Source organism: Neoarius graeffei, chromosome 16, assembly GCF_027579695.1.
Source record: "Neoarius graeffei isolate fNeoGra1 chromosome 16, fNeoGra1.pri, whole genome shotgun sequence".
Taxonomy (NCBI): domain Eukaryota; kingdom Metazoa; phylum Chordata; class Actinopteri; order Siluriformes; family Ariidae; genus Neoarius; species Neoarius graeffei.
In genome coordinates, this window is record NC_083584.1 from 12,517,996 (window position 1) to 12,778,483 (window position 260,488).

Genomic DNA, 260,488 nt, shown 5'->3' on the forward strand with positions numbered 1-260,488 from the left:
CGGTCAATTAAGAGTCACCAGTTAACCTAACCTGCATGTCTTTGGACTGTGGGGGAAACCGGAGCACCCGGAGGAAACCCACGCGGACACGGGGAGAACATGCAAACTCCACACAGAAAGGCCCTCGCCGGCCACGGGGCTCAAACCCGGACCTTCTTGCTGTGAGGAGACAGCGCTAACCACTACACCACCGTGCCGCCCTACATATTCAGTAATATCAAATAATAAGCTGAGAGCTGAAGCCTTTTGAATATCCTTCATGTGCTTGTTCTTTACAAAAGATTCATTAGCGCTCCACTGGACTCTATCAACCAAAATCCTCCCCTTACACCTTTTGATAGAGTTTTCTATGACATTAAAATTTCTCCAAAACTTTTGGACATCACTCTTGGCTCACGTAAGATGTCCTTGTCTTTTCTTCCACTTCTTGCTTTAGGGCATGCTTGATTAGCTTGCCAGTCAGAATTGCAATCACACACACACACACACTCACTCTTGCTCTCTCTCTCATATATATATATATATATATATATATATATATATATATATATATATATATATATATATATATATATCCTTGGTACTGACCTCAGCCTTGTTCGGGAAATTTATATGCAAAGTACTCATGATCTTTCGCCCGTAGTCAGCTGGGATAGGCTCCAGCTTGCCTGCGACCCTGTAGAACAGGATAAAGCGGCTAGAGATAATGAGATGAGATGAGATGAGATGAACTACTCATGATTTAAAATAGCTAATAGCTTTTGCTAAAGTTGTGAGCCACACTACATGCTACCAAGAAAACGTAGTTAACTCCAATGAAGCTACTTTGTCAAACTGAGCAAAATCAACTGTGGCAGTTTCTTGTGTAGCTAATTCATTGTGCAAAATAAACTGTACATACTTTATAAAAAAAAAAATTAAAAAGTAAGATGCAGAGAGTCCTCACGGGTTCAGTTAGTTTCTGGAAATATCTAGCAAGCTAGTTAACGTTAATGGATATTAATGGGCACCTGTTAGGCTAAATCATACCTGAGGTTAGCTATCATAGCTCATCAAACTGTTTATTTAACTGTCTTATTATATCGTTGTAGCTGTGTATGTCGCCTCTGCATGCTTTACAGAAATAAGACTATTTTTGTTCAAGTGACCTAATTTTCAATAAAAAATAATAAAATTAAATCATTATCATCATAAAATTTGAAAATCTACCCAAAGAATAGATATAAATAAATTAAATATACAATCTGGATCTAAATTGAGTTTTTACATCCATGTAGTGTTTAATATTTAGTAATAATAATAATAATAATAATAATAGTGCTTCAACTGAACTAAACGGTAAGGCCCCGGTCACACCGCCCAAACTTTGCTGGAGCGTTCCTTGAACGGTAGGGAGGGGGGGCCGAATTTCAACAACGCTCGTCACCGCGCACAAAATGGGGAAAAAATCAAAAACACGGGCATTGGCTTAGCGGTGCACCGCTGAAGCCGGCGTTGCTTTAGCGTTGGTTTAGCGGTAGCGAGCGGTAGCGAGTGTTGGTTTAGCGGTGACACGAGCGTTGGTATAGTGGCGTTCTGCGCATGCGGGCTTTGGCTCGGCGGGGGTATAAAGTTGGTTTAGCGGCATACCGCTTGTGACTACGGAGCTGAACGGATCATTTTGATACAAGTTCTGATAGATTTTTGATAGAAGCTCCACCATCAGCTTATACAGTCCATGTTCAGGCCTTCTCAGTATCCACTGTCTGACCCACACAACTCTGTCTCTCCTTCTTCTCTCTCTTCTCCTTCTGTCAACAGCTTGTTGCAATCTGAGGAGGTTCTGATTCTGCTGCTGGACTAGTGCACCAATCATAGCAAGTCTCTCAGCATCCATAGTGATACAGTTTTACTGTAACTTTGAGCAAATTCGATATAGATGAGGTCTGAACTCAACGGCAGCTCGATTCCAAATGAGCTCCTGGTCCATTTCTCCCCGTATTTATAGCCAAATTCTGGTCCTGCTCCGACACCTCTATACCAACGCCAAACCAAAGTTCATCGCCGCCATGGATAGCTGCTTCAACGCCCGACACCATTCCAGCAACCCCGTGTCCGCTCGTAAAACGCTTACAACTGCTCCACCGAAGTTTGTGCAACGTTTAATCGCCGCCCGGGCAACGCTGGCGAAGCAGCGGTGGTCCAGCGTTCAAGATTTCTGCATTGGCCTAGCGGACCCAAGTGTCCACGAACTTGCGTCTAGCGGTGCCAAACTTTGACTGGGCGTTGGTGGAGCGGGGGTGAACTTTGCCGGGGCGGAAAATTGCCCCCTCCTCACCGCTCGCAATATTTTGTGCAGCTCAAAACTTTCGGAGCGGTAGGAGGGCCCCTCGAGAAACATCAGCGGTGGCCGAGCGTATATGGCGTTGCTTTAACGGGGGCCAACATTTCTTAAACGGTGGTGAACGGTTACAAGCGGTGATGAATTTTTTTCACTGCTCCAGGAACGCTCCAGCAAAGTTCGGGCGGTGTGACCGGGGCCTAAGAAACTGCAGGCGTTCAAATATAAGACTGGTGGTGTAAGTTAAGTTAAGTTAAGTTATTTATTTGTACAGCGCTTTTAACAATAAACATTGTCGCAAAGCAGCTTTACAGAATTTGAATGACTTAAAACATGAGCTAATTTTATCCCTAATCTATCCCCAATGAGCAAGCCTGTGGCGACGGTGGCAAGGAAAAACTCCCTCAGATGACATGAGGAAGAAACCTCGAGAGGAACCAGACTCAAAAGGGAACCCATCCTCATTTGGGCAACAACAGACAGCCTGACTATAATATTAACAGTTTTAACAGGTATAACCCTCAACTGTCCTCATGGGGCCGTCCTTCACAGGAGTGGGGCGATAAAACTCCGACCAGACACAGGGCACCAGGATGGATCAAGCAGGTCCGAGGGGCAGAAGAGGCCAGCATCTCAATCCCAGGATCAACATGTAACTCAGAGGGACAGATGGGGGGGGGGGGGAGAGAGAGAGAGAGAGAGAAAGAAAACACGTTGTTAGGTATGCCCTAAAAATGACAAGTATTAAATCTGTGTGGTAGGCTCGCAGAGACGAGAGTCTTTACATCAGGCATGACGCACAATGGCATGTTAATATGGTAAAAAATATATCATGACCTGCTCTGGCTGGATGCTTGATTGGGTGATGGGAGCACACTCCTCAGCAATGATGAGATGCAGATGGGACCCTTAGGCCTGGCCAAGACAATTCAGTTACATTTCACCGGGTCTGGGACATGCGACAGAATGTCTGACGGCCAATTCCCTGCAGGCTACGATAGCCAGTCGAGGTCCCCACCGTCTCCACCAAAAGATTTCCTGTTGACTCCATGTAACTCAGAGGGACAGATTTGGGGTGGGGGGGGGGAGAGAGAGAAAGAAAACACAGGTGGTTAGGTATGCCCAATGTCACCTGAATAAGTAGGAACAGTATACATATTGCACCGAGTACAAGCAGGGACTCCGGCAACTAACTATGACAGCATAACTAAAAGGAGAGAGCCAGAAGGTAACACAGGCATGAGGGAGCCCCGGGACATAAAGCAGCCAGCCACTGCACCGTCAACAAACTCGAGTGAGCAAGCGAGTGGGGACTGACAGCATCCATACATCCCAGTTTACCAAAACACTCTATGTCTGAGGACCCTCCAGATCTACTCCTTTACCTCATAAACACCATTAACAAAAGGCTTGACTAAACAGATATGTTTTCAGCCTAGACTTAAATGCTGAGACTGTGTCTGATTCCCGAACATTACTTGGAAGGCTGTTCCATAACAGTGGGGCTTTGTAAGAAAAGGCTCTGCCCCCTGATGTAGCCTTCACTATACGAGGTACCAGCAGATAGCCTGCACCTTTTGATCTAAGTAGGCGTGGCGGGTCATAGAGGAGCAGAAGTTCACTCAGGTACTGTGGTGCGAGACCATTTAGTGCTTTAAAGGTCAATAGTAGTATTTTATAATCAATACGAAATTTGATTGGGAGCCAATGCAGTGTGGATAAGACAGGCGTGATGTGGTCATATTTTCTAGTTCTAGTAAGGACTCTTGCTGCGGCATTTTGAACTAACTGGAGCTTGTTTATGCACTTATTGGAACATCCAGACAGTAAGGCATTACAATAATCCAACCTGGAGGTAACGAAAGCATGGACTAGTTTTTCTGCATCATGCAATGACATTAAATTTCTTATCTTTGCAATATTTCTGAGATGAAAGAAAGCTATCCGGGTGATGTTATCAATGTGAGTTTCGAATGAAAGACTGGGGTCAATAATCACTCCGAGGTCTTTTACTGCTGCACGTGAAGAAACAGAAAGGCCATCCAGAGTTACTGTGTAATCAGAAAACTTACTTCTAGCTGTATGTGGTCCTAGCACAAGTACTTCAGTCTTGTCAGAGTTAAGCAGAAGGAAATTTATAAGCATCCAGTGTCTAATGTCCTTAACACATTCCTCAATTTTATTAAGCTGGTGTCTCTCATCAGGTTTTGCAGAGACATACAACTGTGTGTCATCAGCATAACAATGGAAACTAATACAATGTTTACGAATAATATCACCCAGAGGTAACATATATAGAGAAAAAAGCAGTGGACCCAAGACAGAACCTTGTGGAACACCAAACTTTACCTCGGTACGTCTAGAAATATCACCATTTATATCGACATACCGATAACGATCAGTTAGATAAGACCTGAGCCAGGAGAGGGCCATTCCCTTAACTCCCACAACATTTTCTAGTCTATCCAGAAGAATGGAATGATCAATGGTATCAAATGCTGCACTAAGGTCAAGCAACACAAGTAGCGAGACACAGCCCTGATCAGACGCCAACAGTAGGTCGTTTACTACTTTAACTAGTGCTGTCTCTGTGCTATGATGAGGTCTAAATCCTGACTGATACATTTCATGGATGTTATTCCTATGTAAATATGAGCATAACTGCTGTGCCACAGCTTTTTCAAGGATCTTGGAGATAAAGGGGAGGTTTGATATTGGCCGATAATTGGACAGCTGACAGGGATCAAGGTCAGGTTTTTTAATCAGGGGTTTGATAACTGCTAGTTTAAAGGATTTGGGTACATAGCCAATCATAAGAGAAGAATTTATTATTTTTAGAAGCGGTTCAATTACTCCAGGCATTATCTGTTTGAATAGATGTGTCGGTAAGGGATCTAGTACGCAAGTTGAGGCTTTTGATGTAGAGATTAATGAAAGTAATTCAGTTTCTTTTAGGGGAGTAAAACATTCTAACTGATGATCTGATACAGTTATATTGTTAACTACAAGGTCACTTTCATTGTCTAACCTTAAATTAGTAGTTTGAATTTTTTGTCGGATATTCTCAATTTTGTCATTAAAAAAATTCATGAAGTCGTTGCTACTACATACTGCAGGTGTGCATGTGTCTATAGTGGACTTATTCCTGGTTAATTTTGCTACAGTATTAAATAGGAATCTAGGATTATTTTTGTTATCTTCTATTAGGGAGGAGAGATATGTTGATCTCGCAGCACTAAGAGCTTTTCTATACTTCAGGAAGCTCTCCTTCCACGCCAATTTGAACACTACCAATTTTGTTTGACGCCATTTACGTTCCAATTTTCGAGTGGTCTGTTTTAATGTGCGAGTGTCATCATTATACCAGGGTGCTAATTTTTTGTCTCTGACCATTTTCCTTTTTAGAGGAGCTACATTATCTAAAGTATGGCGGAATGTTGACTCTAAGCATTCAGTTGCCTGATCAAGTTCTGCAGGGGCTGACAGTGACCCAATCAAAGTTGACAGCTCTGGGAGATCATTTATAAAGCTCTGTGCAGTAGTTGACGTGAAAGTACGTTTAATACAGTAGCGTGGTGAGGTGCATATATTATTACTCAGACATATTTTGAATGAGATGAGACAATGATCTGAGATAACTTCAGACTGTGGAAGTATGACTATATTGTCTACGTTTAATCTGAATGTTAGTATTAGATCAAGGGTGTGACCACCATTATGGGTCGGTCCTATGACATTCTGCTTAATCCCGACTGAATCTAAGATGGACACAAACGCTGTTTTTAAAGGGTCTTCTGGGTTATCGAAGTGAATATTAAAATCTCCGACAACTAAAGCTTTGTCTAAGGAAATAACCAGATCTGAGATAAAATCTGCAAATTCAGAAAGAAACTCAGAATATGGCCCCGGGGGCCTGTAAATAATAAGCAATGGAATTAACTGGGTAGACTTATTTTTCGAGGCTACATACATTATATGAGTATGAAGAACTTCAAATGTATTAAATTTATAACCAGGTTTGTGTGTTACACCTAGATAATCGTTATAAATAACCGCGACGCCTCCTCCTCTGCCAGTTAGACGAGGCTGGTGTATATAACTGTATCCAGGAGGACTCGCTTCATTTAATGCTATATATTCATTTGGCTTAATCCATGTTTCTGTTAAACACAGTACATTAAACTCCTGATCAGTAATGAGTTCATTAACCATTAGCGCTTTAGATGTAAGAGATCTAATATTTAATAGCCCCACCTTTAGATCAAAGGTGCTGGCAGCAGCTGTACAGTCAGTCTGATCTAATTTTATATTGATTAGGTTACTGGAACAAACTCTCTGAAAATTTCTACCTTTTTGTTGAGCTCGGGGAACAGACACAGTCTCGATGTAGTGGGCCCTGAGTGACGACTCTGTGCAGCTAGCAGACAGTCGGTTTAGCCTGTTCGTCTGCTCCCTGGCCTTGGCTCTGGATTGTCAGAAATTAACTAGGCCTGTTCTGAGACTATGACCTATGCTGCAGGAAATGAGAGCAGCACCTTCCCGAGTGGGATGGATACCGTCCCGCCCTAACAGGCCAGCAGTGCCCTCAAAATTAGCCCAATTATCTATAAAGCCCACACTGTTTTCAGAGCACCACCTGGACAGCCAGCAGTTCAGCGACCATAACCTGCTGTAAGCTACATCGCCACGCCGCATTGGGATGGGGCCAGAGCATACTACAGCATCGGACATCGCCTTCGCTAATTTAAACACCTCTACAAAGTTACTCTTAGTAACCTCAGACTGACGAAGGCGTACATCATTAGCTCCTGCATGGATAACTATCTTTGAGAACCTGTGCTTGCCTAGGACTCTAAGATTACCTGCTATGTCCGGCGCCCTGGCTCCCGGTATACACCTGGTGTACGATCTATTTTTACATATAATTGTATACGAGGGGTCACTGATAAGTTTTGAGCTTCCGGGAAATGATAGCCAATAGAAATCTTTTAATGCTTTATTTTTCAACATCATCTCCCTTCAAGTCAGCACACTTTTTCCTCCGGTGGTGGAGTGCCTGGATCCCGCTGGAGTAGAAGTCCTTAGTTTGGGCCTCGAGGTAGGCATCCACTGCCTCCATGACCTCCTTATCAGTGGCATAGTGTTGTCCGGCCAGATCCATTTTCAGTTTTGGGAACAGGTGGAAGTCAGAGGGTGCAAGGTCTGGTGAGCATGGCAGGTGAGGGACAAGTTAGAAGCCACAGTCACGGATTTTTGCCATCGCCACCATTGAGTTGTGGGCTGGAGCATTGTCCTGATGGAAGAAGACCCATCTGGTCAGCATTCCTGGCCTCTTCTTCTTGATGTTCTTGTGGAGGTGTGTCAGCAGGTCGGTGTAGTATTGTCCAGTGACAGTGTGGCCCTTTTGGAGATATTCTGCCAGCAATGGACAGATGCCATGACCTCTCTGGCCAAGACTGTGACCTTGGCCCTCTTTGGGGTGGGAGAGGAGGGGTGCTTCTACTGCTTCAACTGCTGTTTGGTCTCAGGTTGGTAGTGGTGAACCCAGGACTCATTCATGGTAACAAAATGAGACAGGAAATTTTTCTGGATCAGCTTCAAAGAAGTCCAGATTGTTCCTGAGTCAGGAGACATGGCACCCAGCAAGCGCACACCTTCAACAAGCCAAGCTCATTCCTCAGAATGTTGTTGGCTCGCTTGTGGGACTTGTCCAAACCGTCTGCTATTTGAGAGATGACAGTCGCCGATCCTCCATAACCATCCCAAGGACAAAGTCAAGGTTCTCTGGTGTGGTCACAGTCGATGGCTTCCCTGATCTTGGATCGTCTTTGAGGCTCTCCCTGTCACACTTGAATTCTCTGACCCAGTGTTTTACCATGGCATACGAAGGAGCATCTTCCGCTAGTGTGTTCACCATATCCTCATGGATCTCAGATAGAGTCATGTCTTTCAACTGAAGATACTTGCTCATGGACCAATACTCAAGTTTCTCCAATTTCACAATACCTGTCGAGTGTGCTCACGTCGAGAGCTTGCAAAAAGGAAACAAAAGGTGTTAGGATCAAGAAACTTGAGTCGCACAATAATGTTATTTAGCAGAGTATGTAGACTAAATTTAATTTGCCTATCTCACTGTTTCCTGGGTGAGGTACAAAACTTAGTCACCCCTCGTATATAAGGAATAAAACACACTGGTGAGTGCTGTTACAGAACAATTTTCAACAACAGGATAATGTGATATAGCAAAGTTACTGTAACCAAACCAAAAAACATTATTTTCCGATAATAGCACGTCTTGAAGTGTTTTATTCCTCTTATACCACAGCAATTGGCTCTTTGCAGCTATAGGTCACTTTCTTGGATACCACATTAGCAAGGCCATACTGGAGAGCAAGCATTCAGGTAAACAGAACCCTCAACAAGATCAAGCACAAAACTGGTTTCAGCAGTTTATAGCACTTATTATTCTATCCACATTCACTGGAGATAAGCAATCGCGCGCTCTGATTGGCTACTCTACTACTATGATATCAGCTCATATACCATGAGTAGAGAAAAACAAAATGGCAGAGTGTGTTACTGAACCAACCGAGGACGAAATAAAAACTCTACTTGAAAACAAAACCCCCAAAATGCAAAAAAGCACAACAAAATATGGAATGAAAGTATTTGATGGGAAGAATGTATCTTTTTTTTATTTTTCAAGAATTATTATTCTAGCATTTTTCACAAATTGCTCTTGTCATTTCGTTGCTTTGCAGAAAGCAGAAATGATTTTGTCGGATGTTTTGTATAAAGTTTTTTATTTATGGAATTTGCAAAAAATAAAAATGCTCAGTTTCTCAAAATCCAGTGAATATGGATAGAATAAAACAGTTATTCCACGCAATCAAGTTGTACATGGCTTATAGCCAACTCGGTGCTACGTGCCTCGTCGGCTATCAGCTCATGTACGACTCGATTTCGTGGAATAACTGTTATATGTCTTTCCTTTACAAGAAGAATTGTCAACATCTTGAAGATATAAACGAACAATTTACCGCGATGCTAATGTGTGCTTATTACAGCGCATCAACAGATCATTTATCATTTGATGTAACATGCTTTTGTTTGTTTTTATTCACTGAGAAGAGTGCTTTTTTTTAGATGGAAAGAATTGTGTTGCTATGACATGATTGTTTAGTAGTATCTGTGTCAGTACTACAACCCCGATTGCAAAAAAGTTGAGACAAATTACAAATTGTAAATAAAAATGGAATGCAATGATGTGGAAGTTTCAAAATTCCATATTTTATTCAGAATAGAACATAGATGACATATCAAATGTTTAAACTGAGAAAATGTATCATTTAAAGAGAAAAATTAGGCGATTTTAAATTTCATGACAACAACACATCTCAAAAAAGTTGGGACAAGGTTATGTTTACCACTGTGAGACATCCCCTTTTCTCTTTACAACAGTCTGTAAACGTCTGGGGACTGAGGAGACAAGTTGCTCAAGTTTAGGGATAGGAATGTTAACCCATTCTTGTCTAATGTAGGATTCTAGTTACTTAACTGTCTTAGGTTTTTTTTGTCGTATCTTCTGTTTTATGATGTGCCAAATGTTTTCTATGGGTGAAAGATCTGGACTGCAGGCTGGCCAGTTCAGTACCCGGACCCTTCTTCTACACAGCCATGATGCTGTAATTGATGCAGTATGTGGTTTGGCATTGTCATGTTGGAAAATGCAAGGTCTTCCCTGAAAGAGACGTCATCTGGATGGGAGCATATGTTGCTCTAGAACCTGGATATACCTTTCAGCATTGATGGTGTCTTTCCAGATGTATAAGCTGCCCATGCCACATGCACTAATGCAACCCCATACCATCAGAGATGCAGGCTTCTGAACCGAGCGCTGATAACAACTTGGGTCGTCCTTCTCCTCTTTAGTCCGAATGACACGGCGTCCCTGATTTCCATAAAGAACTTCAAATTTTGATTCGTCTGACCACAGAACAGTTTTCCACTTTGCCACAGTCCATTTTAAATGAGCCTTGGCCCAGAGAAGACGTCTGCACTTCTGGATCGTGTTTAGATACGGCTTCTTCTTTGAACTATAGAGTTTTAGCTGGCAATGGCGGATGGCACGGTGAATTGTGTTCACAGATAATGTTCTCTGGAAATATTCTTGAGCCCATTTTGTGATTTCCAATACAGAAGCATGCCTGTATGTGATGCAGTGCCGTCTAAGGGCCCGAAGATCATGGGCACCCAGTATGGTTTTCCGGCCTTGACCCTTACGCACAGAGATTCTTCCAGATTCTCTGAATCTTTTGATGATATTATGTACTGTCGATGATGATATGTTCAAACTCTTTGCAATTTTACACTGTCGAACTCTTTTCTGATATTGCTCCACTATTTGTCGGCGCAGAATTAGGGGGATTGGTGATCCTCTTCCCATCTTTACTTCTGATAGCCGCTGCCACTCCAAGATGCTCTTTTTATACCCAGTCATGTTAATGACCTATTGCCAATTGACCTAATGAGTTGCAATTCGGTCCTCCAGCTGTTCCTTTTTTGTACCTTTAACTTTTCCAGCCTCTTATTGCCCCTGTCCCAACTTTTTTGAGATGTGTTGCTGTCATGAAATTTCAAATGAGCCAATATTTGGCATGAAATTTCAAAATGTCTCACTTTCGACATTTGTTATGTTGTCTATGTTCTATTGTGAATACAATATCAGTTTTTGAGATTTGCAAATTATTGCATTACGTTTTTATTTACAATTTGTACTTTGTCCCAATTTTTTGGGAATCGGGGTTGTACATATGCGTTATCTCGCTGTGTGAGATTTAATCTTCATAAAAGTGAAGAATGTTGATTTGCGGATTTTGTTGCCAGTAAAAATCACATGGTTTCAGAAAATTACTGATTAGATTTTTAGAATTAAAAGCCTTTATCTGTCACATATACACACAGACAGCTGATAAGGGATAAAGAGTTGAGAGGAGGAGGGAAGCCGAACTTCATGCGGTAATATTGTTTGCTTATATTTTCAAGATGTAGCCAAACCTTACAAAAACAACTATATACACTGTGAAAACTTTTATTATGGAGCTGTTTGAGCTGTTAGAATTACAATAAGTGCTTTTACAAGTTTTTTTTTGCTGTATATACCTTACGAAGTCACCATTTTGTTTGTCCGTGAAAGCCCAAACGTCGTCTGTTGAAAGTCAATGCCTTCACGATAAAATCATTTTTTCTTGCAAAAACTAGCCGAAGCTAAACTTAGAAAACTATGATGATGATTATTCTAGAAAAAAACTGATGAAACCAGTTTTTTGTTTGACCTTGTTGATGGCTGTTAACCTGAACGCTTGCTCTCCAGTATGGTGTTGCTACCCGTATGTTGTATCCAAGCATGTGACTTCTAGCTCCAAAGAGGTCACCTGTTTGCCAATGCTTACATTTTTAATGAAAGAACAGCATAGTGTACACTTCATCCATTTATATAGAGTTACATTTAATATTGTTGATTATTATACATACAGGACACGTTTTCGATGGAATAAAAACATGTTCTATTCCCTTCTAGCGGGTTTCAGTCATTTGGTTTGATAGCATGCAATATTGTTAGCATATCGCTTATCCTACATGTATTACGTCACGCTACCCAATGGAAAATGAGCGTTGAATATGGTTTACGATATTGCATGGTTGTAAAGACAACATGACGTCACACATCGGAGACGTAAAACTTCCACGCTGGCGAGTGATTGTGACAATTTATAAACAAACATGGCCGCCAGGTTTGCTTCATTAAATGCGGAAGATTTTGAGAGAATTTTGAAAGAGAAAGACGCATTGAACACCTGAAAGGAATGTATAATAATAATAATAATAATAATAATAATAATAATAATAATGACTGGCTTTTTTTCGTGGTCTATCAGAAATTTGGAATATATCTGATATACCACTCAACGCCAGCCAATATTATTGAAATGTCCACAAAACAAGGTAGTTCCTTGTCATCACTTATGTTATAGTAGCTATAAACAGTCCTTCCTTTGTCATCCTCTCTTTTTTCCCACAATGGAAAACAAAGTTACAGCCTTCCTCTGACTCTTACAAAGTCCTGACACTGGAGACTCCTATAAATGTTAAACAAATACATTTTACACAAATGATTACATGCATTTTCCTTCTGTTTAAGCGAAGCATGTCTGTGAATAAGCTGTAACTTATTCGTAGAAACGATAACATATTAGAACGAGTGCATTAATATAAACCTGTGATTTGCAGCTGCACTAGTAATCTTTTGACCAATCAGACTTGAGAATTTAACAATGTTTTGGGTTAAATATTAATATTTTTGCATTATACAGGACATGGTACAAGCTTTTTTAATGTTTTATTTTAGGGATTTTATTTTATGAGCATCTGAGCTTAAGAGTTGGCTTGCTGTGTTTATTCTTTGTATTGTATTTTAGAAAAGTTAAAAATCCCATTTGCCTCAAAATATCCTGAAGTAAAAGGCGATACTTACCTGTCTTTTGACGTTTAATCCATAGGAAGCTGTGGCCTGATGGTTAGAGAAGCAGCTTTGGGACCAAAAGGTAGCTGGTTTGATTCCCTAGACCAGCAGGGACAGCTGAAGTGCCCTTGAGCAAGGCACCAAGTGCTCCCCGGGCTGCTCTGGGTATGTTGTATGTTGGCCTGGGTAAGAGCATCTGCTAAATGCCTGCAATGTAATGTAATCCAAACTGTTGGAGTGTAAAACATGGCTTTGCTGAGTCAAAAATCTCTAAGAATAACTTTAGCACGATACTAATTTTAGCGTTCTTTCAAACTGCATTCAGAGCACAGTGAAAAAGAGATGAGAGCAAAGGATTTGAGGAATATTGCTTGGTTTGTGGGTGGAGCAGTTGGTGTAGCAGTGCTGTCTCACAACTCCAGCATCCTTGGTTCTCCAGTTTCCTCCCACCTCTCACTAACTTGCCCCTAGGTATTAATGAGTGTCTGAATGGTGCCCCGTTGCCTCACAGCAAGCAGGTCCTGGGTTCGAGCCCAGCGGCCAGCCCGGCGAGGGCCTTTCTGTGCGGAGTTTGCATGTTCTCCCCATGTCCGTGTGGGTTTCCTCTGGGTGCTCTGGTTTCCCCATAGTCCAAAGACACGCAGGATGCAGGTTAGGTTAACTGGTGACTCTAAATTGACCATAGGTGTGAATGTGAGTGTGAATGGTTGTGTCAGCCCTGTGATGACCTGGCAACTTGTCCAGGGTGTACCCCGCCTCTCACCCGTAGTCAGCTGGGATAGGCTGCAACCCTGTAGAACAGGATAAAGCGGCTAGAGATAATGGATGGATGGATGGATGGATGGATGGATGGATGGATGGTGCCGTTTCTTCCAGAATATATTCCCACCTCATGCCCGACATTCCCAGAATAGTCTCCAGAATATTCTGTCACATTGACTCATCTCATCTCATCTCATCTCATTATCTCTAGCCGCTTTATCCTGTTCTACAGGGTCGCAGGCAAGCTGGAGCCTATCCCAGCTGATTACAGGCGAAAGGCGGGGTACACCCTGGACAAGTCGCCAGGTCATCACAGGGCTGACACATAGACACAGACAACCATTCACACTCACATTCACACCTACGCTCAATTTAGAGTCACCAGTTAACCTAACCTGCATGTCTTTGGACTGTGGGGGAAACCGGAGCACCCGGAGGAAACCCACGCGGACACGGCGAGAACATGCAAACTCCGCACAGAAAGGCCCTCGCCGGCCACAGGGCTCGAACCCGGACCTTCTTGCTGTGAGGCGACAGCACTAACCACTACACCACCGTGCCGCCCCTGTCACATTGACTGTGAGAGAATTTTGTTTCTAGCTTGTGGTTTAGTGTTGGGATTCCTGTAGACTTTCCGTCTCTGGAAGCACCAAAAGGTGTGAAGATTTCCATCTTTGTAACCACAGTTATCTTTTTGAGCCATTGTTGACTAGTTTAGAAAGGCTGGTCTCCCATTTCAATATTTTATGGGCCTCACAACTCCAGTCTCTCTCTCTCACACATACACACACACACAGATACACACACAATCCGTCTTAGTTTTCAATAATTTTTTTAGATCATAGTGAAATTGTTGTATTATTTGGCATGAATTTATTATTATCATTATTATCATACTTAAGAGGTATTTTAACATCAAGCTCCTTTAAGCTGAGCCTAAGTACACTTTGAGTTTAAATGTTTAGAGGACTTCATGTGTATGTGATTATCTTGCATTCTCCACCACTGGTTATCATTGTAAAGGCATTTTGCGTGACAAACACAGACTCGTCATTAAGTAGTAAAATCCTTCGAAAGCCATATGGTGAACGCTAGTATGTCTGTTTTCTTTTTAAATTAGTGGGAAATATGGTTTAGCCAATCAGAAATCTGTGTTTCAAAAAAAAGAAAGTCCTTTTACAATGACTTTAATAGGAGCTGCCATTTCGTTTTGGGATGGTCCTAGGGCGGGTCTCCCAAAAAGGGATCCGACTTAAAAACTAATGGAAGATACTTAGACTTCAGTGTTTTTCCAGGAATCACTCATGCTTGCATTGTTATGCGATAAAAGCGTTTAAGGCAACTTCTTTCATCTAAGTATATTTTTGGCTACTTTTGAGATACAGACTTCCACGACAGGACCAGTATAAAGCGTTTACTGAAGATGGATGAAGGGATCAGCTTTCCATATACACACTGTGGTAGGTCTGATTTCACCAATCAGAACATTTGTTTGAACAATGTTTAAGCTTTAATTCTGTTCATTAATAAATCCTTTTCAGGAACCTAAAAAACCCACAAACAGTCAAACAGCAACATGCTTCCTGCATAAATATGTTCGACACAAAGAAATGATGCTCTGGTAATCATCCATCATTCCAATTCCCTGGGAAACAGAATACACTGATGTAGGTTTTTTAAAAAAAAAACTTACAGGAGATTAATGGAGTCAATATCCTGTTTTCTTTTAATCAATCATCATCTCTGCTTCATCTGTCTTTCAGACATTTTGCCATTACGGTAAATATTGAACCTAATCCAAGAGTTCTGCTTTGCAAGCCAGAGACGTCATGCTGTGAACACTGAAGATTTGGAGATAAATTGTGAATAAAGATGTGCAGGTTTTGATTTGGAGTGCTTGGGTGGTGAGATCAGTCACTGTGCAACATGGAGTAAAGCACGGAGAAATGGTTTCAGGCAGCGGCGTGATTAATATGAATTAAAAAAAAAATAAAACCGTTACCATTTGTCTTAATTATGGGGACACTGGCTTTAGTCTAATCAGCCTTTATTAACAAATCATGAGATTCTGTCATGACGAGGGTTATTATAACAGAACAGGCGCGGTCAAGAACCAAGTCGTTCATCATCAGGTGATGAAGGTGCAAAGTGCATCACTGTCACCTTTTAAAGGCATCATTATGGCGTACGTGGTGGATTGCTCAATCTTGGGTCATGTATGCCTTGTACTGGAGAACTGTCTTATACACTAAGAAGAACCAGCGCCAGTTCTTTACTGGCATTTAGCAGATGTGCTTATCAAGAGGAACATACAACATACCCAGAGCAGCCTGGGGATCAGTGCCTTGCTCAAGGGCACTTCAGCCATTCCTGCTGGTCCAGGGACTCAAACCAGCAACCTTTTGGTCCCAAAGCTGCTTCGCTAACCATTAAGCCATCTTTAGCATGTTTACACTGGGAAGTGATGTAATCGCAGTTCATTTGTAAGAAATTGGATCCATTTTAACCTTCATCCTACCAAGTGGGGTCCATCTGGACCCCGCACCTATATGTTTGTTTGCCATTTTAAAAATATGTGACATACTGCCTCACCGTTTTATGAATTTGTCGGAATTTATGTCTTAATTAAAACACTAAAGCACCGGAAGATCAGCTATTTGCATTGTGAAGGTATAATTAATTTGTTACTGGGGTCCAACCGGACCCCAGAGTAAAGTTTATCTGTCTTTCATTTTATAATTGAATAGCACACTGAAAGTTAACTTCTTTTATTTCTTTTATGTTCCATAATGAAACTACCAAGGCATTCCTTCTTGGGTTCCGTGTGGACCCCACTGCTGCAATAAGCACAGGCTGCAAAACAAAAGCCCTAAATTATTTTACAATTACTTTTTTGTTTTAAATTCTGTAAGAAAAGACCTAAGTTGTAATCCAGAATGTTTTACAGCTGCATGAGCTGCAAAAATCATGTATATAATGCCAATTTTTTTTGTGGCGCTATAATTTGCTACATGTATGCTAGTTATTGCAATATTATTATTGCAATGTTATTGCATTTATAATACATCATTGATATTCAGCCATAGTGGATTTTGTTCTTCAATAAAGTTATGTCTGTTTGCTGCATTGAATTGGTTCTTACTGCATTGATTTCAAGGTATTCCCTCCTGGGGTCCATACGGACCCCGCCTGGTAGTTTGTGTATGTAAAATTGGCTGGTAGGATGAAGGTTAAGTGTGTTCTTTATGCCTTGGGCCCTTTAGTGTATTGCTGTTATTAATACAAGATGTTCTGAACAAAACTTATCTGGTGATTTTGTCTTTATAAGCTTTAATTTTAAAGAAAAGTATGGTAAGATTAAGGTGTAAAATAGCATGGTAGGATGAGGGTTAATTAAAGAAATAAGGAGTTAGGGAAAGAGGGATATTCAAAAAGCTGCATTATACAGTATCTCCAAAGTATTTGTATGCGCTAATAGTTCACAAAACAACTCAGTGACTTCGGATCTCAAAGAAACTTCCGAAAGACTAAAACTGAACTTCAAAAGCAAATATAGGCTGTTTAAAGTAATATGAGAAAAAAGAATAAAAGTGTGTAGACATGAGTGAGTGTGTATGCGAGACTGTTAATGAATAATGCATAAAACCTTTTCAAAGGCTCTGTTGAAAAGTGCCGGATGTGTGAGCGTGCTGCGAATATCCTGTAGTCCTGTAGTAATAATTTACTTGAGTAAAAGTAAAAATAGTGATCATGGATATAGTAAGAGTATGACGTAAGCCGTGTGGTGAAAAACTACTTGAGCAATTAATTTACAAATGATATTTTATATGTCGAAACCTGACACAACTAATCTGAAAATGTTCTGGTTTCTATTTCCTGTTATTTTGTCTAACCATGTGAGCTATGCTGAAGTGAATACCATCGCCATTATCTAGAGCAGGGGTCTCCAACTTTTCTAGGACTGAGGGCTACCCGAAGGATGAGAAACTATATGGAGGGCTAGTCATTCAAAATAATTTACTTAGAATAAATAAAAGGCTTAAAGTGCCATTCCACCATTGGATGTATTCTTTGGCATAAAATACAATATATTTTATGACAACATGACTAGACAGAGAAATCTTTTAGCTTCAAAATGATATATCAAACATAATTTTTTGACAACGACAAGTATGTTAATTTTGCGACCAAAGTCACCTACCCTTTTAATTTCCGCGCGGCAGTGAAACGTGATGTCATCGGCAGGTTCCCCTTCTTGTGTACCACGTGTTGGTCTATTTTTAGACCAGGAAACCCCCAAAGTGAGAGAGTCATTTCTCCTCGTATATGGGGGCCAAAAAAATTGTGAAAAATTTTGAGTTAATCTTTCAGTTAGCTAGATTTATTGGTATTAGCTAGATTTATTGGTATTAGCTAGATTTATTGGTATTATTTTTATCGCGGGGCGGCACGGTGGTGTAGTGGTTAGCGCTGTCGCCTCACAGCAAGAAGGTCCTGGGTTCGAGCCCCGTGGCCGGCGAGGGCCTTTCTGTGCGGAGTTTGCATGTTCTCCCCGTGTCCGCGTGGGTTTCCTCCGGGTGCTCCGGTTTCCCCCACAGTCCAAAGACATGCAGGTTAGGTTAACTGGTGACTCTAAATTGAGCGTAGGTGTGAATGTGAGTGTGAATGGTTGTCTGTGTCTATGTGTCAGCCCTGTGATGACCTGGCGACTTGTCCAGGGTGTACCCTGCCTTTCGCCCGTAGTCAGCTGGGATAGGCTCCAGCTTGCCTGCGACCCTGTAGAAGGATAAAGCGGCTAGAGATAATGAGATGAGATGAGATGAGATGAGGTGACTTTGGTCGCAAAATTAATATACTTGTCGTTGTCAAAAAATTGTGTTTGATATATCATTTTGAAGCTAAAAGATTTCTCTATCTAGTGATTCCATTTATATATGTTGTCAAAATATATTGTATTTTATGCCAAAGAATACATCCAATGGTGGAATGGGACTTTAACATCCCCTTAAAATAAGACTATGTAGGATTATTTGCTTTTAATTAACAATCAAGGAATAGAAACTGGCATTTTAACATAAATTTTAATTATGAATAATCATAATCTCGACATATCAGTACTGTTACCAACTTTTTTTGCAAATTCCAAAGTTTAATTTATGCTAACCCTATAAGTTAATAATGAAGGGGGGCACGGTGGTGTAGTGGTTAGCGCTGTCGCCTCACAGCAAGAAGGTCCGGGTTCGAGCCCCGTGGCTGGCGAGGGCCTTTCTGTGCGGAGTTTGCATGTTCTCCCCGTGTCCACGTGGGTTTCCTCCGGGTGCTCCGGTTTCCCCCACAGTCCAAAGACATGCAGGTTAGGTTAACTGGTGACTCTAAATTGACCGTAGGTGTGAATGTGAGTGTGAATGGTTGTCTGTGTCTATGTGTCAGCCCTGTGATGACCTGGCCACTTGTCCAGGGTGTACCCCGCCTTTCGCCCGTAGTCAGCTGGGATAGGCTCCAGCTTGCCTGCGACCCGGTAGAAAGATAAAGCGGCTAGAGATAATGAGATGAGATATCATGCTCGCTGAATGGAATATATCTGATATACCACTCAAGTCTAGCCAACATTATTTAAATAATCAACACCAGACCAATCAGAATCGAGATATGATGTATAATATGTCACATACTGTACCTTGTAGTTGAATGAGAATTATATGGAGGCTAGTATTGTTCAGTTCAAGCCTGGGATAGGCTCCAGCTTGCCTGCGACCCTGTAGAACAGGATAAAGCGGCTAGAGATAATGAGATGAGATGAGAATAATGAACATTCTGTTGTATTTTGTTGTTTCTTGTAATCTCACATTGGGAAAGTACATGACTGAATGCAAACAGGAGTTGGCGCGATGGTATAGTAGGCTAAACTTTGACCCGGCAAAGAAAATGATCTACATTAGGCTTCTATTTTAATTTTAGAATTAAATAGATATTTAAATAGGATTTTTAGAAAATGCTTCTGGATTAAACTTCAAGGCATCTTAAAACATGAAAACAAAAATACATATTTTTTAAAATGACCAAATATGATTTGAACAGTGCAATAGTCACTGGCTATTTTTAGAACATCCATCGCGGGTGCTTCCCAGGCTCCCAGCGGGCTACCTGGTGCCCACGGGCACTGTATTGGCAAGGCCAGATCTAGAGTATCCTGTACAATAGGGTGCATCAGTTGCCCCCTAAAAATGAAAAGTTCCTCCGATCATGACGCATTTTTGTTTTTATGTTCCTTTTGGTAAGAAAACACACTGTGTGAAATATTTTGACAAAATTCAAAAGTTTAATGGTGGCACCCGGAGCTCAAAGTTATGGAAAAAGCTGCTATTTTATGACTTTTATGACAAAATTTCGATCACTTTTCATGAAACATTATGGCACCTTATAGAGTATACCAAATATCTTAGATCCACATTTTTAGTCCATATTCTAAATATATTATCAAGCACAGTTTGAGTTTTAGCTGTTCATTGAATCATTGTTCAACTACTTTTAAACAATACAAATGTATTATGAATCACATTAATGCTTCTCAATCCCTTGCAAAGGTTCTTAACATGATCTCTGGCTCACAAGAAATCAATAAACGGAGTCCAACATTGTGATTCAAACCTTACGCGAAAACATAAAATAAGCGTTTTTTGGCAAAAAAATGAACCTCATGGTGCCACCATTAGACTTTTGAATACGGTCAAAAAATTTTACAGGATGTCTTTATTGGTGAAAAGGAACACCCAAACAAAAATGCATCAGATTTTATGAAAGCGAGGGCAACTGATGCACCCTACTGTACAAAGAAAGGTAAGATTAGCTGGCTAGTAAATGGCTAATACTGTTGTGGTTTCATTCAATAGTTTGTTTTGTTAGCTAGCGAGCTCTTGTTTTAAGCATACATGTTTTAAGCCGTCTATCAACACGATACCTGTACAAGTGACATCATAAGTTTGATACCAAGCGTAAAACATCAAAAAATCTGGCTAGCAAGATCTCGCTCACTTAGCTAGCTGTACATGTTTCCGTAGGTTGGATGTTGAGCTGTGAAACATTGATATCTCAAGGCTTTCACTTTCATCTCTTAACATCTCATCTCATCTCATTATCTGTAGCCGCTTTATCCTGTTCTACAGGGTCGCAGGCAAGCTGGAGCCTATCCCAGCTGACTACGGGCGAAAGGCGGGGTACACCCTGGACAAGTCGCCAGGTCATCACAGGGCTGACACATAGACACAGACAACCATTCACACTCACATTCACACCTACGGTCAATTTAGAGTCACCAGTTAACCTAACCTGCATGTCTTTGGACTGTGGGGGAAACCGGAGCACCCGGAGGAAACCCACGCGGACACGGGGAGAACATGCAAACTCCGCACAGAAAGGCCCTCGCCGGCCACGGGGCTCGAACCCGGACCTTCTTGCTGTGAGGCGACAGCGCTAACCACTACACCACCGTGCCGCCCTCTTAACATCTGACAAGGAAAAAAAATGCTCATTTATGCCCAGGCAGAAAGTCTTCATATGGTGGCAGTGCGTAGATGTATTTGTATTGTTGACAGCCTGAGAGCTAGGGCAGGAAGAAAATATTGTCCAGCTCTAAACCATATCATCAGCTAGTCTTGTACTGTCAAAGTGGCAAGAGCTGTCCTCCATCTCAGTCTCCGTCTCCCTCTTATCAACGTTCCCATCTAACATTAATTTCAGCACAGTGTAAAAAGCCTCCTTTTCCATTTGCAGCTCTTCAATTTGTTTGAGAGCCCAAGCGTGTAATTATCATTTTGAATGCTTTATTCATGTGTTTCAAACAGGGAAGCTCAATGTCGGAACATGCTATATTTAACAGGAGAAGCTGTGCTTCAGCAACACTCTTCAGGTGCGTGTTTCTGTCCCTGGAGGCAACACAGGCGTCTCTTAAGACCTGAGCACACTGAAGATTGCATGGAAAGTGATTGATGGACACCTGAAACACAGTAAATGTTCTCATCTCATCTCATTATCTCTAGCCGCTTTATCCTGTTCTACAGGGTCGCAGGCGAGCTGGATCCTATCCCAGCTGACTACGGGCGAAAGGCGGGGTACACCCTGGACAAGTCGCCAGGTCATCACAGGGCTGACACATAGACACAGACAACCATTCACACTCACATTCACACCTACGCTCAATTTAGAGTCACCAGTTAACCTAACCTGCATGTCTTTGGACTGTGGGGGAAACCGGAGCACCCGGAGGAAACCCACGCGGACACGGGGAGAGCATGCAAACTACGCACAGAAAGGCCCTCGCCGGCCACGGGGCTCGAACCCGGACCTTCTTGCTGTGAGGCGACAGCGCTAACCACTACACCACCGTACCGCCACAGTAAATGTTTGTAGACTAATATTTGATGTATTTAGCGATTCTGGTGCTCATAGTTGGTGCTGCATTTTCATGATTCCTGTGAAGTTGGTGGATGTGTGATGCTCTGTTTTGCTGCCTGGAGAAACATTTCAGTGGTCGCAAACATAACTGATAAGTCATTCACCGTTTTCCAGCACATTAATGAGAAATCCAAGGAAAGGGTGCTGCAAATGCTTGAGTCAAAGTCCCAGAATGCAATGCAGCTATCAAATGCAGTTGTCCTACAATGCTAAAAGATAGTGATGCGTTCTTTTAGAGTACATACCTTACCTTACCTTACTTTGGTCAGGTCTTCATCCGTCTTGTGACGGGTCTGCCTGCTCACAATCTCTTCATCATTGTTTGGCGGAACGTACGGTAAGCTTTGGTGCCATTTAGCTCAAGCCAATGCACAAAGCTTCCCCATCGCAATATTTCATGATTGAAATAAAGCAGACACTCTTGTCCAGACACAACATACAACATACCCAGAGCAGCCCAGGGAGCACTTGGTGCCTTGCTCAAGGGTACTTCAGCCATTCCTGCTGGTCCAGAGAATCAAACCAGCAACCTTTTGGCCCCAAAGCTGCTTCTCTAACCATTAGGCCATGGCTTCCCCCATGGCCAATACCATAATCCTGTCCTAGATACAGCTCAAAATCATTACCCAGTGTCTTCAGGATGTTTAATCTTGGGCATCCAACACCTCTAGAGCCATGGCTGGGAACCCAATCTAGCAGGAATTTAGGGAGCCTGCCATCTGACATTCGTGCCACATGTTTATGCTAATTAGCATACGCTAATTCCCAGCTACAACAACCAGTTCTTCTTATCAAAATCTTCTTATCAGAACTCTGGTCCTCCAGGTTGGCGTTTTTGCACAGGGGGTAGCTTCCATGCCATGTAAAACCATCACTAACTACAGAAACTCACAATCTAGTGTGCATAAGTAAGAACAAATGACTCATGTGTTCCTCTTGGAGGAAAATATAAAAGATTCCATCCATCACATCTGGAAATTTTCCTGACTTGCTGTTGATAATGTTCACAATTAAAATAAATGGTTTCACACTTCCTGCGCTGGGGCTCATGATACAATATCAACCATATAACCAACATCGTGTTTTGTCCATTTTTTATTCTAATCAAAGGACATAATGTACACTGGGGAAATGATATGCATCACTGGAACAGTATAATTCTTTTTTTTAAAGATTAAAATAATTGCAATTATTCCATCCACATTTACTGGATATGAGCAATCGTGCGCTCTGATTGGCTGCTCTACTACAAGGCTATCAGCTCATATACCGTGAGTAGAGAAAAACAAAATAACGGATCATGTCGCTGAACCAACCGAAGACAAAATAAAAACTGTACTCGAAAACAAAACCCCCAAAAATAAAAAGCAACAAAATATGGAATAAAAGTATTTGATGGTAAGAACATATTTTTTTTTTCAAGAATTATTATTATCGCATTTTTCACAAATTGCTCCTGTCATTTCGCCGGTTTGTTTACATTCTAAATGGAAATGATTTTGTCAGACGTTTTGTATAAAGTTTATATTTATCGAATTTGAAAAAAATAAAAATTCCCTGTCTCTCAAAATCCAGTGAATATGGATAGAATAAAACAGTTATTCCACTCAATCGAGTCATACATGGCTTATAGTCGACTCGGTGCTACGCGCCTCATCAGCTATCAGCTCATGTACAACTTGATTTCATGGAATAACTGTTAAATATTACAGTATACTAATCACTAACATTCTTGGAAAGCGCAATCTTATTCACTTTAATAGCTGTAATGATTTACGTTATGAAACCAGTCAGATCATGTCATAGAAGCAAATAATAAATCACTTGGGGTTGTACTGTGCTGTGAAAATAATCAGTGACAGAATGGTGTTATACTATATTATTGTTACCATCCTGAAGTTGATTATTTTCCTATAACAACACATCCTCAAGTATGGAAGCCGAGAGAGGCCCTTCATATAATCCTTTTTTTTATTCACCTTGTTATCCCGAGATAACGACATAATTAATTCAGGATCTCGAGAAAACAACACAACTAATTCGAGATCTCGAGAAAACAAAACCGTTATTCCGAGATCTCAAGAAAACAAAACAATTATTTCATGATCTCGAGTAAACAGCTGAGAAATGGTTCATTCAGATGCGCCAAGAGACTTGTGATATGCTGACTTTGGGGCTATTTCTCATTCTGTATAGACGCAACTTTGGTCATTAGAATGTCTGGAATAATCGATCACCTAATAAGGCAATATTTTGATCAGGGGTTGACACAGGGAGAGACTGCATTAAGTCTTTTAATAAGGGATCATTTCAGAATTAGTCCGCGGCACCTCCACAGAAGACTGGCCCGGCTTCGTCTCTACCGACGGAGATACAGTGATCCAGCTGAGATCATGAAATAATTGTTTTGCTTTCTCGAGATCTCGGAATAACGGTTTTGTTTTCTCGAGATCTCGAATTAGTTGTGTTGTTTTCTCGAGATCCTGAATTAATTATGTCGTTATCTCGGGATAACAAGGTGAATAAAAAAAGATTATATGAAGGGCCTCTCTCGGCTTCCGTACTCAAGTGTTTTTATCCCAAATAATTTTTTTTTTAACTAATTAAACAATGAGACTTCATATATTTTCTGTTTAATGCTGTGGCACATTTGTGAACACCTTAGTTTTTGTTATCACTTACATTAAAGCAGCTTTAAACTGTCATTCTGTCCCTTCTGTAAATGTTAAAAAAAACCACCTTCTTAGGGGGAAAAAACCCCATCACCATGTCAACAATGACACATTTTTAATACAATTATATGGAACATCCATCATACAATTGCCTACATCAGTTGTTACCATAGAAACGATAACGTATGAGAATGAGTGCGTTAATACGGTATAAACCTGTGATTTGCATTTGTACTGACGTCAGAACTGCTGCGATACTCGCCTTAGCTGTGTCATATCAGGTGTGATTCAGTCAAACCTTCCTACTTTCCAATTAAACCCGACTCACACACGACCAAAACACACCCGACTGCTCGAAAAAATTAAAGCAATTACCAGGAATGGAAGATAAATGAAATGGAAGTATGGAGAAGTGATTATTGATCCTCGGAAAATGTATATTCAGTATACGGTATCACACCCGTGGACGCTGAGAATTTCTCAAACATGCAGCATTCGTGCGAATGAATGATGAGAGGATTGATTCTGTTCCCTCTGCCTTGAACATTATCGTGGCTCTGTGCGGAATGGCTCACATTAAATGAACAGAAATCTCTGTTAAAAAAGCATTTTTATATTTTGCTAGTCTTGGAGCAATTTCTTATTGAAAATTAGGCTCAGCTGTTTCACACTATGGGAATTTTGGCCTTGGTAGAGAAATGATAAATGACACCAAGAACAAGTACAAAAGAAAGTGAGAGAAATTTTACCCACTGCATTTCATCTTCATGAGCGAGATCATAACTGCAACGGCCGAATGTGTCAGAGGGCGCTGACTATGATGTTCAGTGATGGGAATAACGGCGTTAGAAATAAACGGCGTTACTAACGGCGTTACTTTTTTTAGTAACGAGTAATCTAACTAATTACTTTTTGCATCGTTATAACGCCGTTCCCGTTACTTACAATAAAATACTATGCGTTATTTATTAAAGCTGTTCTCATCTGGCACGCTGCTCATTCAGCCTTTCTTTACTCTGCTTTAGTGGGGGGCGGGGAGACGCGAGACAGTCACTACGTTTACATGCACATAGAGAGAATCGAATTTCTGCCGTTGCTCGACTGAAATCGAAGTTCAAAATGCCATGTATACACCTTAATTTGGCTGAAATTGAACCGAACTTGATTTCTCGGAATCGAGCTACACGACCTAGTTTATGCGATTTCTGCCGAGCTACTTTGTGCATGTAAACCCTATCGAGCTAGTTGTCGAGCTACTTCCGGAAGTGACGAGTGACGAGACCACAAGCGGGAAGCACAACAGCCTCGGTCGGCATGACAACGAATCATGACAACGGCATGAATCTTTTCTTTTTGTGGCATTGTTTGCACTGTTAAAATTTAGCTCACTTACTGTATCACCAAATACATCTGTACAGCTGTTGCATAGCTGTGAATTGTGTACATAAACAAGTCATTGTATTTGTGTGTGTGTGTGTGTATATATATATATATATATATATATATATATATATATATATATATATATATATATATATATATATATCCAACATCTGAAGAATGTCAATAAAAACAAAACAATTGAACTTTTTGTGTGTTTATTAAGACATAAGTTAAATTGTAAGCAAAATAATAATAATTTTTTTGTAAGCAAAAAATGGACTTTAGAAAAATATTATTGTGCAAAATAAGTTGTCTTACAAAACAGTGGTCTGCGCCGGACAGTTTGTAGCCATACAGTCTGTTAGAGCAAGCCTAACAGCTTGAACACGGAACTGGCACTAGTGTTGCCAGATTGGGGGTTTTAAGTGCATTTTAGCGGATTTGAACATGTTTTGGGCTGGAAAACGTCAGCAGTATCTGGCAACACTATTCTTCATGACGACAACCGGAAGTGTACCAACACGATGGGGCGTGTAGCGCCACATGTGGCTCGGGTGCACAATGCACCTTACACAATAGCCCGATTTCACTTGTGCATGTAGGATTGGATTTCTCTGGCACCCCTGCTGGGACCCTTTGCTCGATTACCGACAGCAGCTCGATTTGGACGTGCATGTAAACGTAGTCAGTAGCATAGTAAGTCAATCAGACTAGATTTGGACAACATACGTAGGTAGGCCACGCCTGCTGCACTACTGCGCACACTTTCAATCAGAAGACACAGCGATGGCGAGCGGTCAGCCCAGCACTGCGCTTTCACATTGGAAATACAGCCATTACTTTTCATTACTTGAAATAAAAGGCAAAAATGTCTACGTGCAATGCACATTATGTCGAGGAACAAAGCGTTTGTCCTCGTCAGTGGCCAGTAATTAGTAACATAATTTTAATAACTACAAAAATATATTAAATTTGATAGATGTCTTATCTCACATTGTCCCACAAAAATATTAATATAGTGTAGATAACCTTACTAATTGGTTCTGTTAAGTGTCCATTTCAGTCATTAAACAAATTTAACATTCACTTTTATTATGATTACACTAATTGAATTTGATTTTTTTTGAGGGGGAACAAAATGTAACGGAATAATTACTTTCCCTGGTAATTAGTTACTTTTATGACAAAGTAACTCTGTTACTAACTCAGTTACTTTTTGGGAAAATTAACTAGTAACTATAACTAATTACTTTTTGAAAGTAACGTGCCCAACACTGATGATGTTACCCTTAGGGCCTCTGCACGCTCTTGCGACAAGGCTTTCGCAGATAGCTTTTCGCAGACAGTTGTAATTTATCGTTGAGCGGGGAGTAATAGGCGTGCGCGATGTTATTCACCGCCACAACGCAAGGGGGCGCGAAGTCGCGAAATCACTAGGAGTAGTTGGTGGGTGTGGTTAGTGGAGTGTTTATCCTCCGGTTACTTATAATGACTAGAACTGGAGTCGTATAGATGTACGTACTTCCTCACTTCCTCGATCAACCGCTCTTCGTGCTGCTCCATCTTCGCTCGTGTTTTTAAAAATGGCGGTCGTGAAAACAAACCAAACCGGGAAAGTAGGGAAGCGGAAGTGCGTGTACAGCAGATGTAGAGTGGACCAATCAGAGCCCTCTTGTCTGCGACACTGTCTGGAAGGCTTCTGTGGTGGTCACAGTTTTTGGAAGGTGCGCACAGAGCGTCTGCGAAGGTGGGGGGGCTACGCAGACGCCATCTGCGATGCTATCTGCGAGGACTGCGTTGTCAGCATAAATTGGCCTTTACCCAGAAAAGTGTGATTGTGAAAAGTGTGAGTACTGCATATTGTCAGAGAGTATTGCTGGGTTTCAGTCACGTGACTTTTCTTAGCGGTTTTACCGGAAGTGAAATCGCTGGTGGTCTAAAGCAGGGGTTCCCAAACTTTTCCATGCCAAGGCCCCCCAAACAGCATTAGCTTCTGGCTGGGGACCCCCTTTGCAAACCCACAGACAATGCTACAAAATATGTAAAGAAACATCAACTTTTAGAATGTTTTCTCTTACTTTTATTCAATATTCAATAATTGTTACATTTGTTTAGCATAAGAATATTATTAACTAACATGTTTTCAACACAAATATTTTCACACTGAACAATAAACTGTATAACCTCCTGTAGTACCTGATTCAACTCGTTATCCATCCTTTTTGCGGCCAGTGCCTCGCGATGGAGCATGCAGTGTGTGGCCACTACATGCGGGGCCTTCTGCTTAATGAGAGCGGTCACGCCACTGATCTTCCCGGTCATTGCCGCGGCTCCGTCCGAACACGCCCCCACACAACGGGTCCAGTCCAATCCGTTAGACTCGATGTAATCATTCAAAACTTGAAAAATGTCTTTCCCAGTAGTTCTTCTTTCAAGTGCTTTACAAAATAGTATTTCCTCCACAAGTCTTTCCTGTGAAATAAATCTGATGTACACAAGCAGTTGGGCCTCATTGGATAAATCTGTGCTCTCATCCAGCTGAAGTGCGAAGTATTCGCTGGCTCTCACCTGCTCCAACAGCTGAGCAGATACGTCTTGAGCCATGTCACCAATCCGTCGGCTCATGGTGTTATCAGAGAGTGGGACAGCATCGATTTTTTTGGCAGCATCCTCACCAAGCAATTCTCGGACAATGTCTTTGGTGGCTGGTAAAATCAAATCTTCTCCAATTGAGTGAGGTTTTTTAGCATGAGCAATGTGGTACGAGGCTAAAAATGATGCCTTCAGGGCCCGCTCGGGGACAGTAGCTTGCTGGGTGAATGCAGCAGGTTGCCTGACCAAATGCTCTTCTTTGCGTCTGAAGAAATCTACTGTTTTTTCGGCATCTGTCGGATGTTTTTGTACCAAGCGACGCTGAAGTTTCGAAGGTTTTAAGCACTCATTTGACAGGGTCTCCAGACAGAGGACGCATTTCGGGAAATCATGGCCATTTTTCTGTAAGGCTGTAAAGCCATACTTAATGTATGCTGCCTCATATTTTCGGATTTTAGTTGGCCAGGACTTCTTAGTTTTTTTCGCAGCAGTGTCCTCCACAGCAGGGCTGTTGGTTTGTTCCTTCGGTCTCTTCTTCAAAAACCTGTCCATTTTTGAAGAAGAGCAATACGCTAGCTTGAGGAGCAAAGCAGCTTGATAAATGGCGCAAACTGCAACGTCACAGGCAATCGGAGAGATGAGCATGGCAAACAACATTTTGATATGATGTATTATTATTAATAATTATATTTTATAATAATGATTAAAAAACTAATTACAATATATTTAATAATAATTATTTTAAAAAAGTATATTTTTTTTTTCGCAATTTTTTTGTTATCGTCCCTCCAACTTTCTGAGGCCCCCCAGCGCCCCCTGGCGGCCCCCCAGGGGGCCGCGGCCCCCACTTTGAAAACCACTGGTCTAAAGGCTGCCGTAGTGCAAACAATTAGCGATAACTTATCAGAGTACGCTCGTAATCTAGAAGCCGCTGCTGGCTTTAGATCTATTCAGAAGATTGCTCTGTGCAATGGAATCGACCCCGACAGTCTGGGAAAGAAAGATTTGTCATACAATCTCGAAAACTACCCTTCAGTCGAGTTCCCCGACATCTCGAACTATCTGGTGTTGCAGACGTCCTTCTACACCGCAAAACAGATGGAAGTGTGGAAGAGTATGGAAGATTACGATTTTTTTTTTGCATGTGGCTGGGTAAAGGACCTCGGGATCAAGTCGCTGCCGAATGAATCCTGAATTGTTTTTGCCTGTGTAAGTTTTTTTTTAAAGCTTTTTGTTCGTGTCTTTACAACGAAGCGCTGCAAGTTGAAGTGTAAATGAACAACAGTTGGCGTGATTCTGACTTGTGTTGGCTCTTATCTCTCAGCTACATCATTCACAAAGATCATCAGAAACCCCTTTAAAGACCTGGATCTTAGTTAAACAAGACGGAGAAGTGATCACGGCGCATTGTAACTGTACAGCTGGGGAAGAATTTCATCGCGACCTTCATGCAAGCGGACTTTGTGAGGAGGAAACAAAGAAACAGTTGGGGACTTTAGCACTTCGTGACTAAAAAAAAATAAGTAGCGTAAAATAAACGACACACAGCAAGAAAAGTACTTGGAGAACAGTAAGGACGTAGCTGAGAGGGAAATACAAACCTTTCACCAAGTGATCACTGCAAACTCTAGCATGCTTCGACTCGACTCCCTTCGATTTCACTGAGAGGTTCGAAAGCCACCGTTCTCCACGTCTTTTTGTGAAATCCTGTGTTCGTTCACCCTTTTTTATTAGTTCACAGCGAACCCTAAAGAAACGTTTATCAGTTTCACGGTTTGATCGATTCGAACAACCTAAAACAACGCAGCGTAAGGCATTTTTCATGACAGCGATGTACCTTCTCTGTACAAACAAAACAAGTAGCGGTGTCTTTGTGGTCTTTATTCAGACTCCAGTCAATCTCAGACTTCCACGCGGAAATGGTTTCTGCTTCTTAAAACACGTCCGGTACAGACGGAGTTGTCCCAGATTCAACTCGTTGACGTTTAGATGCAGATTCTTTGCGAAACTTCGGTTTCACATCGATCTGAACTGTTGGATGGTGCCATTATTCTATTCTTTAAATTCGTTTCTTAAGACGAGGATTTTTTAAGATGTTACCTTGACAGTTTCGGCGATAAACTTCCGCCTTCTTCAAAACAGTCACCAGATGTCGAGTGGTGACGTGCCTTATCAGCTGATGTTACTCTAAGGAGGCGTGAACGTCCCGCCCAATTTGACAGGTAGTTCACGCCTCCTGCTGTCAGGTCGCTCCTCCAGGACGGCGCTCCAGGTGTGTGACAGCGTATACGCTCCCTCATCCCGGTTCATCGTTCTCTGCGCACGCTTTCGTATCTCCACTGCCTCTAAAATCCAACGCTGGAATCTATTTTCTTCAGCGCGAATGACTCTGGCCTCTTCCCAATTCATTATATGATTTTGTCGTTTGCAGTGGTCTGAAATGGCTGATTTTAAGTTTTCTTGGTGTGCTTTTTCTTTTACGGATCTTGTGAGTCTTTTTGTTGTTTCTTTTTCACATTCTATTTGGTGTTCTTTTTTGCGAGTATGGAAGCATCTGCCCGTTTCACCAATATAGACTTTATTACATGAACGGCAAGGGATTTCATATATGACGTTGCATTTATTGTCCAGTTGTATTTTGTCTTTGGGGTGAACTAGCAGCTGTCGGAGGTTCTTGTATGGTTTGACCGGGGTGTTGATGTGGTATTTCTTCATGGATTGTTGGATGCGTTCTGTAACTCCTTTTATGTATGGTAGTGTGACAAAGCCTCGGTTTGTTTTTTCTGTGTTTTTCCTTGTTTGTTTGTTTGTTTTTTTCCTTTGTTTGTGTCTGTAATTTCCCTTTTCGGATTGTTGGATGGTGCCACCGAATACGATTCTGCATGTTAGTGGTATTGCCATGATGAAGAAACTTAAGACTCACACAGTTTTCACAAGACTTGTTTTCTGTCACGAGACAGAAAGAAATGTCGCCAAACTGGGCTTTTAAAAGCCGGTGGCTTCAGGAATTCCTAGTCGTCCGCCACGTTGTCCACAAAGAAGAACAAGTGATCACGGCGCATTGTAACTGTACGGCTGGGGAAGAATTTTGTCGCGACCTTCATGCATACGGACTTTGTGAGGAGTGAACAAAGAGCGAACAGCTGGGGACTTTAGCGCTTCGTGGCTAAAAAAAAAGAACCGTAAAATTATGATACATAGCAAGAAAAGTACTTGGAAAATCCCTAAGGACAGAGCTGAGAGGGAAATACAAACCTTTCACCAAGTGAAACTCGAGCATGCTTCGACTCGGCTCCCTTCGAGTTCACCGAGAGGTTCGAAAGCCACCTTTCTCGACGTCTTTTTGTGAAATCCTGTGTTCGTTCACCCTTTTTTATTAGTTCACGGCGAACCCTAAAGAAACTTTTATCAGTTTCACCGTTTGGTCGATTCGAACAACCTAAAACAACGAAGGCATTTTTCATGCGAGCGATGAACCTTCTCCGTACAAACGCTTTGTCAGCTGAGCTTCGGTAGCCCACCAACTAAAGTTTTGAATAACTAATGAGGCGGATGTGACGTCACATGAAACCCAGCAATACACTCACCGGTCACTTTATTAGGAACATCCACTTGCTGTTTTATGCCGTTCTCTTATCAGCCGATCCTTTGACAGCAACACAATGCATGAAATCATGCAGACACAAATCAAGAGATTCAGTTAAAGCTAGACGGCCTTTTGATTTCATAAAATCGGTGAAATTTAGTTCGCTCTGAAATGTGGTCATGGTGATATATGTTTATTTCTGTAATATCTCACAAAATATCAGGCCGTTCTGTTCTGTGGCTGGGAAGTTATTTAATTTGTGAGGATTAAAGTAAATAATGCGCATGAAATCACTCGCTTTGCGCAGTCAAGCAGACAGAGGAAGTCCGTGTGTGTGCGCATGCGCAGGTTTACCTTTGAGCGTGCACTGACAGTTCCATCATTCTGTCGCTAAACGAACAGCTGATCACACCGAGGTGCTCGCTGAGCGCCGATATTTATTAGTTTGGTCCTGCGTTTCCTTTCCTTCGTATAGAACATAACGTCTTTTCTTCTCGCTTTCTTTCCGTTACTGTAGTCGGTCTTTCACGTTTCATTCTCATACTCACGTCCTCCATTTTTCTCTCCTGTTTCAAATTTGTATCCCACAATGCCTTGCGCAAACGGGGAAAGCCCACCACGTCATGCATGATGTAGTATCTTGTATTGGGTCATGGTGAAGCAGGAAAAAATAGCAGAGAATTTAGGGCCACATGGCTCTAAATTCATTAATTGTTCTATTTTTAAAAAAACGAATACAATTAGAAGTCTGTGATTCGAATTCAGTAGCTTTCAGTCCGCTGAACAAAAATAACTGGGTGGCGGGGAAAATTCTTTTTATGACCTACGCTTGAAAAATCTGAAAGGCGGTCTAGCTTTAATGTTCACAGTGTTCGAACATCAGAATGGGAAGAATTGTGATCTCAAATGCCTCTTTTCCACCAACTCAGTTCCAGGGCTGGTTCGGGGCCAGTGCTGGTGCTGGTTCACAACTCGTTCAACTTGCGAGCCAGCTGAGAACCAGTTTGCTTTTCCATAGCTCGGGGTGCTAAAGGAAGCCACGTCATTACGTCGCTGTGTACATCAGTTATGTCGCTGTATACGTCATTACGTCGCTGTATACGTCAGTTACGTCGCTGTATACGTCAGTTACGTAGCTACGTTTGCATAAACCTTAGCGCGAATATCGAAGCAAAAACAACACGGAAGCAGCAGCAGCAGCAGCAACAACAACAATAATAATGGATGACTTCGCGTTTGTACAGCTGCTGCTTCTCGTCGCTTAAAAATGGCGATCTTTCGCGGTCTTGTTATTGTTGTTGGTCTTAACAACTCTGCCCCCCCCTGCTGACGTAAGCGGTTCTTTCCTCTGGCCCAGCAGAGAGTTGGTGCTAGCCTGGAACCGGTTTTTCTGGCCCCAGAGCCAGTTCTTTGTCAGTGGAAACTGAAAACCCGGTTCCAAACTAAGCACTGGCCCCGAACCAGCCCTGGAACTGCTTTGGTGGAAAAGGGGCAAAAGCGTGACTTCTTTTACTGTCGCTTGGGTGTTGGTTTGAGCCAGATGGACTGGTTTGAGGACTTCAGAAACTGCTGATCTCCTGGGTTTTTCACACACAACAGTCTCTAGAGTTTACACAGAATGGTGCAAAAAAAAAAAACATCGAGTGAGAGAGTGACAGTTCTGTGGGTGGAAACAAACGCCTTGTTGATGAGAAGTCAGAAGAAAATGGATAGAATGGTTTGAGCTTTTTTTGCCAGGAAGGATTCAGTAACTCGTGTAATCACTCTTTACAACCGTGGTGAGCAGAAAAGCATCTCAGCATGCAACAGCAGAAGAACGCACTGGGTTCCAGTCCTGCAGCCAAGAACAGGAATCTTTGAATCATGAACAAGTTCCTATTAAAGTGTAGAGTTTTGTGAGAGAGCATTGTTTATCTTATATATACAGTATGTGTGTGAGAGAGAGAGCAGTGTATATTGTGAGAGAGTGTAGAGTATTGAGAGAGAGTGCTGTGTATTGGGAGAGGCACTGTATCTTACCTTGAGAAAAACAAAACATGCATATCTTTAAAACTAAGCTCACTGATTTTATGGTTTAAAGCTATTGTGGTTATATTGACCAGAACTTTACACACTCAATATCAGAGATACACGCTCAGAATATTAAAGGCTATTTTAAATGCATCATGAAATATGTCCGAGAACAACATATTAATAGACAATTTGATTCTGTAGTATACTATAGCAAGAAAACATTTGCAAGGTACACAGTTTCCTTTTCGTGAATGACAGTTGTTTTTTCTATCCGTGTTCAGGCGCACACATTTTATTCGAGCCTTTCTCAAGGTCATACTCAAAACACATAACAGTAAGGGTCAAAGCACAAGATTTGTTAAATATTAATCATCTTGTAGACAGAGTCAGAAAGGTCCCAAATTTCTGACTCAGAATAATTCCCACTCAGAAGCTGAGGTCAACAGATTTTCCCTGTCAGAAGGTGGGAATGAAGGGTTTTTCCCCCCCATATGGCGTGAACGTGGTCTGAGTTGGGGATCTGTGTAAAGAACGATGTGGTGTGGTATCTCTGAAAGGTTCAGAGGGTGTGAATGGAGTGTGGAGTAATGTTCGTGTGGAATGATGCAGAAAAGTCATGTAATGGTCATATTCAGAATATGTTCCAACACATTACACACAATTTAACACAATATGACCCAAACATGCAAACGCCGCTTTCATTTTCATTCTCACATACAGTATGCTTTGTCTTTTTTCTGTCTCTCTCTGTTTCTGATGATTTTGAATTTTTGAGAGCACAAAACAGACACCACTGCCACACAGACCTTTTTTTTGTTATCCTGGATAAAACTTGTGTATACAGTGTGTGTGTGTGTGTGTGTGTGTGTGTGTGTGTGTGTGTGTGTGTGTGTGTGTATGCATGAGTGAATGAGTATAGAGAGTACATGTGTCTCGTGTCTCAGTATGTATATGTGTGTGTGTGTGTGTGTGTGTGTGTGTGTGTATTATATATATGAGTATGCAGTATGGGTGTATGACATATAGTGTGTGTATGTGTGTGTGTGTGTGTGTGTATCATGAGTATGCAGTATGGGTGTATGACATATAGTGCGTGTGTGTGTATTATATATATGAGTATACAGTATGGGTGTATGACATATAGTGTGTGTGTGTGTGTGTGTGTGTGTGTGTGTGTGTGTGTGTGTGTGTGTATTATATACATGAGTATGCAGTATGGGTGTATGACATATAGTGTGTGTGTGTGTGTGTGTGTGTGTGTGTGTGTGTGTGTGTGTGTGTGTGTGTGTATTATATATATGAGTATGCAGTATGGGTGTATGACATATAGTGTGTGTGTGTGTGTGTGTGTGTGTGTGTGTGTGTGTGTGTGTGTGTGTGTGTGTGTGTGTGTGTTATATACATGAGTATGCAGTATGGGTGTATGACATATAGTGTGTGTGTGTGTATTATATATATGAGTATGCAGTATGGGTGTATAACATATAGTGTGTGTGTGTGTGCGTGTGTGTGTGTGTGTGTGTGTGTGTGTGTATTATATACATGAGTATGCAGTATGGGTGTATGACATATAGTGTGTGTGTGTGTGCGTGTGTGTGTGTGTGTGTGTGTGTGTATTATATACATGAGTATGCAGTATGGGTGTATGACATATAGTGTGTGTGTGTGTATTATATATATGAGTATGCAGTATGGGTGTATAACATATAGTGTGTGTGTGTGTGCGTGTGTGTGTGTGTGTGTATTATATATATGAGTATGCAGTATGGGTGTATGACATATAGTGCGTGTGTGTGTGTATTATATATATGAGTATGCAGTATGGGTGTATGACATATAGTGTGTGTGTGTGTATTATATATATGAGTATGCAGTATGGGTGTATAACATATAGTGTGTGTGTGTGTGTGTGTGCGCGTGTGTGTGTGTGTGTGTATTATATATATGAGTATGCAGTATGGGTGTATGACATATAGTGCGTGTGTGTGTGTATTATATATATGAGTATGCAGTATGGGTGTATGACATATAGTGTGTGTGTGTGTATTATATATATGAGTATGCAGTATGGGTGTATAACATATAGTGTGTGTGTGTGTATTATATATATGAGTATGCAGTATGGGTGTATAACATATAGTGTGTGTGTGTGTATTATATATATGAGTATGCAGTATGGGTGTATAACATATAGTGTGTGTGTGTGTATTATATATATGAGTATGCAGTATGGGTGTATAACATATAGTGTGTGTGTGTGTATTATATATATGAGTATGCAGTATGGGTGTATAACATATAGTGTGTGTGTGTGTGTGCGTGTGTGTGTGTGTGTGTGTATTATATATATGAGTATACAGTATGGGTGTATAACATATAGTGTGTGTGTGTGTGTGTGTGTGTGTGTGTGTGTATCATATATATGAGTATGCAGTATGGGTGTATGACATATAGTGCGTGCGAGTGTGTGTATCATATATATGAGTATGCAGTATGGGTGTATGACTTATAGTGCGTGTGTGTGTGTGTGTGTGTGTGTGTGTGTGTGTATCATATATATGAGTATGCAGTATGGGTGTATGACATATAGTGCGTGAGTGTGTGGGTATCATATATATGAGTATGCAGTATGGGTGTATGACATATATTGCGTGCGTGTGTGTGTATCATATATATGAGTATGCAGTATGGGTGTCTCTCTCTGTTTCTGATGATTTTGAATTTTTGAGAGCACAAAACAGACACCACTGCCACACAGACCTTTTTTTTGTTATCCTGGATAAAACTTGTGTATACAGTGTGTGTGTGTGTGTGTGTGTGTGTGTGTGTGTGTGTGTGTGTGTGTGTGTGTGTGTGTATGCATGAGTGAATGAGTATAGAGAGTACATGTGTCTCGTGTCTCAGTATGTATATGTGTGTGTGTGTGTGTGTGTATTATATATATGAGTATGCAGTATGGGTGTATGACATATAGTGTGTGTATGTGTGTGTGTGTGTGTGTGTATCATGAGTATGCAGTATGGGTGTATGACATATAGTGCGTGTGTGTGTATTATATATATGAGTATACAGTATGGGTGTATGACATATAGTGTGTGTGTGTGTGTGTGTGTGTGTGTGTGTGTGTGTGTGTGTGTGTGTGTGTGTGTGTGTATTATATACATGAGTATGCAGTATGGGTGTATGACATATAGTGTGTGTGTGTGTGTGTGTGTGTGTGTGTGTGTGTGTGTGTGTGTGTGTGTGTGTATCATATATATGAGTATGCAGTATGGGTGTATGACATATAGTGCGTGAGTGTGTGGGTATCATATATATGAGTATGCAGTATGGGTGTATGACATATAGTGCATGCATGTGTGTGTGTATTATATACATGAGTATGCAGTATGGGTGTATGATATATAGTGCGTGTGTGTGTATTATATATATGAGTATGCAGTATGGGTGTATGACATATAGTGCATGCGTGTGTGTGTGTATTATATATATGAGTATGCAGGATGGGTGTATGATATATGTGTGTTACTACAGTACGTGTATCAGTATGTTTGTGTATTTCTACAATGTGTGTGTGTGTGTGTGTATGTGTGTGTGTGTTGATGTATGTTACTACAGTATGTGTATCAGTATCTATGTGTGTGTGTGTGTGTGTGTGTATTACTACAGTATATCAGTATGTATGTGTGTATATAACGACAGTATATCAGTGTGTGTGTGTGTGTGTGTGTGTGTGTGTGTGTGTGTGTGAGACTACAGGATGTGTATCAGTGTGTGCGTGCACACAAACCTCTGACTTGATCTTCACCTCATAAAGGACTAAGACAATTACTTCTGCATCATCTAAAAGCCATTACTTCAACACTACATAAGTGGAGAGTTTATGAAATTTGTGACAAACAAAATGACGGTATTTTATCGTGGCCATTTTCTTCCCGGCCATTGCAACATTCCTCGGCCTTTTAAGGGAGCTTTGTGAGCCGGTTATTCTTAGGATGTTTGTTCAGATTACCTAAATAGTCTCTTTGGGTCGAAACGACCGTTTCTTAATTTATACCAAATGTGGAAGAGTACCTCCTGATTCCTGCCAGATTTACACAAGTTTCACTGACTTTTTATTTTGTGCTCATATATGTTTGTTGATCCATGCCAATCAGCTGTAATTTAGAAAAAATATTCACAGCACAGCTGATTTACATTTAGCCACACGCATAAAACTCTATAAAAGGCTAAGGCCACAGAAAGCTGAAGGTAGTAATGCAGATCAGCCACTGCAGCATGTCAGCCACACACACACTCTCGTAGGTGCTGATTTCTTTATATAGGGTGCCATTACTTTTGTTTTAATCGTGTGACCAGTTTTTCCATTTGTTGTAATTTCTGGCTTTCTTTTGGATTGCTTTCTTTAAAGTTATAAATACGAGACAACCGATTTTCACAAAATCTTCATTAAATGGTGAATTAAACATGACTGTGCAATTCATATATAAAATAACAGTAACATCATCAATTACATGATTTATCATGATTAGGGAGTCTCCTTAAATATAAATCCACACAAACCCAGGAGAGCTCTTGTCCATTTAACTGAATTTTCATGAACATGAGTTTTCTTGTGTAAAAGATTTATGAATAAAGTCATTTGTACCCAGTTTGATAAATGAGGTCTGATGTAAGAACAATACCATTAAATGAAAATGTCGCTCGATTAAAATGTTTTGATAAATTTGTTTCTGTCCTAATGGCTTCATTTAACTTCTATGTTAAAGTTTGTATCTTTTGGTATAAAACTGCAGGATGAAAAACTTTCCTCTGGTTATTAAGATCATCTTAACGTTTCAGTGGGTTTCGTAAAAGGAGGCAGGAAACGTCTATGTCTTTAAAAGGCACTGAAATGAGGAGCAGTGATGCAACAGAAAAAGCAAATCCACTCAGGATTTAAATGACAGGGTGAAAGAAGGAGGAAAAAATATATCATACGTCAAGTGATTCAAATGAATAAAGGTTGGTTTTGGTTTTTTAACCCTTTGATGCAAAACATGGGTCAAAAGTGACCCGGCTGAGTTTTTATCTTCTATATCTTTGCAATAAATTAATTCCATCATTCAGTATTCAAGATATTCCTCAATTAACTTGTTTTTGATCATCATACATCCTTATTTTATTTTTTCCTTTCTTACTTTTTGAATAAAAACCCTTTTTGTATCACTACCCTTCTAATGCACAACATGGGTCAAAAACGACCTGCATTCATTTTCCAGGTTATTTCATGTACGGCTGAGTGTTTCTATGATATACTTTTGAAATAAATTCATTTTGTCATTTACTTTTCCAAATATGCAGTAAATATCTTGTTTTTGTTTGACACAAATCATCATTTTTATTTTTCCTTTCTTAAGTTATGAACAAGCACAGCTTTTGTAATTCTACATCAAGTTTACACACACGGGTCAGAACCGACCCGCATGCATTTACTCCAGCGTTTGGTGGGAACTGTGAATTGTGCTCGTGTCAGACATTTCACAGCTCAGCACAGCGCCCTTTGCCCATCTAATACATGTAAGGAATGTTTTTCAATTGTTCTAACATTACCTTAGAAAAAAATTGATGATGTGTAGGTTCCCTTGAGAGTGAGTAGATTACTTGTCAGAAAGTTGCAAGTAATTACTATTAGCTACCGAGCTGTTGACATATTCTACTTTAGTTAGCTAATTTTATTGTAGTTGGCTTAGCTAACTACATAGTTAATAAATAAATAACTGGCCCCATTCACTGCTAAAGTAATTACTTGAAACAAATTATTATTATAGTATTAAGACGTTTAATTTTAAATCACACTTGGATGACCCATGTGTAGTAATATAAAAAGTATTTTTGTTCATAAAGTAGGAAAGGAAAAATTATATTAATGATTTGTGGTAATTAAAAACAAGATATTTAAAGAATACTTGGAATATTCAATCATAAAATAAATTGATTTCAAAAGATAGAGCAAAGAAAAACTCAGTCAGCATGAAATAACCTGGAAAATGAATGCGGGTCATTTTTGACCCATGTTGTGCATTAGAAGGGGTGTGCATATGTTTTGCATCAAAGGGTTAAAGAAAGGCCAGGATGTCAGCGCAAGCTTAATTTTTGATTATTTGAACAAATGTTCAACTTGAACAAATCAGCAGCATTATTTCTTGCCCTGGTTGTTGTGTATGACTGGGTACATTTTGGCATTTTGGACTGATTCACAAATCCAGGGTGGTTTTTCACACCTTGGCCTTTCCCGATATTGGCCTTCCACATGTCCAGCAGTACTTGTAATAACCCCTTATAATCTCAACCCCGATTGTGTATTTTTCTGAGGCCAGGCTGCAAGCCAAAAACAATTTCCCCTGCCTAATGCCAGGCACTGTATGGAAAGAGGTAATGACAATTTTCTGGACATAAATAGTCTTCCTGCTCACATCAAATCAAGAGCTCGGAGGCCAACTCTCGCCCCGTCTCGCCGGTTATTACCAACAACCAGAATATGCATACGGATATAGATGTGTTGTTCTCCTGCTCATGGATCAAATTAATTTCCTCCCACCTACGCCTGGCCTCTGGGGCAAAATAAGGAAGCAATCCAAAATGAGCGAAATTGTCTCCTAACAGGTGTGAATACAAACATCGTGTTACCTGGCGCTGTTTTTAACAGACCGAGGTCAAGCTCACGCACGCAACTTGTTTAAAGCATCGCTCCAAAGGCTAAAAACAGGCAAACGAACATTGAAATGATGTGCTTGACGTCACTGTATTGCTAATGCAGGGTAAAATTCAGGGTGTTCATCAAGCAGACGATATTAAATTATTCCAGGATTATGGTGGTTTTTTTCCTATATCTTGGTCTGACGTCAATGAGCCAGGCTTTTCTCTCCAGACCACTGTTCCGTTTTGTCATAATAAAATGTCACTTTACATAACGCTGGCATGATTTTTTTTTTCTCTTTCTTTCCTCTTCCACTTTGTGGTCAGAAATAAATGTACAACAAATGGTGCGATTTAAAAAAAACATGCTGTTATTTAACAAAGGAAATGTATAATCATTGATGTGGTAGAGCTTTTTGTAAGGAGATAAAAGGAGTCTCCAGTGTCAGCAGCGTGAAACAGCCAGTACGTTTTCCACCACAGGAAAGTCTTCAAAACAGGATTTTACACTTTTCGGTTACTTAGTAACATGAAAAATGATGGTTTTTAGTCTTATTAACTTTGAGAGGTAAAATAATGGCTGGTGATGGAATGACTGTTTGTAGTCACTATAAAATAAGTGAGAACCAGAACTAACTTTCTTCTCAGACTTTCTATAACATTAAATGTAACTATAAAAGGATAATAAAGTATGACATGTTCATTAATAAATTAAAACTAGTAATTGGGAAATTGCTTTGATGCAAGAGGAATTAAACACTCCAGGATGAGATGTTTTAGATAGATAGATAGATAGATAGATAGATAGATAGATAGATAGATAGATAGATAGATAGATAGATAGATAGATAGATAGATAGATAGATAGATAGATAGATAGACAAACTGTTAGACAGACAGACAGTAAATAAAGAGACGGACAGAGAAAAACAGTAAATAAATAAAAAGACAAACAGACAGAGACACAGACTAAGTAAAGACAGACAGACAGAGACAGACAGTAAATAAATATACAGAGAGACAGACAGTAAGTAAAGACAGACAGTAAATAAATAAAGACAGGCAGACAGAGACACAGTAAGTGAAGACAGACAGTAAATAAATAAAGACAGTAAATAAATACAGACAGACAATAAATAAAGACAGACAGACAGACAGAGACAGACAGTAAATAAATAGACAGTAAATATAGATAGATACCGTAAATCCTCTAATATAGGCCGGGGCCTTTATTTCACTCAAGTGTATCTTGGTCCAGGCCATTATTGGAAGGAGGCCAGAATTAGAGGCAGGCCTCTATTTCTATTTGAGCAAAACAGACTACCAGTGGAATGAATAAAAACGAGATTTTGTGTCTATTTGAACCTATAAAATAGGTTCATTTATTAGCCTTCCATGAACACGGGCTGATATTTGAACAACATATGTGAACTACCGTAAATCCTCTAATATAGGCCGGGGACACACGACAATAAACAATAAACTCTTTATAGCCTCGATTAGAATCTAGTGAACTTGCTCAGCACTACCGCACGCACGACTCTGACACACACTGTAGCGCAACGTGGGGTACAGAGACTCGCTGAAAAACTCCTCGGGTATTTTTCTGAGTTTACCGAAAATCAGAGTAGAAGGAGCCACCCACCCTCTGTCTGGTTTGAAGCGGTTCTGTAGGACATTGAGCTTTACAGAGTCCGGTGCACATTTTAAGGCATCTGGTTGAAGTTTCCCTATGTGTGATAAATCTGATGTCAGTGATAGCGGGCTGACTCGGGGCTCATTAGTAAAGCTATCTGATGGATCATTTGTCAGCAAGGTGGAGCAACCATCTACTTCTGATCGTAAGGGACATGGGGAGATGTAGGTGTTCTTATATGAAATTCACTGGATGTATGGCTAGTTTCAAACTCAGAGGTAGATGAAGGCAATTCCCTCAAAGGAACTGACCTAGCATCCAGCTGCAGCGTACTGCTGCTCGGTTGCGGAGGAGTGGAAGCTGCCGGTGCCGTGTTACTAGCTGATACTGGAGAGGACTGGCAAGCAGATGACACCCCTGGATCACTGCTTTTGGACTTTTTCGTAAAAGTCTGAAACAAGCTCGTTTGTTTCAGGGTTCGTTTACTCATTTTTGACTCGCTTCTCAATAAATTCTCGCACAAGCTCTGACTACTGACGATTGTCTGTCTCCGTTTCTCAAAACTGGAGAGTGTGTCGTTCACGAACGAACCGTTCTTTTTGAACGAGTCTTCGAAGTGAACGACTAGAACTAGTTCGCGCTGCCTCTCGTTCTCGGTCGTTGGCGAATCAGCAGTCTCTGCTCGCTGGCAGCAGGGCGGTCGCTGAATCTCGGTCGTTGGCGAATCAGCAGTCTCTGCTCGCTGGCAGCAGGGCGGTCGCTGAATCTCGGTCGTTGGCGAATCAGCAGTCTCTGCTCGCTGGCAGCAGGGCGGTCGCTGAATCTCGGTCGTTGGTGAATCAGCAGTCTCTGCTCGCTGGCAGCAGGGCGGTCGCTGAATCTCGGTCGTTGGTGAATCAGCAGTCTCTGCTCGCTGGCAGCAGGGCGGTCGCTGAATCTCGGTCGTTGGTGAATCAGCAGTCTCTGCTCGCTGGCAGCAGGGCGGTCGCTGAATCTCGGTCGTTGGCGAATCAGCAGGATCTGTTCAGTAGCAGAAGGGCGTCCAACTTGCATTTTGATCTGTGCAGAGCAGCGCCACTTTACTTCTTTAAGGGCTATCTGAGCCCTATTATCAGAGCGTTGACACATGCCAGGTCTTTAGTTTACAATTTAGAGCTCTCACTCAGCAATACATTTCAGTTCACAGCGAACGAGCTCAGCAGTTCGCGAACGAACGAACAGCCAGCAGCCAGCCTGCCTGCTGCCATACTGAGCTGGGCGCATAGCAACGGTTTCCATGACTGTGATAAACAATGAAGAACGTGGCTCTGGAGATCGCGGCATACTGTGTTCGTTTTTTTAATGTTAATGCAATTTGTAATAAAGTGGTTTGTTCTTTGTAATGAGTGTTGCTGTTGAATATGAGCAAAATGGGTGTTACTTAATGGGTTTGAACAACTGCATGAAACAGTCTGCAATGCATAATGCAAAGGATAATGTTTTTCTTCCATCTTTTTCTCAAGCACATTGTCTCATCTCATCTCATTATCTCTAGCCGCTTTATCCTTCTACAGGGTCGCAGGCGAGCTGGAGCCTATCCCAGCTGACTACGGGCGAAAGGCAGGGTACACCCTGGACAAGTCGCCAGGTCATCACAGGGCTGACACATAGACACAGACAACCATTCACACTCACATTCACACCTACGGTCAATTTAGAGTCACCAGTTAACCTAACCTGCATGTCTTTGGACTGTGGGGGAAACCGGAGCACCCGGAGGAAACCCACGCGGACACGGGGAGAACATGCAAACTCCACACAGAAAGGCCCTCGCCGGCCCCGGGGCTCGAACCCAGGACCTTCTTGCTGTGAGGCGACAGCGCTAACCACTACACCACCGTGCCGCCCAAGCACATTGTAATGCAGGGGTCACCAAACTTTTTTCTCTGGGGGCCACATTGTCGTTCCTGACTGTGATGGGGGCCGGGGTCGGGTCAGCTATATCACATAGAATTGTATAACCCAGACAAATATGACCACCAGCAGGCCTCATTGTGTAGTAGAGATTACTAGCCTGGCACGGCCATCCCCACAACTATATCCATACTACTATATCCCCACTACTATATCCATACTACTACATCCACACTACTATATCCATACTACTATATCCTCACTACTATATCCATACTACTACATCCACACTACTATATCCATACTACTATATCCTCACTACTATATCAACACTTGATTCCTGGCACATATTTGTTTATCTTTACTAGTGGTTTGCAAAAGTAGTAATCAAGTCTTCACACTTTGTTTTAATTTGAAATACCACAGATATTCCATTTATTTATTTTCTAATAAAAATAATATCAAAGCTGTCAAGGTAAGAAACATCTGCCTAGTTGAGGTGATTGACACTGGCAAAGGTGAGTGGAAAATTATAAATTGTAGGTAGGCCTGTTGATATTATTAATAATAATTGTATGCAGCACTTAATAAAGGTCAAATAAACAGGCCTATAAAATAAATACATTTAAAAAAACAGTGAAATTATAATAATATGAGCAATAGATCACAGCAGTTGTGCTGTGTCCTGCACGTCATTGCTCTCATCCATGGCCAAAGCAAAAAACTCGAATTCTGACGCTTTCTCATTCAGCTGGTCATACACGTCGTCCCCCAAATCTTCGGTTCGCCTGGTCATAGTAGGTGCAGAGAGACTCGCCGCGTTGAGCGCATCCTTCTTGTCGGGACACACCTCCTCGGCCACAGCAAGCATGCATACTTTAACAAAGTCCCCATCAGTAAACGGCTTTCCATGGGTAGCTAGTAGGTGAGCTACCTTATAGCTAGCTCGGACAGCAGCCTGGTTGATCTGGGTTTGGCGAAGGAATACATTCTGTTGTGCAGCCAGTCCGCATTTCATCCTCCGAATCCTGTCTTCTCTTGTTTGCCCTCGCAAACTAGCATACTCTTTGTGGCATAGTTCGAATTACGTGGGAGCCAATGGGAGCTGAGCTCCCATTCCCTCAGGCTCCCATGAAAGAAGCAAACTTAATTTTCTGTGCAACTCTCTCAAATACGTCATATATCACCATAATAAGCTTGAATAGCCTATATCACCATATAAATATAAATAAAACTCATTTCATTTCCGATCACCATGCAGCCATAACTTTGTATTGAACGTGTTATTAAACCGCAACATGTACAGCTGTACTTCACCACCACACCACTATGCGCGCAAACTGAAATTTGCAGCCTGCGAAATCGAATGTGAAGTTAAGTCCGAAGAAGACTTGTCCTCTATCTCACAACGATCTTCCTTTGTTTAACAATATATATAATTATATATATATATATATATAATTTGTTTAACAATATATATATATATATATATATATATATATATGCATGCAACACCGCGTGTGTGTGTGTGTGTGTGTGCGTGCGTGCATGCGCGCGCCTGTGTGTGAAAGCTGTGCACTGCAGTGCGCTGGTCCAGGAGAGCGAGTATGCATTGCTTTTTTTTTTTAAATAGAGACCCCCATAGGGTCAAATGTATAATTCGAACCCTGCTTTGTGGCGGGTTTCATAGTGACGATGCAGATTATATTCTTTGAAAACCGGCACACTTTCTTTACATACAAGACAAACTGCACGGTCCTTACACTGAACGAAAAAATAATCGGTGGTCCACTGTTCTTTAAAAACTCTGCACTCTGTCAGCTTTTCGCTGACCGCTAGCCATTTTGCTGTCCTGAACACTGTCAGTTCTCTGCGCGTGCGCTGCCTGTCACTGCTTGATCGCGAGCATATGATGAAAATTCGGAAAATATGAATAGTTCATTTTATAACTAAATATCAATTTTAATTGATAAAATCAACAAAATACAAGATGCAGACATGTTATTATTTGACAAAAAGCAATTTAAAAAAATAGGCCATGACCACTTTTGGGGATTGCCTCATAGGGCCGGTTCAAGTGGTGGGGGGCAGAGGGGCTGGAGGGCCGGTCAAAGGGGGGTGGCGGGCCGGATCTGGCCCGCGGGCCGTAGTTTGGTGACCCCTGTTGTAATGTATGAAAATCTATTGTGGATGGCACCTCTGCCGCATCTCGTTCACTCAAGATGAACTAAACTTCGGACGACAGCCATTGTTGTGCCGCTTTGGTGTGACGTCATCAAAATGAACGAGTGAACGAACTGAACGAACGAATTTCTTTGCTGAACTGACCGACATGAACGAACTGGCGGAAATGAATCGCCATGTCCCACCAATAGAGAGAACCTCAGTGGTGCAAGAAAAGCATATCTGCATTGACCAATGAGCTTTCTTGGTCACGCACACCCCGCCCACTCCTGAAGCACACAAATGCGCCGGCACACACACGTCTCTCTCTCTCTCTCAAATTATGTTGCATTGCCAAAGCATTCAGGTAACAATTATAATTAAAAAATATATCTCTCTCCCCAAGGTACGCCTAGTGCGTACGGCCATACGCCTGGCGGCGCCACTGATCACAATTGTCTTTCAGATCGGAGCGATTGTGTAAGGCCACTATGATCTCAGAAACATCGCTGGTTATAGCCCCGGCCTGTATTAGAGTCCGGCCATTATTTACCTCCTCCGACAGCGAGAGCGGCCAATATTAGAGTCCCGGCCAGTAATAGAATACAGGCCAGTATTAGAGGATTTACTGTAGATAGATAGATAGATAGATAGATAGATAGATAGATAGATAGATAGATAGATAGATAGATAGATAGATAGATAGATAGATAGATAAAAACAGACAAACTGTTAGACAGGCAGTAAATAAAGACAGACAGACAGTAAGTAAAGACAGACAGTAAATAAATAAAGACAGGCAGACAGAGACACAGTAAGTGAAGACAGAGTAAATAAATAAAGACAGTAAATAAATACAGACAGACAATAAATACAGACAGAGAGACAGTTAATAAAGACAGAGACAGACAATAAATAAATAGACAGTAAATATAGATAGATAGATAGATAGATAGATAGATAGATAGATAGATAGATAGATAGATAGATAGATAGATAGATAGATAGATAGATAGATAGATAAAAACAGACAAACTGTTAGACAGGCAGTAAATAAAGACAGACAGACACTAAGTAAAGACAGACAGTAAATAAATAAAGACAGGCAGACAGAGACACAGTAAGTGAAGACAGACAGTAAATAAATAAAGACAGTAAATAAATACAGACAGACAATAAATAAAGACAGACAGACAGAGAGACAGTTAATAAAGACAGAGACAGACAGTAAATATAGATAGATAGATAGATAGATAGATAGATAGATAGATAGATAGATAGATAGATAGATAGATAGATAGATAGATAGATAGATAAAAACAGACAAACTGTTAGACAGGCAGTAAATAAAGACAGACAGACACTAAGTAAAGACAGACAGACCATAAATAAAGACAGACAAACAGTAAATAAATAAAGACTGACAGACAGATAGTAAGTAAAGACAGACAGAGACAACAGTAAATAAATAAATACAGAGAGACAGAGACAGACAGTAAGTGAAGACAGACAGTAAATAAATAAAGACAGTAAATAAATACAGACAGACAATAAATAAAGACAGACAGAGACAAACAGTAAATAAAGACAGGTAGACAGAGACAGACAGTAAGTGAAGACAGACAGTAAGTAAAGACAGACAGAGAGACAGTTAATAATGACAGAGATAGACAGTAAATAAATAAAGACAGAGAGTAAAGATAGATAGATAGATAGATAGATAGATAGATAGATAGATAGATAGATAGATAGATAGATAGATAGATAGATAGATAGATAGATGTGTTAACAGAATCTTTGCTTCATCACACCACCGTGTTATTGATTATTTTCCTGTAACAGGAAAATAACTTGAAGTGTTCAGTCCTTTCTTAAAGAAGAAGAAGGGAGATGCAGCAGGGCGTGGTGGTGACTCACAGCTCCAGGATCCAGAATTCAATCCTCAGACTGAATTCCAGATCCACTAAAGTGATTCCTGAAGATAAATGAACACAGTGGTCTGAAGTTGTTCCACTGTAAAACCAGCCTCGTGGGGAAGGAAAACCTCAGACTGCCATTACGTGTCCTGGATGGTTTAAAATCCAAGACCTGCCCCGTCGTCTCGGTGTCATTTCCCTTTATTGGTCTTTAGAGTGTTAACAGCAACCCTACCTACCTGCTGTAGATAATGCAATGATGGCGTACTTGTGTTGAGCTGCTGGTGGTCTCGAGCTGGGATTATCAGAAACGCCTCAGCGTCACCGTTCTGTGAGTACCGTACCTCCAACCACGAGTTCATTTGTGAGAACTCGATTTGTGTTTACTTTCTGACCTACACATTTTCAAGGTTTCCAAACTTCCATCCCATCCAGCCCAAGGGCTTAATAATTAGCTGGTGGGATCAATCAGGTGTGTTGGGAGTTGGAGAAACTTGAAGCTGTGAAGTCAGAGGGTTCTCTTGACCTGAGTTATGGAGCCCTGCTTGAGGGCAAGATTTAATACAAGCCCTACAGTCAGCTCCCTCGGGCTCGCTGGACTTCACTCATCACAGCAGTATAGTGTGTCCTTTCTCTATAATGTTATATTTGTCTCTGTGTTAGTCCAAGGACACACAGACTAGAGACAGACATCCCCAGACACACACACAAACTGTCTTAGTTTAGAATTATTTTTGAGAGCATAGTGAAATTGTTGTATTATTTAGCATGAATATGATTATTATTATCCTTAGGAGGTATTTTAACCTTAAGCTCCTTTAAGCTGAGCCTAAATACACTTTGAGTTTAAATGTTTAGAGGACTTCATGTGTATGTGATCATCTTGTGTTCTCCACCACTGATTATCATTGTAAAGGCATTTTGCGTGCCTGCAGGCAAATCACAGCTGTACTAATATTCATTATTCTATCCATGTTCACTGGATATGAGCAACTGTGCACTCTGATTGGCTACTCCACTACTAGGATATCAGCTCATATACCGTGAGTAGAGAAAAACAAAATAGTGGAGTGTGTCACTGAACCAACCGAGGACGAAATAAAAACTCTACTCAAAAACAAGACCCCCAAAATACAAAAAAAAAGCAACGAAATATGGAATAAAAGTATTTGATGGAAAGAACATACACTACCGTTCAAAAGTTTGGGGTCACCCAGACAATTTTGTGTTTTCCATGAAAAGTCACACTTTTATTTAGCACCATAAGTTGTAAAATGAATAGAAAATATAGTCAAGACATTTTTCTGGCCATTTTGAGCATTTAATCGACCCCACAAATGTGATGCTCCAGAAACTCAATCTGCTCAAAGGAAGGTCAGTTTTATAGCTTCTCTAAAGAGCTCAACTGTTTTCAGCTGTGCTAACATGATTGTACAAGGGTTTTCTAATCATCCATTAGCCTTCTGAGGCAATGAGCAAACACATTGTACCATTAGAACACTGGAGTGATAGACTAAGTTTACATTAGACTGTATCTGTCTCGTTTTCTTCGCGGATGCACTGTCCGTTTACATTAAAACGCCTGGAAACGCCGGGAAACGGGAATCCGCCAGGGTCCACGTATTCAATCCAGATCGTGTCTGGTCCGGTGCTGTGTAAACATTGAGAATACGCGGATATGCAGATACGCTGTGCTGAGCTCTAGCTGGCATCGTCATTGGACAACGTCACTGTGACATCCACCTTCCTGATTCGCTTGGTCATGTGACGCGACTGCTGAAAAACGGCACGGACTTCCGCCTTGTATCACCTTTCATTAAAGAGTATAAAAGTATGAAAATACTGCAAATACTGATGCAAATACTGCCCATTGTGTAGTTATGATTGTCTTTAGGCTTGCCATCCTTCCACTTGCAAGTGGTAAGTGACTTGCGCACAGCGGCTCAGTCCCGAATCACTGCTCGTGTGCTTCACTCGTGCGCTCTGTGAGCTGCGCAGGGCCGGAGTGCGCACCCTCCAGAGGGCACTCGCTGTTCAGGGCGGAGTGATTTGGAGCGCAGGTGCTGAGGAGGAAGCGATGAGCCGCACTGGCACATTTCAACTTACGTGCCGAATTAGTCATGTGATTAGCGTATCCGTGTATTGGCGTTGCTGTGTGCACGCGAATCGTTTTTAAAAACATTAATCTGATGATCCGCTGATACGGTCTAATGTAAACCCCACCATAGTTGCTGGAAATGGGCCTCTATACACCTATGGAGATATTGCACCAAAAACCAGACATTTGCAGCTAGAATAGTCATTTACCACATTAGCAATGTATAGAGTGGATTTCTGATTAGTTTAAAGTGATCTTCGTTGAAAAGAACAGTGCTTTTCTTTCAAAAATAAGGACATTTCAAAGTGACCCCAAACTTTTGAACGGTAGTGTATATATATATATTTTTTATTTTTCAAGAATTATTATTATTATCGCATTTAACACAAATTGCTCCTGTCATTTCGCCGGTTTGTTTACATTCTTCATCTTTAAGCATTAAAATTTGTTGAATTTTTTTAGACTGGTTCAAAAGCTCAAAGAAGTTTGAAAATTACAGAACTGAAATGTCCAAGGAAGAATTAAATAAATGTCTAAAGCTATTCTATACGTCGGCATGACAGCAAGATGGCACTTTCTACAAAAAACACAACACTAAAGTCAATTCGTGCAGCCATCGAAAGGTTTTTAAGAAGAACGCCTGAGCAGAAATGATTTTGTCGGACGTTTTGTATAAAGTTTTTATTGATTGAATTTGCAAAAAATACAAATAAAAATGCTCTGTTTCTCAGAATCCAGTGAATATGGATAGAATAAAATAATTATTTCACTCAATCTCGTCGTACATGGGTTATAGCCAACTTGGCGTTATGTGCCTCGTCGGCTATCAGCTCATGTACGACTTGATTTCATGGAATAACTGTTAAAAATATAAGTTGATTATTTTACAGTAAAATGTTTTATTCCTCTTCCACAACAGCAATTTGCCAAGACCAACAACATGTCAATTTTTATACATTTATAGTTACATTTAATGCCATGGAACATCCGCAAATCAAGTTAGTTCCAGTTCTCACACTACGCTATTGAGGTTTTTCACCTGACGTCACAGGGTCACGTGACGCCCCGGTGTCCGCCATTTTGGAGGTCAAGCTACATACTAACTCTGCAGAGTGGGAGAACCAGCTTGGAAAAAAATGTGTTACAGACACCTAGAATAGATTAATTTGTCAGTAAGCACTCTATAAATAACCACGGTGTTTGCTTGTTGTGCTGTGGGCTGCCACAACAGACAGGGACAGCGTGCAGGACGCTCCTTTTACCGGTTTCCTACTGACCCAGACAAGAGGGCCAAATGGATTGCAGCTGTGAAGAGACAGGAAAATAAATCATTTAATTTTTCCTGTTTTCTCTGTTTACCCTGTTCAAACTATGCCGATATTTTCGGGGGGGTCCCTTTTTTTTCCCTTGGGGGGTGCTTGCGCTTGTCTCAGAGCGCGGATCTCCAAACACATGAGAAGCCTCTCTTACGCACATATCACGCGGATTCCACACCTCCACAAACACATCGCGTCTGAAGTTATAACTCATCAGGGGAAATCGTGTCCGCATTGGCATGTTCAAAAAACAATTTCGCGTCAACAATGATACCACACGCAAGAAAAAAAAAACAGTCAGGCTACTCAACAACCAACCTGGCAGCAGCAGTCGTCATGTAAACACAACACTTCGGATATGCAAATGCTTCCCGTTACACACGATTGCTATGTCAATAAACATCATTTTGCCAATATTTTAGAGACCCCCCCAACATTTCCCAAATCATGTTTTCAAGGGATCTCATGTCTGTTTCAGGGGATCTCGGATCCCCCGAGTAACAAGACAGTGTTGTGAACATAGCCTACCTTGTACTGTTTCAAACTGCTGGGGTCATCCTTCATCAAATTGTTGACTTCTGTCGACAACTTTGGCTCCATACCAAGGCTGGGTACAGTGTTTGTGATAAAAGACAGATCCAATTTAACACGAATCACAGCTTACTTTCTTGTTAAAATGTGCAAAGGTCTCCACCATCTCCTACCACCTTGCACTGAAGGACTTAAGCGTGCCGTCCAAAATGGCTGCATCACATGACTTGGTCACGTGGGTGAAAAACCTCAGTAGCTGCTATAAACAGTCCCTCACTGGCCTCTTCTCTCTCTCTCTCTCTCTCGTAGTTAATAGGACAAAATTTTAACTTGTCTTGTCCTGGAGAACCTGCAACCTCGTCTATCCTGAAAACTGTCAGAAAGTTGCATTTTTTAATGTCTCTGAGGATCATTTGCCAAACAAGACCCTGTCCAAGCTGTTATTGTGGAACGAGCACATTCATATAGACCTGTGATTTGCAGCAGCATCGCCTTCGGACCAATCGGAATCCAAAACTCAACAGTGCTGTGGGATAAAAAAAAATCCATAAAATGCCTGAGCTTATCTACCTGGATCATCTTCAGGTCATTTCTAAATTTCCTTTAGGATTAATAAAGTGTCTGTCTATCTGTCCGTGATCTAAAAGCAAGGTCTCCTCTTTTTCTTCAAATTTTGCCAAAGTGCTCTCAAGGTTAGTTTCCGGAGAGTGTGATTGACCCTACGCCCACTGTCCTTTTTTGACCCTGATGAAGACGAGATGTTCTGACGGGCCTCCTCGGCCGCTCTGTTGGCTCTTTGAGTAATGCACAATAGAAACTTGTACATTTTTGTTAATTAGATGGGGAAAGTAAAGAAGACAGGAATATACGTATAAGAGAGAAAAGGGCAGGAAGGAAGCAGGAAGTTAAAGTCTGAGATGGTAGAAAAATTGATGTACTGGGAGTGTGTGATTGGCAGGTAACCTTCAGGGCTCCTGCGAAAATTTCATTTGGGGTTCCATTAGCAGCAAACCAATCCATCAAACTACAATGCGCACACCAGAGAACACAATAAGCTATTTTGCTCTTTTGTCAAAGAATAAAAGAAGACATTACATCTATTATTTCAATCGGCCATTAAGGATGAGCTTTAAATTTCATTTTTCTTTTGAATCAGAAGTATGGTATTATTTAACATAGATGCAAAAGAAAGAAAGAAAGAAAGAAAGAAAGAAAGAAACAGTAACAACTTCATGCTGCGATTTATGAGACAAATATTAATTAAGCCAGTCTTGTTTGGCTCACAAACAGACATCTTGGTTATAGACAAAAGCTTTACTCATGGTGAAATACACTATATAACCAAAAGTATGTGGACACCCGACCATATGTACTTCTTCCCTAAACTATTTCCACAAAGTTGGAAGCACACAACTGTCCAATATGTCTTTGTACGCTGCTGTAGTATTACAATTTCGCTTCACTGGACCTAACAGGTCCAAACCTGATCCAGTGCGACAATGCCCCTGTGCACAAAGGAAGATGCATAAAGACATGGTGTGTTAAGTTTGGACTGGAAGAACTCAAGCGTCCTGTACAGAGTCCTGATCAAACTCAACTCAACCCCACTGAACACCTTAGGGATGAACTGGAGCCTCCTCAACCTCAACATCCCAACAGCAGTACTGGACCTCAGTAATGCACTGAACGAACGCAAATCCCGACAGCCACACCCAAAAAATTTGGTGGAAAGCCTCCTCAGAAGAGAAGAGTGGAGCTTATAATAACAGTAAAGAGGAAATAGATCTGGAATGAGATGTTCAACGAGGACATACGGGTGTGATGGCCACAGGTGTCCACAAACTTTGGTCATATCCGTAGTGTAAAGAAGAATGATAGCAAAAAAAATAAAAAGGAGTGAGTGTGAACAGTCAATAAGATGGTGGGAAATGAAACTGGGACACTGAGCAATCCAAGAGTATTGTAAACAAGATTGTCTAAGAAAGGTTTCGACATTAAGGACAGGGGTGGCACGGTGGTGTAGTGGTTAGTGCTGTCACCTCACAGCAAGAAGGTCCGGGTTCGAGCCCCGTGGCCGGCGAGGGCCTTTCTGTGCGGAGTTTGCATGTTCTCCCCATGTCCGCGTGGGTTTCCTCCGGGTGCTCCGGTTTCCCCCACAGTCCAAAGACATGCAGGTTAGGTTAACTGGTGACTCTAAATTGACCATAGGTGTGAATGGTTGTCTGTGTCTATGTGTCGGCCCTGTGATGACCTGGCGACTTGTCCAGGGTGTACCCCTCCTTTCGCCTGTAGTCAGCTGGGATAGGCTCCAGCTTACCTGCGACCCTGTAGAACAGGATAAAGCAGCTAGAGATAATGAGATGAGATGAATAATAATAAGAAGAAGAAGAAGGCTTTAGAAGTGTCACATTAATTCTCAGCGCTCTTACAAACTTAGAAAATGAAAGAAACTTGAATCAACAGTATTTTACAAACAGAAATGTTTTGAGCAGGGAGTGCGGATTTTAATTGGAATTTAATTCCAAAGTCTTGGGGTACAAACCATAAATGCTCTGTCTCCGTAGCTCTTTGAGTTTGATGATGGTACTGTGAACATATGTTGGTTAGCTGATCTTAAGTTATGCTGAGACTTGTAACTTGTCAAAAGTTCTTTCATGGGGTTTGATCGTTGAGATCAGTGTTGTAGTCAAGTCACTAACCTTCGAGTCCGAATCCAGTCTCGAATCCCCAATGTTCAAGTCCACTATTAATCTGAGTCGAGTCCAAGAACAAGACTCCATCCACGCCATTTGACGGTGGCTGTTGCTGCCTTTATGTGAAAGCGTCTCTGCCCCATTTTAGTTAACAGGCTACAGCTAAGGAGCTTGTTCATGGCTCAGCAAGCCCCGCCCACTATCAACAGGGTAAATAACATGAGAGAGGGTTAACACTAGCTAGTTCATCGCTCAGCAAGTCTCGCTATCAACAGAGCAATGAACATAGCATGTCACTTCCTTCTCTGGTGGGAGTCTTACCAAATGACGATTGAAGTTCGAGGTCGTCCCCGTCGTCTCCTCGATAGTTCTTCTACATATGGAACACATAGCAGTGCATTTTTTCCCACTGCACGAGAAGTCTGTATAAGCAAAGCGGACAATCCTGGGGTGTTCTCTCCAGGCATTTTAGCGCCATTAATGTTTGTTTGTTCCTCAACATGATGTATGAACAGGTGAATGTGCATCCTCTTGCACGGAATTAGTATAAAAATTAATACAGATATCTTATGCCAAATTATTATGGCATGATACAAAAAATAAAGAAAAAATCTGAGTCCTTGTCTCTAATTTACGAGTCCGAATGCAGCTAATGAATGAGTCCAAGTCCAAGTCATCAGTGCTCAAGTCCAAGTCAAGTCATGAGTCCTTAAAATTAGGGCACGAGTTGGACTCGAGTACAACAAGCCTGGTTGAGACATTTGGATGTTAAGTGAAGGATCTTGAAATCAATTCTCACTCTGAGGAGCAAGTAGTGTACAACCCCGATTCCAAAAAAGTTGGGACAAAGTACAAATTATAAATAAAAAATGAATGCAATAATTTACAAATCTCAAAAACTGATATTGTTTTCACAATAGAACATAGACAACATATCAAATGTCGAAAGTGAGACATTTTGAAATTTCATGCCAAATATTGGCTCATTTGAAATTTCATGACAGCAACACATCTCAAAAAAGTTGGGACAGGGGCAATAAGAGGCTGGAAAAGTTAAAGGGACAAAAAAGGAACAGCTGGAGGACCAAATTGCAACTCATTAGGTCAATTGGCAATAGGTCATTAACATGACTGGGTATAAAAAGAGCATCTTGGAGTGGCAGCAGCTCTCAGAAGTAAAGATGGGAAGAGGATCACCAATCCCCCTAATTCTGCGCCGACAAATAGTGGAGCAATATCAGAAAGGAGTTCGACAGTGTAAAATTGCAAAGAGTTTGAACATATCATCATCTACAGTGCATAATATCATCAAAAGATTCAGAGAATCTGGAAGAATCTCTGTGCGTAAGGGTCAAGGCCGGAAAACCATACTGGGTGCCTGTGATCTTCGGGCCCTTAGACGGCACTGCATCACATACAGGCATGCTTCTGTATTGGAAATCACAAAATGGGCTCAGGAATATTTCCAGAGAACATTATCTGTGAACACAATTCACCGTGCCATCCGCCGTTGCCAGCTAAAATTCTATAGTTCAAAGAAGAAGCCGTATCTAAACATGATCCAGAAGCGCAGACGTCTTCTCTGGGCCAAGGCTCATTTAAAATGGACTGTGGCAAAGTGGAAAACTGTTCTGTGGTCAGACGAATCAAAATTTGAAGTTCTTTATGGAAATCAGGGACGCCGTGTCATTCGGACTAAAGAGGAGAAGGACGACCCAAGTTGTTATCAGCGCTCAGTTCAGAAGCCTGCATCTCTGATGGTACGGGGTTGCATTAGTGCATGTGGCATGGGCAGCTTACACATCTGGAAAGACACCATCAATGCTGAAAGGTCTATCCAAGTTCTAGAGCAACATATGCTCCCATCCAGACGACGTCTCTTTCAGGGAAGACCTTGCATTTTCCAACATGACGATGCCAAACCACATACTGCATCAATTACAGCATCATGGCTGCGTAGAAGAAGGGTCCGGGTACTGAACTGGCCAGCCTGCAGTCCAGATCTTTCACCCATAGAAAACATTTGGCGTATCATAAAACGGAAGATACAACAAAAAAGACCTAAGACAGTTGAGCAACTAGAATCCTACATTAGACAAGAATGGGTTAACATTCCTATCCCTAAACTTGAGCAACTTGTCTCCTCAGTCCCCAGACGTTTACAGACTGTTGTAAAGAGAAAAGGGGATGTCTCACAGTGGTAAACATGGCCTTGTCCCAACTTTTTTGAGATGTGGTGTTGTCATGAAATTTAAAATCACCTAATTTTTCTCTTTAAATGATACATTTTCTCAGTTTAAACATTTGATATGTCATCTATGTTCTATTTTGAATAAAATATGGAATTTTGAAACTTCCACATCATTGCATTCCGTTTTTATTTACAATTTGTACTTTGTCCCAACTTTTTTGGAATCGGGGTTGTAGACGTTTTAAGATCAGAGAAACATGATCGTTCTTCTTAGCTCTAAGCACCATTCTTGCGGCAGAATTTTGCACACACTGGAGTTTGTCAATTTCAGACGATGGCAGTCCAAATAATGGGCTGTTGCAAGAATCGAGTTTTAACATGGTGAAAGCATGTATGACCTTTTCACAGTCATCCTGATCAAGGTACTTCCTAATCCTGCCTATATTTCTCAGTGCATGATCAGCCAATTTGCATGTGTTCTTGACGTGTTTGGTCATTTGGAGATGAGGATCTGCAGTGACTCCAAACATAAGCTATGGCAAGAAAAAAAGGGACAGTGTAAGTGCAGTGTATTGCCAATGTACAGAATCAGTTCTGTTGTAAGATATATTGCACAGATTGGGAGGGAAAGGTGGATTATTGTGTGGAAAATGTCTAAAAGGTCATAACAATAAAGGCGATTTGCAGATATTGCAACTCAAAACTGTCTGCGCACAACCGTGAACTTGTTTCTCAGGTAAAGACTGAGAAAAAAAGGGGGGGAACCATCCCTTTTCTAATTTTGGGCTAGTTTAAGGTCTTTTTGTGCAGTTTTTGAGGTGGAGTTGGAGTGGAAATATGTTTCCTGCCAGTCTTGATTTGGGCTGATCAATTTATCATCATCATCATCATCATCGGTGATTGAAATATATAATACCTTTCAAAAGTTTGGACACGCCTTCTAATTCAATGCTTTTTTCTTTATTTTTATGAATTAAAAGACACGTCATGTCTTAAAGTAATGATGGATGTCATTTCTCTTTACTTACTTGAGCGGTTCTTGACATAATACTGTATGGATTACTACAGTTGTGGTGTGGAATACGGTTATTTATTGCATTTTTATTATTTACTATTTGATCTCAAATGCATTAAGAAGGTAAGAAGCTCATCCACTAATTAACTTTTGATGAGACACAGCTGTTCATTGAAAAGCATTCCAGGTGATGATCTCATGAAGCTGGTTAAGATAATGACAATAGTGTGTAAAGCGCCATCAAGGTAAAACACTGGATACTTGGAAGAATCTAAAATATCAAACATTTTGTCTCATCTCATCTCATTATCTCTAGCCGCTTTATCCTGTTCTACAGGGTCGCAGGCAAGCTGGAGCCTATCCCAGCTGACTACGGGCGAAAGGCGGGGTACACCCTGGACAAGTCGCCAGGTCATCACAGGGCTGACACATAGACACAGACAACCATTCACACTCACACTCACACCTACGGTCAATTTAGAGTCACCAGTTAACCTAACCTGCATGTCTTTGGACTGTGGGGGAAACCGGAGCACCCGGAGGAAACCCATGCGGACACGGGGAGAACATGCAAACTCCACACAGAAAGGCCCTCGCCGGCCACGGGGCTCGAACCCGGACCTTTTTGCTGTGAGGTGACAGCGCTAACCACTACACCACCGTGCTGCCCCACCATTATTATTATTATACATACACATTCTTTTTGGGTGTTCAATGCGTCTTTCTCTTTCAAAATTCTCTCAAAATCTTCCATATTTAATGAAACAAACCTGGCAGCCATGTTTGTTTACAAATTGTCACAGTCTCTCGCTAGCGTGGACGTTTTACGTCTCTGATGTGTGACATCGTGTTGTCTTGACAACCATGTAATATCGTAAACCATATTCAACGCTCATTCTTCATTAAGTAGAGTGACGTAATACACGTAGGATAAGCGATATGCTAACAATATTGCATGCTGTCAAACCAAATGAATGAAACCTGCTAGAAGGGAATAGAACATGTTTTTATTCCATCAAAAAAAGTGTCCTGTATGTGTAATAATTCCCAACATTTCACTCCGATGATGTCACTCCCAGTGTTTTCCTGCTGCCTGGACGCGCGTTATCAAAATGGTGAACCGGCTCAAAATTAAAATTCTTTTGATTAACTTGCATTTTTTGTGGATGTCTCCATATAATATAAAGAACATTACATGGTAGCGTGAACATACAAAGTTCATATTCTCATTTGTTTCGCTCACTCTTGAATATGTTCAGCGCTCAAAGATAAACTTCGTATCTTCGCATGACCGTTTAATATCCTATATGCATGTTCCATATATTATTTCAAAGTTTTGATCTCTTCAGTGCTGTTCTACAATGTAGAAAATAGTCAAAATACACAAAAACCTATGAATGAGTCAAGTAGGGGTGTACAAACTTTTGACTGGTACTGTAGTTGCAGCCGTAATGAACGTGAACAAGGTGGATTATTTACTCGATCATTCTTTTTCGTGCAAAATGCCTTTCTGGTTTCCTGTCCATAGCATTACTAGCGGCCTCCTGAGTCACTGAATAAAAACATTATCATAATTATTCGTCCATATCGGACCCTGTTAGAACAAATGAATCCATATAAACAGAAGTGTTCAGGAAGGAAGATAGCTGAACCTAAACAGAAGCTACCTTAAAGTAACAATTCTCACTGTCACAAAGAAGCACACGTTTGCCTATAGATGTCAGTTTACTAGCTAAAGGCTCACTCACAGCCCGCCGTACGTGCTGCTACGGGCGGTCTACGGTAAAGAATTTGCAAAACCGTGCTTGAGACTTGCGTGAGTCCAGCGCCATAGAAGGTCACAGACTGCCCGTGGAGACTTTTGGTCCTGTACATGCAAATTCTACGGGTCTTGCGAAAAATCAAGAACACATACACTATGTACGGGACCCGTACTCCTTTTGTACGCCTGAACCAAGTCAGCAGCGCGGCTAGTAGGGGCTTTGCGATGACAGTAAGACGCACGAGTGACGCACGGTCATTGTACGAGTGATGTGCCTCAGAAGTACTACACAAGTACTCCACACTTGCTGTTTGTGTGGCCCGCAAGACAGAAGTACATCCTACTTTCTACCCCTACTCCTACGTGACACGAGGGGCAAGACTCTGCGAATACACTACCGTTCAAAAGTTTGGGGTCACCCAGACAATTTTGTGTTTTCCATGAAAAGTCACACTTTTATTTACCACCATAAGTTGTAAAATGAATAGAAAATATAGTCAAGACATTTTTCTGGCCATTTTGAGCATTTAAAGTGCTGATGACACGTTTTTGACATCTTTGGCGATGTTTTATAACATAAAAAGTAATTCCCGATGATCCATATATTAATTCACGAAGGCGCCTATTTTACAAGTTATGATAAAAAACGCGGCTATTTGGGCAAATTTGACGGGGCTGCAGCACCCAGGAGACGAAGGAGGAGGAGGAGCTATATGACGTCAGCGAAAGAACCTTCCTCCTAACTTACCAGTTTGTTGTTGATGCGACAGGTGTTCAGTTTATCATTATTAGTATTTTTATTATACATTATTATACATTATTATATCTATAGTTATTATGCCTTCTCGTTGTGTTGCCGGCTTTTGCTCCAAAACCCACAAGGATGGGGTAAGTTTATTCAAGTTTCCCAGAGATCCCGAGCTGCATGCGAAGTAGGTGAAGCAAGTCAGGCGCGCTCACCAACATCCGTCCTGTGCTCTGAACACTTCGATTTGGATTGTTTTGGCACCTTCCCAGCTTAAAAGAATCTCTTGGGTGTGCAGTTCAGCACAAACGTGTGTTACTACCATCAGCAGTGCCTACACAGTGTTGCCAGATTGGGAGGTTTCCCACCCAGTTGGGCGGTTTGAAGTGCATTTTTTGGTGGGTTTTGAACATATTTTGGGCTGGAAAACGTCAACAGTATCTGGCAACAGATACTGCTGACGTTTTCCAGCCCAAAATATGTTCAAAACCCACCAAAATGCATTTGAAACCGCCCAACTGGGCGGGAAACCTCCCAATCTGGCAACACTGCCAGTATTCCGGAGGGGGTCTACTAGTAGCTATGCCAGATCCAAAGACAGTCCTCCTGTCAGAACATGTGTTGTGAAACGACATAAGATAAAGGTACGTAGAGCTATAGATTCTACATGATAATCATAAATGTAATCATAAAGTCGGCGTGATATCAGTCATGTATTTGCTTGTGAAAGCTTGCGGCTTTCATGTAACTGCCGCCTAGCAACGAGAAGCAAAGGGTAAAGAGGGTAGGCTATCATAGATTCTATTCGGAAGAGATCAACACAATTCTAGACTCCCAGAAGAGGAAGAGCTAGCACTAGAGAGTTCAACGGCATTTTCATGCGCCATTTCCACTGAGTAGAACCAGAGTAGAACAGCCAGTGAACCGCAGCATGTTCTTCCGCTGACGTCACAACATGGCCGCGAGCCACGGACCCAGTTTTCTTGTGCTGTGCAATTAAAAGTTGGATATTTGCGTAACAACAGCTTCTTTTCACGTAATTATAACAGAAATCTAACATGTTTGCCATGTTGTATAGTTTATTTAAGAAATTGCATAGAGTCATGTTCGTGTCATCAGCACTTTAATCAACCCCACAAATGTGATGCTCCAGAAACTCAATCTGCTCAAAGGAAGGTCAGTTTTATAGCTTCTCTAAAGAGCTCAACTGTTTTCAGCTGTGCTAACATGATTGTACAAGGGTTTTCTAATCATCCATTAGCCTTCTGAGGCAATGAGCAAACACATTGTACCATTAGAACACTGGAGTGAGAGTTGCTGGAAATGGGCCTCTATACACCTATGGAGATATTGCACCAAAAACCAGACATTTGCAGCTAGAATAGTCATTTACCACATTAGCAATGTATAGAGTGGATTTCTGATTAGTTTAAAGTGATCTTCATTGAAAAGAACAGTGCTTTTCTTTCAAAAATAAGGACATTTCAAAGTGACCCCAAACTTTTGAACGGTAGTGTATATATTGAGGAGGAACCAAGGAACCGATCATGTAACGTATAGCATTGTAGAAGGGAAGACGATGGCTGTTGCCATACCGCCGCAATGACTGAGGGAGTTGGACCCTTATAGGCAGATGATAGAAATTGAGGAGCAGCACGAAGCGATATTGTTCTTTATGGGGCGCCGTTTGTAAAGCATGTCCGTGCTGAAAATTTCAGCAACATTTTGTCACATTTAGCTTAAAACAGTGTTTTAAAAACGGTGTGAATTTTTCAGACTCCCCTTTTTGCACATTTATAACAATATTTGTCATCTTAGAGATATTTTAAATAGTTATATCTAAGTGTTAAATGTTACAAATAAATGTTAAATGTTAAACCTAAATGTAAATATATATGTTAAATGTAAATATAAATATAAAAATTAAATATAAATGTTAAATCTAAATCTATATTTAAATATTAAATCTAAATGTTAAATCTAAATCTAAATTTTAAATCTAAATTTTAAATCTAAATATTAAACCTAAATGTTAAATCTAAATTTTAAATCTAAATGTTAAATCTAAATCTAAATATTAAATCTAAATGTTAAATCTAAATGTTAAATCTAAATCTCATCATCTCTAGCCGCTTTATCCTGTTCTACAGGGTCACAGGCAAGCTGGAGCCTATCCCAGCTGACTACGGGCGAAAGGCGGGGTACACCCTGGACAAGTCGCCAGGTCATCACAGGGCTGACACATAGACACAGACAACCATTCACACTCACATTCACACCTACGGTCAATTTAGAGTCACCAGTTAACCTAACCTGCATGTCTTTGGACTGTGGGGGAAACCGGAGCACCCGGAGGAAACCCACGCGGACACGGGGAGAACATGCAAACTCCGCACAGAAAGGCCCTCGCCGGCCCCGGGGCTCGAACCCGGACCTTCTTGCTGTGAGGCGACAGCGCTAACCACTACACCACCGTGCCGCCTCTAAATCTAAATGTTAAATCTAAATGTTAAATCTAAATCTATATTTAAATATTAAATCTAAATGTGACAAAATGTTGCTGAAATTTTCAGCACGGACATGCTTTACAAACGGCGCCCCATAGTTCTTCAGCCGAAAGACAGATACAGAATGCTGCAGACACGGTGGTTTTATACCCACTCCTGGCTTGCGTTACACGCAAGTCATGAGTGATTGTCACATGCTAATCATGTGCGTCACACACGCTTCACAAGTGCAACCCGTACTCCTAGTGAAGGAAACTGGTAAAATGCAAGTCACATGCACTCCACACTCACTGAACATGCACTGATCACATGCGTCAGACATGCGCTTTCCACGGGCTAACAGCGCAAATTTTCCCACGCCTCAAGGAAGTCAGGCGTGCAACCTGTACTTGACAAGTGACCCTGCAGCGCGGCTGCGAGCTACCAAACCCTGCGACCCGTGCGTGTCCAAAACACTTACGGCGGGTTGTGAGTGTGGCGTAACTTTTCGACAGCTAGCTAGCTAGCTCTACAGACATAACACTGATACAGAAGCTCTTGTCTTTCAGCAGTGGAAGCAAGATAAAAATTTCATCTTCAGTCTTTTTTAATAAAGTATAAGATGACAACATTCAAACCAGCTTCTTGCACTGAGCCTGAACGAAGTCTGACGACACTTAAAGGACTAAGGGATTTGTGTTCTAGCCTCCATGGCAAGCCGAAACAATGACATTTCAGCTACCTTGAATGTTATATGGGATGTGTTTACAAATCAAGCACCAACACCTTCTGTATATTCCTGAGAGTCGAAAGCACAAATCATGTTTCACTCCTGGGATGACTGAAGGTAAGGAATGAACAAAAGGTGCTCAGGTCGGAGTGAGGAAGATGCTCGATGTGCCAGCTTTCTGCCAGAGATGAATAATGCAGAAAGGCTTTTTATTCCCTGCTCACTTGGATGCTTGTTAAAAATCAAAGTCATGCCTGAGTTTGGATGTTACGAGATCCCTGTAATACGAATAAATCATTTTACACAGCACTGTTATTTACTTATTCTTGAGATCCTGTCGAAAGGTTAATGCTGAACCACACGGATGTCTGTCGTGCGCTGGAGAGGAGAGCTATATGAAATAAACAAACATCGCAGATATTGTAGCTGTAAGGAATACAACGAGAATTCAAACCAATATTACATGTTAAATTGCACAGGAGTAATAAACCTCTCAGGGATCTAACCACATCTTGACGTTGACGATGATGATGATTTTATTTAGGTTTTCCACATGTACATTTACAATAAAGTACACATTTAATTATTGTAAAGACGTAAAAAACCGAGGATGACACAAAAAAGTCTAATAAAATGACTTATTTCCATTGTGGTCCTCATAAAAAATTACAAAATGGTGACAATATGATAGAGGACAAAAATTACAAAAATGTATAAGTAAACAAAGTGTATAAAAATAACATTAATAATATTATTAATAAATAAATTTAAGAAATAGAACTATCACATTTTATATATCACAAAATATCACAATTGTTATCACAGAAATTGAATAACAATTTACAAACATATTAAAAGTGCATGAGAGAGTCCATTTTTAATGATTCTAATAAAAACCTTTTGACTTGTTTCTTAAACGTTTGTTTATTGGTGAGTGTTTGAACACTTGTGGGTAGGCTATTCCAGTCTGCAGCTCCCGTGTACCTGAATGTACTCTTACCCAGTGTGGTCTTAAATCTGGGTAAGGCCAGTGACCAGACACTTGCTCGAGTTCGGATGTTATGGACTTGGCTGACATTGGTACAAAACGAAGAGAGATAAGAAGGGGAGGTATTATTTACAATTTGATGAACATGATTTAGCTTTAGTTGGACAACACGTTTTTCTTTTGGTAACCAATTAAGTTGAATAAAGTGGGCGGGAGTAATGTGGGTACGAGGATGGAGTTTTAATACAACACGAATTAACTTATTTTGACACGTTTGAAGTTTGTGCTTAGTTTTTTTAGTAAGACCACTGTACCAAGAAGAACACGAATAGTCGAAGTGACACTGAGCCAGAGCGGCCAATAACTTCATCGTCTCGCCATCCAGGTATTTTGATTTACGAGCCAGATATTTGGTCCTGGAGCTGACCTTTTGAATAACTGATTGGGCCATATCTTCGCCAGAAACGTAATTATCAATGATTGCACCAAGATATTTTATTTTGAGTTTTGGAATAATTTGTTTACTATTACATTGTATATTTAAATTTTGAATTTTATTGATTTTTGGTTTTGAGCCAAAAAGGATTGATTCCGTTTTACCTAGATGGAGAGACAATTTGTTATCGACTAACCACTCGTACACATTGGATAGCTCGGTACTCAGAGATTGTTCGATGACCTGTACATCTTTGTCTGACACCAAAAGAGCAGAATCATCTGCGTATAAAAGTAACTCACAGTTGACAGCTGATTTCATGTCATTGACATAGAGTAAAAACAATAATGGACCGAGAATACTACCCTGAGGTACACCACAGGTTATAGCTGCCGTTTCCAACAAAACACCATTTACAGACACTCTTTGTTCTCGACCAATTAAATATGAACGCATCCATGCAACGACGCTATCACAACTTCCGATTGCCACCACAACGATGACCTTTTTTTTTTTTTTTTTTAGATATTACACTAGTAATTAAGGTATATTATTCTGTCCACATTCACTGGATACGAGCAATCATGCGCTCTGATCGGCTTCTCTACTACTAGGATATCAGCTCATATACCATGATTATAGAAAAACAAAATGGTGGCACGTGCTGCTGAACCAACCGAGGACGAAATAAACACTCTACTCGAAAACAAAACCCCCAAAAAATACAACAAAAAAAGAATCAGGAATGAAAGTATCTGATGGTAAGAACGTATCTTCTTTATTTTTCAAGAATTATTATAGCATTTTCCACAAATCTCTACTGTCATTTCACTGATTTGTTTACATTCTAAGCGAAAATTAGTTTGTTGGACGTTTTGTAAAGTTTTTATTTATTGAATTTGCGAAAAAATTGCTCCATTTCTCAAAATTCAGTGAAATATGGATAGAATAAACAGTTATTCCACTCAATCTCGTCGTATATGGCTTATAGCCGTAGCGCCTCGTCGGCTATCAGCTCATGCATGACTCGATTTCGTGGAATAACTGTTAAATATGCTCGGAATAAAACACTTCAGAGCATACTGTTCAAGGAAATGAATCAACATTGGGCTGGTGTGATGAAACAGAGTTCCTGTTACCACTCTGAAAGTGATGGACTTTCTACAACAGCACATCCCAATATGCTTTATTTCTCTTATACGACCCCGATTCCAAAAAAGTTGGGACAAAGTACAAATTGTAAATAAAAACGGAATGCAATGATGTGGAAGTTTCAAAATTCCATATTTTATTCAGAATAGAACAGAGATGACATATCAAATGTTTAAACTGAGAAAATGTATCATTTAAAGAGAAAAATTAGGTGATTTTAAATTTCATGACAACAACACATCTCAAAAAAGTTGGGACAAGGCCATGTTTACCACTGTGAGACATCCCCTTTTCTCTTTACAACAGTCTGTAAACGTCTGGGGACTGAGGAGACAAGTTGCTCAAGTTTAGGGATAGGAATGTTAACCCATTCTTGTCTAATGTAGGATTCTAGTTGCTCAACTGTCTTAGGTCTTTTTTGTCGTATCTTCCGTTTTATGATGCGCCAAATGTTTTCTATGGGTGAAAGATCTGGACTGCAGGCTGGCCAGTTCAGTACCCGGACCCTTCTTCTACGCAGCCATGATGCTGTAATTGATGCAGTATGTGGTTTGGCATCGTCATGTTGGAAAATGCAAGGTCTTCCCTGAAAGAGACGTCGTCTGGATGGGAGCATATGTTGCTCGAGAACCTGGATATACCTTTCAGCATTGATGGTGTCTTTCCAGATGTGTAAGCTGCCCATACCACACGCACTAATGCAACCCCATACCATCAGAGATGCAGGCTTCTGAACTGAGTGCGGATGATAACTTGGGTCGTCCTTCTCCTCTTTAGTCCAAATGACACTGCGTCCCTGATTTCCATAAAGAACTTCAAATTTTGATTCGTCTGACCACAGAACAGTTTTCCACTTTCCCACAGTCCATTTTAAATGAGCCTTGGCCCAGAGAAGACGTCTGCACTTCTGAGTCATGTTTAGATACGGCTTCTTCTTTGAACTATAGAGTTTTAGCTGGCAACGGCGGATGGCACGGTGAATTGTGTTCACAGATAATGTTCTCTGGAAATATTCCTGAGCCCATTTTGTGATTTCCAATACAGAAGCATGCCTGTATGTGATGCAGTGCCGTCTAAGGGCCCGAAGATCACGGGCACCCAGTATGGTTTTCCGGCCTTGACCCTTATGCACAGACATTCTTCCAGATTCTCTGAATCTTTTGATGATATTATGCACTGTAGATGATGATATGTTCAAACTCTTTGCAATTTTACACTGTCAAACTCCTTTCTGATATTGCTCCACTATTTGTCGGCGCAGAATTAGGGGGATTGGTGATCCTTTTCCCATCTTTACTTCTGAGAGCTGCTGCCACTCCAAGATGCTCTTTTTATACCCAGTCATGTTAATGACCTATTGCCAATTGACCTAATGAGTTGCAATTTGGTCCTCCAGCTGTTCCTTTTTTGTCCCTTTAACTTTTCCAGTCTCTTATTGCCCCCGTCCCAACTTTTTTGAGATGTGTTGCTGTCATGAAATTTCAAATGAGCCAATATTTGGCATGAAATTTCAAAATGTCTCACTTTCGACATTTGATATGTTGTCTATGTTCTATTGTGAATACAGTATCAGTTTTTGAGATTTGTAAATTATTGCATTCCATTTTTATTTACAATTTGTACTTTGTCCCAACTTTTTTGGAATCAGGGTTGTATAACAGTAATTTACCAACAATTACAACATGCTGTTTATTAAAGAACACGTCGTACTATTTTTCCGTATACATACGCATTGAAAGCCTCACTCACAACCTGCACATTTTAATTAAAAATAAAACTTTATAACAACAATTTATAGCCTCACTCACAACCTGCCGTACGTGCTGCTACGGGTGGTCTACGGTAAAAAATTTGGCAAAACCGTGCTTGAGAATTGCGCGACACTTGCGTGTGTTCAGCGCCATAGAAGGTCGCAGACCGCCCGTGGAGACTTTTGGTCCTGCACATGCAAATTCTACAGGTCTTGCGACAAATCAAGAACGTATACACTACGTACAGGACCTGTAGTCCTTTTGTACGCCTGAACCCAGTCAGCAGCGTGGCTAGTAGGGGCTTTTTGCGATGACAGTAAGACGCATGAGTGACGCACAGTCACTGTATGAGTGACGCGCCTCAGAAGTACTACACAAGTACTCCACACTTGCTATTTGTGTGGCCCGCAAGACAGAAGTACATCTCACTTTCTACCCCTATGCGTGGTGTGCATGCAGCGCATGCGACCTGCACGTGACACAAGGGGCAAGACTCTGGGTGTATATATTGGGGAGGAACCAAGGAACCGATCATGTAGCGTGTAGCATTGTAGAAAGGAAGAAGCCCACCTCATTTGCTGTTTTTATTTGAGTATGTATGTTAATTTACCATGCAAACGTCAAATAATAAAACATGAATATAAGGGAATAACGCATTTTATTACATTGTAAAAAATCCTAACTAAATAGCCCAACAGTTTGAGCACTGAAACACACTTTGACTCTGAGCTGCTGTCCTGCTCCTGCTGAGTGGTGGGACGGGGTGTCGGGATGTCCTTGTCCTTAGCACTGAGCATGGCACAATGGCCTGACAGCGATGATGGGATTGCAATGTCCTCACTTCTGGGCGTCGTTAGCTGAAACATACATAAAAATCAACATATACTGTATAATATTAATTACATAAGCATATAGATGCTGAAATGAATGTTTAAAGCATGTGTATTTACCTGTGAAAATCCCTCTGGCGGGGTGCTGTGCCTTCTGCCGGCTTGAAGGCAAACTTCTCTCTGTCCGTGCAGGGCTCGCCGGTGCTGCTACCATCATCAAATTTTTCCTCCTCCTCCCGCTCTGCTGTTTCAGGCTGGGTTACTTCACTTTTGCTCGCTTCTTCTTGAGTCCCATTTTCTAAATTTTAAACTGAACATTTTAAATTTTTCCCACAAAATATCCAATGCTCAGTCGAAAGACAGATGCAGAATGCTGCAGACATGCTGGTTTTATACCCACTCCTGGCTTGCGTCACACACAAGTTATGAGTGATTGTAACATGTGTCACACACGCTTCACAAGTGCAGCCTGAACTCGTAGCGCAGGAAACTGGTAAAATGCAAGTCTCACACACTCCACACTCACTGAACACACACTGATCACGTGCATCAGATATAGACCCTTTTCAGTCACGTGACCTTCGTAAACGCGACCGCCATTTTGGACATGTAGTGGACTTCGGCTCAAATCAGTTTGAATGCGAGGAAGGCGACAAACGAAAAACATAAAAGAAAAAGGAGCGAGATGCAGAAAACACCTTCACTATCCAGCGACGTAGGGCATTTACAGGGCGAGCAGAGGGAGAGGTATTTGCAAAAATTGAGGTTAGCAGGCTTAGAGAACGACGTTTACCTGCTTCCACCAGGATTGTTCACTGACGTACGGAAGTACACGAAGCCCTCGTCTTTACCTGACTTCGGCCCACATGATCTGTATACCTATGTCGTTAAAAACCCATCGCCATACACATACACGCCAACGTCCGAGGTTCCGGAGCGCGCTCCGGCTTGCACCAGGAGTGCTCCGGCCGAGGTTCCAGAGCGCGCTCCGGCTTGCTCCCCCCAAATTAAGCAGCACGCTCCGGCTTGCTCCGGAGCAAGCCGGAGCGCGCTGCTTAATTTGAGGGGGAGCAAGCCGGAGCGCGCTCCGGAACCTCGGCCGGAGCACTCCGGGAGCAAGCCGGAGCGCGCTGCTTAATTTGAGGGGGAGCAAGCCGAAGCATGCTCCGGAACCTCGGACGTTGGCTCCGGCAGCTATTTACACTGGATTCGGTGTAAATAGCTGCCGGATCATAATTACAGTAAACTAGTAAATACAGTAAAGGAAAAACTTGAGACTGAAAGGTTTTAACGGTCATCCAAATGACTGAACGTAAACATTGCTACAGTAACATACCAGCTACTATGTTGTTGACATTAGCTAGTCAACAATAGCTGCTACAGAAGAACAAAGAGGTTACAATGGGTTATTTTAGCCTATTTGGTTACACACTCGCCGCCACAGAATGTTAACACCAATGTAATGCCTTTTCTGGCTAATTTTATTCGTCTTACCTCCAACAAAGTGGTCACTACACAAGCGTTGGTATGCCGAGGGCTGCCAATCTGTTAATGGTCGCTATCCATCTTCTCTGTCGGGATCCGATAAAATGATAAACCTTGCCTTGTTTGTTGATGGTTACTACATCCAGGTGCACAACAATATAGTGGCATGATGGAAGTCTTGCTGAAAGTAAAAACTTTCTTTGCTGCCGTTCCTCAATGTTGGCTGTGGTAAACTACTGGTAGTACATGTCCAAAATGGCGGCCACATTTGTCGTGACGTCACGTGAAAAGGGTCCATACACTTTCCACGGGCTAATGGCGCAATTTTTCCCACACCTCGAGGAAGTCAGGTGTGCATACATGTCAACCTTTGATCAATCAAACCTGTATAACCAACCTCCAAAATCCGTATTTCCCTTATAAAATCCGTATAAGATGCAAATTAAAATAATTTACCTAAAATTTGAATGATAATTAACAATGATATATCCCAGTTACTTTTTATTCAATATTAATAACAATAAACCTTCAGAATGAATACAAAGCTCCAATGTTCGACAAAAACACAAAGTGTCACTCTAATGTTCTGAATTGTACTCCATGACAGCTTTTTATAGCAGTCTGCACCAATACCTCACGAGGCTGCATGTCACAGCAAGTGTCTGTGTTGATCTTGCCGGAGTGCCCATTCAGAATCTTTTCAGTCGCTAGTGAAAGTCGCTCAGGTGGAAATACGCTTTTCAAACAAAATGTTACTTCCCGGTTGGCGGGATTCTCGCAATGCGGTGTGCGCATGATCAAAAGTGGAACAAACTCTCGCTACCACAAGATAACGTGCGATTTCATAAGACTCTTTACTGGCTGTTTGTGCTTTGTGTGGTGTACAGTACGTTTGTAAATGTTATGCGCTCTTATCATCGTGGGAATTGATTATAGCTCTAAATAAATATTGAAGTTTTTTTAAAGAATCCATATAACTTTATTTGTACGCCCGTATACTACGTTTATTGAATCAAATCTGTATAAAATACGGACATTCCGTATAGGTTGACATGTATGGGCGTGCAACCTGTACTTGACAAGTACTTTGCCCGGACTCCTCCCCCAAACTTTCCCCCGGGTTCACCGCGACCCTTCGACCCATGCGTGTCCAAAACACTTACAGCGGGTTGTGAGTGAGGCTTAATATCGCACACTTATCACTTAATTACAGCAGCTATAAACAGTCAGCCTTTCTCTCACCAGCCATTTTTTCTTCTCTGAAGGTTAAGACGACAAAAATACAAACAATCTAGAAAGAAAACCCCCCGCAACTTATGTTACTGCAAAACCGCAAATTGTAAACTAATCCATTGTGAAGATTTTCCCTTGTTGGAAAATGTAAAGTTACAGCTTTTCCTCAGACTTGGAGTAGAAAATACTTGACTAATTGTCCTTGGTTTCAAAATTTAAAGGTTCTGACTGCAAAGTTGAATTCTGGGCAAAAATGTTCTGTCTATTGCTGTTGGAGTTTTAAGACGTTTCGCTGCTGCATGTATACACTGTGTATCCTGCGTGTAAATGTTTTGCCGAGATAAAAAGCGGCCCTCATTTTGTGATTCCGGAGATCGCCGAAGCAAGCGAGCAACAATATCACATCACGTGACCACCGTGGGGCGTGTTTGACCTACTTTTAACCAAAACAAGTCGGCATGGGCAAACATAGCAGACTCGGCTCTCCCTCCAGCGGAAAAGAAAAGGAAAGCCTGCCTAGTGAGTGCAACTGCAAGACAGCGAGGTTAGAGAGATGACGTGTCATTTTTCTGAACAGATAACTAAATCATTCTAGCTAGCGCTTAGCTATCTTAGCCTTAGAATGCCTGGGCTCAAGTCCACAGCAGACAGTATGGAGTTATACACCGAATCCGTTGATCTTACACAGAAAGAAACGAGAACACAAAAGCAGTAACTGAGAAAAGATCTCATCTCATCTCATTATCTGTAGCCGCTTTATCTAGCTCATTATCTCGGTCGCAGGCAAGCTGGAGCCTATCCCAGCTGACTACGGGTGAAAGGCGGGGTACACCCTGGACAAGTCGCCAGGTCATCACAGGGCTGACACATAGACAACCATTCACACTCACATTCACACCTACGGTCAATTTAGAGTCACCAGTTAACCTAACCTGCATGTCTTTGGACTGTGGGGGAAGCCGGAGCACCCGGAGGAAACCCACGCGGACACGGGGAGAACATGCAAACTCCACACAGAAAGGCCCTCGCCGGCCCCGGGGCTCGAACCCAGGACCTTCTTGCTGTGAGGCGACAGCGCTAACTACTACACCACTGTGCCGCCTGAGAAAAGATATATTTGTCTTTTGTTTCACGGATCTATTCACGAATGTCGACAACAAATTAGATCCCTGCGACTCAGGCCAAGTTTACATTAGACCGTATCTGTCTCGTTTTCTTCGCGGATGCACTGTCCGTTTACATTAAAACGCCTGGAAACGCCGGGAAACGGGAATCCGCCAGGGTCCACGTATTCAATCCAGATCGTGTCTGGTCCGGTGCTGTGTAAACATTGAGAATACGCGGATACGCAGATACGCTGTGCTGAGCTCTAGCTGGCGTCGTCATTGGACAACGTCACTGTGACATCCACCTTCCTGATTCGCTGGCGTTGGTCATGTGACGCGACTGCTGAAAAACGGCATGGACTTCCGCCTTGTATCACCTTTCATTAAAGAGTATAAAAGTATGAAAATACTGCAAATACTGATGCAAATACTGCCCATTGTGTAGTTATGATTGTCTTTAGGCTTGCCATCCTTCCACTTGCAAGTGGTAAGTGATATGCACTGGGATCACACACACAGAATCACTGCTCGTGCGCTTCACTCGCACGCTGTGTGAGCTGCGCAGGGCCGGAGTGCGCACCCTCCAGAGGGCACTCGCTGTTCAGGGCGGAGTGATTTGGAGCGCAGGATGCCTGCGGAGCCGAGCGTATCCGTGTATTGGTGTTGCTGTGTGCACGCGAATCGTGTATTGGTGTTGCTGTGTGCACGCTAATCGTTTTAAAAACGTTAATCTGATGATCCGCTGATACGGTCTAATGTAAACCCCACCTCAAAACTCTCTGAGGTCGATGCAGAGTCAATGTTTTCCATGTCACCATCTTGGTGTGACACAGTTCCATAGTTATGCTAATTAGTTAAAACTCCTCATGTTTGGCTGTTTCCTGTTTCCGTAAGGTTGTACCGTTTACCTCATGAAGGAGGAAAACAGTCCCAAAACGGAGAAAAGCGACCCTCAGGACATCAAAACGATCACATCTCGTCTGCATGATATTGTTCTTGCGAGACATGCACAATAATTTTTTTTTTTTAATTTCAGATGTCTTTGCAGTCAGCGCATTTAAGTATTATTTCAGTGTCGTAATACTTTACTTGAGTGTTATTCAGATTAAAATCTGGTCATTTTCAACTTCATTATATTTTCAAGAAAGAAAACACCTTTTTTTTACTCTTCTTTGTCCTTTTTTGAATGAAATTTTATGTAAATAAGTGTATATGATCCAGCAATCAAACCGGCTCCTGTGCATTTTATATTTAATATGTAGTTTATTTACATTTTCAAACTCAAGCTCAAATTGAAGCACTTTGTCACTGTATTGCTTACTTTGCTTAAGCCTGTGGTTCCAAAGAGGAACATCGGCCACTGACCATCTTCCTTCACTCCGTCTTGTTCTGTGCTTCTTTCTCCAGCTGTTTCCAGGACTATCCAGCTGTCTGGATCTCTGCTGTTGTGTTCTGTCTCCAGGTATTCCAGGGGCGACCTCTCTTTCTTTTCCCCTGGTGGTTCCACTGTAATGCCTGTCTTGTGATGTTGTTCTTAGGTTTCCGTAGAATATGGCCAATCCAGCCCCATTTTCTTCGCTGTATTTGGGTTACCACAGGTGTTTCTCTCTTTTGTTCTTGTCAGCAACTCTTCATTGGTAATCTTTTCTGGCCACCATATCCTTAAAGGAGATACGCAGAGCCATGGCCTCACTTTTTGTTTATAACTGCCTTGAGACCTCAAGAATGGCACAGGAATAGTTTTAAGCGTTAACAATAAATCTAATATAGTAATTTTTATGATTAAAGTGATTTATATAGGTAGCGGTCTGAGTGAATGACCTTGATATCCGTGACGTCACCGTAGGAAGGCTATCGATCTCATTGCTATTTCCGCTATACTAAAACACAGAGCCGACTGCAGCTCCGATCCTCCATTTTGAGCTAATTTATCGCCATGCTACGTAGATGTGTTTTTGGCCGGTGCAGCAACACAACAGAAGGTGGATTTACGTTGCATTCATGGTCCAAGAATGTTCAAACTGCAAAGATTTGGACGCGTTTGCGAGAAGTTCACAGGCACATTGGGCGGCTACGAAGTGGTCTCTCCTCTGCTCTGTACATTTTACTGAGGACTTGTACGAGACCTCGGATCTGTTGAGGAGCGTTGGCTAGAAGCCCGTATTGAAAGAGGGTGCAGTACCAACAATTAAAGGAAAAGAAAACTACAAGAAAAGGAAAGCAAGTTCAGTTGCACCAGTTCTCCCAGAGTGTGAGCCGAGGGTTGTTCCTAAACCCTGGGACAGAACGGGATTAAAAACTGCCCCGGGTTTTAGTAATTGCCTGAGCTGAGCAGTAATGGCGGAGTACTCAGTATGGAGAAAATGGTGAATGAACTTATTTGGATACAAAACAATACTCGTCGTTTTCCTGCATTTAGATTAATACATGTAACTTGTATTGTGTTTAAGTTAGCGGTATAAGATTATTTAATTTGCTTCAGAATGTGATTGTCTCAGTTCATCTGATTATTTAATTAGCCTTTTACGTTTTATCAGTGAAAATGCATGCATGTACATGTCTGTTGCATAAGTTATAATACCCATCCTGTTTTAATGAGTCAACCCACAATCAGTGAAGTCAAATCAGTCTTAGTTGAGCAAGTCGGTAACACTATTTCTTACTTTCACTGTAAATTTTTATTTATTTGACTTTGGTCTATAGCTGTAAAAGGCCTCGGCCTTAAAACCAGTAATTGCTGTGACGTCATGCACTCAGGGCTGGCTGGCTCAGCGGGGCAGCTCCAATGCCAACTTTGCGGTCGATTTTAATTCTAAAAAAAAAATTATATATATATATATATATATATATATATATATATATATATATATATATATATATACACAGTGCTCAGCGAAAATGAGTACACCCCCTTTGAAAAGTAACATTTTAAACAAGATCTCAATGAACACAAGCAATTTCCAAAATGTTGACAAAACAAAGTTTAATATAACATCTGTTTAACTTATAACGTGAAAGTAAGGTTAATAATATAACTTAGATTACACATTTTTTCAGTTTTACTCAAATTAGGGTGGTGCAAAAATGAGTACACCCCACATTAAAAACTACTACATCTAGTACTTTGTATGGCCTCCATGATTTTTAATGACAGCACCAAGTCTTCTAGGCATGGAATGAACAAGTTGGTGACATTTTGCGACATCAATCTTTTTCCATTCTTCAACAATGACCTCTTTTAGTGACTGGATGCTGGATGGAGAGTGATGCTCAACTTGTCTCTTCAGAATTCCCCATAGGTGTTCGATTGGGTTCAGATCAGGAGACGTACTTGGCCACTGGATCACTTTCACCCTGTTCTTCTTCAGAAATCCAACAGTGGCCTTAGATGTGTGTTTAGTCATGTTGGAAAAGTGCACGACGACCAAGGGCACGGAGTGATGGTAGCATCTTCTCTTTCAGTATAGAGCAATACATCTGTGAATTCATGATGCCATCAATGAAATGCAGCTCCCCGACACCAGCAGTACTCATGCAGCCCCACATAAGGACACTGCCACCACCATGTTTCACTGTAGGCACCAGGCCGTTTTCTTTGTTTTCCTCACCTTTGCAACGCCATACAGTTTTGAAGCCATTAGTTCCAAAAACATTTATCTTGGTCTCATCACTCCAAAGTATAGAGTCCCAGTAGTCTTCATCTTTTCAGCGTGGGCCCTGGCAAACTCTAGGTGGGCTTTTCTGTGCCTGGGCTTTAGGAGAGGCTTCTTTTGTGGACGGCATCCATGCGTGCCATTCCTCTGCAGTGTATGCCATATTGTGTCACGGGAAATAGTCACCCCAGTTTGGCTTTCTACTTCTTTAGATAACTGCAGTGAACTTGCATGCCGATTTTCTTCAACCCTTCTCATCAGAAGACACTCCTGTCGAGGTGTTAACTTCCGTGGACAACCTGGAAGTCTCTGTGAGATGGTTGCAGTTCCATCTTTCTTAAATGTTTGTACCACGTTTGCTACAGTATTCTGACTGATAAGTAAAGCTTTGCTGATCTTCGTGTAGCATTCACCTTTGTGGTGTAAAGAAATTATTTTCTTTGGGGAATTCTGAAGAGACAAGTTGAGCATCACTCTCCATCCAGCATCCAGTCACTAAAAGAGGTCATTGTTGAAGAATGGAAAAAAGATTGATGTCGCAAAATGTCACCAACTTGTTCATTCCATGCCTAGAAGACCTGGTGCTGTCATTAAAAATCATGGAGGCCATACAAAGTACTAGATGTAGTAGTTTTTGTTGTGGGGTGTACTCATTTTTGCACCACCCTAATTTGAGTAAAACTGAAAAAATGTGTAATCTAAGTAATATTATTAACCTTACTTTCACATTATAAGTTAAACAGATGTTATATTAAACTTTGTCTTGTCAACATTTTGGAAATTGTGTTCATTGAGATATTGTTTAAAATGTTACTTTTCAAAGGGGGTGTACTCATTTACGCCGAGCACTGTATATATATATTTTTTTTTAAGGGCAGCATGGTGGTGTAGTGGTTAGCGCTGTCGCCTCACAGCAAGAAGGTCCGGGTTCGAGCACCGTGGCCAGCAAGGGCCTTTCTGTGTGGAGTTTGCATGTTGTCCGCGTGGGTTTCCTCTGGGTGCTCCAGTTTCCCCCACAGTCCAAAGACATGCAGGTTAGGTTAACTGGTGACTCTAAATTGACCGTAGGTGTGAATGTGAGTGTGAATGGTTGTCTGTGTCTATGTGTCAGCTCTGTGATGACCTGGTGACTTGTCCAGGGTGTACCCCGCCTTTCGCCCGTAGTCAGCTGGGATAGGCTCCAGCTTGCCTGCGACCCTGTAGAACAGGATAAAGCGGCTAGAGATAATGAGATGAGATGAGATTTTTTTTATTCCCGTTTATGTAGCATACAAGAGTCAAGAATGGAGATACTATCCACTCAGAAATGTATTTAAAAATAAAGGTTCTGTGTATCTCCTTTAAGATTATACATAGAAATCTGTTGACAAAAGCCTGGATCCATTTTAGGAGCGTTTTTGTTGTTCGCTAAATTTCTGCCCCATACAGTACAAGTTGAAGATCCGCAGTTTTGTGGAGGTCGAGCTGTTGCATACCTTCCAGATGTTACCCAGAATTACAAAGGCTGTCTTGGTTTTTCCCATCCTTTTCTGAGAAAAGGAAACATCATAGAAGTCGTCAGGGATTTCACCGATCTTGGCAGCATTGTCGTTGTAGAACAAAACAAAATTACTTCTGTGACGACCCCATAGGTGCATTTAAGAAACGAAAGTGAGAATTTAAAAGCAAAATTTAAATGGTTAACAAGACAATAAATAATACAAATACGAGCTAAAAACAAAAATAATCATACAAAATATGTTCAAAATAATAGCAAAGATGCTGTGTACAGTGTTAATTGTTCAAGTAACCAGGACAGATTGTTATTGAATGAATGAATGAATGAATGAATGAACCCTTTATTGTCACTGTTACCAGTGAAATTGGCCATCAACCTGTCCTTACAGAGGGGGAACAGGACAGGAAGACAGGGATAAAAGAAAAGAAACAGTAGTAACATGAGGAAAGATGAGGAAAAAAGAACACCCCCCACTATGCTCCTGTCAGGAGTACAGTGTGGGAGCATTTAAAAACCTCCGCACAAGCACACAATAACACAAACAACAACACAAGTACACTTTAAACACGGGACTTGAGGGGAGAATCGGGGGTGGGGGGGAGGGGAGGAGGTAATCCAGCGCAAGCAAGCAGCCGTCCGCTCCTGCAGCCATGAAGGCGCTGGTCATGCACCCGCTTGTTACACTGGGGTAAAAATGGCGACTGTGGAAAGTTAGAGAAGGAATGCGAGAGTGTCTCCCAGCAGTGACCTTCAGGGGGAAATGTTGCCTCAGCAACGGCCTGAACCAAGGCCGGTGCTGTCTCAGGGCGCCGAATGTCGATAGATATGAATTGTTTGGTCTTTCTAGATGCAGTCTTTGCACGTCCACACTGCTCATCCATATCTGTCCATTCCATCCATTCTATTCAAAATGATCTCCGAAAAACGTATTCCTTGCAAAGCTGAAAGCTGTTCCGAGATAACAACTATTTTGTGGTTAAAGTTCTGAATGTCCACAGTCCGAGTGCCAACAGCTTTGCCCACCACTTCAATCATATCGGGCAGCTTTGTGGGGCTTTATTGCACCGGTACACAGCAGCATTGTTTATTAATATGTGTAGCAATAACCTATGTATTGCGCTTTCAATCATCCAATCAAATTCATCAACATAGGGAGAAAAAAACAGGTATCATTTCAATTCATCGTCTGCTGTAACCCATTTAATTTAATCAGTTTTACTTTGTAACACTCGAGTCCATTTAAAGCCTTTCATATTTTTGCTGCATACAGATTTTGACGCTGTTATCTACACTCTATACTCTCCCTGAACCATCATTTCTGAGCACTTTTTCCATTCTGTCTCTGAGCGCTAACAATGAAGACTCCTTCCAGAAACGTTAAACAAACATCTAAATCACAGAAATATTCACATTATTAACGATTATACATTATTTTAGATAAATAACATCACTCTTTTTAAAATCTTTTCGGCTATATGGAGCCGTTATTATCAATACAATATTGAAATAATATTGGCTGGCGTTGAGTGGTATATTAGATACCGGTATATTCCATTGAGCTAGCATGATGCTGAACAAGCCGAAGACGAGTAGCTGAATGGAATATATCTGATATACCATGAAAAAGCCAACCAGTATTATTATTATTATTATTATTATATATACAAATTCCTTTCAGGTGTTCAACGTGTCTTTCTCTTTTAAAATTCCCTCAAAATCTTCCATATTTAATGACACAAACCTGGCAGCCATGTTAGTTTACAAATCGCCACAGTCGCTCACTTGCTAGCACGGAAGTTTTACGTCTCCGACTTGTGATGTCATGTTGTCTTGACAACCACGCAATATTGTAAACCATATTCAATGCTCATTCTCCATTGGGTAGAGTGATGTAATGCACATACAGTAGGATAAGCGATATGCTAACTGTCATGCTCTGCTCCAGACATCCACTCCAGAGATTACGACTCGCTCACGCCAGCGCCGATCCGAAACGGGAATTCCTTCATGCCTGCATTCACTTCCTGGTTTTCTCTGCTGTTATAAAAACGCCGTTCTCAGGCAGGAACTTTGCCAGAACGTCTCGCTTTGCTTCTAGCCATTTCTGTGCCTCTGTTATGTTTCATGGTTGTTTGCTCAAGCTTATTTTTCTATTTCATGGTTTTTGCACTAAGGGTTTATTCTAATTCATGGTTTTTTGCACTAGGGTTTTTTTTTTCTTCTTGTTGGTTTTTTGTCCTAGCATTTTTAGTCCTTGCCTGTCTCTTGTTATCTGGATTACACTGCAAAAAATGGCCTTTCAAAAATAAGAAATAAAAGATTAAAACAAAGCATATTTGCTTGAATCAGGTGAAAAAAAATCTGCCAATGGAACTAGTCAAATTTGACTTGGCAAGATTTCTTAAAGTAAGATGAAAAATCTAACCTGTTTTTAGATGAAATAATTCCAAAATAAGATTGGGGAGCTTATTATGCGAGATCTGATTAACTCAAAATAATCAAAAATAGTTCTTATAACAAGATCGTACTTCTTACATTTAGCCATTCAAGTCATTTTTATTTATTTCATTTTAAGGGTATTTCACTTAAATTCATGACAAAGTCTTAGCAGTAAAAACTGAATTTAAGATAAATACTAATATTAGGATTGTTAAATTCTACAACTAAGCATTGCTAGCTTAAAAGATTCTCCTTTTGTGATCTGTAATGAGTAAAATACTCTAGATACAGTGGTGCTTGAAAGTTTGTGAACCCTTTAGAATTTTCTATATTTCTGCATAAATATGACCCAAAACATCATCAGATTTTCACACAAGTCCTAAAAGTAGATAAAGAGAACCCAGTTAAACAAATTAGACAAAAATATGATACTTGGTCATTTATTTATTGAGGAAAATGATCCAATATTACATATCTGTGAGTGGCAAAAGTATGTGAACCTCTAGGATTAGCAGTTAATTTGAAGGTGAAATTAGAGTCAGGTGTTTTCAATCAATGGGATGACAATCAGGTGTGAGTGGGCACCCTGTTTTATTTAAAGAACAGGGATCTATCAAAGTCTGATCTTCACAACACATGTTTGTGGAAGTGTATCATGGCACCAACAAAGGAGATTTCTGAGGACCTCAGAAAAAGCGTTGTTGATGCTCATCAGGCTGGAAAAGGTTAGAAAACCATCTCTAAAGAGTTTGGACTCCACCAATCAACAGTCAGACAGATTGTGTACAAATGGAGGAAATTCAAGACCATTGTTACCCTCCCAAGGAGTGGTCGACCAACAAAGATCACTCCAAGAGCAAGGCGTGTAATAGTTGGCGAGGTCACAAAGGACCCCAGGGTAACTTCTAAGCAACTGAAGGCCTCTCTCACATTGGCTAATGTTAATGTTCATGAGTCCACTATCAGGAGAACACTGAACAACAATGGTGTGCAGGACAGGGTTGCAAGGAGAAAGCCACTGCTCTCCAAAAAACTTGCTGCTTGTCTGCAGTTTGCTAAAGATCACATGGACAAGCCAGAAGGCTATTAGAAAAATGTTTTGTGGACGGCTGAGCCCAAAATAGAACAATTTGGTTTAAATGAGAAGTGTTAAGTTTGGAGAAAGGAAAACACTGCATTCCAGCATAAGAACCTTATCCCATCTGTGAAACATGGTGGTGGTAGTATCATGTTTTGAGCCTGTTTTGCTGCATCTGGGCCAGGACGGCTTGCCATCATTGATGGAGCAATGAATTCTGAATTATACCAGCGAATTCTAAAGGAAAGTGTCAGGACATCTGTCCATGAACTGAATCTCAAGAGAAGGTGGGTCATGCAGCAAGACAACGACCCTAAGCACACAAGTCGTTCTACCAAAGAATGGTTAAAGAAGAATAAAGTTAATGTTTTGGAATGGCCAAGTCAAAGTCCTGACCTTAATCCAATCAAAATGTTGTGGAAGGACCTGAAGCGAGCAGTTCATGTGAGGAAACCCACCAACATCCCAGAGTTGAAGCTGTTCTGTACGGAGGAACGGGCTAAAATTCCTCCAAGCCGGTGTGCAGGACTGATCAACAGTTACCGGAAACATTTAGTTGCAGTTATTGCTGCACAAGGGGGTCACACCAGATACTGAAAGCAAAGGTTCACATACTTTTGCCACTCACAGATATGTAATATTGGATCATTTTCCTCAAAAAATAAATGACAAAGTATAATATTTTTGTCTCATTTGTTTAACTGGGTTCTCTTTATCTACTTTTAGCACTTGTGTGAAAATCTGATGATGTTTTGGGTCATATTTTTGCAGAAATATAGAAAATTCTAAAGGGTTCACAAACTTTTAAGCACCACCGTATGAGACCAGAGACTATCTTGAATCAAGTTGACGACACGTGTAGCATTGCAACAAGTTTTTTTTTTTCCCATTTCAACATTCAAACATTAAAACATCTCTCAACCCTCGTATTGTGTTCAATTCCCGTTACCATCCATGGTGTTCGGGTCGTTTTTGACCCGTGTCTTAAATCAGCTCTAACAGACACTAAAAAACAGTTCTGTAGCTCCAAATTTGTGTCTAATCTCTTGGTTGCATTGTTTGACTTCCTTTTAGATGAAAATATTTGCTGTAATGTATTTGGTGTAGGTCTTGGATCCTTTTATATCAGCACACCCCCCGATTAGCCTGCTTATCCACATTACAATGCTTTCTCTATGGGGTTTTATGTACTCACACTAATTTTCCATCAAAAACATGACACAGAACTTCTCTTACTGTAAAATCTTCTTCTCATGTTTGAGTGGTGCTAATTGGAGATATATGCTATGCTGTAAATATAATTACTATTAATTACTATTAATTAATATGAATAATTTGTTTTATTTTTGCATACATACAAAAATACAGGAAAACAAGCCAAAGTATGATTTACCAACAGCTCACATTATTAGCAGATGAGCTGACTCACTCTACTTTGCCCTGCAGAACAGTTATGATTCATGTTTTGGCAGTAATTACTGCTTTATAACCTGCTTTTTTTTAATATCCGGGTCAAAAACGACCCGAACACCAAGTATTATATTTTTTGCTAGACCATTTTCAGATTTAGGAAAACAAAAATTTATTTTTCTATTTTGTTCAACTAGAGATTCCTGGCAAAGTCAAAAAGGCTTGATGTAATAAATTAACATTAAGTGGTTGTTTTACACCTTTAACCCTCATCCTACCATGCTATTTTACACCTTAATCTTACCATGTGGGGTCCGTTTGGATCCCAATACTTTTCTTTAAAATTAAAGCTTATAAAGACAAAATCACCAGATAAGTTTTGTTCAGAACATCTTGTATTAATAACAGCAATACACTAAAGGGCCCAAGGCATAAAGAACACACTTAACCTTCATCCTACCAGCCAATTTTACATACACAAACTACCAGGCGGGGTCCGTATGGACCCCAGGAGGGAATACCTTGAAATCAATGCAGTAAGAACCAATTCAATGCAGCAAACAGACATAACTTTATTGAAGAACAAAATCCACTATGGCTGAATATCAATGATGTATTATAAATGCAATAACATTGCAATAATATTGCAATAACTAGCATACATGTAGAAAATTATAGCGCCACAAAAAAATTGGCATTATATACATGATTTTTGCAGCTCATGCAGCTGTAAAACATTCTGGATTACAACTTAGGTCTTTTCTTACAGAATTTAAAACAAAAAAGTAATTGTAAAATAATTTAGGGCTTTTGTTTTGCAGCCTGTGCTTATTGCAGCAGTGGGGTCCACACGGACCCCAAGAAGGAATGCCTTGGTAGTTTCATTATGGAACATAAAAGAAATAAAAGAAGTTAACTTTCAGTGTGCTATTCAATTATAAAATGAAAGACAGATAAACTTTACTCTGGGGTCCGGTTGGACCCCAGTAACAAATTAATTATACCTTCACAATGCAAAAAGCTGATCTTCCGGTGCTTTAGTGTTTTAATTAAGACATAAATTCTGATAAATTCATAAAATGGTGATGCAGTATGTCACATATTTTTAAAATGGCAAACAAAACATATAGGTGCGGGGTCCAGATGGACCCCACTTGGTAGGATGAAGGTTAAAAACTAAAACGGGTCAGTGGCGACCTGAACACAAGAGGAGGGTTAAGATTCCACTTCCCCAGGACCTCAGGCACCAAAAAAAAAAGTCTACGCATTTTGACTTACAGTGCTTACCCAACGCCAAAGCAACAGTGCAGTGTACGAGGGGTTTACAAGATCAGGCACAAAAAAAAAAAAAAAATCTACGCATTTTGACTTACAGTGCTTACACAACGCCAAAGCAACAGTGCATTTTGGGGGCACTGACTATTCATGTGTACGAGGGGTTTACAAGATCAGGCACAAAAAAAAAAAAAAAAAAAAAAACACTGAACTTAACTCACAGCATTCCAAAAAGACCTCACTAAAACGCCCTCCACTCACTCAGCCTTTTTGAAGGCACTTGTCTGGTCTAGAGTCTGTACAGCATCTAGAAGGACCTCGCTCTGAATGACTGAGAAAACAGTCGCAGTAAACTTAGGATCTGTAAGGTGGAGTTGAATTGTAATGAAAGATTCAAAGATTTCAGTAAAGTTCATTTATTCCCAAAACAAGCATACTTTGTTTTTTTTTTTCTTGAAACAAGACGAACCGCATTTGACAAATGTCCAAAATGTACTTACTTGTTTTAAAAAAAAACTTGTTTTATTTTCAAAGGTGCTCCAAATACGACTTTTTCAAGACATTTTGTCTATACAAGATTTTCAAGATGGACTGTCTAAGGTGGGGTTTACATTAGACCGTATCAGCGGATCATCAGATTAACGTTTTTAAACGATTAGTGTGCACACAGCAACGCCAATACACGATTCGCCTGCACACAGCAACACCAATACACGGATACGCTCGGCTCCGCAGGCATCCTGCGCTCCAAATCACTCCGCCCTGAACAGCGAGTGCCCTCTGGAGGGTGCGCACTCTGGCCCTGCGCAGCTCACAGAGCGCGCGAGTGAAGCGCACGAGCAGTGATTCGGGACTGAGCCGCTGTGTGTGTGATCCCAGTGCATATCACTTACCACTTGCAAGTGGAAGGATGGCAAGCCTAAAGACAATCATAACTACACAATGGGCAGTATTTGCATCAGTATTTGCAGTATTTTCATACTTTTATACTCTTTAATGAAAGGTGATACAAGGCGGAAGTCCGCGCCGTTTTTCAGCAGTCGCGTCACATGACCAACGCCAGCGAATCAGGAAGGTGGATGTCACAGTGACGTTGTCCAATGACGACGCCAGCTAGAGCTCAGCACAGCGTATCCGCGTATTCTCAATGTTTACACAGCACCGGACCAGACACGATCTGGATTGAATACGTGGACCCTGGCGGATTCCCGTTTCCCGGCGTTTTAATGTAAACGGACAGTGCATCCGCGAAGAAAACAAGACAGATACGGTCTAATGTAAACTTGGCCTAAAAACTAGCCTTTCTAGCTAAATGAGGTTTTGCTTGTTGGGCAATTATGTCTTATAATAAGGGTGGCTAGATGTTTTGACTTGAAAACAGACAAATAAACTTCCTAAGATTTTTATTTTTGGCAGTGTATTTTTGCCATTTGTTTTTGTCCTGTTTGTTTACCCTTGTGCCACGTCCTTTTCCCTGGATTAAATCTCTCCATTTGTTTGATTTACTGCCTGTGTTCTGCTTGCGGATCCTTATCTCACCACACCTCCACGACCCCTAACGCTAACAATATTGCATGCTATCAAACCAAATGAATGAAACCCACTAGAAGGGAATAGAACACGTGTTTTTATTCCATCAAAAAGTGCCCTGTATGTAGAATATATTACAATGATTAGAAAATGAATCAACACCTTCTGACCAATCAGATTTGAGAATTCTGCAGCACACGTACAGTGGTTTCACATTGTCCTCTCGCCGAGATGCTACTGACGTGGCCGCTGTATTACAATCTGCATGAGATGAAGTACCATCACAAATCTAAAAAAATGCCCTCAGCACAGAAGATGGCAGCTTGCCAGAGCTTTATCGAGCCTCTGCACAACTCGAGCCCACGTGTGTGTGATGAGCTCATGTTTTACAGAACAAATAGTAGGTAATGTACAGTAATAACTGCTGGCTTCAGCTAGCTGATATTACTAACAGTGAGGGCGAGTTATTACGTTATTACTAAATTTACCCTGGTAGTGGGTTTGTTTCTCTTAGATATGAGAGAGAGAGCGAACACGAACCTGTACTTAATTACATTACAGGCATTTATCCAGAGCGACGTACAACATACCCAGAGCAGCCTGGGGAACAGTTGGGAGTTAGGTACCTTGCTCAAGGGCACTTCAGCTATTCCTGCTGGTCCAGGGAATCAAACCGGTGACCTTTTGGTCCCAAAGCTGCTTCTCTAATCATTAGGCCATGGCTTCCCCCATTAATATACCTACAGCACATCCTACCACATCAGAACAAGTTCGATTCAGGTCTCTATGTAGAGACCCGACTAAAATCAGCTGTAACTCACTTTATGATCCATCAATTATCTAATCGAATTCTCACTTCTGTTTGGTCAAAAGGTGTTGATTAATTTTGGAGAACAGCACCTCTGACAGTAGTGCAGGTCACAAAAACCAGGCACGGAACAAGAAGATGCAAGTAAGGTTAGAATAAAAGTTCAAATTCCAAAACAGTAGGCAGAAACATCGTCAATAAACAGGCACGGGTCAGGCGATTCACAGACAGGCATACACAGGATAATCCAATACTCAAAGGTCAGTAAACAGGAACAGGTCAAAGACAGAAAGCGCAGGCATAAACAAAACAGCCTGGTAATGAGCAGGGTTAGGAAAACCAGAGCAATACTTCACAGTGAGCAACAGTGAATACTTAAATACCGTGGCGTAATGAGGCTGTAGTGATGAACAGGTGTGCATCGTCAGTACTCTGGTAAGGTGACGAGCGTGCTGGGAACTGTGTTGCGTGAATAAAAGTGCAGGGGATGGAGAACGGGCAGTGGATGTGACAGTGCAGCTTCAAATCACAGGTTTAATTAATTAATCAATCCACTCGTTCGGATGTGTCAGTGCGATGCTGGATTTTAATTTAATAAACAAACACTGCTGATACGGTGACTGGTGATGTTTAACATTTCAGGAAGGAGTCTCCAGGGTCAGTCAGTTTTCCACCATGAGAAAGTCTTCCGTATAGAAGATGTTGAACCTTGCAGTTTGTCTGTAAGGGTAGTATCTCACTGGGCTGCGACAGTCCATGACTAGTTGGAGACATAATTGCGATAAGATATGCGAATTAGCGACAATTTTCACTTGGAATCACACTGAATTGATATTCGCATATTTTACCGCAATTGTTATGTCTCCAACTAGTCGCAGCCCGGCTTTCCCTCGGCAGGCAGGGAAGTAGAGGAAGCCTCATGGAAACTGACTTGAGAAGGGTTCGCAATGGCTTTGCGACACCAACGATGCATTTGCGGCTATTTTGAGAGAAATTTTGTCGCACGAATTTTTTGAACATGTTCAAAAATTCAGCGACGAAGGCAGTGTTGCCAGATACTGCTGACAGTTTCCAGCACAAAATATGTTCAAAACCCGCCAAAATGCACTTAAAACCGCCCAATCTGGCAACACTGGACAAAGGAGCGACATTTTGCGACTCACGCGAAAAAATTGAGAAGCCCCGCGAATGTTTCAAGACACTTTTGAAACTCTCTCGCGAATGACGTTCACAACTTGTCGCAAGCTGTCGTAGCCCAGTGAGATACCGGCTTAACAGAGAAAGTGGAGTTTGTTTGCTTTGTTTTAATCAAGAAGTCAAGTTTATTTGTACAGCGCTTTTTACAATACACATCGTCACAAAGCAGCTTTACAGAAAATTAAAGACTTTAAACATGAGCTAATTTTATCCCTAATCTATCCCCAATGAGCAAGCCTGTGATGACGGTGGCAAGGAAAAACTCCCTCAGACAACATAAGGAAGAAACCTCGAGAGGAACCAGACTCAAAAGGGAACCCATCCTCATTTGGGTGAGAACAGATAGTCTCATCTCATCATCTCTAGCCGCTTTATCCTGTTCTACAGGGTCGCAAGCAAGCTGGAGCCTATCCCAGCTGACTACGGGCGAAAGGCGGGGTACACCCTGGACAAGTCGCCAGGTCATCACAGGGCTGACACATAGACACAGACAACCATTCACACTCACATTCACACCTACGCTCAATTTAGAGTCACCAGTTAACCTAACCTGCATGTCTTTGGACTGTGGGGGAAACCGGAGCACCCAGAGGAAACCCACGCGGACACGGGGAGAACATGCAAACTCCGCACAGAAAGGCCCTCGCCGGCCACGGGGCTCGAACCCGGACCTTCTTGCTGTGAGGCGACAGCGCTAATCACTACACCACCGTGCCGCCCCAGAACAGATAGCGTGATTATAAATAACTCGCTTCTATAACTGTGTCCCATATACAGTAGTTACAAAGTATAACTGTGTAACCAGGAAATTCATTAGAGTTTTAACATGAAGTCTGTTTTGTCGAAGTTATAAACTGTTCGTTGAAGGAGACTTGAGTGCAAAACTGTTCATGACAACTGCAGTCCTAAAGTTATCGTGGTGATCGTAGTGCTCGGACACAAATGTATTACTGCAAGTGTTCAGAGTCGTCTTCCAAGTACGACTTTCGACCGTCCGTATGGGGCCGTCCTCCACCGGAGCAACGTGATGAGACTCCAGCTAGAAGTAGGACATCAGGATGGATCTGAGGAGCAGAAGAAGTGGTCAGCATCACTGGTGTCTTCGGATTGACATGTAAGTCAGAAAGGGATAGACAGAAGGAAGAGACGGGGGGACTGTGGTTTAATTAACTTTAAAGGGGGAAAAAAGAGGCTGGTGAAGGAAAGACTGTTTATAGCTGCTATAATGTAAATGAGAACAAGAAATGACTTGTTTCATGGACGTTCCACCACTACATTGCATGTAACTAAAATGTTATAAAAAGTGCATCATGTCATTTAAAAAATAATAATTGCAATTGTGATATGAGATTAATTAAAAAAAAAAACTCTTTTGGACATGCTGTTACGGGAAAATATGCAACCTCTCGGTGGTTATAATAACTCCATGTCTTTAAAAAAATAAAAGGCTCAAACCAATAAAATCAATTTATTTTTTTAGATACAGTGCCAGCTTCACAGAGGTGTGGCTATATTGGGGGAGGGGAGGGGCATTTGCCACTCTTAAAATAAACCTTGCCTCACCAAGTGGCATCATACCTCTGACTCATCCCTGAATTCGTGAGATTTATTACTCTTGTGCAACTAAATGAGTCGCATTAGTCTTCTAGGAATTCTTGCCAACATTCCTTCAGTATGAGCAACAATCACGTCAATACTGGAATTAAAAAAAAACCCTCCAGATATTCTCTAAAGGCAACTTTGTTGCCAACGTCGACAATCACTAGCCACTTTATTAGGAACACCCATCCATCTACCTGCTGTTTGATGCAGTTCTCTAAAATCAGCCGATCCCTTGACAGCAGCTCAATGCATTAAATCATACAGATATTATTTATTTATTTGCACATGATAAAAGAGATTTATAAGAAAACATAAATGGAACAAAAACAGAAAACGTGCTGGGGAAAGAAAAAAGCACAATGGCTTGTTCTAAGTCTTCCCCCATTTAAATTAACAATTAATTAATACAAATTTAACAAATTAGAGAATAACTATATTAACAATAGTAAATAATAACAAATAATCTCATCTCACCTCACCTCATTATCTCTAGCCGCTTTATCCTTCTACAGGGTCGCAGGCAAGCTGGAGCCTATCCCAGCTGACTACGGGCGAAAGGCGGGGTACACCCTGGACAAGTCGCCAGGTCATCACAGGGCTGACACATAGACACAGACAACCATTCACACTCACATTCACACCTACGCTCAATTTAGAGTCACCAGTTAACCTAACCTGCATGTCTTTGGACTGTGGGGGAAACCGGAGCACCCGGAGGAAACCCACACGGACACGGAGAGAACATGCAAACTCCACACAGAAAGGCCCTCGCCGGCCACGGGGCTCGAACCCGGACCTTCTTGCTGTGAGGCAACAGCGCTAACCACTACACCACCGTGCTGCCCCATAACAAATAATAACAAAGATAATAATATAATAATTGGTAACAAAATTATACATTAAACTGTAACAGGTATCATAACTGAAATAAATATAAACAATGTCAATTCTCATCTCATCTAATTATCTCTAGCCGCTTTATCCTGTTCTACAGGGTCACAGGCAAGCTGGAGCCTATCCCAGCTGACTACGGGTGAAAGGCGGGGTACACCCTGGACAAGTCGCCAGGTCATCACAGGGCTGACACATAGACACAGACAACCATTCACACTCACATTCACACCTACGGTCAATTTAGAGTCACCAGTTAACCTAACCTGCATGTCTTTGGACTGTGGGGGAAACCGGAGCACCCGGAGGAAACCCACGCGGACACGGGGAGAACATGCAAACTCCGCACAGAAAGGCCCTCGCCGGCCCCGGGGCTCGAACCCGGACCTTCTTGCTGTGAGGCGACAGCGCTAACCACTACACCACCGTGCCGCCCCGCAATGTCAATTGCAGATAACAAAATAAGTTAACGAGTGAAAATAAGAAACAAATAAAATGTAACTTAGGATCTATACATAAAGTAAAAAAAAAAAGTATAATTGATTGATTTTGAATGGTGAATAAATATTGTACTAATAACAGAAGCCTGGTGCATGGTGTAGTGTAATATTTTACAATTTGATCCAAGACTGAACTATATTTAAAGATAAGATACAAATCATAAACTTCAGTTAATGTTCACAATGTTCAAACCTCAGAATGGGAAAAATTGTGAGCTCAATTTTTGTGCGACTTTCTTTCACTGTGGCATGGGTGTTGGTTTGAGCATTTCAGAACCTGCTGATCTCCTGGGCTTTTCACACACAACAGTGTCTAGAGTTTACACAGAATGGTGCGCAAAAAACACCACCACTGATTTGAGTGAGAGTGCGCGACTGTTCTGTAGGTGGAAACAAACACCTTGTTGATAAGAGAGGTCAGAGGAAAATGGCCAGAGCTTTTTTGGTTTGAGCTTTTTTTTGCCAGGAAGGATACAGGAACTCATATAATCACTCTTTATAACTGGGGTGATCAGAAAAGCACCTCAGCATGCAACAGCAGAAAGAAGAACACATTGGGTTCCACTCCTGCAGCCAAGAACAGGAACCTTAGAATCAAGAACAAGTTCCTATTAAAAGTGGCCAGCGAGTACAAATCTGGACACACTGTTGGCAAAAACGTCTGTAGAATGACTTCCTTTGCATCATCCATCCATCCATCCATCCATCATCTGTAGCCACTTATCCTGTTCTACAGGGTCACAGGCAAGCTGGAGCCTATCCCCGCTGACTATGGGCAAGAGGTGGGGTACACCCTGGACAAGTCAAGTCAAGTTTATTTGTGTAGCGCTTTTAACAATAAACATTGTCGCAAAGCAGCTTTACAGAATTCGAACGACTTAAAACATGAGCTAATTTTATCCCTAATCTATCCCCAATGAGCAAGCCTGTGGCGACGGTGGCAAGGAAAAACTCCCTCAGACGACATGAGGAAGAAACCTCGAGAGGAACCAGACTCAAAAGGGAACCCATCCTCATTTGGGCAACAACAGACAGCCTGACTATAATATTAACAGTTTTAACATGAAGACAGTTTCGTTGATGTTATAAACTCTTCATTGATGGAAACTTGAGTGCAAAATTGTTCATGACAACTGCAGTCCTAAAGTTAGCAAGTCAACTGTAGTCCTCAGCCATAAAAGCATTACTGTAAGAGTCTAGAGCGTCTTCCAAGTGTGACTTTCAACTGTCCACATGGGGCCGTCCTCGACAGGAGCGATGCGATGAGACTCCAACCAGACACAGGGCATCAGGATGGATCAGGCAGGTCCGAGGAGCAGAAGAGGTCAGCATCTCGATCCCAGGATTGACATGTGACTGACAAGTCACCAGGTCATCGCAGGGCTTGCACCTTTGCATCATGTCTTTACTTTTGCTTACATTTTCTTGTCTCGAAAGATCTCATGGTCCTGAAAAACTCTGTTCTCATACATTTCCTTCACACCATAAGAATAAACGAACATCACCAAAGCTCTTTAACGGGGTTATTTATAAGTCATTCTGTATTTCATAATGATTAATTAAAATACCAATTACAGGCAAGTATGTATTCTTTAAAACGAGGGTTTCAAAAGGAGAAAAACAGTTTTATGGGAAATCCTTTCTTGATTTAGAATAATTAAATATCTGAGTGCCTCATTTGCATTTCTGATGTAGACTTTGAACGCTGTTGCATTCCTCATTCTGGGACTGAAATAACTCTTATTTCACACCAAATGGGTTTTTGTAGATAACACACACACACACACACACACGGGAGGATTTAAATTTATCAAAAGGCATAACCGTGTCATTCTTCTCAGACCTCAATGAGTGAAACCATGAAATCAGCAACGATAAGCTACTTATTAAACAATTGTTTCACGCAGCATAAGTTGACAAATCCTCCTCTGACTGTGTCTATGACACTGAAGTTATAACAAATCACTGCGTAAAGCAAAGAAGCATATCTTTCCAAATTAAAAAAAAAATAAAAATAAAACAGTTTCTACAAAGTTAGTCAGAAAAGAAGACCCATGGGGTTAAGTGACTTAAAGGCAAACTCCAAACAAAGACACATTAAATATATTTAATGTGATTCAGGTTGGAAAAACAAACACTTCAAGGTAGTAATATGGTGGAGTGCTTTCCTATAATGGCACTAAGGCCATCCTTAAAAAAAAAATCTGTTTCCTGTCCACCGGGTGAGCAAAAAATTTTCAGTCGGAAGGAAGGGATTTTTTTTTTTTATGGATGGATAAGAAATCGCAATGCTGTGTTTGCTTTTTCTTTCAGTACTTTTTTATTACAAAAGCAGACACATTTAATAAAATGACAGTTTAATCAACTTTTTTTTTATCATCCAGGCAGTTGAACAGATTGGTTAGTGAGGTGTTGTCTGTTGTCACAGGCAGGTACAACTGTGTGTCATCTGCATACCAATGGTATTGAATATTGTGTTTTTGTAGAATTGAGCCAAGTGGTACGGTAGCATGTACAGTGAAGAGAAGAGGGCCTAGAATTGAACCTTGGGGGACACCACATTTGATGAGGGTAGAGGATGATGTACAGTTTCCCAATTGAACAGAAAAAGTTCCATCCTTCAGGTATGAAGTAAACCAATTTAAAACTGGGCCTTGTAGACCAACACAGTTCTTGAGGCAAGTTAAAAGAACTTTATGATCAATAGTATCAAAAGCGGCACAAAGGTCAAGTAAGACTAAAACAGCACTGGACCCAGAGTCAGTACACAGCAAGATAGCATTGAGTACCTTCAGCAAGGCAGACTCGGTGTTGTGTAGAGCTCTAAAACCAGATTGAAGTTTGTCAAAGATATCAAACGTGTTCAAACAGGACAAAAGCTGAGAAGCAACCACCTTTTCCAAGATCTTAGACAAAAAAGGTAGCTTGGATATGGGCCGGTAATTCTTTAGGATACAAGGATCTAAGCTTGGCTTTTTTAGAAGCGGTTGTACAGTGGCATGTTTAAAACAAGAAGGAACAACACCATTATTTAGCGAGCTGTTAACTTTGGCTAAAATCAGGGAGCAAATTGAAGGGAAAACATCTTTAAAAAGGTGCAAAGGAATGATGTCTGAGGGACAGACAGTGGGCTTCATCTGTGAGATCACCTCAGACAGTTGGGAGGATGTCACTGGTGTAAAATACTGGAGAACATTAACAGGATGGGGGCTATCTGTGAAATCAAACTGACTGTGGGATGTTTGCCCTTATGGTGTCAATTTTTTCAGTAAAGAATTTTAAAAATTCCTCACGTTTCATTATTGGAAGAAGAGGTAACTGGAGCAGCTGGGTTTAAAAGAGTTGATTGTCTTGAACAGTGCTCTGGGTCTATTTGCATCTTTCTTTGTGAGGTTACTAAAATAGTCCTTTCGTGCCATCTGTACAGAGAATTGGTAGCGTTTTAGGTGGTCTTGCAAGATTTCATATGATACTTGTAGCTTGTCTTTTTTCCAGTTACGTTCAGCCCGTCTACAGGCACGTCGTACAGCGTGGGTGGAATCATTAAGCCAGGGTGTAGTATTGGACCTAACTTTCCGAGACTTGAGAGGGGCCACATCATTTAAAATGTTAGCACAAGTAGAGTTAAAAAGATTGACAAGCTCGGAGGTGTCGCTGCAGGTGGCTAGGGCTTCAGTGATTCGGGGTAAGTGGCAGTCAGAAAACGAATTGGAGAAAAGCTGTGGAGTGGCCAAGTTTACAGATCGGGTAAAAGAGCAGGGGATGATGGGGAAGGAGGGATAAGAGGAGGACCAGAGAGATTTAAACTGTATCATGAAGTGATCGGACACAGTGATGTCAGAAATGAAGTGTGAGACAGGAAAACCAGATGACAGGATAAGATCAAGTGTGTGGCCTTTCTGATGTGTAGGGCCAGATACTAATTGGGTTAAGTTAAGAGTCAATCAGGTTTAAAAATTCACTCACCATGAGCTTATTTGGACAACACACATGAACGTTAAAAGGCGCATGCATCAGATAGACAGCTCATGCACACCAAGCGGACTCTCACACAGGATTAAGGCGCAATCAGCGCGCCTATATAAAAACTGTGAAAACACTTACTTTGCGAAGTATTGAGCTGCGTTGCTGACACATTACCAAGCCTTATTTCCTTGTTTGGTTTCCTGATCCCTGATTTCCTGTTTCTCATCTTTGATTCTGCCAAGTCTACAATAGCCTGTTTGTGCCTCACTCAACCTATTGCCTGTTTCATTGTTTTATGATTTTGCCTGCCATTCTGGATTGTTTACCGTCTTCACTTGTATTAATAAATGCACCTTCTGCACTTACATCCATCTCCCAACCATCTCTGACAGAATACTTCACACTCCCTGATAAAGAGAAGCACATTCACCTGTTCATACGTCATGTTCAGGAACAAACTAATATTAATGGCACTAAAACAGCCACCGTTAGATGGGTTGGAGTCTCGTTCTCGACTCAAAAATGTTTTTAATGACTTGGACTTGACCCAGATTTGAACACTGGGGACTCAAGACTGGACTCGAGGTTCAGTGACTCAACACCACTGCATGGTACATGTGGTTCCACTGGTGATTGGCTGTTTAGGTGGTGTGATCCCTGGTGTCACCAAGGAATTAAGGAAAATCTTCAGTGAAGAGGAGAAAACTCACTCTGTGGTTGGAACAATGCATAAAACGGTTCTAATGGATGAAGAAACAACTATGCAGAAGGTTCTATCAGGTCTAATTGAAAGTACAGTTGACGAGTAAGGTATTGCGAGTTCTCAAGTGGGTTAACAAACTTTGGTAACCCTTTTTATTGGCTGCTAGCTTATGTTAACAACTGCAACAACAAACAACAACAACAGCTACTACTACTACTTCTTGAAGGGCACTCAGAGTCCATAATTCCACCAAGATACATATTATCAACATCAAAATCATTTGAACCTAGGATAATACTAAAGTTGTCCACCAAATTTCATCCAAATCCATTCACTACTTTTTGAATTACTTTGGAAAAAGACCAAAAAAAAAAACCTGGCTCCACATATATATCCAGATTTGCATCAAAATCAAATCAATTGTTCCTTGGCCCATGATCCACCTTTCCACCGAATCCGTTCACTACTATTTGCATTATCTTGAAAACAGACAACCAACAAACAAACTGAGGCAAAAACAACCTCCTCCAACAAAAGTTGGTGGAGATAATAATAATAATAATAATAATAATAATAATAATAATAATAATAATAATCCTAACAGATGCAATAGGAAACTGCATCCATGGTGCTTGGGCCCTAATGACTTAATGATTAACATTTCCATCATACAAACCTCTAACATCAGCTATAATTGCAACGAACACTGGTGAAAAATAAAACTACTCTACTGTGTATTTGTTTTCAAGTTTAGAAACCCTTCAAAAACCCCACACAGTCCATATTTTGGCTCCTACCTCACAGTCTCTGTTTTAGGACCAATACAGCAAACTGGGTCTTCAAAACCTTTAAAAGGAAACAAGTACAGAAGCCTGAATATCACGACCCAATGCCAAACACTAATCAGAGAGTACAATACATGTAAAGGCATTCTCATCTTCACACAGTGCTGCACTGCCTCCTGTTGGTACATCAGTGAACTTTAACCTGGGACCGAGAGATAACTGCATTAAAAGTTGAAGAAAGCAGAAAGCATCCAAAAGCACTCATTATAACAGACATCATGGGTTTTATATCATATGACTTGGTTATTATCATGTTGATGATTTTCCTGGAATCGCACATCCTGAAGTGTTTTATTCCTTTTATACCACAGTGTTTCTTCACCAACCTTGCATTTTTTTCTCTCTCTTGTAGTTAATAAAAACATGTTACAGTCTTACCTGACTCTTAAAGTGCAAACACTGGAGACTCCTTCCAAAAATGTGAAATTAATACCTCCTTATTGAAAACTTCACATCTATTATTTATTAATATGTACTGTATACATCAAGCATCCTTCATGCAAGTCCCTGTGGAGGTTGTTAGTACAGAAACAGTAACATTAGAATAAACTGCACTATTGTCAGAGTTTAGTGCTGGGTATGACTTTAAACTTCAACCCGTGGTGAGTCTCAGGTCCGGGAGGACTTGAGTATTGGGGAAAATGGAGTTACCCCTTAAATCACCATTGCTCCCAGGTGTGCTCTGACCCAGAGTGGTAGCACCTGCCTGGGCTCCAGCTATGGGTTAAATAGCACATCACCAATAAGGCGCTGGCAGCAGGGCGCTTTTCAGCGCAGTGTAGCAGATGAACCCAACAGGGTCAATGGCACACCACCAGATGGCATGCAGAAGAGCCACTCAAATGGCCAATGGATGGCACCACTCAGCAGGTCAGTTGTCACTGCAGGCAACTTCCATACCAGTCAGGTCTGTGGCACTTTTGTGCACCACTTGGCATCAGATTTGGAGGTCCAGAGAGACAATATGATGGGGGCACGACATCGTTTGTCTTACCTTACTGTTAGGAGAGGAGAATAGCAAAGCCCTGTGGCGATGGAGTAAATGTGAGCTCACAAAACCAGACATTTCACAGCAGCTCAACCAGGCCATTCATGCCACCGATGCGGACGACTCTGTCGCGGGCCTCTCAGCCCATCTGTGTTTCCGCGCATCCTAATGAAGCAATCATCATCAATAGTGATGGACAGCCGACGATGACTATCAGAGCTACTGTTATAGGAATATATACAAGTTAGGGCTTGAACCCAAGAGCTGTTGGTTGTGTCCATTTCATCTTTTCATAAGGCTAAGTGGTCCCTGTGGAGTCCCATTCACAGTGGCAGTTGGACCACCCCCAATGCCATGCCGCCAGAACACTGAGGGAACCTCCTACCCATGAGACACACAGTTATCCCCTGCTGGACACCAACCCAGTATTTCTAGACCACGGGGCAACTGGGTTAGGACTGGACTACTCTTCATCTGGCCTCTTCCCTTTCTTCCTGTCTGGCCCTACCAGGAGCGATAGCTCCTGCCAGTATAGCTCTCAGGATCATCAAGACGCAGAAGGCCCTCCACCACAACAAGGTGGTAGTCCAATATAATCACTACCCTTTTGATTAAATCAATCAGAATTGAGCATTCAGCAGCACTGATGTATAAAGAGGACGAATAATAACCCTCTCAAAAATATGACCCGGGGTTGGATCTCATCCATGGTTCAAAGGAGAGCTTGAAAAATGTCCTGTATTCAGCTGAAAGAGCAAGCGCAAAAAAACATTATGCTTTGGTTCCCCCCCAACTGAGAGCAAGAGATGAAACTTGGCTGTCTCTCTGTAATAAGTCTGCAGTGAAGTGGGTGACAATATTGTCCACCATGATCCACTCTATGGCACAGACATCTGGAATTGGCCATCGCAGAAGATAGAAACGAGTCACAGTAAATCTTACAATGTGTCTGATGATTGGACGGTAATCATCTGCTCAGAATATCAAGTTTATTTATCAAATACTCGAAAAACAAGATTTAAAAAAACAGGGAAATTTTTGCTCAGAGCCCCGACGCACACATTAAAACCATAAAACTGCCAACAGAGTCATAAAACGATAACATAACATTGTTAAAAGTGTGTATAGCCCGAGGGAAGAAATAAATGGGGTAGATTTAGCTTGAACGCTGTCAGACTGCGGGTGTGATGGCAGCCTGAGAGGAGTCCTTAATGAGACTGCGGTCCTTGCTGAGACACCGTGTGGAGTACACAGCCTCGGTGTGCTTATTTACTGAGCAGTCGTGATTATTCCATCTGAAACTTTTCAGAATTTACAGAGCAAACCAATCAGGATACCGACAGATAAAACACTCAATCATATGTGAAACTGAAGGACAACAGTGATTGGAACTGTGACTTTCCTCATCCTCCTCAGAAAGTAAAGACTCTGTGTTGTGCTTTTGTCATGATGAAGTTCTTTTTCTTCTCGTATATCAGTCATCGTTGACTTTTCACTGCAGATTTGTCAACTAGCTCAGGAGAGCCACCCAGGGTGGACGTTGAGGGCTTCCCACCCAACCATTCACACCAATGGGCAATTTAGAGTCGCCAGTCTTTGGATGGTGGAGGAAATGCATGCAGACATGGGGAGAACATGCAAACTCCACACACAGAAAAGCCCCTGTTGGCCATGAGGTTCAAACCCAGAACCTTCTCGCTGTAAGGCAACAGTGCTAACCACTGCACAACTCATGAAGAAGTTGATGAAGGCAGACCAAAGCAAGGAACTTAAAATTATTTACGACGCAATATGCTTATTTCTACAAGACACTTTTTTCAATGGAATAAAAACGTGTTCTATTCCCTTCTAGCAGGTTCCATTCATTTGGCTTGATAGCACTCAATATTGTTAGCATATCGCTTATCCTACACATCACTCTATCCAATGGAGAATGAGCGCTGAATATGATTTATGATATTACATGGTTGTCAAGACAACATGAAGTCATACGTCAGAGACGTAAAACTTCCATGCTAGCGAGTGATTGACAAATTGTAAACAAACATGGCCACCAGGTTTGTTTCGTTAAATATGGAAGATTTTGAGAGAATTTTGAAAGAGAAAGACGCGTTGAACACCTGAAAGGAACGGGTGTGTATTATAATGGCTTTTTTCATGGTGTATCAGATATATTCCATTCAGCTACTTGTCTTCGACTCATTCAATATCATGCTAGCTAAACGGAATATATCTGATATACCACGAAAAAAAGCCAGCCAATATTATTTAATTATGATATCATTACAACAAACAGTCAGGCAATAGGGCTTCAATGGTTAAGGCTTTAGGTTACTACCCAGAATGTTGGGGGTTCAAGGTGCAACACCACCAAGCTGCTACAGTTGGGCCTTTGAGCAAAGCTTTAAAGGAAAATTCTTGGATTGTTTTTTTTAACCTGGGCCCTATTTTCCCATCGCTTTAGGTCCAAATATTCACCAAGGACAAAACCAGCCGCAAAACACCTATACAACGTAATCCTTTCAGGAAATTGTCCGTGTCAAAGTAAACCGCTTGCTTTGGCCTCTGACAGGCTCATAAAATGTTATTATAAGTGTCTGAGAACATGGAAAGGAACCCTACAGAGATACGCCCATGTCTGTTTCCCTCAATAACTGTAAAGAAACTGTAGAAAATGACTGTTTCTAGAGCTGTTTTATCCATTCAGTGCCTGTAGCTGATCATCACATGGGGCGGTTTTCTCATGTTTACAAAAGGGATCATTTCCATGTTGTTCATATTAGGGATCCATGTTGATCATAAAGGGATCATTTCCATGTCCTTCATATTATCATGATCAGCTAAATATTCACGCATTACTTTGGAAATAGACTTCTTCATGAATTCTGCATGACTTCTCCTTTCGTAAATATCAGAAAACTGCCCACGTGTGATAATCGACTACTGGCACCGAACAGGGCATTGAATACGAGACCAGAGGAAGAGAAAGATAGAACAATGACTCTAGAAACGGTCATTTTCTACAGTTTCTTTATGGTTATTGAGGTAAACAGACACAGGTGAATCTCTGTAGGGATCCTTTCCATGCTGTCAGACATTTATTACAACATTATGAGCCTGTTGTTGGCCAAAACAAGCAGTTGACTTTGACAAAGATTTCCCTGTAGGATTCCACTGTCTCGCCATTGTGTGCTTGCAGGTTATAGTGTTCTAACACAATATCCGACTGATTTCATTTGTATTTTCTTTAGTAAATATTTACACATTCCATGTCCCAACAGCTAGCCGCTGTGTTCGGGGATCAGGTCGTCGAGGCCCCTGCCTTCGACTGCCACCCAATCCACACTGCACCGGCCCCCTACGGCTACCTCTGTGGGTGGAGAACCCACAGGTGGTCGGGCCCACGTCACCGCTTCGGGCTGAGCCCGGCCGGGCCCCGTGGGCAAAGGCCCAGCCACCAAGCGCTCGCATACGAGCCCCAACCCCGGGCCTGGCTCCAGGGTGGGGCCCTGGCTGCACCATACCAGGCGACATCATGGTCCTTGATCTTTTATTATCCATAAGGGTTTTGGTGAACTGCTCTTGGTCTGGCCTGTCACCTAGGACCTGTCTGCCTTGGGAGACTCTAACAGGGGCGTAATGCCCCCGACAACATAGCTCCTAGGATCATTCAAGCACACCAAATGATCATGAGCTTTGGGTAATGACCGAAAGAACAAGATCGCGGATACAAGCGGCCGAAATGAGTTTCCTTCGCAGGGTGGCTGGGCGCTCCCTTAGAGATAGGGTGAGAAGCACAGTCACTCGGGAGGAGCTCGGATTAGAGCCGCTGCTCCTCCACATTGAGAGGAATCAGCTGAGGTGGCTCGGGCATCTCTTTCGGATGCCTCCTGGACGCCTCCCTGGGGAGGTGTTCTAGGCATGTCGCCCCGGGAGGAGGCCCCGGGGAAGACCCAGGACACGCTGGAGGGACTATGTCCTTTGGCTGGCCTGGGAACGCCTCGGTGTTCTTCCCGAGGAGCTGGCCGAGGTGTCTGGGGAAAGGGAAGTTTGGGCTTCCATGCTCAGACCGCTGCCTCTGCGACACGGCCCTGGATAAGCAGATAAAGACGAGATGAGAGACGAAATATTTACACTTAAAAAGACGAGAAAATAGGGTCCAGGTTAAAAAATTCTGGAATTTTCCTTTAATCTTCTCTGCAGGGCGGCACGGTGGTGTAGTGGTTAGCGCTGTCGCCTCACAGCAAGAAGGTCCGGGTTCGAGCCCCGTGGCCGGCGAGGGCCTTTCTGTGCAGAGTTTGCATGTTCTTCCCGTGTCCGCGTGGGTTTCCTCCGGGTGCTCCGGTTTCCCCCCCAGTCCAAAGACATGCAGGTTAGGTTAACTGGTGACTCTAAATTGAGCGTAGGTGTGAATGTGAGTGTGAATGGTTGTCTGTGTCTATGTGTCAGCCCTGTGATGACCTGGCGACTTGTCCAGGGTGTACCCTGCCTTTCGCCCGTAGTCAGCTGGGATAGGCTCCAGCTTGCCTGCGACCCTGTAGAACAGGATAAAGCGGCTAGAGATAATGAGATGAGATGAGATCAAATCTGCTCCGTGGCGCCATATCATGGCTGACTCTGGGCTCTGATCCTGGCTTTCTAACAAACCTGAGAAACATGAAGAAAAGAATTTCACTCAATACATTTACATGCACAAAATATTCTGAAGTGTTCCTTATTCCGAAAAAGACATCAATTCCAAGCTGTTTACATGGCTAATGAAAATGAATATTCCACTAATATTCTCATTTATATGCATCATGTTACATTACCAGAGGTGGAAAGTAACGAATTACATTTACTCACGTTACTGTAATTAAGTAGATTTTTTGTGTAATTTGTAATTTTTTAAGTAGTTTTTGAAATGGGTAATTTTACTTTTACTCAAATACATTTTGAACCAAGTATTGTACTTCGCTACATTCAAAAACCACCCATTACTGAGTAAAAAAATTAAATGCGGGGAAAAAAAACCCAAAACAATTGGCCTGAACTGAAAGGAAACTGGCGCAGGCGCGCGCACGGAATATCCATATTAGCCTACATGTATCGTTGGATGATGGCTGGTGCCGAGGTAGCCGAGCAAGAGATAGAGGAGGTCATGGAGGAGGTTGAGGATTGCCAAGAAGAGAATTCCCGTGGAACAGATGCGCCGGACAGCGAGGGAAATCCTTGGCCGTATCTCAGCCAGTACTTTGCATTCAAATGCAAACGAGGCAATAACATAATAATGCAATGCAAAATGTGCCTGCCCCGCCGCACAGAGCTATCAGTCTACAAAACTTCCACATCAAATCTGCGGAAGCATGCGGTGGCAAGTAGATATGTGCATTTACCTGTGTATCCCAAACGTTATATTTATTGTTTGGTTAAAACCTTCCACTGTTGAGTAAAATGTGCCTTCATTATCAATTCTTTTGGCCGCCTAGCATCCATACTGATCACTAATGTTTCAAGTGAAGTAGCCTAAATGAAATGAATCACCTCACGTTTACAAAGTTGTTTTATCAGGGCTACCTTGTCTGTGTTTCAGAGAGCATGGACCTTCTTAACTCCTTTCCAAAAAAAAAACTTTCCCTGAAACTCAACACGGGCCTTCCGGCCTCAGCTGCCTGTGAGCGCCTTTTCAGCTCGGCTGGTTTATTGTTTACCACAAATACCCCTTTTCCACCAAATCAGTTCCAGGGCTGGTTCAGGGTCAGTGCTGGTGCTGGTTCACAACTCGTTCAACTTGTGAGCCAGCTGAGAACCAGTTTGCTTTTCCATAGCTCGCGGTGCTAAGCGAAGCCATGTCATTACGTCGCTGTATACGTCACTACGTTTGCATAAACCTTGGCGCGAATATCGAAGCAAAAACAACGCGGAAGAAGCAGCAATAATAATAATAATGGATGACTTTGCGTTTGTACAGCTGCTGCTTCTCGTCGCTTAAAAATGGCGACCTTTCGCGGTCTTGTTATTGTTGTTGGTCTTAACAACTCCGCCCCCCCGCTGACGTAAGCGGTTCTTTCCTCTGGCCCAGCAGAGAGTTGGTGCTAGCCTGGAACTGGTTTTTCTGGCCCCAGAGCCAGTTCTTTGCCAGTGGAAACAGAAAACCCGGTTCCAAACTAAGCACTGGCCCCGAACCAGCCCTGGAACTGCTTTGGTGGAAAAGGGGCGAAAGAGAGCACGGATTAGTGCAACAAACTTTGAGAATCAGCTCCTGCTGAAACTCAACAAGAGCTTTTTGGTTTAATGTTTTAGTATTCAGTGGGCAGAGTGGGCAGGGCACTTTATTTCATTTCTTTTATCAGCAGTCAGTGTGTTCATTTTTCAATTAAGACAACTGATATAATTTATGTTTGCTATAGAAAAAAAAAGAGCACAGTTTGTTCATAAGGAATTGCTCAACATTTTCACTGTCTTGGATACTTTGTTTGATTTTGGTTTTCTTTTCTTTTTTTATTGTGGTGTTTGAGTTGGACCATACAATTCAGAATTTGGCACTTTGCTTAAAAATGCTTTATGGGGTGGTCTCAAAATAGTTTGCACATTACCTCTCGACAGGTTGTAAACATTATGCAGTTAATTTGTCAATAATATTTTCTATATAAGGAAGAGCACAGTGTTGCTCAGGAATCGCTTAGCTGTCTTTAAATCGTGAGAGCCCTGGACACTGAGTTTGGTTGGTTTACGTTTCATGTGTGTCATTTAGTAAGTCTGCTTTAGTGGCTTTAATAGCTGGCGTTTGTCAGTAAAGAAAAAAATGGTTGATAGAATTTACAAGTTATGCCACTTGTACTTAAATGTTTGATGGGGTAGTCCAAACAAAGCTTTATACATTATACTGCCTGAAAGGTTATTATGTGGACTAGTGCCGCTTTTCCACTACAAACGCGGCTGAGTCGGGCTGAGCGGGGCTGTTGGAGTTGCATTTCGACTACAACCGCGCTGAACCGTGCTGGCTGGAAGTGGGTGGACACATTGGGTGGAGTTAGCGAAAGTGGGTGGACGTCACGTGATGTCATTAAGCAGCGCAAACAGTGACATCAGTGATCTTTTAAGCGGTAGTCTCACGACCCGGATAGTAAACAATAAACATGGAGGACATGGAGTCGTTAGTGTTGCTGGTCTTGGTGCTGTGGCTTGTTGTCACCGACGACGCCAACAGATACTGGCAAGAGCGTATAGATGAGGCGAGGCGCATAAGGCTTCAGAAATTCTCGTAATTCGTAATTCTTCTTCCGGGTTTACGGTGTTTACAGATCCCAGCGTGCTTGCGGGGCGTGTGTGGGCATGTGAGGACACTCCTCCTCACCAATCAGTACACAGGGGAGTGTCTGCTCACGCCCCGAGCCTCACTCGGCTCGCTTTGGCTCGCTTCAGCCCCACTCCAAAACCGTGCGAGTTTTAGGGGCTAAGCAGGGCTGAAGCGAGCTGAGTCGTGCTGCTCTGAGGTAGTCGAAACGCGAGCCGTGTCGGGCTGAAGTGAGCTGAAGTGAGCTGAAAAAGGGTAGTGGAAAAGGGCCATAATAGTTCATTAAAAACAATTTGATATATGACTTGTCCGTTCTTTTTTTACATCAAATAATTGAAAGTAACTTTTACTCAAAGTACATTTTAAATTGAGTACTTTTTTACTTTTACTCGAGTAGATTTTTAGATGGGTACTTTTCCTTGAGTAGAATTTAAAGGGATAGTTCGGGATTTTTGACATGAATCTGTATGGCATCCCCATCAATAGTGTCATGCAAACACACTGACTTACCCCCGACAGCATCCTGTGAGTCCAGTTCTTGTCCAGTTTTGGTCCAGACGAAAGTAGTCCGGCAAGTTTTTTGGGGTCACGAAAGTAAAGCGTTTTTCGTCTCAAAACAGTACGTGTTCAAAAGAGTGATATATTTGCATCACAAAACCGTTGCCAAATAAAAAGTCAGACCTCGAAATCGCTTGGCACTATTTTCTCTCCCTTCTTATCACTGCGCGCTGCCGCCAGGTGACAGCCACGGCTGTTTCATTCATTGTTTACTGCTAGCAAAGTTAGCGACAACATGTCTGACTACGACAGCGACGTTGAAAACATTGACTTCATCTCACAGCCAAAGGGATATCTTATGAACCCGAATATACAGATGAAGAAATTCGCCAGATGGAGTTAGAACGGGGGCGGCACGGTGGTGTAGTGGTTAGCGCTGTCGCCTCACAGCAAGAAGGTCTGGGTTCGAGCCCCGGGGCCGGCGAGGGCCTTTCTGTGCGGAGTTTGCATGTTCTCCCCGTGTCCGCGTGGGTTTCCTCCGGGTGCTCCGGTTTCCCCCACAGTCCAAAGACATGCAGGTTAGGTTAACTGGTGACTCTAAATTGAGCGTAGGTGTGAATGTGAGTGTGAATGGTTGTCTATGTCTATGTGTCAGCCCTGTGATGACCTGGCGACTTGTCCAGGGTGCACCCCGCCTTTCGCCCGTAGTCAGCTGGGATAGGCGACCCTGTAGAAGGATAAAGCGGCTAGAGATGAGATGAGATGAGATAGAACGGGCAGAGAGAGAAAGGGTGGACAGAGAAGTGGAAGAAGGTGAAGCTGGAGCCGCAGCTTGTTAGCGCCGCTGATCTGAACTCCTAATCACTGCCAAACAATGAGAAAGGTGTTGATTCCTGCGCAGATGTCAACATGACAGCGCGCAGTGATACCGAGGGAGAGAAAATATAGCGCCAAATAATTGCGAGGTCTGACTTTTTATTTGGCAACGGTTTTGTGATGCAAATATATCACTCTTTTGAACACGTACTGTTTTGAGAAGAAAAACGTTTTACTTTCATGACCCCAACAAACTTGCCGGACTACTTTCATCTGGACCAAAACTGGACAAGAACTGAACTCACAGGATGCTGTCGGGGGTAAGTCAGTGTGTTTGCACGACACTGTTGACGGGGATGCCATACAGATTCATGTCAAAAATCCCGAACTATTGCTTTAAGCAAAGTAAAGATACTTTTACTTAATTACAATTTTTCAGTACTTTTTCCACCTCTGTACATTACAGGCATTTAGCGGACGCTCTTATCCAGAGTGGCGTACAACTTGCCCAGAGCAGTCTGGGATTCGGTGCCTTGCTCAAGAGCACGTCAGCCATTCCTGCTGGTCCAGGGAATCGAATTGGTGACAGTTTGGTCCCACTCATGCATCCATGCAAACTTCTATTGTCTAGTTGGTTTGTGTAGAACAGAGAGCTGAGTGTAAACAGGCGAGCAGCTGTGAGTCGCAGACTGCCGTAAAATCTCCCAATTGAGACACATATTCGAAAGCTCTTAAAACACGAACAACATCAGCATATAGTAGTAGTAGTAGTAGTACTTTGTCACCATACAAGTACAATGAGATGTCGTTTAGAAACAGCCCACAGATGCCCATAAAAATAATAAGTAAATTAAGTAGTTTAAACAATATACATCAATATTTAAAATATATATAGAAAATATAAAAATACACAATAAATATATACAATCAAATGTACTGGTAAGGTTGGAAGTGATGATATAAAATTAAGATAAATAATAAATAGGTGCAAGGTTCAGGTATTCACTGACCAAGTTAGCAGCGCAGTAGAGGTAGATTAATGTGATATCTTACGTCTTAATCGGAAAATGCTAAATTCAGGATAAGGCCGAATTCGGAATGTATACACGGAATATGCCATTTACATAACCTGCATCAAATATTGTCATATTCGGAATAGTGGAAAATGTAAACATACTGACTATGCTGTAATGTATATGTGACAAAGGCTTCTTTTTTTTCTTCCATGCTCATAATATTTCCAATCATAAGTCTACAATTTGATATTCAACGATAAGATCGAAGCCGTTACAATACAATTTATTAAACTTTCAATCGATACGTGAGCAACTCATCTCATCTCATTATCTCTAGCCGCTTTTTCCTGTTCTACAGGGTCGCAGGCAAGCTGGAGCCTATCCCAGCTGACTACGGGCGAAAGGCGGGGTACACCCTGGACAAGTCGCCAGGTCATCACAGGGCTGACACATAGACACAGACAACCATTCACACTCACATTCACACCTACGCTCAATTTAGAGTCACCAGTTAACCTAACCTGCATGTCTTTGGACTGTGGGGGAAACCGGAGCACCCGGAGGAAACCCACGCGGACACGGGGAGAACATGCAAACTCCGCACAGAAAGGCCCTCGCCGGCCACGGGGCTCGAACCCGGACCTTCTTGCTGTGAGGCGACAGCGCTAACCACTACACCACCGTGCCGCCCTGTGAGCAACTTAAGTCGCAAATAATGACATAGATAAGGACGATTTTAGATAGAGTCATGGACAAATCATGAATTCAGAATATGAATTCCGTTTTGCGCACCAGGTGTCTGTGGTTGTAATACTTCCTGTTTGTGTTTCTGATTGGCTGGTGATGGTGCGATCACTATGTATGACAGTTTGGATGTATGATTGCTAGATTACTAGTTATGATGTCCCTTAAGTGTGGGTGTTGAAATTGAAATTCTCTCAAAGACTGATTTCAGACCAACTTTGTCCCCTGACCTATGATTGACCTGGTGCTACTTGGCTGCAAAACTTTATGATGCCAATGAAAAACTGTGTCTTATACAGCAAAGTAAACTGGCCATCTTTATACGTGCGTAGGCTCGGTCAATGGTACGTGCTAATTTACAAGGCTATTCTTGAGATGACTCCATCTTACTTATCACTTTTAATCTTGAATAATAGGGCCTACAGTCTTCGCTCTCAGGACTTGTTTCATTTTGCTGTTCCTAAGGTGAGAACAGAAATGGGAAAGAAAGCTTTTAGATTTTCTGCTCCAAGTACTGCAGGCAGAGCTCAAACTTCAAAGTCTGGTATCTCTGAATGCATTCAAATCCATGATAAATTCCACTACATCCAGGCTTCAGGAGTGCAAATGTTTTATTGGAGAGCAAATATCTGACTGAACCTTGTAAATTTACTAGTTTTGATTTTGAATTTCAGGTTTTGTCTGTTTTGTTGTGACGATGTGATGGAACTTCACGTACTGCCATTCTTGGCCAGGTCTCCCTTGTAAAAAAGAGATTGTGATCTCAATGGGACAAACCTCATCTCATCTCATTATCTCTAGCCGCTTTATCCTGTTCTACAGGGTCGCAGGCAAGCTGGAGCCTATCCCAGCTGACTACGGGCGAAAGGCGGGGTACACCCTGGACAAGTCGCCAGGTCATCACAGGGCTGACACATAGACACAGACAACCATTCACACTCACATTCACACCTACGCTCAATTTAGAGTCACCAGTTAACCTAACCTGCATGTCTTTGGACTGTGGGGGAAACCGGAGCACCCGGAGGAAACCCACGCGGACACGGGGAGAACATGCAAACTCCGCACAGAAAGGCCCTCGCCGGCCCCGGGGCTCGAACCCGGACCTTCTTGCTGTGAGGCGACAGTGCTAACCACTATACCACCGTGCCACCCTGGGACAAACCTGGTTAAAATAAAATAACATCCATTCATAGCCCAGGATAAATTTAGACCATACACCCCATTCACAAAGGAAATTAAATAAACTAGAGGACATCAAAATACTTTCAGTACAGCGTGGAACGGAACTGTATTTACATCAGCACCATCGCTGATGAATAGATGTCATGAATCCTCAAAGGAAAACATGCTTGGAGAGCACTTCTTTCGACGATGAATCATTCTAACCTTTGCTGTAGCTGTGTGGGTCACAGCTCCAACAACAGCGTGGGCTGAGGCGGAATAAAGAACCCACCCTGCCATAACTGTGCGGAAATCGGTGCAGCTCACGCTCCTTATACACCAGTTCTAACGTGCTAGATAACCAGTCAAGCTTTATGGGTTGGCGGTTCAGATAGCTGACAGGAAAAAACCTACTCTTTTCTGATCAGGCTTACGTAACTGTGATAAACTGTTGCTGTGGATAAGCACCAGACTTCTTTCACTTTCACACATTCTTGTGAGCTCCAGTTCACAACTTCAAATCATTTCAGAAACACTCAAAGATTCCTCAATGTTTAAGTTCATCTCAGGTGTCAGTAAGCATGAGATTATTTATTAGGATTTAATCTAATTAGGAGTATTAACCTCAAAACATTTATCAAGCTTTTTTACTGAGTAGTCGTCCTCATTAATTCATATTCCTGTTAATTTGATATCTGTGGTCAGAACATCACGCTTTTGATTTTTCCATTTTAAGATGCAATTTTAGCTTGTTTTATATATATATATATATATATATATATATATATATATAAAAAACAGTGCTCTCATTTTATATATAATTTTTCCCCCATTCTATCCACATTCACTGAATATGAGCAATCATGCACTCTGATTGGTTACTCTACTACTAGGATATCAGCTCATATACCGTTAGTAGAAAAAACAAAATAGCAGAGCACGTTGGAGTGGCAGCAGCTCTCAAAAGTAAAGATGGGTAGAGGATCACCAATCCCCTTAATTCTGCGCCGACAAATAGTGGAGCAATATCAGAAAGGAGTTCGACAGTGTAAAATTGCAAAGAGTTTGAACATATCATCATCTACAGTGCATAATATCATCAAAAGATTCAGAGAATCTGGAAGAATCTCTGTGCGTAAGGGTCAAGGCTGGAAAACCATACTGGGTGCCCGTGATCTTCGGGCCCTTAGACGGCACTGCATCACATACAGTTGTGTTCAAAATAATAGCAGTGTGTTTAAAAACGTGAGTAAAGCTCAAAATCCTTATAATAGTTTTTATTTCCATGCATTGGGAACACTGCACATTATATTCTACATCAAAACATGAAGAAAAATCTATCAAAATTTAATTACTTTACAGAAAATGAAGAAAAATGAACATTGGGCTGTTCAAAAAAATAGCAGTGTCTGCATTTTTCATTACAAACTCCAAATATTTACTGTATAAACTGAAAACATCTTAAGGATTTAGTATTCCTGTGAATCACTAAACTAATATTTAGTTGTATAACCACGGTTTCTGAGAACTTCTGGCACCTGTGAACAGGTATTCCAGCCCAGGATGATTTGACAACATTCCACAATTCCTCTGCATTTCTTGGTTTTGCCTCAGAAACAGCATTTTTGATGTCACCCCACAAGTTTTCTATCGGATTAAGGTCCGGGGATTGGGCTGGCCACTCCATTACTTTCATTTTGTTGGTCTTGAACCCTGATGCTGCTCGCTTACTGGTGTGTTTGGGGTCGTTGTCTTGTTGAAACACCCATTTCAAGGGCATTTCCTCTTCAGCATAAGGCAACATGACCTCCTCAAGTATTCTGATATATGCAAACTGATCCATGATCCCTGGTATGCGATAAATGGGCCCAACACCACAGTAAGAGAAACATCCCCAGATCATGATGCTTGCACCACCATGCTTCACTGTCCTCAGAGTGTACCGTGGCTTGAATTCAGTGTTCGGGGGTCGTCTGAAAAACTGTCTGCAGCCCTTGGACCCAAAAAGAACAATTTTACTTTCATCAGTCCACAAAATGTTTTTCCATTTCTCTTTAGGCCAGTTGATGTGTTCTTTGGCAAATTGTATCCTCTTCAGCACGTCTTTTTTTTAACAGTGGAGCTTTGCGGGAGCTTCTTGCCGATAGATTAGCTTCACACAGGCATCTTCTAATTGTCACAGTACTCACAGGTAACTTCAGACCGTCTTTGATCACCCTGGAGCTGATCATTGGCTGAGTCTTTGCCATTCTGGCTATTCTTCGATCCATTCGAATGGTAGTCTTCTGTTTTCTTCCACGCCTCTCTGGCTTTGCTGTCCATTTTAAAGCACTGGAGATCATTTTAGCCGAGCAGCCCATCATTTTCTGCACTTCTTTACAGTCTACGTTTTACCTCTCCAATCAACGTTTTAATCAAAGCACACTGTTCTTCTGAACAATGTCTGGAACGACCCATGTTTCTCAGGTTTTCAGAGAGAAATGGATGTACAACATGTGCTGGCTTCATCCTTAAATTAGGGCCACCTGACTGACATCTGTTTCTTCACAGAATGAATGATCTCACTAATGAAACTCCACACTACTATTATTTTGAACACGTCCCTTTCACTTAATTATTCGATTACACAGACTCAGGAGCATGCATATCATGAATGTTGGGTCTGTTGGTTTTCTATGACTCTACTACACCTACTGGTAAATTATTTGCCATGTAGTAATATAATTTCCACCAAAAACAGTGATTGATCTGGTTAGTCATGTTGGACTGCTATTATTTTGAACACAAGTGTACAGGCATGCTTCTGTATTGGAAATCACAAAATGGGCTCAGGAATATTTCCAGAGAACATTATCTGTGAACACAATTCACCGTGCCATCTGCCGTTACCAGCTAAAACTCTATAGTTCAAAGAAGAAGCCGTATCTAAACATGATCCAGAAGCGCAGACGTCTTCTCTGGGCCAAGGCTCATTTAAAATGGACTGTGGCAAAGTGGAAAACTGTTCTGTGGTCAGACGAATCAAAATTTGAAGTTCTTTATGGAAATCAGGGACGCCGTGTCATTCGGACTAAAGAGGAGAAGGACGACCCAAGTTGTTATCAGCGCTCAGTTCAGAAGCCTGCATCTCTGATGGTATGGGGTTGCATTAGTGCGTGTGGCATGGGCAGCTTACACATCTGGAAAGACACCATCAATGCTGAAAGGTATATCCAGGTTCTAGAGCAACATATGCTCCCATCCAGACGACGTCTCTTTCAGGGAAGACCTTGCATTTTCCAACATGACAATGCCAAACCACATACTGCATCAATTACAGCATCATGGCTGCGTAGAAGAAGGGTCCGGGTACTGAACTGGCCAGCCTGCAGTCCAGATCTTTCACCCATAGAAAACATTTGGCGCATCATAAAACAGAAGATACGACAAAAAAGACCCAAGACAGTTGAGCAACTAGAATCCTACATTAGACAAGAATGGGTTAACATTCCTATCCCTAAACTTGAGCAGCTTGTCTCCTCAGTCCCCAGACGTTTACAGACTGTTGTAAAGAGAAAAGGGGATGTCTCACAGTGGGAAACATGGCCTTGTCCCAACTTTGAGATGTGTTGTTGTCATGAAATTTCAAATCACCTAATTTTTCTCTTTAAATGATACATTTTCTCAGTTTAAACATTTGATATGTCATCTATGTTCTATTCTGAATAAAATATGGAATTTTGAAACTTCCACATCATTGCATTCCGTTTTTATTTACAATTTGTACTTTGTCCCAACTTTTTTGGAATCGGGGTTGTAAAAACTACTTGAAAACAGAACCCCAAAAAATATTTTAAAAAAGTACTTGGCAGGAAGAACATTTTATTTTTCAAGAATTAATCATTATCGCATTTTTCACAAATTGCTCCTGTCATTTCACTGGTTTGTTTACATTCTTCATCTTGAAGCATTAAAACTAGCTGAATTTTTTTTTTTTTAAAGACTGGTTCAAAATCTCAAAGAAGTTTGAAAATTACATCACCGAAATGTCCAAGGAAGAATTAAATAAAATGTCTAAAGCTATTCTATACTTCGGCACAACAGCGAGATGGCACTTTGTACAAAAACAAACAAAAACAAACAAACAAACCACTAAAGTCAATTCGTGCAGCCATCAATATTGTTTTTAAGAAGCCCGCCTAAGTGGAAATTATTTTGTCAGACGTTTTGTACAGAGTTATCAAATTTGCACAAAATAAAAATGCTCCATTTCTAAAAATCCAGTGAATGTGGATAGAATAAAACTGTTATTCCGCTCAATCTTGTCGTACATGGCTTATAGCCAACTCGGTGCTACGCGCCTCGTCAGCTATCAGCTCATGTACGACTCGATTTCGTGGAATAACACATGACTCAGAGAAAATGATGTTACTCCAGTCCTCGACGGTCCAATCCTGGTGGTCTTTAGCAAACCCCATCCAGGCTCTTCTTTGCTTCTCATTGATGAAGGGTTTTTTTCTGGCGTTGCATAACTTCAACCCCACTCAGACGAGCCTGTTTTGAACCGCCCTTACCGTGCACTTAACCCCACTGCCATTCGCCATTCTTTTTGTAGGTCACCTGATGTCATCCTACGGTTGTCGAGTGATATTCAAAGGAGTTGCCGATCATCCCGGTCAACGGAGAGTCGTTTTCGCCCTCTGCCAGTCTGTAAAGTTGTCGTCCCCGATGTCTGCTGCTTGACCTTGTTCTTATGAACTGCTGGTTTTGAAAGTTTGAGGATGGAAGCAACCTGACGCTCACTGTATCCCTCTGCCAGTAAAACCAGAATCTAAACCTTTTTTTTCTCACTCAAAACTTTTCTTTTCAACCCTTTTGGCACGATGAACACATTTTTGTATTCCAATTAAATTTTAAGGTACTACTAGCACTGATTTTGCCATCCAAACTGGTCCTATTGCAAGAGGATAGTGATGACCACAGCAGTGGTTTTTATCCTTTTCCTCATTAAAGCCTAGGTCACAACCGGACGTACGATTCTTTGGCCGTGCGATTTTTGGCGTTTCCCAAATCGCTGTTTTTTTGTTCGTGGAGAAAGACGCACGTTGGCCGTAAGTTTGTCTTGCAACCTGAAAAAAACGTAAGCGCCCGTAGAGTTTGTTTGACATGACAAAGAACCTCTGCGGCCGGTCTGCGGCTCGAAAATCAGCACGTCACACGCGCGCCCTCCATGCGTTTCACGTGCGCCCTCTGTGCGTTTCTTGCACGTAGACCAGCCGTAGGAGCACGTACGGCCGGTTGTGACCGAGGCTTAAATGAGATTTGGTTCACGACCTCATTAGGACCTCATTAAGTAAAACGAAGTGGGCTTGTGTCGGAATTCCAGCACAAACACTGGAATGAAGTGACTGAAATGATCAACTCCTTTGAGTTACATCTTTGCTTCGACTGAATAAAGGGGGGGGAGTGAAATTAAATTGCAAACATGCTATTAAATATGAAATGACAGACCACAACAACCTTTGAGAGTGTTCTGTAATCTCTAAGAGGGGAAAAAAAGCCATTAGTGAACTGAACTGACTCTGGCCCTCATATCATGACATTTTCCACATTACGGTATGACATTTATTTAACCATGGACAAATGGCGCACGTCTCTATTGCTTTGAAACAGACAGACGGACAGACAGACATATTACTCTGACATTGTCTGTAGCTCTGCAGACACAGACAGACAGACAGAGGTGTGATGGCCGGGTGGTGAAAGAACGCAAGCATGCAGCCTGCTAGAGTTCAGTCTGAGAGCTCACACACCCAGGTATACATCACTTTACATCTGTTTCCCAAAATTATTTCCAGCTTCATGGTTTAAAAAAAATAAAAATAAAAAAAAGGAGTAATGATGGACGAAGTGGTGCTGCGGGGATCTACTCCAGAACCACAGTGCCCCCTGCTGCTTCTAGAGCCGCCTTCAGTTTCTCTGCTTCGTCTTTGGAAACGTTCGCCCGGATCTCCTGCGGCAGCGACTCCACCAGCTTCTTAGCCTTCAGAGACAAGATATTTAAAAGATTTTAATGAAAACTAAATCAGGCAAATATTTTTAAAAAATCACTTTTGAAACCATCATGGAAGGTTTTACTCTAGAAAGAACTCCCCACCATGGTTTTGGATAAACTAGACAGTAATCCGTTTGCAGTTGTGGGCAAATCAACATCTCACGCAACAGTCTCTCGGTTACACCTCACCCGAGAAGCGCCAGATAAAGGGAACTGTAGTATACGGTTCTTCTTTGCAGATTTTCAAAAGGGTTTTGATCCGATAGATGACTGCGTCCTTTGTTCAAGGTAGATCTCAGTCCGACACCTCACTACCGATGCGCACAAACACGTGATCTTTGTTTGACGGCATCCCGCAAGGGACCAAATTAGGGCCCCATGCTGTTTTCAGTAACGGTAAAGGACTTCATTTCATCCTGGCAGGCACACGTAAAGTTCGTGGATGATCCCACCATGTGAGGAATTATACCTGGGAACTCGCTGTCAGTTTTGAACTTTGTTATCCAGTCTTTCGCTGTTTCAAAGAATATGTGCCCAAATCTGATTAAATGCAAGTCCATGGCGACCGACAGCTTTCATTATAATAGTTGCGTTTGGGTGGCGTGTCTGTCGAGCGTGTCCAGTCTTAAAGCAGATACGCAGAACCATGGCCTCGCTTTCGTTTATAAATGCCTAGAGACCTCAAGAATGGCACAGGAATAGTTTTAAGTGTTAATGACTATATTAGATTTATTGTTTTTACGAATAAAGTGATTTATATAGGTAGCGGTCTGAGCGAATGACCTTGACATCCGTAACATCACAGCAGGAAGTCTATCCGTCTCATCGCCATTTCCGCTATACTAAAACACAGAGCTGACTGCAACTCCAAGCCTCCATTTTGAGCTAATTTATCGCCATGCCACGTAGATGTGTTTTTGGCCGGTGCAGCAACACGACAGAAGGTGGATTTACGTTGCATTCATGGCCCAAGAATGTTCAAACTGCAAAGATTTGGACGCGTTTTGCAAAAAGTTCCCGGGCACATTGGGCGGCTATGAAGTGGTCTCTCCTCTGCTCTGTACATTTTACTGAAGACTCGTATGAAACCTCTGATCTGTTGAGGAGCGCTGGCTATAAGCCCGGATTGAAAGAGGGTGCAGTATCAACAATTAAAGAAAGCTACAAGAAAAGCATTTATTTATTTATTTATTTAAAAAGGAAAGGGAGTTTAGTTGCACCAGTCCTCCCAGAGTGAGCTGAGGGTTGTTGCTAAAACCCGGGGCGGAACGGGACATATCGCTCGGGCAGTGACCTCCCTGCTAAAACTGGTGACATCCCGTTCCGTCCTGGGTTTTAGTAATTGCCTGAGCCGAGCAGTAATGGCGGAGTACACAGTATGAAGAAAAGTGAATGAGTGGAGCAGCCGTCTGATTTCTAAACTGGATGTCGCTGCCATCTCGCCCTTACATGGAAGAAGTGAATGAACGGAGAACTGAACAAACAACTGAAAGTCAGAGAACACAGACGGGTAAGCTCCGACTCTCATTTGGATTAAAAAAAAAAAAAAAAAGTTTCCCTGCATTTAGATTAATACATGTAACTTGTATTGTGTGTTTAAGATTATTTAATTTGCTTCAGAATGTATTCTCCGTTCGTCTGATTATTTAATTAGCCTTTTACGTTTTATCAGTGAAAATGCATGCATGTACATGTCTGTTGTACAAGTTAGAACACCCGTCCTGTTTTAATGAGAGTCAACCCACAATCAGTGAAGTCAAATCAGTCTTAGTTGAGCAAGTCGGTAACGGGATTTCTTATTTTCACCATAAATTTTTATTTATATGACTTTGGTCTAAAGCTGTAAAAGGCCTCGGCCTTAAAACCGGTTCCTGCAGCGACGTCACGTGCTCAGGGCTGGCTGGCTCAGTGGGGCAGCTCGAATACCAACTTTGCGGTCGATTTAAACTCTCAAAAATATATATTTTTTTTAAAAATTCCCATTTATGCAGCATACAAGAGTCAAGGATGGAGATACTATCCACTCAGAAATTTATTTAAAAATAAAGGAGATACGCAGAGCCTTTAAGTTACTCAGAGTAATTATCTCCTATGACTTGATCTGGGACGTTCATCTCTACTATATAATAAAGGAAAGCCAACCGCAGGCGCTACATTCCGAGAACCATAAGGAAGTGTGGTGTCCCCATAGGTGGCATGGTTACGGTGCACTGTTCGTTTGTGAGACCCCTTCTTCTTCCAATACAGTTCAGACAACCTTCTGGCATATTATCGAAATGATACTAAGGTGGTCCCGAAATGTATGGGAAAATTTTTTTTTTTATCAAAACATTGCGACCACGCTACCATTTTTTTTTTTACACAGGCTAACAGAAGGCAACAAGCAAAATTTCAGAAAAATTGGTTAATATTTAGAGGTGCCACACAAGGTTGCAAATCGGGTTAAGCCGTTAACATTAGTTGGTGCGTAGACTGTTGCAGAGAAAATCTCAAACCCCCACAAAGTCACAGTTCTAGAGGGAATATGCCACTTCTATGAAAAAGAAGAGGCAGGAAGAGTTTATAGACTGATAGAAGGTTAACTTTCATGCACTAAGGGGTTCTTAAACAATGAGCGCTGATCGTAATATGCTGATGAAGTTGCGATGTTTTTCTTTCTATGTTTTTCAGATGGCGAGCAACAGTAATACAAGTAGTACCGGTGGTGCAAAGCACAACACCAGAAAGGACAATTATGTTTGGTTAATTGGTCCCACTTCCAAGGAACTGTCTGGGAGAAAGCTTCCTTCTGCTAGGGAAGTTCTTAGTGTGTTCTTTTATCTCCACAAGATACCAGAATACTGAAGGGTTTAGAAAAATCGCAGACAAGTAATAGCTAATGTTACTTTGAACACAGGAAGTTATATTACTGTATTGTTTGCATTGATATGAAACAGTTAATAAGCCACATTATTTTATATTGTGTCTTGAGTGAAAACTTTAATAGCTTTGTGGCATCTCTAAGGCTACATCCACACGACAACGACAACGAGATTTTATTAAAAAAAATAAAAATATTACGTCCACATGGGCAACGGATCAGTAAAATATCAGGTACATATGGCAACGCAACGCTTGCTGAAAACAATGCAATACACACGCCACACCTCTACGTGCGCTGTACGACGGTCCCATCGGAGACAGCAGAACAATAGAAGAAGTAGGACGCATGCGCATAAACCCCTTCTTCTACCCGGCGTGAAGCACTCACAGCAACAAGCACACAACAACAAGAAGAAGATGGCTGCGACTACGCGAGGAAATCGTGCCTTCTGTGTGTACAAATTAGTTTTATTAGTGTGCATAGTTTTATACAACTTAATTTTCTTATTGTGTGTGAACATTTTGAAAAGCATTTTTATACAATTTATATAACTTTTTATATTGTGTGTGAACATTCTGAAAAGCAGTCTTATCCAATTTAAAAAAAAAAAAAAAAATTCAAGAAATGGTTCAGTTACTTGTTTATTTAAAAGAAAAGCTGTATACAAAAGTGAATGCAATGCAGTGGTTCATACAAAACAGCGAGAGTGCTGCTTGTTCTAGTCATGTGGTTGCGACGTCATCGTAAACAAATCCGTTCTACTCATCCAGACAACTTCGCAACGGCGCCGTTGCCAGATTTTTCCACTCTGGAACCCGTTCTCGTTTTGGGGCACCCAAAACGGCGGTGCCGTGTGGACGCCAGGCCGAAACGATAAACAATTTTATCAGATTCACCTGAATCCGTTGCCGTGTGGACAGCCTCTAAACATTGTTCAATCTTAACCAAATTTCGCACAATAACCTTTTAGGCAACGTTTTTAAAAAAAAAAAAAAAAAAAGGTAAGGTAAGGTGGGGGGCGGCACGGTGGTGTAGTGGTTAGCGCTGTCGCCTCACAGCAAGAAGGTCTGGGTTCGAGCCCCGTGGCCGGCGAGGGCCTTTCTGTGTGGAGTTTGCATGTTCTCCCCGTGTCCCCGTGGGTTTCCTCCGGGTGCTCCGGTTTCCCCCACAGTCCAAAGACATGCAGGTTAGGTTAACTGGTGACTCTAAATTGACCGTAGGTGTGAATGTGAGTGTGAATGGTTGTCTGTGTCTATGTGTCAGCCCTGTGATGACCTGGCGACTTGTCCAGGGTGTACCCCGCCTTTCGCCCGTAGTCAGCTGGGATAGGCTCCAGCTTGCCTGCGACCCTGTAGAACAGGATAAAGCGGCTAGAGATAATGAGATGAGAAGGTAAGGTGGTCGTAACAAAATCCTAAAATAAATAAATAAATAAATAAATAAATTTTGGGACCGCCCTAACTGATATGTGGTGTGGTAGCAAATAAAAGAATTTGCATTTACAACTAAAAACATGTTAGCTTTGATGCTGTGCAACTCATTCTTGAAGGTGGTGACCGAGTTGCCTGCTATGATATGAGCTGGTAGACTGTTCCATATGTGGATAGTATCAGGGAAGGAGGAGTGTTGTTTTGCCTGCGTTCTTGCGTAGGGAACGAGGAATCGCTGGTCATGTCCTCTCACTGTGGCTCTTGTTGGTAGTCTTTTGGGATTGCAACCAAACCGTTCACTATATGAATCATCATGACGGCTTTGCTCGCAGTTCTTCTTTCTTGTAGGGTTTTCCACTCCAGCTGATGCTGCTGGTACGATGGAAGTCACCAGTCAGGAATCTGGCTGCATGACGCTGAACCATCTCCAGGCTGTGAATAATGCTGGCGGTACATGGATCCCATATTACGCTGGCGTATTCTATCTGAGGCCTCAGATGGAACTTTATAGCATAGGTCCTTGGTCTTAGGCCCTGTCCACATGGCAACGGATTCAGGTGAATCTGATAAAATTGTTTATCGTTTCGGCCTGGCGTCCACACGGCACCGGCGTTTTGGGTGCCCCAAAACGAGAACGGTAGTCTGGTTAACACCAGACCATATCACAAGTGAAATATGGTCTGGAATCCACCTATTGAATTTCTTGTAGGGGAGGTGTGGTTTACGATTGTCAACGGCCGTTTATTGGACATTGCGAATGTCTATCATTTGGCGTATACGTAGCCCATGGCCAATCATGGCAGTTGTACCTGGTGACGTAGTTAAAGCAATGAAGAGGCGAAGAAGGAAAGAGAAAGAGAAGGCAAAACAAAAATAGGAAAACAATGGCACTGAACGATTACTGCATTTTGTGCAAGACAAAGCTTGATCGAAAGTTTGGTTTGTATCGCTCGCCGCCATGTTAAATGTGATCCGTAAACAGTCCCAAATAAACTACAAGCTTCCATTTGTCGAGTAGTACGCGTCACCGTCTTTCCACCCCTCCCCACTCTCTGATTGGCTCCCTAACTCAGGCGAGCCTTTAGACCATAGTTTCCATGCTGTCTTTTCAGATCGGAACGATTGTGCAAAGCAGCATGGGATTTCCCAGGCTACGAGAACGGGCTCCAGAGTGGAAAAACCTAGCAACGGCGCCGTTGCGAAGTCGTCTGGATGAGTAGAACGGATTTGTTTACGATGACGTCACAACCACATGACTAGAACAAGCAGCACTCTCGCTGTTTTGTATGAACAACTGCATTGCATTCACTTTTGTATACAGCTTTTCTTTTAAATAAACAAGTAACTGAACCATATCTTGAATTTCTTTTTTTTATTGGATAAGACTGCTTTTCAAAATGTTCACACACAATATAAAAAGTTACAGAAATTATATAAAAATGCTTTTCAAAATGTTCACACACAATAAGAAAATTAAGTTATATAAAACTATGCACACTAATAAAACTAATTTGTACACACAGAAGGCACGATTTCCTCGCGTAGTCGCAGCCATCATCTTGTTGTTGTGTGCTTGTTCCTGAGAGTGCTTCACGCCGGGTAGAAGAAGGGGTTTATGCGCATGCGTCCTACTTCTTCTATTGTTCTGGTGTCTCCGATGGGACCGTCTTACAGCGCACGTAGAGGCGTGGCATGTGTATTGCATCGTTTTCAGCAAGCGTTGCCATATGTACTTGATATTTTACTGATCCGTTGCCCATGTGGACGCGATATTTTTTTTAAATAAAATCTCGTTGCTGTTGTCGTGTGGATGTAGCCGTATACAGACAGTGGTAGATGTTTCTCTGAAGAAAAGCCCTGGTGGTGTTGGCTTCTTCACCACTTGATTAATGTGATTATTCCAGTTCGTTTTGCGATGTGAATTTGTGACGATCTGCACTAGAGTACGCAGCAGCTGTTTTTGCTTGCGTTGCCATCTTATTTATCGGCGTCAACTGAACTCGTACAGAAGCGTGCGCTATCGATGATGCTTCCCGGCGTAAAAGCACAAGGACATGCTTGCACAGCGCAATTTTGCTACTTTAGAGAGACGCAGAGCTTTAGCTTGTAGAAAATTTAAACCCGATATCAAAAAGGGGAAACCTGCTCCATCAGGTCACCGCGAGTAGAAGTGTTTCTTTACGTCATGGTTATAGATCAAGGTCCGTAAGTTCCAAGTTATAAAATGACACGTAAAACTCGTCGGGTTTTTTTCTCATTTTGTGCCAGTTCAGTATTTGTGCTCGCTATTTTGTAACTGTTATTGTATACTGCACATCAACCTGTAATTCAGCACTTAACTGCAAGAGGTTTGAATAAACTGATAAATTATTCAAGAAATTAATTGACGTTAATAACTGCTTCGCTGTGTGTATATATCAGGGATGTGATTTTTCCGCGAATTCGCGGAATTCTGCTTTTTTCACCTCAAAACTTGAAGAGAATTTTTTTTCTGATTTTTCCCTCATCCACATTCGTATCCTATTCATTCCGACTTTGTTTGAAAGATGGCAGCCTCGGATTTGCATCTTTACGCCTCGATCACGGAGGCTGCCATCTTTCAACTCTTTGTTTGAAGCGAGCTTACGTACAGCTATCTAACAAGTGCGTTCATTGGTTGTTACAGAGCGATGAGCCAATCATGTACCTCGTTTCATCTCAATGACATAATTGCGTAAATGACGTAATTACGTCAATGAGATGAAATGAGGTACGTGATTGGCTCATCGCTCTGTAACAACCAATGAACGCGCTTGTTAGATACCTGTACGTAAGCTCGCTTCAAACAGAGTTGAAAGATGGCAGCCTCCGTGATCGAGCATAAAGATGCAAATCGAGTTAAAGAAATCGACAGAATAGTGAAAAAAAAAGTTCTGCTGGGAATGGTTGGAGAAAAACCGCGGCTCGCCTCGGGGCGAATTACGTCACAAGGTGTGGGGCTAGCGGGCACTGCTCGCGCTGGTTCTTTGGGGGGGGGGGGGGGGGGGGGGGGGGTGAGAGAGAGAGAGAGAGAGAGTGTGTGTGTGAGCGAGCGTGTGTGTGTGTGTGAGAGAGTGAGTGAGAGTGTGTGTGAGAGAGTGAGCGAGTGTGTGTGTGTGTGTGAGAGAGAGAGAGTGAGCAAGTGTGTGTGTGTGTGTGTGTGTGTGTGTGTGTGTGTGTGTGTGTGTGTGTCAGAGTTGCATGTTGACCATTAAATTGGCTTGAATTTGTTAATCATGACAAGTTTTTTTTCCTTGTGTGTTTGCTTGCCATTTTAGTACAATTTTTAAGTCAGAAAACCCCAGAACCCAGGAGCTTCGGGGGGCTTCCCCCCTTGTCCCCCCACCAGGGTGCTGCCCTGGACCAGCTGGGGGCCTGCGGCCCCCAGACCCCCGGCTAAAATTTTCAGATAATTTCACCAGCCCCAAATCACATCCCTGATATATAGGTTAATTTTCTTTTCCTGAAAGCAACTATTGAGTAAACACCTTTCGATGGAACAAGTTATTTTGTTAAAAATAAAAACCAGATTAAACCAATCCAAGAGAAGCTAATGGTTTGAAAATTAAACCGTCTGAGTCGAAGGCGAGTTTAACTCCGATATCAAGTCGGAAGCACGCCGAGCACCGAGCCAAAATAAATCACGACGGTAAATTTCGACTTCTTCCTCTGCAGTACCTCGTAAGCACGCGTTCCCGTACACGCTCGTGTTTCAGTTAGAAATCCTACACGATGGTCTCACCTGTACAAGATTTAACCCCTGAATGCAGTTCTTCACTTCCTTAATCAGTTTGACTTTATCCTCCGCCTTCAGCTCGGTCAGTTTCACTGTGAAATGAGTTTTCTCCTTTTTCGCCGGAACAACGTCTTCCTCCGCCACCTGGAAACAAACGGTTAATTTGAATCCAGCCACACAGAGTTCACAGTGGGAGAAAATATCCAGCATCATTAACAAATTAAACAATACAGGAGCTCAGTACCAGCAGTTACGTCAGCACAAACAGTACGAGACACACCCAAGTGATAGTTACACCCAATATTTAAAATAAAACAAACAAACTGACACGTGTGAGAAAGTATGTGCTTAAACATACATATTATTTCCCAGCTGGGAGGTCTGCATGGTGAAATATCGTGACCGAGGTCTTGAAAGTACTGAGCGAGACCCTCTGGGCCGAGGTCACGGTATTTCACCATACAGCCCGACCTTAAGCTGGTAAATAATATATTTATTTTTTCTTTACCAAATTCTAACAGAAAACGAGAGCGCCCGAAAGGGAAAACCGAGCTGAGGCGAGCCACCATTTTGAATCCTCATTCACAGCTGTAATGCAAATGGCTTCCTCCTCGGTATACAAGTGCACTTCCATGGCAGGAAAAAACTACATTTTGCCGCCTATGCAGTCCCCTATTTATACAAAATTGAGTCATTCAGCCATGTTTTTGCTCGGCGTTAGCAACAGTTAGAGGTTTTTAGCTTTCTCCTGAAATGTTTTCTTTTATTTCTTCTTCCTCAGGGTAGTAAAACTCGCTTTCGCTGTGAACACTGTCGTTATCACTATCCATGCTGTAAAATTAATGCTATTCTGCTGAGAAATGCTGGCAAAAATTTAAATCTTATAAAAAAGATAAATGTTGACAAAAATCGCTACTATGTTTGCTGTCGCTGTGAACGAGCGAGTCGCCAGAGGTCCGTAACCGGGGTCTGTACTGTAGGATACGGACCCGCTCGCCAGCCAATCACAGCGCAGGATTTGATGAAAACTGCACAGCGAAAAAAAAAAAAAATCAACTTAACATTATAAATAACGCACTTCCCGATCTGGCTAAAATTTGGTGTGTATTATCCAGCAGACTGAAGAAATGTTAAAACCTCACTTCAACAACATATAAGGAATAAAACATTTGGTGTTGCGCTGTGGTAGGAAAGAAATCAACAACTGGGTGAAAATGACAACTTGGCAGGGTTACGGTTCCCGTCCCATAGTTGATTATTTTCATATTGCGTCTCTGCTCTCCTGAAGAACATCATGGACTTTCACTGAGGCTTCATTTGGGTAACAAAGTTTTCACACACTCACTAATTTATCAAGGATTTTGGACAGATGAGAATTTGAATTTTTTTTTTTGTATTTTGGTTTTTGAAGGAACATTTTATTCAGATTTTTTTTTTTGATTTCCCAAAAAAAAAAAAAGTCTCCTGTTTACTTCTGTCCCTACAAAATTTTGCTCAGCTCCAAATTCACCCCCCGGTCAGATTGATGCAGTGTTTTTACACTGCGGCTGTATTTACTCATCTCAACATTTGTGGCAGATCACAGAATCCAGGGACACATGTCCGCCCGGGGGCATTTTGAGTTATTGACAGATTCAGAAAGTACAGTTTCTAAGCTTTCCAATGATGCCTTCCATGTGGAGATCTGACAATATTTGAAGAATGTGTGGCCTTTTGAAAGTGTATACCTCTTAAAACAGGAAATGGAGAAAATCGCCCTCAGAGTTTTCCATCTCAGCTACTCTGGGTGCAGGGCAGGCACATGATGGTGCCCATTTGCATGACATTAAGGAAAGCTCTACCCCCTACTAGCTAGCACGATGCTACTTTCATGTAAACAAAGATCACCACGTCAATTTTCCTTCCATGCAAAGTATGCCCAACACAATTATGAAGTACAAAAATTAAGTCCTAAAGTATACTTTAACGTTTTGTGGTTGAAAAATTACTCACACCGTAAGAAAGAAAAATAGCACAATGATAACACAACTAACAACACTAGTTTCACGTAAAGCCTCGGTCACAACCGGCCGTATGGTACGCGCTCCTACGGCCGGTCTACACGCAAAAAACGCACGAGAGCGCGCATAAAAAGCACGAGGGCGCGCGTGTGATGTGCTGATTTTCGAGCCGCAGACCGGCCGCAGAGGTTCTTTGTCATGTCAAACAAACTCTACAGGCGCTTATGTTTTTTTCAGGTTGCAAGACAAACTTACGGCCAACGCGCGTCTTTCTCCATGAACAAAAAAAAAAAAAAAAAGGCAGCGATTTGGGAAACGCCAAAAATCACACGGCCAAAAAAATCGTACGTGCGGTTGTGACCTAGGCTTAACCAAACCACAACACTCTCCGTTACATGCAAAAATAACCACACAGCCTTAGATTAATAAACTTACCCCATCAGAAAGAGAAACGTCGCCTTGCACACACCAATGCCTCCGATGGAATATGTAGTCCTAGAACGGTCCGTGTATCATCCAATCATTCAAGTATTCCATTCAATCTGGAAAACGAGGTTGCGGGGTTTTTTTGCTAGAAATGTTTATCTCCGATGTAAATACCGTGTGTCTGTTTGCTTCACGGTGTTTCAGCTCCTCTGCGCTCTGTTTAGTAACTCATTCCATAGTGAAATTACACGCCTGTATGCAGTTAAGTAGCCATGCGCTCAGCTCGGATCATACAGCTGATTCGCGGAAAAAAAAAAACAAAAGACTTAAATCATCATGTGAATGGCCCATATGGTAATTTACCCACACCCCCCAGCAGACTACAGTCCTGACAAAAACGAGACAATTTGCAACAAAAAAATGTATGCTTTTCCAACAAAACAATCTATTATCTGAAACACTGATTGCATTCTTCAAGATCTCAACTTGCACATGATGGAAAAAAACAAAAATCACAAATTTCGAAAAAAATGCTTCTTTTGCGATTATCTCGGATTCGTTTCGGCCGACATGTGTCCCTGGATTCGGTGAGGGGTCACATTTATGAATCCTGTTATGTTAATTAAATTTAACTTTATGTACACAGAGATGAAAGTGGTACAAAGAAAAAAAAAACCCTGAACTTTTGAAAGTCAAACTAAGATATGGGGGGGGGGGGGGGGGGGGGGGGGGGGGGGCACGGGCGTAACGTCCCTCAAAAATATTTTAATAACATAACACACGCAAAACCCTGCATTCTAGTGCATTTTGTACTTATTTTCATTAAAACAAGTTATAACCTTTAAGCCTTTTTCTTTCACGTACATTAATGATTAACATGTCAAAAAGATCAAATTTAATTCCCCGAGTTAATGAGTCATTTTCAGGAGCGCGTTTAGAAAACGTGGCGATTTTCCTGCTACACAGTTCATTACTTTGAAAAGATCAGACAGTTGAAGGTAAACTCAGCAAAATCCCAAAACAGTGCTGTTAAAAAGTAAAGGTCTGTTAGAGTTTCTAAAGCTTTCAGGTTTCAGTGTTGGGGACGTTGAGCCTCGTTTATCAATCTTTTAGTAGAGTTGTGCGTTTGCAGAAGCTAAAGTGAACTAAACATTTCCAATTCAGATTTGTGAGTTGAAGCCGATAGTTTACATTAGTTCGTATTGTCTGTAAATTTAAACACACCAATGAAAACCAAATTTCTCATGTAAATCTAGCTAGGATTTTTCAGGGTGTGTGTGTGTGTGTGTCGGTCACACACTGACTGGCAGCCTGAGTGCATTATGTAACAAACAAATAATTCCCATTGCTAGTTTTAGGCAGCTTAGAAACCGGCTCTTCCATTATTGCTGTTTCTTCCACGTTTTCTTGATGATGCGTTCTAGAAATGGCACTAAAACTTAGCTTCGAAGCCACAAAATGCAACTTTGATGGAAAAAAATATATGTGTGTGACGCCTCACCGAATCCAGGGACACATGTCGGCCGAAACGAATCCGAGATAATCACAAAAGAAGCTTTTTTTTTTTTTTTAAATGTGATTGTTTTTTTCCATCATGTGCAAGTTGAGATCTTGAAGAATGCAATCAGTGTTTCAGATAATAGATTGTTTTGTTGGAAAAGCATACATTTTTTTGTTGCAAATTGTCTCATTTTTGTCAGGACTGTAGCCTGCTGGGGGGTGTGGCTAAATTACCATATGGGCCATTCACATGAAGATTTAAGGCTTTTGGGGTTTTTTTTTGCGAATCAGCTGTATGATACGAGCTGAGCTCGTGGCTACTTAAGCTGCATAATTTCACTATGGCATGAGCAAGCTAAACAGAGTGCAGGGGAGCTGAAACACTGTGAAGCAAACAGACACACGGTTTTTACATCAGAGATAACCATTTCTAGCAAAAAAACCCAACCAAAAGGAAGCTAGGACTACATTCCATCGGAGGCATTGGTGTGTGCAAGGCGCCGTTTCTCTTTCTGATGGGGTGAGTTTATTAATCTAAGGCTGTGTGGTTATTTTTGCATGTAACGGAGAGTGTTGTGGTTTGGTTAAGCCTAGGTCACAACCGGACGTACGATTTTTTGGCCGTGTGATTTTTGGCGTTTCCCAAATTGCTGCGTTTTTTTTTTTTGTTCATGGAGAAAGACGTGCGTTGGCCGCAAGTTTGTCTTGCGACCTGAAAAAAACGTAAGCGCCCGTAGAGTTGGTTTGACATGATAAAGAACCTCTGCGGCCGGTCTGCGGCTCGAAAATCAGCACGTCACACGCGCGCTCTCGTGCGTTTCACGCGCCCTTCGTGCGTTTCTTGCGTTTTTTGCATGTAGACTGGCCGTAGGAGCACGGTACGGCCGGTTGTGACCGAGGCTTTACATGAAACTAGCGTTGTGTTATCATCGTGCTGAATTGACGTGGTGATCTTTGTTTACATGAAAGTAGCATCGTGCTAGCTAGTAGGGGGTAGAGCTTTCCTTAATGTCATGCAAATGAGCATCATTATGTGCCCGCCCTGCACCCAGAGTAGCTGAGATGGAAAACTCTGAGGGCGATTTTCTCCCTTTCCTGTTTTAAGAGGTATACACTTTCAAAAGGCCACACATTCTTCAAATATTGTCAGATCTCCACATGGAAGGCATCATTGGAAAGCTTAGAAACTGTACTTTCTGAATCTGCCAATAACTCAAAATGCCCCCGGGCCGACATGTGTCCCTGGATTCGGGCACATATAATAAATTGCTGACCTCTCTTCACGTCGAAAGGAGGAGGAAAGTTTCGCTTGTTTTGACATGGCGAATTATTAACACAAGCGGAAATACTCGTAATTCGCAACTAAAAAGACTGCAGCTACACGGGCAGCTTGACCGTGCTTTCTAGTGCGATTGTGTTGCGCTTGCGCATAACAGTGTCAGTCCTGCGCACCTTAGCTCATGCACCTGAAGGCGCGCCTAACGAGCTCCGGCACACGCGCCGTTAACAAAACACCTGTCTTTAATCAATGAACTAAGTTTGGGCTATTTAAGGACCGCGCCCATGCAAGGACAATGCGAAGTATTACGCCGCGTCTAGGAACGCGAAAAATAAATTTCTCCATTCGGAAAACTGGAGATTTTCAAGAGTTTTGTCAAATATCCGGATTTCCAGAAAGCTTTAATCCCTGTGTATAGTTAATTATTCCACGGAATCAAGTCGGACATGAGCTGACAGCTGACGAGGCGCGTAGCACAGAGTCGTCTATAAGCCATGTACAACGAGACTGAGTGGAATAATGGTTTTATTCTATCCACATTCACTGGATTTTGAGAAACTGAGCATTTTTTTGCAAATCTGATAAATAAAAACTTTATACAAAATGTCCGATAAAATCATTTCTGCTTAGAATGCCAACAAACCAGCGAAATGACAGTAGCACTTTGCAAAAAACGTGATAATTCTTGGGGGGGGGTGGGGGGGAGAAAGACACTTAACATCTAAATACTTTTAATCCATATTTTGTTCCTTTTTTTGTATTTTTTTGGGGTTTTGTTTTCGAGTAGAGTTTTTAATTTCGTCCTCCGTTGGTTCAGCAGCATACTCCGCCATTTTGTTTTTCTCTACTCACCGTATATGAGCGGATATTGTAGTAGTAATAGTAGAGTAGCCAATCAGAGCACGTGATTGCTGATATCCAGTGAGTGCGGACGGAATACTTAAAGCAGATACGCAGAGCCATGGTCTCACTTTCGTTTATAAATGCCTTGAGACCTCAAGAACGGCACAGGAATAGTTTTAAGCGTTAACAATAAATCTAATCTAGTCATTTTTATGATTAAAGTGATTTATATAGGTAGCGGTCTGAGTGAATGACCTTGACGTCCGTAACATCACAGCAGGAAGTCTATCCGTCTCGTCGCCATTTCCGCTATACTAAAACACAGAGCTGACTGCAGCTCCAATCCTCCATTTTGAGCTAATTTATCGCCATGCCACGTAGATGTGTTTTTGGCCGGTGCAGTAACACGACAGAAGGTGGATTTACGTTGCATTCATGGTCCAAGAATGTTCAAACTGCAAAGATTTGGACGCGTTTGCGAGAAGTTCCCGGGCACATTGGGCGGCTACGAAGTGGTCTCTCCTCTGCTCTGTACGTTTTACTGAAGACTCGTCCGAAACCTCGGATCTGTTGAGGAGCGTTGGCTATAAGCCCGGATTGAAAGAGGGTGCAGGACCAACAATTAAAGGAAAAGAAAACTACAAGAAAAGGAAAGGGAGTTCAGTTGCACCAGTTCTCCCGGAGTGAGCCAAGGGTTGTTGCTAAAACCTGGGGCGGAACATATCGTTTTAGTAATTGCCTGAGCCCAGCAGTAATGGCAGAATACACAGTATGAAGAGCTGCCATCTCACCCTTACATGGAAGAAGTGAATGAACGGAGAACTGAACAACTGAAAGTCAGATTGTTTCAAAAACAAATCGGCCTTTAAGAAGCGAGAACGCAGACGGGTAAGCTCCGACTCTCATTCGGATTTAAAAAAAAAAAAAACACTCGTCGTTTTCCTGCATTTAGATTAATACATGTAACTTGTATTGTGTGTTTAAGTTAGCGGTATAAGATTATTTAATTTGCTTCAGAATGTGATTGTCTCAGTTCGTCTGATTATTTAATTAGCCTTTTACGTTTTATCAGTGAAAATGCATGCATGTACATTAGGGCTGTAATGATATGCGTATCGAAATCGCGATACGCAGAGCCACGATCCGTATCGCGATACAAGAAGGCAGAATCGCGGTACACCCTTTCAAACTTCTCCTCAGCCCAAAAACAGAGGCGCTTCCAAACTTCAATTTATGAATACTTTACTTTTTATTTAAATTACATTTTAAACTTACTTAAATTACTTTTATTTTTTTATATCTATTAGTAAGTTGTTTTTTCGCCGACCTGCGACAATCTTCTGCGAGTCACGCAACGTCCACACTCGCCACTGGCAGAGCATTCATTTCTTTTAAGCGGTCGCCATTCTGGTTGCGACGCGGGGAGCGAATCTGTAAACAAGCAGCTCATTGGCTGGCTAGGTGTGCCACAAACCAATCACAATCACTTGACCGGAAAGGCATGCAGTGTTGCCAGATTGGGCGGGTTTAGGTGCTTTTTGGCTGGTTTTGAACATATTTTGGGGTGGAAAACGTTAGCAATATCTGGCAACACTGAAGGCATGTCTGCTTGGGCGGAAGCCTTCTGCGGCAGTTACATTTTGACACGCGAGCAATGTTTCACCATAAAAATTCCGTAATTTCCATCTGTTTTCCGCGATCACAGAAAATCATTGGCCCTATGAGAGTGAGACAGTGAGAGAGCCCCCCCCCCCAAAAAAAATCTTAACGGATTTACACGATTTGGAAAAATGACTTTCAGAACCAAAAAAAAACGAGCTTCCGGCTCAACAGTATTATTTTGAGAAATAAAACAATCTTTGGATATACATTTGTTCATTTTTGCATACATATTACTCATTCTCTGCAGTGGTCTGAATTATTTGTTATTAAATAGTTAATGTAAGTAAGTAAATGTTAATAAGTCAAATTTACTACTTTAAAAAAACATTTTTAAAAAAATCGTGGGCGTATCGAATCGTGGGTCAAAAATCGCGATACGAATCGTGAGTTGGGTGTATCGTTACAGCCCTAATGTACATGTCTGTTGCATAAGTTAGAACACCCACCTGTTTTAATGAGAGTCAACCTACAATCAATGAAGTCAAATCAGTCTTAGTTGAGCAAGTTGGTAACAGCATTTCTTATTGTCACCATAAATTTTTATTTATATGACTTCTGTCTATTGAGGTTTTTCACCTGACGTCACAGGGTCACGTGACGCCCCGGTGTCCGCCATTTTGAAGGTCAAGCTAGCTAATGTCAACAACAGTAGCTGGTATGTTACTGTAGCAATGTTTACGGTCAGTCATTTGGATGACTGTTAAAACCTTTCAGTCTCAAGTTTTTCCTTTACTGGATTTACTAGTTTACTGTAATTATGATCCGGCAGCTATTTACACCGGATCCAGTATAAATAGCTGCCGGAGCCGACGTCCCAGCCTGCCCAAGCGCGCTAGCTCCCAGCGAAAGTAAATGAAAATGTGAACAAACCTTAGCTGTAATAAGATGGCAACCACCGGCTCCAGGGACGACCCGCTGACGTAGGCATGTTACCCAGCCTGACACAAAATATTTGTAGGCATTAGGGCTGTAACGATACACCCAATTCACAATTCGATTCGTATCGCGATTTTTGACCCACGATTCGATACGCCCACGATTTTTTTTTTTAAATGTTTTTTTAAAAGTAGTAAATTTGACTTTTACTTACTTACATTAACTATTTAATAACAGATAATTCAGATCACTGCAGAGAATGAGTAATATGTATGCAAAAATGAACAAATGTATATCCAAAGATTGTTTTATTTCTCAAAATAATACTGTTGAGCCGGAAGCTCTGGTTTTTTCGGTTCTGAAAAAGTCATTTTTCCAAATCGTGTAAATCCGTTAAGATTTTTTTTTGGGGGGGTGGCTCTCTCACTGTCTCACTCTCATAGGGCCAATGATTTTCTGTGATCGCGGAAAACAGATGGAAATTACGGAATTTTTATGGTGAAACATTGCTCGCGTGTCAAAATGTAACTGCCGCAGAAGGCTTCCGCCCAAGCAGACATGCCTTCAGTGTTGCCAGATATTGCTAACTTTTTCCACCCCAAAATATGTTCAAAACCAGCCAAAAAGCACCTAAACCCGCCCAATCTGGCAACACTGATTGTGATTGGTTTGTGGCACACCTAGCCAGCCAATGAGCTGCTTGTTTACAGATTCGCTCCCCGCGTCGCAACCAGAATGGCGAGCGCTTAAAAGAAATGAATGCTCTGCCAGTGGCGAGTGCGGACGTTGCGTGACTCGCAGAAGATTGTCGCAGGTCAGCGAAAAAACGACTTACTAATAGATATAAAAAAATAAAAGTAATTTAAGTAAGTTTAAAATGTAATTTAAATAAAAAGTAAAGTATTCATAAATTGAAGTTTGGAAGCGCCTCTGTTTTTGGGCTCAGGAGAAGTTTGAAAGGGTGTACCGCGATTCTGCCTTCTTGTATCGCCATACGGATCGTGGCTCTGCGTATCGCGATTTCGATACGCATATCGTTACAGCCCTAGTAGGCATCCAAACTCTTATACGCTTTCAGATCAATACCTGTGTATGGCGATGGGTTTTTAACGACATAGGTATACAGATCATGTGGGCCGAAGTCAGGTAAAGACGAGGGCTTGGTGTACTTCCGTACGTCAGTGAACAATCCTGGTGGAAGCAGGTAAACGTCGTTCTCTAAGCCTGCTAACCTCAATTTTTGCAAATACCTCTCCCTCTGCTCGCCCTGTAAATGCCCTACGTCGCTGGATAGTGAAGGTGTTTTCTGCATCTCGCTCCTTATGTTTTTCGTTTGTCGCCTTCCTCGCATTCAAACTGATTCGAGCCGTGACGTCCAAAATGGCAGCATCACATGACTTGGTCACGTGGGTGAAAAACCTCAATAGCTGAAAAAGGCCTCGGCCTTAAAACCGGTTCCCGCTGTGACGTCACGCGCTCAGGGCTGGCTGGCTCAGCAGGGCAGCTTGAACGCCAACTTTGCGGTCGATTTTAACTCTCAAAAATATATATTTTTTATTCCCATTTATGCAGCATACAAGAGTCAAAGATGGAAATACTATCCACTCAAATTTATTTAAAAATAAAGGCTCTGCGCATCTCCTTTAAGAATAGTGTTCTATTGTAAAGCTTATATTCCATACAGCACTGTATTGTAAGATTTTTTTTTTTAAGTAATAAACTAAGATAAACCGAGCTGCCTGGAGTTTACTGTAATTTAACAGGGAATCCTGTCACTCTGTGCAGTTTGTTGTACTTCATTCAGTCGGATTGTGTTTTAATCAGCACTTTAATTTTAAGAGGTTTTACTTCACACACAAAATATGAATTTTCTGTAAACTGTAAACATCCCAGCGAACCTGCGTCAACAGACAGAGATTATAATTATTTGCCGCACATTTTCCACAAATTTAACCAGATGTTTGCCACAAAACTAATTTGCATGCGAATACCCACTCACCGGCCACTTTAATAGGAACATGTTGATTCTCAGGGTGTATTCAGACCAGGATAGTTTGATAGTTCACTTGCTTTGGTCCGAACCAAATGTTTTTTTTATTTTTTCATTTTGGTGCGGTTCGCTTTCACACTGTACATTTTAGTAAGCGGACCAAAATCTGTCAACAAAGCCACGCGCCCTGAGGCCGTTCAGCTATTGGTCAGAGACGACACGCGCACAAAGCGTTAAAGGGATAGTTCGGGATTTTTGACATGAATCTGTATGGCATCCCCGTCAATAGTGTCGTGCAAACACACTGACCTTACCCCCGACAGCATCCTGTGAGTCCAGTTTTGGTCCAGACGAAAGTAGTCCGGCAAGTTTGTTGGGGTCACGAAAGTAAAACGTTTTTCGTCTCAAAACAGTATGTGTTCAAAAGAGTGATATATTTGCATCACAAAACCGTTGCCAAATAAAAAGTCAGACCTCGAAATCGCTTGGCACTATTTTCTCTCCCTTCTTATCACTGCGCGCTGCTGCCAGGTGACAGCCACGGCTGTTTCAGTCATTGTTTACTAGTGATGGGAATTTCGGCTCTTTTGGCTCTTCTTACTATAAGGAGCCGGCTCTTTCGGAAGATTTTTTATAATTATTTCTCATGACTTGTACATTCACATCGAGTACACATATCAATGCAAATTAACACGAAGGGATTTACTAGACCAATTTATATCTGGAACTATTTTCAGCCACAGCACAGGCAAAGCACCGCTGCAGGTGCAAAGACACCGCGCAGCGCCTGAAAACCCGTGCGCAGCGCCTGAAAACCCGTTTTCAGGCGCTGCACGGTGTCTTTGCGCCTTCCTTTGCCTACCTATTCCTTTAATTGCTGCAATTAACTAGTTAATTCTGATTCTGTTTCCCCTCTCAGTTATAATCTGTCCTGCTTTTGAAAAGATCCTCTCTGGGGGGACAGATGCTGCCACTATACACATCCTCCGTGCCATCACGTGTGTAAGCCGTGGATAGAGTGCAGCCTTGGTCTCCCACCAGCTTAGTGGGTCTGCGTTTCGCTGTCACCTGGCGGCAGCGCGCAGTGATAAGAAGGGAGAGAAAATAGTGCCAAGCGATTTCGAGGTCTGACTTTTTATTTGGCAACGGTTTTGTGATGCAAATATATCACTCTTTTGAACACGTACTGTTTTGAGACGAAAAACGTTTTACTTTCGTGACCCCAACAAACTTGCCGGACTACTTTCGTCTGGACCAAAACTGGACAAGAACTGGACTCACAGGATGCTGTCGGGGGTAAGGTCAGTGTGTTTGCACGACACTATTGATGGGGATGCCATACAGATTCATGTCAAAAATCCCGAACTATCCCTTTAAGTTCAAAAGTAGTCATGGAGGCTTTCCGTGCTGTTATTCTTTTTAATGTCATCAAAGCTATATGTTTTTTCCAGTTTTTACTGTTTGCACAATTGTGCGATTACTATGCTGTTGTACAAGTAATTTATCAACGACGACTTCAAAGGGCAAGGCGGCTACGGAGGATAGCGCTGATGAGCGCACATCATGTTGCGACAGTTCTGGCTCTTCACGCAAGACGGAGGAGGTATGTGTCGGGATATTCGCCTTATCCATCGTAATAGATGAATTTCTTTTTTGCGTCGCTAGTACCGCCACTTTTTGAAAGAATGTCCCCGATTTTAATGTAGGTCTGACGGAGTTTCTTCACTTTTAGCCGACATTGTTCTGGGGAGCGCGTGAACCCCTTCTCCTTCATTTTCTCACTGAATACAGCAAACACGTCGGCATTTTTGTGTGTTCTCTCCAAAAGCTCAGATATGTGGACATCTGCCCAGATATCCACAAGGGTACGCGTTTCTTCCTCGGCCCACGTTTGCCCCCTACTCATTTTTTGTACTCTGTAGTCTAGCCTACCACTGGTCTGAATGACTGAACGACTGTTGTAAGGTTCCCTTGACAACCGAAACAGTGTTTGCACTTTGCGGTGGAGTGTCAAGACTCTGTTTCCCATAATGCTCGACAAACGACGGAAGCTCCCGAGGTACAAAAAAGCAAAACTGTCAGATTAGGTCCGGTCTGCTTTCACACCTCCAAAAGGTCCGCACCAGGGTTCCTTTGGTCCGGACCGAGTCCGACCTTGCAGCTCGGTCTCGGTCCGCTTGTTTGGTCCGGACCAGAGTTCGGTGGTTTGTATTCAGACCAACCCAAAAGGTCCGGACCAAGGGAAATTTGGTTCGTTTGGTCGGGACCAAACAACATGGGTGTGAATACGCCCTCAGATTCCTGTTCTTGGCTGCACGAATGGAACCCAGTGTGTTCTTTCTGCTGTTGCATGCTGAGATGCTTTTCTGTTCACCACGGTTGTAAAGAGTGATTATACGAGTTACAATATCGTTCCTGGCAAAAAAAAAAAAAAAAGCCTCGACCCAATCTGTCTATTTTCCTCTGACCTCTTATCAACAAGGTGCTTTTGTTTTTTCCACCCACAAACAGTCACTCACTCAATGTTTTTTGTTTTTCACACCATCCTGTGGAAACTCCAGAGACCGTTGTGTGTGAAAACCCCAGGAGATCAGCAGGTTCTGAAATACTGAGACCGGTCCGTCTGGTCCATCTCAAACCAACACCCATGCCACAGTGAAAGAAAGTCACACTTTCAGATCACAATTTTTCCCGTTCTGATGTGTGAACATTAACCGAAGCTCTTGATTTGATGCATTGTGCTGCTGTCGAGGGATCGGCTGATTAGAGGACTGCAGAAAACAGCTGCGGGTGGATGGGCGGTAGGGTTATGACTGTGAAAGTGTTTTCAAAATTTCTACTTTCCTGATGTTGCATTTGGTGAACTTTTACTCATATATTACTTTTTTGAAGTTATTTTTATTGGGCCATGCAAAAACCTCCCGCGCCCAACATCACCTCGCTTTTGATAAATACATGTATATTAAATAAATAAATCATGATTATAAAATAAATTCATTGAAAGATGTGTAAAGTTAGTCTGGCCTCGCTCGTAGACATTTCCGAAGGATGTAGGAGGAACAACCCGCTGTCTTTCAAACTGTCTCTGTGCGTATAGGCCAACGCTCTGACCAATCAGCGGAACAGTGACTGTGACGTAGTCAGAGCGACAGAAAGCAGTGGGGGAGACCTTGAAATAAATAATTTTTCAAAATGCGTATTAATTAATAAACAGGTTCTAGATATTAAGAAGTTTGGAGATAATGACCACAAGTTTGGAGTCTGTACCACATACTTAACATACACTCTTATTTCAAGTGTTTTTCAAGGGTTTGCTTAAACTGTTTTTGAGAGTTTTTATTTAGTGGTGTTTGGTGAAATAATTTCCCTTAAATTTAAAATAACGGGAAAATAAGAAACAATCAAAAAGTAATGTTTCAAAGCTGTTTATTAATTCTTCGTACTGCACAAACTAGCCCCATCCTTTTGGCTACGAGCGGAGCCAGCTGGTAGATCAGACTTTTGCCATAGCCGGTCGGCAAAACAGCGAAAACGTCCTTCTTGAAAAGGAATGAGCGGAGAGCCTCTTCCTGCTCATGTTTCAACGAAAACTCCAAGTCTAATTCTTCTAAAACTGATTCCAAAGCGGAGTCAAACGCGCGCTGTTCACTAGCCGTAGCCATCTTTCCTGTTGTGCTTTCTCCAGCGTCACGCAGCTTTGTCGTCACTCCTGCAAAAGCCCGCCCAAAGAATCCAAACAAAAACCTTGCGTTGTGATTGGCGGGCACGATTTGATGCCCGGGGTGTTTTTGTTTATATGGTGCGAGGCTAGACCCACTCGCAGGCAAAAAATATTTTTGGCCGCTAGGCGGGTGGGTCTCATTTACTAGGCTAGTGTAAAGTGCTTTTATATAACAAATTGCTTAACAATTGTCGTAATAATAATTAGTGTTGCACCGATACCAGTATCGGGCGGGGCCCCGATCTGGCACTAAAATGGTGGTATCGGTATTGGCGAGTAGCAAGAAATAGGGTGCCGATACCATTTACCGATGCTAGTATGACACTTGAACGCAGCCTTCTCTCTCCCGACACTCACTACACTCTGTGTTGTGTGATCACACGTGATCACTGTGCATGCCTGCCAAGCACGCCAAGCAGCTATTGCTATTGACCTGCTCCAGACCAATGAGAGTGGGCCAATAGCCGCTCTTAACCAATACAGTGGCAGCTTTTTCATGCGGAGGAAAAACAAACCACGAGAAGAAAATGTCGGCGGTCTGGATATATTTCAGCATAGAAACTCCGGCGAGTACAATGGCTACATGCAAGATTTGCGGCCTGAAAGTTTCGAGAGGTGGAGTTAAATCGGCCAGTTTCAACGTTATGGACGTGACACTTGAACTCAAAATGGCAACAAATGACCCAGTGCATGTTTTATTGTCTCCCAGTATTTAAACAGGTGTTGCATATTTTAAGGCTGTACCATACTGGAGAAGTGATAGAACAAGAACAATTCCCATAGTACATCTAGGGCATGCCAGAAAACGCCAATAAAAGATGCGTTACGGACGTGACAGAAAAAGTATCACTTTTCTTGGGTGACTGTACATTTTTATCAAACTCTGTGAAATTGTAAACCTAATGTCGAAATGGAGATATCCGTTTGATAGAGGGGTCCAAGGTGAATATTAAAAAAATCTTTGTTTAAAATATTTTGTATTTCATGCAGAGTTTCGGAAGGAAACGTCAGCGTTATGGATGTGACGAAATTCCGTTATGGATGTGACGCGTCTGAAATAGACATGGCGTATGTTTAGAAAATCAGCAATTTAACCACCATAACCCTTTGAAAAACTCTCTAAATATCAGCTAAAACTATCAAAGTTCTTAAATAATATTTAGGATGGCTATTGTTTTGCTGTTTTGTGGATTTTAGCATACATTTCTGTGGCTTGTGGCAATAATATAGAATTGTACATGATCAAAGTTGATTTTAGCTTGGGGTTTACATTATAAGAAAGAAAGACTGACAGTGACATATTAGGTTGGTTACAAAGGCTACGTTCACACTGCAGGCTGAAGTGACTCAAATCCGATCTTTTCGCCCATATGTGACCTGTATCCGATCTTTTATTGACAATATGAACGACACAGATCCGATTTTTTCAAATCCGACCCAGGCCGTTTGGATATGTGGTCCTAATTCCGATTCCTATCCGCTCTTTTCATATGCGACTTCAGTCTGAACCGCCAGGTCGCATTCATCCGACTTACACGTCATCAGCAAGCCACAAACGTCACTATTCTGCGCTGAAGTAGGCGGCGGGTCTCTCAAAAAAAGTTACAACAACATGGCGCATAATCACGGGCGCAGATAGAGGGGGGGGGGACTCGTCCCACCCAGATTTAAATTCACCTCGTTCGGTCCCCCCCACTTATAGGGAGGAAAAAACGTCTATGCTGTCTTTCTTTGCATAAGGCAAACCTCACGGAAAAATCAAAAGACTAATTACCATTCGGTTTATTGAGGTGCACAGCAGTGTATACATAGTTGCAACAACTCACAGAAAACAAAACAAAGACTGATATTCGGTTGGTTGAGCTGCGCAGACTGCACAGGTTGCGAGCTCGAGCTTGGTTGCTATGGTTACTAACAACAAGTTTGACAGGCATGTTGGGGTTGGTTTGCTGGCAGCTTTGTCCCCCCCAGTTTTTTGTCCCTCCCAGTTCAAAAAACGTATCTGCGCCCCTGCGCGCGCATGACATCAATGCGAGGGACGCTTCGGGCTGTGAAGGTTCTGAATCTTCTCAATGGAAGGACGCAGAGGTTAGGGAGCTGATTTCCATTTGGGGGGATGCAGCTATTCAAGCTAGATTGGATGGGTCATACCGCAACCGGGCGGTTTTACTTCCGTAAACACTGGCCATGCTCACTGCGTGTGACGTCGTCGTATCCTGCAATGCGCATGCGGAACACTTTTAGGTCGCTTTTCGTTCATACTGAGGATCACATACAAGTCGCATATATTTCTTAATGTGAACGACCTCACAAAAAAAATCGGATTTCACAAAAAAATCGGAATTGAGCATTAAGCCTTGCAGTGTGAACGTAGCGAAATTGGTTCAACTTATTCACATCTGTAAAATACAGGCCTAGGTGATATCTCTGGGAGTGGTTTTGATGTATTACATGCTGCTTTATTTTTGCATGGTGAGGTTGACATTTACATGGAATTGCCCATTTGAAGACGAAACATGTGAACGAACACAAAGAGTTTCTACTGGATTCACTTTGTATTAGTCTTTTTCCTGTTTCACAAAGGTAAGCAGCAGCCTGACAAAGCCATGATAGCAATGATTTTACATCCAAGTATGCAGCTCTTATATATATTTATATATATATATATATATATCTATATACACACACACTTCAAACGGAGTGGTATCGGTATGGTATCGGCCGGTACTGCACAGCCAGGTATAGGTATCGGGGCCAAAAAAAATGGTATCGGTGCAACACTAATAATAATCATCATTACAATTGTTAAGCAATTTACTGTTATATAAAAGAACTTTACACATCTTTCAATGAATTTATTTTATAATCATGATTTATTTATTTAATATACCGTATTTTCTGGACTATAGAGCGCACCTGTATATAAGCCGCATCCGCTCTATTTTTTTTAAAAATTAAAAAAAAAAAAAAAAAAAAGATATACAAGCCGCACCGGGCTATAAGCCGCAGATATCCATGTTGAAAAATTAGATATTTACTGCATGTACAGAACGATTTTGTACTGTAAATGTACATGTATGTACCTGAACAGATTCTTTCCGAACAGTGCCTTTTAACATGGCAGCAACTTTGCTGATTAAAACGGAACAGAACCAAGAGAAAATAACCGGTATTTATTTACCTTCATTTCTCCTGTGTTTGAAACCACAAGTCACTTTAATCATCTTCGCTGGATTTGAAAATAATTACCAGTTAGTAATTTGTCGTGCGTGTTCTATCTGCTAAAGATCTGCTAATTCTTCTTTGCATTGATTTTTCGTCTATCTTATTTTTGATTCTACTTCCGGTTAGAGCGCCCCTAGCGGTGGAAGAAAAATCCACAGAATAGCCGCACCTTTGTATAAGCCGCATGGTTCAAAACCTAGGAAAAAAGTAGCGGCTTATAGTCCAGAAAATACGGTACATGTATTTATCAAAAGTGAGGTGATGTTGGGTGCGGGGGGTTTTTGCATGACCCAATAAAAATAACTTCAAAAAAGTAATATATGAGTAAAAAGTTCACCAAATGCAACATCAGGAAAGTAGAAATTTCGAAAACACTTTCACAGTCATAACCCTAATGGGCGGGCATTCCTAATAAAGTGGCCGGCGAGCATGACCTTTTCTCAAAGGTTAACCACAACTGCCTGGCAGAAACCGAAAGGCATTTCTATAACGCAGGAAACGCCTCACGGTCCACAGGTTTGCTAATAAAAGGTAAATAAAGCTGTATTACATTATTAGAAGCTTGAAATGTACGTTTCCTAAACCTGCGTGAGACGGATCAACTTTAAACACGACGTCAAACAAACAATGAATTACACATGTTTCCGTCTGAGCACATCATTTTCAGCTCGAATAAGCAAAAACATGCCGGGATACATTTTTCTACATTTCCTCCATATCATTACCGGAGCTGCTGCGGCGGTCGGCGCGGCGGCCATCGGCATCATCCCCACATCCTGAATGTTCAGTGTTTTCTGAGGAGGAAAAAAAAAAACCCAGCAAATTCAGAAACGTATGAATAGAACACAAGGAGTCATTACATGAAGTGCTCTGTGCTCAGACTTCCTGTTTTTTGCGTACCTTGAGCAGCTCGTTGAGGTCGGACACCTCTAACAGGGTGAGGCTGGCGATATCGTTGACCAACTGCTGGATTTTGGGCGAGTACTGCTTGGGCGCTCCGTCTAATGGCGGCGTCACCAAGGCGTCAGAGAGACGGGCGGGGCTACAGTGGAGCGCTCGCAGTGCAGACAGGTGATGCCTACAGAGTCACCAAAAAAACCAAACAAACATGGAGACCACCATATATCATGCAGGAGAGCATTTCGCTGTCAAATTCTCGATTCTGATTGGTCAGAAGGATGTTGATTAACTTTCTAGAACAGCAGCTCGACACACTCGGGGAAATCTTCAGGACGGACGAGTTTACGTTTTGAGGTTTCAGAGGAATGTGACCAAGTTGCATTTTCTGACATTAACTTCAAGACAGAAAGAAAGAAAGAAAGAAAGAAAGAAAGAAGAGAGGTTGATAAAAGAACAACTGTTTATAGTTGCTTTCAGGTACGCGCTCCCTGTTCGTTCGCCTTCTGCTGCCTCGACTCTAGATGCTGGAGCAGGGACGGCCTGTCCGTTTCGACCAGGCTGAAGGTGTAGAACTCCGTCGTTCTTCTAACTCTACGGAAGTGAAACCTGGCCGACACTCGCCAAGCAGCTCTGCGTTTTAGGTGGGGTTTACATTAGACCGTATCAGCGGATCATCAGATTAACGTTTTTAAAACGATTCGCGTGCACACAGCAACGCCAATACACGATTCGCGTGCACACAGCACAGGGTTTTTTCTAGAAAAATTTAGTATGAGGGCGCTCACCATGGCGAGGGAGCGAAGCGGGGGGGGGGGATGGTGCCGGTTGTCCCCCCCCCGCCCGCCGTGCAAAGCCTTTGAAAAATGCTCCAATGGGACATTCTGAGGCTATCTGAGAGGGAAATTGTAACAAATTGTCTGTCAACATTGAAAAAGAAAGTAGTAAGGCCAAAAAAAAAAAGTGCGTTTCCGGTAACATGAAATACTAAAATAAGGTCGGTAGGTAGGAAAGTTTTTTTTTCTTTTTTTTTAATTTTGTTCAAAAAAATTAACACAAGTAAACATCTTACAAAATAGTATTTTGGCACAGAATCCTTTATACCACACATCATAATAAAATAAGTGTTTTAAATCTTTAAACGAATAAAAAAAAAATATATCGCAAGAGTTCGAGTTATGATCTACGGAAGCGATATTTCATGATATTTTCATGTAATAACGTGAAAATAACGTCCTAGGCTAGGCTACTTCCATTAAAAGCAGACAGCCTAGCCTACTGTAGAACTTGGGTCGAGCAAAAACATGGCTGAATCCTGAATGACTCCTATTTGTATAAATAGGGGACTACATAGGCGGCAAAATGTAGTGTTTTTCCCTGCCATGGAAGTGCACTTGTATACTGAAAAGGAAGCAATTTGCATTACAGCCTTGAATGAGGATTCAAAATGGCGGCTCGGCTCAGTTTATGGAGGAGGGCTGATAGAAGTGGCGAAACATTTTACTTTTTATCGTTTCTTTCACAACTTGAATGCGTTGAAACAAAAAATTATGACAAACTAACGCCGCTTACACTAAAATATCGAGGGAAATTTGTAATAAAAACTTTATGGTCGGCAATTTCGACGCGGAAATTCTAGATCGGTTGGGTTACCGGAAACACACTTTTTTTTTTTTTTTAATTTGGCCTAATCGTCTGCTGCCCCGGACAGTCTTTGGCTTTCTTCCGTTTCGTGCCGCGGGATGACGTCTTTAAATGCCCAAGTGTCAACAAAAACAACTCGCGAACTACATCTGTCAAAAGCTCCCGCGCCAGTGGGTGAAAGGTCATTCAGTCTCTAGAAATCTCGCTCTACAAGTCAGCTGACCTTGTATGTAACCCATGTCAAATCTCGCGAGAGCAGCCGCGACAAGTAAACAACTAAACAACATGGCGCCTCAGTCTGGAAAACGCCAATTCGGATTGTTTTTGCACCGTCTGGCGGTGTATCTACTATGATTGGAATATTTTTGGAGCAATTATAACGTATTTGATGATCAGACACATTGTCACGTGGTGTTGCTGGGATGTTTTCACGGAGTCGGTAAGGGGGCGCACGCTGAGAGTAAGAGGGCGCAGCGCCCCTGTTCCCCCGTTTAGACGAAAGCCTGATAACTACAAATGTTGAACCTTAACTTTATTAGGAACACTATGTTGTGAACTTGTATGTTTAATATGAATACAAAGAACATCGCGATATCGATACCGCCGTTAGCCTGGGCGCTGTGTGTATACTGTTTGCATGACTTGTCCAGCGGAGGATGATAATGTTCGTAGAGTTCTTTTACAGTTGAAAACTTATAAAATGAACTTATTGTCTTACAATCTTCCGTGTGGTCTCGTACTGTTTGTGCTGACGTAACTGCTGGTACTGAGCTCCTGTATTGTTTAATTTGTTAATGATGCTGGATATTTTCTCCCACTGTGAACTCTGTGTGGCTGGATTCAAATTAACCGTTTGTTTCCAGGTGGCGGAGGAAGACGTTGTTCCGGCGAAAAAGGAGAAAACTCATTTCACAGTGAAACTGACCGAGCTGAAGGCGGAGGATAAAGTCAAACTGATTAAGGAAGTGAAGAACTGCATTCAGGGGTTAAATCTTGTACAGGTGAGACCATCGCGTAGGATTTCTAACTGAAACACGAGCGTGTACGGGAACGCGTGCTTACGAGGTACTGCAGAGGAAGAAGTCGAAATTTACCGTCGTGATTTATTTTGGCTCGGTGCTCGGCGTGCTTCCGACTTGATATCGGAGTTAAACTCGCCTTCGACTCAGACGGTTTAATTTTCAAACCATTAGCTTCTCTTGGGTTGGTTTAATCTGGTTTTTATTTTTAACAAAATAACTTGTTCCATCGAAAGGTGTTTACTCAATAGTTGCATTCAGGAAAAGAAAATTAACCTATATATCAGGGATGTGATTTGGGGCTGGTGAAATTATCTGAAATGGGGGCCGCAGGCCCCCAGCTGGTCCAGGGCAGCACCCTGGTGGGGGGACAAGGGGGGAAGCCCCCCGAACTAAAGAAAAATACGATACTTTGTTCACAATGAATTGTGATAAACCCTCAAAACGATAACGTTAACACTGCTTTATTTTTTAAAATGTAGTGCGGGAATAAACCACACACACAAACAAGTCTTGCTGTGTCCAGCCTTATCCTTCCTGACCTGGCCATATCCATTTGCATAAAGCAAGTAAATGTGTCCCCACCCTCCCAAAGCTTGAAAAATATCCCTTAGAGCATAAATAAGGGGCGATTAATCGGCGATTAATCGCTATTAAGTATTTTAATCGACTGACAGCACTAGTCTAAAATGATCAGCTATAAATAGAGGCCCGGGCTGAAGTTAAAAAACCAGTGAGAGATTAATTTATTGAATATGTAGGGTTTAAATAAATAAAAAACAGCATTAAAAAAAGACGCTCGTGTTAAACCGGGCTGATGTTTGACCTTGCACAGAATCCAGCCTTTTCCTATCGAAGCTAACGAGCTAACCTGCTAACTAGGACCCTGATCAATCTTAGAGAACTATTAACTCGAAGTTATAAAACATCTGAGAGGACAGAAACAGAGAAACTCTTCTGAAACTTGAGAGGCGTCCAGCTGAACACTCAGCGGTGCTGCAGGTTTGAACACTAGCTAGCAAGCTAGCAAGCTAGCTCCCTCCTGCTGACTAGCATGCCAAAGGTAAATAATCATAAAATAGCTCGAACTGGTTTATCTGGAGAGTCTTAACAACTCAAAACATGTTAACCAACCTAAACAAAGCACAACATTTTCGCATTAAACCCAATTCCTGTCCTTGAGTTGAATCTCTTGAATCTAAAAATCCACGGCCGAATCCCAAAAACCACGCCAAGTATAAACCGAGTGCACTAGATATCACGCGCGAGCTATTCCTAACGCAGCCGCTCAAGTGCACCTATATGAGAAAGAACACGCGATTTGGGATACAGCCCCACACCGGGTCATGCATGTGCGGTTCTTGAGTGATTTTACTCACCGGTGTATTTTTGCTGCTATCCGCAGCGAGTTCCGGATGCAGTGCAAAGTGCAGTACATTTTTCTTTCCTGGTTTTTTTTTTTTTTAAATAAACAAATCCTAGCTGCTAATAACAGCACAAAGTTGCCAGTTTCTCTGTCACACTCACAAGCACATGGCGTCCTCCACTCGCTTTCCCTGACCTACCCATAATGCACTGCGGTGACATCTAGCTGGTCACGTGGTTGCCAGACAACCCGACAAATCCTCCTTTTCTTTAGTAATTTAGCAACAAGCTAAATTACTAGCACAAGCTAGCTAAGTAAATGATAAATAAAACCAAATAACTAATCAATTATGTATTTTTATAGCATTTTAATGATTAGTGTAATAATTGTACAGTGGTTCAGGAAGCACTTTTTTTTTTGCCTTTGGTTAACATGGCACAGTGTATTTTGTGTCAATAATTGCTGAATTAATAAATTATAATTAAACTTTAAACTGGTCTGATTCTGTTTAAAATTCTTAAAATATATTATTTTAACTAATCAACCGTCATTGTTATTTGAACGTAAAGAATAAAACACTAGATAGATAGATAGATAGATAGATAGATAGATAGATAGATAGATAGATGAGGAGGAGGTGGTCCCCTGAAATGGAAGATGCCCTCAGAGACTGTTATGACACCACGGACTGGGATGTGCTGCTGAGCCCACACTGTGAGGAGATGGAGGGGCTGACACCTCAACTTCTGTGCAGACGTGGTCTCCCCCGCTAAAGGCCAATTTGTGCTGACAAGGCAGTCCTCGCAGATGGCGTCTGCGTAGCCCCCCCACCTTCGCAGACGCTCTGCGCGCACCTCCCAAAAATTGTGACCACCGCAGAAGCCTCGCAGACAGCGTCACAGACAAGAGGGCTCTGATTGGTCCACTCCAGGTCCACTCTACACGCACTTCCGCTTCCCTACTTTCCCGGTTTGGTTTGTTTTCACGACCGCCATTTTTAAAAACACGAGCGAAGATGGAGCAGCACGAAGAGCGGTTGATCGAGGAAGTACGTACATCTATACGACTCCAGTTCTAGTCATTATAAGTAACCGGAGGATAAACACTCCACTAACCACACCCACCAACTACTCCTAGCGATTTCGCGACTTCGTGCCCCCTTGCATTGTGGCGGTGAATAACATCGCGCACGCCTATTACTCCCCGCTCAACGATAAATTACAACTGTCTGCGAAAAGCTATCTGCGAAAGCCTTGTCGCAAGAGCGTGCAGAGGCCTTAAGACTGTACGGTGTTACCCTAATAACAAGCCACGGGTAACACAGGAAGAAGGCCGCCTTCAGGTGCAGGGACAGGGAGGCGATGAAAGCGGCACAGCAGGAGGTGAAACGCTGCGTGAGGGAAGCTAAGGACAGCTACAAGAGAAAGGTGGAGCAGAAGCTGAAGGAGAACAGCATGAGGGAGGTCTGGGAAGGTGTGAAAACCATCACAGGCCACAATACAAAAGACCAGAGTCGTGGGGGGGACAGTGGAAAGGGCGAACGAGCTGAATGACTTTTTCAACTGGTTCAACCAGTCCACGTCCACCCCACTGCAGCCATCTCTCCTTCTTCCCTCAATACACCTCCCCCCAGCCATTGCAGCAGCCCCCTCCTCCTCCTCTACCTCAACAGACTCCTCCATGCATCACTACAGACCAAGTCAGAGGTCAACTGAGGAAGCTTCACCCCAGGAAAGCAGCAGGCCCGGATAAGGTGTATCCCCGACTACTGAAGACCTGCGCTGCTTAACTGGGTGAACCACACCAACGCATCTTCAACCTCAGCCTGCAGCTGGGGAGAGTGTCCACCCTCTGGAAGACATCATGCGTCGTTCCAGTTCCCAAGAACCACCGGCCCAGAGAGCTGAACGACTTCCAACCGGTGGCACTCACTTCACATCTGATGAAAACGTTGGAGCGGCTCTTCCTCAGCCTCCTCAGACCCCAGGTGCAACATGCCCAGGACTGTCTGCAGTTTGCGTACTGGGCAGGTGTTGATGTGGAAGACACTATCCTTTACCTGCTACACCGAGCCCACTTGCATCTGGATAAGGGAAGTCACACAGTGAGGATCCTCTTTTTGGACTTCTCGAGTGCCTTCAATACCATCCAGCTCCTTATGCTTCAGGACAAACTGAACAGGATGAGAGTGGACCCCTGCCTGGTCACCTGGATCTCCAGCTACCTCACTGACAGGCCGCAGTACGTCAGGCTGAAGGACATCACGTTTGACACTGTGATTAGCAGCACCGGAACACCCCAGGGCATGGTGCTGGCCCCTTTTCTCTTCACCCTGTACACCACAGACTTCTGCTACAACTCAGAGATGTGTCACATTCAGAAGTTCGCCGATGACACAGCCATAGTGGGGTGTATCAGGGACAACAGAGAGGAGGAGTATAGGAGCCTGGTGAGGGACTTTGCTGTTTGGTGCAATAGGAACCATCTGCAGCTCAACACCTCGAAGACCAAGGAGCTGGTCATTGACTTTGGGAGGTCCAGACCAAGGTCACGACCAGTTCTGATCGAGGGAGTTGAGGTGGAGGCTGTGGATTCCTACAAGTACCTCGGGCTGTGGCTGGACAGCAAGCTGGACTGGACTTGTAACATCAACCACCTGTACAGGAAGGTACAGAGCAGGCTATACTTCCTGAGGAGGCTGCGGTCCTTTAACATCTGCAGGAAACTCCTGTGGATGTTCTATCAGTCTCTGGTCACTGGTGTCCTGTTTTACACCGTGGTGTGCTGGGGGGGCAGCACATCCAAGAAGGACACATCCAGGCTGGACAAACTGATCAGGTGGGCCGGCTCTGTGGTTGGCATGAAGCTGGACTCTCTGGTGACGGTGGCAGAGAAGAGGACTATGGACAAACTACTGAACATCATGGACAATGCCAGTCACCCTCTGCACACTGTCATCAGCAACCAGAGGAGCCTGTTCAGTGACAGAATGCTCCTTCCCAAGTGCAGGACAAACAGACTTAAAAACTCCTTTGTCCCTCATGCCATCAGACTGTACAACTCCTCTTTGGGGGGAGAGGAAGGGTAACAGGAGGACAGAGGATGGGAAGGAGCAGTAGCCTAGCCTGACTAAAAGCAATACTGGACAATGTGCAATACCTCTCCTGCTAGATTTTTTTTGTACATGTTAATACTTATCTAAAGTTCTCTCTATTTTCTATTCTGTTTATTCTGTAATGATGCTGCTGGAATTTTAATTTCCCTGAGGAAACCCTCCCAAAGGGATCAATAAAGTTTTATCTATCTATCTATCTATCTATCTATCTATCTATCTATCTATCTATCTATCTATCTATCATTTATAGTTAGAGCAATGTTGTGGAAAGTCTATGAAAGAAGTTAACAGTCGCCCCGTCACCAGCTTCTCTTCTTTCTGCTGAAATTTATAATCCTGGGATCAGACGACACAAATTCAGCTCAATTTTGACACGATTGGTGTGGTTGCAGGAATACGAACGTCGGGAATGATGAACAGGCCTCGGAGTACGACAAAACTGAAGAACAGCGATGTGGCATCTAGGACGCCCACCGAAAGTCTAGCATGTCAGAGTTTTTGTAGTTTCTTGCCTAGATTGACAACTTCCTTCTACATGTTCCTTGACTTTCCTTCTGTAGCTATGGCTGACAATTTCTTGACCCTCTTCTTCCACAACATGCAAGGCCATGAACGATGATTGGTTGGGGTCAAACGCATAGTGCTTCCAGTCTCCTGACCAAAACATGGCAAGAATTTATGGCACCATCATGAAAGACATGTAATGTGATCCTAACATAGGATCTTGTCACGTTGTAGACTCAAGTCCTCCATCCTGAAGACTTCGCCATGACGGTTACAAAAGTTCTGACGCTGGAGACTGCTTTCATAAACATTTTGATTTGAATTACAGTCAGCGTTATTGTTTGTCAGAGCTGCTGTTTATAGAAAATCAATGCATTCAACAAATGAACTGAACTTGTTTGCAAATGAATCTCCATTTTACATTAACCCTTGGCAAGTTCACTTTGCTTAGGAGTTCAACTTCACTTGGCAGCCATTAGACATAGGAATTACGAAACGGATCGACAGAACGCAATTCTATTCCAGCATACCTGCATGTAGTGGTGGCTCATCCGTTATTTTTAATATTTCGTTGGACCACCTTTAGCTTTGACTAAGGTATGCATTCTCCATGGCAGTTTCAATAACCTTCTACATCACATTTATTTCCATCCAAGAACTGTGTTAATTTTTCGAGCTCTTTTGTCCTGATGGGAGTCAAACCACTGTCAAGTCTTCTCCAGCACATCTCAAAGAAGTGTGTTTATTATCTGTGTTATAACTACTGAGGGGCGGCACGGTGGTGTAGTGGTTAGCGCTGTCGCCTCACAGCAAGAAGGTCCTGGGTTCGAGCCCTGGGGCCGGCGAGGGCTTTTCTGTGCGGAGTTTGCATGTTCTCCCCATGTCTGCGTGGGTTTCCTCCGGGTGCTCCGGTTTCCCCCACAGTCCAAAGACATGCAGGTTAGGTTAACTGGTGACTTTGGACTGTGGGGGAAACCGGAGCACCCGGAGGAAACCCACGCAGACATGGGGAGAACATGCAAACTCCGCACAGAAAAGCCCTCGCCGGCCCCAGGGCTCGAACCCAGGACCTTCTTGCTGTGAGGCGACAGCGCTAACCACTACACCACCGTGCCGCCCCTCAGTAGTTATCTCATGAGTAGTTATCTCATCTCATCTCATTATCTCTAGCCGCTTTATCCTTCTACAGGGTCGCAGGCAAGCTGGAGCCTATCCCAGCTGACTACGGGATAGGCTCCAGCTTGCCTGCGACCCTGTAGAAGGATAAAGCGGCTAGAGATAATGAGATGAGATGAGATAACTACTGAGCCTGTTCACACAGCGGGTCTTTACAGGATCCGGACAGATTCTGAAGCAAAACAGCAACTTAAAGGGCTGATGACACGAACATGACTCTATGCAATTTCTTAAATAAACTATACAACATGGCAAACATGTTAGATTTCTGTTATAATTACATGAAAAGAAGCTGTTGTTACGCGAATATCCAACTTTTAATTCCACAGCGCAAGAAAACTGGGTCCGTGGCTCGCGGCCATGCTGTGACGTCAGCGGGAGAACACGCTGCGGTTCACTGGCTGTTCTACTCAATGGAAATGGCGCATGAAAACGCCGGTGAACTCTCTAGGGCTAGCTCTTCAACAACCAAATACTGGTACTTTAAGCAGTGATCATGATGGCATGATTTTATCTGATTTTAAATAAATGAGATTGATAATAATGTGAATGTTCACAACTAGTACATACAAACTCTGCAGCTTCTGATTCAGCAGCTGCGTCATACTCCGCAAAAACATCAGCAAGAACCTACAATATAAATGGAAATGCAATACACGAAGCTCAGATGACTTTTGGAAAGTATAATTTCTACATTTTTTCTACATATTCTTGAAGTCGGTCATTGGGGTACTTGCTACCGTTCCCTAACAACGCATGGCAAAGGGTAAAGTGTAGTGTTGCTACGAGTACTTGCTAAAGCCTCCGGTGGAAGATCCTCGATGTGCTGATAAGACATACAGTTCTATATAACACACAAGTGTCACGATAATCACAAAACAGATGCAAATTGTTAAAATACCTAATTTTTAAGCAATCATGTATTGATCTCTTCCGAATAGAATCTATGATAGCCTACCCTCTTTACCCTTTGCCTCTCGTTGCTAGGCGGCAGTTACATGAAAGCCGCAAGCTTTCACAAGCAAATACATGACTGATATCACGCCGACTTTGATTACATTTATGATTATCATGAATGTGTACTCTATGATGTGTACTCTATGAGTGCTCTGGAGCGAGTCACTTCCAAGATGGCCGCGCAGACCGCATGGTTACTATTCTTAGCATCATGTCAGAGCACTCTATAGCTCTACGTACCTTTATCTTATGTCGTTTCTCAACACATGTTCTGACAGGAGGACTGTCCTTGGAGGAGCCGCCTTGTCCCAGGCGACTGCTGGATCCGGCGTAGCTACTAGTAGACCCCCTCCGGAATACTGTAGGCACTGCTGATGGCAGCAACACACGTTTGTGCTGAACTGAACACCCAAGAGATTCTTTTAAGCTGGGAAGGGTGTCAAAACAATCCAAATCGAAGTGTTCAGAGCACAGGACGGATGTTGGTGAGGGCTCCCACTTGTCACGAGTGCGCCTGACTTGCTTCACCCACTTCGCATGCAGCTCGGGATCTCTGGGAAACGTGAATAAACTTACCCCATCCTTGTGGGTTTTAGAGCAAAAGCCGGCAACACAACGCGAAGGCATAATAACTATATGTGGGGTGTCTTTATGGAACAATATATGTGGGGTGACTTTATGGAACAGACTGGAGACAGAAATAAAACAAAGTGCAAATATAAATCTGTTTAAAAAAAGGTACAAAAAATATTTTTAAATAAGTATATTGAAGAGGAAGTATGTTAATGGAGGATGATGAGGGATAAATAGAATAGGGTTGATTGTTATATTAGAACTAACTTAGTATATGGTATATATTTATTTATGGGGATAGATATCTTCATATTTACAGGGATAGGTATGTAGTAGATATTTATTTTGTAATTATATATTTATATAGATATTTATGAAGTGTATATATGGAATGAAGTATATATTTAATTTTGTAACTAAATATTTATATAGATATTTATGAAGTGTATATATATATATATATATATATATGTGTGTCTATATATATAATGTGTGTGTATGTATATGTGTATATATATATATATATATATATATATATATATATATGGATATGGTATGTAGTATATATTTTTGTAATTATATATTTATATGGATAATCATGAAGTGTATATATGGTATATATTTTTATAGGTGTATTAATGTAGTTTGGATTTCGGGGTAGTTAAAAAGGGGTGGGAAATTAAAAAAAAGTATTGTACTTCTTCCCACTCCTTTTTCGAACAATGTGCGGTGTATTGTAATGTATTAGCTCTTTATGTTATTTTATTTATTCTTTTTTTTTGTCACTTTTTTCATTTTCTTTCTTTTGTATGTACAAATAGTTACATACATTTTTATACATGTTCGAAATAAATAAATTCATTCATTCATTCATATAAAATGTATAATAATGTCTAATAAAAATACTAATAATGATAAACTGAACACCTGCCGCATCAACAACAAACTGGTAAGTTAGGAGGAAGGTTCTTTCGCTGACGTCATATAGCTCCTCCTCCTCATTCGTCTCCTGGGTGCTGCAGCCCCGTCAAATTTGCCCAAATAGCTGCGTTTTTTATCATAACTTGTAAAATAGGCGCCTTCGTGAATTAATATATGGATCATCGGGAATTACTTTGTTATAAAACATCGCCAAAGATGTCAAAAACGTGTCATCAGCACTTTAATGATCTACAGAGTGAAGAAATACAAGCATTCACAAGATATAACTTGATGTTCTGTTTTTTTTTTTTTTTACAAAAAGCATAGTCATAGTCCAGAATTATTGGCACCCTTTTTAAACATGAATGCCATATTACACTGATTCTTAGGATTCTGGATAAAACAGGTTTTAATTTTGAAAATAAAAAGTTACTTAAATTACAAAATCTAAAGGTATATCATTATAGGACAAGGCCTTGGCTGTTCAGCAATGTACTGGTGCAAGCTCCTCATTTTGTATTTTTTTCATAAAATAAGCATTTTTTCAGCTATTACTTTGTTTTTGTCAACACCGTCAGATACAATAAAAAAGCAAATTATTTTGTATATATTTGGTCTAATATGTATTTAGAGTTTTTAAATAATCATCTGGCATTCTTAGCACACATATACACTGTTAAAAGTTGAATATTCACTTTTATTAAATTTTTTTATACAGTTTCACGTGGACTCCTTTAAAGATCTAATATTATACAATATTTACTTTGTCTCCTGAGGCTGAAAGTAATGTTTTTTTATTTAACAAACTTATTTTTGCATTAGGGCGGTACGGTGGTGTAGTGGTTAGCGCTGTCGCCTCACAGCGAGAAGGTCTGGGTTCGAGCCCCGTGGCCGGCGAGGGCCTTTCTGTGCGGAGTTTGCATGTTCTCCCCGTGGGTTTCCTCCGGGTGCTCCGGTTTCCCCCACAGTCTAAAGACATGCAGGTTAGGTTAACTGGTGACTCTAAATTGACCGTAGATGTGAGTGTGAATGGTTGTCTGTGTCTATGTGTCAGCCCTGTGATGACCTGGCGACTTGTCCAGGGTGTACCCCGCCTTTCGCCCGTAGTCAGCTGGGATAGGCTCCAGCTTGCCTGCGACCCTGTAGAAGGATAAAGCGGCTACAGATAATGAGATGAGATTTTTGCATTAAAAGAGACTATTGCTTTCATAACTCAACAGCACTGAAGAAACATGTTGTAAGCATATTAATTTAAAGCAAATAAAACTCCCTGTGACGATGGTGACTTTAGAACTGACGGTGGTGACAGTGGCCTCATTACAACATATAATTCCAAAGTCAATGGCTTTTTGCTTAACAACTTTAACTATTTGGTCCAAAAAAATAACAATCCTGAGCAATGTAATAACATTTTTTAAGGAATATAGGCCTAAGGTACAATTAAGCAATATCATTTTTAAAAGTATTCCATCCCCATATCGTCAAATATCAAATCATCATAGTAAGAAATAATGTTATTACCAGTGGGAATAATGTACAATGCATCACTAACATCTTAAACTGTCATCTAGTGCCCCCTACTCATAAAATAATACATTAGATTCTTCTGTAAACTGGACTGTAAACTGTATTGGATGTGAACAGATAAAACAAAAACAAACTATATCTGTTATTAACTAAAAAATAACTAAGTTATTGTGAGCAAACATTCAATAAGAAATTCTGTGTAAATACCACAAAACACTGGGCTGTCTGGGGGAGTTTCTGGGTGATCTGAGACCTTTCTCTTACTGTACGTTCTCTTGATACTTGGTGCCGACGGTTCCAAGCCTTTCTCTGACTTCTCTTTTCCGTTTCATTCAAGTCATTGATATTTTTAATCTTCCCTTCCTCCACTCTCTTCTTCCATCTTTGCCTTTCCATACTGAGGTATTCCTTCTTTAGCTCTGCATCACTGTTTATTTTCTCTCTGCGCTTTTTTTTATATTCCCCGTTTCTTCTCCTTCTCTCCTCCACTGATAGCTGCTGCCTAGCCATAACTTCCTAAAATACATAAAGTCAAAGTTGAGTGGAATGACCATGAAATTGAGGGAGATGTTATGAATGAGGCAGCACGGTGGTGTAGTGGTTAGCGCTGTCGCCTCACAGCAAGAAGGTCCTGGGTTCGAGCCCCGGGGTCGGCGAGGGCCTTTCTGTGCTGAGTTTGCATGTTCTCCCCGTGTCCACGTGGGTTTCCTCCGGGTGCTCCGGTTTCCCCCACAGTCCAAAGACATGCAGGTTAGGTTAACTGGTGACTCTAAATTGAGCGTAGGTGTGAATGTGAGTGTGAATGGTTGTCTGTGTCTATGTGTCAGCCCTGTGATGACCTGGCGACTTGTCCAGGGTGTACCCCGCCTTTCGCCCGTAGTCAGCTGGGATAGGCTCCAGCTTGCCTGCGACCCTGTAGGAGGATAAAGCGGCTAGAGATAATGAGATGAGATGTTATGAATGTTGGATTTGGTTAAAGGTCATTCCATTTCCATTTGGCTTTAGTCATTGGAGAAGGGACACTGTATACAATGTGCTATATAGGTAGGTAGTAGGTGCCCTATGTGCATCCCAAATGACATAAGCCAAATGAACATGGCATAATAGTGAATTGAGAGAGAGAGAGGAAAGGCACTACATCCTCTAAGGGTTGGACAATAGGGAAGAAACATAGGAGGAATTACAGAAATATAAATATAAAAGAGGTTAATGAAACATCACGTCATATTGGTATTTATTGTGATCAACAATTATGTTCTAGTCTCTGTTGAGGGCCATTTGGAGGTTTTTGTCACCACCGTCAGACAGAAAACCTGACGGTGGTGACAAAAACCTACTCTTTCAAATGATATGCAGGAGTTGTTCACATTAGCCATCTCGTTTTCCCTCTGTTGCTAGCTACTTCAGACCTCTTCTTAAAAAGTATACATTTGTCATAATCTAATCTAATATTTTTTTAGACAAAAGTGACGGTGTTGACATGCTATGGTTGTGACTGTAGCAGTGTCCAAAAATATGAACAAGTTTAAGAGAAAATACCAAACTCACAGGAGCTTGATTAATCTGGAAGCATGCAGTAGAGCTGAAGGTTTGAAAAGAGGGTCCTCAGGAATATAGTCGACCTTGTAGTTGCCTGATTTTATTGCTTTTTGTAAATATCTGACGGTGGTGACGAATATGTGGGACACATTTTGAGCAACCACAAAATAGTAAGCATCGTTCAAAACTCACTGTTTGCAGTTTTAAATACATATAACAATGTATTCTTTCATGTAGTAAAGGTATTATTCAATTAAATTATTACTTTTTGTTTTTTTTAATCAAGTTGAAATGATTAGCTCCTATCCGAGGACAACTGATTTTGTAGGCAGTGACCAGCATACAGTGGGGCAAAAAAGTATTTAGTCAGCCACCAACTGTGCAAGTTCTCCCACTTAAAAAGATGAGAGAGGCCTGTAATTTTCATCATAGGTACACTTCAACTATGAGAGACAGAATGGGGGGAAAGAATCCAGGAAATCACATTGTAGGATTTTTAATGAATTAATTGGTAAATTCCTCGGTAAAATAAGTAATTGGTCACCTACAAACAAGCAAGATTTCTGGCTCTCACAGACCTGTAACAACTTCTTTAAGAGGCTCCTCTGTCCTCCACTCGTTACCTGTATTAATGGCACCTGTTTGAACTCGTTATCAGTATAAAAGACACCTGTCCACAACCTCAAACAGTCACACTCCTAACTCCACTATGGCCAAGACCAAAGAGCTGTCAAAGGACACCAGAAACAAAATTGTAGACCTGCACCAGGCTGGGAAGACTGAATCTGCAATAGGTAAGCAGCTTGGTGTGAAGAAATCAACTGTGGGAGCAATTATTAGAAAATGGAAGACATACAAGACCACTGATAATCTCCCTCGATCTGGGGCTCCACGCAAGATCTCACCCCGTGGGGTCAAAATGATCACAAGAACGGTGAGCAAAAATCCCAGAACCACACGGGGGGACCTAGTGAATGACCTGCAGAGAGCTGGGACCAAAGTAACAAAGGCTACCATCAGTAACACACTACGCCGCCAGGGACTCAAATCCTGCAGTGCCAGACGTGTCCCTCTGCTTAAGCCAGTACATGTCCAGGCCCATCTGAAGCTTGCTAGAGAGCATTTGGATGATCCAGAAGAGGATTGGGAGAATGTCATATGAAACCAAAATAGAACTTTTTGGTAAAAACTCAACTTGTGTTTGGAGAAGAAAGAACGCTGAGTTGCATCCAAAGAACACCATACCTACTGTGAAGCATGGGGGTGGAAACATCATGCTTTGGGGCTGTTTTTCTGCAAAGGGACCAGGACGACTGATCCGTGTAAAAGAAAGAATGAATAGGGCCATGTATCGTGAGATTTTGAGTGAAAACCTCCTTCCATCAGCAAGGGCATTGAAGATGAAACGTGGCTGGGTCTTTCAGCATGACAATGATCCCAAACACACCGCCCGGGCAACGAAGGAGTGGCTTCGTAAGAAGCATTTCAAGGTCCTGGAGTGGCCTAGCCAGTCTCCAGATCTCAACCCCATAGAAAATCTTTGGAGGGAGTTGAAAGTCCGTGTTGCCCAGCGACAGCCCCAAAACATCACTGCTCTAGAGGAGATCTGCATGGAGGAATGGGCCAAAATACCAGCAACAGTGTGTGAAAACCTTGTGAAGACTTACAGAAAACGTTTGACCTCTGTCATTGCCAGCAAAGGGTATATAACAAAGTACTGAGATGAACTTTTGTTATTGACCAAATACTTATTTTCCACCATAATTTGCAAATAAATTCTTTAAAAATCAGACAAATGTGATTTCCTGGATTCTTTCCCCCCATTCTGTCTCTCATAGTTGAAGTGTACCTATGATGAAAATTACAGGCCACTCATCTTTTTAAGTGGGAGAACTTGCACAATTGGTGACTGACTAAATACTTTTTTGCCCCACTGTAGGTAGGTAGTAGGTGCCCTATGTGCATCCCAAATGACATAAGCCAAATGAACATGGCATAATAGTGAATTGAGAGAGAGAGAGAGAGGGGAAAGGCACTACATCCCCTAAGGGTTGGACAATAGGGAAGAAATATAGGAGGAATTACAGAAATATAAAAGAGGTTAATGAAACATCACGTCATATGGGTATTTATTGTGATCAACAATTATGTTCTAGCCTCTGTTGAGGGCCATTTGGAGGTTTTTGTCACCACCGTCAGACAGAAAACCTGACGGTGGTGACAAAAACCTACTCTTTCACATGATATGCAGGAGTTGTTCACATTAGCCATCTCGTTTTCCCTCTGTTGCTAGCTACTTCAGACCTCTTCTTAAAAAGTATACGTCCTAATCTAATATTTTTTAGACAAAAGTGACGGTGTTGACATGCTATGGTTGTGACTGTAGCAGTGTCCAAAAACATGAACAAGTTTAAGAGAAAATACCAAACTTACAGGAGCTTGAGTAATCTGGAAGCATGCAGTAGAGCTGAAGGTTTGAAAAGAGGGTCCTCAGGAATATAGTTGACCTTGTAGTTGCCTGATTTTATTGCTTTTTATAAATATCTGACGGTGGTGACGAATATGTGGGACACATTTTGAGCAACCACAAAATAGTAAGCATCGTTCAAAACTCACGGTTTGCAGTTTTAAATACATACAACAATGTATTCTTTCATGTAGTAAAGGTATTATTCAATTAAATTACTTTGTTTTTTTTAATCAAGTTGAAATGATTAGCTCCTATCCGAGGACAACTGATTTTGTAGGCAGTGACCAGCATATAATCATTAAATTAATAAAAAATAAACACAACCCTATAAAAGAACCGTACATATGTGCAAAGGACCCCCTGATTATAACTAATTTTTTTTATTTATGAAAATGTTATTAATTTCCAACAGACTTGGCACTTTTCTTAGTGGGACATGTTATTGCCAGAGTTTCAAGAATCAGTGATTTTTTTTTTTTTTTGGAGCCTTCACATTTACACTCAAGGGCACGCTTGGTATCGTGTCGTTTCAGAAAATCAACGACGGCATTGCGTTAGATTTACTGTTACCACCTGGATCTCCATCCAGCCCTCATTTAACGTTATTTAAAGTAAAAGAAGAAACATTTTTTGCAGTTTTTTTTTAAACACGAAACTAACTCCGCACCACAAGCTACTTCACTTCATTTGTTCATGTTATTTCAGCCACAACAAAAGACTCCGTCACCAAAAAGTGCACAATAAAAGAATGAGATATTTATTAAATATAATCTTAAAACTCTTTCCCAGAGTCATACAGCTCAGTATGATGGAACGAAGCTGTCCACAGACGGCATTAAAGGGTTACAGAACTGCTCACTGGTCGATGGATGTTAAACATGCAGAACAAGTCCATTTTTAAAGCGATGTTCGAACACTCGATCCTTCATCTGAAAAATCACAACACGATCCTGCCTGCTTTAATGCTCACGTTGCTCTCTACAGAGGCGCCAAAAATAGTTTCAACACCGACATCCTGATTTTCTTTTTATTGTGAAATCAGTCGAGTCCCGAAGCCTGTTGTTTAATCTGGCAAGACTTTATTGAAAAAAAAAAAAACCCCACACACCCCACCCCATTGACTCCTACAACAGGATTCCTGTAATGAACGCTGCTCTGGAATGTCTGGATTTGTGACCCAGTGCCTGTGAGAGAGCCGAGAAGCAGCACTCGGAGACACCATACTCATAACAAGCAACGGAGTGAGATATCTGATCAGCCAAGTTCTTGGACATGATCTCAGACCAGGCGCTTGTTCTCCAAATCGCTGGATAACTTTTTAAAGCCATTTGGAAGTAAAACACGTTCACGCTGCTCAGGGCGGAGAAGACGCCGTAAAGAACGACTAAACACATGCAGGTTGACTTTAGAAAAATATGAGATGGTCACATCTTAGTCACTTTTTTAAATACATATTCTGTTAATAAATCAAGGATACGAATGACTAGCTAAGAGGTGTTTCATAAGGAAACACTACGTACAGGTCAAGAGAGGCGTCGGAGGATTTTGGAACCAGAGAGAGAGAGAGAGAGAGAGAGAGAGACACGTTAGTTCATACCAGCAGCAAAAAAAAAAAAAAAGCCATTTCTGATAACCAGGACGCATTTCATCAATAGATGGTCACAGAAATGTTGCATGTGGACAGACGGTGTTTGGGTTACAGGAGGAACAGCGCAGAGGGTTGAGTGTAGTGTGGTGGATCAGGCGAGAGTATGGAGTTTTAGTCGAAGGAGATGAGCTGAGCCTCTGCGCTGCCTGCAGGGGGCTGCTGTGCCTGCTGCTGAGGACCACCAGGAGGCACCATCTGCACATATACACCAACACAACAAAACAAAAGTGGGTTAACAGCGAAGATGCCATGTTTGTCAATTTCCATCTATACTGCAGTGGTGTGGAATTCTCAATTCTGATGAGTCAGGTAGTGGTGATTCATTTTCGTATACATACAGACGTGATCATAGGAAATTGCGCGCGCTGATTATCGAGAAATAGTCCGAATTTCTCGATCAATCACCTCGAGTGACTCCGCAAAACGTCAGCCAGTCGCTTGGTCACCGTGAGGAAGAATTACAAGTGATGAAAGAAAATGCTGCTCCTAAAAGCACTAGATGCTATGAAGTTTGGTCTTAAACTATTGAGGTATTTCACCTGACGTCACAGGGTCACGTGACGCCCCGATGTCCGCCATTTTGAACGTCAAGCTACATACCAACGCTGCAGACAGAGAGGGAGAACCAGCTTGAAAAAAAAAAAAAACGTGTTACAGACACCTAGAATAGATTAATTTGTCAGTAAGCACTCTATAAATAACCATGGTGTTTGCTTGTTGTGCTGTGGGCTGCCACAACAGACAGGGACGGCGTGCAGGACGCTCCTTTTACCCGTTTCTAGTGATGGGAATTTCGGCTCTTTTGGCTCTTCTTACTATAAGGAGCCGGCTCTTTCGGCTCCTGAGATTTTATTTTTTATTTAATTGCTGCAATTAACTAGTTAATTAATTACATTATTATTTATATTTTATCAATAGGATGTTTTCCATTTTATTTTTTTAGTTTTTGTAGCCATTGTAAAGCTTTGTAAAGTATAGCAGTGTAACAATGTTCTAGCTATAGAAATAAAACTTACTTACCAATTAATAAATTATTTTCTCACAAACATAATGCAAAACTGTGTTATATTACCAATATAAAATACACAGCTGATTTTCCCCTCCTCAGGTGCCTCGCAGACTCCTCTCCCCTGCGCTCCACAGCTTTACACCAATTTTCGGAGCTGTGAATGACATCAACCCCCCCAACCAAAAAAAGTAGGCGTACACCATGCTTTTTTTTTTCCTTTGAATGGTAATAGACAACACAAAGACGCAATCGGACAGCAACTTTTTTTGTGAAAGTCTCTCTCTCTGAGGCACCTAAGGACAAAAAACTAATTCGGCTCCCCAACTCGGCTCCCACCGAAGAGCCGGCTCCCGTCGTTCACTTCAAAGAGTCGGCTCTTTGAACCGGATCGTTCGCGACCGACACATCGCTACCGGTTTCCTACTGACCCAGACAAGAGGGCCAAATGGATTGGAGCTGTGAAGAGACAGGATTGGGAGCCAACAGAGTACTCCAGACTTTGCAGTGATCATTTCATTTCAGGTTAGTTTATCAGTTAACGCAATTTTGATAAAATATATAGGAAAAAGTAAATGGGTCAGTGTTTGTTAACCCATCTGAGCAGTGAAACAAGGCAGTGTTAATTTGTCTAGGGTTGCATGTAGCAGACATCAGACATAAAACGCAATAACAGAGGCTAGAAAGAAACGGGACACAGAAATAAATAAACAGGGCTCCATACCAAGGCTGGGTACAGTGTTTGTGATAAAAGACAGATCCAATTTAACACGAATCACAGCTTACTTTCTTGTTAAAATGTGCAAAGGTCTCCACCATCTCCTACCGCCTTGCACTGAAGGACTTAAGCGTGCCGTCCAAAATGGCTGCGTCACGTGACTTGGTCACGTGGGTGAAATACCTCAATTCAAAAGGTAAGGTGGGATTGCGATTTCTCTCATCTCATATCATCTCTAGCCGCTTGATCGTGTTCTACAGGGTCGCAGGCGAGCTGGAGCCTATCCCAGCTGACTACGGGCGAAAGGCGGGGTACACCCTGGACAAGTCGCCAGGTCATCACAGGGCTGACACACAGACAAACATTCACACTCACATTCACACCTACGCTCAATTTAGAGTCACCAGTTAACCTAACCTGCATGTCTTTGGACTGTGGGGGAAACCGGAGCACCCGGAGGAAACCCACGCGGACACGGGGAGAACATGCAAACTCCGCACAGAAAGGCCCTCGCCGGCCACGGGGCTCGAACCCGGACCTTCTTGCTGTGAGGCGACAGCGCTAACCGCCACACCACCGTGCCGCTCTGATTTATTTTATCAATTTTAAAACAAAAAGTATTTTACATGACTCGGTATAAAAGTGATAAGTCTCCGCAGCACCGTTATTACATTTACATGGTGCTTTTGAAAATGAAAGTGATTTAATAAGATTTAAAAAAAAAAAAAAAAGGGTATTTATACTAAATTATCTGCCTTGGTGAATATTAACCTTGACTGTCTCAGATATTATTTCACTAATATTTCACTTCAACCTTGGGTGAATAATTGTTAAACAGCAGCAGCTTTGACAGTAATGCAGGTTAATAATAAAGCAAACATTATTGCATAGCAATACTGTACAGCAGATGTGCCACATGGACAAAAAAAAAAAAAACCTGCACAAAAGTAAAATATACCAAGTGTCTGTACTTTATATTATTCTACTCTTACAGTTTTTGAAACCGAAACCTCTGAACCGAGGCGGACATACACACGCTGTCGCCACGACCCAAACTCTTATTTCCCGGCAAAGGCTAGAGCTCAGTGGTCTCGGTACTCTTTTCAAAAACTTCCCATAACAACTCGGAAGTGCGTCACATCTACACTACCGTTCAAAAGTTTGGGGTCACCCAGACAATTTTGTGTTTCCCATGAAAAGTCACACTTTTATTTACCACCATAAGTTGTAAAATGAATAGAAAATATAGTCGAGACATTTTTCTGGCCATTTTGAGCATTTAATCGACCCCACAAATGTGATGCTCCAGAAACTCAATCTGCTCAAAGGAAGGTCAGTTTTATAGCTTCTCTAAAGAGCTCAACTGTTTTCAGCTGTGCTAACATGATTGTACAAGGGTTTTCTAATCATCCATTAGCCTTCTGAGGCAATGAGCAAACACAGTCAGTGCGTTTACATGCACATAGAGAAAATCGAATTTCTGCCGTAGCTCGACTGAAATCGAAGTTCTAAATGCCATGGAAACACCTTAGCTCGGCTGAAATCGAACCGAACTTGATTTCTCGTAATCGAGCTACGCGACCTAGATTATGCGATTGTAGCCGAGCTACTTAGTGCATGTAAACCCTATCGAGCTACGGAGTCGAGCCGCTTACTTCAGCACTGCCCCTTCCGGAAGTGACGAGAACACAAGCGGGAAACATAACAGCCTCGGTTGGCATGACAACGAATCATGACAACGGCATGAATCTTTTCTTTTTGTGGCATTGTTTGCACTGTTAAAATTTAGCTCACTTACTGTATCACCAAATACATCTGTACAGCTGTTGCATAGCTGTGAATTGTGTACATAAACAAGTCACTGTATTTGTGTGTGTGTATATATATATATATATATATATATATATATATATATATATATATATATATATATGAGTGATTCCACGCTTATGGGTACTGAAATGGGGACATGAACTTATTCACCTAAAACCATTTCTTTTTTTACCATCAGGTCACAAAACATGTAATCTTTAATGAATGATATGTTAAAAGATAACTTTAATTTTCTGAGATGTAATAAAAACATATTTATATGCCAAAGTCAAGCCTATGAGTTCCAAAATGATGTCTGTTACATTACTTCTGTTACGATTGTCCATCTCGCGTCTGTTACAAATTAATTACAATCTAGCTCTATACCATGTTAATCTTATTGAAAGAATGTGTATGTTTATTCTACTACACATGTTTATTAATTATATTTGCTAAAACATCACCTTCCAATGTTTCAAAAAGTAATTCTACATTGTTAAAATTGAGAATATATATGTCCATAACACTTCTGTTACATTCTGACTTTGGCATATAAATATGTTTTTATTACATCTCAGAAAATTAAAGTTATCTTTTAACACATCATTCATTAAAGATTACATGTTTTGTGACCTGATGGTAAAAAAAGAAATGGTTTTAGGTGAATTTTTAAAAACAAGTTCATGTCCCCATTTCAGTACCCATAAGCGTGGAATCACTCATATATATACATATATATAAATAAAATGTCCAACATCTGAAGAATGTCAATAAAAACAAAACAATTGAACTTTTTGTGTTTATTAAGACACAAGTTAAATTGTAAGCAAAAAAAAAAAAAAGGTTTTTTGTAAGCAAAAAAAATGGACTTTAGAAAAATATACAATTGTGCAAAATAAGTTGTCTTACAAAACAGTGATCTGCGCAGGACAGTTTGTAGCCATACAGTCTGTTAGAGCAAGCCGAACAGCTTGAGCACGGAACTCGTGAACACGGAACTGCCAGTGTTGCCAGATTGGGCGGTTTTAAGTGCATTTTGGCGGATTTGAACATGTTTTGGGCTGGAAAACGTCAGCAGTATCTGGCAACACTGCTGATAACTTTGTTTATACTCTTGAATAGCTCTTCTTCATGACGACAACCGGAAGTGTACCAACACGATGGGGCGTGTAGCGCCACCTGTGGCTCGGGTGCACAATGTACCTCACACAATAGCTCGATTTCCTTGTGTGCATGTAGGATTGGATTTCTCTGGCACCCCTGCTGGGACCCTTAGCTCGATTACCGACAGTAGCTCGATTTGGATGCGCATGTAAACGCACTGAATATACCATTAGAACACTGGAGTGAGAGTTGCTGGAAATGGGCCTCTATACACCTATGGAGATATTGCACCAAAAACCAGACATTTGCAGCTAGAATAGTCATTTACCACATTAGCAATGTATAGAGTGGATTTCTGATTAGTTTAAAGTGATCTTCATTGAAAAGAACAGTGCTTTTCTTTCAAAAATAAGGACATTTCAAAGTGACCCCAAACTTTTGAACGGTAGTGTACATCACACGTGGGACCCCTGGCCGAAGGCGACGAGGAAAGGGGGACAACCTGGAGTGCATTTTCAAATAGGAACGCACTTTCCCTCTGTAATAAAGCATAAACATGTCTGAAAGCGATTTCTTTCGTCCAGTCCATTTATTTCGACTGGTGAACCGAATTGTATACACTCGCTGGTCATTTTCATAGGAACACCTGTACGTGCACGCGCAGTGCGCTACTGTTACAACACGATAACCGTGGCTAGCGCCTCTAAGAGGCAGTAACCACACACAGTCCAAAACCACAAACATTTTAGAAGGAGTCTCCAGTGTCAGCACTTTGGGACAGACAGGCAATGCTCTAACTTTTCTGACATCCTTAACGCAGAGGCGTTTACTCTTTGCAGGTTTTCGGTAACAAGACAAGCTGAGGGTTTGTTTTATTCGAGAGGGAAAACACAAGTGAGGAAAGGAACAAATTTTTCCGCGTTAAAACGTAGCTATGAACTGATAAAAAGTATGACTTGCCATTCTATATAATTAAAATGACTCGTTGTACAAAAGGAATAAAACTACAGTATAAAACGGTTTGTCATACTGCCACAGCCAGGATATTTTCTTAACAATAGGGGTGTTCACACGGCACATATTTGCATCGATGCTGTATCGATGTATTTTGTTGCGATATATCTTACACCGGTGTAAATTTTGTGGAGCGTTCACACGTCACAAACCTGCTTACTCGAGAGAAGCGTGTTAGCGCCGGTGCAGCCCCACTTGCGTTCACACGGCAGTTTTTGCGACCGTGCTATACGATAGTAATAATGCGGAAATGAAATATGCGCATGCGTGAAAATGTACTTCCTTTTCCCGGTTGTCATGGCATCACCAAGCGCCGGGAAAACAACGTGGATGAAGACACCAGTGTTGCCAGATACTGCTGACGTTTTCCAGCCCAAAATATGTTCAAATCCGCCAAAATGCACTTAAAACCGCCCAATCTGGCAACACTGGAAGACACGCAGTTCTGTTGTTGTTGATATTCGCCATTTTGGAAGCACAAAATACCAGGATGCGAATTATGCAATGCCCGTATGTGATCAACTCTCGTCACGCGTAGCGAGTCTACCCCTGTAGCGTTCAGACGGCCCATTTTATAAAATCGGTGCTGCCCCGCAAACTAGCATTTACTCCGGAGTAAATTTCTTAAACCACCTCCCAAGCAGGGTTAAGCCGAGGTCACAACCGGACGTACGATTTTTTGGCCGTGCGATTTTTGGCATTTCCCAAATCGCTGCGGTTTTTTTTTTGTTCGTGGAGAAAGACGCGCGTTGGCCGTAAGTTTGTCTTGCAACCTGGAAAAAACGTAAGCGCCCGTAGAGTTTGTTTGACATGACAAAGAGCCTCTGCGGCTGGTCTGCGGCTCGAAAATCAGCACGTCACACGCGCGCCCTCCGTGCATTTCTTGCGTTTTTTGCACATAGACCGGCCGTAGGAGCACGTACGGCCGGTTGTGACCGAGGCTTTAGATTTGCACCGGTTTAAGCAGCTTTCAGGGGCTACACCGGTATAACTTTGTACCGTGTGAACGCTCTAGCGGGGCAGCCCCGGTGCTACACCGGAGTAAAAGTTGCCGTGTGAACACCCCTTATATGTTCTGAGCATTGCTAGTTGCCATGGTAACTGGATAACGTGTCTGTGGTTGCTAATCATTCAGCTAGCCAGAACGTCTTCCTTGCTAAAACATGCATCACCATACTACTACTAAACACAGCAGTGTGAAGTTTTAAACATGACTGGATTTCTCGCATTTTATTTTTTGAAATTTATCCAAACTTGCTTAAAAAAAAAAAAGTCCACAAGTTTAAAATAGCGTGCACTTGACTCTTAAGACCTCACCTGTTGGTACATGGGTTGTTGGCCAGGCATGTACTGCTGCTGAGCGGGAATGTTGGGATCCTGTCCAGGCAGCGCCGAGATCATGTTCTAAGAGAACGAGAGGTTTACATTTCAATTCATTCACTCATCAGCGATAGCTTTAATCAGTGTGACGGAGAACGCTGTGTGAGAACCCTGACCTGCATGCTATATGGCTGGTAGCCCATGTAGGCCATGCCGTTAGTTGGGGCAGCCTGGGACATCGGGGGCAAACTCTGGGCTTGAGACGCCACGTTCTGCAGCAAAGGAACAGAGGTGATTATTTAAAACTGTAGTATTTCAAGAATACGAGATAGAAGCTTGTAAATCATAATGCAGATTGGTTTTTCATGACAAATGGGGAAAATTTGAGGGGGAAGAGAGGAAAAAAAAAAGAGCTGCAAACCAAAAAAAAACAGCGCATTTTGTTCATTTCCTGCAGGTGAGTCGATTCAGAATCAAATCGAGTCAACTCCACTTGTTCTCATATCCCTAAAGAACCACTCCGAGGGTCAGAACACACCAGGCTTCCACGCAAACACAGTGGCGGGTTTCCCAAAAGCCTCTTAACACTAAGAGCACCTTAACTAGGAGAGAGAGTGAGTTTTCATCGTGCTGCTCACTACCATTTAACGATGATCTTTGTGCTCCGATGCTCTTGGGAAACTCAGCACTGAACAGTGTGCGTATATTAAAAGCATCATCTCAGTTTTCATATCATAGATCATATTTTTTGAAAAAAAAAAAAAAAAAAAAGGTTAATTAGAACAATATTGGTATGTGGGTGATTCTCATGAAGCTGCAGTGAACAGGTCCAGGACGCATTTTCCAAAATCAATACTTAATTCACATAAACTCTGATATTTTGTGTAAAGAAAATAGGGAGCACTGTATGGACAAATGGTTTATCATCATCATCATCATCATCATATAAACAAATTTTTATATCAAACAAAAAATCTATGGAAATTCTCATTACCGTTATGTGTCCGCATCCCTTTTTTTTAATGTTTACTTTAAATCATATAAAAATTCCTAATTATATAAAAATAGTGTAAAGTTATTTTAAAACATCTATATTTATGCATAATATTAATATTTTGTGTTGAACAAAAAAAGGTACTTGATTTTAAACAAAATAACTGTGTCCGCACCAAATGTTTCTCATTACCGTTTCATTTCACCCCCCTATAAAAAGTACACCATGCCTTTAAATTGATCAGCTATCCCATGATGCATCACTTCAGATACAATATTCAAAATGGAGACAAGGTCAGTTGCTCACTCTTCTCTTACTTTGTGATATTTATGTTAATGTTGCTAAATCTGTCCTCAGTTACACTGTCCATTATCATTACCGTTATGGTTTAATACTCATTACTTTTAAAAATAAAATCATAAAATATATTTATCACAATATAAGGCTTTAACATGTGGCAAAGTTATAGGTTGCTCGCATTTCAGGTTATTTGTGAAATTAGCCAATAGTATTTCATTACCGTTACTCAATATTCTCATTACCATGCACTGTGAGGGCAATAAATAAATGTAAAAAAATATATAAAAGTAATTGTCATGGACTGTGCTGTTCATTTAATGGGATATTTTGTGGAAATATGAAAAATTGTCAAAAAATGTTTTTAACTCATGATCTAGCTTCATCATTTACTGTAACGGTGATGAGAATTATTCTGGATCATGTAAGCCTCAAATAAGAATAAAATTCTATTAAAATATTTTTCCATTAAAAAAAGATCAACATAGTAAAGTTCACACTCTATTTTAGGCTCTCAACTTGAAAAAATACTGAAATGAGGTGAAAAACTTTATGTTAAATGTGAAGGTCTTCATGAGAATCACCCATGTAGCTATTAATCAGTTTTGTTTTTTCTTTTACTCTTGAGAGATGCGAGGTCAAATTGTGTGATGTTCTTGATGCCCAGCCCAGGGAACAGATCACTGAGCACACGGTGTGGTTTCTCAAATGGACCAGAGATTAAATTGTTGGAGAGTACTCAAGCTTAAAAACACCACGTGTGAAGAGCTTAAAAATACACCAGGGCAAACCCTTTTGGAATTAAGACGAAAGCAATGCAAAAAAAATTTAATCAAATCAAAAGTATGATCGATTTTTGTTAACATTTTCAATAATACATGGTCATATGACCAGTCTGATCCAAAACTTGGTAGTCCACAAGTGTTTCCACCACGTCTCCTCTTACCTGGTAGCCCTGTGTCGGAGTGGGCTGGTAGTTAGTGTATGGAGGACTGGTGTTTGGAGGTGGAGCCTGACCAGGGGCAGCAGGCTGCCCACCGGTACCTGCGGTCTGATACATGTAGGCGTTCACCATGTTGGGATCTGTGTCAAATGGAACATCATTTTTATAAAAACCATAAATCCAGCGATGTTTATGAGGAATTCAAATGAGACAATGATACTTTAAAAACACGACGGCTTCGATAATTTCAGATTTTAATAAAAATTAAAAAAAAAAAACGTTGAACGCACCTGTGGCAGACACTGGCATGGCTTGGTAGGGTCCTCCAGCAGACTGCCCGGGTTGGTTCATGTAGACCCCATGCATGGGAGAGCCCTCTACTGAGCCAGCAGGGCTGAACGTGCCGGGATAACTGGGGGGACCAGTGGGTGGATACACTACCCCTCCTGCCACGTTAGGTGGCAGTGACTGCAGCTGTAACACACACACACACACACACACACACCAAATCTTTAATCAGACAGTACAGTAATATTCTGATCAGTATCAAGTATGCACACGTAGGGTCTGACATTTAAAAAAAAAAAAAAAAAATTATTCAAGCACAACACTGTTTGTGAAAATCAATTAGGACTAGATGCAGACTGTAACTAAAGGTCACAGTAATTTGCACTAGCTGACCTGTCAATTGATGGTCAAGCAAAAAGTTGCATCCTGCTGCCCTGAACAAAATTAATTAATATTAAAAAAATAAATTTAAAAAAAAAAAAACCCACCCTGACTTGGGGAGGGAATCATGAAAATAGAGCCCTGCACTCCCACGGGAGTCCCGCGGGACCCAACGCAAAGCAGTGCGGTGTGGGACAAATTTTGAAAGCTTATTGCGGGCGCGGGCGGGAGAGGTGATAAGCTGCAGTCCCGCTAACTAAAAACGTGTTTAAAATAAAATTTATAAATTATTAATTTATGTCTATCATATATAATTTGTGCTGGATATTTTATTTGGCATTAATAAAAACATTTTAGGGCGGCACGGTGGTGTAGTGGTTAGCGCTGTCACCTCACAGCAAGAAGGTCCGGGTTCGAGCCCCGTGGCCGGCGAGGGCCTTTCTGTGCGGAGTTTGCATGTTCTCCCCGTGTCCGCGTGGGTTTCCTCCGGGTGCTCCGGTTTCCCCCACAGTCCAAAGACATGCAGGTTAGGTTAACTGGTGACTCTAAATTGAGCGTAGGTGTGAATGTGAGTGTGAATGGTTGTCTGTGTCTATGTGTCAGCCCTGTGATGACCTGGCGACTTGTCCAGGGTGTACCCCGCCTTTCGCCCGTAGTCAGCTGGGATAGGCTCCAGCTTGCCTGCGACCCTGTAGGACAGGATAAAGCGGCTAGAGATAATGAGAGGAGATGAAAAACATTTTAAGATGCCTAAATTTGCGGATGTGGTCTAATCTCGCGTACGTTTCCGATTCCTTTCCGCTCTTCCGTGTTTGAGATCTCGGATCATGACAGAAGAGCAGAGCTCCTCTAGTGAAGCTCGCAGTGCTTCAGAAGTAAGTGCTGCTTTAAAAAGAGGTACATTTACCGTTAAAAAGTCAAGAGTCCTGAAATCAGACGTTTGGAAGTCGTTCTCACTCGTGTACGACGCAGAGGGAAATCAGCTGCCCTTTGCTTGTTGTGATAAGCACCAAAAGGTTCTGACAAAGCTAAGCTCAGCATGTTTAATTCCCCAAGCCAATGACAAGAACTTTCGTGAGAAATAACGCGAACGTCTGCATCATGCAGGATTTGCGGGCGGGAGCGGGACTGAAAATCATAATTCTTTGCAAGAGCGGGACTGCACAATGCGGGCGGGAGCGGGACTGAAAATTCTGTCCCGCGCAGACCTCTACATGAAAATTGATAGTTATAATTGAAAACAAGATCAACTGTGAGCTACTGCTCACTCACGTATCCCCATGCTCTCACTTATATCAGAATGCAAGCAGTCGAAGGAATAGGACACTTATTATAAATGTTGACTTCAACAAATACTTAACCCTGAAACAAGTCAGTAAAGAGCAGTGTCTCTCCACAGGGATTTCAAAAAGCATCCCGGTAAACTGCCACTTAGAAATGGCATCAAATTCACAATATAATCCATTATAAAATTAACACAGCGTCATATTTATACCATGATGCTCGAAGGCCTTGGGGAGAATATTTGTTGTGTCTGAATACTTACAGCGGCATGCACAAGTTTGCTGAAAATGTCTGTTACTGTGAATAGTTAAGTGAGCAGAAGATGAACTGATCACCAAAAGGCATAAGGGTAAAGATGAGACATTTCTTTAATATTTTCTGCAAGATTACATTTTTATTTCCATCATTTACAGGTGTAAAATACCAAAAAATGAAAAGGGCCCGAAGCAAAAGTTAACATGGTCAGTACTAGTCTGGCTAACGCGACTTCAAAGCTCTGCGAGCATTTGGTCTGGCAAAGATATTAAGCCCAACCGTTTCCCAAAGTGCGTGGTTGACCCGCCTCCCTGAAATGCCTCAGTTTGCTACTGGTCGAAGCCAGAAAAGGCTGTGACGAAGCTTAAACCAATCACATCACTCTTTCCTCTGACGTACGTGACGCGACGGGGCTAACTGGTAGATTAAACTCTTACCGAAGCCGGTCGGGAGCAAGGCGAAAACGTCCTTCCTTTCAATAAATACCTCCAGGGCTGCTCTTTGCTCTGTTTTCAATGAGAACTTCCCGTTGAATGCTTTCAATACAGCATCTACCGCTGTGTCAAAGGCTTGCCGCTGCTCCATGTTCGTAATGTTTCTAGTGAATGAAGCGCTTCCGGCATAGATTCTGTAAACAATCTATGGCTTCCGGTCGCAGTTCTACTACGTCACTGCCTTGAACACGCCTCTACCCAGGGCCGTTGGAGATGCTCAAAGTTGATTGGCTCCCGATTTTTCGGGAGCTTGGAAGAGCTGGAGATAGCTTGCCTTGCCAGACTAAGCTCGCAACAGGCCCTCGTGTTGCGTCACGCTTAGGATGGGCGGGCCCAGGCTAGGTCAGTACCTAGTAACACCGCCTTTGGCAAGTATCACAGCTTGGAAACACTTTTTGTAGCCAGCTAATCAAGTTTCAGTTCTTACCTGGGGGATTTTCACGCATTCGTCCTTGCAAAAGGCTTCCAGTTCTACAAGTTTCCTGGGCTGTCTTGCATGCACTGCTCTTTTGAGATCTAGCCACAGATTTTCAAATGATGTTTAGGTCAGGGGACTGTGAGGGCCAGGGCAAAACCTTCAGCTTTGCCTCTTGAGGTATTCCACTGTAGATTTTGAGGTGTGTTTTGGATCATCGTCTTATTGTAGGACCCGTCCTCTTTTTAACTTCAACTTTTTTACAGATGGTGTGATGTTTGCTTCCAGAGTTTGCTGGTATTTATTCGAATCCATGCTTCCCTCGACCAATGAAATGTGCCCTGTGCCACTGGCTGCAACACAACCCCAAAGCATGATCGATCCACACCCATGCTTCAGAGTTGGAGAGGTGTTCTTTTCCTGGAATTTGGCCCCCTTTTTTCTCCAAACATACCTTTGCACATTGTGGCCAAAAAGTTCTATTTTGATTTCATCAGTCCACAGGACTTGTTTCCAAAATGCATCAGGCTTATTTAGATGTTCATTTGCAAACTTCAGACGCTGAATTTTGTGGCTCGGACGCAGGAAAGGTTTTCTTCTGATGACTCGCTCATGAAGGTCATATTTGTTCAGGTGTCGCTGTGTAGTAGAACAGTGCACCACCACTCCAGGGTCTGCTAAATCTTTCTGAAGGTCTTTTGCAGTCAAACAGGGGTTTTTATTTGCCTTTCTAGCAATCCAACGAGCAGTTCTTTCAGAAAGTTTTCTTCATCTTCCAGACCTCACCTTGATCTCCACTGTTTCTGTTACCTGCCATTTCTTAATAACATTACAATCTGAGGAAACAGCTACCTGAAAACACTTTGCTACGTTCTTGTAGCCTTCTCCTGCTTTGTGAGCATCAATTATTGTATTATTCAGAATGCGAGGGAGTTGCTTAGAGGAGCCCGTGGCTGTTGATTTTAGGGACAAGTTTGAGGAGTCAGAGAATTTATACAGCTTTGAAATCTGCATCATCTGACCTTTCCTAATGGCAGGGATGAGAATGAGATTGTATTTTCAGCTGAAAATTTAATCGGGGGTCTGGGGGCCATCGGCCCCCAGCCAGGTCCAGGGCGGAGCCTGGTCGGGGGTCCAGGGGGCCGAAGGCCCCCGGAAGCTGAGTTTTATACATTTTAGACCACTAGAAATGGTCTCAGATTGCTCAGTTGAATAATATTTTCAGTCCAAAGAAGCTTGAGTTTTGGACACTAATAAACAAAAATAGTCTCAATAATGCTCAGCTAAAAAGAATTTTTAACTTCATGCTAGAATGAAACGAATGATGAATATAAATTAAACACAAAGACAGAATATTTGACATAATCCTGTAAATGTTTCAGTTACTTTATTAAAGAATGCAGTTACCTCTTTTGCAGTGAACTTGTCTCAACAGAAACACAATTTCCCTGTTGAACAGTTCTCTCAGCTCCCAAAGTCACAATCACATATAACTAGCAACACTACTCTAAGTTTTCAACATATTTACAAAGTACTTGTTCTTTTTCTAGGAATGCTTCATTGCAGAGATGTTTTTTTCCTTTTAGCAGCTAATCTGAATAAGCGATTCGTTTTCTTTTGTGATAATTTTCACCATTTTGAAGCTCTTATTCGCTGTTACATCCTCAATCTCCGGCCTCGTGGAGCGCCATGTTGAATGAGTAAGAAAGCGAAATGCGAAGAACCAATCAGAACGAAGCTTACATGTGACATTTTGGCCTTTCCTATCTATGCTCGTTTACCATTGGTCAAATCACGATATTTCTCTCTCAACGGCCAATCAAATACAGTGTACGTTCTGAACTGCCAATGTAAACAGAGCCTTGTTCCCGATGGTTGACCGGGTCAACACATACCTAAGGCAGCTGGGCCATAGAAGGTTCACGCTGCACGCTACACGTTCACGTGAAGAACCGGACCCTGGGCCATTAAACTTCATGCTTGGATGTTCACGTGTTGCGTCTGTTCTACTTTGACCGAGTAACCAACAATATGGACTCTTCGGATGACGACGATTGCCTCATTCTGCTTTTACTGAGACAGAGGAAGAGAAAAAGGAACAGAATTTGGAGCCGAGAACACTTCCTTCTGAGAGAAACCCGTGGTGAATTTCACCGAACATTCTATAATCTGCTTGACAATCCCGATGAAGAACTATTTTTCAATTATACCATTCAATTATATTTTTTCTGAAGTTTTCCCCTGAAAGCATAGAGTTATCTCCCTAGACCCGTTCTGATTGGCTGGCGCGGCGGTGACCGCATGCATTGACTGGAATTTCCATCTTCACGCCTAGAAAAAAAAAAGTGTGCATGTTCATTTCTCGCTTCACGCATGAAGTGTGCAGCGTGCAACGTGAACGCCGTTCTATGGCCCAGAGCAAGTCATGCTACGTTTGTCCACTTTTCTTTACACGCGTGTAGCATGCAGCATGCAGCGTGAACCTTCTATGGCCCAGCTGCCTAACCCCCCCTAAATATTTTCTCCTCGGATTTAGACGATTCACAAAAATGACCCCTGGGTTGATAAAATCCACAGATCCGCGGAAAATTCCCATCCCTGTAATGGAGAATTTGAACAAGCCACAGCTCAATAAGCTAATTAAGGTCTGGAACCTTGGTAAAAGTTACCCGAGAACTCAAATGTATTGGGGTGCCCAAACTTTCGCATGGTGCTCCTTTTCTTTTTTCACTCTCCAATTGTACAAAACAAAAATAATACACAAATCCTGCAGAAAACGCTGAAAAATGTCTCGTCTTTACCTTTATGCCTTTTGGTGATCAGTTCATCTTCTGCTCACTTAACTATTCACAGTCACTTTCAGCAAGGGTGCCCAAACTTTTGCACGCCACTGTACATATGGAGTACAAATCATTCACAAATCTCTCTTTTCAACCATTTGTTGATTAACAGGTCGTCATTTCGATAGAGAAACACCAAATATCAAGCGGTTGTGATTTGTAGTTCTGAGAAAGATGTTATGAAAGTTTTGTAAATCCACCCTATAGGTTTCGTAAACACATTCAGTTGGTAAACAGGAAGTTGATGTGCGACAGACCTGAAAACTGTATACACACGGTATAGAACCCCAAGCTGAAGTTTGGTACCAAGTGGCTATGATTCGTGGTTACTGAGAAAAAGGGTGTTTCGGGCAGACCGAGGTAAACCAGTATACGCCCCCTCCTTCGGAGCGGGGGTATAAAAATCCTGTTTTTCATGGATCATTCTGGATCACCACCAAAAGTCATAGCAACATAATTCAGCCCAGGCCATTATTAAAAATGTTCCGTTTCCGGTCCAGCGGCCGGGTGAGTGCCATTTGTGCGGTTGAATTTTTTTTTTTTAAACGCCGGTTTTTCGACTTTTTTTCGGGTTCGTAAATCTAAAATCGAACTTGACATTTCCGCATTCCCAGGGCTTTCCACCAAGGCTCATACTAGCCAGCCATGACAAATAAGTAGCCAGCCGGGGGAGTGAACACAAAAACTCCTGTGCATGCAGTTCCCAGGATTAAATGTATTTTCCACAGACCATTTATTTATTCACTTTACTCAAATACAAAGTAAAATGGCAGTAAATCTTCTTTCTTTTCTTGCGTATTGCATCATGAGGCGTTCCTGGCTTGTAAATCTCTTATTTTCGGTGCATGACACATTCACGCAGCTGAGCATGCTATGAATTAACAACGACAACGGTCTGCAGTGGGGCGACACAATTACACACTCAGCCAACATTTCTCCATTTGTGTATGAAAATACACTCCAACCACTCAGTTTGGCTTCATTTACAACCAACGGTGTCTTTTGATGCCAGCACGTAATTGAACGAGAGAAGACTGGTTTACCGGAGACAAAATAAGCGTCATCTCTGCTTCTGTTCCCTCCGACACACTACTGCCTCCGCCGAGTGCGCGCGCACTCTGAACCGAATCAGCTCTGCGCATGCGCCGTGCGGCACAAAAAAACGGCAGCCGCCATGAAGGAAGGAGATCCGGAGTTTTCAAACATTTGCTTAAGCGTGAAATCACAAAATGGTATTCTAGCAAACAACAAAATAGTAAAGATTCAGAAAAACAAATCATTCAGTGATCATTTTAATAGTGTAATTTCATCCGAACTCGGCCTAACACTCGATTTAGAACTACAAAAAGTCCGCGTGTCGGACATTTTAAGTACCTTTGTAAAAGTTTTGCAAATGTTGCATTCAGCGTTTAAAATGCTAACTTAACGTTTTTGTACAAGTTTCAGTTGATTAAACCGTCATATTTTATTAAACGTGTCTGCTTTTGTAATAAAAAAGTACTGAAAGAAAAAGCAAACAGCATTGCGATTTCTTATCCATCCATATATAATAAAAAATAAAAATAAAAAAATCCCTCCCTCCTGACTGAAAATTTTTTTGCTCACCCGGTGGACAGGAAACGGATTTTTTTTTTAAGGATGGCCCCAGATGTATTCTTCATGTGAACTTTGGTGATGATTAGTTGAAAACTGAGGGAGAAATAGCATCCTAAAATCTTTAGGAGGAGAACAAAGATCCTGAATGACAGTAACAATCTGCACCAGCACTACTAGTGCAAATTATAAAGGGGGGGAAAAAAAAATTCCCCAACCAAATGCAGCCATTTAGTAATTTCTGGCACAAACTCAGTTTTTAATGGTTTACGAAAATCCCATTGTGGTGTCATTTGTCCCTGAAGAGATAAAAATGATGTAAAAGTGAAGGTTGTCTCCACGTCACTAGTGAAAAGCAATCGCTTCCCTGCTGTGACTGCTTCTTGGGCATAAGCTCACCTGGGCATAAGGCAGGGAAAAGGCGGGCATCTGAGCACGCATCTGGATGGTGTGTTTCTGCTGCTCCAGACGCAGCTGCCGCTCCTTCTCCTGCTCCTGCAGACGCTGGATCGCCAGCTGTCTCTGCATCTCCAGATACTCCTGCAACCGATAAAGAACATGACTGATCAGCAATCACCTCATACCCATGAGCAAGATCAGAGGAGGTGAATAAATCAGGGATGTGATTTGGGGCTGGTGAAATTATCTGAAAATTTTGGCCGGGGATCTGCAGGCCCCCAGCTGGTCCAGGGCAGCGCCCTGGTGGGGGGACAAAGTAGTCAATGAACCAAAGTAGTCAAATTTTGAAATGCAAGGTAGAACTGATAATGTTTTATCATATGAGACCATAAAAAGGTTTTAGAAATCTTAAAATGTAAACAAAAACACGTCCGGACCAAAAAAAAAAAAAAAGTTTTCTGTGAAATTGACTCATACAGAACTGTACAGTGTTCACTCACTTGAGGATTTTCATATGCAAGAATAAAAATCACTTTTTCACTAAACATTCATAAAAAATGTGTTTGCTGAATCCACTCAATCCAATCAGAAGTCTGTGAAGAAGCCAATATCTCTAATATTTCTACTCATATTTCTGAAAGGCGGGGTACACCCTGGACAAGTCGCCAGGTCATCACAGGGCTGACACATAGACACAGACAACCATTCACACTCACATTCACACCTACGGTCAATTTAGAGTCACCAGTTAACCTAACCTGCATGTCTTTGGACTGTGGGGGAAACCGGAGCACCCGGAGGAAACCCACAGGGAGAACATGCAAACTCCGCACAGAAAGGCCCTTGCCGGCCACAGGGCTCGAACCCGGACCTTCTTGCTGTGAGGCAACAGTGCTGACTGCTACACCACCGTGCCGCCCTTAATTTTTTTTTTTTTTATTGCTGTAAATTGTTAATTATGCCTTAGATATCACGGTAATGTGTAAATAATGTAATGTATCTACATTGGTTGTAAATTTAATTAAGTTCATTTCATTCATTCATTCATTCATTCAATTATCATACTTTTTTAAAAAATAATTTAAAAAATAATAAATTTAACAACCTGGCTGATAACACTGGTAAAGATGTGACACTTCTCTAAAACGAAACTAACTTTATATAGTAGCCTCCATATACACACACTGAAGGCTTAATCCCAAATCACTTCCTCCTTCCTATACAAGTGCCCTACACAGCGAGCCCCTGTAGTCTCTCTAGTGCACTCTATATGCCTTATGGAGCGGTTTGGTCTTCAGCGCAACAGATTTCCTCTTCATCAGCGCGGTGGAGCAACAGGACAGGGGGCGTTTCCAGCTGCGCAGCGCTCACTTTCACTTGGCCTGTTAGCCAGAGCAGGCAGCTGCAACGCATATTTTGACTTCCTATGTAGCCAGAAGAAGCTATACATGCTCCAAAATAGGATTAAATTATAAATAAATGGCCTTGGACAGACTTGTGTTTAAGCGGTGCGTTAAAGCTCTTGCTAGCTACATGGCTAAGTAGCAACAAGCCTGAGTGTAAATCAGGGCTCTGAACCAGAATTTTTTTCCTATTGGTTCGTTCCGAACAGAAACGGAATTTTAACGTTTCCGGTTTTGGGTTCCACCATTAAATAGACGTTCCCGAACCGGTTAGAACAAAAAAATTTCGTTCCCAGAACGGTTAATTACGTTCCCTGTCAGCTGTTTAACAAATGGCTATAAAATTATGTCTCTGTCTCATCCAGCTTAAGCCAAATGTAGGCTAATTCTATTACAACCTTCATTAAATAAGACAAGAAATAATTCAAAACAATTATTATTTCAAATGTTGGCGATTTGGATTCTCAGTATGTCTTCCCATCTACACAAACAGAAAAAGTGCCAAAAATGAAAGAGAATTCGTTTAGTGTGTTACCAAAGGCTAGTCAGGCCCTATGCATCGATAGGCTAACAGAGGTTAACGTCATTTAATGTTCGTGAGCCTCTCATTAACGTGGACAAATATATTGATATCGTGTTTGAAATTGACGTTTTTGAATAACGATAGACTGCAATATTTACCTCTTATTTAAGATGTGGAGACGTGATAGTAGTCCACCCTCCCGCTCTCTCCATTCAGTCAGCGAACGTCACACAGGAAGTGAACCCCAGCGGGTCATAGAAACTTGCGCAGGAGAAGAATGACTTTTATTTGTAGGCTACGGAAACTTTGAGGAACGAAATAAAAACCGGTATTAACCGGTTACCATTATTTTTAATAAGCGTTTCTGTTCCGGAACATAAAAAATAATAAAGTTTCTGGTTTCGTTTCTGTTCCATGTGAAATAGAAAAAGTTCCCGGTTTTCGTTTTCGTTCCTTGAACCGGTTCAAAGCCCTGGTGTAAAGTAACAGAACTTCACTGCTACTAGCAAGCCGTGCTAACTCAGGAGCTAGCTCTGGTGTCAGGTCTGTTCCCTGAGCAAATGTTCCAGTCATTTTACACCCAAAGTGGAAATATTTCCGCGGACTAAATGACGAACAGCATCTCCTCCTCTCTTTCCTTTCCTCTCCTCTCCGCCCAGCGCGCCGGTACATGAACTCATTCCGGGTGACCGGCAGCCAACCTCTCGCCTCCCTAAACACACACACTAGCTCGACCCAGACAACCGTGTCCTGTCAAACACACTCGGCTCTGCCACGTCGGACAAAACGCACACACAAAAAGCTGAGAGTTTGTTCGTGACCAAACGACACACACTCACATAACACGCTGATGCGTAGAGGGGCCTCCAGCAAGCACGCCATCTCTCTCTCTCTCCCTGAGCGAGAGATGATCCGCAGACGCACTTTCCACCAGTGGTTGCGTTAGACTTTTTCATTGTCCGCCATTTTGACGGACAGGGTTGTAAAAATTCCGTCATTGTCCATTATTATCTGTCATTTTATTTTAACTTTTAAATGACAATGTATATAGGCTATAAATGCTATATATTTAATAACTTGTGTTTTCATGGACTCATTTTCATTTAAAAATTAATTCACAGAACAAGCTTGTATTATTTAATCATTTATTGATGTATTTATGATGCAAAAAGATGAACAGAGATTCTGATGTTCGGTCACTTGGGAACCCATTTTCCCTCCGCTAAAAACATTGCGGCTGTTGTGCCTTAACGGGCATATGAACGATGTTCTTTTACAACGTAGCAAGACAATTGCAGTTAAAATATGAACAGTCCACTACAACGATTTAAGTGACGATCTAATTTGACCTGTTTGCGTGAGCTCAAACCTTCCTTCTGGCCCGCATGGATTTAAATTGGGAGCTCGCTTGTGCATAATCAAAGTCATCAATGGAGACTGCTGCCGAGGCAATTGTCATTAAATTTTGCGTCTTTGCCTCGGACAGACGACTTCTCATTGACGTTTTAATTTTATTCTGAAGGCTGAACCCGCGCTCTGCTGCGACACTGGAGGCAGGAATAACCAGCGCCACTTCAGCCAAAGTTCTGAAGTCGGGAAACATTTCTCCCAGAGAAGTGATCAGAAGCCAGCAAGAGCCTCTGAAAGTTGGATTTCCCGACCCTGCTAGTACTCTCTTCATAGGGAGGAAATCCTGCAGCATGCGGTCTTTCTGCACCAGTGGTGCAGCTGCACCCCGCGGTGACCCGTAGTGGGCTGACACGGAAGGTCTTAAAGGCGTCACGCAGTGGCGATAAAAGTCGCATTATTCTGCACCAGAATGCTTTCGAGATTCGAAATAAATTGACAGTCGATTTTTCAAAAGCTTCCCGCGGTTGTAATCGGTCCTTATTTGGTCATGCCCATTAGGGTTGGGCGGTATCCAAATTTTGATACCTTTAAACCGTCTCTGTGTTTTCCCGGGGTATACGGTATTACCGAGAAAAAAATTATATTTTGTTTCGGCCTACTATGTAATGTGCGCCTATGCCTCAAATGTACTATTTAAAAGCAGCATAGCGAATTGCGTGCATTGTGGTATGGATTAAGCAGCAAAGCGAATTTTGTGCATTGATGAATGGATTAAGAGATATTTCAAAGCATCACGCAACTCTTCCTTCATCTTGAAAATAGCATTCAACTGTCGTTTACACATGTCTGCGTTGAAACGCCATTAGCAGCACTATTTCACCTACTCCATCAAAAAAAAAGTACACGATGAGCAGGATCATACCCTTTCAAGCATGGGAAATAAAAAAAAGAAAAAGAATCAACCAACACCCAAGTCCGTTTAGACTGCGCGATAAACCATATTCTTCAGCGCAAATGAGGCGAACCTAATTCAAATGCGCGATAGCTGCACAAGGCAAAATCATATGGGCCCACGTCATGCCGTGGCGGGGAAATTAATCATCAAATGGCCTTACCTTGCTTAAAACGTTGTCTTGATCACATAACTCCTTACAATTATTCCACTTAAATCCATACGGTTTAACACACCCAACAAAGATAGCAAGCGCATTGCTAATTCCCACCAGAAACCGAACAGTTTACGCTACGATGTTTTCTTCCGTTTCTTCAGTAGATGACATTTCAAACGTTTATTACCCACATCCCAAATGTCATACGTTATATTATTTTACCTTGTTGTTACTCATGTAACCTACTCAAAACACAACTCATTGGAGAGATCTCGTGGAAGTGGAGTACCCCAGGCTATGGTGTGCCTTAGGGGACATATTAGATTTTTCGTTTGGTTTGAAACCAAAATACTGCCACACTGCCGATGTTGTGTTTTTTTTTTGCCACTAACTCGTTATCTTGACTTGCCATCTTTCAACCGCGGTCTCAGTCTTTTTTTTTTTAGACAGGACAATATAGAGAGACAGGAAATGAGCGGGGGAGAGAGAGACGGGATCGGGAAATAACCTCGGGTCGGAATCGAACCCGGGTCCCCGGATTTATGGTACGGTGCCTTAGCCATCTGAGCCATGACACCCCCGGTCTCAGTCTCTTGCGAAGCTTTCTGTCAGACTCCAAATGTCACGCAGGGTTGCCATGGTAACGACAAACAACCCTGCACGCGATGAGAGCTTCTTTAGGAAATTGATAGAATTAGTGAAAATACGATCACACAGTTATTCGGGATGATCTTCAATTTATTATTTTATATTATGACCTCATGTACTCCATATTTATTTAGATATTATATATTTTTTTAAAATGACGGTAATGAGACCGATACCGTTGGTACTTTTGGATACCTCGGGATACCTTCTTACCGTAATACCGCCCAACCCTAATGCCCATCACTTGAAGTTTCCCGCGTTCGCAGCGCCCCCTCTCGGTCAATGGAACAGCTGCGTGACGTCATACCAGTAACCACTCGGTGCAGTTGCAATGACGGACACACCAGAAAATAGGAGCGATGCTGAGGAAATTAGCTTTGATTTTACCGATACAGAAGAAGAAAATGGCCCACAAGTAGAGATTCTGACAGCTGAATGTCCTGGTGGTATCCAGCCTTACAGATTTGAACCTGAGCGCTCATCTTCAGAAGAAAATGAGGACAGTTCTGACGACGACAGAAACGAAGACGAGAATGAAGAAGACCGGCGACTTGAAGACTTGTTTTAGTTGGTTTCTCTGACTAAATCACTACTTGTGTGTATTTTTAAAGACCATTTTCACTTGAATTAGAATGCTGTGTGATTAATCTATGATTATGTGTAATACTGATAGCTGTAGGGGGTGAAAGTATAGCTAGAAAGATTGAATTCTAGCAACTTGACAGCTTGCGATCTCGCGAAATGCAGTGGGCCTTCTGATCCAGTAGACCCCTTGATATTCCAGTTTTCATCATTTTCCTTTTATTGCGGTTGATTTTAACTTGATATTCAGTATGTTATAGGCTGGGAGTATTGAGCTTTGTATTGTATTGTTTAGTAAACATACAATCGTCAGTAATAAGTGATAATTATTAGTTAAAGGCAGCTCTGTGGCATAAATCACTGTAAAATTTGGACACAAGTCCAAATTTGGCCTTTTGGTTTCTATCCTATAGATCTATTTTGCTCTCCCATGATGATCTTAGACCTATTAAAAGCGACATGGGGTGTTCTACATAATATTGCAAGATCATGGAGGTTTAATTGGAGTTTTGTGAAAATGTTTTTAAAAAGCTAGTAAAGGTGGCTTGGGAAGCTGGAAAGCAGACATTATAAACAAACAAAATTTATTTTTAACGCACGTTTTCGTGTAAGGCAATTCCTGGCTGGGGCTCGTTGTTACAGCCAAACACAATACACCGATTAGGCATTTTGGCTACGTTCACACTGCAGGCTGAAGTGACTCAAATCCGATCTTTTCGCCCATATGTGACCTGTATCCGATCTTTTATTGACAATATGAACGACACAGATCCGATTTTTTCAAATCCGACCCAGGCCGTTTGGATATGTGGTCCTAATTCCGATTCCTATCCGCTCTTTTCATATGCGACTTCAGTCTGAACCGCCAGGTCGCATTCATCCGACTTACACGTCATCAACAAGCCACAAACGTCACTATTCTGCGCTGAAGTAGGCGGCGGGTCTCTCAAAAAAGTTACAACAACATGGCGCATAATCACGGGCGCAGATAGAGGGGGGGGACTCGTCCCACCCAGATTTAAATTCACCTCGTTCGGTCCCCCCCACTTATAGGGAGGAAAAAACGTCTATGCTGTCTTTCTTTGCATAAGGCAAACCTCACGGAAAAATCAAAAGACTAATTACCATTCGGTTTATTGAGGTGCACGGCAGTGTATACATAGTTGCAACAACTCACATAAAACAAAAAGACTGATATTCGGTTGGTTGAGCTGCGCAGACTGCACAGGTTGCGAGCTCGAGCTTGGTTGCTATGGTTACTAACAACAAGTTTGACAGGCATATCGGGGTTGGGGTTGGTTTGCTGGCAGCTTTGTCCCCCCCAGTTTTTTGTCCCCCCCAGTTCAAAAAACGTATCTGCGCCCCTGCGCATGACATCAATGCGAGGGACGCTTCGGGCTGTGAAGGTTCTGAATCTTCTCAATGGAAGGACGCAGAGGTTAGGGAGCTGATTTCCATTTGGGGGGATGCAGCTATTCAAGCTAGATTGGATGGGTCATACCGCAACCGGGCGGTTTTACTTCCGTAAACACTGGCCATGCTCACTGCGTGTGACGTCGTCGTATCCCGCAATGCGCATGCGGAACACTTTTAGGTCGCTTTTCGTTCATACTGAGGATCACATACAAGTCGCATATATTTGTTAATGTGAACGACCTCACAAAAAAATCGGATTTCACAAAAAAATCGGAATTGAGCATTAAGCCTTGCAGTGTGAACGTAGCGTTTGTATCACAGAATATTAATACATCATTTCAGAGTGTTTTGAGTGTTCAAAACTATCCACAAACTGAATAAATCCACAAAATCCGCAATGTAAACAACTCTGGTAAACGCACGCTATAGAGAAAACATAGCGACAGGCCAGCATCACCCAAGGGAGGTTACTGGTATGACGTCACACATAAGTTGACCTAGTTAACGGCTGGCTGCCTAAATTTGGCTGTGCGCGTCAACTTTAAATGCTTGTAGCGGGCGCATCGTGACACTGAGATCGCGGGGAACCGAGGGGCTTGAATAACCCACCAAACCCGACATTTTGACACGATATAGCCTGATTGCTGAAATTACCGCACGACGCCTTTAAATAAAACAAAGTTATGTTTAAATGTTAGTTAGTCTACCCGTGCTCTCATTAAAATGATAGTTTAGCAGATATTCGAGCAGTGATGTTCCTAAGCTTGCTGGGGAAGAATACAATAAATCGATATTTGTTTCATTTTAAAAACAAGAAAACAGCTAGCCTAAATGAGCGCTATTGCATTAAGACGTACAGGCAGGGAAACGACACAAACAACCCAATGCATCTCTTTTTTTAATAGCAAAAATGACACGTCTTCTGCAGAGAAGGGAAACATTAATCCATCTCACTGTGCTAGTGGTTAGAAAAGTCAGAGCGCGGTCAGGAGCGCAATGGGCGGAACAGCCTTGCACAGTGGCTGCAGTGTACAGTATACATGAGCAGCCGATGCACTGAACATCAAGACTGCCGCAACGTCGGCTCAGACTGAAAGTGACGGCAGTGAAGACTATGTATACTGTATGTAAGAAAACTCTGCCACAACTTGCCAATCATTTCAATTGTGTGTTTCATTACGTGTTATTATTGTTATTATTAGGCTGTTATTGGTAATGGTAACGGTAAACATCTGTCAAAATGACCGACGGCCTTCAGATTTTTCCGTCATAGCTAAAAAAAAAAATCCGTCAATGACGGACAATTGTCGGTTAACGCGACCTACGCTTTCCCCACGATCCGCCCCGACCTGAACAAATGTCTCACGGTATTATGTCCAACGTCTGTAGCAAACCTCTTTCTCCAACCATTCCCAGCGGAATTTGTTTTTCACTATTCTGTCGATTTCTTTAACTCGATTTGCATCTTTACGCTCGATCACGGAGGCTGCCATCTTTCAACTCTTTGTTTGAAGCGAGCTTACGTACAGCTATCTAACAAGCGCGTTCATTGGTTGTTACAGAGCGATGGGCCAATCACGCACCTCGTTTCATCTCAATGACGGAATTACTGAAAGTCGGAACGAATAGGATACGAATGCGGATATTTGAGCGAAAAATCGGAAAAAATTTTTTTTTCCAAATTTTGAGGTGAAAAAAGCAGAATTCCGCAAATTCGCGGAAAAATCACATCCCTGATAAATATTACGGATACCACAAAGAAACCCAGTTTAAATTTTTAAATAGTAATTATGTATTCCAAGACACCCAAAAAAAAAAAAAAAACCACAGCTTTCCGAATCCTCCAAAATACTCATCTCTGCCTTGTGTCCCCAAAATTAAATCATGACTCTCGTCAATATACCGAGTCTCCTCTTGCATCCACGAGAGTAATTTCTAGCCGATCACATGACCCTCACCTGTTTCTTCTGCCTCATGATCTCAAGTTTCTGGGCGAGCTGGATCTGGCGCTGTCTCTCGGCCTCCTCAGCGGCTCGGCGCAGTTTCTCACGGTGCTCGTCCCTCAGAGCGTTCAGAGCGGCCCGCGCGTCCCGAACCTGCGCCAGCTTATCCTGCAGCCCTTCGTAGTACACTAAAGACGAAAGAGAAGCAAACAGTACTTCATGTAAAGTGAAATAAAATGTTATTTTGAATTTTAGAATTGAAAAACAATCCACTTTCTTCAACATTTTGTAATTCAGGGTCTCCATGACAATACAACGTAGAACAAGAATGGCATGAGACGCAACAGCGTTGACTCACGTCTCTTCTCGTCGAGCTGGTTGAGGAGCTCCAGAAGCTGCGGGTGCATGTTGTTAATGGACTGGAACAGGGACAGCACGGCGCTGTCGTTAGTGATGCTGCGCCCTCGCATGTGGTTGCTCTTCATGCGGTTCAGGAAAGTGGTGACGGCGTTCTGTAGAGCTTTGAGGAACTGCTCGTGGTTCTCCTCGGATTCTCCGTTCTGGTACTGCTGCTGCGGGAGTGCGTCACAAAAATCAGTCGTTACTGAGAGCAAGAACTTTTCTCTTCTGGAGAATGAGAAGAGGCTTATACGAAAAGGTGCACGATGAAAAGAACCTTCCAGAAGGGCTTCACGGTTTAAAAACTGCGCATACATTTACCTCCACGATGTTGATGGGCTGAACGGGGGCGTGGCTTTCCACTGGTTGGCTGATTGGCATCGGTTCAGCCAATGGCACCGGAGCAGGAGCAGAGGGGGTGGGACTCTTGCGCACTTCCTCTTGCTTTTTCTCCCAGTAAGTCCTATTCAGATAACGGGCCAGCTGGAAAATACCAATATAAACATCAATTGCATAACCAGTATACGTACATACAAATAAATGTTACCCTATGGGTAAATGTGGCTACTGCTTATAAATAAAGTTTTCTGATCCCATGTCCATACAATAAATATAACATTTATACACACACACCTTATCAATTATACTCGCCTCATCTCTTGCAAGCATCACCAAGCTGTGAGCAGCATCAGGGCTTGTAGTATTTTGGTTACGGTGTTTTGTTCAAAATAGTGCTGTGAACTAGCTCCATTTTCAAAATAGTAAGAAAGCGCTTGCTCATGAAGTGTCTTAAGGGGTGTTCACACGGCAACTTTTACTCCGGTGTAGCACCGGGGCTGCCCCGGTAGAGCGTTCACATGGTACAAAGTTATACCGGTGCAAATCTAACCCTGCTCGGGAGGTGGTTTAAGAAATTTACTCCAGGGTAAATGCTAGTTTGCGGGGCAGCACCGATATAAAATGGGCCGTCTGAACGCTACAGGGGTAGACTCGCTACGCGTGACGAGAGTTGATCACATACGGGCATTGCATAATTTGCATCCTGGTATTTTGCGCTTCCAAAATGGCGAATATCAACAACAACAGAACGGCGTGTCTTCCAGTATTGCCAGATTGGGCGGTTTTAAGTGCATTTTGGCGGATTTGAACATATTTTGGGCTGGAAAACAAACATCAGCAGTATCTGGTAACACTGGTGTCTTCATCCACGTTGTTTTCCCGGCGCTTGGTGATGCCATGACAACCAGGAAAAGGAAGTACATTTTCATGCATGCGCATATTTCATTTCCGCATTATTACTATCGCAAATGATAGTAATAATGATAGGAAATGATAGTAATAATGATAGGAAATGATATCAAAACTTTATTACTATCAAAGGAAACAATAGTAATAAAGTTTTTGCTACTATTGCACGATCGCAGAAACTGCCGTGTGACCGCAAGTGGGGCTGCACCGGTGCTAACACGCTTCTCTCTAGTAAGCAGGGTTGTGACGTGTGAACGCTGCGCAAAATTTACACCGGTGTAAGATATATCGCAACAAAATACATCGGTGCAGCATCGATGCAAATATGTGCCGTGTGAACACCCTATTAGAAGCATTATTTAGTACTCATGAGCACACTGTTTCACAAGTGTAAAGACTAAAGCCTCGGTCACAACCGGCCGTACGTGCTCCTACGGCCGGTCTACGGGCAAAAAACGCAAGAAACGCACGGAGGGCGTGCGTGTGATGTGCTGATTTTCCAGCCGTAGACCGGCCGCAGAAGTTCTTTGTCACGTCAAACAAACTCTACGGGCGCTTACGTTTTTTTCAGGTTGCAAGACAAACTTGCGGCCAACGTGTGTCTTTCTCCACGAACAAAAAAAAAAAAAAAAAGCGGCGATTTGGGAAACGCCAAAAATCGCACAGCCAAAAAAAATCGTACGTCCAGTTGTGACCTAGGCTTAAAATTTAAAAAATTAAAGCGAATAGCAGAAGTCTGATATCGGCTTCTCAGTACATCTGCCAAAGAGCTAAAACAAACCACACCCGTACAAAACCTTTTCATTTAACCTTTCAGGAAGGACCAAACGAAAGCTGTGGTAATCAAAAGGCAAATTTTCTTAAAACAAAGACACCACTTACTCTATCAAAATCAGTAGCCTCGGCGAACCACAAGGTGAATTTCGTTTATCTTTTTATCTGCCGATGACCTTCAGATACTATGGAGTTATAACGAGGTTTCTCTTATTTTGTTTCTGGTTCTGACTGGTTCCGAAGTTTATCAAGAAGTAGAACGGGTGATCGAACTCGATCAGGATAAGTGCTGATGAGTTGAAGTTTCGCTATTGTTACACTCATTCTCACATCACGGCTTTGCCACTCGTTCTTGTGTACCTTTGATGAGCGAGATCAACTGTTTGTATCGCGAGATCACGATTCGCCATTAATGTGCTTTTAGTGTGCTATTGTTACACTCAATTCTTACAACATGATTAATACCCTGTCCACACTAAGGATTTTGTACCGATACGAAACTACTTTCGTACCGCAACACCTGTCCACACTAGCAACTATACCGGTACTGTAGCGGTATAACTGTATCGGTACGAAACCCACAAATGTATGGGTTTCGTACCGGTACAGTATCGGTACTGTAGCGCTTCGCTGTAGTGTGGACAGATGAAGCGGCTCTGTATCGATACAAATATAATGCGCAAGCGCAATGAACCATTCCTACGTCTTCCGGCAATACGCCCGTGCTTTCCAGCTGTAAATAAAACGTCAAAATGGCTCAAAACGACCGTGGAGCTACATGGAGCAAAGAAAGGAGGGAGGGGAAGAGAAAGGAGATTCGTTTTCTTTGTTTCTTTCTCAACTGCCTCGCGCGTTTTATACGATTCGACTGAATAAATGACCACCAGAAATACAGACTGTACACTGACAACAAAAAGCACACACGCGTCGTTTCAGCCGCCATATTCTCGGAAGGAAGTTACTCGGTAACCACGGAAACATTTTGCGCACGCGCATTTCAACTTCCGTGAAAGAAAACCGCAAACATTTCTCGCTAGTGTGGACAGATGCACTAAACTGTACCACTATACTTTGTATCGATACAGTTATACCACTTTCGCACCGGTACAAGTGTGAACACAGCAATAGTGGCTATTGCCTTGCGTCGCCTCTATGAGGCAGTAGCCACGAAAAGGAGACCTCATGCTAAGCTACATGCTGAAGCAGAAACGCCATCTTTTGAGGAACACAATTAGAAGATCCTTACCTCAGGGTCGACATCTTCAGCTGAAGGGGCAGAGGAGTTCTATTTAAAAAAGGAGAAAAAAAAAAAAGCGGTCTTTACATATGACTATACAAATCCCCTCCCCCCAATTACAGCATCCAAAACCGTATTTCGCATATTCCAGACCCTTACCACAGGAGAGGAGTACAGAGTGCTGACCGGTGGAGCGGAGGAGGTTACTGGAGTCGGATCAGCTTTTGGGTACACGGGGTACGAGCACTTCTGCCTCTGCACGTACACGAGAGAGAGACTGAGCATATATAACTGCCTGCATGATGTTTTATTCCCTTTTCTCCCACCATTTCTACAAACATCACATTATCATGGATGCAAACGGCGTGCCTTTTGGCAGATGCTGCCTTTTTCACGGCTGTCTGGGGGACTTGTGTGAATCGTGGTGGGGCATTGGAGTGTCTGATTATAATTTCATCAAAGTAAATTCTGTATTAAAATTACTAAATAAGCAAATGCCGTTAAGGCCAATTTATGCTGACAACGCAGTCCTCGCAGACGGTGTCGCAGATGGCGTCTGCGTAGCCCCCCCACCTTCGCAGACGCCATCTGTGCGCACCTCCCAAAAATTGTGACCACCGCAGAAGCCTCGCAGACAGCGTCGCAGACAAGAGGGCTCCGATTGGTCCACTCTACATCCACTGTACACGCACTTCCGCTTCCCTACTTTCCCGGTTTGGTTTGTTTTCACGACCGCCATTTTTAAAAACACAAGCGAAGACGGAGCAGCACGAAGAGCGGTTGATCGAGGAAGTATGTACATCTATACGACTCCAGTTCTAGTCGTTATAAGTAACTGGAGGATAAACACTCCACTAACCACACCCACCAACTACTCCTAGCGATTTCGCGCCCCCTTGCGTTGTGCCGGTGAATAACATCGCACACGCCTATTCTCCCCGCTCAACGATAAATTACAACTGTCTGCGAAAGCCTTGTCGCAAGAGCGTGCAGAGGCCTTTACAGTCCATGAAACATAGGAAGTAGAAGTATGAGAAGAAAACAGTAAATCAGAAAGCTGCGCACGTAAAGCCAATTGGCCGCGCGACATTATCTGCTGCTGGCTGCACTTCACTGCACGCGCAAGGATTTCCGTCAGTCCGACGCAAGTTACGTAATTGGCTTTACGTGCGCAGCTTTCTGATTTACTGTTTTCTTCTCGTACTTATACTTCCTGTTTCATGGACTGTAACGGCATTTGCTTATTTAGTAATTTTAATACAGAATTCACTCTGATGAAATTATAATCAGACACTCCAACGCCCCCCCCCCCCCAAAAAAAAAAAACCTCATCAGATCGGCACGATTCACACAAGTCTCCCAGACAGCCGTGAAAAAGGCGGCATCCGCCAAAAGCCGCGCCGTTTGCATCCATGCATGATGGACATGTTGCATGATAAACAGAGAGGAGGACTGCGTGCACATCTCACCATTCTCTCCTTCTCCTCAGCTTCACTCTGAGACAGAGCAATGGCCAGCTGCAGCTCCTCTTCCTCTTGCAGTGCTGCCTCGTCTCTCTTCGGGGGCATCTGGAGAAGCAGAGCAGCCGAATCAACTCAGAACATCCAAAAATAAACAGCAGAGACGACAAACAGTGCAAAACTGGGCCACAGCTTAGTGATGACTGCTTTTAAACAAAAAGAAGAGGGGGGGGGGGACCCGCTCAAGTAAATCCAGCCTTTATTTAATCTTTAAGCAGCAAGCTAGGCAAGTTATTTAGGAGATACTTGCTCGGCTTGGCAATAGCGCGGTCACGGTTACACTGAGCTACTTTTCATTCAAGATCAGTGCAAAAGTAAGAGCACCTACCTGAGACTGCTGAGCCAGAGGGCTGGTCAGGTACTCGGGCGGCAGCTCGGACTGCCCGCTGCTGCTGCTACTGCTGCTGCTCTTCCCTTCGGCTTTCCTAGAAGGGGGAGACAGGGAGGGGTGGCTGGTGAGGAGAAGGGATCAGGAGAGACACACAGACGAGTAAATCACAGAACAAACCAAAGCACTGAGCACATGACTTCACAGGGATAAGTCAAAAAAGACTCGAGTAGGAACGCAGCTGTGAAATGAGTCGTGACAGAGTGATGTGCGTCTTAGGCTACATCCACACGACAACGGCAACGAGATTTTTTTTTTTTTAATATCGCGTCCACATGGGCAACAGATCAGTAAAATATCAGGTACATATGGCAACGCAACGCTTGCTGAAAACGATGCAATACACATGCCACACCTCTACGTGCACTGTAAGACGGTCCCATCGGAGACACCAGAACAATAGAAGTAGACGCACGCACATAAACCCCTTCTACTGTAGCATCAGCCACATAGTTTTGATTATTAATCAGTAGCGTAAAACGAAAGACGCGGAAAGAAGAACGAATGGGGGTAGATGGAGAGAGAGAGAGAGAGAGAGAGAGGAATGAATGGGGGTAGATGGAGAGAGAGAGAGGAATGAACGGGGGTAGATGGAAGCCGGTACGCCAGCATTCTGATATCCTCCAGAATTCTTTAATGGTCCGGAATAAACCGAATGCTACACGTTGATGGATTACTTTGTTCTTCTACGCCCTTTTTGAGGAATGTATTGTCGGACTTAAACCAACATCTGAAGAGGTGAGATCGCTCCTTTTTTTTCCTCTCTATTTTTGCTGGCGGGATTGTTTTTGGAAAGCGCACGGGTGGTGCACGGTTTGGTACTGCTTCCGCAGTGTTTGGACTAAAGACTCCGCCCTAAGGGCTATTCTCTCTCTCACTTTGCACCATTACACAATAAATATTCACAGTGAAAATATTTTGTAAGCGCGTTTCATGAACCAAGTTACAGGATTTGTTGACAACTCGCATCGAGTTCGTTACACTTCTACCCGGCGTGAAGCACTGACAGTCATATGGTTGTGACGTCATCGTAAACAAATCCGTTCTACTCATCCAGACGACTTCGCAACGGCGCCGTTGCCAGATTTTTCCACTCTGGAACCCGTTCTCAAAAGATTTCGTTTTGGGGCACTCAAAACGCCGGTGCCGTGTGGACGCCAGGCCGAAACGATAAACAATTTTATCAGATTCACCTGAATCCGTTGCCGTGTGGACAGGGCCTAAGAAATCTTGTAAGAGTAGGTGTCTGGAATGGTTTGGTCTTTAAAAATAAATAAAGATTCAGAATATGAAGGTGATTCAGAATGTGAAATGCCTGACAGCAGTATTCTTCCATCATGGCTTTTTTTTTTTTAAATAAATAAAATAAATGGGCAGCAGGACTGGAAAAGCAATAGTACAAGTGTGCGCGTGCATATTTTGTCTCGCTTCCACACCGACTTACTTGTTGAGGTGCTCGTAGCAAGGCTCACACACTCGCACCTCTTTCTCAATGCCGAACTTGGGGATAGTGGAGTATTTGGAGGAGCACTTGCCACAGAAGATTTGGCCACATGCCCTGCAGTGGTGCTGAGGGAGGAGAAAAACACCAACGCTGCTCGTCAGCCTACTCAAACTTGCACAGATCACATAAAAACATGACTTAACGGTTATTCCATGAAATCGGGTCGTACGTGAGCTGGCAGCTGACGAGGCACATGTACGACGAGATTGAGTGGAATAACGTATTCCATTCACATTCACTGGATTTTAAGAAAAGCCTTTATTTTTTGGCAAAGTCAACAAATATAAACTTCATAAAAACGGCCAACAAAATCATTTCCGCTTAGAATGCAAACAAACCAGTGAAATGACAGGAGCAATTTGTGAAAAATGCTATAATAATTCTTAAGTGTTCTTACCACCAAATATTTTTATTCCATATTTTGCTGCTTTTTATTTCGTCCTCGGTTGGTTCAGCAACACACACTGCCATTTTGTTTTTCTCTACTCACGGTATATGAGCTGATATCCTAGTAGCAGCCGCCGATCAGAGCACACGATTGCTCATATCCAGTGAATTTAGATAGAATAATATCTATTATACATAACGGATCACAGATATGACTTCGTAAAACATCCTTGGGTTGGTGAACAGTAGGGCTGTAACGATATGCGTATCGAAATCGCGATACGCAGAAACACGATCCGTATCGCGATACAAGAAGGCAGAATCGCGGTACACCCTTTCAAACTTCTCCTCAGCCCAAAAACAGAGGCGCTTCCAAACTTCAATTTATGAATACTTTACTTTTTATTTAAATTACATTTTAAACTTACTTAAATTACTTTTATTTTTTTATATCTATTGGTAAGTCGTTTTTTCGCCGACCTGCGACAATCTTCTGCGAGTCACGCAACGTCCACACTCGCCACTGGCAGAGCATTCATTTCTTTTAAGCGGTCGCCATTCTGGTTGCGACGCGGGGAGCGAATCTGTAAACAAGCAGCTCATTGGCTGGCTAGGTGTGCCACAAACCAATCACAATCACTTGACCGGAAAGGCATGCAGTGTTGCCAGATTGGGCAGGTTTAGGTGCTTTTTGGCTGGTTTTGAACATATTTTGGGGTGGAAAACGTTAGCAATATCTGGCAACACTGAAGGCATGTCTGCTTGGGCGGAAGCCTTCTGCGGCAGTTACATTTTGACACGCGAGCAATGTTTCACCATAAAAATTCCGTAATTTCCATCTGTTTTCCGCGATCACAGAAAATCATTGGCCCTATGAGAGTGAGACAGTGAGAGAGCCACCCCCCCCCCAAAAAATCTTAACGGATTTACACGATTTGGAAAAATGACTTTCAGAACCGATAAAACAGAGCTTCTGGCTCAACAGTATTATTTTGAGAAATAAAACAATCTTTGGATATACATTTGTTCATTTTTGCATACATATTACTCATTCTCTGCAGTGGTCTGAATTATTTGTTATTAAATAGTTAATGTAAGTAAGTAAAAGTCAAATTTACCACTTTAAAAAAACATTTTTAAAAAATCATGGGCGTATCGAATCGTGGGTCAAAAATCGCGATACGAATCGAATCGTGAGTTGGGTGTATCGTTACAGCCCTAGTGAACAGCACTATATAAATTGAAGTTATTTTTAGCAGTGATGCATACAAGTAGTTGGTGAAAAAAGCACTTGATATTAGAGGTCTGCGCGGGACAGAATTTTCAGTCCCGCTCCCGCCCGCATTGTGCAGTCCCGCTCCCGCAAAGAATTATGATTTTCAGTCCCGCTCCCGCCATATTTTGTCGCGCTCCCACCCGCAAATCCCGCATGATGCAGACGTTCGCGTTATTTCTCACGAAAGTTCTCGTCATTGGCTTGGGGAATTAAACATGCTGAGCTTAGCTGAGCTCTCCACTGACCGATCCTTCACCTAGCGCACGTAGCGAGGGTGCGCGTTGCCAGGCGGCATGCGCAGCTGAGGCTTTACAGAGATACCCAACACACCTACCAACATCTACAGTGGATATTAAGAATATTGTACATCGCACATAGCTTATATGTCACTCCTCACATTTACATTCTAGGAAATACAAAGTAGGCCTATAAGAAATTAATATAATTAAAAAAAAAAAAAAAAGCGTGATGGTGCCCCGCCCCCTACTTTGAGTGGATTTGAGCATAAATATCTACAGCTCACATTCAGGGGTGCGTTTCCCAAACAACCAACCAAGTTAGCATTAAACCAATATGGCACGATGCAAGTTTGAACTAACACTACGTTCAGACTGCAACCTGAAACGACCCATATCCGATTTGTTGTGAAATCCGATTTTTTTGTTAGGCCGTTCACATTACCAATTATATGAGACTTGTATGCGATCTCCAATATGAACGGAAAACGACCCAAAAGTGTCCCGCATGCGCAAATTGACACGTAATAAGCACGTCTACGTAATACGTAAACAAAAAAAAAAAAGCGCACTCTTCAAGTTTAATGATTTCTTTTTCTTTGTTTGTTTGTTTAATTATCTGGTTAGTGTTAAAGTGTGAGGTCTCGTGTGTGTTTTTGTTTCTGAACTGAAATGAAAACGTGTAGCCTGGTAACGAGGGTTGACTCCTAAATGTCTCTCTAATTTCTATAAGTGCACTACATGTTACTAGGAAGTAATGGATTTTTAAACTCTATATAGTAGGGTTGGGCGGTATCCAAATTTTGATACCTTTAAACCGTCTCTGTGTTTTCCCGGGGTATACGGTATTACCGAGAAAAAAATAATATTTTGTTTCGGCCTACTGTGTAACGTGCGCCTATGCCTCAAATGTACTATTTAAAAGCAGCATAGCGAATTGTGTGCATTGTGGTATGGATTAAGCAGCAAAGCGAATTTTGTGCATTAAGTAGGGTTGCCACATCTGAGTTGTAAAAAACCGGGACACATCGGTCGGCGGTCGCGCCTGCGCGCACGTACGAGCGCGGGGGTTGAGGGCTGCGGACTCGCACATCTACGATGCCTTATGCCTTATGTGAATGTTCACGTTTAAAAATAAAACAGTTCAACTGGTGCAGTTAGGCGTTTAGTTAAAATTCATTTTGTCTTCTTAACCCTTAAATGGGCACTACCACAAATATTATTACAAAAAATAAGTTCATATAGGAATGATCTTATTTGGACGCCAATTTTTTTTTTTAAACAAATATTTAATAGTAGGCTAACAGCCCCCTGAAGAGTCTCTCCTCCCATTCCGTTTCCAAATCAAAATAATACAAATATAATCAATATAATTTCTCTCAGTCTGCTTCGTTGTTGTTTTAGCCTTTTCTCTGGAGAACTGAACTTTAAAAGTTAGACTATAATCATACCAAATAGCCCTAATCCTTTGTTTTAATCACAAGAGAGAGGTGCTATGTTATTGGGACAACTGATTTATTCATTTCTCACGCCAGTGTTCAGGCATTCTTTTTTGATATATTTAATGATTTATTTAATGATTCATTTATTGATGAAATTGGCCCAGGCTTTAGAACCAGCCTTTATCAGAATCAGAACGTAGGAAGTAGACAGCCAGCCTACTTGCGCACCGACCAAGGGAACTCTCACCTATTGTTTGGTATTACGGTATTCCAGTATCTTTGATTTCGCGCGGCCGCCGTTGTATTGACCACGATCACCTAGCAACGGCGACTGGCTGCGTGCGCAAACATTCGGTGAGGCCACACAAGTAGCTGCCTACAATATGCCCGCTTACGTGAAAACTATTAATATGTTAAGTGGCTGCGAGAAACATTAATGATTTGTGTTTATTTCAATGGGGATAATGTGAGGAAGTAAAAAAACCGGGACAAAACGTGTCCCGAGAAGGTTATTCCATTTTCCTGGACATTTTCCATTTTCCACAAAAAACCGGGACAATCCCGGAAAAACCTGGACGTGTGGCAACACTAGCATTGAGAGATATTTCAAAGCATCACGCAACTCTTCCTTCATCTGTCAGACTCCAAAATGTCACGCAGGGTTGCCATGGTAACGATATAAACAACCCTGCACGCGATGAGAACTTCTTTAGGAAATTGATAGAATTAGTGAAAATACGATCACACAGTTATTCAGGACGATCTTCAATTTATTATTTTATATTATGACCTCATGTACTCCATATTTATTTAGATATTATATATTTTTTTTAAATGACGGTAATGAGACCGATACCGTTGGTACTTTTGGATACCTCGGGATACCTTCTTACCGTAATACCGCCCAACCCTACTATATAGTGCACTCGAGCTTCAGTAGGCAGTCATTTGGGATGCGGCCGCTGTATTACCAAACTCTTAATTCAGGCTTAATAATTTGCACATATTTATTTCGTCATATTAATAAACTTTTTCTACATTTTTATAAATATTTATTTAGATTGTTTATAGCCAGCTGAATTCTGCAACTTCTCTCAGCGCTGGCTCAAGGTGCAGAAACACCAGTGCAGTTTGCGATGGAGATGAGGCGAGACCTGGCGATGTGGTTTTTGTGGCGGCGGCGGAACTCACACAATAATCTGATTAATGTGGGCAGCAGACTAATGAGACCGAAGGTGTCAAATTACTGGAAATTTCCAGAACAATCTTATAATCTTGCAATACAGGATGGTTTAAGTTATAAATCAGTTATAGAAACTGTTTTATTTAATCAGGCTAACAGATCAACATCCAGGTCCCTACCAAATCCACCATTAGCTTGATCAATTCTATAAAAGTCTATTTAAATTCTGAAAACTGTACAAATGTTGTTGTTTTCCACCAAAGAGGCGGGATTAGCCAACGCAGAATAGTGACGTTTGTCTCTTGTTGATGACGTGTAGGTCGCATGAATGCGACCTGTCCGGTCAGACTGCAGTCGCATGTGAAAATATCGGATATGCATCGGAATTAGGACCACATATCCAAGCGGCCTGGGTCGCATGTGAAAAAATCGGATCTGTGTCGTTCAGATTGTCAATAACAAATCGGATACAGGTCGCATATGGGCAAAAAAATCGGATATGGGTCGTTTCAGGGTGCAGTCTGAACGTCGTCTTAGTAACATCCAAAAAAAGACTGTTTCCCAAAGCTGTAGTACCAACTTGGTCTGAACCAAGTTGATTTGAACCAACACAGTTCAAACCACGATGTTTTCAGATGTGTTCGGATGGTCTCGTTTATTGTCGGAATTCAGAGAAACAACCCGAAGTTGGCTGACAGTGCGAACGGCATTTCACCATTAAATGACCGTTAAGCCAAATTTGGTGCATCCATAATCTTCCCCTGATGCTTGCAACTTGGTGTAGATGTTCATTTAGACTAATAAAATTGCAATACCCCTCATTTGGAAATCACGTGTAAACAAAAGGCATCTCCATAAATTGAAGCATCATATAGACCCCTTTCACATGACGTCACCGCGCCGCGAGATTTTGTTAGGCGCCATATTGGAAGACCAAGTACATGCACTCACAACATAAAACAAAGTACGAGCGAGAGTAGTGATACGATGGATGATAATTCGGGTTATGTGAGTACATTACCAGCTGCAGAAAGGGCACGGTATGTGGAGAAACTGGCTGTGATTGATGGGTTTGACCCATATGATAAGACTCAGAAAAAATTATGTGAATCCAAGCACACAGTTTAACGCAAAAGTTCGTTTATATCCCGACCTTGTCAGCTGTCAGATTTATGCTAATGGACCCGGTAAGCTGGCAAATAATATATATTTTTTTTTCTTTACCAAATTCTAACAGAAAACGAGAGCGCCTGAAAGGGAAAACCGAGCTGAGCCACCTCACGGCTGTAATGCAAATTGCTTTCCTCCTCGGTATACAAGTGCGCTTCCATGACAGGGAAAAAGAAACTACATTCTGCCGCCTATGTACAGTAGTCCCCTATTTAAACAAATAGGAGTCATTCAGGATTCAGCCATGTTTTTGCTCTGTGCTTTCACTTGACCAAAGTTATACAGTATTATGAGCTCTAAATTGCATAAATAAAGCCATTTGGTGAAACTTTGAAGAAGAGATTGTACTGGTTTAAAGTTTTTACCTAACGTTTTCATGTCGACTCCAATTAATACACTAGTAGAATCGATGACTAGTTTAGTAGGCCAAAACTTTTTTCAATTTTTGACTGTACCAGCCTGAAAAAACTTGCGACAGTCAAATGGGAAAAAAGCAAGCTGGTCATGTTGTACTGGACTAATCTATGACTGATGAGTATAGTAAGTGATACTAGTACTGATACAATAAGCCCATGTTTACATTAGACCGTATCAGCGGATCATCAGATTAACGTTTTTAAAACGATTAGCGTGCACACAGCAACACCAATACACGATTTGCATGCACACAGCAACACCAATACACGGATACGCTCGGCTCCGCAGGCATCCTGCGCTCCAAATCACTCCGCCCTGAACAGCGAGTGCCCTCTGGAGGGTGCGCACTCCGGCCCTGCGCAGCTCACACAGCGCGCGAGTGAAGTGCACGAGCCACGATTCAGGACTGAGCCGCTGTGTGTGTGATCCCAGCGCATATCACTTACCACTTGCAAGTGGAAGGATGGCAAGCCTAAAGACAATCATAACTACACAATGGGCAGTATTTGCATCAGTATTTGCAGTATTTTCATACTTTTGTACTCTTTAATGAAAGGTGATACAAGGCGGAAGTCCGCGCCGTTTTTCAGCAGTCGCGTCACATGACCAACGCCAGCGAATCAGGAAGGTGGATGTCACAGTGACGTTGTCCAATGACGACGCCAGCTAGAGCTCAGCACAGCGTATCCGCGTATCCTCAATGATTACACAGCACCGGAGCTGACACGATCTGGATTGAATACGTGGACCCTGGCGGATTCCCGTTTCCAGGCGTTTCCAGGCGGTTTAATGTAAACGGACAGTGCATCCGCGAAGAAAACGAGACAGATACGGTCTAATGTAAACTTGGCCTAAAACAGACGACTGTAATCTGGTAGGCAGCACGATTTATATTATTTCTCCGTGTCAGATACATAAGGAGGACCGGACACCAATTCTGCCATCTGTTTGCTACCCAGACATTGTAAACTATTTGTTGTTTACACCCAGTGCCTACACTGCTGATGACTTGAAAGCCTACAAAGGGCTACAGGTTTACAATTATGTTGTTAGCGGCTTGGGTCGTGATATTACAGCTGTTATTAAGAATAACCTACACATAGTTATTATTATTAAATTGTAGAAGTCTGGGAGGCTTGCTCCTCATACAGTTATCAACTTGAGGCCAATTTAGCGTGTTTTAAATCTGAATTTCTTGCGTTTGCTTACCTCAAAGTGTCCGCAGATCATGCACAGACTTATCCATTATATCCACAGTTTTTTGCCAAGTCTCACACAGGTTTCTTTCAAGTCTACTGTTGGGCCAACAAATCATAAATAAAACAGCTCAGATTTGTTTAAGTCGTTTGCCACTCCACTTTATTCTCGTGGGTTCACATACCGCTGCCGTTATCACGAGTTTGTTGGTCTTCCAAAATGGCGCAGGGTCTGTTTACTTCCGGTCTCAGGTGACGTCAGTGAAAGGGGTCTATACTAGTTTTGGCTATAAGGCTATTTACCCTGATTAAAAATAGCTAAGCAAACTGCTGTGAGATGGCACAGATAACGTTATGTAGATCTACATGTTGTGTATTTATAGGTGGCATTGTTAGGTTTAGGCAGCACGGTGGTGTAGTGGTTAGCGCTGTCGCCTCACAGCAAGAAGGTTTCGAGCCCCGTGGCCGGTGAGGGCCTTTCTGTGTGGAGTTTGCATGTTCTCCCCGTGTCCGCGTGGGTTTCCTCCGGGTGCTCCGGTTTCCCCCACAGTCCAAAGACATGCAGGTTAGGTTAACTGGTGACTCAAAATTGACCGTAGGTGTGAATGTGAGTGTGAATGGTTGTCTGTGTCTATGTGTCAGCCCTGTGATGACCTGGCAACTTGTCCAGGGTGTACCCCGCCTTTCACCCGTAGTCAGCTGGGATAGGCTCCAGCTTGCCTGCGACCCTGTAGAAGGATAAAGCGGCTAGAGATAATGAGATGAGATTGTTAGGTTTAGTGTAAGTTTATTGTTTAGACTCTGACATTCTGCTGACACATTCCAAGTTTAGCGCTGCATGCGCTCATGATCGACAGCTCTCGCTTTGATTGACAGCTCTCGCTTTGCGCACTCGCACTGCGCACTCGCACTCCCACTTCCGAGTCTGTGGCGTTTTTAGTTAGCGGGACTGCAGCTTATCACCTCTCCCGCCCGCTCCCACATTGTGCGCTCCCCCTCCCGTCCGCAATGAGCTTTCAAAATTTGTCCCGCGCCGCACTGCTTTGCGTCGGGTCCCGCGGGACTCCCGCGGGAGTGCAGGGCTCTACTTGATATGCAATGAATTGATTGGTTTTTATGAAAAGAAATCCAGATGATATCCCTCTCAGCACAGATTTACTGATGAACCTAATCCAACCATTTATATATTAAGCTCGAGATTTAAATGGGTCCAGAAATATTTGGGTTGCTTTGAGCTCTAGAGCCCTTTTCATTCCTGAACAGAGCATAATTTCACAGAACACGGTTCTGTTTTATCCAGCATTAACTTTCAGCAGTTTGTGCTACAGTAGCTCTTCTATGGGATTGGACCATATGGGCTAGCCTTCATGCTCCATGCGAATCAATGCAATGAGCCTTTGACACCCATGACCATGAATCACTGGTTGTCCTTTCTTGGACCACTTTTGGTAGGCACTAACCACTGCATACCGGGAACACCCCACAAGATGTACCATTTTGGAGATTCTCAGACCCAGTCATCCAGCCAGCACAATTTGGCCCTTGTCAAAGTCACTCAGATCCTTACACCTGCCCATTTTTCCTGCTTCCAACACATCAACTTTGAGAACTGACGTTCCCTAGCTGCCTGATATATCAGTGTTTTCCCCAGAAAAAAATTAAAGCCCTAAATTCTGGCATGATAAAACACAGACAATTGAGTGTCAACGGCGCAAAGTGAAACTAGGGGGGGTCCGGGAGCATGCCTCCCCGGAAAATTTTGAAAATAGATGCTCTCGGGTGCATTTTCAGGGTCTCTGAGAGGTTTTAGATCCATGATTATAGGATAGATTTTAACAGTGCTTCAATGATTTCTGACCTAAATAGTATTAACGTATACACTTTTGAAATTTCACCTTAAAGGAACAGTCCACCGTACTTCCATAATAAAATATGTTCTTCTCTGAATTGAGACGAGCTGATCCGTACATGTCCGAGCTTTGTGCGACCTCCCAGTCAGTCAGACGCGCTGTCACTCCTGTTAGCAATGTAGCTAGGCTCAGCATGGCCAATAGTATTTTTTGGGGCTGTAGTTAGATGCGACCAAACTCTTCCGCGTTTTTCCTGTTTACATAGGTTTATATGACCAGTGACATGAAACATAGTTCAGTTACACAAATTGAAACGTGGCGATTTTCTATGCTATGGAAAGTCCGCACTATAACGACAGGCGTACTAACACCTTCTGCGCGCTTCGACAGCGCATTGATACCTTCACTCCTGTTTTTTTTTCCTCTCCCCCGCCCCCCCCAACTTCCGTCAATACAACCAACGTGACCACCAAGACAAGTAGCCTGCACTCCTTGGAACACAGTCTAGTCAGGGGGGTGGGGGAGAGGGGGGAAACAGGAGCTCAGGTATCAATGCGCTGTCGAAGCGCGCAGAAGGTGTTAGTACGCCTGTCATTATAGTGCGCACTTTCCATAGCATAGAAAATCGCCACGTTTCAATTTGTGTAACTGAACTTGTTTCATATCACTGGTCATATAAACCTATGTAAACAGGAAAAACGCGGAAGAGTTTGGTCGCATCTAACTACAGCCCCAAAAAATACCATTGGCCATGCTGAGCCTAGCTACATTGCTAACAGGAGTAACAGCGCGTCTGACTGACTGGGAGGTCGCGCAAAGCTCGGAGAGGTACGGATCAGCTCGTCTCACTTCAGAGAACAACATATTTCATTATGGAAGTACGGTGGACTGTTCCTTTAAAGTTCAACATGCAAGTTAAACTGTTTTGCTACAGATTACTGAGGTATACAATAGATTTGAAAATCTACGGGGATCCCTTGCACTTAATTACCTATGATCAAGTAGTGCTGTAACAAAAATGTGCATGAAAATATGAACAGTGGTTTGCTCCATCTTATGCAATCCAGTCAAGAGAATCGATCATCACGACCTCCTGTCGATCACAAAGGGATCTGAACCTAAGAACTGCCACCTTAAAGTGCCATTCCACCATTGGATGTATTCTTTGGCATAAAATACAATATATTTTGACAACATATATAAATGGTATCACTAGATAGAGAAATCTTTTAGCTTCAAAATGATATATCAAACATAATTTGACAACGACAAGTATATTAATTTTGCAACCAAAGTCACCTACCCTTTTAATTTCCGCGCGTGATGTCATCGGCAGGTTCCCCTTCTTGTGTACCACGTGACGTGTGACGTGGCACATATCAGCAATGGCGGACAGAACGCGATAAAAATAATACCAATAAATCTAGCTAATACCAATAAATCTAGCTAACTGAAAGATTAACTCAATTTTTCGCAATTTTTTTGGCCCCCATATACGAGGAGAAATGACTCTCTCACTTTGGGGGTTTCCTGGTCTAAAAATAGACCGACACGTGGTACACAAGAAGGGGAACCTGCCGATGACATCACGTTTCACTACCGCGCGGAAATTAAAAGGGTAGGTGACTTTGGTCGCAAAATTAATATACTTGTCGTTGTCAAAAAATTGTGTGTTTGATATATCATTTTGAAGCTAAAAGATTTCTCTGTCTAGTCATGTTGCCATAAAATATATTGTATTTTATGCCAAAGAATACATCCAATGGTGGAATGGCACTTGAAAATAAAGTTGCTGTATTTCTATAACTAATGATTTAGAATGTTTCTGATGCAATTACCGTAATATATGTATAACTAAGATGCACTGAAAAGAAAAGTAAGAACGCTGCATATTATAAAGTTTAAATTTTGGCACTTTATTAAATGGACTAGATTAAGATTAAAGCATATTTAAAGGAAAACTTCATTCATACATTTAAGTTTGCAGAAAGATTACGTATTTATAAAAACATTCATGAGAGAATTTGTTAATAAGTGTCAAATGTAGCATAATTTCGAATAATAACGATAAGCATATTTGGCGGTGTGATGTCACTGTGAGCCTTTAACAAAAGAATAATCCGGAGCCGCCTTTTGTTAAATGGATCCCAGTGACGTCACACTGCCAAAAATGCTTATGATGATTATTTGAAATGATGCTCTATTTGACACATTTGGATAACTTCACTTCGTGAGAGCGTTTATCAGTACATGATCTTTCTGCAAACCCAAACTAATGAATTAAGTTTTCTACTCCTTTAACCTCCTAGGGCTTAGCGGTCACATGCGTGGACAGCACTTTATGGAAATTCGGAACAAGAATCCACATATGTGGACATACTTTTTCTCTAAAAGTACATCTTATCAAAAGATGATGCTTAGTTTTTATTCTAATCAGGTTCTAATAAGCCCAAATAGCAAAGAGAAATAAAAAATGCATGTAAAAAAACAGCTTGGGCCTTAGGAGGTTAAAGCAGATCAATTCTCCTTGGCTTTTGCTTGGCCCAATGTTGGGCAGCCCTCTCATAGTCCATCTCGCTGTCATCCGTGCTGATGTGGATTAATTTGTCCGGCGAGTCTTCTCCTCGCTTATTAAAGTCAGTCGGCTTTGTCCGTCTGGTGCGGGACGACATCGGCAGCCAATGAGATCGCTTATAATGAATCGGAAACTTCCGGGATGTCTGACGTTTTCTTTCGATGTTTTTATTGGACGGTTTGAACACGTGATCTTGACGTAGCCAACAGATTAGTTTGTTTACATCATACCACGCGGGCATATTACTTTGACAGAATCAACACAAACACTGGAAAAAAAAAAAGACTGCTTGTTTAACACAAATATCAATCAATATGTAAATGGATCTGTTATTTGCTCTCCTATGTATCTAGTTACTTGTGGGTAGGAAATTTTAACGTATCGGTATAAATCTAAGTGTATCGGATTTTAACTAAAGCGACTAAGCGTATCGGCAGGCAGAGCAAGCGGATCGGGCCCGATACGCTAAAGCGCTTTGGGGAAAACCATCTATCCCAACCCTTGACAGGCGCCACTGTAATGAGATAACCAATGTTATTCACTTCTCCACCTGTCGGTGCAGGGCTCGAAATTAACTTTTTTTCTGTGTCCCCCCCAGTGGTCCCGAATTCTGTGTTGTATTGTCCCGAATGGAAGCAATAGTGTCCCCATTTGTTTCCTCTCTAAAATAACCAGTGGTTAATATTATCATATGAAGTTACTATTATATTTGTAACTATGCGATTTTGAACCCTTTATATCATTTTTACAATAAGTCACAAGACACAAGCGACACATGTCCTATACATCATCTACTTCAAAATTACAGTTATTCCATTTTCAGTTTATTAAACTTTGGCGATCTCACTGTATGAATAGATACCCGTTTATTTAAAGGGGCCAACTAGCTCATTCAGAAAATGTTTCAACTCCCTACATCTGCAGTACACTTTAGTTGAAAATAAGACCCCTTTTATGTTCGTTTCATCTACTTATACCTTGAATATCTGTTGGCACTTACAAGGCCAACTTATCATTTTCACCATTACCGTTATCCATAGCCCTGTGATGACCTGGCGACTTGTCCAGGGTGTACCCCGCCTCTCGCCCGTAGTCAGCTGGGATAGGCTCCAGCTTGCCTGCGACCCTGTAGAACAGGATAAAGCAGCTAGAGATAATGAGATGAGACCGTTATCCATTTTTATGAACTTTCCGTTATCCATTTTATGAACTTTCGCTGCTGAAACGTGGGTGCAAATGTTAGCACCATCACATAGTGGCAGGTCCGAGCCTAGTTGTGCTGCTGACTGACTAAACTTTCTGAACTAGAAAGACACCAAGAAAACTCGCTTATTCTGTTGAACGGTATCTTCCGTCAATATCATCCACATCATTCCTGTTGTGTTTTATAACGTGTCTAACAGTGTTCATTCAGTTGCTAGCGTTGCCTGCAGACCAGGCGATGACGCTTTGGATCCTGAAGGTCCCGGAGACGTTATGTCTGGGCTTTCAGTTTCTTCCCTGCGGTCGGTCCACTTCAACCACTTAAGCATTTTTGTTCTGGCAAGAGTCGGCGCAGCGTGTGCGCTAGCAATTCCATTCCAAGTCCATATAATGCGGACTCCGGCCGAAGATTCTAGAACAGAATGCGCTGCTCTGTAGCCTACGGATGCAGGTGCATCGAAAGTGTAGCTACTATGTATTTTTCGCTGTTAACATTTTAAAATTAAAATTGACAAATTAGGAGAATGTCGACGTATGTGTTACGGCTTTGTAAATAATATTAATGTACAACTTTTTTTCTAGATCTATTTTTTTCCATTGTCCCGGGATTGTCCCAGATATGATAATTTTGTGTCCCGATGACATTTTTTATGGTCCCCGGGACGTCGGGACACCGTTAGTTTCGAGCGCTGTGTCGGTGGTTTTATAATTTTATGGCTGATCGGTGTAAATCCACGGTGGTTCTTGTCTCGCCTGCAGGAATGGTGGCAAGTATGCCTCAAGAAATCCAAGTGTACCCATACTTTTGTGAGAAATAAACCCAAATCCAAAACATTTCATCTGTACAACATGGTACTTGTTAATATTTCGCTCATTAACGCAGCATGTTAAAGGGATAGTTCGGGATTTTTGACATGAATCTGTATGGCATCCCCATCAATAGTGTCGTGCAAACACACTGACTTACCCCTGACAGCATCCTGTGAGTCCAGTTTTGGTCCAGACGAAAGTAGTCCGGCAAGTTTATTGGGGTCATGAAAGTAAAACGTTTTTCGTCTCAAAACGGTACGTGTTCAAAAGAGTGATATATTTGCATCACAAAACCGTTGCCAAATAAAAAAAGTCAGACCTCGAAATCGCTTGGCACTATTTTCTCTCCCTCGGTATCACTGCGCGCTGTCATGTTGACATCTGCGCAGGAATCAACACCTTTCCCATTGTTTGGCAGTGATTAGGAGTTCAGATCAGCGGCGCTAACAAGCTAATTTGAGAGCAAGAACAGTGAAATTTATCACCTTCTATAACCTATACCAGGGTTTTTTTCTAGAAAAATTTAGTACGAGGGCGCTCACCATGGCGAGGGAGCGAGGGGGGGGGGGGGGGGGGGGGGGTGCCGGTTGTCCCCCCCCGCCATGCAAAGCCTTTGAAAAATGCTCCAATGGGACATTCTGAGGCTATCTGAGAGGGAAATTGTAACAAATTGTCTGTCAACATTGAAAAACAAAGTAGTAATCTTCTTCTGCCCCGGACAGTCTTTGGCTTTCTTCCGTTTCGTGCCGCGGGATGACGTCTTTAAATGCCCAAGCGTCAACAAAAACAACTCGCGAACTACTTCGGTCAAAAGCTCCCGCGCCGGTGGGTGAAAGGTCATTCAGTCTCGAGAAATCTCGCTCTACAAGTCAGCTGACCTTGTATGTAACCCATGTCAAATCTCGCGAGAGCAGCCGCGACAAGTAAACAACTAAACAACATGGCGCCTCAGTCTGGAAAACGCCAATTCGGATTGTTTTTGCACCGTCTGGCGGTGTATCTACTATGATTGGAATATTTTTGGAGCAATTGTAACGTATTTGATGATCAGACACATTCGCTACGTTCACACTGCAAGGCTTAATGCTCAATTCTGATTTTTTTGTGAAATCCGATTTTTTTGTGAGGTCGTTCACATTAACAAATATATGCGACTTGTATGTGATCCTCAGTATGAACGAAAAGCGACCTAAAAGTGTTCCGCATGCGCATTGCAGGATACGACGACGTCACACGCAGTGAGCATGGCCAGTGTTTACGGAAGTAAAACCGCCCGGTTGCGGTATGACCCATCCAATCTAGCTTGAATAGCTGCATCCCCCCAAATGGAAATCAGCTCCCTAACCTCTGCGTCCTTCCATTGAGAAAAGATTCAGAACCTTCACAGCCCCAAGCGTCCCTCGCATTGATGTCATGCGCAGGGGCGCAGATACGTTTTTGGAACTGGGGGGGACAAAAAACTGGGGGGGACAAAGCTGCCAGCAAACCAACCCCAACCCCGATATGCCTGTCAAACTTGTGGGTTACCATAGCAACCAAGCTCGAGCTCGCAACCTGTGCAGTCTGCGCAGCTCAACCAACCGAATATCAGTCTTTGTTTTATGTGAGTTGTTGCAACTATGTATACACTGCCGTGCACCTCAATAAACCGAATGGTAATTAGTCTTTTGATTTTTCCGTGAGGTTTGCCTTATGCAAAGAAAGACAGCATAGACGTTTTTTCCTCCCTATAAGTGGGGGGGACCGAGCGAGGTGAATTTAAATCTATCTGCGCCCGTGATTATGCGCCATGTTGTAACTTTTTTTGAGAGACCCGCCGCCTACTTCAGCGCAGAATAGTGACGTTTGTGGCTTGTTGATGACGTGCAAGTCGGATGAATGCGACCTGGCGGTTCAGACTGAAGTCGCATATGAAAAGAGCGGATAGGAATCGGAATTAGGACCACATATCCAAACGGCCTGGGTCGGATTTGAAAAAAATCGGATCTGTGTCGTTCATATTGTCAATAAAAGATCGGATACAGGTCACATATGGGCGAAAAGACCGGATTTGAGTCACTTCAGCCTGCAGTGTGAACGTAGCCAGAGTCACGTAGTGTTGCTGGGATGTTTTCACGGAGTTGGTAAGGGGGCGTACGCCGAGAGTAAGAGGGCGCAGCGCCCCTGTTAAGACGAAAGCCTGCTATACAATAATATATTTGTGAAAATGGTGCGCACTTGCGACTATCCAGGCTGTAGCAACAAAGATGTGGCTGAATCTCCGCACACATTTCACCGTCGTAGTCAGACATGTTGTCGCTAACTTTGCTAGCAGTAAACAATGTAGTGATGTGTCGGTCGCGAACGATCCGGTTCAAAGAGCCGGCTCTTTGAAGTGAACGACGGGAGCCGGCTCTTCGGTGGGAGCAGAGTTGGGGAGCCGAATTAGTCTTTTGTCCTTAGGTGCCTCACAGAGAGAGAGAGAGAGTTCAGCTCAGCTGAAGAATGATTGTCTATTTGACAACCATGATCATTGTTTTGTTGCTGTGAATTCCTAAAGCTCATGATATAAATTGTCGCTCATAAATTGACAGGTTCGGTTGGCAACCGCCTTGGCATGGCCAGATTAATCTGCGGTATACAACGAGACAGCAGTCATTATAACAGGAGCAGATTTGCTGTTCCAGCGGCTTCTCATTACTGGTGGAGCAGAGTGCGGCACTTTTTTCTCTTTTTACATGCGCTCAAGGTGCCACATATTTTGTTGCACATTGTTCTGTGTTTGTTAAAATAATTTCCAACTTTGCTTCATAGTTTCTTAGGCCTGATTTATACTTCATAATTTATTTTGTGGCATTTTGTTCAAGGTCGAGTGTGAAATAAAGCCATAAAGGATAAACAGTTGATGTCTTCTGTGTATTTTATATTGGTAATAGAACACAGTTTTGCATCATGTTTGTCAGAAAATAATTTATTAATTGGTAAGTTTTATTTCTATAGCTAGAACATTGTTACACTGCTATACTTTACAAAGCTTTACAATGGCTACAAAAACTAAAAAATAAAATGGAAAACATCCTATTGATAAAATATAAATAATAATGTAATTAATTAACTAGTTAATTGCAGCAATTAAATCAAAAATAAAATCTCAGGAGCCGTTTGGGAGCCGAAAGAGCCGGCTCCTTATAGTAAGAAGAGCCAAAAGAGCCAGCTCCCGAAAAAGAGCCGAAATTCCCATCACTAAAACAATGACTGAAACAGCCGTGGCTGTCACCTGGCGGCAGCGCGCAGTGATACCGAGGGAGAGAAAATAGTGCCAAGCGATTTCGAGGTCTGACTTTATTTGGCAACGGTTTTGTGATGCAAATATATCACTCTTTTGAACACATACAGGGATGGCAACAGGAAAATTTTATTTCAGCTGAAACTCCGAACGGGGGGTTCAGGGGGGCTCCGCCCCCCCTGAAGCTTTAGCCTTTTTAGCCTCTTCTACCTATTTTCTAGCCATTTTACATGTATATTGTGTGAAAAATACACGATAAAAATAAGTAAGTATCTAAGGCTACGTTCACACTGCAGGCTGAAGTGACTCAAATCCGATCTTTTCGCCCATATGTGACCTGTATCCGATCTTTTATTGACAATATGAACGACACAGATCCGATTTTTTCAAATCCGACCCAGGCCGTTTGGATATGTGGTGCTAATTCCGATTCCTATCCGCTCTTTTCATATGCGACTTCAGTCTGAACCGCCAGGTCGCATTCATCCGACTTACACGTCATCAACAAGCCACAAACGTCACTATTCTGCGCTGAAGTAGGCGGCGGGTCTCTCAAAAAAGTTACAACATGGCGCATAATCACGGGCGCAGATAGAGGGTGGGACGAGTCAGATTTAAATTCACCTCGTTCGGTCCCCCCCACTTATAGGGAGGAAAAAACGTCTATGCTGTCTTTCTTTGCATAAGGCAAACCTCACGGAAAAATCAAAAGACTAATTACCATTCGGTTTATTGAGGTGCACAGCAGTGTATACATATAGTTGCAACAACTCACATAAAACAAAAAGACTGATATTCGGTTGGTTGAGCTGCGCAGACTGCACAGGTTGCTCGAGCTTGGTTGCTATGGTTACTAACAACAAGTCTGACAGGCATATCGGGGTTGGGGTTGGTTTGCTGGCAGCTTTGTCCCCCCCAGTTTTTTGTCCCCCCCAGTTCAAAAAACGTATCTGCACCCCTGCGCATGACATCAATGCGAGGGACGCTTCGGGCTGTGAAGGTTCTGAATCTTCTCAATGGAAGGACGCAGAGGTTAGGGAGCCGATTTCCATTTGGGGGGATGCAGCTATTCAAGCTAGATTGGATGAGTCATACCGCAACCGGGCGGTTTTACTTCCGTAAACACTGGCCATGCTCACTGCGTGTGACGTCGTCGTATCCTGCAATGCGCATGCGGAACACTTTTAGGTCGCTTTTCGTTCATACTGAGGATCACATACAAGTCGCATATATTTGTTAATGTGAACGACCTCACAAAAAAATCGGATTTCACAAAAAAATCGGAATTGAGCATTAAGCCTTGCAGTGTGAACGTAGCGTAAAGTTATTCACCAGCACAACGCAAGGGGGCGCGAAGTCGCTAGGAGTAGTTGGTGGGTGTGGTTAGTGGAGTGTTTATCCTCCGGTTACTTATAATGACTAGAACTTTTTTTTTTATAATGACTAGAACTGGAGTCGTATAGATGTACGTACTTCCTCAAATCAACCGCTCTTTGTGCTGCTCCAGCTTCGCTCGTGTTTTTAAAAATGCCGGTCGTGAAAACAAACCAAACCGGGAAAAGTAGGGAAGCGGAAGTGCGTGTACAGCGGATGTAGAGTGGACCAATCAGAGCCCTCTTGTTCATTGTTACACTCGATATAGAAGCTTCCGTTGTTCGCGAGACATGTGGTTTCGATACGATTTGACACTAATCTCGGTAGCAGCAATAAAAGTTAGGTACCTAACCCCCCCTAAAACTTTTCTCTACGGATTTAGACGTTCCACAAAAATGATAAAATTGAAATTCAAAACGGCGGATTTCCGCCGTTCGGCGGAAAATTGCCATCCCTGCACATACTGTTTTGAGACGAAAAACTTTTTACTTTCGTGACCCCAACAAACTTGCCGGACTACTTTCGTCTGGACCAAAACTGGACTCTCAGGATGCTGTCGGGGGTAAGTCAGTGTGTTTGCACGACACTATTGATGGGGATGCCATACAGATTCATGTCAAAAATCCCGAACTGTCCTTTTAAATGACTATCGTACAGAACAGGTGCATAGAATCCACAATAGCATCAAGTTCTATGCGCATAGTGAACACGATGCCATTTTGGATTTGAATGTGAACATGGTGGATTTTTAAAAGCGATAAAATCTGTGGAAATAATCAAGGAATGCAATTTGATAAATTGTGAGAAATAAACCCAAATCCAAAAAACACTTCATCTGTACAACATGGTACTACTGTTAATATTCGTAGCACAGACTTGCTTGGTGAATGGACTACATCGGCTGCTTGTGTTCTGACAGTTAGTCTGAAAAAGATGATGTTCTGATTCATCGCACACAGCTCGGGTAGAGAGGAACAAGCGATTTACCTTTCGGGTCATCACGCCGAACTGAACTCTGCACCTGTGGCACTCCTCGGCGTCCACCCAATCAGGGGCCTGAGAAAAAGACACATCATCATCACACACAATTCACAGCCTGTAGCTCCGTCACTGTGTCTTTAAGCAGGATCGCTCACCCTCTCTGCAGCAAACATGGCATCGCTCTCTTTAAACTCCGGGAAAACATGACCTGATGGAGTGCAGGAGAATTAAATCAAAAATCAAAATATCAGACGTGCTGCTTTGCTTTATACTCTGCTCTATAGACAGTTTTCACATGACGTCACAGAGTTGGGGATTCCCTAGTGGCGGCCATCTTGCGGGGCAAGCTTACCGTACGGGTCACTGAGCATACATTGTAACTAGGGCTGTAATAATATGCATATCGAAATCGAAATCGCGATACGCAGAGCCACGATCCGTATCGCGATACACCCTTTCAAACTTCTCCTCAGCCCCAAAACAGAGGCGCTTCCAAACTTCAATTTATGAATACTTTACTTTTTATTTAAATTACATTTTAAACTTACTTAAATTACTTTTTTTTTAAATATCTATTAAGTCGTTTTTTCGCCGACCTGCGACAATCTTCTGCGAGTCACGAAACATCCACACTCGCCACTGGCAGAGCATTCATTTCTTTTAAGCGGTCGCCATTCTGGTTGCGACGCGGGGAGTGAATCTGTAAACAAGCAGCTCACTGGCTGGCTAGGTGTGCCACAAGCCAATCACAATCACTTGACCGGAAAGGCATGCAGTGTTGCCAGATTGGGCAGGTTTAGGTGCTTTTTGGCAGGTTTTGAACATATTTTGGGGTGGAAAACGTTAGCAATATCTGGCAACACTGAAGGCATGTCTGCTTGGGCGGAAGCCTTCTGCGGCAGTTACATTTTGACACGCGAGCAACGTTTCACCATAAAAATTCCGTAATTTCCATCTGTTTTCCGCGATCACAGAAAATCATTGGCCCTATGAGAGTGAGACAGTGAGAGAGCCACCCCCCCCCAAAAAAAAAAAAATCTTAACGGATTTACACGATTTGGAAAAATGACTTTTTCAGAACCGAAAAAAACAGAGCTTCCGGCTCAACAGTATTATTTTGAGAAATAAAACAATCTTTGGATATACATTTGTTCATTTTTGCATACATATTACTCATTCTCTGCAGTGGTCTGAATTATTTGTTATTAAATAGTTAATGTAAGTAAGTAAATGTTAATAAGTCAAATTTACTACTTCAAAAAAACATTTAAAAAAAAAATCATGGGTGTATCGAATCGTGGGTCAAAAATCGCGATACGAATCGAATCGTGAGTTGGGTGTATCGTTACAGCCCTAATTGTAACGCGCGAGTTACATTTATTTATACATTATTTACATTTATAGTTACATTATTACTATTTAAAGCTAGCAATGGTGCACACCTGTTGTATTCACGGCTGTCGTAATAGGTCAGATGACATCAAGCGGAGCTTTTATGGAATTCCCACTGTACGGGAGCACGAAGGCGAGCGAACAAAGAAACTCAGCATACAAAGGAGAAATCTATGGCTTGCGAGAATCAACCGCAAGGATTATCAGCCTTCCAAACACAGCGAAGTCTGCTCCGATCATTTTATAAGTGGTAAGTTGTTTAAATAAACAATCAATTGTGTTTAAGTTTGTTTTTGGAAACCAAAACATCGTGTAAACCATCTCTAGAGAATGCCTAACTGGAACCACTGAGTGTACGTTTACATTGTAATGTACACTAATTTCGCTCGTTTGTCACGTTTCTATTTCAAACATATGATTACTATTACTGGCCTATAAGTTGTCATATTTATCATAAACAAAATGTAACAAGCCTACATACCAGCTAATTATATTACAAAATTTATACTGATATGGTACTGTAATACCACTAATGGATGTAAAATTTGTCTTAAATCAACTCGATATTATACACATATATTTATATGCAGTGTTGAGAGCTCTAAAATTCCAATGTTTACATACCTTGGCTGTAATTAGGACACGACTGTGACTTGTTTTTATATGGCGGACTTCGCGGACCCAGCCACAGACAAAATAATTGTATGACTCCAGCGACTTGTATGCTTTGAGGTCGTCAAGTGTGTAGGTGCTTTTACTATTCATGAAAGGGTTCACAATATCAGGGTACGATATGGATGGCAGCCCTGCATAGTCACTTGAAAATGCTTCTTTGTCCACTTCGTAGGGGTCAATTCCCCCAATCAAGGCCAGTTTGGCTGCATACCGTTGTCGTGAGATGTCGTCCAATACTTCCGTTTGCTTGATTTTGCCAACACTGATCTTTATTTTAAAAAACTGACTATATAACTTAATAAATTCGTCCGAGATAACGTAGCCGGTAGTGGCGATGGTCCGTTTTGTTTGCCCCGCAAGATGGCGGCTGGGGGGCGTTCCCCAGAATGCCGTGACGTCAGTGAAAACTACCTATACGTTTAAGCCAACTGTGCTTTGTACCTTCAACCTTCATGATCTGGTATGTGTCTTGGACCACTTTGTACTTGGGCTCGTTGCGGAAGGCGTGGGCCCAGGCCTGGACCAGGTACAGGATCTTGTTCCTGACGTTCGGCTCAGTTTGTTTCTGAGGAGAGCAGAGAAACGGCAACGTCGAGGAGACATCATATATTCCGAGCTCTCACTATGTGAGAATGCCACACATTAACCATCTTGCTCACGTTTCCATCACAATCAAACTGTACTAGGATTCATTTCGAGACGGAACGAGATCCCGAGCACAAGCAGGGATGACAACACACCAGGGTTTGACTGAAATGGACTGACTAGTCCACATGTGAACCCGTACTGAGCAAGCAGCACGTTGAAGCCACAACCGAAGGTAAAACCTCAACACGAGATCACCACAGGCATCTCAAATCATGACTCGTTATGTAAACAACAGCAGTTAAATATGAAAGTCTTCACACATAAAGGCTTCTATTACTAAATACTCATAAAATAAGTAAATCCACTCTGATCAACATGGAAACCAGCCTTTAAGAGATTACCTTTCTATCACATCAACAGCTGGACTTTAAACAGCAATCCACAACGCTAAAACGCACTTCTCATTCTGACGCTTGCTGGAACTCCCCTGAGCTTTAAGAAGCGAGAGGACATGTGACATGATGACACAACCAGGAAGTAATGCAGAGAATTAGTCATCAAGTCAAGCAGGATCACAACACCAGAGCAGTAACAACCTCCCGATTACAGAACAGAGGAAGAATAGTGTATACCATATAACTTCCCCCCCCAGATCTCTGTGCAAAAAGCTATAATCTAGCCCATGAATGTTACACAGCCAACAACCAGAGGGGCAATTCCATGTAAATGTCAACCTCACCATGCAAAAATAAAGCATCCCAAATTTCAAACTAAACAAACTAAATAAATAAACAAATAAATACATACATAATATTTTGATCACCTAATATGTCACTGTCAGTCTTTCTTTCTTATAATGTAAACCCCAAGCTAAAATCAACTTTGATCATGTACAATTCTATATTATTGCCACAAGCCACAGAAATGTATGCTAAAATCCACAAAACAGCAAAACAATAGCCATCCTAAATATTATTTAAGAACTTTGATAGTTTTAGCTGATATTTAGAGAGTTTTTCAAAGGGTTATGGTGGTTAAATTGCTGATTTTCTAAACATATGCCATGTCTATTTCAGACGCGTCACATCCGTAACGGAATTTCGTCACATCCATAACGCTGACGTTTCCTTCCGAAACTCTGCATGAAATACAAAATATTTTAAACAAAGATTTTTTAATATTCACCTTGGACCCCTCTATCAAACGGATATCTCCATTTCGACATTAGGTTTACAATTTCACAGAGTTTGATAAAAATGTACAGTCACCCAAGAAAAGTGATACTTTTTCTGTCACATCCATAACGCATCTTTTATTGGCATTTTCTGGCATGCCCTAGATGTACTATGGGAATTGTTCTTGTTCTATCACTTCTCCAGTATGGTACAGCCTTAAAATATGCAACACCTGTTTAAATACTGGGAGACAATAAAACATGCACTGGGTCATTTGTTGCCATTTTGAGTTCAAGTGTCACGTCCATAACGCTGGAATTGCTCAGAAGAAAAACTGTAATCAATGTTAAATACGCTGTTAAAGTTGTTTTACATATATTTATTGATCGTGTGATGCTCCTCAATGCCAAATATTCTGATAATTTAACATAGCTAGTTAATAAAAATCACTTTATTTTTTTCACGGTCCGGTTTCCATCAAATCCTGCACTCTGATTGGCTGGCGAGCGGGTCCGTATCCTACGGTACGGACCTCTGGCGACTTGCTCATTCACAACAAACCTAGTAGCAATTTTTTTTTTTTTTAAATAAGATTATCAAAAATCTTATACATTTTTGCCAGCATTTCTCAGCAGAATAGCATTAATAGTGATAACGACAGTGTTCAGGCTATCCTTAAAAAAAAAAAAAAATCCGTTTCCTGTCCACCGGGTGAGCAAAAAAAATTCAGTCGGGCGGGAGGGATTTTTTTTTTTTAAATATATGGATGGATAAGAAATTGCAATGCTGTGTTTGCTTTTTCTTTCAGTACTTTATTACAAAAGCAGACACATTTAATAAAAAAATGACAGTTTAATCAACTGAAACTTGTACAAAAACTAAGTTAGCATTTTAAATGCTGACTGCAACATTTGCAAAACTTTTACAAAGGTACTTAAAATGTCCGACACGCGGACTTTTTGTAGTTCTAAATCGAGCGTTAGGCCGAGTTCGGATGAAATTACACTATTAAAATGATCACTGAATGATTCGTTTTTCTGAATCTTTACTATTTTGTTGTTCGCTAGAATACCATTTTGCGATTTCACACTTAAGCAAATGTTTGAAAACTCCGGATCTCCTTCCTTCATGGTGGCTGCCGTTTTTTTTGTGCCGCACGGCGCATGCGCAGAGCTGATTCAGTTCAGAGTGCGCGCGCACTCGGCGGAGGCAGTAGTGTGTCGGGGCCGTCGGAGGGAACAGAAGCAGAGATGACGCTTATTTTGTCTCCGGTAAACCAGTCTTCTCTCGTTCAATTACGTGCTGGCATCAAAAGACACCGTTGGTTGTAAATGAAGCCAAACTGAGTGGTTGGAGTGTATTTTCATACACAAATGGAGAAATGTTGGCTGAGTGTGTAATTGTGTCGCCCCACTGCAGACCGTTGTCGTTGTTAATTCATAGCATGCTCAGCTGCGTGAATGTGTCATGCACCGAAAATAAGAGATTTACAAGCCAGGAACGCCTCATGATGCAATACGCAAGAAAAGAAAGAAGATTTACTGCCATTTTACTTTGTATTTGAGTAAAGTGAATAAATAGTCTGTGGAAAATACATTTAATCCTGGGAACTGCATGCACAGGAGTTTATTTTGTGTTTACTCCCCCCGGCTGGCTACTTATTTGTCATGGCTGGCTAGTATGAGCCTTAGTGGAAAGCCCTGGGAATGCGGAAATGTCAAGTTCTATTTTAGATTTACGAACCCGAAAAAATGTCGAAAAACCGGCGTTAAAAAAAAAAAAACTTCAACCGCACAAACGGCACTCACCCGGCCGGTGGACTGGAAACAGAACATTTTTTAATAATGGCCTCACAGTGAAAGCGAGTTTTACTACCCTGAGGAAGAAGAAATAAAAAACATTTCAGGAGAAAGCTAAAAACCTGTAACTTGCTAACGTCGAGCAAAAACATGGCTGAATCCTGAATGACTCAATTTTGTATAAATAGGGGACTACATAGGCGGCAAAATGTAGTTTTGTTTTTCCTGCCATGGAAGTGCACTTGTATACCGAGGAGGAAGCCATTTGCATTACAGCCGTGAATGAGGATCCAAAATGGCAGCTAGGCTCGGTTTTCCCTTTCGGGCGCTCTCATTTTCTGTTAGAATTTGGTAAAGAAAAAAATAAATATATTATTTACCAGCTTAAGGTCGGTCCGTATGGTGAAATACCGTGACCTCGGCCTTGAATACTGACCTCGGCCCAGAGGGCCTCGCTCAGTACTTTCAAGACCTCGGTCACAGTATTTCACCATACGGACCTCCCAGCTGGTAAATAACATGTCCTAGCTAGCCTGCATTCTCATGACTGATATTTTTTTTGTATCATCAATACCAGTGTTGTAGTCAAGTCACTAAACTGAGTCCGAGTCCAGTCTCGAATTCCCAGTGTTCAAGTCCAAGTCATTAAAGAAAACAGAGTCAAATCTGAGAACAAGACTACAACCGCAACATTTGGCAGTGGCTGCTGCTGCCTTTATGTGAAACCATTTACTGCGCACGTGAGAGTCCGCCTGGTGCACACGCTGAGAGTCTCCCTGATGCACACGCCAAGGTGCGCAGGTGTGACACACCTGCATGGAATTCATACAAAAATTAACGTAGATATAAATAAATTATACCAAATTATGGCATGTTCCAAAAAATAAAGAAAAAAAATTGGAGTCCTCGTCTCCAATTTACAAGTCCGAATACAGTTAATGTACGAGTCATCGGTGCTCGAGCCCAAGTCAAGTCACGAGTCCTTAAAATTAGGGCACGAGTCCTGGACTCGAGCACTACAAGCCTGATTAGTACCAACCTGCATTTATCTATACAATAATCAAACCTTTACCACAGCGCTGCTGGATTCAGAACAGAAGGTGTTGATTAATTCTCTGGAACAGCAGCTCTGACAATAGTGCAGCTCTAGATCACAGGTTTAGAATAGTAAACGCGCTGTTCCAATACATTGATTCCATATTAACAACACGACACTTTGAATTATACAGCAGAGCTCCACTTAAACAGATTTTAAACCATGTTGATACAGTGAAGCTTTGAGAAGAATCATTAACATTTAATGACGCCAGTGGCAGCGAAGTTGGTTCTGAAGAAAATAATTTGCGCTCTCAGCAACACGCATCTTCATCTCATCTCATCATCTCTAGCCGCTTTATCCTTCTACAGGGTCGCAGGCAAGCTGGAGCCTATCCCAGCTGACTACGGGCGAAAGGCGGGGTACACCCTGGACAAGTCGCCAGGTCATCACAGGGCTGACACATAGACACAGACAACCATTCACACTCACATTCACACCTACGCTCAATTTAGAGTCACCAGTTAACCTAACCTGCATGTCTTTGGACTGTGGGGGAAACCGGAGCACCCGGAGGAAACCCACGCGGACACGGGGAGAACATGCAAACTCCACACAGAAAGGCCCTCGCCGGCCACGGGGCTCGAACCCGGACCTTCTTGCTGTGAGGCGACAGCGCTAACCACTACTCCATTTGCTTCTTTTATCTTACAGCAGTCTGTAAAAGAGAGCTCAGATTTCTTAAATTATTTGCAGTCAATCAACTCTTTCCCATTTTAGATCTGTGTGCTTTCACAGCATTAGAGCGGTGTTACTTCTGCCTAGTCACATATATTCTGGCGACTGTACATTATTGCACCCTCTTCTGTCTAAGCAATGCAATTACAGCTAGGAAATGCTAAGCGATTAGGCCGCTTGACTAGGGATGGCGAAAACTAAAAAAAAAAAAAAAAATCTTGACCGGCCACCGAGCCTCATTAGCCGGTTAAAGTCGGTTAACCTAGGAGTTTAAAATTCTAGAATTGGAATTATTAGAATCTATTCTAAATCTAACCGCGAGCATCCACACATTCAGTCCCAGTCGCTGCCCTCCACTCACATTCCCTTTTCTACAGCGCGAAACATTTAGTCAAACGCGGCACTGATGTCGAGGGGTTTGTATCGGAGCGGAGGACGAATGGCTCCAGCTTAGAGACCGTTTCAGTTGGCCATGATGGCGTTGAAAATAAAGTCAAGTGCTAGAAGTAGTACATAACATTCAGTGATGGGAATAACGGCGTTAAAATAAAGGCTGTTAGAACGCCGGGTAATCTAATTAATTAGCTACAATCGTTATAACGCCGTTACCAATATCAACACGCCATTACTGCATGGTATTGAAGTTGCTCTGAAGCCGTCACCGACTTGGCTCACAGACATAAAAGCTGCGTTTGTCACTCCCCCTCCAGACACCGCTGTCGTTTCATTCTCTCCCCTTCCCTCCAAAAGTCGGCATCTGCGCCTTTAGTTTGTGTGGAGAGATATGATCTGCAGTAACATGCATTGTTGGGTACAGACCAAAACATACTTTCAGAATGCACTGGCCAGGGCAGGACTAAACTCCATGTGCCTTCTAATAATAATAATAATAAAAAATAAAAAAATAAAAAAAATAAAAAAAACCACAGAATAGTAATTTGTAAGCTAAAAATCCTGTCTACACTTTTCTTTCACCGAGCGGCAGCTGTCTTCAACTGGGGCAGGAGGGCGGGACATGACTGAATGGGTGTTTCTGATTTGTCAGCTGTCGTCCTTACACCGCATGGCATGCCCCAAGCGTTTACAACACAGAATTCCAGGTTCTCCGCTCCAAAATCGGCAGCTTCAAAACGATTGATTTTTTTTTAAACCAACAACTAGAGCCCTGCACTCCCGCGGGAGTCCCGCGGGACCCACCGCAAAGCACTGCGGCGCGGGACAAATTTTGAAAGCTCATTGGGGGCGCGGGCGGGACCGGAAGTGCACATATGCAGGCGCGGGTGGTAGCGGTGATAAGCTGCAGTCCCGCTAACTAAAAACGTATTTTAAACAGGTTAAACAGTGATGGTAGGCTTGACTCAATGCTATCCCAGAGATCCTTCCTGTAATATGCAAATTTGGCTGTCCAATCAGAGGTGGCCAAATTTGCATATTACAGGAAGGATTTCTGGGATAGCAGAGTCAAGCCTACCGTCACTGTGTAACCTGTCTCTCTGATTAGAATTGTAGACTAACTCAAGCAGTAAATCACTTCACTCACGGTACAAAGCAAGCCCATTCACTTTTTTATGCTGATCAGAGAATTACAATGGTTTCTCATGTGACAAAAATGTGCGATTCGCGATTAAATATTTTAATCGCTTGACAGCACTAATTATTATTATTAGAGACACTACATGCTGAATTCAGAAGCAAGGTAAATAATAACAAATGTGAACGTGAGCTGTAGATATTTATGCTCAAATCCACTGAAAGTAGGGGGCGGGGCACCATCACGCTGTGTCAAGACAAGAACTTTCCTGAGAAATAACGCGAACGTCTGCATCATGCGGGATTTGCGGGCGGGAGCAGGACAAAATATGGCAGGCGCGGGCGGGAGCGGGACTGAAAATCATAATTCTTTGCGGGCGCGAGTGGGACTGCACAATGCGGGCGTGGGCGGGAGCGGGACTGAAAAATCCGACCCGCGCAGACCTCTACTGACAACCAAAAAAAAAAAATTAACCGGTTGACGTTGATTCGGTCAACCACCGGTCAAACGGTCATCGGTTAACATCCCTACACTTAACCAATCGTGATTTTTTTTTTTCTCTCATCAATTTGAATCATTGAATTATATTGGGATTTACTGTCTCACAATATAGCGTTACGTGCCCCCCCCCAAAGAAAATAAAATAAAAAATACCCACCCCACACCCACCTAAATGGTGTGCTACTAAAAGTACATGAAAGTGCATCATTGCAAAAGCAAACAAATGTGGTACTGCTCAGTAAAATGCCATTTACAAGCCTTCGCATCAAGGTGTAGCCAGTTCACCTCGTCTTGCTTTTGGGAAATGTGAGAAAATCTTAGAGCCTTGGAAGAGGGGAGAGAGGGGGGGAAAAAAACCCACCCTAAATGGACACCGGGTTACGAACAAGACGCATTTTTATCTACGAGGTTGAAGTGGTCCTACATCAAGTCATGTTTGTTCAACCCATTATAACTAGCAAGTCAGGTCTTTGCTAAAATCTAAGAACCAAATCTTTCTGCTAAACCTTCATGTAACCATAGTGACCCCTCACACTGACTCCGCATCCTTTTCACGCTTCTGCACCCAAGCTCATCTTTGGACCATCTGACTTCTCAGCAAGAAAATTGGAAGCGATTTCAAAAAACACCCTCAATCCTGCCAGGTCACGCATGTATACACGCTTTAACTCCATCATGAACCTCTACCTTGAACAGATCCTTCAGTTCCTCCATGGTCTGTTTACTCGCCACTTCGTCATGAACCGTCTGGCCACAGTTCTTCACCACTGACTCCAGAACCTGTTAGAAGACGAGCCTCTTAAAAGGACCATCAAAGCATTTCCTCATCAGATTCGGAGATCTGTGACGCTGATCATAATAAACACCTTACCTCGAGGGCGTAGAGGGCCACGTGTGGATTTTTGTCATTTAGCTTCTTCTTGACAGCAGCGATTGCATATTTAGCCCTGAGAGGGATGAAAACAGCATGCTTATATCTCGGACATGAATATTCACTAGAGCCTGGTCACACAGTGCCAGCGTGATGAGGACTTACTGCGTGTCTCCTTGCCGGATAAGGTCGCAGATCTGCAGGATGGATTCCCAGTCTGTCTCCAGCAGCAGCTGGCTGGTGGCTTTGTCTGTAAAACAGGACGAATGATAGCTGAACACCACTCGCACCTTCACTGCCTCTCTACAGTTAATAGAACAAACACCTGCAGATAGAACAGCCTGCGATAACGCACATCCACTATGTGAATAAATTTCTTTTTTTTTTTTTAAATGATCCTTCATGCTGAGACTGCAGCCGTTATCGTTTATTAGCCCACAGTTCCAACTGACCCAAAATCCCTTCAAAGGAAAATGAACAGCTACTAAAGTATTCTTTAGCCATTTCTGATTCTCACGGAGCTGATATTTCAGTGTGCCTGCTCCCGGTTTGTAACAGATTAAAGTGCATATCACAGGTAAATTCAGGAGCGAGATCAATGTAATTCTCCTATTTTAGATTAAAATTTGGTCAAATATCTGTCACATTTTGCGCAAGTTTTTTACCTTCCGCAATACCAGAAAAATTCAGTTGAAATCAATCAAGCCATTCGAGGCGAATTGGTCCGCCTCTGAAAAAACTTGGCATTTGGATTTCCCGGGAAACACTGATTTTCGTGACGTTGCATGCGGGACGCCTCCTTCTGAATCCTACGTCAGTGCTGGTTTGTTTATGAGAAAACAACCTGGTGGTTTTCTACAAATTTCTTCAACGTTATCGCGTAATTATTAAAATGGTTAACAGATGTATCGTAGGAGGGTGTAGCAACACCAATCCTGATGGGATTAGTACTCATCGTTTCCCAACAGACCGGACAATGAGAGAGAAATGGGAGCGCTTGGTCTACACAGGCTGTGCACTGAAACCGTGCAAAGCTCTCGCAGCCTGCTGGCGCTTCCGCAGGTGACGTCACGAATCTGGCTCCAGACTCCCTTGGGATTTTTCCAGACGCGTTTTGTTATTTTATTTTTTTCTGCTGTAGACAGATGGCCTTGTGCAAAATTACCCTTCTGGAGGAGTGTGTAAAAGGGACATACTTTCATAGAAAAAAAAAATTGGTCCAGAATATGCACTTTAAGAAAGAGTAGCGTAAATACTGCAAATGAAATGAATGTCTTTAGGTTATATTTGTCAAAAATAAAATTAAGTCTCTTTCCATGACTATCACCAGAGCTGTTCGTTAGAAAATACAACTACAAAAAAAAAAAAAATTCAAACTGGAGGAGATTTATGGAGAAATCTCAAAAATCAATGCTCCAACCAAATATACAGAGATATTCTTTAATCAGTGGCAATATTTTGCAATTCAACCACAGGCCACTATACATCACATCTATATTATCTCCTCCTTGTAAATTATATTTTATTAACTTGTTTTCAGTTTGGTGTAGGGCTATAGTAGTAGTAGTCACCAGTGGTAGTGGCAGTAGTGGTTGCTGTTGTAGTAGTAGTTGTTGTAAATCTAGTATGACTAATTACCTTGGGTATCAGTCAGTGCGTTTACATGCACATAGAGAAAATCGAATTTCTGCCGTTGCTCGACTGAAATCGAAGTTCTAAATGCCATGGAAACACCTTAGCTCGGCTGAAATTGAACCGAACTGGATTTCTCGTAATCGAGCTACGCGATCTAGATTATGCGATTGTAGCCGAGCTACTTAGTGCATGTAAACCCTATCGAGCTACGGAGTCGAGCTACTTACTTCAGCACTGCCCCTTCCAGAAGTGATGAGAGCACAAGCAGGAAACACAACAGCCTCGGTCGGCATGACAACGGCATGAATCTTTTCTTTTTGTGGCATTGTTTGCACTGTTAAAATTTAGCTCACTTACTGTATCACCAAATACATCTGTTGCACAGCTGTGAATTGTGTACATAAACAAGTCACTGTATTTGTGTGTGTGTTATATTTTATATATATATATATATATATATATATATATATATATATATATATATATATATATATCACACACACATCCAACATCTGAAGAATGTCAATAAAAAAACAAAACAATTGAACTTTGTGTGTGTTTATTAAGACATAAGTTAAATTGCAAGCAAAAAATGGACTTTAGAAAAATATTTTTTGTAAGCAAAAAATGGACTTTAGAAAAATATACAATTGTGCAAAATAAGTTGTCTTACAAAACAGTGGTCTGCGCAGGACAGTTTGTAGCCATACAGTCTGTTAGAGCAAGCCTAAAAGCTTGAGCACAGAACTTGTGAACACGGAACTGCCAGTGTTGCCAGATTGGGCTGTTTTAAGTGCATTTTGGCGTAATTGAACATGTTTTGGGCTGGAAAACGTCAGCAGTATCTGGCAACACTGCCGATAACTTTGTTTATAGCTCTTCTTCATGACGACAACCGGAAGTGTACCAACACGATGGGGCGTGTAGCGCCACCTGTGGCTCGGGTGCACAATGTACCTCACACAATAGCTCGATTTCCTTGTGTGCATGTAGGATTGGATTTCTCTGGCACCCCTACTGGGACCCTTAGCTCGATTACCGACAGTAGCTCGATTTGGATGTGCATGTAAACGTACTGACTTTTTTCAGGTGAATGTGCTCTCTTTCTGCCGAAGAATGACAAAAGGGGTGTGTTCACACGGCAACTTTTACTCCGGTGTAGCACCGGGGCTGCCCCGGTAGAGCGTTCACACGGTACAAAGTTATACCGGTGTAGCCCCTGAAAGCTGCTTAAACCGGTGCAAATCTAACCCTGCTCGGGAGGTGGTTTAAGAAATTTACTCCGGAGTAAATGCTAGTTTGCGGGGCAGCACCGATATAAAATGGGCCGTCTGAACGCTACAGGGGTAGACTCGCTACGCGTGAGGAGAGTTGATTACATACGGGCGTTGCATAATTTGCATCCTGGTATTTTGCGCTTCCAAAATGGCGAATATCAACAACAACAGAACTGCATGTCTTCCAGTGTTGCCAGATTGGGCGGTTTTAAGTGCATTTTGGCGGATTTGAACATATTTTGGGCTGGAAAACGTCAGCAATATCTGGCAACGCTGGTGTCTTCATCCACGTTGTTTTCCCAGCGCTTGGTGATGCCATGACAACCGGGAAAAGGAAGTACATTTTCACGCATGCACATATTTCATTTCCGCATTATTACTATCGTATAGCACGGTCGCAAAAACTGCCGTGTGAACGCAAGTGGGGCTGCACCGGTGCTAACACGCTTCTCTCTAGTAAACAGGTGTGTAACGTGTGAACGCTCCACAAAATTTACACCGGTCTAAGATATATCGCAACAAAATACATCGGTGCAGCATCGATGCAAATATGTGCCGTGTGAACATTCCTAAAATAGATGTATTTTTCTTTTTCTTCTTATCCATGTTTTCTTGCCCCTTTCGAATATTCGTACATAGACCGTAAGACGCCACCTAGCAAAAGACTTGAATCAGGTTTTACTCGCTTGGGACGCTACAAATGGGGCGGCGTAAATACACGAATGGGTCCGACGTATATTCAATATGGCGGCGGTCAAAACCAATTCATCCGATGCTGAAATCTGTTGAATATCCAGATAATTATGTTGGAAGTTGCATATTTGTGCAAGGTTTTCGATATTGAGACCATGAAGTCAAGTAATAACCAGTCCCCCCAGGATTCCGCGGGCCTTTTTTGCGGGAGGAAGTGAAAGTTGCGATTTTCTCTTTTTGTGATTAAAATTGAGTGATGTTAAATATTAAGCTATTACTGAAAAACTATTGATTAAAAAAAAAAAACAGACACTGAGAAATGGTCCTATAAAACAACTTTACCAATATAAAAGATTACCAGGACTACAAAAATGCAGAAAAATAGGCTTTACTTATCCAAATGCACCTGTTGGTTCAAAAGTTAAAGTGCAGAGAACCTCACAGCACAACATGAAGTTACCTTAAAATATAATATAAATGCCTCAGCTTTCATGTAAGAAAAAAAACTATTAATACTAGTACTGTGTGCAGGCAGTCTCTCCTGAAGACTAAATTAAACAATAATTATAAGCTAATAAAATAAATGGCTCAGGCTTCATAGAAGAAAAAAAACAATTTGAACAGAATCTCACAGTATGATGCTGAAGCTGCCTAAACAATGGAAAATAAAATACCATTTTGGCAAAAATGTTGGCATCCATTAATTTCTTGTATTAAGTAAAAAAAAATAAAGTGCACACAGTCCTTCACTGTAAACATCACACACTTTCAGTAACAGAATTTAAGCCTATATAAACACTGACTCGCACATGCTGCTTCTCTTGAACGTATACACGGAAGTAAGCAGTGTTGCCAGATACTGCTGACATTTTCCAGCCCAAAACACATTCAAAACCCGCCAAAATGCACTTGAAACTAGAGGTCTGCGTGGGACAGAATTTTCAGTCCTGCTCCCGCAAAGAATTATGATTTTCAGTCTCGCTCCTGCCCGCACCTGCCATATTTTGTCCCACTCCCGCCCACAAATCCCGCATGATGCAGACGTTCACTGTGTACCTGATTTATGGCCGCTGTATATCAGAACCTTTTGGCACTTATCACAACAAGCAAAGGGCAGCTGATTTCCCTCTGCGTCATACACGAGTGAGGACGACTTCCAAATGTCTGATTTCAGGACTCTTGACTTTTTAACGGTAAATGTACCTCTTTTTAAAGCAGCACTTACTTCTGAAGCACTCAGTACGTTTACAGGCACATCCAAATCGAGCTACTGTCGGTAATTGAGCAAAGGGTCCCAGCAGGGGTGCCAGAGAAATCCAATCCTACATGCAACTGTGAAATCGAGCTATTGTGTGAGGTGCATTGTGCACCCGAGCCACAGGTGGCGCTACACGCCCGATCGTGTTGGTACACTTCCGGTTGTCGTCATGAAGAGCTATAGTGTTGCCAGATACTGCTGACGTTTTCCAGCCCAAAACATGTTCAAATCCGCCAAAATGCACTTAAAACTGCCCAATCTGGCAACACTGGCAGTTCCGTGTTCAAGCTGTTAGGCTTGTTCTAACAGACTGTATGGCTACAAACTGTCCTGCGCAGACCACTGTTTTGTAAGACAACTTATTTTGCACAATTGTATATTTTTCTAAGTTCAATTGTTTTGTTTTTATTGACATTCTTCAGATGTTGGATGTGTGTGTGAGATATATATATATATATATATATATATATATATATATATATATATATATATATATATATAAATAAAAAATATAACACACAAATACAGTGACTTGTTTATGTACACAATTCACAGCTGTGCAACAGCTGTACAGACGTATTTGGTGATACAGTAAGTGAGCTAAATTTTAACAGTGCAAACAATGCCACAAAAAGAAAAGATTCATGCCGTTGTCATGATGCGTTGTCATGCCGACCGAGGCTGTTGTGTTTCCCGCTTGTGGTCTCGTCACTCGTCACTTCCGGAAGGGGCAGTGCTGAAGTAAGCGGCTCGACTACGTAGCTCGATAGGGTTTACATGCACCAAGTAGCTCGGCTAAAATCGCATAATCTAGGTCGTGTAGCTCGATTGCGAGAAATCAAGTTCGGTTCAATTTCAGCCGAGCTAAGGTGTTTACATGCCATTTAGAACTGCGATTTCAGTCGAGCAACGGCAGAAATTCAATTTTCTCTATGTGCATGTAAACGCACTGACTGTGAGCTTCACTAGAGGAGCTCTGCTCTTCTGCCATGATCGGAGATCTCAAACACAGAAGAGCGGAAAGGAATGGGAAACGTACGCGAGATTAGACCACATCCGCAAATTTAGGCATCTTAAAATGTTATTAATGCCAAATAAAATATCCAGCACAAATTATATATAATAGACATAAATTAATAATTTATAGTTTTTATTTTAAACACATTTTTAGTTAGCGGGACTGCAACTTATCACCTCTCCCGCCCGCTTCCGCATTGTGCACTCCCCCTCCCGCCCGCGCCCGCAATGAGCTTTCAAAATTTGTCCCACGCCGCACTGCTTTGCGTCGGGTCCCGCGGGACTCCTGCGGGAGTGCAGGGCTCTACTTGAAACCCCCAACTGGGCGGTAAACCGCCCAATCTGGCAACACTGGAAGTAAGGCGGAAGGTAGTTTGTCGACGTCACCTCAAGACGACGCCAACGATTGGTCAAATTTGCGGGAAAGTTGCGGTGATTGGATATAATTGCAACACCACCCTGAACTCATGGGGATTGGTTGAATTTGCGTTGAAGTTGCAAATTGCAACATCGCGAAATCCTGGAGGGTCTGTAATACGCCACGTAACGTTCCAAATAGGGTATAAAATGCTCGTGTCCATATTGGCCCCTGCCCCTCTCGACAATGCGTTCATTATTCGAAATAGTGCGTCTTAGACGCGGGCGCGCAAACAATCTGAGTCTCTGAGATAGAGACTGACAGATCTCATAGAGGGAGACTTGGGGAGAGACCAACAGAGAGACAGAGCTCAGAGGGTGTAGGTACAGCACATCTCCGCAACTACGTTTCCCATAACTCCCCCAGTTCCTGCCCAGACAATATCCGCCTCATCTCATCTTTCACTGCGCCACGATTGAGTGGTGTACTGCTGTAGATCATGATGCAAGCTCGGCTATAAATTCACCGATCTGAGCGAATTTCTCTCTCTCTCTGACCGGTTTCACCATTGGTATTAAAAGAGATGCTGTGCCTGTGGGCAGAAATGAAGAAACAAAAGGGACAAACACACATTGCTGTACGAGCCATTGGCCATGGATAAAGTACCTCAGTCACGCTGTTTCGCTTTTGTTGTGTTTGAAACCAATTACCGTTATCACTACACCGTAATAACACAATCAGGAAGATTAAAGGTGAGCAGTTCCCTCTACGTCTTCAGCCAACGAGCGTTCGACCAAGGACCTTCTGGACCATGAGATCTCACCCGGGAAGGACTTTTGCAATAAACTGAACTGAAGCTGTGCTCCACACTCTTCAGATGAATACACAGGAACAGAGGATCATCGACGCACTCCTTCAGCCGCCACGTAAGAGCGGTCCCAAATAAGGCTGGCATTGGGGCAACGTTAGTTTGATTAGTTTATGTGAAAAGTGCTATTTAAACCTAAGGTTTCAGGTGTGCGCACAATAACCACATAGCTTTGGTCTGATCATATGTTATTGTATTTCTCAGTTTTACTCCGGTAGATAGATTTTACATGCTCTCTCTCCCCCCCCAACACCCTCTCACCACACACCATTGTACACATCTCAAGAATCAGACTTCAGTAACCTTTGGGGTAATTAGGTCATTAGATAACTAAGCTGTAAAAGTCCTTTGTTAAAAATCCTTTGTCTAATCAGTTACACAGCACGTCTACAGTCCCCTCCCCCACCTTTTGCACGCCTTTGGCGCCTGCTTCGCTCAAGCTCTCGTCTCCTCCCTCTCCTCCTCTTTCTCTCTTCCTCCTACTTTCACCCAGCGCGCAGCCATGCCATTGTACACGCCCAGACACTCGCTCACTTGGCATACAATCCTTTGTTAACCATTAACCTGCAAACACACACCCCTACTCCCACACTTGCACACATTACTACCTCAGATCACCATTTTGTGCCTCGATTGTTAAACTGTTGCTAGTATTATTGAATGTACCTGACCAGTATTATCCTCACTTGTCATTTTAATAAATTAGATATTTAAGAAACCGTGTCTTGTCTGTTTTGCTGCAGTATTACTTGAATCCATCCTCTGCCATCAAAGCTGGCGCGTACTCAGGATGGCTACCAATAGTCTGGATCACACAGAGGCTGTAAAGTCCTACATCAGCTTCTGTGAGGACTGCCGTGTTCCATCATGAACCAGGGCGAGTTACAATAATGACAAACCCTAGTTCACAGATCAGCTCAGACAGCTACAGGTGCAAAAGGAAGAAGCGTTCAGAAGTGGGGACAGGAAAAGGTTTAGCAAGGCGGTGAGAGAAGCTAAACGACCATACTCTGAGAAACTCCAACGCTAGTTTTCAGCTGACGACTCTACGTCTGTCTGGAAAGGGCTCAGACAGATCACCAACTACAAACCTTCAGCCCCCCCCCCCACTCTTAACGACTTGCGCTTGACCAACCAACTGAAGTTCTACTATCGCTTTGAAAGATAAATGGGACTGTCCTGATACCATCCCCCATGACTCCACCTCCTACCCACCACCCCCACTGTTGCCAAGGCCTCTCTACAAACTCTCACCCTGGAGGACCACCCCTTCACCACCACAGCCTCAACTCTCTCCATTCCGCAGAGAAACATCAACAAGCTCTTTAAAAAGCTGAACCCCTGCAAAGCAGCAGGTCCCGACTGTCTTATCATTCACCCTGAAGCACTATGCTGATCAGCTGTCTCTGGTGTCAGGGTTTTTTACGGAATGACATCTTTAAATACCCAAGTGTCAACAAAACAACTCGCAAACTACTTCTGTCAAAAGCTCCCGCGCCGGTGGGTGAAAGGTCATTCAGTCTCAAGAAATCTCGCTTTACAAGTCAGCTGACCTTGTATGTAACCCATGTCAAATCTCGCGAGAGCAGCCGCGACAACAACTAAACAACATGGCGCCTCAGTCTGGAAAACACCAATTCGGATTGTTTTTGCACCGTCTGGCGGTGTATCTACTATGATTGGAATATTTTTGGAGTAATTATAACGTATTTGATAATCAGACACATTGTCACGTGGTGTTGCTGGGATGTTTTCACAGAGAAAAGATCGTTTTGAGAAAGATTGCATGTTGTGCAGTAGCATACAAGTGCATAGCCCAAGTGTGACTTGGGGTTCAATCGGCATTTCGGTAAGGGGGCGCACGCCGAGAGTAAGAGGGAGCAGCGCCCCTGTTCCCCGGTTTAGACAAAAGCCTGCTGGTGTTCACAGAAATCGACACCTCACTGGAGGCATGCCATGTGCCAGCCTACTTCAAAGCCTCCACCATTATCCCCATCCCCAAAAATCCAGATCAAACCTATCGCTCTGACTTCTGCAGTTATGAAATCCTTCAAGTGCCTTGTGTTTTACCACCTCAAAGCCATCACTGACCCACTCCTAAACCCCATGCAGTTCACCTACAGACCTAACAGATATGCAGACAATGCTGTCAACATGGCTCTTCATTTCATCCTCCAGCACCTGGACTCCCCAGAAACCTATGCTAGGATCCTGTTTGTGGATTTCAGTTCTGCCTTCAACATTATCATCCTGGATGTAGGCGGTAAAGAAGGTAACTAGACTTGCTTGAAATTCTTGAAAGAATCTCAGGCAAGTCCAGTTGCCTTCTTTAACACCTACAGTTTATGATGACCTGGATGACCAAGAACCTTCACAGACACATCATCCTGGCTCTTCTGCAAGACAAGCTCTCCCCGCTGAGTGTGCCTGACTCCACCTGCAGCTGGATTACTGACTTCCTGTTTGACAGGAAGCAACACGAAGATGGGGAAACGTGTCTCTCACTCCCGAGCCATCAGCACCAGATCCCCCTAAAGGCTGCGTCCTTTCTCCTCTACTCTTCTCCCTGTACACCAACAGCTGCACCTCCAGTCATCAGTCTGTCAAGCTCCTAAAGTTCACAGATGACACCACCCTCATCTTTGATGAGGAAGAGTCTACCTACAGGTGGGACATTGACCATCTGGTGTCCTGGTGCAGGCAGAACAACTTAGGACTTAATGCTCTAAAAGACTGTGGAGATGATTGTAGACTTCAGGAGGCACTCTACCCCCCCCCCCCCCCCCCCCCCCATCACCCTGTTTGACTCCCCAGTAACCTCTGTGGTTACAGTATTTCCGCTTCCTGTGCACTATCACCACACAGAACTTTAAGTGGAAGATGAATACCTGCTCTCTCTCACCAAGAAAGCACAGCAGAGGATGTACTTCCTGCAGCAGCTGAAGTTCGATCTGCCAAAGACAATGATGGTTCACTTTTACACCACCATCAAGTCCATGCTCACCTCTTCCATGACAGTCTGGTATGCTGCTGCTGCCACTGCCAGGGACAAGGGCAGAGTGCAGTAGGGTTGGGCGGTATCCAAATTTTGATACCTTTAAACCGTCTCTGTGTTTTCCCGGGGTATACGGTATTACCGAGAAAAAAATAATATTTTGTTTCGGCCTACTGTGTAACGTGCGCCTATGCCTCAAATGTACTATTTAAAAGCAGCATTGTGCATTGTGGTATGGATTAAGCAGCAAAGCGAATTTTGTGCATTGATGAATGGATTAAGAGATATTTCAAAGCATCACGCAACTCTTCCTTCATCTTGAAAATAGCATTCAACTGTCGTTTACACATGTCTGCGTTGAAACGCCATTTGCAGCACTATTTCACCTACTCCATCAAAAAAAAGTACACGATGAGCAGGATCATACCCTTTCAAGCATGGGAAATAAAAAAAAGAAAAAGAATCAACCAACACCCAAGTCCGTTTAGACTGCGCGATAAACCATATTCTTCAGCGCAAATGAGGCGAACCTAATTCAAATGCGTGATAGCTGCACAAGGCAAAATCATATGGGCCCACGTCATGCCATGGCGGGGAAATTAATCATCAAATGGCCTTACCTTGCTTAAAACGTTGTCTTGATCACATAACTCCTTACAATTATTCCACTTAAATCCATACGGTTTAACACACCCAACAAAGATAGCAAGCGCATTGCTAATTCCCACCAGAAACCGAACAGTTTACGCTACGATGTTTTCTTCCGTTTCTTCAGTAGATGACATTTCAAACGTTTATTACCCACATCCCAAATGTCATACGTTATATTATTTTACCTTGTTGTTACTCATGTAACCTGCTCAAAACACAACTCATTGGAGAGATCTCGTGGAAGTGGAGTACCCCAGGCTATGGTGTGCCTTAGGGGACATATTAGATTTTTTTCGATTTTGCGCGGTCATTTACATTGTTGCTGGCTCTTCCTTTTCGTTTGGTTTGAAACCAAAATGCTGCCACACTGCCGATGTTGTATTTTTTTTTGCCACTAACTCGTTATCTTGACTTGCCATCTTTCAACCGCGGTCTCAGTCTCTTTTTTTTTAAGATAGGACAGTATAGAGAGACAGGAAATGAGCGGGGGAGAGAGAGACGGAATCGAACCCGGGTCCCCGGATTTATGGTACGGTGCCTTAGCCATCTGAGCCATGACACCCCCGGTCTCAGTCTCTTGCGAAGCTTTCTGTCAGACTCCAAAATGTCACGCAGGGTTGCCATGGTAACGACATAAACAACCCTGCACGCGATGAAAACTTCTTTAGGAAATTGATAGAATTAGTGAAAATACGATCACACAGTTATTCGGGATGATCTTCAATTTATTATTTTATATTATGACCTCATGTACTCCATATTTATTTAGATATTATATATTTTTTTAAAATGACGGTAATGAGACCGATACCGTTGGTACTTTTGGATACCTCGGGATACCTTCTTACCGTAATACCGCCCAACCCTAGAGTGCAGCGCATCATTCGCTCTGCTGAGAGGATGATTGGCTGCAACCTTCCATCTCTTCAGGACCTGTACGAGTCTAGGACCCTGAGGAGAGCAGGAAGGATGGTGGTCGACCCCTCTCACCCCGAACACAAACTTTTTGCTGAATCACTCCCCTCTGGTAAGAGATTGCAGTCCATTAGAACTAAAAACTTATGCCATAAGACCAGCTTCCCCCACCCCCAACTGCAGCTGGCCTCATTAGGAAGGTCACTGGTTCTATTCCCTGGACCAGCAGGATGGTTGAAGTGCCCTTGACAAAGCACCTTACCCCCAACTGCTCCAGGTATGTTGTACGTCGCTCTGGATAAGAGCGTCTGCTAAATACCTGTAATGTAATAAGGTCAGATACCCCCACTGACTCAAATCTTACGCTTTCAATCTGTAACATTAATGCACTTCCTCGCTGAACATTTCATGGTCATGTCGTACATCTTCATTTTGTGAACTTTTACTGCACAGCTTGGCTATTTATTTAACCCAGTGCACATATTCTCATCTCACACGTCATGACCTCTTCATTTTCATCCCGTGACCCGTTTTACACATTCTGGGGTATACTGTACAGCTTGGACTTCAAAACAACCCATGCACATACCCCTTAAATATGTCCACTTTTCAAATTTGTATATTTTAGATATGCAGCACAGTGGTTAGCATTGTCACCTCACAGCAAGAAGGTTCTGGGTTCGAACCTCATGGCCGATGAGGGGCCTTTCTGTGTGGAGTTTGCATGTTCTTCCCGTGTGTGCGTTTCCTCCGGATTCATCTAAAGACATGCAGTTAGACTAACTGGCTACTCCAAATTATCCACTGATCAAGCTTGGAGAATGTTGGACTCCCTTACAGCCCTTGCTGGCATGGGCGTAGCGGACGCGGGGTACATGTCCCCCGCACTTCCCGTATTTGTGCCCTCTGTCCCCTGCACTTTTTACAGCCATTACAACCACTCAATTCATTTTTAACATGTGGAAACGTGTTTTTCCAAGCCGCCTCTAAACGCATCATGAGCAGGCGGAACTAAGGCGGCAAACAAACACCGCTGTCGTGTGTGTGATCAGAGACACTTTAGAAAATGTTGTACGAGTATCTTTGGTGTGATTCAGATCTGGGCAGCGCTTCTGTATGTTCAGCAAACCAGCCAAGAGGCTAAAGACTTGACAGTTTTTTCCAAACAAATCGTGTAAGTTGAGTAATGCTGTTGAATGTACAGGGCTCCAGACTAATGCCGCTTTTCCACTACAAACGCGGCTGAGCCGTGCCGTGCCGAGTCGAGCTGAGTCGAGCTGAGCGGGGCTGTTGGAGTTGCATTTCGACTACAACCGCGCTGAACCGTGCTGGCTGGAAGTGGGTGGACACATTGGGTGGAGTTAGCGAAAGTGGGTGGACGTCATGTGATGCCATTAAGCAGCGCAAACAGTGACATCAGTGACAGTGGCGGAACAAGTCAGAGCCGGGCCGGGGGCGGGGCAAATGACCGGGCCCTTTATTAAAGCTTATCATAACATCATTTTAGGCTACAAAATGTCCGCAACTGCGGTGTTTACCAATTTCAACACTACCGGGTGCAACTATGTTATTTAGTACATCAAGTCCTTCAAACGAACATGTAACTCAGAAACAAAAAAACATTAGGATACTGTACATGGCTCATAATAAAACATCAATAGCCTATACTGCACACATTATTTGAAGGGCATACGAATGAGCGCTCAGAGGTTGCAACGCTGACAGGAAGAGTCAGAAATAAAAGGAGGGCGGTGCAAACCTCACTGAATGCACTGTGTTTACCAATTTCAACACTCCGGGGTGCAACTATGTTATTTTGTACATTAAGTCCTTCAAACGAACATGTAACTCAGAAACAACAAAAAAAAAAAACATTAGGCGACATACTGTACATGGCTCATAATAAAACATCAATAGCCTACTGCGCGCATTATTTGAAGGGCATACGACGAGCCTTGCGCTCCGCGAACTCGTCCACGATGCTCTGTATGTCACTGATTCAGTGATCTTTTCAGCGGTAGTCTCACGACCCGAATAGTAAACAATAAACATGGAGGACATGGAGTCGTTAGTGTTGCTGGTCTTGGTGCTGTGGCTTGTTGTCACCGACAACGCCAACAGATACTGGCAAGAGCGTATAGATGAGGCGAGGCGCATAAGGCTTCAGAAATTCTCGTAATTCGTAATTAGGGCCCGAGCCCTATAGGGCGAAGGCCCTATTGTTCTTGTAAGAGTTCACTATTATTATTCTTCCGTCTTCTTCTTCTTCTTTATTTTTCTCCGCTGTTGGGCCATTTTCGGGGCGCTTGCCATGGGCGAAAACGCACGAAATTTGGCGCCAGTTCCGAGAATTGCCACCGCTACTCAGAACCACAAGCCCAAACTTGGCCGGGGCTCAGGGCCTCTATAGCGCCCCCTAAGTCATTGTGATTTTGGCCTCCCGCATTAAGGTGCCTGGTTGCCATATAGTTTGTAGTAGTGGCATGCCATTTGGTATGCATATGTATCTCACTAAGCCGGACAAAAATGTAATGCCAATGCATTAGCCACGCCCAACAGGAAGTGAGGTAATTTCACTTTTGTGCGAAATGCATGGCCACGAAGATGGCGCAACTCCTCCTAGACCGTTCATAGGAATGTCACCAAAATTGATACACATCATCTACAGACATGGCTGACAAAAGTTACTAAATACGTTTCACGTAGCATAAACCGTTCAGAAGTTATACGTCAATCAATTTTCACTTCAAAATTTTACATGCTAAAAAATTCATAAATCTTCTAATTGTTCAACACTGCTCATACTTCACACGCTAATCACTCATTGGGCTTCTGACATGTTACCCAATTTCTGTGATATTTCGCCACTGGGGGCGCTATTTTTGGGCAAAAAATCCAATCTTTCCTCAAATTTGGTCAAACTTCACGGCCACCCTCTTACTACCTCCCATGTCATGTATACCACATTTTGGGAATTTTCGTCCATGGGGGGCGCTGTTTTTTGCCGACGCAATTTCTCCAAAACGGGTTTTTGGTAAATAATTCCATAATGCTTTTCCTTCACACCACTACCTTGTGATAGTACGTTGCTGTTGTAGACACTTATTTTTCCATCTCATAATCGCTCATGTACAGCATAGCGCCACCTACTGACATGGGAAAAACCAAAAAATTTATTCTTCAAAAATCTATATCTCATCTTCTATTTGCTCAATTGTCATCAAACTTCATACGCAAACTCTTCATAGCTCACCTGACATATACGCCAAATTTTGTGCACTTTCGCCACTGGGGGTGCTGGTTATGGCAAAAATGATATTGCAGCTTCTGATTTGTCAAACTTGGCAGGCAAACTCTTTACAAGACCCTTATTGGGGCGCTTGCCATGGTCGACAACGCTCGAAATTTTGCCCCTTTTTCTTGGACTGCCACCGCTACTGAGAACCAGAAGCCCAGATCCAGGCGGGCCTCGGGGCCTCTATAGCGCCCCCTAAAGTGTTGTGATTTTTGCCTCTCGCTTTAAGGTGCCTGGTTGCCATGTAGTTTGTAGTAGTGGCATGCCATTTGGTACGCGTATGTATCTCACTAAGCCGGACAAAAATGTAATGCCAATGCATTAGCCACGCCCAACAGGAAGTGAGGTAATTTCACTTTTGTGCGAAATGCATGGCCACGAAGACGGCGCAACTCCTCCTAGACCGTTCAGAGGAACGTCACCAAAATTGATACACATCATCTACAGACATGGCTGACAAAAGTTGCTAAATACGTTTCACGTAGCGTCAACCGTTCAGAAGTTATACGTCAATCATTTTTCAATGCAGAATTTTACATGCTTAAAAATTCATAACAAATCTTCTAATTGCTCAACACTGCTCATACTTCACAGGCAAATCACTCATTGGGCTTCTGACATGTGACCCAATTTCTGTGATGTTTCGCCACTGGGGGCGCTATTTTTGGGCAAAAAATCCAATCTTTCCTCAAATTTGGTCAAACTTCACGGCCACCCTCTTACTACCTCCCATGTCATGTATACCACATTTTGGGAATTTTCGTCCATGTGGGGCGCTGTTTTTGGCCCACGCAATTGCTCCAAAACGGGTTTTTGGTAAATAATTCCATCATGCTTTTCCTTCACACCACTACCTTGTGATTGTACGTTGCTGTTGTAGACACTTATTTTTCCAACTCATAATCGCTCATGTACAGCATAGCGCCACCTACTGACATGGGAAAAACCAAAAAATTTATTCTTCAAAAATCTATATCTCATCTTCTATTTACTCAATTGTCATCAAACTTCATACGCAAACTCTTCATAAATCACCTGACATATAGGCCAAATTTTGTGCACTTTCGCCCCTGGGGGTGCTGATTATGGCAAAAATGATATTGCAGCTTCTGATTTGTCTAACTTGGCAAGCAAACTCTTTTCAAGACCCTTATTGAGGCGCTTGCCATGGTCGACAACGCACGAAGTGCGAGACCCTATTGTTGCCATGTGTCCAATTCTGTGCTTTGTCGCCATTGTGGGAGTAATGTCTCTTGCCGCAGAAGCTGTGGAATGTTTTTCGCAGGGACGCATGCCCCCGCCCCCCTTGGCCGCTGGCGCGAGGGCCCGTCGAGGCCGCTTGCGGCTTTAATTATTCTTCTTCCGGGTTTGCGGTGTTTACAGATCCCAGCGCGCTCGCGGGGCGTGTGTGGGCATGTGAGGACACTCCTCCTCACCAATCAGTGCACAGGGGAGTGTCTGCTCACGCCCCCAACCTCACTCGGCACGGCTTGGCTCGCTTCAGCCCCACTCCAAAACGGTGCGAGTTTTAGGGGCTAAGCAGGGCTGAAACGAGCTGAGTCGTGCTGGTTTTTGGTAGTCGAAACGCGAGCCGTGTCGGGCTGAAGTGAGCTGAAGCGAGCTGAAGTGAGCTGAAAAAGGGTAGTGGAAAAGGGCCATAACTTTCTGACCTAGGAGCACTGTGCTCCCAACCCCTAAAAATTGGGCGCACCACTATAAAAGCATCCGTGACCGAGCTTTACACATTGTTATCGGATTCCACATCGCTCTCGGGCGCAGGCTCCGGTTGATCAGCGTTTTCTGGGCTGTTCGGCGGCTCCGGGCGCTCTCGCTGTCCCGAAACAGAAGCCTTCAAAAAATACTCTGCAATGGAGCGCTTCATCTTGTCTGAACAGAGACCACAGGGCCGCAGAAACTTCTGACCAATCATGCACACGCTTACTAACAGTGTGTGTTGTTTATCCTTATCAATCTGCTCCTTGATTCGCTGATTACGGTCAGCTGATCATTTAGCAAGTTGATTCGCCAATCATGATCAGCTGACTCACAGGATGCATTACATCATGGAAAATTTCTTGGAACAGCCGGCGCAGCACTAGTGCTACACTAGTGCTACTTCCGGGTTTCACGTAGCGGGCGAATGGCACGTGTCAGCCGGCTGGGGAGTTATAAAAATTAATTTGATCGCGTGTTTCTGCCGGGGGTGGGCGTGGACTTGGTTTTTGCGCTTCAGTCAGCCAGCCGGCTTTGTTCTGCAGCCATTATCTAGGCGCAGGCCTTAATTTTTGCTCATTTTTTTTTTTATTGGTGCACCGTGCGATCGTGATTTCAAATATAGTTGCACCCTCAAAATTCTAGTCGCAAGTGCGACTAAACCAGTTGCACTCGTGAGCCCTGATGTAGATAATGTTTAGCTAAAAGATGACAAATAGATGTCAATTTAGTTAGTTAAGCTAGCTAGCTAGCTAACTTAGAGGCGGTAGTAACTAGTTACATTTACTCCGTTACATTTACTTGAGTAACTTTTTGGATAAATTGTACTCTTAAGAGTTGTTTTGTTGCAAAATACATTTTACTTTTACTTGAGAAATATTATTCTAAAGTAACAATACTCTTGAGTAACGTTACTATTTTGGCTACTCTAAGATTACTCACTTCTGGGTAGAAAATAAGAATATAAATGTATTTGTGCTCCTTTGACTTATTTTTGTAACGATTTAATTTATTTTTGTGGTAAAGTTTAAAGTACATGAATTTGCTGATTATTATTACTGTATTCCTAATTCTATTTCAAAATGTTGCTTTCCACATATTTTTTAATCTTTATTACCACAACAGAAAGAGCAGGGTGAGAGAGGAGACAGTGGACCAGAGGCCAACAGGGATGATTATGCAGGGTCACAGGTGAGAAGAGAATATAACTAGCTATGTCATTACTACTATTCTGAATTCTATTTATACATTTTACTTTATAGATTTTGATTTTAGATTTGGGGCGGCACGGTGGTGTAGTGGTTAACGCTGTCGCCTCACAGCAAGAAGGTCCTGGGTTCGAGCTGTGTGGCCGGCGAGGGCCTTTCTGCGCGGAGTTTGCATGTTCTCCCCGTGTCCGCGTGGGTTTCCTCCGGGTGCTCCGGTTTCCCCCACAGTCCAAAGACATGCAGGTTAGGTTAACTGGTGACTCGAAATTGAGCGTAGGTGTGAATGTGAATGGTTGTCTGTGTCTATGTGTCAGCCCTGTGATGACCTGGCGACTTGTCCAGGGTGTACCCCGCCTTTCGCCCGTAGTCAGCTGGGATAGGCTCCAGCTTGCCTGCGACCCTGGAGAACAGGATAAAGCGGCTACAGATAATGAGATGAGACTTTAGATTTTGATAGTATATCATTTTAAAGAACTCAAGTCGGTTCCCTGGTGCTGTGCTGTTTGTGGTTATGTGGTTCTTTAGCTGCGAAGGAGAGGTGCAATTGAATGCGAGAGGATGATAAATCACTCAATAGACCTCTGAACAATTTGTCCCCCTCACTTCTAAAATGATGGCTACGCCCCTGCTTGCTGGCTGTGGGACGAAGAATATATTTTAGATTTTTTTTTAATTCCATTTTATCTTTATATACACTACCACTCAAAAGTTTGGGGTCACTTTGAAACGTCCTTATTTTTGAAAGAAAAGCACTGTTCTTTTCAACGAAGATCACTTTAAACTAATCAGAAATCCACTCTATACATTGCTAATGTGGTAAATGACTATTCTAGCTGCAAATGTCTGGTTTTTGGTGCAATATCTCCATAGGTGTATAGAGGCCCATTTCCAGCAACTCTCACTCCAGTGTTCTAATGGTACAATGTGTTTGCTCATTGCCTCAGAAGGCTAATGGATGATTAGAAAACCCTTGTACAATCATGTTAGCACAGCTGAAAACAGTTGAGCTCTTTAGAGAAGCTATAAAACTGACCTTCCTTTGAGCAGATTGAGTTTCTGGAGCATCACATTTGTGGGGTCGATTAAATGCTCAAAACGGCCAGAAAAATGTCTCGACTATATTTTCTATTCATTTTACAACTTATGGTGGGAAATAAAAGTGTGACTTTTCATGGGAAACACAAAATTGTCTGGGTGACCCCCAAACTTTTGAACGGTAGTGTATATACACATTTTTCTCCCCTCTGTTAACTGTTCAAGCACCAATTAGAGCAATTCCAGCGTTACGGACGTGACACTTGAACTCAAAATGGCGACAAATGACCCAGTGCATGTTTTGTTGTCTCCCAGTATTTAAACAGGTGTTGCATATTTTAAGGCTGTACCATACTGGAGAAGTGATAGAACAAGAACAATTCCCATAGTACATCTAGGGCATGCCAGAAAACGCCAATAAAAGATGCGTTATGGACGTGACAGAAAAAGTATCACTTTTCTTGGGTGACTGTACATTTTTATCAAACTCTGTGAAATCGTAAACCTAATGTCGAAATGGAGATATCCGTTTGATAGAGGGGTCCAAGGTGAATATTAAAAAATCTTTGTTTAAAATATTTTGTATTTCATGCAGAGCTTCGGAAGGAAAAGTCAGCGTTATGGATGTGACGAAATTCCGTTATGGATGTGACGATTACCAAAGCAAATTCCTTGTATGTGGGAACGCACTTGGCAATAAACTCGGTTCTGATTCTGATTCCAAAAACACAAAATCATGAACCCCAGCTTTTCCATGACGATTAATCAGGTCATAATGACAGGCCTCATGACATCTAATCATCATGATGTAAAAGAACAGACTTTATTTTAATCAGAGCTGTTATTTTCTTTATTACACTACTATGTGCTGTTTATACGTTTATGAGCCGTTTTCGTTACCAGGTGACATCACTGGCACAAAAACGGACAGGACACAAAAACAAGGCCAGCTAAAACTGCTCGGGTCTGACTGGGAGGAAATGTTTGCTCATAATACACATCTTTAATCGAAAATTTGCTCGTTTAACTCAACTCTTTAAATAAAACCAGTGACGTATGATGATATTTACTTGTATCCACATTTAAACATTACTAGCCATCGACATTAGCAAAACGCACACACCTAGCATTATAAACATTAGCAAACTACCTTGCTAGCGCAGCTAACCTAGCCCTTCTTTAGCTCTTAAGAAACAGACGGTCTGGGAGAGCTTCTTTAGCTCCGTGTCAGCCACGTTTTAACTTTCAAGAATGTCATCGCAAATTAATTAACTCTTACATCCGCACACATATATCGCTTGCTAATGAATCTCCTTATTTTGCTCCCTAACTGTTTTCAGGCAAGCCAGTGTTCTGCGTTCTGATTGGTGAAAAAGAAAGAACTTCGCGCACTTGGATTGGTTAGGAGTTTTGAAACTGCGCGTCAGGGTAAAGTACTGACCAATCCGCGGACAGGAGGCGGGACTTGTTGAAATGAAAACGGGTGGTGAAACTTAGCAGCCACAGCCCCGCTAGCTAGCTACCTAACAGAACCGTGCTTTCTACCGGAAGCTTCTTAGCTTTATAACAATTTATCGTCAAAATGTATTAAATAGATAAAATAAATAAACCATACCCAGCAGCCTTTCAAATGTACCCCCGCCTTTTCCCATAGTTGATCTCTTGTACAGACGCTTGATGACTAGACGCTTCTATATTTTTGGTCAACCGAACCAACTTTGTCACCTGCGTCGAGATTAATCACGTGATACGTTCTTCCGGTTGGAACGTCACTAGGTTACGTTCTCAATCACTCGTTTATTTTTAACAGAGTGCCCTATGAAGGCTATTGGTGTATAATAGATATTTGTTATTCAGCCCCTGGATAAAAGTTTATTTTTGCTAACCACACACACAAAAAAAGTCACCTTTTGGGTGTAAATAAGTAAATACATAAGAGCCATGGATTGGATAATTACTGCAGAAATTAATGTTTCAGGGCGGCACGGTGGTGTAGTGGTTAGCGCTGTCGCCTCACAGCAAGAAGGTCCGGGTTCGAGCCCCGTGGCCGGCGAGGGCCTTTCTGTGTGGAGTTTGCATGTTCTCCCCGTGTCCGCGTGGGTTTCCTCCAGGTGCTCCGGTTTCCCCCACAGTCCAAAGACATGCAGGTTAGGTTAACTGGTGACTCTAAATTGACCGTAGGTGTGAACGTGAGTGTGAATGGTTGTCTGTGTCTATGTGTCAGCCCTGTGATGACCTGGGTGTACCCCGCCTTTCGCCCGTAGTCCAGCTTGCCAGCGACCCTGTAGAACAGGATAAAGCGGCTAGAGATAATGAATGAATTAATGTTTCAGGCGGCACGGTGGTGTAGTGGTTAGCGCTGTCGCCTCACAGCAAGAAGGTCCGGGTTCAAGCCCCATGGCCGGCGAGGGCCTTTCTGTGCGGAGTTTGCATGTTCTCCCCGTGTCCGTGTGGGTTTCCTCCGGGTGCTCCGGTTTCCCCCACAGTCCAAAGACATGCAGGTTAGGTTAACTGGTGACTCTAAATTGACCGTAGGTGTGAATGTGAGTGTGAATGGTTGTCTGTGTCTATGTGTCAGCCCTGTGATGACCTGGCGACTTGTCCAGAGTGTACCCCGCCTTTCGCCCGTAGTCAGCTGGGATAGGCTCCAGCTTGCCTGCGACCCTGTAGAACAGGATAAAGCGGCTAGAGATAATGAGATGAGATTAATGTTTCAGCTGGCAACAATTCTTTTAACCCGAACTGATGCAGTGAGTAGCTTCTCATTTCTTAAACAAACATGTCGGAAGACGGATCCCCTGCTCATGGAAAAGATGTTACTGTGTTTTTGAAGGTCAAATTATTGGCCTGGATCAAGCAAAGGAAATAACTGTGTAGTGGTTAGCACTGTCGCCTCACAGCAAGAAGGTTCTGGGTTCAAGCCCAGCGGCTGGCGAGGCTTTTCTGCGTGGAGTTTGCATGTTCTCCCCGTGTCTGCGTGGGTTTCCTCCGGGTGCTCCGGTTTCCCCAAAGCAAGAAGGTTCTGGGTTCGAGCCCAGTGGCTGGTGAGGCCTTTCTGTGCGGAGTTTGCACCGTTCGAACTACGGGGGTACTCGGGGGATCCGAGATCCCCTGAAACAGACATGAGATCCCTTGAAAACATGATTTGGGAAATGTTGGGGGGTCTCTAAAATATTGGCAAAATGATGTTTATTGACATAGCAATCGTGTGTAACGGGAAGCATTTGCATATCCGAAGTGTTGTGTTTACATCAAAGATAAAATAAACCTATATGACAACGACTGCTGCTGACCGATTCATGTTTGTGGTGCCATTTGTTTGTTGACGCGTGCTGAAATGGAAGATTGGTTGTTGACATGATTTCCAGTGATGCTTTGGTGCTGCTGTGGATCAGATGTGTTGAGTAGCCTGACTGTTTTTTTTTTCTTGCGTGTGGTATCATTGTTGACGCGAGGTTGTTTTTTGAACATGCCAATGCGGACACGATTTCCCCTGATGAGTTATGACTTCAGGCGCGATGCGTGTGTGGAAGTGTGGAGTCCGCGTGATATGTGCGTAAGATAGGCTTCTCATGTGTTTGGAGATCCGCGCTCTGAGACAAGCGCAAGCACCCCCCCCCCCAAGGGAAAAAAAGGGACCCCCCGAAAATATCGGCATAGTTCGAACACTGGGAGTTTGCATGTTCTCCCCGTGTCTGCGTGGGTTTCCTCCGGGTGCTCTGGTTTCCCCCACAATCCAAAGACATGCAGTTAGGTTAACATGGGGCGGTCTTGGGCTGAAGTGCCCTTGAGCAAGGTACCTGACCCCTGACTGCTCCCTGGGTGCTGTAGTATGGCTGCCCACTGCTCTGGGTGTGTGTGCGTGTGTTCACTGCTTCAGATGGGTTAAATGCAGAGGATGAATCTCACTGTGCTTGAAGTGTGCATGTGACAAATAAAGGTTTCTTCTTCTTCTAACTAAAGAGATTACTGAAATGACTGGAATTGGGTTAAGAGCTGTCCAACGCATTATTAAAACCTGAAAGGATAGTGAACTGTCACCTTCGTGGAAAAAAATGTGGTTGGAAAAAGATCCTGACTGACCATGATCAGAGATCACTTAAATGCTTGGTGAAGTCGAAAAAAAAGGTCCTAAAAAAAAAAAATCAACAGTAAACCTCATGACTATGTTTAATAGTGAAATTAAGAACATTTCCATGTTCACAATGTGATGAGAACTCACAGAACCGGGAATAAAGAGCTATGTGGCCATACGATAACCACTTATTAGTGAGGCTAATCAGAAGAAAAGGCTTCAATTTGCTAGGTAGCATAAAGATTAGGCTCTGGAGCAATGGAAAAAGGGTCATGCGGTTTGATAAGTCCAGATTGACCCTATTCCTGAGTGATGAGCGTGTCAGGGTAGGAAGGGAAACATGAAGTGATGTATCCATCAGGTATAGTGTCCACTGTACTCAGCAGGACACTCTGCAGGCAGTGTGAAGATCTGGGGTTGCTTCAGTTGGTCAGGTTGAGGCTCAGCAACGTTATGGGGCAATAAAATGAAGTCAGCCGACAACCTGAATATACTGAATGACCAGGTTATCACCACATTGATGGATTTTTTTCTTCCCTGATGGCACACAGTTAAAATTAGGGCTCAGATTGTAAAAGAGTGGTTCAGGAAGCACGAGGAATCATTTTCACACATGAATTAACCACCACAGAGTCCTGACCTTAACCCCACTGAGACTCTTTGGGATGCTGGAGAAGACTTTAAACAGTGGTTCGACTCCTCTATCCTCAACACAAGATCTCGGTGAAAAATTAATACAACTCTGGACTGAAATAAATGTTGTGACATTGCATAAGTTTATTGAAACAATGCTATGGTGAATGCATGCTGTAATCAAAGCTAAAGGTGTCCAACCAAATATTAGAGTGCGTGACTTTTTTTTTTTTGGGGGGGGGGGCAAGGTGCGTGTATGTGGTTTTATTAGTTGCTAAAATTCTCTGTCATGCCTATTCATGAAATAATACTCATAAATATTCGTTTGAAAATAATCCAGTAAATGTAATGAACACTCAGTAATAATAATAGCAATAACAGCAATAATGATAATAATGATCACTGTTGTTGTTGTTAGTAGTAGTATTAGTATATTGATACTGTTGGAATTATGTACAGCATAATTACTACATAATTATTGTATAATCACTACTGCCCATGCTATTATAAGGGACATTCTTTTAATAACAGCTGGTTGTTTTTGGTTTTGCTTGTTTTAGTTCTTGGCACATCGTTACCAGTGCAAATGCAATACGGTGTCCCACAAGGCTCTGTTTTAGGCCCACTATTGTTTTCTGTTTTTCTGATTAATTAAAAGATTGAGAGTATTTGTTGCTTTATGAATCGACTATGACCGAGCTAGTCACTTACCTGCACACACTGGGCTGTAGTTGGAGCTGATGTATAGTGTGGCTTTATTGAAACTGAGTCCATCGCTAGCTATTCAGACCTCAAATCTAAGCAATTAAGCAATATTCTGAAGATAACCTCAATACAATAAGAATTAGCTTTTAAAGTGAGCTGTAAGTGTAGCAGATGAGTGCTCGGTCAGCTTATCCTTCAAACTGTAGGCATGTTATTGAAAATAACTCACCCATTCTCTCTGGCCCAAGTCACGAGAACACCTTCAGTTTTTTCTGACACTATATTTTGGCTTGGTGTCACCCTGAACAACCAAGGATCCTTTATATTAACAGTGTTTTCCTGTATTTAAAAAAAAAAATCTCCCCACTAGTACCAGATCACACATGACTCACTAGGAGGCACACAAAACACTATGGGTTATTGTTGCTGCTGTGCCGGTCGTGCTCCATACAATGGCATTGTTTTACTGGTGTACAGCAGCAGCCCCTCTCACTACAGTTAGATACAGTCATAGAGGGAGACGGCACGGGCCGAGCGTGTCCTCATCAGTTACCGGTTCCACACAGTGCCAAGTGTTTCTCAGAATGAGGGACACATATCTGGAGAAAACATGCACGCCATACCATGGTATATACTCTACAATGCTTAAAAATATCAATAACTAGAAATATTAAACAAAATGATAAAAGCCTAAGCTGTGTCATGGACAGTCATCCTTCTCAGAAATGCATGCACTTACTTTTACACACAATGCAAATCTGGTTCAAAGTCCACATCTTTATTAATTGAATCTCTAGAGGGAAAAGATCACTTCAGATTCAGGTAATTTCTAAAGCCTTTCTACTGACCAATAAATCTGAGCTCCTTATGACAAAAAGCAAAAGCCTTAAGTGATAAATCTTAATTCATATATTGCTCACATAAAATCACAGAAAATGACCAAAAAGCTCAACAGTCACTGTGATAAGTTCATGATCTACAAAAAGATTTGACATATTTTCTTACATAGTGAGTCATATATCTATATCTTGTTGCTTTTTCAGCGAACTCGAGTGGATTTTCTACTGGACGACATTTCTTTTTGGTCTACGAGGGAGGGTACTTCAAAAAGTTCTCGGCCTCAACCAGAAACAAGGGCTGTAACTCAAGGGGCATAACTATAGTATAGTATAGTATAGTATAGTATAGACTATAAAGCCTTACATCACTGTCCACAAAAACTCAAATGAAAGAAACAATCAAAGAAGGAAGTAGAGGAAAGACATTTTCAAGCTGGCATGCTGTTGCTCCAGGACAATGCGCCCATCCACACAGCACAGGTGGCAGTACCATGCCAGAACCAGCCAAATGTGGCTTTGAACTGTTGCCTCATGCACCTTACTCACCCGACCTGGCACCGTCTGACTTCTATCCGTTTCCCTACTCACATAGCCATTTTCAGAGTCATGACGAAGTCTCATCTCATCTCATTATCTCTAGCCGCTTTATCCTGTTCTACAGGGTCGCAGGCAAGCTGGAGCCTATCCCAGCTGACTACGGGCGAAAGGCGGGGTACACCCTGGACAAGTCGCCAGGTCATCACAGGGCTGACACATAGACACAGACAACCATTCACACTCACATTCACACCTACGCTCAATTTAGAGTCACCAGTTAACCTAACCTGCATGTCTTTGGACTGTGGGGGAAACCGGAGCACCCCCACGTGGACAACATGCAAACTCCTCATAGGAGGACCCTCGCCGGCCACGGGGCTCGAACCCGGACCTTCTTGCTGTGAGGCGACAGCGCTAACCACTACACCACCGTGCCGCCCCATGATGAAGTCATCCGTGCTATTCAGGAGGATCTGGAGGCTTAAGATGTGACCTTCTTTCGCAAAGGGATAGGGAAGCTTGAACATCGGTGGACCAAGTGCATTGAAGTTAATGGAGACTATGTAGAAAAATAATGCAAGAACGAGCTTTCTTTCGTGAAGTTTTCTGGGTGAGGCCGAGAACTTTTTGAAGTACCCTTGTACATATAACTTAACCATATTTTTCCATTCAAGTAAAGAATATAAAGTATATATGTGTTATGTTTGACCATCATTGATTTAAGGCATAATTAATTACCCTTACATTTTTGTTACTTTTTTTTAGCAGCATTAACACATTATTTCAGGAGAGGCTTTGTAGGATGTTTTTATTTAAATACAGATAGAGAGAGAGAGAGAGAGAGAGAGAGAGAGAGAGAGAAAGAGAGAGAGACAGGGTTATACAACGACACAAGAGGATGAAAAACTAAATTACACTTTGCTTTCTTCACACCTTTCATTGCCTAGAGTCAGACCTTAACACTAAACTGTGAATAATAAAAAATACATTAACATTAACTGGAATGTATGATGATAGGGAAAACTAGCAGAGGGGAATGGTATGGGCTCGAGTGCAGTCGGTGTCGTTCGTTAAACGTAACCTTTGACCTGTGTGTTTCCCCCAGCCCGGCGCGGGCTGCTTTCTCCGCTGCTGAAGGTAGGCGATGAGGGGATGCCAGGTGGGCTGGAGCCAGCATAGAGCAGAGATCCGCCAATGAGCAGCAGGCCCGAGCCTCCCCAACCCAGGTAGAGCGCAGGACCGAGTTCACGCTTGTGCGGCGCCGCAACGTATGGGTTGTAGAAATCCTTGATGATAGAGTGGGCCGTCCAGCACACAGGTACGAGGTAGAGGAACCCGGCAACGGCGAAGAGTATACCAGCGATGCGAGCCAACCGTGCCTCCAAGCTCGGCTGACCCACACACTTGGTGCACTTGATGCCCAGTATGCCGAGGGCCAGTGCCAGGGTGCAGAGCAGGATGGACAGCATGGTGAGGCCACGCGCTGCCTGCATGTCACTGGGTAGTGCCAGCATACTGTCATACACTTTGCACTGGATCTCACCAGTACTCTGCACGATGCAATTCATCCACAGGCCCTCCCACGTAATCTGCGCCGTCACAATGTTGTTGCCAATGAAGGCTGTGACGCGCCACATGGGCAGCACGCACACCAGGAAGCCGCACACCCAGCCGATGATGGACATGATCAATCCCAGGAGCTGCATGCCCGTCGTCGCCATGCTGACTTTCTGTTTTGAATTTTTTTGGGTCCACGAAAAAAAAACTGCTTTGGGAAACCTTCAACTGAGACTGAAGAAGCTTTTCAACATTAGCGAGAGTCCTCAATCCTGAAATGTGGGACAAATGGACCTAAAAAAAAAGAGCAAAAAGCAATAAATTCACTCTCATAGCGGGGTGTGCTTCACTGTAAAAAAAGAATAGTTGAGAATACTTGAAATTTCAAGGCAACAGTCTGCATTAAGAATTTAATGTTTTGCCAACGATGTGCCCATGATAATCCAAACTATGATAAAACTGTTATCTTTATTAAGAATTCTTAATTAAGTCAATTTTCAATTCCTCATTCTGCCAACAGAGATTTCTCTTTTTGCTGAACAGTGGCATTCACAGTAGTACAAAAAGGCAATTGAGGTTATCAGACTTTTTTGGGGGGCTTTTTTCACCTTTATTTGGATAGGACAGTGTAGAGACAGGAAATGAGCGGGAGAGAGATCGGGAAATGACCTCGGGTTGGAATCGAACCCGGGTGCCCGGATTTATGGTATGGCGCCTTATCCACCTGAGTCACGACACCATACCCACGACGTGGGTTTTAAAAACTTTATTTCAATATTGAAGTTTTGTAATTGTGTAGAACAATGAAAAAAGGCATGTATAGTTTAATGATAAATTGTGATAACGTCGTGGCTCAGGTGGATAAGGCGCCATACCATAAATCTGGGGACCTGGGTTTGGTTCTGACCCGAGGTCATTTCCCGATCCCTCCCCGTCTCTCTCTCCCGCTCATTTCCTGTCTCTACGCTGTCCTATCCAAATAGAGGTCAAAAAAATCTAAAAAAAAAAAAGTCTGATAACCTCAATTGCCTTTTTGCACTACTGTGAATGCCACTGTTCAGCAAAAAGAGAAATCTATGTTGGCAGAATGAGGAATTGAAAATTGACTTAATTAAGAATTCTTAATAAAGATAACAGTGTTATCATAGTTTGGATTATCATGGGCACATCGTTGGCAAAACATAAAATTCTTAATGCAGACTGTTGCCTTGAAATTTCAAGTATTCTCAACTATTTTTTTTTACAGTGTTCATCTTTATCTTCATACCGAAATCCTTTCAAGACAATTCTTACCAGTCACCATTTATATTTACTCCTGTATACTGTAATGATCTATTATCCCGCTCAGAAGACCACTGGTTTCCTTTTGAGTCTCAAACTTTTCTTCTTCGCTTCAGGTCACTTCTGGCTTTCTCATTAGAGATCTACATTCCTGTAAAGCTACAGCACCTATTATTAAAAGCGCTGTACAGTATGTTTTACAATTTTTCTGTATTATCCAATTCGTATTGTATTTCTCATTTTTGCTCGACTATCTTTTCTGCGAAATTCAGAAATGATTTTTTTTTTCCTTGAGCTGTTCATCTGATAATCTCCTCTTAAGACTCACTTTGGACATAATTCTCAAATAAAGTGAATAACACTGTATGGAAAATATTCCAAAACCATGAAATGAATTCATGTCAACTTCATAGCGCATCTTAAACACCAGCAATGTCTCACGCATCATTGAAGTGACCCATCATAAATATTTAGGGGTCTGGCGTAAACAGTGAGCCGATGCCGGATTCCAGCGGGTGTGTTAGAGAATGAATCCTTTTCACGCTGATGGTGGGTGTCGAGCTACGCCTGGTAGGGCGAGTGGATTATCTCAGACAAACATGAGGAGTCTGAGGAACACAAGGAGCTTTCATGGTTTCATTCAGAGTGGGACAAGGAGAGTAGCGTCTGTTCGTGCCTCAATGTTTCCTCGATGTTCAAGATGTTTTTTTTTTTTTTCCCACAAGAGCCACTCGTCAAGCCATGTACAATACTTTCTATCTCACATTAGGGGAGAAATTAAATACAGCATGAACACTTGACATGCAGCTCAGCAGTTCTCCTCAGTGTAAATATAGACTGATTTGTACAAAGAAATGTAATAACTAATGATCTCAAGTTTTGGTTGGTATTTTGATTAGAAGAAAAGGGAGGCATGTTACCTGAATCTGGCTCCTCCTCTTGTTAGGTTAAGGTGCTTCTGATGCTGAAGGTGATGGAGGTGTGATGTGATCCGCAGAGGTACAGTGTGATTCGAGCTGCACTGAAGACTGAACAGTAAGGAGCAGAGAGAGAGAGAGAGAGAGAGGGAGAGGGGCTGCCCTCTGCGATGCCAGCTTGGGTCTGTGGGACAGTGGGCAGAAGCACGCGCTTGTGTGTGCGCGTTCACTGCACTGTGTGTGTGTGTGTGTGTGTGTGTTCATGTGTCCTAGTGTGTGTCCCTCAGTGCCTGGTGGACCAACACAATGAGTTGCTGTTCTGTCGCCTTCGCACTCCTGGACCCCCTTCAACCCCACCCCTCATTCTCCACCATCCTCTTTTTCATCTCTCGCCTTCTCTGACTCCTGTTCTTATGCCTTTTCTTCTTTTCACGTTCACTTCACTACTTTTCTCTGTATGAACTCAGAGTCAAGATAATTAAACTTCCTAAAAGTGCTTCTTCGGAATGATCAGCATCTTTTGCTTCTCTGGCATTAATAATCCTCGTTTTCCTTTTTTCTTTATATAGAATGTCCTGAAGTGTTCTATTCCTCTTATACCAGCAATCTCATCTCATCTCATCTCATCTCATTATCTCTAGCCGCTTTATCCTGCTCTACAGGGTCGCAGGCAAGCTGGAGCCTATCCCAGCTGACTACGGGTGAAAGGCGGGGTACACCCTGGACAAGTCGCCAGGTCATCGCAGGGCTGACACATAGACACAGACAACCATTCACACCCACATTCACACCTACGCTCAATTTAGAGTCACCAGTTAACCTAACCTGCATGTCTTTGGACTGTGGGGGAAACCTAGTCTGGTTAACACCAGACCATATCACAAGTGAAATATGGTCTGGAATCCGCCTATTGAATTTCTCGTAGGGGAGGTGTGGTTTATGATTGTCAACGGCCGTTTATTGGACGTTGCGAATGTCTATCATTTGGCGTATACGTAGCCCATGGCCAATCATGGCGGTTGTACCCGGTGACGTAGTTAGAGCGACGAAGAGGCGAAGAAGAGAAGGAAAGAGAAAGAGAAGGCAAAACAAAAATAGGAAAACAATGGCACCGAACGATTACTGCCGTTTGTGCAAGATAAATATGAGAGAAGGTGGTTTGGTTAGTTTGGTTCGTATCGCTCGCCGCCATGTTAAATGTGATCCGTAAACAGTCCCAAATAAACTACAAGCTTCCGTTTGTCGAGTAGTACGCGTCACCGTCTTTCCACCCCTCCCCACTCTCTGATTGGCTCCCTAACTCAGGCGAGCCTTTAGACCATAGTTTCCATGCTGTCTTTTCAGATCGGAACGATTGTGCAAAGCAGCATGGGATTTCCCAGGCTAGGGGAAACCGGAGCACCCGGAGGAAACCCACACGGACACAGGGAGAACATGCAAACTCCACACAGAAAGGCCCTCACCGGCCACGGGGCTCGAACCCGGACCTTCTTGCTGTGAGGCGACAGCACTAACCACTACACCACCGTGCCGCCCATACCAGCAATGATTTTCATTTTTATTTCTTAAAAAATGACACATTGTACTTTTTATCCATTTATAGATATAGTTGTGGCTGGCTGCTTTATGTCCCAGGGCTCCTCATGACTGTGTTACCTTCTGGCTCTCCCTTTTAGTTATGCTGTCATAGTTTGTCTTGCTTGCGCTCAGTGCAAAATGTATACTGTTTGTAATCATTAGGTGACACTGGACATACCTAACAACCTCTGCTGTCCCTCCCGTCTCTTCCCTCTGTCTCTCTCTCTCTCTGTCGAGTTACATGTCAATCCTGAGACACCAGTGATGCTGACCTCTTCTGCTCTCCGGATCTGCCTGATCCATCCTGATGCCCTACTTCTTGCTGGAGTCTCATCACTTCGCTCCTGTGGAGGACGGCCCCATAAGGACAGTCGAAAGTCGCACTTGGAAGACGCTCTGGACACTTACAGTAATGCATGTATGGCTGAGGACTACAATCGACTTGCTAACTTTAGGACTGCAGTTGCCATGAACAGTTTTGCACTCAAGTCTCCATCAACGAACAGTCGATAACTTCAACAAAACAGACTTCATGCTAAAACTATCATGATTTTCCTGGTTACACAGTTGTAACTTGTGACTACTGTATATAGGACACAGTTATAGAAGCAAATGATTATAATCATGCTATCTGTTATCACCCAAATGAGGATGGGTTCCCTTTTGAGTCTGGTTCTTCTCAAGGTTTCTTCCTCCTGTCGTCTGAGGGAGTTTTTCCTTGCCACTGTCACCACAGGCTTGCTCATTGGGGATAAATTAGGGATAAAATTAGCTCATGTTTACTCAACCGTTTCCGGTTGAGAGTACGTCGTGCGCGTTCTGGCTGCCGCTTCTCACCGGAGCTTTTTTGTTTTTTTAATTTCTTTTTCTATTTTTTTTTCTGTGTGTTTGTGTAGTTTGATGTTTGTTTGAGTGTTTTTTCCACCGGTTGTGGGGTAGCTCCGGACCTAGTTTTGGGTGTCGGTTCCCTCCAGGCCTTGGTTCGCCGTGGGTGATGCCTGCGCTCCCAGGTGTGGACTGCATTGAGCTCGTTGCTCATTTTACTTCATGGTTGTCCAGCGCTCTGCGCTAACGCTTGGCGTGATGTTCCAAGCGATGTTGCTCGGTGGTGTCGCGGCGGCTGTGCAGGCGGTTTGGGACACACCAGTGCTCTGCGTGGCGGAGCTTCTCTGCTTGCTTTGTGGATCCATGGCGTGGTGTTCGAGTGATGTTGCTGACGGCGGCGGTGCTGGAGATGTGGGACTTGTTTTCGTGCGCCTTTTGGTGGGACTGTGGCTGCTACACCACGGGAATTACATCCTGACCCCTACTTGGTGGACTTTTTATTTTTTATTATATATATATATATTTTTTTCTTTCTTTGTCTACTATTTATCTGTTGCTGTATCTGTGTGTGTGTGTGTGTGTGTGTGTGTGTTTGAACTTCCTGTGAAGCGTCTTTGAATACCATGAAAAGCGCTATATAAAACAGATGTATTCTTCTTATTATTATGTTTAAAGTCTTTAATTCCTGCTAAAGCTGCTTTGCGACAATGTCTATTGTTAAAAGCGCTATACAAATAAACTGATGTGACTTGAGTTCCTGGTTTCAGTTATGTTATAGCAGCTATAAACAGTCGTTCCCTCACCAGCCTCTCTTCTATTCCTCTCTTTTGAAGTTAATAAGACTATAGACCATGCTACTGAGAAACTGCAAAGCATAAAGTCCTCTGTCTTGAAGATACTGGAAAAGTTGTAGCTTTACCTCTGAGTGTTACAAAGCACTGGCACTGGCAACTCACTATATTGACAATTACGCACATTTTGTAACCTGTTTATTATGTGAAACGTCCACCAAACAAGTGGCTTTCTATGTTATTCTTATAGAAACAATAATAGAAAAAGAGTACATTAACTGAGGTTAAACCTGTGATTATAGCTTGTACTAAAATCCAAGCTGTTGTTACAGAAAACTCAATCGAAAGCTTCCAATCAATCAGAATCGAGATCTGTGCATACTGAGTAAATAAGATCATTTAGTTCTGTTAAAGCGTACAATGTATGTATTTAATGATAAAAATACCAACAACATAAATCAAAGTACAACCATTAATGAACACAAAATAACAAAATAAATTAGACCTCAAATTAAATGGATTGTGTCTTTTACTTCAGGCAGGATTCTTCAGAGCTCATTAGAGGTTTAACGGCAATCTTCTGAACACGAAGAGCAAAAAGAAAAACACAGCCTGCTTTAGATGGTGCAGCAATTAGTGGCGATGATGAGCGGCGCAGCGTTTCTGCCTCCATGCAGTCGTCCGGGGTTAAAAATAGGATAAAGTCTTTCGGTAAACTTGTCTGTAAACGTGTGGATATGAATCCCTGACTCAGAACAGAAGAAGGACACATGTCCCTCATCATAGTCCAGATAAATGGCCACCATTCTGGGTTTGGAGGTGAGAGACAGACAGGTTGGTGGCAGCGTGTTGGCCATGTACTGATTTCCATTCCTCAGGCTGAGTGTCCAGAAGCCGTTTGCAGGACTGATGGTAAATTTCCCCTTCCTGTTAACAGAGTGCTTGGCCACACCGAGGTCCCAGTCTATTTTGTCTCCGACTTCCACTTCCCAGTAGTGTCTACCTGAGAGCAAAGCTTCCTTAGTCATCACATTGGTAACACGGTCGAACCTTTTGGGATTTTCGGGGACTTCCTGCTCCTTGGCCGTGTGTCTGACCTGCTTCCTGTCATCCGAGATGGCGAGGTGATTGTGAGCCGTGCGAGGGTTCAGTCTGATCTCCACTGTGAGAAAGAGACACAATCAGCGTTCCAGCGTAACCACCACACAAGACTTTAATTATCAGAGACAATTATCAGACACAAACATACCCATGTATAACTGCAGCCTCTTCAGTTCTGTGAAATCAAACATAGCACATTCAGTTCATTTGCAATCCATCCTCCAGCTTTCCCGTTTTTATTTTTATTCCTTAAAGTGCATATCCTGGACCAATTTCGTGGTTTTTTTATATGAAAGAATGTCCCTTTACACACTCATCCAGAAGGGTAATGTTGCACAAGGCCATCTGTCTACAGCAGAAAAAAATAAAATCACAAAACGCGTCTGGAAAAATCCCAACGGAGTCTGGAGCCAGATTCGTGACGTCACCTGCGGAAGCGCCAGCAGGCTGCGAGAGCTTGCACGGTTTCAGTGCACAGCCTGTGTAGACCAAGTTTAGCAGCTAGCGATTTTGCATTGAAATATGGAATTGTCACCTGAGCGCAATGTTACTTCACCTTTGGATGAAGAATATAATGAGATGTCAGAATTGGGGCTTCATCTGTTTGGATATGATGATGATTCAAGTAGTGAAGACGACGGAGACAACACCAGGGATGTAAATAATACGGTCGTTTTCTCATAAACAAACCAGCGCTGACGTAGGATTCAGAAGGAGGCGTCCCGCACGTGACGTCATGAAAATCAATGTTTGCCGGGAAATCCAAATGCCAAGTTTTTTCAGAGGCGGACCAATTCGCCTCAAATGTCTTGATTTCAACTGAATTTTTCTGGTATTGCGCAAGGTAAAAAAATTGCACAAAATGCAAAATGTGACAGATATTTGACCAACATTTAATATAAAATAGGAGAATTACATTAATCTTGCTCCTGAATTTACCCGTGATATGCACTTTAATCCCCCCATGTGAACTAAATGTGATGCTGTATAAACTAAATAAAAACAGAATGCGATGATTTGCAAATCATGGTAACCCTATATTTCACTGAAAATAGTACAAAGACAACATATCAAATGTTGAAACCAAGAAATTTTATTGTTTTTTTTTAAAAAATATATGCTAATTTTGAATTTGATGTCAGCAACATGTTTCAAAAAAGTTGGGACAGGGGCATGTTTACCACTGTGTTGCATCACCTCTACTTTTAACAACACTCGGTAAACGTTTGGGAACTGAGGAGACCAGTTGCTGTAGTTTTGAAAGAGAAATGTTGTCCCATTCTTGCCTGATATACAATTTCCAGTTGCTCAACAATTCGGGGTCTCCTATGTCGTATTTTCGCTTCATAATGCACCAAATGTTTTAAATGGGAGACAGGTCTGGACTGTAGGCAGGCCAGTTTAGCACCTGGACTCTTACTACAGAGCCATGCAATTTTATTATGTACAGAAAGTGGTTTTACATTGTCTTGCTGAAAGAAAGAAGGCCTTCCCTGAAAACGATTTTGTCTGGATGGCAGCATATTGCTCTGAAACGTGTATATATCATTCAGCATTAATGGTGCCTTCCCAGATGTACAAGCAACCCATGTCATGTGCACTAATGCACCCTCATACCATCACAGATGCTGGCTTTTAAACTGTGCACTGATAACAAGCCGGATGGTCCCTGTCCTCTTTAGCCTGGAGGACGTGGTGTCCATGATTGCTAAAAAGAATTTCTACTTTTGATTCGTCAGACCTCGGAACAGTTTTCCACTTCACCTCAGTCCATTGTAAAAGAGCTTGGGCCCAGAGAAGGGGGTGGTGTTTCTGGATATTGTTTATATCTGGTTTTAACTTGCATTTGTGGATGCAGTAATGAACTGTTTTTTCACAGACGATGGTTTTCTGAAGTGTTCCTGAGCCCATACAGTGATTTCCACTACAGACACGTGTCTGCTTTTAATGCAGTATCTCCTTAGGGTCTGAAGATCACAGGCATCCAATGTCAGTTTTCAGCCTTGTCTCTTGCATACAGAGATTTCCCCAGATTCTCTGAAACTTTTCATGATATTATGTACCAAGGATGATGTGATCCCCAAATTCTTTGCAGTTTGCCATTGAGGAACATTATTCTTAAATTGTTGCACTGTTTGTCTTTCACAGAGTGGTGAACCCCTCCCCATCTTTACTTCTGAGAGACTCCACCTCTCTGGGGTGCTCTTTTATACTCAGTCATATTACCCAATAATCAACTTTTTTCAGTCTTTTGATGTCCCTGTCCCAACTTTTTTGAAACATGTTGCTGGCTTTAAATTGAAAATGAGCAAATATTTTTGAAAAAATAATAACATTTCTCAGTTTCAACATCTGACATATTGTCTTTGTACTATTTTCAGTGAAACACTGTATAGGGTTTCCATCATTTGTAAATAATCACATTCTGTTTTTATTTACAGTTTACACAGTTTAGCGTCCCAACTTTTTTGGAAACAAGGTGGTGATTAAACACATTTCATGTAATACAAACCTGCTTTAGAGAGTTTGTTAGCCTCTGTCCTGACAGTGTTGATGAACTCAGTCACAGCTTTCCTGGTGAATCCCACACATGGGTCTGTCTCTACTGTAACCTTTGACCAGTCCTTCATCTCTCTGGGTAAATTCATGAAACTCTACCAATATGAAAAGAAGAATATTCAATATTGTTATTGAATAAAGAAAATGAGCAATACTATGAATATTTTATTAATGTACAGATTCACTTATTCTTAATTATCACTTTTTTGTCACCAACATCCTGTTATGTTGAAACATTATAGATGAATTTCCTGTTTTCTGATGGGCACAAAATAGCTATAAATCACGTCAAAATAAATTGTTGGCTAAGGTTCTTTTTTTTATCAAAAACTTTTTTAGCGTTCCCCAAAAATTGTGATTGCATTTGCCAGAGTTACATTCAGAAAAATATGGGCACTTTCACACTTGCTGTTCTTTTTTTTTTTTTCAGAAAAAGTGCTGACCATAGTAGTTTTGTACCGACTAGTGGCCTAGTGGTTAGCGTGTCCACCTCTCGATCGGGAGATCGTGAGTTCTATTCATGGTCGGGTCATACCAAAGACCATCATAAAAATGGTATCTACTACCATCTGGCAAGGCACGCTGCAATACAGATGTGCATGGGGAGTTAAACTCTCATGGTTACCAGAGGACTAGCCCCCCCACTGTAACCCTAGCTATGTAATAGGCGAGAGGCTGAGGGCTATGGAAACGGAGATCGGCGCCGCCCGATGTGCCACCATACAGAGTTGGGCCTGGTTAGTACTTGAGCGGGCGAAAGGCGGGGTACACCCTGGACAAGTCGCCAGGTCATCACAGGGCTGACACATAGACACAGACAACCATTCACACTCACACCTACGGTCAATTTAGAGTCACCAGTTAACCTAACCTGCATGTCTTTGGACTGTGGGGGAAACCGGAGCACCCGGAGGAAACCCATGCGGACACAGGGAGAACATGCAAACTCCACACAGAAAGGCCTTCGCCGGCCACGGGGCTCGAACCCAGGACCTTCTTGCTGTGAGGCGACAGCGCTAACCACTACACCACCGTGCCGCCTGAGTGGGAGACTGCCTAGGAATACCAGGTACTGTAAGGCGTGGGAAGGACTTTAACTTTTAACTTTTAATAGTAGTTTTGTCCCAAAAATTTGTAGATGCCTGACCATCATACCCATATGTGCTTACTGAACATCACTTTCCAAAGTTGGTCCCCATTTGCTCTAATAATAAACTCTACTCTTCTGATAAGGACTAGATTTCCTCTAGATTTTGGGGATCATTAGTAAGGTCAGGCACTGACATTGGGTGAGGTCTGGGGTGCAGTC

At 42.3% G+C, this 260,488-nt stretch overlaps 4 protein-coding genes across 8 annotated transcripts in view; all 4 read right to left on the reverse strand.

Moving 5' to 3' along the window:
• Window positions 1–114,528: 114,528 nt before the first annotated feature.
• Window positions 114,529–145,757, reverse strand: mrpl12 (mitochondrial ribosomal protein L12). Its single transcript, XM_060942503.1, has 5 exons — window positions 145,575–145,757; window positions 141,536–141,713; window positions 141,361–141,429; window positions 123,120–123,257; window positions 114,529–115,054 (listed from the first exon to the last, which is right to left on the reverse strand). The coding sequence occupies exons 1-5, from the start codon at window positions 145,631–145,633 to the stop codon at window positions 114,938–114,940; spliced, it is 561 nt and encodes a 186-aa protein (XP_060798486.1). The 5' UTR covers window positions 145,634–145,757; the 3' UTR covers window positions 114,529–114,937.
• A 13,320-nt stretch (window positions 145,758–159,077) lies between these two features.
• On the reverse strand, window positions 159,078–243,536 carry hgs (hepatocyte growth factor-regulated tyrosine kinase substrate). Of its 4 annotated transcripts, none has more exons than XM_060942507.1 (21): window positions 243,397–243,536; window positions 223,029–223,113; window positions 222,864–222,939; window positions 222,680–222,772; window positions 215,066–215,189; window positions 212,713–212,765; window positions 212,564–212,632; window positions 193,133–193,257; window positions 191,629–191,725; window positions 191,250–191,348; window positions 189,940–190,035; window positions 189,790–189,828; window positions 186,843–187,004; window positions 186,481–186,691; window positions 186,138–186,310; window positions 177,149–177,289; window positions 169,490–169,673; window positions 169,203–169,339; window positions 167,142–167,237; window positions 166,963–167,049; window positions 159,078–160,186 (listed from the first exon to the last, which is right to left on the reverse strand). In XM_060942507.1, exons 1-21 carry the CDS (start codon window positions 243,431–243,433, stop codon window positions 160,103–160,105), a joined length of 2,268 nt encoding a protein of 755 aa, XP_060798490.1. In that variant the 5' UTR covers window positions 243,434–243,536; the 3' UTR covers window positions 159,078–160,102. The 4 variants fall into 4 exon arrangements, with proteins under 4 accessions (XP_060798490.1, XP_060798488.1, XP_060798489.1 ...); XM_060942505.1 differs by having other exon boundaries at window positions 191,629–191,752; XM_060942506.1 differs by having other exon boundaries at window positions 186,481–186,694; window positions 243,397–243,535.
• Window positions 243,537–249,429: 5,893 nt separating this feature from the next.
• cldnk (claudin k) lies at window positions 249,430–252,541 on the reverse strand. Its single transcript, XM_060941984.1, has 2 exons — window positions 252,329–252,541; window positions 249,430–250,421 (listed from the first exon to the last, which is right to left on the reverse strand). The coding sequence occupies exon 2, from the start codon at window positions 250,289–250,291 to the stop codon at window positions 249,641–249,643; it is 651 nt and encodes a 216-aa protein (XP_060797967.1). The 5' UTR covers window positions 250,292–250,421; window positions 252,329–252,541; the 3' UTR covers window positions 249,430–249,640.
• A 3,159-nt stretch (window positions 252,542–255,700) lies between these two features.
• btr02 (bloodthirsty-related gene family, member 2) overlaps window positions 255,701–260,488 on the reverse strand; it is a 23,329-nt gene continuing 18,541 nt past the window's right edge. For both annotated transcript variants that reach the window (XM_060942512.1, XM_060942511.1), the window contains 3 exons: window positions 259,133–259,274; window positions 256,769–256,795; window positions 255,701–256,681 (listed from right to left, as the gene is read on the reverse strand). In XM_060942512.1, coding sequence (XP_060798495.1) covers window positions 256,137–256,681; window positions 256,769–256,795; window positions 259,133–259,274 — 714 coding nt within the window. In that variant the 3' untranslated portion in view covers window positions 255,701–256,136. The remainder of the gene's footprint in view (window positions 256,682–256,768; window positions 256,796–259,132; window positions 259,275–260,488) is intronic.

Coding starts and splice junctions, on each gene's coding strand:
- mrpl12 (XM_060942503.1), bottom strand. CDS start 145,633: ATGTACTGCACTTTGCACTGCATCCGGAACTCGCTGCGGATAGCAGCA. Junction 141,430..141,535: donor ACCTCAACGAGCTGCTCAAG/GTACGCAAAAAA, acceptor TTTCCTCCTCAG/AAAACACTGAACATTCAGGA. Junction 123,258..141,360: donor CGACCGCCGCAGCAGCTCCG/GTAATGATATGG, acceptor GTTTGTTTCCAG/GTGGCGGAGGAAGACGTTGT.
- hgs (XM_060942504.1), bottom strand. CDS start 243,433: ATGGGAAAAGGCGGGGGTACATTTGAAAGGCTGCTGG. Junction 189,829..189,939: donor CTCTGTACTCCTCTCCTGTG/GTAAGGGTCTGG, acceptor TTTTTTAAATAG/AACTCCTCTGCCCCTTCAGC. Junction 160,187..166,962: donor AACAACCCATGTACCAACAG/GTGAGGTCTTAA, acceptor GTATATGTGCAG/ATGGTGCCTCCTGGTGGTCC.
- cldnk (XM_060941984.1), bottom strand. CDS start 250,291: ATGGCGACGACGGGCATGCAGCTCCTGGGATTGATCATGTCCATCATC.